This window comes from Ciconia boyciana, chromosome 1 (assembly GCF_034638445.1).
Source record: "Ciconia boyciana chromosome 1, ASM3463844v1, whole genome shotgun sequence".
Taxonomy (NCBI): domain Eukaryota; kingdom Metazoa; phylum Chordata; class Aves; order Ciconiiformes; family Ciconiidae; genus Ciconia; species Ciconia boyciana.
This window is the reverse complement of record NC_132934.1, coordinates 8,128,750-8,417,107: the sequence shown is the minus strand read 5'-3', so window position 1 is coordinate 8,417,107 and position 288,358 is coordinate 8,128,750. Positions and strand designations below refer to the sequence as shown.

Below are 288,358 nucleotides of genomic sequence, written 5' to 3'. Positions count from 1 at the left end.
TTACTTCAAATGTGAGATGACAAGATGAGGAAAACAACCAAGCAGCTTATTGCAGAAAATACAGGTTTTAATCTTCATTATCAGCTTCCCCATCCGCAGAATTTGGGGTGCACCCAGCAGCTGATCAGGAAAGGAGCTGGTCTGGGGAAAGCTGACCTCTGCTTTCCCAGCTTTGGTGACCGGCGTGGGTAAGCTTTGCAGCGTGCAGAGCAGAGCCAACCTTCCTGGCATACAGCACAACTGGAAATCCTAATTCTCATTTGGCCAAACTTCTCATTATCTCAATGACTTTATCAGTCAGTGCTGGAGTAGCCAGAAAACAAAGTTACTTAAACAGCTCTGATTATTGTGTTAAGGTCCTTTAGAAGGAAGGGGAAATCCTCCAGGGATGTCTTTGTTGGTTCTGCCTCCCTACCCAGGGTGCTCAGGGCTTAAAAGGACACTAAAATTTAGCCAAAAAAGGACAGAGCAGAAGTGAGAGTGTGGCCTGGCTCCACCACGCTGCATTTTGGTTGTTCCCATCCCCTCCAGGATCATGGCTTGTAGACCAGTATGCAACACTAGAAGTACTTAGAAACATCTTTGCACAGAAATGAATGAAGCAAGAATCAGGGCTTAATTTTGTACATCAAGTCAGCCAAGTGAGCTGTCTGGTTTTATTTCTGAAGGTTTTTGACCCCTTGAGTCCAAGAGGCACTGAGATGAAACCGGGCTGGGATGTCTTTGTGTGTAAATTACAGTTTCAGGTACAAGACAGCTCTTGTGTCTGTGGGAGAAATGGATGTAATGCAGCATGTGTGGAGATGTGTGTGTGTTTATAGCTCATAATTGTTTTTCTAATGGATGCCTGTTGCTCTTTAAGCAGACTGTGATTCCAAGCACCACCATGGCTTTCACGTAGCATGAATGCTACAAAGGTATTAAGAACATTGTTCTTGCAGATGCAATGATTAACATAACAATGAATCGTACAGCTAAAGAAACCCAAAGCTAAACTTTGCTCACACAAACGTGCTGTGCATGCGAACCATTGGTGTTTAGTTAGAATTACACATTACACAGATCTCACTTATGACCACTGCTTTTGCCCACAGCAGCATGAAGATGTAAAGCCTTTTATTTTCTTGCTGATATCTATCCCAAGGAGATGATACCATTTCTTACAGGATTCCTTCCCAGTAGAGTTTAGCTCCTGCAAACGTGAATCTCACCTTTCCATTAGATTGACAGTAAGCATCTCAGTTCTGGTTTGTGCTGTTACTGCTGCTTTGGAGTCTGATCCTGCCAATTGCTGAGCACCTTTGCCTTCCACAAACATCACGGCACATTAAGAGGCACGGTGGGAACTCAGTACCGAGTAGGATCAGACTGTGATGCATCAGTATTAAGGTCAGACTTACAATGCATTAATATCGCTCAACAGAAATATTAGCTGTCAAGAAGCTTAGAATTGTTCTTTTTATGGCTTAGGGAACAATATTATAGCAGGAATGAAGGGAATATAAATTCAGAGGGTGTTTACAAGGTGGGAAAACAAGAGTCAACGTAAATGGGCTATTATCAGTATTTGGTATTGCCTGATTCTCAGTGAAATAAACGTGGAGAATTTGTGCTGAGTAGGCTTTTTCAAGGTTAGCGGAGACAAGGATTTGTTCCCAGGGGAGGATGAAGAGCATATGGTGGTGGAGATGAGCCACAATACAAGATGTCAGGTTTTGCACCCCACAGCACTGTTTCCAAAAGCAAATGATGGAAGATGACTACAGTACTGATGAAGCTGTTTGCCTCATCATGATCTATGAAATAGTGTCTTTCTCCCCTACCCCAAGCCCCCAGCAGATCTGTAGGGGTTAGTGGGGTCAGCACCTTCTGTCAAAAATGCTGTGGCTTGCCAAAAAGAGGTGGAGACAATGCAGAGAACAGACTATTTAATATATAGTATTAAGTATTAATAATAGTATTCAGACTATTAAAAAAAAAAAAGCTTCCAGAATAGCTCCAAATAATATAAAAACTGTAAATTCATTATGGATGTTGCTTTTAGAGCTGCAACACCAGAGGTGAAACTGCAAGAGGCAAAGATGTGAAGACAGCTACTATTTCTTAATGAACGTATTTATGAAAAAATATTTTGCTCTTAGGCACTGTTAAGTCCACTGATGACATCAACCCTTAAAGTATGTCACATAAAGGTCTGGTCAGGTCAAAGGAAACACACTGAGCTAGCCTTAAAAGGGAATGTTTTGAAAAACTTTTGGCAGATTGGAAAATATAATGGCCTTCAATTTAAATAAAGATAGTGATTCCAAATATTATAATATCTTTCATGTAACAGAACACCATGAAGTTATTAAAATATCTGTTTGGCAGAGGCAGCAGTGAGCCAAAAAAATAGATATTGTGTATAAAGAAAACATGAAGTAATATTTGGGTTCAAGGGCCATGTTGGGCATGCATACGGGTTGTGCTAAATTGCGGTCAGATATCAGCTTCTAGTTCAAAAATGGTTCATTTGATTGGAAACATTTTCCAATTATGTACCCCAATTCAAAATGAAATGGCAAAACATTTTAGCATATTTACCAATTTTTCTCCTTTTTTGGAGATAAACCTACTCATTCAATTCTATCCAAAACTGCAAATAGTTTTGGTTATTTTTCAGAGATGCTTAATCAATATGTGTTGTTATTTTACTTCCAGGATAGGGTTTTACAAAAAGGTCATAAGTTGAGTGCTTCTGGAATATAAAATGTCTTGGAAAGCTTCTAGAAAATATTTCCTACAGAAGACTTCAAAATGGTTCTGTGGGAATAGGAAAATCTTGTTATCTGTGGTTCTGCCACTGAATTAATGTAAAAATGGAAATAGTCTTTGAAAGCAAGAATGATAAGGCAAATTCTATGACCTGGTGTGTACAGGTCAGACTAAATAATGAAAATTGTCAAATTGCAGTCTTAATAATCTATGAAAAATATCCTTAAGGCGTCCCAGGAATGCAACCATTCCTCTCTCAAAAGCAATTTTACCACGTTGGGTTTTTTTTCCCCTCTCTTCCTCGTGATGAAATGCTCCACATTCCCAATACATCACGATATTGCTATTGTCTCCAATTTAATCCACTGGTAATCGTATTATCCTTCCCCTCTATATTGATCTGGATGAAGCACTGGCTCCAGCAGCTCCCTTTGGTGCTTTTAGGCCTCACCAAGGGGCAATATCTTCAACCACTGGAATAAAGTCTGGTGTAATTAAGGACCTGATGTATGAGTCAGCATGCTGGACACTGCATTACGTGTACTTAATTGGATACCGTGCTCGGTATGCACACACACCGAATGGTTAGTCTATATACAGAGAGGGACTGTAAATGTTTGGGCTGCTACTAAAACAAAGCTCTGCATCTGAAGAATTAATTTGCTTTTCCTAGACTCTCTGGTGGTGCCTAGCACTGTGGAAATGCTCGATCCTGAGCGATTCTACAACATGCAAAGTACCCCTCAGTGGGAGCCGACCGTAACAGGATTGAGTTATGGGGCTCGGCCATGTTGTAGGCATTTGGCTATGGCTGGACCTTGTGTATATGTTAATGTAGAGTGAGCTGGCAAAACCCTTCCACCATCTGATGATGGCTCTGATAGGTGCTAGATTTAGAAAAATATTATCCTTCCTGCTTCATAGAAACTCAACATTGAAAGTACGTGTTTGCCTCACGCTGATTACATTTATCTATATATTCATCTACTGTGAGAGCCCATTTCTGAGTATCTTTGGCTTTGCTCAAAATAACAGAAGAAAGCAAAATCAGCAACAAAAACTTGGGAGACCTCCAGCCCAACGTGCCCTAATTGGTAGGACATCTGCAGCAGGTCCTTCAACCCCTTCACCTCAACAGTCACCCTTCCTTTTGACTTGACTGTGTGAAAAGATGAAGCTTGGCCCCAAAACTGTCAATACGAAGACCTCCAGACTCGAGCATTTCTTCTAAGCTGAGAGCTGAGTGGGGACCACATCCCCTCCCTGATCCCTCCTACGCAGCTCTTACGAGACTCCTGATCAGGTGTGGCATGCTCTAGCCATGTGAATTAACATCTCCTGGAAGGTCCTTGGTACCATCAACTCTCTTTTGACTTTTTGGGACTAGGTTGTTCCTGTTTGGCTTTTTCATATACCCGAAGTTCATCTGTCCCACTGCTTTGGGATAATATGTCACATAACTGCTGCAGTCAGGACAGTTGCACAATATGCAGGACATGAACCTGATCAATATTTGTGGAATAGCGTTACTGGCTGTATATTTTTCAAGCAAATGATCTCCTAGTCGTCTCCTTGCTTGGAGGCAGGATGGGATCTGAGGTGCCCCAGTGTTCTTCATGGAGCACCCGGGGAGAGGACAATTGGCACACCTGCAGCTTGAATTTCAGGATGCATTACATTCAGCACAAGTGCTGGTTAGAAATGCTGTGTTTCTTTAACGATTAGCAACTTCTTATTTCAGTGTAGTGAATAAATATACTTTTTATATATCAGAAAAAAACACGTTGGCTATGATTTAGTGTAGCTTACCAAGCTCTTTATTGATAATAAAAGCTTTCTGATTAGGAGCTCTGCATAGCAAACGTTTTTCTGTGTTTGCGGAGCTGAGGTTCTGGGAATCTTCTAGCCTTCAGCAGGGTGGTGTCCCTGCTCCTTTCAGGCTGGACGCTTGTTCCCAGCCTGCCATTCCCTGGTTCAGGTCTGGCTGTCGCAGACCTTAGTTCAGCACACAACTGCTCATGCTTCTAGCTGCCCACAACCTTCATCCAGATCCCCATCTTTTGACCACATTGACGTCCATAATTGTATTCTAGAGATTAAAAACAAAGGAAAAGAGAGCCCAGTTCTATCTCCCTAACCTCTTTTAAGAAAACTACTTTGGCAGCTCCCCTTCACCCTCACAGCCCCACGCCAGGCTCTCCACTTGGCTAAGTTAAATGATCCATAACTTTACCTATGCCGGGAGGCTCCACAGGGACGATCACATGAGCAGAAGTCATGCAGGATGGCTGGTTAAACTGCTGTTTGATCTAAAATCTTCTCTGTGGAGTCAATAAACCTTTCAGAAATGGGATCATCAAGTACAAAGCATCTTCCTGTCTCTCGTGCTGCTGCACACACTTGCCTGGAACAATTGTTGCCTAAAAGGAAATCCTCCTCCTTTTAATGTGTTTTGGGGGGCAAGGGGAGGGAGGTAGGGGGGCTTAATCGTCTTCCCAGCAAGCTTCACTAGATGGCAGTAAGCAGAGGCAAATGAGTTAGAAACCACGTTTTAGAAGGACTCGGTAAACCTCAGTGACTAGCTGCTTACTCCAGCGTTACACCCCAAAACAAGAGGCTGTTCCTCGGAAGGAGCAGCCCCCTAAATGAGATCATGATTTATTTACTGTCAATGTCTCTTCAGCCTCTGTGACTGTCAGGAGACTAAGTCTGAGCTGGAAAACTCCTGCCTTTGCAGGGATACAGAAGCTTGCCCCTCAGTCTCTCCCTCTGCAGGATCAGTTTGTCAGGTCGTTGCCCTGCTGTTTTTTTTTATTTTGGGGGTCCAGCTTTGTTGTAACCCCAAAACAGCCTCAAAGGGTCTGCAAAGTGCAGGGACGTTTTGTGCCCAGTACCCTGGGAGAACCCCCTGCTGTCCCCAGGGCATGGGGGCACGAGACTTGCAGCAGCTTTTTCAGTGCCAGCAGAGTAGTTTGGCTTCCCTGCTGCACATCAGATGCTCAGCATCTGCCATTTGATTTGGGGAGGAGGTCTTCAGCTCAGTAGTGGCTGTAACCCTTTGATTTGAAGCTGGGCACCTGGCTTGCCCCTCTCCTTCCTTGGTGGCACGATGGCTGGTGGCAGTGCCATGCTCCACACCACGTGTACCATCTGAGGGCTGCAGTACTGTGTCAGACGGCGTGCAGGAATATCTGAGATTAATCCGACCACTCGCTGTGTTGGACTAGAAGGTGCTAACTGCTGCCAGGAGACTTTTCCCTGCAGGTTCCCTGTGGACATTGTCAAAGCAGGCTAAGGAGAGCTGGGCAGGAGTCACTGTGGGATGTGCTGTCAGAAATGACAGATTGTCAAAAACAGAATTTGTCAAAATAGGTTTGTTTTAACAAAACTCTCCACAGGAGGCTTCCCAGGCCAGCAGTGGGAAGGAGTGTGGCAGGTTGACTAGTCCCCGAGTAAGACACTGTCCTCAAGCTCCCATCCCCGGTAGGTCTTGCAGTGCTGGCCAAGGGACACCTCCTCTCCAGGCTCCTGTGGGAAGGGCCAAAGGTCTCTCAAGTTTTGTTTCCTGCAGAAATGCAACAAACCTCAAATTTAAAATCTCATCTTTCTACTCGGATGGGAATTTTTTGTTTGGTTTTTTTTTTCTGGCCAGGTCTCATCCCAGGCCCCACAAAGGAGCAAACCAACCAGCCCCTCTGTGCCATGAAGACACAAAGCACCCAGCTCCATGGCAGACCCAGGGAACCATCAGGGTGTCTCTGGTGCAAACACAAAGCTTGAATGTCATTTCACATTTTAGCATTGAAGTGAAAAATCCCGAGAAATGGTTGCAATGAGCTAAGACTATGCCAACATAGAGCTCACTGGAGCAGTAGACAAGGAGGACTTCTGAGCTACAGAGAACTATCTGCTGTCATTTATATCAAATTTAAATATGACCTAATACAGATTCAAAGGACCAAGGTCTGGAATACAACACTGGTCTGGTCTGTCCCAAACATTTCCAAATTAAAGGCAAGAGTCCCTCTTACTATCTCTCTTGCTGGATCTGTGCCTCTTTCTTCATGGCCAAGTGGAGAACCATCTTCCATAGGAGTGGAGAGGGTGTCTGCATCCAGAAAGCCCAGGAGCCTGGTGGTGAGAGCGTTCCTCATGGGCACCAGCTGCAACATCCCCCGGAGAAGCCCTGGAAGCCCAATCTCCCAACTTCACAGCCTGTATCTCTAATAGATGGCAGGTGGTTAAAATCAGGAGATGGGTTAGTTTAGATGGAAGGTGTTACCTGTGAAGGTCTCTGGAAGGGCCTCCCTCTCTCTGTTGGCTTTTGGGGGAACTTAGACTTTTATTTTAGGAGGACTGGATAGCCTGCTTAGGGCTAATCATTTCACATTTAGGTGGTGTAATCCCTGAGTGAGACAGAATGGACTCAAAGCCCAAGGCTGTATGTCTCATATCATTTTCTCTTACAAACATAAATAGCCTTGCAAGGCCCAGTTCTCCCTGGTTTCATTATAGCCCTCAGAAGTTATTTTGAATTGAAAGTCCTTTCTAAAGCATGGTTTCAAATGAAATATTTGCTGCTTGGATAGATTTACAAGTTAGGTAACACTATGCAGAGATTTTTTCACCTTTTGATATCCTTCCTTTCCTGTGGGACATTGAAGTGTCATACAGATGAACAACACAATGCCATTTTTGGTCGTGTAAACTCAACCTTAGGCTAATGGGCAATAACAGCTCCCAAATGCATCTTGGCTATCCCTCAGCGTTGGCTGTGCAAGATCCATACAGCTTCGCTGACTTTCAGGATGACACTCCCATGACTTTCCAGGGCAAGTACTGAGAATGGGAAATTACTCTCTTTTGTTCCTTACGCACACTTAGAATGAAGTTGCTATAATAAAATAAATATATTAAACCCATCTATCCCTTATACATATTTGTTGTGAAACCATGAGATGTTGTCTCAGGAAGCCTCAGCAATCTTTCAATCTCATTGCTATTAAGCTTCTTAAAGTAATTGTGACCAAGCAACACCAGTGCTTGGATTTGTTTAAAGTAAGTGGCACAAATGAACTTTCACTAATAACACTGACGTTGATAATATCAGACTCTCCAGTCCTGGACATGAACAGCCATCTTCTGCCCAGCAGGGACTCCAAATCTGTATCGGTTACTTTGAATGTGAAGCTTTTGAAAGCACCAGCTGTGCCGTGTTAATTTGCTACTACAGAGCTTAGCAAGACCAGAGCACTGAATTGCCTGCAATGCTCGTGTTATTGATGTGGCTGATCAGGAGCTTTCAAGGTTGGTTTGAGGTGATGTAACCTACACCCCACTAAGAAGATTAAATATGTTAAAGTGAGGTTACTGCAAGCGGTGGACTGTTGCATCTTCTGCAAGGCTCTGCTGCTAATTATTGCAAAGCCGCTGGTCTCTGCCATGAGGATTGTTTCAGCTTTTGATTGCACTGGTTTAGGAAGCAAAGAGACGTGGTACATTTTAATATCCCAGTTAAAAAGGAGTCCATGGAAAACTAGCAGAGAACTGAGAATACCACCCAGAAAAGGACAGCATCAGCATTTTCCTTCCACTCATGGGTGCCATCCTTACAAACAGCTGTTTTCTAAAAGCTTTTAGGTTGCCATGTAGGAAGATGGAAAAACAGCTTGCTATTTGCTAATGAGATTACGGACTCTAATGCCCTCCAGAGAGACCAAAAATCCCTGCTCAGTAGAAGACTTAGAAAACAGAGGGAGGATGATTAAAGGTGAGCTCTTACACAGCACTGCCACAGTGGTGCCTATCCCCCGGCACAGACAACCTACAGCACACACCAAGGGATACCTACAAACTCACAATCCCACCGTGGTCAGCTTCTGAATTACTGATAAATGCTCTCGAGAATATATTAATTGCCATTAGTTTTGTGGGATGTCATCATTCAGTGGAGGAGGGGAGCATATGGCCTGTGGCACTAAGCTGGATTTTAGGTAGAGCAAGTCTAGATTTTGAGTAAACCAAAACCAGAAGTCCCTGTTCTCAGATCTCTCTCAAAAAAACAAGAAAAGCTCTCTTAAGAACCCCCAAAGAAGCAAGTTTATGACAAAAGCAGCAGAGGCTCCCCAGCCTTTAGATTCCCTTCTGCATCCCATGTGCCACGTGCTTTAGGCCATAACTGCTTTAGGGCAGCATGTTCCTACGTGTTTGGCAGCCCAGATCCAAGCCTTGGATGACACAGAACAAATAATGATAGATTTCCCACCCAATTAATGCCAGTAATGGCATTGTTTAGTGAAAGAATCATTTCAACCTTGATTTGGCAGTGGGATTCACTGCAACACAATGGTTGAGGCTCTTTATCCCTGCTGTGATACTAGAGGAACGTGCAGGAGCATCTCTCTAGCCCTCAGCAACTGGCTCTGGAAAGTTACTTATCCTGTGCCTGATCTGCAGATCAGTTCAATCTGTTTCAACACACACCTCCCCTGAGCATCACTGAAAAGACAGGTCTATTTGTCCTGGTGCTGGAGCTTCCAGTGTTTGCAAAGGGAGCATCTTCAGGGTCCCTGTTGGTTCAGCTGTATTTATTTCACACACATAGGTGGTCAAGCCAGATGTGGCCCAGTGTAAGATCATGATCTCTACAATACTATGAACCCAAAGAGTTTTAGGAGTTTGATCAAAGTACTGTGACATCTACACATTTCTATATGTGAGGGGAGGAAGATACTGTTGGTATCAGAGACTGACAGTCTCTGATAGCATAAGCAAAAAGATAGGGCACAGTGTTATTAAAAGAATAGCCTGTGGTGAATTGAATGGCTTATGGCAGCTATAATGATGGGAAATTGAAGAAGAGGGTTCATCTCTCAGGTCAGACTTCCTGGGATGAGACCTGAAGACTCAGTCCTTCCAGCTTTGATGGACAGGCAGCTGCAAATGTGGAGCTGGGTCTCCACATGGATTGGACCTGAAACAGTGTAAGTCAGTAGTTTTGGTAAGTTAGTCCTACTTTTTACTGCTGTAAATGAGAGATCTGCCATGTCCTTTGTATCCATAGTGGGTACACTGGCCTAAATTCATCACTGAACTCAGAGAAGCAGGTGGCTGTCCCATGGAGAAAGGAGAGCTAGGGTTTGACAGACTCAGTTCCTGTTGCTGCCGCTGACTTCCTCAGTTAGCCCAAGGCAAAGCTCTCCCCATCTCTCAGCTTCAGTTACCCAACAATAAAATGGGGGGGAACTATCCTTCTCCTCCAAAGGAGAATGGCTGTATTACTTGGACTATACATCCCTGACCTGTTGGATCTGTTGACATCACAACGTGGGAGAATTCCACCTGACATTAGAAGTAGATGGACTGGTGATATTTAATATTCCGATAGCATCAGAAGAGAGGGTACTTCCAACACTGAAGCCTTGGGGTCTTGCTCTTGGGATTACTTCTCCAGTTCCCATAGCCTCTGTCAGGAGAGGACATTTGCAGCTGAATCAGTGCAGACCAGAACTTGGCTGCAAAGGGCCAAGGCTGAGCTCTGTTTCCAAAGCGCTTGGTAAAACTTGCCCTGAGCATACTTGTGCTCTTAATTGTCACTCCATAACATTTTCCTCTTTCTCTTAGTATCACTTTATTTTGCCAAAGTTAATATTTCAGGTGCTGTTTGCTTTTAATTTGATGTTTATTCCCAGCGTTCAGATTTCATTAATTCAACCTCTTTTTATTATTGTTTGTCAGCATTAATCAGGAGTGTATATCATTTGTAGGTGGAGTAGTATGACTACTAAAGGGCTCCCTGAGATAATTTGCTGCCCTGTTAACAGTAGCAATAATTTGAGCAATTAGCGAGGCCTTGACATGGACTTTAGCTTCTCCGTCACATAGGAATACCTCCTCAGTGCAGCTGCCATGCTATTTATACTCCCCCGTCAAGTCCCAGACTGAAATAGTGCCCCAGGAGAGCAGCCTGTAATCAGTCCCTTTGCAATGACTGGATGAGCACTAAATAAGTCCTGGCCTTGATTATATTAACAAAGCTGCGTGGGGAATGCCCATCCGGAAATCTCCAGACACCATGCTGATATAGCAGTCTGTGTCCTTGCAGCATCCCTTCCCCCTTCCCCTGCCCCAAGGAAAACCCCGACAGTCCCTTTGCCAATGGCCACGGCTTTGATAACAGAAGGATCACTTCAGCTCTTGGGGACTGAACCCGCTGGGAGCCTTCACCAAGAGATGCTGATGCAACCTCCTAACTGTTCATCTTGGTCTTCTCTGGTGGGTCATGGCAGCAGTGGCTTTGTCCCTAAGGTTAAACGTACCTCTGTGGCCCCTTGTATAAAGTGCAGGGTGGCAACGTTAATGGAAATCTCCTACACCAGTAAGTACTGGGCAAACTCCTGCAGACTGGCAGGGCATCGCTGGTACAGCCAAGTGGCACATCCCTGTCTCGGTCCTGTGTTTTCCCATCTCGTACTCTGGATGGGGAATTGAGGCAGGGATGTCTAATGTATAGGAGCATGAAAACTCGTGATGGAGCTGTAATTGCCTCACACCCTGAAGGTACCTCTGCACTCTGAGACCATCCTTTTCCCTAGCAATGCAGGATTAGGGCCTGAATCAGAGTAGTCATGAAGAGCAACTCAAGTCCTTGACTGGACAGTCAGGCAAGATTCAGCTCACAGGCCCCTTCGGTGCACTGCGACACAAAAAGAGATCCTTTATCTCTAGGAAAGAACAGCTTCATTAAACACCCTGGGAAATTTCACATGGAAAAAAACCCTGTGCAACGTCAGAGCTTAAAGCTACCACGTTAAAGCTCTATTTTTGGATCTCATTAAAATAGATACAATCTGCACATAAAATAAATTACTTGCCTTATAATTTTCAATTCAGTTAGAGATTTACCAGTAAAAGCAGTAATTAACAAACTTGTTCTGCTTTCTACTATCCAGACCCTGATTCAGCACAGAGTTTTGGTGAGGTTTGTGCTTGGCTGAGCTTCCCTCACATGGCAGAGGGCAGGTCACAAGCATCCTCCTAACCCAGCGGGGTGCTCCCCTCTGCCTCTGCTCTGCAGGCTTGGAGGGCTTCACACTACGCAGTGCCCCACGAGCTCAACCACCCACACCTCAGCTCTTCCTCCACACATCAAGACCCACGCAGGAGGGTTTGAAGCCACATTCTTGCCTCGGCAGTGGCTGGGATGCTGGGATGGCAATATTTGCACATCCCCATCCCTGAAGGATGTGGTTGTATGGAAGATGGCTGAGATCCATGCTTGTTAGCAGTTTGGGCCAGAGGCAAGTTTGAGCTGGCTTATAGGTATCTAATATACCACGTTGATCAACTATAGATTATGTGTTCAGGAGGAATCATTATGATCAGCTAATCTGCCCTGCAACATGACACGGACCCACAGCCTCACTCCTGCATCGCCAATGCAAGGAAAGATCCGCTCCTGCAAATCTCTCCTGCAGGAGGAGTGCTTGGAGCCAGGCCCAAGTTGCCTCTAGACTTACCTTTTTCCTTCACTGAAGTTCATCAGCAGGATTTTGGTATGAGCTTAAAGCTAAGCCAGGTCAGATCTGGTGAATTTACAGCTAAAACAGCTTAAAGTCTGTATTTCACAGACCTCAAGACTGACAGGTTGAAAGATCACATAAAATAAGGACAGAGTAGACAAAAGAGTGCAGTCTGCTGTTGCTTTAGCAAGTAACTGGCATCTGCAACTAGGAACAATTTCATTCTTTTCCTGTGAGTTGCTGCATGACGTGATCAAACAGGAATAAGTATCTGAAATTAAAGGCCAAAAAAATAGTGCAATTGAATTGCTGATTTCTCTGTAAGGCTCCCTGAGATAAAAGAGTTGTCCCCAGGGAAAAGAGAGATCGGGGGAAAGCATGAAAGGCACAGTTGATGTCTTTTCTGCTTTGCATATAATCCCTTGAAAATTGGAATGTCCAAATGCTTGCAACGACACAAGCGGGACTAATACTCTGGGATCACATGAGCAATTATCTGATTCACGGGTGAAGATGGTAATAAAGTGGCTGAAAAGCCAACTGCCAGTGAGAGGGCAAGAAACAGCAAGCTTGCTTGGTTATGGGTCATACCACAAACACCTCTTGAGATCAAGCAGTAAAAATAATTAGGGTTGGGAAGGCAAGGAGTGAGGTTCCCAGATGGTGTGGGTGATAGATAAGGAGTCATCCTTTTTATCTGTTGCCAGGCCATGCATTCATCCAGTTTTGTGGCTGACTCAGATCTCTGTCGACATGCAGGGCTCTGTGCCGGTGGAGTTGTCAGGGCAGTGTTGCTTCCAGCCTGGATTAAAGTTTAGGCAAGCTGTGTCTTGCTTTGAGGTCTGGTTATTTGCTTTTGTGTTTATACAACAGAGAAGAGAGAAACTCTTGCGAGGCCGAACATGGGTTGACACCCCTTTCAAGAGGACTAGCAGCTGGGAGCTTGAGGGTGGATAACTCAGCTGCATCACACATGACTCCCATACCATGCTGTGTACACCAGGTGTAGCAGGGATGACCTTCACCAAACCTGTGGCCCTGTAGAGTGCTTGTGGGAGCCCTGCCCAAAGAATAGCTCCATCCGTGTTTGCTCCTTTGTCAACTAACAAACACAGTGGTCATCCCACCATAACCATGATGATCTGCAAACCAATCTGCCTTTCCTTTCCAGGTCTGCCAGCGTCCACACACTACTTGCAATTTGCCCAGAGAGAAAGTAAAAAATGGTCTTTTATAGCTCCCTACGTATCTGATTTTGTGCAGGAGAGAGATCTGGCTTTGGTCTAATGGTGCATTCAATCAAGATCTTTGTTGAGGAGCATGCAGAAGGAGGAGCATCCTCCGTTGTTGCAGTTACCAGAATTGCAGTAACATTTGCAATTACACTAGCAGCAACAAAAATCTCTCAGGCATCTTCAGCCTCCAGGGAATAAGGTGATCAACCCTGAGGTCAGGAAGAAACACTGTTCCTTAGGGCAGCATTGCACAGGTAGGGCTGGTTTGCAATTTCAGGGCCTTTCTTTTAAAGCACACAGTCCTAAGCCTCCAGCAGATAGAGTGGTGGGTTTTCCAGCATAGAGACATGTCCTGAGAAGGACCAATTTTTGCATAAGGTCTGTCTGAAAAGCAGACAGCAGTGAGCAGCTGCCCATTAAGCTACCCAGACTTTTTCTGGCTATATCGGTGATGGCAGAGCAGAGCAGACCCAGGCTTGTCTTGCATGTTCACATGAGGGTGCTTGTGGTGGAGCCTTTCTCTATGGGTCATGCTGATAGCAGGAAAGTGTGATGCTGATAGCAGGAAAGTATGTGGGCAACCCTGCCATTACAGACATGTATGACCACACCAGCAGTGTAGGAGATGCTGTTGATGAGCTTTAGTTGAAAGGATGTCAAGCTAAACTGGCTTGCTTGAGAAGGCATTTTAGGGATCCATTTTATATGCTGTGCAGTGACATGCCTGGTGCTATGTTTCAGGTCAAGATTGGCAATCTCAAAATGCACAGCCTGCATGAAATAAGGTGGAGAGAGGATGGGCAGTGCCAGCACCTTCCCGTTCCCTGCACCTCCTGCAGTCAGTGATGTTCACAGACACCTCCTGCTAAGTGCTCATAGAGGGAAAGAAAAATTCTATCAAAATCCCTTGCAGTGTGACTGTGAAGAAGGCGCCTTCCCAAGCCCATGCTGCTTTTGATCCCGTTCATGCTGTACAGGATTGTATAAGATCCTCCTTCTTTGGACAAAGAGGCAAGATGTGCCAAAGACAGAGATATAAACCTCTAGAGGGAGATATTCAGTGGGGAGAAGAAAAGAAAATGGGGTTACAGAAAGAAATCCTGTTCTCCTGGGAGCTTGGTAGGGGTAGCGTTTGCAATAATGTGCCCATGAACCATCTGTCTTTGAGAGGTGGTGAGAAGCAGAGGGAACACTAGGTCGTGCTGTTTCCCCAAATTCTTGCACAGAGGCGCTGGGGCTGGATTGCACATTTGTCGCAGGGACTGAGGGATTTTTTCTGCTGTGGGTTAGCATAGAACTTTGATCACACTGTTTGGGTGTTCTTGCAAGGAAATTAATTGCATTTGCTGCATGAAACGCTTTGAGCACAGAGGCAAAGGTGCAGGGCAGGTCTTTATAGGGAACCACAGCTCCTGCACTCAAAAGCAAGATAACACTGCTTATATTATAGGGAAGGAATGATGAATAACAGCAACAGTTTGGGGGGGTTAATTAGCTTTCCTGCTATTCCCATCAAGAGGGGAAAAATAAAGTGGGAATTCTCTTAGGATACAAACTCAACTGTGTGCTGATGTGAGGCACAAATGAATGCCATCTGGGAGCGGGAAGGAGGCAGCTTTATCTGAGTGTATTGTACGACTTTAAGTGTGTTGAACACTCGAATTCACTCTACCTTAAGGCTGAGCATTTAGCAAACTGCTGCAAAGTAATCCTGCGTCTCAGTAGGGAAAGAGCTCAAATGAGTGGTGTATTGGCTTTGTTTCCCTCACACGGTAAAGAAAACTCTCTGCTCCCAAAGAAGAGTTTCTTTGTGTTCCCGCTGTTAAACCATGGTTTGTGCCCCCTAAGGCTTTTAAATGAATACATGAAATCAGTGTGGGGATTTTGAGCTCTGTAAAATTCATTGCTGTGTGTGCACTTCAGCAGCACACAGGAGCTTTAAGTATTTTCCTTTAATTTAGCAGGGAGCTGTTGCAGCTGCTGTGGCACTTCAAAGACCATTCTGTGTATTGCTCCTGCACCTGATGAACACAAGGCCACAGCGTTGTTAAACTGCCAGTTCGGAGGAAAATGGCTTTGCAAGCAGCAGCCAGTGCCGCCTCATGCTCTTAAGCCTGGCTATAGCCACACCATGTCTGTGTGTGCTACCCCGTCACTCCAGTTTGGTCCAGTCAATCCAGCTTCATACCAGCTGGGACCATCCTGAGCCTCTTGGCCAGTCTCTTGCCTAAACATAGATCACCTGAGCTGGTTTCTCTCTGCTCTTGGAGTCTCCGCAGCACTTCCTGTTCGAGGAGGGTTTGGATATTCTCAGTGACAATTGTTTTTTCTGCAAATCACGTGCTGAGGACTCTTCACTTACTAGCAAGCATGTTGCACATGTGCTGGGACATGAACCATGCTCTCAGACAGAACCAAACCACTAGCCTCCCTTAACCACACGCTACAAGCCTCAACATGGCTTCAGAGCCACAGGATGCAGGTTGTGGATCTCAGAGAGCTAAGAAAAGATGAGCTTCATAAATAATTTGCAGGTGATAAATGGTGGTAGCTCCCCAAGACCGAGTGCAGGCAGGGCTGGGCCAGCTCACCTGCTACTCCCACAGCCCGGGAGTCAGATTGACCGGCAGCCCTTTCCTCAACACAACTAACCAAATAATTTATATGCAAACATAATATTTACAAATCTGTGCTCTCGTGCCTGCCTGTGTAACCCCATTCCTGAGTGGATGGCTGGAAAATAGACTTGAGTAGCCATGAGTAGCTACGAGATGTAGCAGGGTGGTAAGAAAATGAGAGGTTTCTGCTGTTTAGGTCACCAGGCTATGTCCTATCTGAGTCAGTAGCAGCCAACAGACACAGATGAGAAGGCTGGGTTTGGTCACCCAGGGGCACGAGGCAGCTGTGAACCTGGTCCATCTGCCTAGCTGGGCAAAGCAAAAGCAGCAATTCAGTAAAACTGGCCAATGCATTTTTGTCTGTGTGGTAAAATAAATATAAAATGAGTGGATGGATTCAGCCTGCTGCCTGTGCAATGAAAGCGGTCGACCCTGCGAGGGTAGATGCAGGTCTATGAGCAGGCATGTGTTAAGGGACATGCGCACACTGCCCGGTAACTGTCCTGGAGGTAGCATGGTCACAGAGCATGCTGCCAGAAAGAGCCACGCTCAGGACGTGTGCTCGTATTGCAAAATAACCGGAGGTTGGAAGAGACCTCTGGAGATCATCTCATCCAACCACCTGCTCAAAGCAGGGTCACCTACATCCAGCAGGTTGCTCGGGGCCATGTCCAGCTGGGTTTTGAATATCTCCAAGGAAGGAGACTCCACAACTTCTGTGGGTAACCCATGCCAATGCTCAGTCACCGTCACAGTAAAATGTGCATGTCCAGCCCTGCTTCCACCAGCCTCATCCCAAAGGGCACATTGCAGAGATTTCTTGCCTCCTGCAACAGAAGGCTGAGACACCTTGGCAAAACAGGTGTGATTCAATTTATCTGTGCTGTACCTATTTCACAAAGAGAGAGAAAACTTCAAATGCCAAAGCAAGCAATCAGGCTTTTAGAAGATCCTCAAAATAATGAAAAGCATCGCTGTTACAAGCAGAAGATTTTAATGCTTTTTTCTTCCTTTCATTTCTCTTTTTAATCTTTTTTTGGCTGTATAATGAAAAGTTTGAAAAGGACATAGTTCCCCACGTTTCAGCCCAGAAGCCATCCCTTACTAACAGGGGTTAGGAACAATGCTTTTATTTTACTGCCTGGCAGGATTTTTTGGGAGCTTTTGGTACAGGTGGTTGACAGAGACCTGGATGCAGGATTCTCTGTTGGTCTCCACTGTTTCTGCCTTCCTAAGCTGTGTTGTGACCATTTATATCTCAAAGCTACTGAAAACAGGGTATTTGCTTATAAGAAGTGCAGTCATATCTGTCAAAGACTATAAGACTGTAGTCCCTTATATGACATAATAACTGCACAAACAGGCATCGAGGCTCCAAAATAGAATAGCTTAATTGGTTTGCTTTCCCAAGGAGATACTGCGCCAGACAATGAAGCACAACAGCTTAAATCTACTCTTAACAATAGCTTTGTCTATAAATAGGATATTTTTAAGCAATGGGAAGAACATTTGGGGTAGAACTAGATAACACTTTTCAGATGAATAGTTTATTTGCTAATAAATGCAGTTTCAGGCTGACTGAAACTATCCACAGACTCAGGCTGAATTCAACTAATGTTTTCTGCTACAAAAAGGGGGACCCTTTTTTTCTTCACAAACCAGAAAACCTCCGTTTTAACATTTCAACATGAAACATTTAAATCGCTCACTTAAGAAAACTCTTCATCTTAGAAGTCAGATTTTATTTTTTTACTTTGAAAAGCATACCCCCAAATTAAATAAATTATTTTATTTTGGGTCCATCCCAGATAAATTCTTTCAGCTGTATAGCAGGGAAAGCAAAAGATTTAGAAGGGACTTTCTTAGTCTGTTCCCATAGGTCTGCTCTGGGGCTTTGCTTGCTTTTTCCAGTGGCTTTAGAGTGTGAACATAATGTACAGCTGGTGAGCTTGTCTTTACAGCTGATAAAGCAAGTTACACCAGGGTCATGTTGAAATGAACCCTGGATACAGGTCAAGTACATAAAATAGAGTTCTCCTCCAGCAGCCTCACGTTACAGACCTGATTTATGTTTCTAGGGCTTGTGGTTCTGTTTGGAGCCTGGCATGCTTACATGCAATCTGCCCAGCCAAGCCTGAAAGCTCCTCTTTTCTCAACTTGCTCGTATAAGGTGGGGAAGGTAAGAGGCATAAGAATCAGCTTTAAAAGTCAGAGATTGATGGAGGTGACACCAGTGGGTCTCGCTGCACCAAATGCATTTGCTGTCTGTAATCTGTGGAAAGAACACTTGCTGAAATAATTCTTGCAAACAGACAAGATATGCCTTTTCCAGGCAATCTAATATTTGAAAAGCCTTGTTAATAATGGTTGCAAAGTGTGGAGAAACTATAGCTTCTATCTATGGGTCACAAGGCATTTTGCAAGTATTATCTGAGCGTCAGAAGATAAAAGGGAAGAGATCATTCTAGGCCTGATTTTCATAGAGGTTTCGTGGAGGTGCCTAGAGAGATTATTAAAAACATCTAAGCAGATTAAGTGCACGTAAGTCCTGTTAAAAGCAGTGGGGTTTAAACATCAAACTTGCTATCGCTTTTTGCAAGTCATAGTCAGAAAAGGGGACATTTAAACTAAGCAACTTCAGGTGTCTAATGCATGCGCAAATAGACTACGATGTCCCTGCATTGCTCTGCAGTCCGTGCAGGGTGTGGGAGGGAAGGCAAAGCTGCATCACACCCCTGCTCTGAATCACTCTCTGGAGGACTCTCTCTCTGAGGTAACGTGAACCATGACATAACATAACAGCTCTGCTGGGTCAAACCAGGGTTCATCTACCCCAATACCCAGCCTCCAACAGCGGCCAGCTAGAAACACTTAGGAGAAGGGTAAAACAAGGCAAGTCTGGAGAGATGCTTCCCCAGTACATCCTCCCACTGCCCAAGAGCTGCTAGTTCAGCCACTTTCTGACTTCATCATGTTGAACAACCCTTTATGGACTTTTCCTATGTTAATTTGCCTAATTATATTTCCAACGCACTTACGCTATTGGTCTCCCCTGCATTTGCTGGTGATACTTTCCCTACTTTCACCATGTGCTGTGCAAAAAAGAGCTTTTTCTCGTTCTAAATCTGCAGCCTCATCATGTCATTGCATAGTCCTTAGTCCTGGTGTTATAACAGAAAATAATTTTAAAAAAGAACAATCCTTCTTTATTCACCATCTCTGTGTCCTTCATGATTTTATACACTTTGATCATATCTTCCCTCTGTCATCTTTTCCAGCCTGAACGCACCTTATCTATTTAGTCCCTCTGCATAAGAAATTGTTTCCTACCTATATAGGGAGCCTGTGGTTAAAGCTTAATGTGGGTTGCTACATCAGTCAGTGAGGATACATTCCCCTTGCCCAATACTGAAGTACAGATACCTTTGAGATGGCACACAGCAGGCGTTGGACTGTGCCCAGTGCCAGGACTGAGCAGAGAAGGGAATGGATAGAGTTGTATTGAGCTGGCTCTGTGGAGGAAACGTATGAGGCAAGAAAATAGTAAGCCTGTTCAAATATACTGTCTTCTGGACGTGCATTTCTAGATACAGAAATGCTGCTTCTCTGGGATTCACAAGTCACAAAAAGTCTGAAAACCTTTTAGGAGAAGCCATAGATCTTGTTTTTTCTTAGAAGCCATGTAGACCAGAAGCTACTCTAACCCATTCACACCTCGATCCGTGATGCGCTTAGTGGTCGCAGCTCCCAAAGAGGCCCTTAGGAAATGTAGATTCTCAGCCTTTATAATGATCAGTCCAAATATGCATGACAGAGTCAAAATAACTCAAGGTTGGCAACCACATCCACAGTTCGGGTGTGCTTCTCATTCATTTCCCTGTGCTCAGGTGTTCTCAGAAGCTGGATTTCTAAAACTGGTTGAGAAAGGCTTTCTTCAGCAATCCTGCGTGCTGCCTTTTTGCATTCCATTTCATTTTTCAAAGTCGCCTTTCACACTAGAATGAAAAAAAGTAAGACTTGTCCAACCTGAGGAGACAACAGCTGAAAAGGGAGACAGAACAAGAAAAAACAGTGTTGCAATAGGTGAGAAGTGAGTGGCAAAGCATGTCCCAGAGACGTGGGAGAACCGTGCTCCTCCTCCATCTGCTCAGCACTCTGCCCACTTGGCTGCTGGGGACACATTTCTCTCCCATTTTGACAAAAAAACTCCTGTGCTGATCATAGAAACCATCCCACCACAAGTTTGTCAAAATTGGCCTGTTCATCCTAAAACTATGAATCTTCTTTCTGTTCAATATATGTATTTAAGAACATCAGAAAGATATTTTTCTAGGTGATCTACAAAGGGAAATGCTCCTTGTATGTGAATGTCTCCTCATTCCCTGAACCCAGTGAGAGTGGTCACATAAACCAAGGGGTATGCAGAGATGCTTGCAAGTGACTGAATTACCACAGATTAGCAAGTTATTACAGTTAATTTAAATTAATATGTTTTATGTTATATTATAATGTGCTGGAAGCATGCAAACATCTTCACTTCAAGCTGATGACTAGTAATCTGTTAAGCCACAATAACTTCAGCTCTCGGAGTGTATCTCCCTTCTTGAGGGAAAAGCTGTAATGTTTAATGCTGGTTTAGCCAGTGACAGGTGACTGCTGCAGTGACATAAATAAAATTTGCATGTCCTTGGTGCTTGAGTCAGAGCACACCAGAACATCCTTTTGAAATGAAGCAGACCATATATTTTAATATCCACAGACATCAGAAATGTGTTTGGAAGAACAAATGGGTGATTTTCCTTCCTGGGGGTTAAATGCTCCTTGTGCCTCCCATTTTCCATGTCCAGAACCAGTCCAGTAGAGGTGCAAATATCAAATCCAGACCAGATCCTGTCCTTGGAGGGTCTGATGTGCCTTTCAGAAAGGCTGAGCAGTTTTACCACGGCTGCAACCATCTGCCACAGACGTTAAGTGGGATTTTCACACACTTCAGCTGATTGCTCAGGTGGCATTGAAGGCTTTTGCCATACAATCCCAGAGCAGCAGGGATCTCCAGGGATGTGGTCCCAGCCATTAGGCTGCTTCTTTGAGTGTTTTCCTCTCGCTTTTTGACGCATGCAACATCTCTGTGCTCTATGCTTTTTAATCTTTAGAGGTCTCTCACTGCCCCATGCCCCCAACCTTCCCCTCTGCCTCTCTGAGCCCCTATCAGTATCAGTGGAGACATTGCTGTATATAAGCATTGGGGTTCTGCCCCATTGACAGTGCTGAGCGCCTTGATTTCCATGCTGCTTTTCCCTCCCATATCTGTACCTCCCTTCTCACGCCACTGGCCCTTGCTTTCATCTGGGGGATGAAGCATGTCCCAGAGCAAAGCTGCTCTCAAGGGCTCAGACCTGAGCCTGTGAGCAGCTGCGAGCAATGCAAGACAGTGCTCCTCAGGACACCCTCTCCCTCCTGACCTCCAGGCAGGTGAGAAAAAGATGTAGAGAAATATAAACACCAAGGTAAGTGGCCAGAATGGTGAAAAGAACGGGGATTTTTTCATTTTGTTTTGGTCGCTTTCCTTAAAGTGATGAATGAACCCAAATATACCATCTCATACCTCTACACCTGCCTGTTTTCCTCAGCAAAACAAGAGTAGTCTGCAAGCGTTGTCTGTTCATATGTTAGACCTGACTGCTCTAGGAGGAGGGATGTATCAGCAAGGAATGTATTTCAGCTCCAAAATTGGCCCAGTGTCCCACAGACCTTCTTCATTTCTTCAGATTAGGAAGCAGGACATTTGGGGCTTGGTACTTATTTTACGGTATAGAAAGTGTGCAAAGGTACAGAGACAGCAAGAAAGCCCTTCTGTAGGTGTTTGCGTGACACCTTGCACCTGGGGACCGGTCTGTTGAGCTCGGTGGGGTCCCTGATGCAAGTGACTTCTTAGATGTGGAAAGAGGAAAGAGAAAGAAGATGTGAGTGAACATTGCTGAGAGAGGAGCCTCAGGAGAGGCTCTGCCTCAGCAGAGAGCATAAGCACCTTCACCTGACTAATAATCTCTTTTTTAAGGAGGAAGAGGGTCATCTTGGCGCTGTCTGGTGTCTAGGCTTTGCTAGAGTGCAGCTCTCTAATGAAGGGCATGCCACTGTTAGAAGTGTTTCAGGACTGAAGGAATTAAGGATTCTGGCTTGTACCTAGAGTTGAAACAAAAATTGCTGTGGGGCTTAAACCTGTTTTTAACAAGAGCATGTAGCCTGCCAGATCTGGTGAGAGATTAGCAATTTAATTGTACAGGCCTTGGCTTCCTGCTTTCCACTAAGTGCCTAAAACCCCTCCAAAGAGGCCCATTACCTTGCCTTTTTTTTGCTCTTGCATTAACTAGGCTGTTCAGCGCAACACAAACACAGAAGCAGGACAGGGCTTCCCTTGCAGAGGTCTCGGGGTTTTATAGCTAAGTGCCTCCTGATGGATTTGTCAGAGCAACCCGTGAGAGCAAAACCTGTCACTCCCTGGGGCGACCATTAGCTTTATTTCCAGAGTCCCTGCAAGCGCTTTCCATTTGTCCCCTGTTGAACTCACGGAGGAGAGTACGGGCTCTTCTCGGGTGGCTGGCTGACTCTGAGAGCGAGCGAGGCAAAGCGAGCACCCGGGCTGCCGGCGCACGGACTTGGGGCAGAAAGCCTTGGCAGGAGCCTTCGGGGATGTTGTAGCGGATGGCTGAGAGCTGCTTCACGTGGAAACAGGGGAAGAGCAGGCAGAAAGCTGCTGAGAAACATGTGACATCCAGCCTCCTGAACCCTGAAAGGCTGTTTGAAAGAGGGAGCCAGGAGGAAGAAGTTACAGCCGAGCCTTTTTGTGTTTCCCATTCACAGGAAGCAAATTTATTAAGGATTGTGAGGTCCCATAGCATAAGCAATGAACTCTGTGCAACTGTTTTTCTTTCCAGCACTAGCTATGGAGCATTTTCAGACAGTCCTGCTTCATAGTTGCTCTTCAGAGGTGGGAATTGACTTGTGTTACCTATGCGAGTCCATCCATGCACATAGCCGTTGCAGTCCCCATGACTTGCTAAGACTGCATTGGCATCTCTGGATTCAGCCCTGCTCTACTCGCCCAGCATTACATCCCCAGCAGGCACCCACTGATCAACAGGGTTTGGGTCTCACCATACTACAGTCTGTTTTTGCAGTAGGATTCCTACTAAGGAGTTTAGGGAGCAGATACCATGTGCTTTTAACAGGTATTTTCCTGATAGATGTCCTTATGATTCAGAAAAGTAGTGATTTCTGCCCTCCCAAAACCTTTGTACATGCACAGGGCAGAGCTTGGAAAGGATCAAACCCCAGAGCATCAGACTGCTGCCACCAGAGATGTTGGCTGTCTGTTTTAACTGAAATCCTTTAAAAACCCAAGCAAGAACATCTACTCTGCAGGCAGCACAGGAAATCTTGCGAGGATGTAATGGAGCGTAATCAGTGACAGATTTGTCATCTCTATTCCATCGCTGCGGCATGGGGAGGAATCGCCACTGATTGTTTCAGCAAAGCACCACAATAAAGGAGATTGCTGCCTCCTCAAGCTATTTTTATGTTGTGTTAAGTCAGGCTTCAGTTTCTGGGACAGGGTGAGAGAAATGTGTTTCTCTTTGGTCAGTCATTTGGCCCTGAGGGTCAGCCCGCTTTGGGGGTCGTGCTGGGGTAAGGAGAGAATGTAAGACAGTGTGCAATGGCACTGCTCAAGGTGTTACAGTCTCCCCAGTGCCTGATTTGTGGGATCTGATCATGCCTTCAGAGGCAAGCCACACTCCAGACTTGGGATCAGAAAGTCATTTCCCCAGATCGTATTGTCAGGGGTGTTGTTTGTGTCTTCACCTGGTGCTGCTTCCAGTCTGCTCCCCGAACCATGCGGGAAATTCGGCTAATGCATCTTATGGTTGTGGAGGAGCATTGGCAATGCTTTGGTGCCTCCTGCCACGGCTTCCAGCATTATTTGCAACAGAGTGTTGGTGGATTTTGTGATGACAGGGGCATGGGAAGAGGATGTCCTCTGGCTCTTCCTAAACTAAATGTCATTCCTAGGACTACCTGCAGCAGCAGGAGAGTGGAGTGGCTGAGCCAACAACGGTGGTCCTTCCCATCTCCGTCTCATTGCTGGCCCTTGCTGAGGCTTTGAGGAGGCCCATGGCACAAATGGCCTTTTTTTGGAAGTGCTTGTTGGTCTTCGTTGACCATGGACAGCTAGGTGAGGCCCACATTAACTAAGACACCCCCCCTGTAGGGAGCTCACTGAGGGTGAAATGAATGTGGGGGAAACAGACATCAGGTCATGGAGAAGGGCATCCCCCTGGGAGTCTCACATTCCCTGAACTCTTCCTAAAGCCTCGACTCCTCCAAGTCATTATCTGGCAATGCCAGACTTGTTCAGAAAACAGATTTTTTACTCTTCACCATCCCATGGAAGAGCATTAAAGTACAGCAAAGTATAACGAAACTAGGAGACAACAAGAAAGAGCCTAGACAGTATTTTCTATTTTGAGTTCCATAGTTGGAGGCTTTTTTTTTTTAGCAAATAAAATCATGTTGAGGTCTGATTCATGTTTTTTTAATGCCTCAGAAGTCTGCAGTGTCATTTTCCTGGTTTGGCATCCTAATTCAAAGTGAAATACATAAAGCCAAAAGGAGTGTGTCAAGGAGTTTCTCTAGCTTTCATCATCTTTTTTTCCTTGAGCAGGCGCTGTCCTTTTTTAACTGACTAGCAATGTGTAAAAAGGAATAGAGGGAAGGGCTTGGTAATAAAATGTTAAAGAGATTTTTATTATTATATTCAATGGTATCGTGATAGAGCCTTTATGCATATAATATCAGCTAAATATTCAACAACTGAAACTTGTTCTTACCAAGCTTATAACAACTCACTGCAGTGTACTTGCAGTGTCCAGATATTAGGACAAATTAACAGCTATTAATAGATGCTGTCAGCAACTGGATACATACCGTAAGAGGAGCTTTATCTTTACACAAAATAAGGATATGAAAAAATACGTGAGGATGAGGCGCAAGCTCCCACGGCTCTGTGGACCCTCGCGGGTGCCGGCCGAGCTCAGGATCTGCGCGCCCCTGCCAAAGGTGAGCTGCTCGTGCCGGGGCAGAGGTGGATGCCAAGGGATGCAGAGGGCTGGGATGGGGTAGTGGCAATGGGAGAAAAATTAATTATGGACTTCTGTAGAAGTTTCCCAAAACCAAAATCTTTTGAAGATGGAGGACGGAGGGGGATGGAGTGTGACGGAGAGGTGGGGACCTGCTCCCTGAGAGATGGAGACCTCTGGGACATCCTCTGGCCAGGTTAAATGAGGGGTTGCTTCACTACATTAAGTCTCTTCAAATTCAGGCTAAAAGAGCAAGCGGGAGCCCACAGGGGCTGCTGAGAGTGGTCAGTTGGGAGCAGGCTGGACAAACGTCCTCCCTAATCCCCATCCACAGTCAGGAGAGGCTCAGGTTTCTATTCCAATCTGCCTCTGGAGAAACCTCTCCCTCTCACTGACTATGTACAGAGCAGCTGCCTAAACAGGGGGGTTAAAATCACTGAAAATCTCTCTGCTCCCCTCCATCCCCCGTCACCTCTACAACATTTTATCATATGCATATTTTAAAATTTCAGAACATTGCTTCTTCCTGAGTCATCAAACTCTGCAAGCTAAAAGCCCGTGCATCACATAGCAGGAAACATTGCAAATGTTTCTAAATGCCCAGCCTTACAAGAAATGCCAGGGAAATACCCTGTCATTGCCTGAGGATAATCTCTGTGAGCTGTGTTGGATGTGAACTAGAGGAGGAAGGATGCAAGGGGACATGAAGTTTGGTAGGTCGAGCATGGGACAGTGTTTTGGTACTTTTAGGTGCATTGGATTCCTCTGTGCCTCTGTGTGTCTCACTCTGAGTAAGTGATAATGCGATCTGAGAGCATTGTACCCACTGCATCAGGCAGGTTAATTCACTTCTGCATGCAAAATACCTGGGAATCTCAGAGTGGGGTGGAAGGGGTGTCCTGTGTTTGCTGTGGGAGACCTGGGCAATAAAACCCCTCAGCAAACATGGTTTGATGGAGAGGGGCTCAGATGCCCCGGCACCCCTCTTGTGTGGACTCCAGCCACATGGGTAGCAACAAGGACGAGAACCGCTGTTTGTCTTGCTGGGGCCCCAGCCTTCTTGCGATTCCAGACTTTGTAGAAATACTAATAGCAGAATTACGGGCATGCATCACCAGGGGACCATAAATATCATTTTTAATTAACTGGCTATTCTACAGAGGAGACTTTGTGCAGTGCTGCAAGACATGGGAACAAAGTTCAGCCTGTCCCTGTGACAGAGCTCCAAATTTCCCCTGCTCTTTCCCGACCCAACACCAGCAAACAGATGTGCTCTGTGCCTCCTATTTATACGTTCCCAAGAAATTAGCACCCCGTTAAGCTACACAATGCAGTGCATTTATTTTTATTTCACTGTGCTGCAGCCTTTCAATGTTAACTCTGCAGTCTTACTGGAATCAAATCCAGGCTAGCACCAAGAGCTGCTTAAATCATTGGCCTATGAGGGTATGAATTTTGTGCAGCAGAACTAGTGCCTATAGCTTAAGATAAAGCAGCCCCCAAGCTGCAAAGTCCAGTGTTTGATCCAGGTCCAAAAGGGAAAGGACAGAGGAGGAAGATTTAACTGCCAAATACCTGAAGCTGGGACTGTGATTTGTCTGCAGACCCGTTTTAAGGCAATAAACAGCTATATTTATATCTCCTGAATGTGCCTATTATTTCAAGACCTTGCCCAAATGAGTGAAAGTGACATGACAAAGCAGCACTGTAGGGAGCCAAAAATGTATAAAAAGCAATTGATCCATTATAGATGCACTCTTGGGCAAGCTCAGTCTATTTTTAATCATTTTAATAATGCAGCTGATTTGCCACATCAAGGAGGGAGGCTGAAGAGGGTTCCCTTCCAGCAAGCTAAATAATAGGCTCATGTGGCTCAGTGGCATCTGGACACCTCCAAGAGCGTGCATAGCACAGTGATCTCTCGGGGAAATGGTATCACTGCAGAAGCCCTGCCCAGCCGGTCACCTTGAGGCATGGGAGACCCCGAAGACAAACAGATGATGCTTTAGGAAAGCGAGGGGAGAAGCCAGTGGGACGTTGAATTGTGGCAAATAGGATTAGAAAAAGGGAAGGTTTCTCAATAATTTTAAAAAAGCACATATTTATTGCTGTGATTTGGGTAGGTGAATTGTGTTGCAGAGATTGCTGCCATGGGAGGCAGATTTGGGTACGCATAGACTAACCAGGTTGGGGAACTATTGATTTCTCCATATTCTCCATGTTCTCCATGACCACAGTCTTCTCTCTTGGTCTGAAAAAGCCAAGACCCATCTGAGCATCACCCACTCAGCTCACCTGTGCCAAAGACAAAATGGCTTTTCCATCCTTGGGTGGCTTGTTTGGCCTTGGGGGAAGTCTGGAAGAAAGAAAACTTGAGGTTTCCCCTCCCTTTTCCAGGGCAGCCTTTAAATGAGAGTCCATGTGAGAAGGACAGGAGACAAATGCTTTCTAGCCATAAGATGGCTTTCAGGGCACTCAGTTAAATCATGAAAATAAAACAATGTCTTAGTTACAGAGAGTGGTGTGAGGCCATCAAGGAAAGAGGGACCACCCATGAGGAGAGACTAATGCAAGGGGGACAGTGAAAAAAGTCAGACAAGTGGCCGCTATGCCCAGATGAGATGTTGGTTGAATATAGTAACAATAAAACAGAAATTATAGTCATGATTTTTAAACTTGAAAGCTGAGTGCTCTACAACACTTGGGACTCTTCAGAGGAAGGATGATCTGGGACTCCATTTCGCTGATGCTAAGCTCGCTTCATAAAACAAACAGAAATGTCCCTGTTAAAGGTTGTAAAAACACTGGGGTGAGCTTTGATGCTAAACCTGCCAGGGTAGAGAGACTCTGGTCATTGCTTTCCTTCTTTGTAATACCTCGTGGCTGCTGGCGCTCCCCATCTGGGGACTTTCTTATAAAAACGTTTATCTTATTGTCATGTGGAAGCAGCATTTTTTCTCTGTTATGGAGCTATCTCAATCCCCCTGCAGGCGAGAGGTCAGGAATGGGACTCCCACGCTCATTCTTCATCTGGCGGCACAGGCCAGCCCCAGCCTGGCAAGCCCGTCAGCTGCAAGCAATGACTTCTCCATCCCATTGCCAGCAAGGAGATGGACAGCCGCGTGGGATCTCGGCTGGCCCATTGAGCAGCCCTCAGATGTGTTGTAGCCTTGCCTGGCAGTGCACTATGTACCTGCAGGCTTGGCCCACACAGTTTAGGACAGGGAGCTGCTGTCAAAGGAAAGGCATGTTTGTAACTGAGGTTGCCATTAGCCATGCTCAGTCCCTTTCTCCACGGATGATCTTGCACATCAGCTTTGCCAGCAGTAATAGAGCTACAGGTCAAAGCAGCTGCCTCTCCATGGGGTGTCATCACTTTGGGACAAAGGTAAGACTTATAAATAAAGGGAAATAAACATAAATAAATCCCTCTTATAAAAAAATAAATTAAATCAAAGAAAGCGTACCTGCTGTGAGAGAGACAAGTAGCTCTTGTTCAGTAGGTTGGAGCTACAGGTTGCTTAGGCCATTGATCAGCGACCAGTGTCACACCACTTCCATGGCTTCAGCATGCAAGTACTTTCCATGCAAGCTTAGCAGTAATATCTAAAGGTCTGGTGACTTCATGGAGTCTCTGACATTTCTGTCTTTTGGTGGTCAAAGCACTTCATGGAGAACTTTCTTTTGCAGAGTCTGGAATTTGCTTAGGCATTTAGGAAAACTCATGATAAATTTGGGGCAGCTTTCTCATACAGGACTGAAACTTAAGAGCAGTCATACTGGGTCAAAGCAAAGGTCCATGCAGTGTCACGTCTCCAGCAGTGGCTATGAGTGATGCAGAGAGGAGAGTGGAAAACATACATGCTACTTTCCCTGTATATTCTCCCACCTTCCACATGTTTTCAATTCAGGGACCTCCTGTGTTGGATGTGGCCTCTAGATGTCAAGTGTCCCCCTATGGATTTATCATCCTTTAATTTGTCCAATCTCTTTCTGAACCCAGGTAAAACTTTGCATCCCTACCATCCGTTGGCAAGGAGCGCCACAGATCAACTATCAGCTGTGCTTGAATCACTTCCTTTAATTTGTTCTGAGCATGGCTCCTGCCAGCTTCATTTTATGCACCCTTATTCTTGTATTGGGCGAAACAGTGAACAGTCGATCCCTTTTCGCACTCTTCATGTCACTCACCATCATTCCATAGATCTCCTTAATTTCTCCTTCAGGCATCTTTTTTTTTTCCAGACCAAAGAGTCCACTTTGCTTACTTAGTCATTTCTCTGTCGGAGCCATTTTTTTATATTTAATCATCTTTACTGCCTTTCCTTGAATCCTCTCCATCATCTCTGTATCTTTTCTGGAGATAAAGGGATCAGAAGATAGTATTCAAGATGTAAGTGAACCCTGGTTTTATTCAGTGGCATAGCAATATTCTCTTTTGCTTGCCCCTTGGTAATTGTTAATATTTAATTTTCTTATTCCACCACTACTGAGCAATGAACTGACATTTCATAGAAATATTATAATCCAAATATCTTACTCCTGAGTGAGCCCAGAGTCCATAATTTTATACGTGAAGTTCAGGACAATTTTTCTGCCATGAACATTACTTCACATTTGGCTACATTAAATTTAATTTGCTGTTTTATTGCTCATTCACTTAGTCTCTTCATAACTTTCTGTAGGCCCCTGTTCTCACTACCCTGAATACCATGGTGTCACCTGCAACCTGTACTCCCTCACTGCTCACCCCTTTCCTCAGGCTGTCTATGAATAGGTAGAGCAGCACATGCCCTCACCCAGATGCCTGGAGAAAACCAAAAGGCCACCTCCTTTTTGCCTTGATTGCACAGACTCAAGGTTTGCAGGACTCCTTCTCCAGAGATATTGTGTCATAGCTAAATCCCTCCATCAGAAGAAGTTGTCGCATTTCATCCTGGAGCATAGCTTTGAGGTTTGGCCATAGGCTGATCTTCAGCCTTTGATACAGCATTAGGTTGACTCATTCATTGGAAAATTATCACCAAGGCCTTCAGCTGACATTGAAAACTACTGCAGGATGGGGTTGACTTGCAGCATCCTGAACCAAGGTGAAGGCAGATGGCTGTGCCCTGGGCCAGCTGGAGCCTGCACAGATTCACACTTAGCTCCAGATTCAGTGAATTACTGCAATCCAACCTGGAGTTGTCAGGTCGATGAGTTCCTATGTCCAGGATTTTGCATGGGAAGGAAAGCTAGAGGTGGAAAGAGGGTTTTGGAAGCTGAATCTTCCCTGTCATCCAAGTTTACCAAGAGGATGGGACCTCTCTCTTCACCTTCCCCAAAGGGAACAGCTTCATGCTTTGTTGCAGCAGATCTATTATTTGCTCTCAAGAGGAGAAAGCACAGAAAAACCTGTGTAGGAGATCAAAAAGACTCATCTTCAAATCCTCACTTTGATTATTTAAAGCAAAGAAGGTCATAAAAGTTCTCCACTAGTTGTGTAGAAAAACATGCCAGCTTGCCACAGCAGAGTTGCCATCCCATCCCATGCTTGTGGGCTGGCAAAGGCACTGTCCCAAATGGGCTTTTAACCATGTTTGTCATACGTGTTCGTAATCCACTATTACTGAGGACTTGACCGCTTGGCTAAACCAGTGGACGTGACCCAGGCTTCCTTTTCTGGTGGGCTCCATGACCCAGGCATGCTTTTTGCCTCATACAAGAATAACTTGCCTGTTCTTCCCCCCAGATCCCTCAGCTCCCATCTTTGCAAGCTGGGCTGGCCCAAACATAGCATCCTGGGACTGATTAGTCTCAGATCTGCTCTCTAACCCTTTCTTGTCAGCTTTTGGCTTTACTCACTAAACTTTGTGCTCTGTTTTTACACCTCTGTCTTTGTAAGCCAGCCCTTGAAAGGTGACTTTTTCCTACCATCACCAACCACCTTCACCCCTGAAACTGAAGAAAACACTTCTGGGACCCAGCGTGTCCCCACATAACACTTCAGCTTTTGAAAAACAGCATATTTTGCTGAAATCTCATTTGGGCAAAAATGTTACAACTGTATCCACTTTTCAGCTCTCTTCTGATATCTTATTCCCAAATGGTACAAGAAAACTAGGAAGGAAGCGAGGGGAAAATATGGATGTAGAAGAACATCCTGTTCTGCACAAATACCCTGGTGTGTTGTCAGATGGATGCTCTGCTTTAAATAGAAGAGGTCTCATGCTTGCAAAGGCCAAAATAAAGAATTCTCAGGAAATAGAAAAGATGGAAATTATTTAATAAGGAAAGCGTTTGGACGTACTGCATTAAAGAATCCACCAAGTTAGAGCTTCTCATTATCACATACAATCTCATTTTTGTGTGTACCTATAATGCACATGCACAGAGGGTTTAGGAAGAGTCCCTGGGGAACTCAGTGAAATTTTGTTTCTTGTTTATTGTATTTGAGAGGCTATTTCCATAAAAGAGGTCATCTGGGGTAAGCAATGTTAAAGTGAGAGTTAGAAGAGAGCCAGTGGGATAGATTCAGAGGTCCCTAAGCTTTGATGCGTTTGAGGAAGTTCTTCTGCTTAGATCTGATTTTGTGACTGATTTCTGCTATCCACTTTTTGCAAGGGTTGAGTGAAACAGCTTTGTGCACTCTGGTGACCTTTTTTTTTTACTATCAGTATTTGTTTTACCACAGCTACACCAACTGCTTCAGTTATCACTAGAACAAGGAGAGAATTTTTTTTTTCTCATCTTCTGCACATTTTCTATATTTTAGAACTTTTCCCATTGTGCTTTGCTTTGAATCTGAAATTTTTAGTGCAATTTGAAGGAAAAATGGAAAGCGAGATACCTTTGGGTACAAAATACCCTGCAGTCTAGGAGTTAGGAAAATTCCACAGGACTTACTTCAGCAAAGCAACTTTTTACAACAGCATTTTCCCCAAACTTCTGACCATCTCTAAAGACAGTTAATATTGATCAATAGGAGAATTGCTAAGCTGAATATTGCAACTGCAAGAGTCTAAGAGCTGGTATATCTCTTATCTCTGCTATTTATTGTTGTGATATTGGAAGCCTAGGCCATGTAAAGCTGAGCCTGGGTGAGAACCCCTGAACCCATTCATCCTCCTTGCCATCGCCAGTGGAGCACGTTGGTCTTTTTAGTGCCAGGTGTTTCTTGAGCGGGAATCAGAGAAGCCATTATGTGTTCCCTTAAGCCATTTTCTTGTGCCTGACACTACTTTCTCCATCACTTTTGAAATAATCTTGAAATTCATCTTTGTGAAGACAAAAATAAGCCTGTGTTGGAGTCAAAGAGTCTGTCACATGGACACTGCATTCTGACCCTGGAAGACGTCTCCTGTTGTTTTTGCTGTGGCCAATACAATGCAGCTACAGGGACAGTCAAGGGGCACAAATGACGTGGTTGCCCTGCGCTATTGCACAGAGGGATCCTACAGAAAAGGATCTTTAGTATCATATTTCAGTATGTAACACATAGCCTTTGTGCAATAAATGGGTGGGGAGGGGAGAAGTGATCACATGTTCGGTTCCAGTAAAGTTCTTGCTGTGGCCAGACTGGTTAGACAGTTGTATCAGTTAGAGGCCGACAAATGCATGATTCAATCCTGGTGAACCTCTCTTGGCTTATACTGGCACAGCCTGAGCACTGCTTGCTGTGGACCAGAGACGGGGACCTGCAAAAGGACAGTCATGCGTCCTTGCACCCAGCCTGCTCTTGTAGAAACTGTAGCTTCCTGGGATCGCTGAATTTTCACGCATGCCAGAGGAGATGAAGGCTTACCAGCAGTCAGGTCTTCTTCTGCAAATACTTTCTAGAGAGCAGAGCACGTGAAATCCTGTCTGCAGCAAAACCCACGTGGCCCCTTGCAGCGCTGAGCAATGCATGCTAGCTCACTCATCAGCATACTGCATTATGGTTTCCTGAGTTTCGACCACTTCGGATGTAATACCCTCCAAATATATTTCTCTGTGGTTTGATCCATGCTCATTAAAACACCCCTCCTCTCAAACTGGTGAGGATAGACACTTTGTCAAAGCTTTAATGAAAGGGCAGCATGTGGATGATGAACAGTCTTTCTCTGCAGTAGACAAGCTTCCCATGCTGGGTTTATTTCTGGAGTAGCTAACCTATTATCTGATGCAGGGCCTTGTGTGAATGAGAGTTGGTCCATCCGGAAAATGAATTGCATGCCCTTCTTTGCTATTGAAACTATCCATCATATCATGTCCCAAATGGTCTATCATGTTGTTGTCTAGTAAAACTCAGCCATCAGAGGCAGCTCCTGTTCAGATGCTGATGCTAGGTGTCTGAAAATGTGATTTCAGCTATAACTCTGAGGACATTTAGTTGGAATTTATGACTAGAGGTCCCTCTAAGCTCCATCAACTATCCATCTCACACCTTTATAAATAATACTGGTCTTCAGTTTCTGAATCCTTTAGGACAGCCTTATGGTTTTTTTCCAGTGTCTGGACTACATGACATGCAAGATTTCACTCTGAGATTTCAAACTGTGTGGGCACATATTAAATAAATAACACAGAGTTTGGCATAGTAATGTGGACATCATGGAAAGCAGTTTGGTGAACTTCACACTGTCTAGGATGCAGGAGACTTCGGCACCGCTCCTGGCCATACCAAGACTTTCAGTATTTCTCCTTTTTGTGCCTCATTTTCCTTTCTATTTGGTACCCAGCCAGCATTAACCAAAATCCTTGAAGGATCCCCATTGGGTTTAGCTGGATCAGGTCCACCAGTACCTTACCGCTACATGCGGTGCTGAGAGCTACAGGCAAAAAGTGCTAAGCAAGCAGAAATGTCACCTTTTCTCCATCGACTTAAGTAGGAGCAGATGTGCAGAGGAACAGCAAGCACTTAGGATCATGCTTTAAACTTTCCATAAATACAGTAAAAGGAAGGGCCTGGCCCTGAGAAGGGCTTAGCATCCTGGACGGGGATGCTGCAGAGCTGAAGGGGTTGAGCGGTAGGAGGACATTTCAGAGGGGGTGTCAGGGTGTTTGCAGAGTCAAACGCTGCAGGATAATTTAAGGTTATTCCCCTTCGTACATAACCTCAGCAGTCACCACGCACTCACTGTAGTCCAATGCCTTGGGGAGTGGGTAAGGGAATCTATTAATACTCTTAGGAAAAAATAAGTATCCAAACAACTTTTGTTTCCTTGTTTTTTACACGGCTGTGCTCTCCTCTGTCACTAGCTACAGCGCAGAGCCTGATATGCTCTGACAAAGAGCTATTGATGGTGTGCTTGTGTGAATTGGCCCAGCACTGGTCACAGCCAACTTCTGTGGGACCTGCTGCCCCCGTTTTACAATACGCTCCAGTGTGCTGAGCCATTTGTGAAAGGTCAGAAATGAACAGAGAAATGGACTGGAGTCAAAAACAAGTAGTCCTATAAATATCAGTCGTAGTCAAAGGCAGTTTATTCCATTCCTCCCCTCTCTCTCCCTCTGTGTGTGTCTCTCCCTCCCTCTGTTGTGGTTTCCCAGATATAACTGGGGAGCTCTGAAAGGAAAGCAGCACGCACATTGCAGCTTCTGCTCCCATCTTGCACACATGGAATAATCCTCAGTCCCACGAGCAGGACTGAGAGCCAGCACAGAGTCCAGGCATCATCTGGACTCACATGTTAGGTCGTGATTTCTCGGATTTTCTTTATCATCGGTGAGAAAGTCATTAGCTACAGTTTGAGAACTAGCTTTGGCCACAGACGGTTTGGATTGGGACTCCTGAGGGCTCTTCTCTGTCCGGAGCTAACGTCTGAATTCACAATGACTTTAGCAGCTAAATTAGAGGATATTGAAGTGACGCTGGAGCACCTACTAATGGATGTGTTCGTAAGTAAGCTACAATTTCCTGTTTAAAGTGAGATGCTAATAATCCAGAAGGCACCATACAAATTTAATGGTGTATCCAAGTGTTGCATTGACTTAATTCCTTTACATTTCATGATAAACTGTGTGTCCAACACTACCAATGTGTTATGGTATAGCTAAAGCATCTACTGCAAGTGGTAACATGCAAAACTGGAACAGTGTGACTCCAGGGCAGGATATATTCTGCTTTGGATTTGTGTATCATCTACAATTTTGATGAAGGACGTGAAGAGGAGGAGAGATTTGGTCAGAACAGTTTGAGGAATATATCTGTAAAGAAGTGCGTTGACAGAACATTTAAACTGTGTGTTGCTTAGCATCAAGTGTCCTTGGCTTTAGGATTTTGACAGCTATTAGATTACAGTCTTTTACCACTTTGACTTTTGGGTTAGTTTTGTAAGAGATGAAGGAACAAGCAAAAGTAGTCAAGATCTTTCAAGAAAATCAAGTTTATTCCTCCTCGATATGTCAAACACTTTAAACCAGTGTTAATCTGGAATTGCTTTTTTGAAATCATCAAAGCTCAGTGAAGCAATGTATGATATGCTTCTGCACATCTGAGATAAGAATCTGTCTGTATAATATCTTTTTAAAAATTTCTTTAAAATATCAAAACATTTCAAAACAGATTCCTGCGTTTTCCAACACAACTTGATGGTTTTTGCCTAAAGGTCAGAGATGGCCATGTTTTGGAAGTTTTTTAGGGGGTGAGGGGAAAACAATGGTGAGGGATTGCCAAATCATTTATCTTCTCCAAAACAAAAGTCACGTCAAGGTGATCCGTACTCTCTAAATTCAGGTGATAAGAAATAAGACGGCAAGTGACATTCTGAATTTTCAGAAGTGTTTTTTGGCATCTCTTAAATGAAATGCTTCAAATTTCAGGGTCTAGTGATGAGGAATCTTAGGCATCAGCCGCAAAAGTGAAAAACAGGAGAGCTTGCCAGCTTTCTAGCCTGTGGTCTAGTTACTAAGGTGTCCATCTGTGCTGTGAAATGGATTCAAGTCTCTCTGGTGTGGCATATCTTCTCAGCGCTTTGAGGAGTGCCCTGTCCCCTTTCCCACAGGTTGCTGAGATAGGGGGTAGAGGAAAATAGTTGGAGGCTGTCCTATCAAAGCCTCTATGTAGGGTATGAAATACTGAAATACCCTTTGGGCTGTAAGATTTGAATCAGCTTAATGCTTATTTGCCACTCTGGGTTCAATTCCTTTCCCCAGCTCTGCGTACTGTGCATCCCAGAGAAAATCCCTAAGGGTTTAAATCCCCATGACAAGCAAAGATGCAACATCCGCATCTCATGACCACAGCATGCTGTGAATGTTAGTCTGCGTGGGAAGGGGCCAGTGCTTTCTTTGGACTATTTGCAGTTGCTATAGAATAAACTTGGCACCATGATCCCTCTTGGTCTATTTGTAGCTCACCATCACTTCACTGAGCTGGGTGCTTGACATCTGGGAGACTTCGAGCCTCCATGAGGCAGGTGTCATTGAAGAGTGGGGTTTTTAAAGGCATTTTGTCACGGGGTGGCTCCAGTATCTGAGAGACTGCCAAGATCTAGAAAGCCAGGGCTGACTGAGTTGATTGAGGCTGAGAGTGCCAAAGCTACAATCCTACACATGTCTGGTCATGTTTGAAGGGCATGAAAACCATCCTGCCTTGCTGGGAACCACCCAGCCCTATGAGAGAGGTCATAGGGAATCATTTCTTCTATGGGTCTTCAGGCCATCGTGAGCACTGTTTCAGAGCTGTGTCTAGGCTTTGTCTAGCCTTATGTTCACCTCTTGCCTCCATCCAAGTGTCTTTCCTCATGGGTTTTGGGGTTTGGGTTTTTTTGTAATGAGGGTGGCAGTAGATCAAATATAAAATATGGGCCAAATTCTCCAGAGGTGCAGGTGGCCTCAGTCCATGAAACCAACGGATCTCTTCTCTTGTGTTTTGAACTGGTCCCTCAAATGTGTAATTCCAGAAACCCAGTGAAACGTTCCCAGCTGGGACATTGCAGTCACAGCTGAAATTGTGATGCAGGGACATGTCTATGCGGTGCCACGCCGTGCCACGCCAGAGCCCCAGCTGGCTCTGGAAGAGCTGGTGTGTCTGTGCAGCATTGTGCAGGGGCACACTGCAGTAGTGTCGCTGCTCTGCCCCCCTTGTCCCTCTGCAGAGCCTGGGGCTGTAAGATTCAGGGGTGGCATGTCCAGGCTTCATGTCTCACTTTGACTACCAGGACTGTGAATCTCATCTAGCTTCTATGCAAATCAAGGAAATAACTTTTCCCTGATGAGCAACCATGTTTTCAGCTAGCTGGGCTCTTCTAAAAACTACCTAGGAATTATGGCAGGAAGAATTTTGGATAATCTAGACCAAATATGCAAATATGCAAATATCCAAATGCAGAATCATTTTGTCTGACACTATCAGGTACAATTTTCAGGCTTTATTCATACATCACCTTGCCTTGTGGCTATGTTTGATCTTAAACTGTCCATTGAGCAATGCTGAAAATAATCTCTACTACTGGATACAGAAAAGTAAATATGAAATGCAACATGAAGGAAGGGCAAAACATAAAGCTCTGGCAGTTACAGATCATTCTAGCAGTCAGGTTCGTCCAAGGTCGTTAATCCATTACCAAGTGTTTTGCCATTACCAGCAAGACTAGTACTTCGGTGAGGAGCAAGGGGCCAGCCCAATGGGGCTGAATGGGTTGCAGGCAGATGGACTTCCAGGTAACAGGACCCTCCTGGGAATGATCTCGAAGTCTGCTCCGTGCCATGCATCTTCATCTGTGTCAGATTTATTGCTGAAAGAGTGAAGCCACCTGTTACTGTAGTGCTCCTCTTCCAGTTCTTTGGTGCCCTCCACTGCTCCAAACCAGGCAATTACTTACAAAATTGGGAAACTGTGGTCTGTGGAGCCTTGACTTGCCTTTTTTTTTCCTTTGAAGAAACCTACTTTTAATGCTTCTTGGACCGTAGGGGCAGTAACCCATTCCCAGATCAGTGGACCCTGACAAAGCCCGCTTTAAAAGCTCGTACCAAGCTAGCAAGCCCGTTTTGTCACAGTGTAGAAAGGTTATAGTAGACAGCAAATGAGAAGTAACCACCGGTTTCTAGAGAAAACTGAGCCCTAGCTCAGCTTGGACTAATCCACCTCAATGTAATTTGGCTTCTGCAGGAGTACAGGCTGAAGAAAGACTATAGGATTGGGCCAGTTTTTCTCTGGACAAGGTTTTTAGCTAAGTTGTCCTGCAAGAACTCACCTGGAGTGAGTTCAGCAGAGTTTCACAGGGAAGATGGCAAGCCTTGGCAGCACATATGTTTAACGCTTCCTCTGGAAAGCTAATATTACAAGGGAACACTTTTTAAGATATTTTTTTCTTTTTTTGAGGAGACTAGAGATTTGCATCCACATGGCATGAGCTGCCACTTCCTTCCAGGACATGGTGTACTTGCCGCGTTGTCATCCCGCTATCAGAGAAGCAGCTGTTGCTGCGCTGACACTTCCTTTCCCCTATTACCAAAGGGCGAGCTTTGGAGAGCTTTGCTGGGCTCTACGAGGCAAGATAAAAGGGAAGCTTCCAACATGACATTTCATAATTAGCTGTCATCACCAGCAGGCTGCCACCAAGCTGCTTGATGAGCTGGGACTTGGCTGCCTGGAGAAACCTGGATAGGGAGGCAGAGGCCAAAGTAGGGAGGCAGTGCAAGAACAAGCTCAGCAGGTCCCTCGGGTGTGCTAAGGGGAAAAGGGGGCCTGGGTAAGAAATACAGACTCTGGATCCTTGTTCCACTGCTTGCAAAAGGCATCCCTGAGCCAAACATTCCTCGCCTCTGGACATGCTAATTATTCTTGTGCAGTCTGTGAAAGGAGACCTTTGAGGTACACCTCAGGACCAACCTTGCTGACTTCCAAGCCTTGCCTCAGGCGCAGCTAGAGCGAGCCTCCATGATACACCATGCCTACCGTGCCTGGGGTGCTTTGCATGGGATGTCTGGGAGGGTTCAGGAGTGAGGTGGGGTGTGGAGCCTGCCCTGCTGAGGGATGCTTTTCCTTGTATTATGGATGTGGCTTTAGGCCTAGAAGAAACAGACTCTCAAGCAAACAGTCAAAGGGATAATAATTTTGGTGGAAAAGTGAGCCTGAAGTAGTCAAACATCAGCTGGCCTCAAAAAAGAGACTGATTTCTGCAGGCAGGCATGACGGAGATGTAGTGGATGTCCCAGGAGAGAAAGAAAGACTTAGATGAAATCTTTAAACCTTAAATGAACACTGTATCCCTGGCCCACTCCAAATACCACCTGGGAAACAACAGGCAATTTATCTCCAGCGGTTCATGGGGTCTTAGACATCATCCAAACACAACCAAGCCTGCCAAATCCACAGTACACTCCATAGCTCCATCTGCATTCCTGCAGACATCTATTTCCACAGCTGGCTCCTCAGCCTTCCTCCCCCTACACTCCACAGATAAATATACACATATGCATATATGTGTATATATATAAAAATATCCGTGTGTATATATATAGGAGATTCTCTGATGAAAGTGACATTCATGAGGGCTTCCTGGCACGGAGAGGGGCTGTGGTTGTTTTGCCCTGGGTGGACGTAGCAATCAAGATTTGCTATGCTCCTGCCTGAGAAATAGCTGCTCTTCTCCCTCCCCACGTTGTCAAGTCCTGGCAGAGTTAACACCAAAATAGCAAGGATATGAAACTAAATCTCTGTTTCTAATACCGTAACTTAGTCAGAGGAAGTCAGAGGAAATTACCTCTGATGCTGCAAGTATTCTGGCTCATTCTTCTGCCAGCTAGCAATGAACAGGAATTAAGGTCTGAGTCAAACTCCTGTATCCAGCCAGACCTAAAGCTGAACGTTTGAAGGAGAAGGAATCGAACCCTAACACTGAAGAGTCCAAAATGTCAGTCAACTCCCTTGGCCAGAGGTGCCAAAGGAGGCAGGGGTCCCTGGTGGACCTTGGCAATGGGGATAGAACCACAAGGTGGACAAGGCCACCCTGTCTCAGTAAGGATCTGGAGTGGTTGCTACCGATGCCCACGTATTCCAGCTCTTAAAACTGAGCTGCCAAGAGAGGGGCATTTAAGTGACCTGTCTCTTTATAAATAATAGAGAAATAGCAACAAAAGCAGCTGTGATAAATGCCATCTCTTCTATCATTTTACAGATAGGGAAACTGAGACAGAGGGACGTGAAGCCTTTTGAGCAGCACCTCCTCTGTCCTCCTGCTTAAAAGGGAGTAGAAATCGGATTTCCAGAATCACAGTTTGGTGATTTGTTCCCTCCAGAGTATAACACTCCACCACAGCTGCAGAATAATCCATCCATCAATATCTGGGGCACATATCTCCGGTGCCAAGGATAAAGTGTGCCTTTGGATCTAGTCCTAGCATGCTCTGGCATAGATAGGTGTTATCTTTGTCCATTCTTGGGGTAATTACACCATTAACCTTCCTATTTTCTCACGCCATCAACACTGGTAAACAGTAGCCATTCTCATAGCTGGTACTGAGAACAATCTGGAGAAAGGAGGGGTGCAGAAAGAGGGTTGTGATGAACTTTCTTCGACCACCATTTGCACAGTGAGCCCTGCACACAGCAGTCTCCATCTCTGCTGTAATCAAACAAACATTCTTGCAGTTACTATCGACTCCTGGTGTCTATTACATTTTTCTTAATAACCATTGCAATAATAAGACATTATCAACATGTAAAGTGATCCATTAACCTCTATAGCGGCAATAAATTGTGTGGCTTTGCCAGGCTGTCAGGACTTGCTAATCGAAGAGCAAGCAGCAAGTTCATACTTGGAGCAGTCATAATTCATGCATAATGCAAAAGCGTGGGTGCTAACCTCACCCTCTGCAATATAATGGGTATTTCCATGTGTTTATTTATCAGAGAAATCAGTTCTTTGAAGCTGCTCCTAATGAGTTTCTCTCTGGCCACAGCAGCATCCTCCGGTTTATCCTCAGCATCCGGTTTGCAGGAGATTTAAAACCTCATCTTCCACTGCTGGAGTCAGCCTGAGTTTTGCCAGTGTGGTGGGTAGGAGCAGAATCAGGCCCCTTGACCTGCACTAAAAGCTGAGGTTGCTCAGCATGATTGTGACATTAAAGAGATCCAATTAGGTAGCTGTTCATCAGATTTTGCTTAGACACTTCTGAAAACGATAACATAAAAATGATCGTACCAGGTCTTTCCAATGAATGATCTAGTCCAGCATCATGTCTCAGGCAGCAAGTGACATCAGGTGTCTACAGGCAAATGTAAGAACAGGGCAAGTGCATAGCCACAGTCCCCACACTCATCTTCCAAGCACCAGTTGTTTGCACTTGGAGGTTTCCTGACCCAGGAGTGGTGTCTTCAAATTTAGCAGCCCACAGTAGACTTCCTTCATGAATTTGTTGAGTCATTTTTTGAACCCAGCCCTGGGACCCGAGTTACTAGCCACAGCTGCCGTGGAGAGTCCTGGAGCAGAAGAAAAGCGATAGTGTTGTGCTGCAGCCCTGTGCACAGTGCCGTCAACTGCAGATAACTCCTAACCTCACTCCCATGAGAGTCAGGTTGCACTGTTGACCCTCAGAAAGCCTCTGTGGAACAGAAGAGCTTTGTGGAGCAGTCTAAGCTTGCTTGCCCACACTGAACAATGCACAAAAAGAAGATGGTGAGAATGAAGAGCTGGGAGTGTGAATGCCAACAGGGATGTTAGCAAAGGTAAGGTAGTTAAATACAGCTACCAAGGGACACAGCGGAACTTCTGATAGCTGGAGAGGTAGACCAAGAGTGGCCAGTTATCAAGCTTATTTTATAATCAGTGGGAGATATTGATACTTTTAGGTATCATTCACCCCTCACTGAATTAGGCAGCTGAAGCAGGTGCGGTGTCTCAAACCTTGCAAATGCCCATTTCTCTTCACTGATGAAGGAGTCCAGAAGACAAGCTCAGATGAAAGCAACCAAAGTTAGGAGAGGTAAATGCCACTCCAGATGTCTCCTACAACTGAGGTAGGGTGTTGTTACACCTTGGCAGACACGGGAGAGCTGAAGCAATAAAATATAAACTGATAGGAAGTACAGGGAGAGACTCCAAGGCTGAAGATCCAGAGAGTCAGACAAACTTTTCACATTTCTTCATCTGTCCATATAAATCTACAAAGCTCAGAACATAACCAAATTGGGTTTGTATTTTGCTGGTGTTAACAGTTCCTCTTTCAGTTTTGTGCAAACCCAGTTTTCTCATCACTCAGAGAAAAGCCATCATTATTCCATGCCTGTGAGACCTCAACTACAAAACAAAATTTGCCTGAGAGGCTGTTTACCAGGTCTGGCAAGGCCTAAAAAAACCCTTCTAATGTCTCTTGTGAGTCTTCTGCTTCCTTTCTTTCTTTAGGGATATGTTGGCTTCTCTGCTATCCATGTGGCTTTCTCATGGGGCAACATAACTCTCCTTCCCTCACATAGACACATATGCTTTCCCAAAATATATTAAGATTAATCAAAGCAGTGTAACAAGGATGAAGTTTTAAAAGAGGGAATATTACAGAGAACAAAGAAGCATTTATCTTCACAGTGTTTGACATAGTCCATATGTCACATATCCTGTTTAAGCCTTAAATCTAGCTCAAGGCTGAGTATCTTCCATGCCATGCTGAGCAAACCCCTATTTCTTCAGGAATTTAAGCAAATCAGCAGTGCTAAGCACTAGACAGCAATAGCCCACTCACATTTTAAGACTTGATACTGAGATGCACAAAGTATTTGCACGTTCCTTGCAGTCACCAGGATGTGCAAGGACTTCAGACCAGATTCCTGATAGAAATATTGCACAGTCATACCCCAGCTGAGTGCATGACTGCTATTCATGCACTCAGCAGAGTGCATGCTATTCAGCAGACACATCCAGTCTCTGCTACACATCCATGATGTGGGAATGCAGTGTTGTTGCCAAATATCTCTTCTTTTGTTTATATAAGCCCTGGAAGTCAGAGGTGGCCTCTGTGATCCCTTTGTGATGTTTACAGGGGCGTGTCTCCAGGGCAATGGGGTCAGGCAAGTTCCCTCCCTAATTAATTACTGTCTCTCTGAGTTATGTGGGAAAAGAGCCGACCTACCGGCACACTAAAACACAAGGGAAATGTCCTTCCATCTAGCAGAGGCCCCACTTGCTATCTGCTGCTGTTCTTCTGGCCAGGGTTTTCCAGGAGCCCGCTTGCCTGGATGCACGGAGTCTGGGACTGCTGTCCCCAGCAAGGACTGTACACGGGATGGTGCGTGGGGAGGAGAACTGGAGGTGAGGTGGAGGCTGCTCCTGGAGAGTCTGCTTGCTGGCAGTAGGGGAAGAGGAAGGGTGCAGGTTGCTCTGTCCCCTTTCCTGAAGACATTTTCTGGGGTGTCTACTTCTGTGCCATGACTTTCACTAGAGGCTGTGCCAAGAACTTGCTGGCTTGGTGGACACACTGACTGATGGATCTAAGTGCTTGGCTAGGTGCAGGCTCAGCAGGTGACATCCTGGGTTTCACACTCTGCTCTGCCAGACATTCCCCAGGACACCCAAGGCTGAGGTACAAAGGCAACAGATGAGTGGCCATGTGGATATTTCTGCTGGAATACCAACAATGAGGAAATTTAGGAACATCTAACATTACATTCTGGGTTAACCTACAGCAATGTGCATCAGATATGAACTTCTCTGATTCCAGAAGTGCTTGGTTCTGGGTTTCTGTTTAGGCTTATGCTAGTCAGACCTGCTAACATGTCTATGAAGTGCAGATGGTTAAACAACCGTGCTGTAGCACAATGCAAAGCTCGTCACAGGAGCCTAAATTCCCACTCATCTCTGTTGGTACAAGTGATGGACATGCTGCACAGGCAGTCCAACACCGTGCTGATCACTGCATAACCCAGAGCACCAAAACAGAGTAAAACAAAGCAAGAATCTCTGTTCAAGTGTGGGGCTGACCTTCATATTCAGCCTGGATTTCTACACCCAGTAAAAGGCACTCACATGAACTGCTTGCCCAGAAGAGACAGGGATGTGTGACGGTCTGCGTGGCCTCCAGATGTGACACAGCCTTGCCGCACACAGGGGAAGCCCCTGGGCTTTTATGTCTGGGGGTTGCAAACAGCCTCTCTCACCCTAGCAAGCTGCTGGGTTATTGCCAGCTCTGATGGAAAAGGCTCTTATGGGAACAGAGCTCCACCCGGTGTGTTTTCCCACATCCCTCCCCAGGCTAGAGTGATCGTAACGCTTCTGTGTAAAACACCATGTAAGACTGGAAATTTGTTGTTTTGGGTTTTTTAACTTTAAGGAAAGCTGGATTTTCAATGACAACTTGTGCTTATCTTTCATTCCCAACGGGGCAGTTTCCTTTACAGTCTGATTCTGGGTGCAATAAAACATAAGCTAAGTCACTGTAGGGACTGCAACCCCAAAGTATTGCCCTGTTCTCCTTGTCTTTCTATTGCTTTGCCATGCCCAAAGAAATCAGCTAGGGAGGATTTCTTACAGTGGGAAGTAAGAAATTCCACCAAGACTAATAGGAGCTGCTAAAGAGCTCAAATACAAGTGGTTTCCCTATCGGGACTCCAGGGAAGAATTTGGCTTTGCTATTGATAGAGACCGCAGATATCATCCAGGCTGGAAAACACTGTCAGGAGCTGCAAATTACCCTTGTTTTCCTCTTATTCTGTTGCCATACTAATGTCTTCATGGAGTACAGAACTTAAGTGGGTTTTTCTGTACTGAGTGACTTTTCAGTTTTACAAAACAGTGTCTTATTGGTAGATCTAATAGACACTGCATACTGCATTTCTGTCTGTGCCGCTGCTGTCCCTGGTTTCCATTCACTGATCTCCTCTGGGCATACACTGACTTGAAACTTGACTCCTCCGTTGTAAATATAAGACACGCTTTGCAGCAGTAAATGATTTCTCCCTCCTTTTCATTAAAGACCAAAAAAAAAAATCTAGTCTAAATAGCAATCTATTGGAATGTACTTTCCTCTGATGCATTGTTCCCGCAAACCACTGTTCCTGGCAGCCTGCAATTAGTACTGAAAAGCATCCACTGCTTTAAAGAGTTTCGTCTTTCAGCAGTTAGTAAATATGGTGTGTCTCTTTTGAGGGTCTGTGGTGGCAAGGCCAGGACGTTCCCTTACAATAGTTTGGCTTTTATTTCCTACCGTGCTGTTCAGTCTAGAGATTGTCTCTGCAGACAATGCAGTTGAATGAAGCCTCAGTGATGAGTCTGGTCATCTTAATCTGTCTCTGCAGTCAACTACAAGAGAGAGGGGGCTCTCCAGAGGGAAATTCAGAATTTGATGGGCTGAAGTGCCCATCATCTGCCATAAACACCTAAACTCCCTCTCTGGGAACAACTAGAAAGACCATCATGAGAGCATGTTTTACATTGCCTATCCTACAGGGAATCCATCAAATTAATCCTAATAGAAACCCTATACACTTGCCTACCGATGTACCTTAAACAGCTCTAAAACCAGAAAGCCAAAATCTCATGCTTCTAGATGATTTCCACAGTCCTGATGATTCTGGTTTGGCTTCTGGTCTCCAAGTTCATACCAACTTGGAAATGAGGAATGAGACAGAAGGAATGAGAATGAAGAATGAGACACTTTCTTTTTGAAAGTGTCGTAGTGGGTCCAGGTCTCCAGTTTTATGTGTTTTTCGTGGAGGATACCCATAGAGTTATGCCTGGGGTGCAGCACAGTGAGGGAGGGAGAAGTGAGGCCCATTGGGATATGCAGGGATCTTGTTGGAACTGGTTCCAATACCATGCAAATGGATGGATTTCTTCTACTTTTCACATGGGCAAGAGGTTTCCTGCAGAGTATTTGTATTATTATTCAGCTGCCTTGAGCAATATGCAGATTTGCATTTCATTTGCAAGACCTAAAAACCTATGCAAAGAACTGGTGGTTCGTGGAAATGACTGAAGGAACACTCCCCTTTCCCCTATGGAGAAAATGAGTCTATGTGGTGCTTTGTGCTGGTACCACTAGACTGTTTGCCTCTGGTCCCGGAGCTTGGTTGCTCATAGACACCGATGGAGACATGTGTTATGGCTCTTTGTCCCCTCTAGTGGATAAAGTTCTATATACAAGGCTGGTCTTTCTAGGAGTTGGACCTGAGGGGGACCTTGATTGCGGGAATATGAGAGCTTCTGGGGAAGGGGGCTGGCGTGAGCAGGAGCCCCCCCAGCCCAGGGCTTCAGATCAGGTGAGCAGGGGGATCTTTACTACTCGGCTCTCTTTTGAGGCACACACCCCTGAGGTCCTGACTCAGACATGACTCAGTTTTTATTCAAGCAAAGCTCCCAGTAAAGCAGGTCACAGTCGCCTTTGCCCTCTTTCTCCACCGGTAGATCCCCAGAGGCTCTGCTGATGCAGGCAAAGGTTCCCTGTGGGCAGCTGGGAAATGCCAGCCACCTCGTGCTTAAACAAACAGGTAGGCATCCTGTGAGATAGCAGGGGGGCATTAACAATCATAAAAAAAAAAACCTGTAAGAAGCAAAGACCCTAACTCTGCACCTATTCCACATAAAGAACCTATATAAGTCAGTCATGCTTAAGATATTTCCATCTTTTCCTGTCTCTCTCACTCTCTTTGGCAAGAGGCATATGGAACTAATTATGAACAAAGGCCGATTGTTTTAATATTTAGAGTTTCCCACATCAAGCTGCTGGGTTTTTTCTTTGACTGGTTTTAATGCATGTGCATATGCTGAGCAGATACAGAGTTTCTCTTCTTTATTTTAAACGGTTGCTTTAATGCCATGTCCCTAACACCTCCATCCTGGCTTTTGGACTTCAATCAAAACAAAGTATTTTTAGTTTTGCATTAAAATGAGAACAATACATGGAGGAAGGGGTTGGCTCCACAGCTCAGCAGATTTTGCTCTCCCAGCTAGACTGCTCCAAGGAAAAGAGCGTGGGCCAAAATCTTTTCCGTTTTACTAAGCAAATTCAGAATACCACTATGGTGTTGGTGGATTGAGAAGCTCCCACTTTGCACACATTAACTCTAAACTGCATCTGGACCAGTACCTGTAACTAAGCATGGAAATGAGCACAACATCCAAAACACATTTCTACAAAAACACAGAATCATACCTGGCTGCTTTGGGACAACTCCTGGTGTTGCAGAAAGTCTGTGGGAAGGGAAAGAATCTTTCCCATTTCCAAAACACTTGTGTACAATTTAAAGTGTAAATATAGTTTCAAACTTTTCTTCCAGAGAAAGGAAATATCATTGTCTACTAGTCTCTAATGTGGGTTTAGAAGAGAAAAAAAAAGTAGACATTGAGACTGACTTTGTGAAGACAACACTTCACAGTTATAGACAGCTGTAATATAATAATTTTTATAATTGCCAAGCAGTCTTTCACTGATACATATGTGTACAGATGCGAATGTGAGTGGTAATGTCTGTTCTTTGTACTTACGCACAGACTATGTAGCCTGAACCAGTGAGTGCTTGTGTTTAGCTGAGCAGCCCAGGGGATATGTTCGAGCCCTGTGCACTGGGTATGTGCTTTCCAACATCTAGGAGAGAGGAATATCTGAACGTAGGATTTAACATTAATCTCTACACCAGATGGTGATACACCAGATATTCTTTTTAAGGTGAACATGTGATCTACTGTACAGCAAACCAGAGGGGTCTGCAGTCACATGGCAAAATGTATAATAACTCTGATAGAGCTTTGATTAGACAACTGACCTGGTTACCATCTGTAGCAACAAGAAGCAAGCTTGACATTTTTGGAACATTCTCCCCAGAAGCTTAATTCTTCCACCTCTGTGGCACAGCAATCCTGCTGAGCAAACTACACCGAGAAACAGAAGGAAGCTAAAGATACGCTGCTTGAAACATGTTGTTAAGGTTACAAGGCTTGGGTTTTCCTTTTTTTTTTCCCCCCTCCTTTTCCCCCCTCCTTCTTTCAAACAAGCCACATCTTGACTCATACGGTCTGATGTGAAAACCCACTCAGCTATTTGATAGTTGGGAAATCTAGATGAGACTGTAAGTTATTTCAAAGGAAGCCTGTGTGTGCTGTGAACTCCCTCTCTCACACACACACGCGCACACACACGAGTTAGCTCTGCACTATGGTAGTACAGACAGCTGTGACTCCGGGTAGGACCCGAAGACTTTTATTCAAAATACCATATGGATCACTGAGGAGACGCAGTGTGGAAAGGGTAAGCCATGATTTCTTTGTCCTGAATGCATGCCCAGAGGATGAGGAGGGTACCATTTGATAGCAGTTGTCTGCCCTGATAGTAGTCAGAGCTAATAGGGGTTATGTCACAGTGTGTAGAAATTACTATTGGTGTATGCCATGGTGTGTAGAAATTACTACTGGTGGGACCTGTATGATGTTGAATTGGAGTTAGCACTAGTCAGAGGCTGTGTGATAATTTGGGGTAGCAATCGGTGCCAGCAGGAACAGTGAGATAACATGCAGCAATTAGAACTCGTTAAAGGCTCTGTGATAATACTTGGAGGTAATAATTGCTGGAAAGGATCATTTCTAATAATCCTATACTCATTGAGACAGTGTGATGGCATATGGCAGCACTGACCTGTAGCAGTGGGGAGTAAATAATAATAATGTCAAATAATGAATAGCATCTCAGGCTGATGTGGAAGGGCTCTGTGTAAGTGAACATAGATGCAGATGCCCACTAGGGTCTATCCCAGCAGAGATGTGTAGTGAGCAGTGGTTGCACAGCACAATATGGGCTATACAGTGCACGACGTGTTGCTCTGGTAGGTGCCAGCCAACGTGACACGGCAGGGCTGGCAGTCCCTGGCTAGCCAAGGTGACGCTGCTCCTTTCTTGCTGTGGCGGGTGTAGCAGTGGGTCCCAGGGAAGCCGTGATTGTGTCATTAATTTCCTGAAAGTGCATCGCTGTAGCAGCAGTGCCCAGGGGACCAGGGGAGGGGGGGTCCCATCGCTTTGAAGGATTGACAGGCTGGCAAAGAGACGGTGGCTGGGACACGGGTGTCAGCTCAGAGAGCGATGCGCACCTGCGGAGTGCACACCAAGCGCACACCGAGCACACGTGAGGTGCTTCAGGCTGCCTTTGCATTGCAAGCTGCCTCTGTCGGAGCTGGCAGGGGCGGCACGGCCCCCCAGGGGACAAGGACACCTTGTACACCCCCTCTGCTTGTCACTGATGATATCCCGTGAAAGGGTGCTCAGCTGGAGGGAATGGGCATGGTCTGCACGCTCCCTGCTGCGAGGGGTTTGGCCAGGGTGCTGCGGGGGTGGATGAGGGGTGCTGCACCTGCTGGTCCAGGGCTGGTGGCACATGTAAAAGCTCTGCAAGCCCAGACTGGCTCGGAGTTGCTTTGCACAGGACTGAGGGAAACCTTTGCTCGAGGCAACTGTTTTGCTGAAAAGCAGTTTTGCGGCAGCTGAAGCCACCTGTGAGTTTACTTTGAGTCTGTTACATGCGTCACTCAAAACAAAAAAAAAATCTGGATTTGGACATTTGAAACCAAATTTATTTTCCAATTTTTCTTTCAAACACAGTGTAATTTCATTTGGATGAATGCTTTGATTTTTTTAAGGAATATGAAAAATATCTCAAAAATAAAATGCAGGTCAAAAACTGTTTCAGTTAAACACAAAGCCCTTTTTTTGTTTTCTTCCTTCTCCATTTGGCAGAAGAGAAAGCAGAATAACTTTGTGTCAACCTGAAACATATTTTCTTTGCCTTTCCAGTCCGTCAAGCAAACCAAAGGTAATCAATTATTCACACAGCTTTGGTCTGCTATTGTTTGATTGTCGTTTGTTGCTTTGGAGCACATTCAGAAATGTCCCTCCTGGTAAATTTGGGCTTTGCAGTTCAAGATGCCGGTTCTGAGAGGGGTTGAGGACAGGCAGCCCTGCCTGCAGTCTTAACTTGCCTTGGGGACAGGGATTTTATTTGTGTCCCCTTCTACAGTGCCCAGCTTTGCTGTAACATCAGCCAAGGTTCACCCCTCCGGAGAGGCACTGCTGTTGCTGACCCAGATCACAGGAGATGGGGCAGCGTCTGGTGGCTTTGCAGCTGCTCTTGTAAGTGTGGGGAGGCAGAGAAGCTGGTGTCTCTTTCAAATGCAGCTTCCCGCAAGGTGGCAGATGCTTTTTCAGCTGGGGCGAGCTCTCAGTTGGTGCACCACGCTCCACCACTGCTAGCCGTGGCGGGTCTCTCCCCAGCTGGAAGGGCTCATGCTTTCATGCAGACTATACCTGAGACTGATGAGCCTGGAGACAAGTCATATAACAGTGTGGAAAAGGGAAGATACACAGGATACAGCAAGAGCAAGAGAGACAGACCACTCTCCCCCATGCACACACACATCCCCTTTGGAAACATGCTGCCCATACTGACCTACCTGAGCAACAGCTGCCTGAGTCCTCTGGCTTTGCTTTGCGCATTAGTCCCTGTGATGGAGAGGGGTAAAAGACAGCAGTACTCTCACAGGGAGTTTCCAGGAGGTAACGCCATGGTGGGGAGCAAGGGAGAGCATGGAAATACCTGCAGGAGAAGGTGTTGGAGAAGGTCAGTATTTATATAGGAGGCAAGAACGGATGCGTAAGGATGACCAGCTTTGCAGAGGACTTGGCAGTGTGTACACACTTAACAGCTCCATGCACAGCCCAAGAGACCAGCCACTGTCGGGGGCGGTTGTGTTGTTTTATTTTCACTCACATCCACAGTTTATTTCTCTCTTTCCCACTCCTTGACCTAAGGTTGGGGTGGTTTAGGCTTCTTGTCAGGCAAATGCTGGAGCCTTGCTATAAGGGTCGCCACAGGATTTGGTAGGATGGTTTTTGGAACCAGCTCTTTTTTGTCCTACCTCTCTGTCCTTGCCGTTATTTTCTCTGTCTTGTCACAGAGCTGCCCCATCAGGTACCTGGCCCATGAGGTTGTGGTCAACCTGGTTGAAGCATGCACCATGGTCTCTCTCCCTGGAGCCCCCCACCAGCTAGAGGTGGCAAGGCAGATCCCCTGCACCTGGGGTCCTGATGCCACACAGACACTGTGTTTCTAAGCTCAGAGTCCATGAAATCCTGCTGCAACAGTGAGTCCAAAATAAGGTCCGGAGTGAGACAGTTACATATGTAAAATCCAAGATGTGAGAGATCTGTGCAATGCGTGGCACACACCCAGCAAAAGAGATGGCTTTGCAAAGGCTTTTACAAGTCCAAATAAAAAAGGGCAGTGCTAAATATTAGTAGGTATGGCACAGAGGTCACCAAACATGTCAGCTGAGGCAGAATTAAGTTTTGTGCCATGGGACACACCAGCAGCCAGCGTCAGGACTGAGACGTGACTTGGGTTCATCTAAGTCAATGCTGATGTCTGTGAGACATCTCCATCCTGGCCAGGACCTTGGGCTGCCTTTGGGATCACTGCAGAGTCAAAATACTCTGCAGGGGTTGCAGAGGTGGTCCCCTGAACAGCCATGTTTGTATGAATTAATAACTCCTTAAACTCCAGCCAGCTCTCCTTTAGCCAGCATACACAGGGACACCTTGGTCGGAAGAGGACCCCCCCAAACCAGGCAACGTGAATCCCATCCCTAACACAGTATTTCTCAACACAGAGCCCTCCCCACCAGCTCTTCCTTCTCTGGGTCTCCTTCCCTCACCAGTAAACATGCACGTTAAATATGTAGTCCTTTCTCCCTCTGCATTATTAATGTGAGATGGTTTATGCCTGCGAGCTATCTTTATTATATCCATGTGCTGCGGATGTGTGTGAGAGGAAGATGAATAGAGTCCTGCTAATGTCTAACAAATGCCTAGCACCATTCAGAGATCTCTTTCTGCTGCTATAAGGCACTGGTAAAGAAGAACACATATTTAGTCCTTCTCTCAAGACCTCACTGGCTATTTTCCAGGCACAGGAATGTTTCTCACCACAAACCCAAGGCATTGTGTTTTGAGTTAGAAAGCCTAGAGAAAACATGCAGCTCTCTTGTATTAAAAAAGAACAAGTCTGCCCTCTCTTCTGCCTTCAAGGCTCTAAGGATGGTACTACAGAAGCTGTGTAAAAAAGGAAGGCCATCTCCAGACTAAATGAAGTGCTGTAAGAAAAAAATCAAGCTGGGAGAGATATGGCTGGAAAAGCCACTTTAAATTAGGTCTTGCAGTTTGCACCCCAGCTTTAGGTTCCAGCTCTCAGCTACGGTAAATTAAAGGCCCTGTGCCCAGTTGTGTCAGTGGATGCTTGCAGCTCAGCAGGATTCTAGTCTAGATTGCTTTTTTATTTCTTGTGCCTCTGAAGAAGATAAGCTAAGATTAAAAATGCCGCCAGAGCCCCAAGCCAGAACTCCACTGTCCATTGCACAAGTGTAAATCTACACCGGCATGGAGCTGGGACTGGTATTTACCTATAACACTTCATCTCTGAATGGATATCCATGAACACTCATTCATATCATGACTTTAAAACACACCAGGCAGAGATAAATCAGTAAATGGATATTTATTGCCATAGAAAACAGATGGCAGAAGACAAAGCTCCCATGTTCTTATCCCAAGCTGCAAGCACGTTAAGAATGCGGCAGGAAACGTCATTCCTCCTATAAATAAATTTCTCTTGAGAAGAGAGAACCCAGGGCTGAAAAAAAAAAATCAGTCTTTCTGCTCTGCAGGCCAAGTCTGAGGCAGGTTTTCCCACGCTATTCTGCAGCTCATGGCGACCTTTGCTGTTGGCAAGAGAGTACGTTGCCTTCAAGCAAATCCAGCAAAAGAGTTCGGGTATGTCTTGCTGCTGTACAAATCTACCAGTTCTTTTACTACTCCGAGTTATTGATTTTCTTTTTCTACTAGACAAAGCATAATTCAGTGTTTGGCTTGTTATTAATTATTTTTCCAGCATGGATTCAAGAGCAAAGTGGTCGGAAACCTCTCACACCAAGGGCTGCAGTGTAGGATCTAATGGGGTGGAACAAACAGATCTTGTGATATTCACGGTGGAGTGGTCCTCATTTGTTAAACCCTCTCGTGCAAGCCACTGTGAGTGATGCTGCAAGCACTCACTCTGACACCATGACTAGGCGAGTGCTTCAAGAGAAGTTGATCTTTCCAGTTCACGCTATTTACTTGCAAACTCTTACACTGGTGTGCAGGTCCTGCAGACCTTTGCTTAGCACCTTCAGTGACATTTTTTGGACAGGCCTCTTACCTTGACAGCATCACCACCAATCTGATAGACTGCCGAGGTGACAGCAGAGTTGCTCAGATACTGTGGATAGCAAAAGAACAGTAGATATTTGAGTGTAGAAGTTGTCCAAGAGAGAAGAGAGACCTTGAAGCAAGGAGCTACTGTTGTCCCAGGTAACAAGTGATAGGACAAGAGGAAATGGCCTCAAGTTGCACCAGGGGAGGTTTAGACTGGATATTAGGAAATTTTACTTCACTGAAAGGGTTATCAAGCATTGGAACAGGCTGCCCAGGGAAGTGGTTGAGTCGCCATCCCTGGAGGTATTTAAAAGACGTTTGGATGAGGTGCTTAGGGACATGGTGTAGTGGTGGTCTTGGTAGTGTTAGGTTTACGGTTGGACTCGATGATCTTAAAGGTCTTTTCCAACCTATACGATTCTGTGATTCTGTGATTCTGTGATTCTTAGCTTTTTTCTGGAAGTCACTCAAGTCTCAAGGTGATGAAACAAATATACAAACTTAGAGTGCTGAAAAAAAGCGCAGCATTTTGCAACACACTTTATTTGCAATGAATTATTCACCAGCCCTATAGACAAATAATTGTATAAAAAAAATGAGTAAGAGGATAAGCTTAAATAGCAAAACCATCACCTGTATAACGCTCTGATATAATCACTTGTGACTGCCAAAACATCAATTTTCTCTGCTTCATCTGAGCTTATCTTTTCTGACCTGTTCACAAGTATTTTGGGGGAATTGGATTAATTTGAACTCTACCTAAACAGATAAATGCTTCGCGCACCCTCTCAGGTGTCTAGAAGTTGTAATGTTTTGTGACACTTCTAAAAGGTGTAACAAATCAAAACAGACTTTTCTGTGAAACGGATCAGGAGCTGTGCCAGACTTTATCTCCCCAAAATTCATGCAGGTTAACAGTGCAAGAGGTGAGAGCATGGCAGAGGCTAATGGATAGTGACTGGTGAACTCTGCAGAGTTCGGAGCCAGTATACTGTTCAAATTGGCTTTCAAATGGTTGGAGCTTAATTGAATTATTGGAAGCTCTCAAGGCCTGGAGACTTCTCGAGCAGAGGCTCTGCTGTGAAATTTCCAGTGCTTCAGATTCTTATTTTGATTGGAAAATGAAAAGCTTTTTTCATTACAGTTTGGCATTTGTTGCCTTCGCGTTGGCCAGACCCTGGGACAGCAAGGGTTTGTCAGGGGACACAAGGGCAAGCCAGGGGACAGAGGCTGGGAGCCAGAAATGAGCCAAATCTTTTGGATTCGGGTGAAGGGAAGGGGGGGATCATGTGAATCCAGTTACAGAGCTTTGGAGGGGATGGAAAGGCTCCTGTAGTTCATGGACCCTTTTGGTCTTCCAGCTAATAAGCCTGCTCAAAGGGCTTTCTCAGGTAGTTAGTACCATGCCCAGATCATACACCCACCAGCAGGCCAAAGCTCAGGAGTTATGATGGTTTAGCACCAGAGTAGTTTGCCTCGAGGTAGTGGTCTACAGCCCAAAAGGCAGGAACTTGCCACCCCTCCAAGGAGCTTCCTGGAAGGGGTTTTTCATACAGAGACTGTTTCATGCAAGGTCAGCAAGTGATAGATAATGCAAAGTGGTAGCTTATGTATTTGAAATATCTTCCAACCTGCCCTACCCTGAAGACCTAATCCTAACTCAGCTTCTAGCCAGCACTTATCCCGCGAAGGGCTTAGACGTGCCTTCAGCTGTGTTTTAAAGTCCAGGCAAGGAAAGTCTCTAGAATTTGTCAATTCATGATACGTACAAGGGATTGCTTAAATGTTGCTTCAACAATTTCCTGAACTAACAGCATTGTCAGACATCAAGTGCAAAGTAGGATACATGCCTTTTTCCAGTTCTTAATTTCTTGATCAATCTTTTCAACCATTTAGATCAGGATACTGTAAGAGTATGGAAAAAAACAAAGCAGTGGAAGAGCAACAGACTTGGCCTTCATAGAGCTTTTCCATTTTCACTCTTGAGACATCTTTGGTCCAGACCAGGCACCAACACAAGTCTGGTTAAACACCAGCAGTGACTTTGGTGAAGCTCACAAGCTCCAGGGCCCCCCGAACCAGCCTGACAGAAAACGTGAAAGAGGCTGTTCTGACCAAAAGGAAATCTGTCCTGTAGGTAGTCACACAGTTTCTATTCTGCTGATTCAAGAAGTCTGGAAAGTTGGATTTAGATTTCAAACACACTTCCAAACTTCTGATCAAACTTACTGTCTGAGCTTAGCTTATTTCCTGTTGAAGTATATATTATCCTCATTGTCTCAATCATTTCTAATGGCTTCAAAGAAACGGTGACTTTTTATTCTACCAGCAGATGTATATCAGTGATTCTTACGCTTCAATTTTTCATGTTGGGACCAAAGTATCAAAATCTCCAAATTGCACAGGCAAGGAGCACAATTAGTCTCCACTTCCCAAAGATACCACATGAAAAGCTTTTGAAAAGATAATGGGCTGCAAATGATGCCATTTAGTCACCCGCACAAACTCTACAATCCAGCTGTACTTCTGGAATATATTTAGAAGGTGTAATTAGTGTTGTGCATGCTTTGAAGTAAGTGAGCAAGTTTCTTAACTGAGGTTGACATTCATTTTGGTTTCCAGCACTCCCTCTATAAAAGCCACCAAGTCTTGATGGGGTGGGACCATGGGTATCTATTTTCTCTCCAGGTTTTGCATCATCATAGATTAGGTAAACTCCATGTGAAACAACAGCTAAGGACCGATAACCTGCAATTAATGTTGATGCGCTAAGCATCTGCCCTTTGGAGATCTACATGTAGAACAAGCACCATTTTACTGTTTTACCATTTTAGTTCAGAATAGAAATCACTGCAAGAGTGAACCAAATCGGCCTTAACTCAAAAGTTTCTGCCACAGGGAGTTTCCACCCTGCCAACTCCCAACAGATGAGTGATGGGATGAGATGTGTTTTGGAGAAACTCATCTAAGAGAGATGAAAGTTAGGGGTTTATGTTCTTGCTAGTGTGTATTTCCCATGTCAGCTGCCTTCCACTTGTACCTTCAGCCAGCCTACATTTACAAGTTTGTCATGCAACCGTAATAATTTTTACTACCTTTTTCGGCCTCTTCAATAGTCAAAGAAGAGAGAATAATGTGTGTCTTCTGGTGACAACTCATCCTAATATCTTCAAAGACAATTTAGGATGGGATGAATTGCCCTCTATGTTGACATCCATCTTCCATTAACTGTAGAGGGAACAAAAGCCTTTCCAGGCAGAGGAGATAAACACAGACTGCAATGTCTTGCTCTGCGTGCTTACTCCTGGAGACCAGATCCAGATGGGGCATCCAGGCTAGCCCAGCTCAGATGTGAACATCCCCATAACAGAGGTCTGACCCCACAATTGTGTGTTCACTAGCTCTGCACATGGTTCTGTGAATCTTTGGTTTATCAGCCCAGGGTTTGTCCTGGGAAGCCCTGCACTACCACCTCCAATAGTTGTAGGACTTGTGGGAGAAATTGCCTGTCCTTGCAGGGGAGTTCTAGGGGGCCACGTGCACTGCAAAACAGATGGGCTGCACCCCACTTTAGAGAAGATACAAATCTATTTCATAGCCAGCAAAGCAACCCATCTCATTCATGTTAGAACTACTGTATACTTCTCACAGCTTTTCCTGTGTGGAAGATCAGATGAGCAAGGGTTGGCTCTGTGTAGTTGTTCCTTTGGTCAAGGCTTGCAAGTACAGTGCAAGCCTGCACGCTAACAAGAAGTGTGCCCCTTGCAATACAGTTTATTGATTTTGCAGTAAACTAGGTGGCTACCATTAGTTTTACTGAAAGGTGTCAACGGTGCCATCCTTCTGGTGGCCCTGCCCTCATAGCCCTAGTGGTGGTCTGCTGCTCCGCCAGATCAGGCTGGAAAACTGTAGCATAACATGATGACTATGTGGTCTTTGGAGTCAGAGCCAGGCAGAAGGCTCTGCTTCCTTATCGCTGTGGATTGCTAGATCATCACCTAAGTCCCAACAAAGCTAAAATTTGTGTCACAAGGGTAGCAATACATGCTCTTGTCCAGGTGCCAAGCAGCAGGGTCCCGGGCTCCAGCCCCGCCTCTGTGTCCTTGAGACCGTGTTTGCAGAAGCAGTCGTTCAATTTTAGGAGCCTCTGTGTTTGAGTCCGTTTTGGGGAGCTCAAGGTGCTCACTGTTTCTTTTGGACACATGTGTTCAGACAGCCTGAGGGAATGTCTGAACCTGCTCAGAAGGACAGCCCCACGGCCATTTTCTGGGTTATTCTTCAATGTTTACGTGCTTGCAGGCTGGAGGTAAGGGCACCAGAAGTAGATCATTGAAAATGCACAGGGTAGCTTTATGACCAATGGACTGATAAAATGCCAGATACCTCACCTGAGTACAAGGCAGCTGGGGAGACAGGAAAGGGACTGGGTCCTGTGTTTGCACCCTCTCCAAATGCCTCTCTTTCATTGCAGGATAGATATAATGTGACATTCAAAGCAATATGTATCTCATATCAGTTTCTCTGCATAAATGCCTGTATTTACTGCGTCTGAAAGAGATGCTGAGATCTGTCTGGGTAACAGCACTGTGAGATGCTCAGGGGAAGAGCACAGGATCAGTGTGCTCCCCTGACCAGTGTGATCCATGAGAAATTACCACTTTTCAGAGAGGAGAATGCCAATGTCCTTTTCCTCTGCCATAGCACTCCAAAAAAGCTGTTCAACATCTTGCTTTTATTAATCCTTTTGCGCTACATTCAGTAGCCACGATATGTCTCTAAGCACAAGGCTTGTCCTGCGTGGGTTGTAATATTATCCATGATGCTTTGGAGCATCTTAGGAAGCTGAATGAGGATGGCAACAGGTGACTTTGTCTTTCAGTCTTCTGTTAATCAATCTTAATGCATTAGCAGACAGTGGGAGGAAGAGGAGCAAGGTTAAAACCCCACAGGTAGTTTGTCCTCATTAAAGGTCCAGATTTTCACAGAAAACCAAGAAAAGCAAGTTGCAAATGTTTCTCAGGCTCTCCTTTCCTCAGAGCTGAGCTCAAAGCTGTTACTGTTGCTTGAGGGCAGAGCCTGGAGTTCCCAATTTTTGAAAATACCATCCAAGAAAATCTGTCAAGGCTAATATGATGGATGGGCTATTGCAAGAGGGAAGCTTGGCAATCCTAGGTCACAATTTAAAATGATTCCCTATAATACATTGGGCTTTACATATTACAAAGGCTCTGCAGACATTGATCCTCTCCAGACCTCTGCAAGACCCAGCCAGCGCTGTCATTCCCACTTGGCAGCCAGGATGCTTTCAGGGTAAAAGCCAAGGTGAACAGCCGACACCATGCAAATCTGGGTGTGTTTGAAGCAGGATCAAACTTCAGGGCTCCCGTTAGCTGGAAGTGCATATCCACATCCCCTTCCTCCCTCTCCAGCATCTCTCCACCCAACCCGTGCTTGCAAACCACACCAGGGACTGGGAGGAGGCTTTCTAATTTTCATAATTTCCACTCTGAAATGTTGGAAATCTTCCTTTTTCCATCCTGGACTTTGCTGTAATGCAGCCATCGTGTATCCTCCTGTAAACTTTCAAATGCACCAATAGTGGCAGTTTCCTGCAGATGAAAAAGGATTTGCTTCAGTTACAGCAAGTGGGAACCTGGCCAAGAAGAGTCATAAAACCAGAGGACGTTGATTTTTAAAAGCACAGTTATGTTAGTGCATTCCAATGCATCCAATCAGTCACCGGAGAGCAGTTAAAGTGGCCTTGGGGCCAACCTCCAGCTTCTGGAGGATGGTGTCAGGGGAAAGATAAGCAGTCTGATGCCAGCAGATGATCTAGCCCCTTTTCCTTACAATCAGTCACAGCAGACTGTGCGGTGCTGGCCAGACTCTGGGTTGCAGCAGCATTTTGAAAACTTTTCATTCCTGAGCTTTGTTTTATACTAATCCACGGATGCTGTTATCTGCCCTAGACTGGAAGGGAAATTGCTGAAAGATTCAGGACAAGGGCGTAGGCAGCATGAATATTTTCTGCAAAGGCCAAGAGATGCTGTGAGGTCTCTGAACATCCCTTATAGAGCTCAGCACTGGTGTTTTCTCTGAAGTCAGCACCTTCCCTTCCCCAGGAGTCCTCTATTTAAGGGTCTCAAGGTGAAAGAACCCTGTTTTGAAGGGAAGGGAGCAAAACATTTCTGAAAGTCAGCACCTTTTAAAGTCCAGGCAGAAACCCACAAATCCAGATACCCTGAATCACTTGAAGATGGATCAGGCATCTTCTGCAGTCCATGATATGTACCACCATGCTCTTGCACTCAGCCCCTCTCCCGTCAGGTCAGCGCTTTGCAAGGAGAGACTTCAGGACTGGCCTCAAATTCCCCGGGCACCAGCCTCTGAGAAACGCTCCGTTGTTTGTGTTTTGTAACGATTGCCCATCGGGGAGGCACTGACCATCTCTCCCTCCCAGTTCCTAGCTTGTGAAGCCAAGAAATACCAGCATGAAAAGGCCCACGTTCTCTTGTCCTGGAATTAACTGACCACGTCCGGTCAGACGGGGACAGAGCCCAGAATACCATCTCCGTGGGCTTTTCTTTCCCATGACAGTTTCCCAGTCAGAGCTTGAGTAAACATGAGGTCATCACCAATTTATAATTGCTGAGATTTATGTCTCTCCTGATCACGTTTTTATAGAAGCAGCAATATGCTTTCATTCTTGCTGTTCTGCCCATATCTTAATCACTCTTCTGACAAATCCAAACACCCTATTTTGAAATCAAACAGATTCACAGAGGATGTTCCCTGCCAAGGCAGTGATTCTTGTCTGACGGGACCACTGCCCTGTACAATGTTGATTTTGGTGGGCTTCAGACATAAATCTTCCCAAAGACCGTTTCTCTCACTGCACAGAATAAGCCCTATTGTTACAGCTATGATGCATTTGGGATACGTCTCCATTGCTCTTTAGACCATGGCAGCCACTTAATGGGGCTGTTCTCATAGCTGAGTACCCTGTTTCATCTCCTTTCCATGATGGAGCAGAGAGGTCCCAGGCAGTGTACCTGGGGAAGGTGAGGGTGGTGGGGTTGTTGCTCTCTGTCCCCTCTTTTTGGCTGAGCAATGGCTTGGAGGAGTGTTTATACCAAAGCCTAGGCAAAAGCACCACGATGGAAATGTGCAGTCATTTATGCTCCTCCTGAATCCTGCAATAACCCACATGAGGTCAGTCAGGACCAACTTCGTCTTGAAGTGCCTGGTTCACACAGACCAACATGACACCTTGGCTCTACGAAGGAAGTTCTTCCTGGCTTTGCAAGGTTGTGGCATGGCTTTGCCAATTGATGCCTGTCCCTGACGAGGCTGAACCCCAGATCCTACCCATACTGTCAGGGCCCTTCAGAGGTTGTTCTTCAACCCACATGTGCATGGCTCATTAAGGGCAATGGACCATGCACTGCCAATACTTGTCTGTGGGCTGAAGGCAATCATGCAGGGACCAAGAACAGCTCGCCGTCCTGAACAGAGATGGAGTGGGAGCCAAATCAGGGCAACATAACACCAAGAGCCATGAGTGCAGATCAAAAGACCTTCAGCCCCATGGGAGCTTCATGTCTGGGTAGAGATCGTGCTGTGACTGAGTTGCATCTGGAGTCGCACAGGGTGTGTGCTGTGTGGGACCTACAGGAGAGGGCATAGCATGGCATTTCAGACTGACACAGGCCTGATGGGAACTGCCCAGAAGAAATGAGGGCAATCTTGCATGTGGTTCAAAGAGAATTGCATGGATAGAATATATGGCCCTAAGCAATGAAGAAGTGAGTTTATTTCAACCACATAAAGCTATTCAACTTGTGAACAACATTAGCTGGGTTTTGATCACTCTTTTTTTCCGAGCTACTGTGGTGGTTGGGCAGAACTTCCAAGTTCATCATTCTCTTAAAAGTTCCTATATTTGTTTTCCTTAGACTTGAGACTTCTTTTAAAAAAAAGAAAATTTGCCATATCCTTCAGCTGCAAATGATTTAATCGTTCTTGGCTTTGTGTGATCTGAATATTTTCTTGTTCTCTTGCTTTGCAGCTGTGACCTACTTAATTACAAGCAGGAAACAAACCCCAGAATCATTAGACATTCTGCCTGGCTCGAAGAAGGGGAAAAAAATAAAAATCTCGTGTTGTTAAATACTAGGATGTCCTTCTTAATAACAGGAAGTCAAGCTCCAGATAGCAACAGTGAACATTTGAATTCTTTGTGCATCAAGATAAGGACAGCAAAGAGCTTACAAGTTTTATTTTTTATGGCATGGATGTTTTGGGGGCAGGGGAAATGAAAGCCACTTCTAACAGCCAAAATGGGAATGACTCATAAATTTCTAAATCAAGAGTGTAAATCCTCTTTGTTTTAACTTCTGAACAGCTTCAGTCTGCTGTCCATAGAGACAATGAAGTGACTGACTTGCTGCTTCGATCCGGCAGCTTTAGATCCATTTTCTCCTCTTTTCAGGAGGTATGAGCAAACAAGCTAGACAGTGAGTTTGGATTCCACATTGCAAATCATCAGGTTGGAAGGCAGAGCATGGGGGAGTTTGATTAACTGCTCTCCACCTCTGCAGATGGAGTCTGGGCTACTATTTATATCTCCTGAAACTCAGCACCCCGTCTGGATATGCTGGTGGGTATGTGGGTGTAATAGTGGCTATAGAAAACAGCCAGAGAGAGGGAAATCCAGGACTGCCAGCCTCTGTGACTGGCTGTCCCACACAGGCACTTCAGTCCTCTTGTCCCTGTTTATCCACAGCTCTGGTAGCAGCTCAAAAATACAAATCTCTCAATGCATCGTGAGGCAATAGAAGCTGATGTTTGTACAGGGTTTTAAGCCGAGCGGCAACAGAAGTGCAAGTTATCATCTTCTGTCAACTGTGCATGCATTATCACTGTAGATGGCACGGATCCAGCGCTGTCCTACAACGCAAATGGAGATTTTCCATTAGCACGAGCCACAGGGGTCTATGTTTCGGGAGCAAACAGGGTAGGGGTCAACTCTTATGCTCTACTGAGAAGGTCTAACTGGTCCCAGCTGGGGAGATGTTCTCAGCGTGAAGATCTGCTGCCGTACAGTAATCCCCCTACGTTGACTCCTGAGTTTCCCAACTGCAGATTAGTTGTGCTGTGCCAATAGAAACAACCAAACCACCCCACGTGAGTCAGCCCCGGTGCAGATGCCATGAATGAGCGTGCAAGTGTGCACATGCACTGCTTTTTGTGGTGTTAACAGCTCAGCATGGCTTGCTCTGGGATCTCTCTACCCCAGAGTCAACAGAGCCATCACGCTCCTCCATGGCACTCTCCCTACATGCATTTAGCACCGCCTGGATGTATACAGCACTACTCCCACAGGGAGCATATATATATATAACCAGTCTTCACCTCAGGGAACATTTGTTCACCCACAGTTATGCTCATTTTGATAATCAGTGTAGGAGCTTTCAACACAGAGGGTACATTATCGATCTAAGATATCTTAAGTATTTCTGCTTTTTGCTGCATAACTCTAGTGGAATATGACCAGCGGCTTTCTAGCAGGCGGAACACATATTTACTTTTTAACATAAAACAGTTCCCCTGAGATTTCATAGCACCTGACAAATGTCAGTGAATTAATCTACTGAAGAAATGGAGACCCATAAAGTTATGTGACTCGTCTAATGTTGCTCAGGAAACTGATGACTTTTCTGGAATAGGACCAGAACCCTCCTCATTTCTACTCTGAAGGTTATATTTGACCTGCTTATATTATATCTTTCCTCTCTGTCCAGTGACAATTACATCCTAATCAGCAAGACCAGTATTTATTTGTAATGATCATTTGTAAGGAGCTTCAGAATAAATTAAATATATGCACTTTAACTTAGGCAGGAGCAGTCTTTCCAACCCATAAGCAAGATCAAACATGAGAGATCTGGACCATTGATTTTCTAAAATACATTCCCTTTGCCCTCCTCCTTTTTAATGAAATGCTCAGCTCTTGTTTATGAACAGAAAGGACTTTGTATTAGTCATTGAATGCAGTGAGTGTTACCACTGAGTCTGAATCAGACAGACCACTTAAATGTATCTGCAGGATAAGTTGTAAGAAAATGTTCTGCTGAAATGGGCCATTTGTGCTGTATGTAGGCTTGTTTTGCATAGACGGCAAGGCTGCCCTTCATTAAATTATGTATCTTGCCATAGGGCAAAACTGCAGACTGGCTTTTTATGAGCCACCAGATTTGTCCTCTCTCCCAAGCAAATAGTGCCAGTTAAGAGACACCTGCAACGTGAAGCAATGTGTCCTCCAAACCACAGCTCACAGCCAAGGCCATTTTGACAGTGTGGCCATCATCTTCTGATATGGGGTGGGAAGCACAAGCTAAATGTGTAATTTAAAATGATATGAACACAGGGGTACAGGGGAACCCCTCATAAAGGCAAATACTTGCTCCAGTCACCAAAGGAATAAGCAAAAGCTTGAAACAAGAAAAATGTAACTGAACAAGCGTGTGACTCCTTCTGTGAGCAGTCAGGTGTGTTCGATCTGCAGTCTGAAATTCAGTGCCCACCTGATGGGCACAAACACAGGCTTGTCTCAGGTTTGTATTGCTTCACCTCTGAACCTTGCCAGAGGCTATTTTAGACACAGGCGAATAACATGGAAGGAAAACAGCTCAGCTGCTGGATGAACTTTAGGTTGCCCCCTGTTCATACGTGCCTCCTAAGCAGGCTGTGATTTTTTTCTGTTTTCTTCTGGCCAAAAATAATTCTCCTGAACATTTCTGCACATAATACCAGAGAGCAGCGTGATGATAAACCTTGTGGTGATGGGCATGTGCAAGCGCATGCTGCTTTGATTGGACACCCTGGTCACAGGACGTTACAGTCCCCAGCGGGATCAGAGTTAATCATAAGCTTGGGTTTCCAAAGTGAATAATCGTATTTAAGATCTCGCCATTCACTTTCTGCGGCTGTTCTGCACTATTTACTTAATAAGTTGTCCTGACCTACATCCCCTCCTGCAGACTCATTCACCGCAGTGTTCATGGAGAAAGAGGATTGAATAGCAAATCTCTGCACAATCTCTTTCATGTTTCTGCGTAGTAGAAGTGAAAATCACTTTAGCTGGTGGAATATTAGGGACAAGTACAAGCCCAGCTTTATAGGATTCACCTACTTCTAAACCTTGTTAAATCGCTAACACAGCTTACTTTAGGAAATGAAATGCGTATGATTTGAGGATATGACATAGTCTCCTGTGTCAGTCAATAAAAACCTCTCTAAAGTGAGGACACGTACAGCCTTACACAGACGGAGCTGCTGTTCACATAACGATAATACTTAGCACTACCAGAGCACTTTACATTTTCAAAGAGCTTTAGAAATGTTATGATCAAGGTGGATGACTGGAATAGTAAATTTTCGTTCAGTTATTACTGTGAAGCAGCAGTTCATTTCATTATGGAACATTTTAGGCCATATGGACTCATGAGAACATCTTGAGGAAATTGGCCAGGATTTCTGACTCGTGATGTTTGTCCTAAAATGTAACCAGCAGAGAAGTCTTTGGTTTCTTGAATTTTCTCTGCAGGGGGGTTGTAGGGCTCTCAGTGGTGGCAGACCAGGGGGTGAGGGAGGCTGTTTATATCTGTGGTTTTGGTAGCATGTGATGGGTGAGAGTTAGAAGGCGACTGAAGCAGTGCAGGCACAGCCATCACATTTGCATGGGGCAGCAGATCTTTGGGGACATACTTCCAAGTACAGCTTCTTGACCTACAGCTCCAGAGAGGTGAGCTAGGGGTGTTGGTGCCTCCTCTACAAGTCTGTGAAGACTCAGGCATGATCATTGTCCAGGTCTTGTGGCCCAGCCAGACTGAGGTCATGACCTTTTAGCAATCCAAAATGATTACAGGGTCAGCAGACCCTTAGTTAATCAAAGCTCTCAGCAGAGCCAGTACGGACATCCATACTTTATTTTCACTCTTTTCAAATTCAGGTGAGTTTCCTTTGCCTAGAACATATATGTTGTATAATATAGCCCTTAAAGTCTGAGGATTTGTTTCTTCAACTGAAGTGCCATTCCCAGCTCCTTTTAAAACCCTTCCCTCAAACCTTTCCTTATATGAACAAAGTACAAAACCTGGCAAAGGTACCAGAAATAAAGTCAATATGATCCAGTCCTTGCTGGGAAGCTGGGAAGCTCCTGCTGGACACATGGAAACCCTCCATGGTCCCTCCTTGGGTGGCAGCGAGGCCACTTGTCAGGGGAAAGACAGAGAAGCCCAAATGGGTCAGCATGAGGGATGAGACCACCTTGGCTGGGGTGGGAATAGGGCACTCAGAGGCTCAGGTTCTCAAGTGGATTTGGTGCCCAACGTCCATTTGGAAATCTTGGCAGAGTTTGTGGTTCAATACAGTTACAGAAGGGAGGTCACTTCTGTCCCCACCGAGGGCCCTGTCTCTGTGTGGGTGCATGTGCAGGAAGGGGGGTGGCTCCTTCTCTGTCTGTTTGATCACTTGGCAGTGGGTCATCTCTAACTATTCCCATCATATCAGCCACGAAAATGATGTGCCATTAAGGCACAAGGAGGAAAATGCAACTAGCTAAACATCTCAAAAAAACATCTCCAACATAAGAAAGCGTGAAGCTGCAACATGAAAGGGAACCTTAGACATGAAGATCTAACAACATCAATCCTCTTAACACTACAGAGAAATAAAGATCAAAAAGGGTAATGGATTTGAAATAAGACCTGAAAGACCACATTGGGCTGGCGCTGCAGGGACCGTTGGGGCCATATGTTGAGAAGAAGCAGGATGTTTCTGGTATGTCTACAGCAAGCTCAAAGGAAACCGCCCTCTACCCGGCATGTCTGTCTTTCAACACATTCAAATACATCCACACCCATCGGAAAGTTGAGATTTACACTAGAGTGTGCTGGAAAGAGATGCTGAACTCCGCCTTCCGAGGCCAGAATATACAATCTGCCTAAAGGCAAAACACGGACCCGTCTGTTGAGCTCCCAGTGCAGGCAGTGTCTACCTACATCAGTGCACGGCAGTGATTTGCAGGGTCTGTGGTGAGGAGGAGCCATCTGCAGGGGTTGGGTTGGGAAAGCCACCCCCAGCCTTCAAGCCTCCATGACAGTCCCATGAAACAACACAGCAGCCCAAAGGGGTTTGGGGTTTTTTTTCTTTTTTTCATGGGAAGTAAGGAGCTATTTTTATACCCTAGTAACAGCCTTTGGACTGTCAGTAAAATGTGGGAGGTTTCATAGTAAATGTTTTGTCTGACATTTTCTCAGAAACAGTGGGAAATAATCAGCGCATAATTAGAGAGGCTGTGTTGAAAAGACCTGCAAATGTCTATAGATCTATGTAGAGTGCAAAGGGCTTTTTTTTTTCCTAATTGACCTTAGTGAAGGTGAAGCTCAGCGTGTTTTACAGAAATGTAAGATGATTTTACAGAAATTACTCAAAGTGCACACCAGCTGAAAAGCCAAGTTGCTGATTCTCAGTAATCTTTTTCTCCTCTCTTCTGCCATTCCCTGTAGCAATGACCTCTTCTGACCTTTTTGGATAAGTAAGAGCACCTTCTGTGGTGTCTCCCTGGAAAAGAGCACCCTTGGTGATATATCCCTTGGCTCTGTAGGGGATGGGCTGTCTTTGCCTGAGAAGCGTCCACAGTTGCAATTCCCTTGGAAGCTGCAAGGTGGGACGGGTAGTCTGTATTCAGGCAGCTTTTACCCCCTCAAAAAATAGTATGTGTCTAATCAACAGGAAAACCTCCACAGGAAACCAAACAATCTGCTCTAATCATGAAGATAAATCTACACACTGAAATGCTCACTGGGCCTCCTATAGACTCAAGTGACTCTGAAGGAGACTGCCCTAGTCTATCAGTTAAATAAATACATAGGGGAACTGTTTTCAGAAAGTCTGATTATGTCATCAGCCAAGTGAAAGGGCTCCTTCAGAGCTGCCTTCATCTGTTGAGTAATTACCGAGTTGGGACAGGGGGCCAAAAGTCTCCTTTCGAGCATACGGAAAGACTAGATGCACATGTGGAGTAGCTAATTTTAAAACTGCGGCATATCCTCCATTTCCCCTCCTCTCCCCCCTGCAGAATACCAAAGGGGTTAGGTCACATCCCAGAGCAATCACTTGCTATGGTTTCTTTTCCCCCCTCTGTTTTCCTTTATCAAACACATTTCTTTCTTTTCCTCTCTTGTGCTCCCAGGCAGAGATCTTATACACCAGGCTGTAGCCTGGAGCAAATATTGTCTAGTCAAGTTATATTAAAAAAAAATACCTTTCTTCCAAATGAGGCTTTATAATGGAGATGTTCCTGGTCCCTTGTCTACATCACTGCTAACGGAGGCAGTGTGTTACCTAGTTTACAGGGAAAGAAATAGCCGAGAGATGGTGAGCATAGGGAGACTAGCAGCAAGGGCTGGACACCAAGAAAACAGATAGGCAGGGACAGAGAGAGGAGGAAAGCAAGCTACACTTTGCAGAATGAATAGCTTCTAACAAGTTTGAAGGAAATATTATTATGATTTTATTACCATATTTTACGATGCCACTCTAAAAACAATGTCCTGAAGAAGCACTTGGGCTGAGAACATGACTTTTGCAGCTGTATTTTCCTGGCCCTCCACCTGCCCTGTCAATAAGCTGATAAGTATCCTCGTGCCGTTATCGTGACTCACTGCTTCGTGCCCTCCAGTCCTCAAAGATCAAATTATGGATGGGGTCAGGGTGGGACAGACCTGCAGAAAATCAGACAGAGATTAATATTTGTGCTCCTTCCCCATCCAGGGAGTTGAATCAGAGAAGACATCGAGGCTTTTGGGAAATTATGGCTTCTCAGCTCTGTTAAACCAGCAGCTTTAGGGGCTCAGTATGTGCAGGTCCCTCATGATTTCAGCTCAAGGTGATGTTGTCCTGTCTACCCCTCTAAAAAGTGCCTCCTCAGAAGTGCCTCCATGCAGGCACTCCCCAGCTGACTCCCATCTGCTCCCTCCAAGTTCTGCTGCCTTTTTGTGCACATTCCTCTGAAGGGAGAGTGAAATGAGTGAAAAATAGCACTGACAGGCAGCTGTCTCCAAGGGCACTTGTTTGCACTGCGCCTTTGGTAAAAATACTTCCACCTCAGTTTCCCCACCTGGTTATTAAACTTTAGCCCATAGGTAGAAGGAGCTCAGCTCCTACAAGCTCAGCGAGGGTTAAAAATATGTCCACAGCTGAATCAGGCTGATTTTTAAATGGGCATTGTTTAACCCGTGCAACTTTCCAAGATACCACCCCTTGGGTAAATAAGGTGTTTTGCAGACTGTTGCATAAGTCTCATAAAAAGATTAAGTCCCCTTCTGAGTCCAAAACATGTAAAGGCTCCAGAACAAACAGCTGGGTGGAAAAAAGACTGGAGTGTAACTGTGCAATGGCTAGTCAACACACGAAACAAAAGGATGAAATGTTGCATGTGGCAAAGCTGTCTTCTCAGCTGTTCTTTGGGAGTGTTTGAAAGAGTTAAGCCCTATACTGGAATGTCTTGGGAATGTTGGCAGAGGGAGAGCGAGTGGCTTTTTTCCTCCCTCTGGATGGAGTCCCAGGACTGAGCTTGCAAAGTGATGACTTTGGATCCGAGTTTGCTTCTTGGTTCTGCAGCGGAGAGCTGGGAAGTGATGCAGTGTAACCAAGAAGCCCTTTGCAAGGGGTGTGCAATTGCCTTCCTAAGTCAGGAGAGGTATTTTTACCTCTTCCCTGCTCATCCCTGGGTGCAGCAGAACTCGCTTTGAGAAGATACACGGAGGGAGAAACCACATCCTGAAGGGTGTGTGCGAAGGGAGGAAGACACATCCCCAAACAGTTTATTTTGGCTGCTGGTTTTTGTTGTCGGGTTTGGTTTGGTGGTTCGGGTTTTTTTTTTTCCTTTCTTTTCCGTCTCCTTCTTTGATGGAAATTGCAGTGACTTTTTAACCTTGCAGTTTATAACTCGTCTTGGGATTAGCCGATTGCCTCCGAGCAGGGAGTCCGGGGTGTTTCACACAGGGAGCTGGCATGGCTGCTGTGCTCTTTGGCTTTGAGGATCTGCTCTACAGCTGGGACAGCCTGGTGTGGAGCCTGACGTCCCGGGCTCTGAGGACTTGCCGCTTTGGAAACCTGAGGGTCCTGCAGCTCATGCTGAAGCCATGGTGCATTTCCAGAGCCGTTTACCAGGTAGGGTTACAAAACACCAGGCCAGACCCTCAAACCCCAGTGCTGCAGAGGGGAAACACCCCGGGGAGTCGCAGAGACGTCCTGTCCTGTTCCTACCAACCGTTTCGGGTCCTACCACAGGCAGTGGGACAGAGGAGACACCATGGGCAGGGGAGGTCTGGGAGGAGAAACGCAGGTTTTGAGGATGGTGGTGGGGTCTCCCGTGGCTGAACACAGGTCCAAACTCTCCGTCCTACAGAGCAGAGGGGAACAAATGAATGCAAATTAAGGGTCACTCTGCTATATCCCCTTTCCTTGAGCTTTATACTCGTAAGTACAGCCAGCCTTAGCTGTGCTGTGTCCTTAAGCTGTCCCTGCAGCTTACACGGAGGAAAGGACGCCTAAAGACACCTAACCTGTGGAAAATGGGTAAACGTGGTGGGTTTTAAACTGCAGCAGCACCAGTTATCCCTACCTGACTTGTGCAATACCTTCTGACTGCTTAGTCTTGCAAAGTCCGAGACATCTGATTGTCTAAAACTTTTGTTTTACGTGGTGTGTGGTTTATGTGGTATAGAGAGGTTTGGGGCTTGGATGACTGGCTTCCTTGTAGAGTTACGCTAACTTCTTGTAGCTTGAGGTATAACAAAACAGCTCTAATAAACTGTGTGTGTTTCTCAGACTGGCTAAACTGGCTTAAATAAACTGAACATCACAGTGAAGGTACTAGAACTGGATGCCACTTTGAATAGCAACTCATTCCAGTCCATAGGTGAGTCCAGGTTGAAATGACGCTGTAAACCAACCAGTATCCAGGTCATCTGCTTTTTTAATCAGCCTTAGACAACTGAGGCTGGACATTTATTCTGCTGTGGGGACAAACCCATTACAATATTTATCAACTTCACAGATTTGGCTAATGCCGGATGCTGGGTTGACTGATTGGTGTTTGCAGTTGGAAAAGGCTCTTTCTGCTACTCCCATTTGCTTGGTATTTTGCTTTTCCTGCGCTTCGGAAGTCTCCATGTGTGAAGCCAAGTTATACAGAAGAAGTCAGATTAAAAGCCTGTAGAAACTGTGTGTGTTGCTTAGAGGGAGACCAGGGTAAGGCTCTTAGTAATTTCAGCAAACATTGAACCAGCTTCAAATCATGCTCTGGTTTCAGCAGACTTCAGGAATAGATTTTATGGCCGCCTTTGGAGTTCAGCAGGCACGGGCAGCATGTTTATTTTAAGTATTTGTTTGTCCTAGAAGATGCCTGCAGCCAATAACACAAACCCATTACCCAGAAGGACCCCTCATCCCACTGATTGGCCTGGTGGCCCCAGGGCACGGCTTTGAAACCCCCATGAGAGGTACCACAGTGACGGCTCCAAGTGAATCAAGCTGCCCTCCCTGGGCTGTGCTTGGTCTTGGCTGGTTTGAACCTGGAGGTCAGTCTGTGCAGAGGCTGCCTATGGTGTGGGGTTGCCCATCCGCTCTCTGCAGCTTGTTTTAGGAGCCTGAACCTGAAGCCAATTAGCTCGCTTGGGCCTGGAAAGGGGAGGGGGAAGCAAGAGGGCTCAATGCTGAACCTCCTTTTTACTCCACCCATTTAAAACCATCCTCAAAAACTAAGGAGTTAGTTTTTAGATGCGTCCAGATTCCAATTATGAATAACCTATCCCAGCCTACACACCATGCCTCAGGGGATGCTACTGCCTGTGATAAGTCCCAGGACTGGTGGTCTTTGAACAGATTTACTGTGTTGCAAGCACTGAGCATGTACACAAGTCCACTTTTTCCATTAAAACATGCACATGTCTTCAGCCATCCCCCATGGCATTATACCACATTCCTGGCATGTTATCCTCCCTTTGCTAGAGTCACCAGGGAAATGGGACTGGCAAAGGTGCCTCCCTTCCCATCTAAATGAGCATCGATGCAGCCTGACACTCACAGGGCAGGGTGGACTTGAATAGTTGTCCGTTTCTCAGACGTAATCAGTGAACATCTGCAAAAGCTCAGTAAAACCACGTCACACTATTTGTCAATGCCCATGAGCTTCCAATTCTTTGGAGAGGACCCAAAATGGTGGGTCAGGTACCAGGAGAGTTGCTGCTGGGTGGAGGTTTGCTTGGGAAAGGCATCTAAGAGCTCATCGCCACAGAGGGCCAGCAGCAGCGGTATTATTAGTGGCCAGCATGAGCTGATAGCTAACTCTACACTTATGTATATTACTACTAACAGCATTTCCTCCAGTAGCCAGCATCCTCCAATTTAAATGCTGACAAGGTATTTTCCTAGAATATTGCTTGGACAGAAAGCCTGACAGTTTGATCACTTCCCAGAAACAGAGACTTCTTCCACTGTTTATTATTTAGATGAGCAAATAAGCTCTTGACCATGCTAGTTTTTGTTGCTGTTATATATTAAGCCTTGTTGCTACTGCATCTTGAGAGCAAAGCAGATCAGCTGTAGGATCTCTGCATGGTACCAGAACCAAAACAGCCATAAAAAGAAACATTAGTCAACTTTGTAAAATTAACAAAAATTTTTCATACTCCAAAAAGTATGCTTTATGCTTTTTTCTTTGAGTTAATCACATCCCAGTGCATCTGTGCTTCTGGAGCCATTTGCTGGCTCACCCTTGCTGAGGTTGACCTGGGGGTACCGCAGCAGCGTACCATACAGCCAGGTTCCTGGCTAAGCAGGACCCACGCTGCTGTGTGCATATCACTGGGGGGGACTCAGGTCCTCCTTTGCACCACCAACCAAGACCATAGTCGCAGGGGTATGACACTAACTTGGAGAATTTTTTTGTATCCTTTCCCTAGACTGTTGTCTCCACCACAGAAACCCTGAAAAATAGCCATGGGTTTGGTAATTCCCTTCTACTGTCCCATCTACAAAATATATAAAAACAAAGCTACTACTGTACAGAGGGTATGGTCCAGACTTATGGCTAATGCAACAGGCAATGGGTTCTTGAAAAGAAAAGGAGCTTCAGGCATCAACATAATCAATGTAATTCCCCTTATTTCTCACAAGTCAGACTTTGCCTTCTTGGCTTTTGGGAAATCAGCAGCAATGCATTAGCAGAGGTAGATGGAATAGCAATTTTGAGGTGATGCTGGCTGTGGTGGTCAGGATGGGATCCTGACCACTTGAGATTTCAGTCTTCAAATCCCAACTGACACAGCAATCAGAAGTCTGGACTTGCTCAGGCTGCACTCTGAGCAGTAGTTATTATAAAATAGGTTAAAACAATCAAAATTTTTTCCTTCGTCCTTGGTCTCCAACCTGGATTTGACTTTCAGAGATGCTGAGTAACTCCATTTCTCATTGTCTTTAAGTGATGCTGTGGTACTCAGAACATCCAAGAACTAGAGGCTTTTGGTACCCTGAAGCAAAGTACCATTATCTGTCTCAGACTGCATTTCTCTTCCCGGCAAGTAAATCCTCCTGCAAGTCTGCTGCAATTCCCAGGGATACATTTGTCTGCACAGTTTGAACAAACCACTTGCCTTGCTCTGTTTTCAGTGGGCTAATATTCACCAGTTGCTATATTTTAATTCTGATGAACGCTTGCTGGATGTTGTTTTGTGATCCACCGTGTGGCTTTCTGACTGCATGATCAAAACAGATTTGAAAAAGGAGATTAACAAATAATAAACTTCCAGTCAAGGCTTTCAGACAGTCAGTTGTGCGAGATGCCACAGAGCTGTCAGGTGTATTTTTACCAATGCCCAGAAGATGTCTGACTGCTCTGACCTACTAAAAAATAGCCCTGTGAACTAGCACAGTGCCTGCTTTTGTGGAAATACTCACATTTCAAGAAGTGCTGGGGGAGGAATGGTTTATTATGGGATAGGCAGTCAGTTCTGCATTTTAACATCCTGAAGATATTTCACTATTTATTTAATCTCCAAATCCATCAACAAATGTTTTAGTTTCCTGGCTATGTCTGTGTAGTGTCAAAGACCATTAGGCAGGCCAGGACCTACATCTTCAGTAAAAACGTGTTTATGTGTCTGTCTGTTTAAAATCCCACCAACTGTTCCTACCAGTAAGAGGCAGATCGCTGGATGCAGAGCAGGCTCTCAAAGAGCTGTAACACTAATCACAGATATTTAATTCCTCACACACTGTACACAGTAGTGCCCTGTACTTTTTACACACTGCTTCTTATCCACCAAGTTCTTGGAAAGGCTGTTAAGTAATATCGTGCCTATATTACTGCTGTAGAGACTGAGACAGAGATGGACAAAATTACTCACTTCAGGCTATAGTCACAAGCGCAGAATTGTCTTCAATACCTCATTGCTCCTCATATATCCAGTTATAGGTAATGTGATTAAGGAAGGAGGTGGGCTGTAGCATTCAGGCGCTGGACGTTAAACTAAAATGAGGAAGAGAAGAGAGCTTTTGCCGTGCTGGCAGGAGGATAAAGGCCCAAGGAGCAATGGCAGGAACAAATGCAGAAGCCAAGGTCCCGTGATGGGGGAAGGATATCTGGGGGCTCTGGACACCGCCAGCCCTGGGAGGGAGGTTGCTGCTGCTGTGGAAACCCCCAGCTCCTGCAAGGCAGAATCAAGTGGCAGATCCCGGCTCACTAACTGCTTTCCAGCTGCCAAAATCACGCATGAATCCTGGCCCCTTAGTACTGAGGGTGTTTTTGCAGTGCTTTTACTCCCTGTCACTCCTCTCGGATCAGAGCTGGCAGGTATTGCAGCCCAGAGCTGGTTTTTCATCTACATACATGCAGATGTACTCGGCCATGTGAGCCCCCAGACCACGTCCTCTTTGGGCCTGATGTTCAGCTACTTCATTCCCCTTATTTTCCAGATCCTGCAATTTTATTTTCCCTGGGGAGAACGCATCTCAGGTGTGTTTCCCACACGCTGCCCACTGCTGGCAACCAGGTGGTAATGGGTTTTCCCCCAGTTGCCATGGGCACTGGGGAGTTGGGCTTTGGGGCTTCTCCTCCAGTCACTTGGGGGATTGCTAGCACCCTGCTGGGTATTGCATCGATAAAGAGACAGGCTGTTATCTACCTCGCAGTGGGCTCTGAGACATCCCTGTACCCTATGGGGAATGTGGTCTTCCCCCTCATAAAGGAACAATTTGGGAAATCCATTCTTGTTTCAGCATCATTCCTCACCCTGCTTGCCTTGAAGACATATTATGTCTAAGCACAATTAGGGATTCAGGAGCAAAAGCAGCATTTTGCAAGCCTGCCCTGCTGCTGTAAGAGGCTGTACAAATCAATGTCGGGCAAGAGGGAGGAAGGAAAGGGCTGAAATGTTAAACACATCATTTCAGATTGGTAAAACTTCCAGGTTTTGATTTATAGCTTCATCACCAAGTAGATTAATGTGGAATTCAAACACAACCAGCTCTTTTCTTTCCTTTCAGGCCTGATGTATTAGCATTTCCCATTAATCTAGTTAGCTCTGGCATGATGAAGGCTGAGGAAACGGGGGATTAGGCATGTGGGAGTGTTGGGTGGGCAGGAGAAAAGAGCCAACAAAACTCACTTTAGCTAACTAGCTCAAGTAGAGCACATGGAACCTTATTCAGGTCTCAGGTTGTAGCTGAAGCTGTTTCTGACTCCCTCAAAGTCAGCAAACCCAGATCTTTTCTCTTCTGGTTTTGGGCAGAGGGTTTTTCAGTGATTTTCAGTGATTTCATTATTTTCTACTCATAAACACAATGGTGGACATGGGTACTGGTGCCACGCGTAGAGCTGCGCTCGCAGGGCTCTTTGCTGGTGGTTGCTCTGTTCTTGAAGCGCCATGATGCTCCGGGGCAGCTGGCTTTCAGGAGGCTTTGGGACCCCCTAAAGACATCCCGCATGGTATTGTAAATGGATCTGGCCCCTCCGAGCTTGCAGCCTGCCTAGTTCCCACTTTTAGTGGGAGGTAACTGTGACTTTTTTCCCCAGCACTCTTTGCTGAGCTAGTCCGCAGGCTCTGGAGCTGCCCTGGAGACTTCTCAAACTTTATTGCTACATATTTAAGCATTTATGAGACTTGAACTGCTTCCCTTAAAAAAAAAACCCAACAGCAACCAACACGAATCACAAAAAAATAGAGGAAAATAACCCTCCACCCAAAAGCCCCAGAGTTGCAGAAAGGGCTAATGAGCCTCACATGTTTCCGAAAGCCACTCAGGAGCTTTTGGCTTGCAGAGTTTCTCACCCCATCTTCATTACAGGCAGAAGCAAAGAGGGTTAGACAGGCAGGGGAGGGGAGAGGAAACACAAACGTTAAAAATTCGTCTTTGCCAGAAAACCTATCCAAACAGACAGAGAAAAAAAATCAGCCTATGGAGGAACTCCAAGCCATTTCTACTCGAGGCATCTATGGAGAAAGCACAAGAGATGTTCAATAAGCTCCTGTCCCCATGTATTTTTACAACACACTGTAAAATTGCCCTCAGCATTTGATACAGGCTTTCCCTGCCTTTCTAGAGCTGGCAAGGGCCGGGGCAGTCTGGTAGGATCCGTGTCGCTGCCACCAGCCCCACTGTAGCCCCACGGAGCATTGATGTCGGTGAAGAGGAGGTCAAAATGTTAATGCTGCAAAATATCCAGCTAGGTATGAGTGCTTATCCCCACTCTGGGGCATGCCAAATCAGCCTGCCCAGGGCCGGTCTCCATCACACACTGCATCAGGCAAGAGGGCGATAGCAGTCTGGTCCAAGTAAAGCTAGAGGGCTACTTGGGGTGTCTTGCCCAAGTCCAAGGATTCAAGGTAAAATGTCATGGTGGAGCTCACCAGAGGAGCACAAGGGGCTTACACACCTGGGAAGTTTGGGGCAATAACCCTTTTGCCTCCCGGACAGTCACAAACACCTACTCCCCTGGCCAGCCTCTGGGGTCTCATCTCTCCTTCCACTGCCCCAAGGCAGCTGTGGGTCAAGACAAGAGGCACAGGGGTTTCCTGGAGGGCAGGGACAGGCACCAGAGGTTTGCTGGGCAATGGTTGAACCTGAACCATTAAATCACCTTGGGAGTTGCTGTGCCGCCAAGCACAAAAGCTAATGTGGAGCTGCACCAGGCTGGGGCTTGCGCTCACTAATTATTTGCAAACACAACGCTGCAGTGCTTTCCACGTGCTGTAGCAAATTGTTCAGTTCTGCTAGAAAATGAGGTAGACTTTAAAACCATATTGACCCTCCTGTCTGTCTTTACATGAACTTTTAGGGATGGTAGGAGGATACTGAGTGGTCAAGTCTCATGACTGAGCTTTCTTTCATTCAAGAAATACAGCAGCCTCTTAAAAGGGGAGGTGTACTTGGCGTTGTTTTACTCCTATGTGGATTTTTCCAACCTGCCTTCTTGTGAAAAACATTCAATCTCCAGTACTAGTCTGTTCATGAGAGAATACTCTGGCTGCCCTGGTTATGAACATGGGCAAAGTCTTTCACGGAGTTAATTCTAGCCCACTAATAAATGGATTAGGATTGCCAATGCAGCTTATATAGGCCACCAGCCAAGGAGCAAACACAAGCAATGCTGAATTGTTTCTAGCCCTGGATGGATTTGAATCTGTCCCAAAGATGAGCTCTCTTGCAGTCCACCACCAATGACCTGGCTGTTCCTGCCGCAACTTCGCTTTTGGCTGCAAGGGATGAAAACTGTGCTCTCCACAAGGAATACAAGGCATCTCAAGTGAGACGATCCCTAGCAGCTCAACCTGCTTATAACAGAAATGCACCTACCAGCAAGGCAAGGGAAATACTGTTTGATCCCCTGGGTTTGCAGAAGCCAGGTCTGAACTGCTTCTTCCTAGGCTTAGCTATTTTCTGCTTGGTGTCTTGAAACATGAGATGGAATGCATCTCATGTTCCTTTAGTTACCAAAAATTAGGCATTTCATCTATGCTGGTTCCTTCCAAGATGCGTGTCTTGGTACAAGTCACTCTCTGGAGATGCCTACCCCTTTGTGCTGAAACCAGAAAGAGCTAAGACCGCTAAACCCAACTAGATGCCAAAGTATTAAACACTCACAGTACTATGAGGTAGAGCCCAGTCACATTGTTCTGATTAAATATATGTCATCCAAGGCCTGGATCCTAAAGTGGAAAATGCTGGAAGCCCTTGGGAAGGTAGGCAGACATCAGGACAGAGTGCTCAGCAACCTTGCAGCTCGAATCATCCAGCTTCAGCTGTTGCAGTTGATACAACATGCGCTGTAATGGGACAGGCCCCCAGGCACCTGCTTTTGGTGAAGAGCTTTGCCTTCCCCAGAGAGCCATTTGTGAATAATTCAACCCTCTAAAGTAATTAAAACCAGCAGGGAGTTTTTCCTGAAGAATTTTTGTTCAATTCAACCCCTTCTCCCTCAAAGACAAATCCATCCTGAATCTATGGCTCAGAGTAGCCCCAGAACAGGTCCACTCCCATTAGGCTCCCATGTGTTTCTTCTCTTGCATAAAATAAGATGATCATGGGAAAAACCTGCTTTTTCCTTCTCTGTTTGCAGCATGCCTTTGTCGCTCCACCAAAGGCTTTATGCAATGGATGCAATTTCTTTCAGATGTTCTGGAGCGGCGGTGGAGCTGACTGGTGCCATTGATGTGATCCTGCCCTAACTGTGTTTGCGGCTGCATCCAAGATGCTGCCATGAATTATGCACACTCTTGAGAAACTCTCTTCACATCCAACCAACAGCATCGAATGGTTTAGAGAAAAACAGTCGCTCTTGGGCATGGGAGCTTTGGGGAAAAACAAGCCCAAATTATGCACTTGACTCTCATGTGATAGCAAAAAAGAACTAAACAAAGGCTTTTAATGCCATCAAGGTCACAGCACCAGAAGGCACTCAAGTCGGGGTATGTCCTGCCTCTCTTTCCTTCCCTCCATCCCTCCCAGGTTGGATTGAGGAGGATATTAACTCCACACACCTTTGACACTGGCGAGTGGCTACAGCAAGTCTTTTACCAACATTTGTACATTAATTACTTCTGAAGTTTAAATATAAAGAGCCATTTTTAGTGTCCACTCATTTTGATTAATCTGTAACACTCTTACTTTAAATCTCCCGTACACTGCATGTGTTCACGTGGGCTCACGGAGGGTTGTTCTCCTAAATTGGAAGCTTATGGGGCCAAGCTGGAGGGAAATTGTCATGGGATTTCAAATCCTGCCTTTTTTCCTTCTTCTTCTTTCAGTTTGGGAGGTACTTTTTTTAACCATGTGAGTCCACCAGGGACTACAAAACAGCTGACAAAAAGCATAGTTTCAGGCTGGTCCTATCCCCCGCTCCTGGAGAAGAGCTCCGCATGACAGCCAGTGCTAAGTCTCAAATACAAAAAGTTATCCAAGGTCAAATTCCTCTGCACTGTGAACTTCCATCTGGCACCCCAATGGGGGATTAGCGTCTGTCCAGCACCTGGCAGGAGTCACCCCATGTCTGCAGCATTGCATAACTTGCAAAACCCGTTGCGTGCGATTACTCATTAACTTCACTGGTCACTGCGCTGCTGGAGCTGCCGGCCGCTGGGCCTTAAGGGGCTCTTATAAAGCTCTGGGAGAGCAGGAATGTGGGGTTTAGAGCTATCACAAATCCGCTTTGCTCTACTTCCATGGGGCCCGATCTCAACCTCTGTGTGCTTAGGGGCTTAACGTCTTTGTACGGTCACTTCCATGCTGGTAAAGAGGCGGCCCATGATGAAGAGAGAGACCTGTTTAAGGGCTGAGAATTTTTGTTACTGTAAGTTGCTGTACTTGGGTTGACCTCTTCTTTTTCTTTTTTTTAATGTTTTTTTAATACTCTTTAGAGCCCCACAGCCACAGGAGCCTAGAGTCAGGCGGGTCCTCATGTATGTGGCCACAGCTGAGACAACAACTTTGAGTATCAGCAGGGCTAGTGGCTGAGCTGGGCTTTGCAAAACCTCAGGCAATCAATCAGGGGTTTTGCAAACCAGACTGCAAATGAGGAACGGTTTGCGCCAGACAAATTATATCAGAGCAGCCACCAGGATGAGGAGGTAGGGAAGAAGGGAGGGGAATAAGCAGCACATGGGTTGGATAATTTCTAATTAAAGTGAGAACAGAGTCACTGTTCATCTTAGAAAAGAGAGGTTCTGGGAAGTTCACTGCGTTGCATATTCTCAGGCATTCATCATCTGAAATGTCTCTTAATTGCCACTATTATATCATATCACAAACATTCCCGTAATTTATCAGTCATAACCTCCTACAAAGGGATTCTTTCATTCAAGCCATTTTCACAGAAATCTTTTCCCCTTGGATCCCGGTCCTGTAACACACTCAGACCAGGAATCTGGAAGTGGGACTTTTTTTCTTCTTTTTTCTAAACGCCAGATGTTGCTTTGCAGACAATATGTTTCAGTAAAGGACTGTGTCCCACTTTCAACCTCTTTCCTCTTTGTCCCAAGATAATCAGCTCCTAACAGCTCTTCTTCCTCTTATGGTAAAAGCTGAAATGTAAATATTCAGGATGTCCTAAGTGTCAGGAGCCAGCTGAGTCCTGCTAACCCAGACGAAGTGTCCCCGACACGGGGCTGCCTTAAACTTTTGGCTCAGCCGACAGACTGTATTTATAATGTAAACTCCCCTTGTCGGTTCCTAACTCCTGGCTCCAGTTTTAGAAAATTTAACATTTCTGGGGGTTGTATTTTCCCACAACTTAGTTGAGAGCTGAAATTTTTCCTCTCAGAAAATACACTTGTGTGTCAAAGGCCAGTGACCTAAAAAATATCGGTAGTTTCGCAGCCTAAATATAGCGCAGGACTGAAATCCTGAATTCCTGTAAAGGAGCCAGTGTAAACAGCCATCGTCTGTGCGACCGGGGGGGTGGGCTGCAGCCGGGGCTTTTTCTTTACGTTATCACAAGCTGCAGCGCCTGGATGTCCCGCCATGGGTAAGGAGGCCTTTGTGCAGGGACCTCCTGGACAAAGCCCTTCCCATCTATGGGATTCATTATCCAGCTTCAGCAAAGGGCACACAGCTTCAGAGTCACCCCAACCTGAAGACACTGTCCTTCTGCTGGCTTACACCCACTCGTCATAAGGGGTTAGTTGTGCGGTCTTGATGTGGAAAGCCCCAAGTTCAAGTGCTGCCATTGACCTTGCCAAGGAGTCACATTGCAGTGATAAGCCATGAGGACAATCCCCCTTGTGAGTGCCAAACCAGCCAGAAGTGATTAAGCCTTGACCCATCGTTGGGTGGTGGTGATAAACGCTGGCTTCAAGGAGAAGTAATCCACTGCCATCCCCTGAGTGGGAGACTGTGATTCCCAGCCACACCACTTTATAATAGCGAAACTAATCACGTATTTATCTGTGGATGCTTTAACAAGCACAAACTCATTCCTGTGATTCATCTCATCTTACAGTTCATACATAAAGCAGATTAGAAGTCTCTCCTGCCAGTGCTGATGATAGCTGGGAGTGACCAGGAAAGATGGACACATCTGCCCTGCAAAGGTCTGGGATTGCCCAGGACCATCTCCCACCCACTTTACCTTCAGCCTGGGCTGTCATCTATCATTTATTAATACACATGGGTAATGTCTTAACCATTAGCTGCAGATGTGGAAGACATGATAGCCATTAGAGCTTCCTCTCCATCTCACGTCAGACTTGGGAACGTTGGGAGTAAAAGAAAGCCAGCCAGGAAAATGCATCAGGGAATACAGAGTGCACGGTGTTGAAATGGTTTGTGAATGCTCAAGGGTGGGCAGAGCTAATTTTTGTCTGAGCTGATAACTGTTGGTTTACCTCACCCCTTTTCATTTCACTAACCAGAGTCTCAGTGGATCTCATTATCCTGGAAACTGTTCAAGAGCCTCCCCCTCCTCTAACAGGGCTCCAGACACCTTGCAGGTCTCCAGAGATTAATTGCTATTAATATAGGCCATCCATAAGATTTCTCAGTGGGACATTTGCTCTCATGTCTCACAAGTTTGTGTTTTAGGGATGAGTGTATCTGGATGGCCTCCTGGGATTTTCTCCACAGGTTTTTTCAAAGGAAAGGTCATCTCCAAAGCTTTCTGTTCATGTGCATATTTTCCCAGGACATGCTGTCCCTCTTTCATTCTTAGCCACTATTTGCTCTGGTCATGTAACAAGAGCACCTGGTGCAACCAGGCTCCTGTCTGAGTGGCTGGTATGAGGACTGGGCAGGGTGATAGACCCAAAGTGATGACTAGCCTGTGCCCTTGAAGAGCTGCACTGCCCTTGAAATACCATGTATCTGCCCTCTTACAAATTCAGGCAGACCTGCTTCCCTCCCATCTGCTGTTTCTGCCCTTGCTTTTCAGTGTTTTTTGCTCTGGCTGTTCTTGCCAGGAGTTGCACGCCCATTTCCACCCTGTCTCCTGTTCATAAGCAAAGTGCTTGCAGATGACACTGCTTCTAGATCCTCTGAGGCAAAACCCAAATGCCGCTTAGGATGCCAAGCGCCGCTTCACATGTCCATGGTGCACCCCAGGAGTGAGTGCAGCTGAGTGACTGAGCATTGTACTACAGCAGCTGTGGTGTGCAGGACCAGTTATTTGAAGAAGACTCCTATCTTAGTCTTCACTGACCTAATTTTGGTCACCCATCAATATGGTGTTCTTTTTTATGTCAAACTACCCAGAAGGTCTTCACGCAAAATGAAACCCACTCAGAAAAAAATACTCTGAAAGGATTTTGCTGGGCCATTTGGCAGTTTGGGAAATCTGCAGAATCACTAATCATTTGACGGTTTTATAGCTATGAAAATAAAGGGAGTTTTAAATTACTACCATTGCAGCAGTGTGAAGTCTAGAGACAGACTGGGACAAAGCTGGACCTGAGATCAGCAGTTCTTCTGATGCTGTTTTGGACTGGAGGAGGCTTTTGGGGGTAGTTGAATGCTGGGAAGTGCTGGATAAGCTTCTTAATTTTGGAGGGAGGAGGGAAAAGACACAAATTAACAATGCTAATTTAACAGGTGAAATGTGCTTTGGGTCTGTTGTCCTGGCCTGAGACAAGGACACTGATGTCAGCACTCAGTTTTGTCAGGAGGACTGTAGGATCTTGGGATCTTGCATGACCTTTGCCTCCTGCGTGTCGGTGTTTCCTCCTCTCATTCAGACCTGCTTTCGGACGATCTGAGTTTATAACAGTGCACTTCACAAGAGGCTTCAGCCAAGTTTTTTATACATGCTGCAATATGCATAATAAACAGATACCTTAATGAGAGAGAGCACAGTCGTTCAGCACAGAGTTCATACGGGCAATACAGTCTGTGTCATAGAATCATAGAATCATAGAATCATAGAATCATAGAATAGTTTGGGTTGGAAGGGACCTTTAAAGGCCATCTAGTCCAACCTCCATCCAATGAACAGGGACATCTTCAACTAGATCAGGTTGCTCAGAGCCCCATCCAACCTGACCTTGAATGTTTCCAGAGATGGGGCATCTACCACCCCTCTGGGCAACCTGTGCCAGTGTTTCACCACCCTCATTGTGAAAAATTACTTCCTTCTATCTAGTCTGAATCTACCCTCTTTTAGTTTAAAGCCATTACCCCTTGTCCTATCGCAACAGGCCCTACTAAAAAGTTTGTCCCTATCTTTCTTATAAGTCCCCTTTAAGTATTGAAAGGTTGCAAAGGTGTTCAGCACTGAGTTCATACAGGCAATACAGTCTGCATCATGCACTCTCATCTTACAAATGGCTTCCACACCATGGGCTGGTAGAAATGAAAGTCATTGTACAGGGTCGAGACCATACATCAGGAGGTAGAGCTGGATTAACAACCTTTTTCTCTGCACAAAACATGTACAGAAGGACCTGGTGTGAAAGCAGGGGCAGATGTGCGATGTGGCACTGCCACCAAGGCAGGGCAGCCCACTGCAACTGGCCGATGGCCTGGGCTGCTCAGGCTTTCTTGCACAAGCAAGCAAAATCCCCCTTTCCAGGTTCTTTTGAATCTCTTGACCTTGGATTTTTGCCAGAAATCTGAAGATGAGCAGTGAAAATCCAGCAAACCTCTTTGTTGCCCATTCTTAGGCAGTGGTAGGACTGACAAAGATCATTCAAAGAGCTAAGGGTTTAATTACAAAAAGAATCAAAGATCTTTTTTCTTTTCTTGTTTTTATAGAACTGTCCCTGGTTTGTTTGGGTTTTCCTTCCCTTTCGTGAGCCTGAGCATCTGAAGATGAAAAGTGTCATAACCCATCCCCAAATGGCTCAGCAAGGCAGCATTAAACATGTGCTGTTTGACAGCAGAAACCCAAATCAGGCACCAGCACTGAACGCCAGCTGAGTCAGAAGTCTTTAATTGCCTTCAGCAATAGAAGTGTGTGAAGTAAGGAGTACATGAGAGGACTTGGACAACAGGTTCCCTCTCTCAAAACACAATATTTACCATCAAAACATCTAACCCAGGGGATGGACAAACACAGGAGTGAGGAATTAGGGGAAGGCACAAAGCTGTGATGCACAGTACCACCTAGTGACAGAGCCCAGCTACATAAGAAGGGCAACCCCACATTTGCAAAATTCAGGGTCCATTTCCCCATCTGATCTTTATTCCTATTTCCCAGCTGCGCCGCGTGTGCTACCGTCTCTTGTGGGTGAAGGGACAGCATCATTTGAGCAACCCTGAATTCTTTTTCCTCCTTTTCATGGTTTCCTTTTTGCAAAGCAGACTCGAGTTGCGGTAGACAGGGCTTCTTGTGACCGGTGAGAGGCGGCCAGCGGATGCCGTTCTGTTTGCTGCATGGGGAGTGCAGGTTGGGCTCGGCGCACATCGCCCGCTGAATCACCCACGAGGAATTCCTCAGTGCATTGTGCAAACGAGAAAAGGAAAAATGCAAGGTCCAGTGAGTAATGCAGCCTTTCAGGGCATCTGAAATGAAAAGAAATGCCACAGACTTGTTCCATTTGTAGTAACAATGTGAAAGAGCAGTGTGACAGGCTCTGCTCAAGAGAAGGCTTGTAACCTTTTCCATTAATTTCTTTTCAAAGAATTGCTTATTGAAGGCTAAGCTGCTTTTTATAAGCCTTAGAGGCTGAGTGTGTCTTTGTCCTTTTTTATTATTATTGCTGCTCCTCTCCCATTCTCTCTCTTTTAAGAGAAAGCAGTTACTGTACATGGGTGGTGTTTCTCTCTCTGTGGCTATCTGAGACAAGCCCAGCATCGAGATGGGAATTTTGTCACCTTTTGGCAACGGTGGGATTGCATTGAGCAAAGTGAATTAGAAGAAATCCAGATATGTAGAATTTCCCCATACTCCAGCCCACAGATTTACCCATGATCCAAGCAGCCGGGCTTAAAAGGATTTGATTTCTTCTCCTCATTAAGGTCCCTTCACACATATTCTTGAGCGGGAGCTAAAAGGCTCCGCTCAGTCTCCATGTGTGGGTGAGTGAGCAGAGGCGACTCGGTGTCTGGGTACCGTCCTGCAGCTTGTGGGAGTCAGCAAAAGAGCACTGCACCTCCCTGAGAGGCCCCACGCACATTTAAGGCTTCAGCACACAGCCTTAAATGTTTGTATGAATTACAGTTGGGCTGGAAGGGGTTGGGGCCACCACTACACTCTGTGCTTTGTGTGAACAGACAGGAGGGGTGTATGCATAAGGTTAAGGTTAAGGTTAAGGTTAAGGTTAAGGTTAGGGTTAGGGTTAGGGTAAGGGTAAGGGTAAGGGTTAGGGTAGCCTTTTCTTCCTCTTAGCCAGGAAAAGGCTCCCAAGGGAAAGGATGTTCAGACCATCTCCTAGACCTCAGCTAGAAGTTGCACTAGTTGATAGGCAGTCCCTTGCTTGTGCACCAGGCAAGCTGAGATGGTTCTCAGAGTGTTTAAATAGATACCCCTTCCTTGACTTCAGTGGAAGTCTTGCTCTAAAGACTGGCTGGGAACCCAAACCCCAATGCTGTGCTTCCTTCAGTTGCTAAAATTTACTAAATCACCTGAGTGCAAAAAAAATAGCATATTTGTTGGGGCCACCAGCATGATTCTGTCCTGAAAAAGGTAATGCACAGCCACTGAGCGCTCTGCTTCCAACAGGAGCACCTGCTCGCTGCCAGCCAAGGGGTGAGGCCATCTCATGCACACAGCCATCACACGGTAAATACAGCATTTCCAGCAGGATTTCTTCCTAGGCTTATCCTCCTTGAGCTTATTGCTTTTTTCTTTCCCACAATCTGAGGTGCTACGTCTGGCTCCCGAGCGCGGCAGCCCCGGAGAAGCTCCCACAGCTGGGTAAACACTCCTGAGTGAATAGGGCCCTTCACAATGGAGTCACCAGGAAATCCAAACACTGCAAAGGTCAACAAATCAGCGGGGACATAATCATGTCATTACGAGACATGCTCCTCCCAAGCACCAGGAAAACACAACCTGAACACTGCCTAGCAGAGCTGCTCCTCAAACAATAGGTTTTCCACCCCACAGGTGTCCAGGAGCAGCTCATTCTCTCTTGTCTTCTTTCAGCCATTCATGGTGGTGAGGAGGAAGATGAGTTTCTGCAGAGAGATATTAGGATCTTCCCTCCCACCCGGGATGTTTCAGCTACAACGGACTGGAACAACCCCATTCCCTTTGCAGGGCAGAAGTCGGTCTGGGGAAAGGACGGAGGGATGATAAATGGGGAAATATTAACAGGCTAAATCCTGCCCATGGTTATGCAAGGGTAAATGTGAATTATGACAGTGAGTTTACTGCTGATTTACGCTGGACTGAGGGAGAGCTGGGTCAGGTCAGCTGCTTCCACAAGCATGGGGTCATATGCGACCTTAGGCACCAGGGTGAGGACCAGAGGCGGAGGAGTCTCCATCCCCTTACACTTTCCCTGGCACGTTGCAACGGGTGTTGGAAATACAATGTAATTTACTTTAGTCTGCACATTTGTCTAGTGGCTTTGCCCACTGTGGTCTCTTCTGGCTCTTGGATTTGTTGCTTGGACCCACGCAAGCTCCCTTTTCCCTGGATCTACTAATCTTATACGTTTTCCTGAAATGCAATGGTTAGCATGCGAAGCAACTCATATTAATCTCCGTCCATTGCTGCAAGGCAAAATTTTTCCCTGTTGTAAATTGCAAATTTTACCAGGATCTGACCTTGAACACAGAAGCCAATATAATATATGCTTATATAGGCAAACTGGCTATGAGTCTCAAGTGAGCATATACCAAGCCAAATCCTGAAGTCAAGAATTAGGCAGCTTTATTCTAACAGAGGAGCTGGCTCACTGTGTTATTGGCATACGTGAAAATTAATCATATCCTGCAACAACGTTCACAGGATGCGTTTGATTTATTACTAATCCTGTACACTCTTGCAGCTGCTGATCTGCTGCCAGAGGGTATCATAATGATGCAGCTGGCACCCCTGTTGCGACGGCCGTCAACATAGCCAACGGCACGCATTGGGTCGGTCGTCCTCAGCAATACTATTGCATTTGCTACCTGAGCTGAAAAATCAGCCCTGTAGCTATGGTTTTAAGTTTGTCTCCTATATAGAGAATAAGAATATATTATTCTTATATATTCTTATACAAGGATAAGAATGTATAATGTGCACAGACCGGGGGAGCATGTATAAAATCTAAAATATTTCAAAATATTCAAATCTGCAGAACAAAACCTATTTTGGCTCAGACTATGGGAGCTTCTATCACCCAGCTGCCCCGTGCTAGGCAGTCAGTGGTGGAGGTGTGTAGGGAAGCTGTGCATCGCCCTGAGGCTGAGACAGTTTGTGATCAAGAATGGAAAGACACAGCTACTGCAGTGCTGTCTTCCCAAAACACAGCTGACTCTCCCGAGATTAGGCCACAGAAAGTGAAGATGGAAGAAATTAAATTCTCATTCTCAGAGGGCTTCTTGCCTTGTTTTTATCCTGGTCCCTGCCTGGTATAAGGCATTTCAGGTTTTAAAATTCACCACCAAATGTTTGGAACAATTGAAACACATTGCTTTTACTGTGACAGCATTTATATTACATGCTCCTCTTAAGCTTTAAAAAAAAATGCAAATTAGATTTTTTTTTTATTTTTAGGGAAAGTCAAAATAGATTGTTAGGAATTTCCCCATTTTTTCTCCACCAGGCATGACTTTTAGCAAAACCTGAGTTTGCAGGGCATTTTGGCATGAGTGCTTTCTCTGCCAAAAAACTACTTTCATCAACATTTTTCCAGTTTACCAAAACAGCATCTTTGCCCAGGGGTTGACCATGCAGAGACCATTAAATGTCTCTGCTGACCAGGAAAGGGCTGTGTCCATCCTCACACCAACAGGCTCGTTAGAGGTACCCTTGGTGAAAGGAGATTAGACTTACGCAGTTCAGCTCGTTCCCTGTGGAACAGCCTGCTTTGTGCAGACCAGGAGTGTCTCATTTTCAGTGCAAGAGTGGTGTATTTCCAAAGGTGAAGGTGAAATGCAAGGTGAAGATAGCTGCTCAAGGGGGTCCCACTGAGCTCAAGGCTGAGTCAGAAGACTTTACTCCACTAGGATGTATAGTCATGTCATGAGCTGGGCCTTGCTTTACTTCCCCCCAAATCAGGGATTTAGTGGTAGGGCTGGTTTAAATACACATAACCCATAGCCTTGGACATCAAGATATAAGCCTTTACCTGTGTTTTTAGCACTGGGATAGCATTTTCGCTTGACCTCCCTATCTCCTTCCACCCTGGCCAGTAAAGCAGGGGAAAGGTGGTGCACAGCAGAAGACCCCTGCATCATCTGGGGACCCTTCCCTAGGGCACGGTCCTCCTCGGGCACAGGCAGGACATCTGTCACCCAGTGTGGGTGACCCTGAGCCCAGTCAGAGAGCCCGGTCAGACATCACCTAGCCTGGCTGCTAATTATCCCTCAAGGAAAGGGAACTGGCTGTGCAAATTGTGAAACATGAGGGCTGTCAGCATCAGAGGGGATTCGCACTGGGGATGACAGGCACAACCTGCTTTTCCTGCTTTGTTTATTTATTTGGTGACATGCTGTCATTCGGTGAATAATCTGGAGTTTTCCTTTTGGGGGTTTCTCCCTTGTTCCTTCAGTACTGAGGATAACCAAGGTGGGGATGGGGACAGACACCCTGCTCCCCGACTCTGGCAGGACTTCAGTGATGGCCCCATTATACTGGGGGGAACCAAATGAAAAGGGCATAGCACATGGTCCCCAACATCCTGAGAGGAGACTAGAGATCTCACATCCACCTCAGGGGAGAGCAACAAAGGTGATGGGACTAGAGGAATCCCATCCCACTCTCCTGCTCCGTTGTCTCTTGAACTAACTTCCAGCAGAGTGGCTGCTGCATCCCATTCATCCCCACGTGGCCGGTGGTGCGAGCTCCTCGTGGCACTCACCAGGAAGGGCTTCTCCCACATCACCGCCTGCTTTTCATTACTCACCTCCATTTAACGAAGTAGAGGGCAGGGAAGGAGCAGCCCCACAACTTCAAATGCCCCAAACACAATCTGTTGCAGCTGGGCAATTCTAGTTGTCTCAGATGCATAAGGTTTGATTAAACTGTGATGGTACATAATGCGCAGCACCTTCAGGATTGCCTTCAAAATTGCTTCAGCACAGCCATCCACTAGCCCTGGTTCTCGCTGAAATATATCCATCATTAGAGCAACAACTATATATTAAATTTGCAAATAAGCATATGCATATATATGGGAAAGAGTCCATAAAACAAGCAAACTGCCAGCCTTCTTGCAGCAAACTTTGGTTTTATTCTGTATGCACATTCAAGGAGGGGAAGGTGGGTTCCGTGTTAGGACATTTCTTGTTGTGCCAAAATGGAGATACCAGTCCAAGTGGAAAAAAAGCCAGTTCAAACACTTCAAAAAAGTGGTCAGTCTCTCAGTAGCTGGGCTTCTTAATTTACTGGCACATCACCCCCGAATGAGTTGCCTCAAGGTCACTGCAACCTCGAGTCTCTATTTGGGCTGAAGCAAGACCTGCCCTCCGTGTGCCTAATGGTGTGTGACGTTCGGCCACAAACTCTCTCAGCAGTGCACCAGGGCAGCATTAGGCACCAAACATTTTGCATGAGATGTGACAGCATGTTTAGACATGGAGACATTCAGGCCTCCCTTAACTGATTTACCAACCAAACCTACCAAGTTCATCAGGAGTCTTGCTTTCACCCCTTCTGGCTCCTCAAGCTGTCTGTTGATAATTATAAATCATAATTATAGAATTATAATGATAACCCAATAACTAGAGCAAGGCATCTTTTCAAAATCATGTAATAGAAAGAAAAGTGCAAATGTTCTCTAAATTCATGCTTTTGCAATCTGATTTTGACAGCCTCTCCTCTGCTGACAGCACCTTGCATCTGCCATACCGAGCACAACAGCAACCTCAGTATGGGTCACTACCTACACAACCGTTGTATATTTATTTTACTACATTGCATATCTTATAGTGGGGTCCAGCAAAGTGCAAAGACACCAAACATGGATCCCATCCTGCATGACTGCAGAGCTGTGTCTTCTCTGAGCATTTTGCAGGTGCAGGACAATGGAGGGCACAAGTCCTGTGCATTTTACCTGTCCTGACAGGTAAGCCTGCGCTCTTTGCTCTTGCCCAGAGCAGCCACCTCTATAAACGCTCCTGACAGGCAGGCAATGAGCTGGGCAATGCTCTCATTCCCATCAAACTCTTGTTTTCTTCAGCATGCGTGCCTCAAGCATTCTGCTTTTTTCTTATTTGCATGCAAAAGTGGGCAATCCTTCAAGTGGAGGTGGTATCCTGAAGCTGACTTTGTTCCTAAAATGTTCATTTGAATAACCAATTGCTCCTCTTTGCTCTCCTGAAGCCTGTCCTGGCAGGGCTTGGCAGGCAGCTTGCACATGGCCAGGGGTGCCTGTGTGCTCGGATGGGGTGTGCAGGGGCAGCCACCACCACCAAGTTCCTTGATGGAGGAAGCACAATGGCCTGGCCACCAGCTGGGTGCTCCACAGTGAGCCAAGGTGGTCCCATGCCTCCTGTGCTCTGCTGTGCTTGGCAGGGAGGACGCTGCTGAGTGCATCTCCTCACCTTGCCCGGATCCCTCCCTGGCTATCTCTTCCTTGTAATGGGGATGTTTTGCAGCCAGGGTGGATGAGCAGAGGGGAGTAGGAGAAACGCTGGGAGTCAGGGCCCCTGGCTGTGCCCATGCCTTCACAGGGCTGTGCCTGTGCCTCCTGTAGCTTCATCGACTGCTGTAGCACAGGAGCAAATCTGCCTTTCACAAGCATCTTCCATGCCCACATAGCATCCAAAATGCAGGGTCAGCTCCTCCAGCCTGGCCAATGCTGGATGCAAAGCAGTCTCAAGCGCTTTTTGGAGTGATTTGAGGTGTAGCCATCCCAGGAGGTATCATCCCTCCAGGAAACCTCAGGTGGCTTTGGGTACCAGTGCTTCCCACGGCCACAAGCTCAGGGAAGAGCAAGACCATCATGGTTGCTCAAAAAAGGCAAAGCCCAGGGAAAGCTAGGTTAAGATTATGCCTCCGGAGTAGGCTCGCATCCTTAAACAAATCTTAGAGATGCTATAGCCATAATTCTGGTCCTTAAGTTGCTGCCAGTAGAGCATTTGGTTGAAGAAGGGAGCAAACCCATCCCATCGGCTGCGCTGCCGGTGAGGCACAAGGAGCAGCGCTGGAGAAACAGCCCCGTCTGCATGAACACCCACCCGCAGAGGGCTGCGCAGTGGGGGCTAGGTTTGTCGTATTTATGTCGCTTTAGGCTCTGCTGGCTTCAGATGAAGAAGGGATTTTGGGTAGTGCGGCTCACCCGTGCTGCTCTGTAATTAAGTCTAAATGCCACTTTTCACTTGGAGGCAACCAGAGGCCACTGCAGATTGCACCAGGGGTTAGCCACGACCTTCAGAAAACTGTGGAAAAATACACTGCATTCGCTGTCCTTTGTCAAAATGTTAAATAACAGCCCTGCCAAAGTTGGTAAATATTCCATCAAAGGCGCAGGAGGCCACAAAGAGCATGTTTTAACAGTCGCCAGTACAAAATTTGCATCTGGCAAAGATCCTGCTCTGCACCGAGAGCCACTTGAGCTTTCAGAGTTAGCATTGCACCTTGAACGCATTTTTCACCCAACTTCCTCGTTTCTAGAGATGCCATTATAACAGAGGACCCAGTTTTATTATTAAGTAGCAAATCAAGCTGGCTATGCTGAGCACAATCCAGTTATTGCTTGTAGTTACTGTAGGCTGAAGAAGTCATAAATAAATTAGCATGCTGGAGCTATTTAACATTTCAGTCCCACCGTAAGCACCCAGCCCCTCATTCACGCTGCATGCGCTGGCTGGGCATCGATCCTGCCATGAATTGCTCAGTTTTGGGGGGATTTTTGGTCGGTGTGGCAGGGCAGGGCGGTCAGAGGGCAGGTCGCGGCGCTCCATACGGACCCAGACAATTGCAGGATAATCGGAGGTAAATGCAGGCTCCTTTTTTCTTTTGTTTCCCAGGGCCAAGGCAGGGCAGGGGCCTCTTCCTGCTCCTCTTGCGCTCGCCCAGCGGGAGCGAAGCAAACGCAGGCTCATATGTCGGTTCGTGGGCGCAGGAAAGCCGAGAAAAGGCACTTTGCAAAACCCCAGCCAGCTCCCGAGGGGACAGGGCTGAACCCAGTGCTAGCTTTCCTCCTCTTACTGCTATTCCCAAAGCACCCCAGCTGTTTGGTTTTGGGTTTCAAATCTTATTTTCAGAGGGTTTGGGTTGTTCAGTGGAAATAAAGCATCTTGTAGTATACAGGCACCTAGTTACTCATTACCTCGTTAGCACAATGATGTCTGAACGGCCACACAAGTAAAATGATGCTCAACTGCAATATAAACACAGTCACTGCTAAATGGACTCATTTTAAAAAGTATTCCTTACATATGGCTTTCTTTTGGTGGGATTTTTTTCCCCCCTCTTCTTTCTCTTCCTTTCCTCCAGGCCGTTTTTCTACTTCTGCTCATTAGGATCATTTTGAAGCGTCTGTCCTCAGTTATCACAGTTTGGGGGGCAAGTGCTGCAAGGAGGGAAGGTGTCCCTGTACAGGCAGCCTGCAGGCAGCTGCCACGCGGAGCCCATGCCCATGGCAATGTCCATGCCCAGCTGAAGCGGTGTGCACAATGAGCTCTGCCCATGCAGCACTAACGGCAAGGAGGTTGCTGGTGTTTAACTTGCACGCTCATTAGTATTCAACCGCAGAGTCAAATGAATCATTTTTTCTAAGTTATTATCATTATCGTTGTTGTTGTTGTTGTTATTCACTTTTTCTGCCAGGGAGTGTATAAAAATGACATTTACAATCCTGCACCATCATTTATGTGATTTTGTCCCTGGTCACTTGGTAATGCAGAAATCAGTTGTCTTGACTAGTTTGTCAAAAAAAAAAAAAAAAAAAAAGCTGATTTTGCATCAAAGCAGGTGGCAGCTTCTCATTTCTGTTTGTTGCAAGCAGCAAGCCGTCTTCAGCCATCCAGCAGTTTAAGGAGTTTGTTTTGAGGGAATAAAAGGATGAGAGGGAAATGGGGTATTTCCTATGGATTGCCTTGTTTATTTGCTTGGGCTTGCTTGTTTCTCTCCAAGGGGAAATCAGCAGGAAAAAGAACTTACAGTGAAAGCCATGGAAGGGAGTGACTTCCACATTTCCCTCCAGATATTTTGCACAACCCTACATAAAATATTTGGAAAGCTGCTACTGAAATCAGCTCCTCTCAAGGGTTGTGCTTTCCTTCCCTGACAGGAGCAGAATGGCTTGTTATGGGGTCTCCATTCTCCAGTTCTGGGTGTTCTCTGAATTTTAACTGAAATAGCTATCTGAAATCTTAAGATTTGCCATCCTTCTTCTCAGGGGGAGCCTTGTCACCTTCTCATTCCCATGGACGTGGTGCAATGGAAAGCCACCAGACCAGAGACCAGCCACGTCCTGATCTCCAGAGCTTCTCCCGCAGGGTTGAAGAGCAAAGCAGTGGCTGCTGCACGCTGCCCCAGTTGCTCTAAAAAATCAAAGGGTAGAGCACACTTCACACATATCCAATGTATCATCCTTGAAAGTTAAAAATCTAGTGACGTGACTTGAAAAACCTTCATATTTCTAGATAGGCTCTAGCCAAGAGGCCTGAATTCAGAGGTCATAAGATTTCTCACTTGACTTGGGAAGTGGAAGTGGAAGGAGGCAGGTTTCTGTGGGGTGTATTGGCACAATCCTCGGGCTTTATTGAAGGTCTGCACCAGCTCAAAGTCTGAGTCTGTGTGCTCTTCCTAGAGTGTTTATTTATTTTGGCCACATGCAGGTAGAAGTACCGAGCCCAGCACTGGTGGCTGCAGGAATGGTGATGCTATAGGGGCTCTGGGAATAAGTATGCAGAGAGACAACCTATGTGATCACCACTGGTAAAACCCACCATTCACCACCAATTATTGCACTCAAGGTCTCAAGAGAGGCTACAATTATTCCCTGCTCCAAGTCTAGAGCAAATCAGCATTTTTCCAGTAATTGCAGCGTAGTAACTATTGTCGATGTTGACTTTTTAATAGCAAACACTGCTCAAGCATTAGATTTACAGTCATGTTAGTTAGCTTTAGTGACTTGGGAATCAATTACCTTGCCGTACAACATGACCAAAGATTATAGGGTAGCCCAAGTAATAATTTATACTGCCATCTAGGAGTGAAACTGTAACTTCATCGTTGCGCATAGAAAGACACTCTGTTTGCACAGCAATAATTCCAGTAATAATAATAATAACCATAAAAAGGAGGAAAACAGTGATTACAAAATAGGGGAAGACCTGTGTACAAATAGGGCACTGGGAGGTGTTGGGAGCTTTGCCATTATCAGTTATTATTCAGAGCGACAATAGCAGTAGCATTTTGTTAATGAATATGTTTTCCCAGTTCAATTCACTTGGGTTGGCAAGTGAGGCTGCGTGGCTCTGCCCTGGCAGAAGGGTTGTCCCAGGCCAGTCGCTGGGACACGCAGCAGTGTGTCATGTCATCAGCGACACAGAACCCGCTACCGGCCCCTGTTAACCACTTGCCCTCTTAATTGATGTCAGGACTGCTGATTTTTAGGATCAGTTTTATAGGCAGCATTTTTCCCATTTTCTGCCCACCTCTCTGCCTCCCAGCACTTGTTCCCACACTTGACTCCTTTCTCTTGCTTGGGACAGGAAAAACTTGTGCCTATTTCTCCAGGCCCCTCTGCACAAAGCAAACATTTTTCCTTTAACTCCTTTGAAACAAGACCACCCAGATCAGCTTTTGAGTCTGTGTTTCCAAGCAAATTATTGAGAAAGAGCATTAATTAATTTTTTTTTCCTCCTGCAAAGGAGTTGCCACTGTGACCCTTTAACTATTGGCTTTGTCCATTTTCCTCTTATTTCCCATTTATTTCAGTCCTCACTTCACATGAAGTTGGTAGCTGAGCTTTTTGAACCCACCAAGCACAGTAGTCCCTCATGAAACAAGGACCAGTGAAACTATATGAAAACTGGTTATTGGCACTATAAAATGGACTAGGACAGGGTCTTCCATATGCAAGTGTTCATCACCAGACAGTAAAATGTTTAAACCAATATATCAGACTACTCCCTTGACCCTAACTGGCAAAGTACACTCTATTTTAAAAGTGCTAACACTCAAAAATATTAAGACTGCCTTAAAATAATGTAATTAATAAAATGCGTAGAGTTGGGCTCTCTTCTCCTTCACCTTCTGGAATCAGGCCAGAAGAGCAGGTTTTCAGAAAAACATCATCTATCATGAGATTTGGCAACCTTGCGCTCTCAGATCGTAAGGTCACTGTCACTGCAGAAAGGCAGCTGCCTCTGGAATGAGGAGGAGGGGGAGAAGTGTCTGCCTGCAAGCTGGGGGACAGGAAAATTAGCATTGCTCTAAATGAAGAGCCTGAGCTGCTGCAGTGGGGAAATAGCATCAATGCCCCTCTGAGATGGTCCGAACCCACTGGGAATGTGCAACCCCCACTCTGCCCATGCACCCCTCAGATGGGTGCATCCAAGGCACGGTCCTTGGAGAGCAGCAGAGCCCTCCCACCCCCGGTGTGGTGGGACATCAGTGAGGATGTGCTCCCCATCCACAGCGGTGGCTCCCAAGCAATTGGCAGACGAGGCACAGGGGATCCTTTTATCATTAGTTGCCCTCGTTACAGCCTGAATGTGCAAAGGATAGTGCATGAATGCAGTCAACTCCTTGCAGGTGTTTGTACCTATTTTGGAGGCGCAGTTTGGTTGCATCCTGCACCTTAGCAGTGATATTGCAAACAACAGGGACCGTGAAGCATTTGGGTTTTATTTCCCCTCTTCCTCCCATGCAGCCTTCTAAGAGAACTGCTACAGAAACTCTTGTTTTGCCTGGAAATATGCATTTGACCAACCATGATTGTATTTAAGCCTGTTCAATTGCTATAATAACAAGCCTTCCAACACACTTAATCTGAAAATGTTTTAAATGTACTCAAAATCTTATAAACAAAGATTGCAGTCACCATCACAGTGTTCCTGCAAAGCCAAAACCCAAACATTAGTCAGTTTGTTGTATAGCTTAATTGCCGTGTATCCTATCTGACTGGTGGCATATGCTGCTATAGGTATCTGAATATAATTTCTCCCCCTTTTTTAAATAAAACAAGCCCAAGGAGTCATTGTAGAAAGTATCACCTTAGCAAGAGTTGACTTATGTGTTACGTCCAAAGTCTATATTCACCTCGCAGAGTTTAATGAGTTACACTTCACAGTCCTCCCAGGAGAGAGGGAAGTGTGTTATGACCAAACTCATGTTATAGGTGAAGATAGAGGGATAGCACAAGGCAAAATGTCACTGAGAAATGGGTGGGAGAGAACAGAACCGAGCATAAACTCATCCTTCCCCATCCCAAAAACAGGCACCTGGTTTTCTGTAGCCCAAAGATTGCAACAATGCTACGGAGCTGCAGAAACTACGATTATAATAGCTAACAAGTACTGGTTTTGCTGGTAGTTGAGCAGTTGATGGGGTTGATCAGTCTTCAGAGACAAAATATCTCCTGCTTCCCACTTCCAGGAGTCAAGGTGGTCATGGGGAAAAGGTGCTACAGTGTAAGGCCCATGTCTTGCCTGCAAATCCTTATCTTTGAGGTAGTGTCAGCCAGGTTAGAGCTATACCCAAAGTGGGGACTGGATGTTTAATGCTGACTTTTTAGGAAGCAGCATGCTACCTGGAGGCAGGCACCTCCATCCTTTCATGCAAAAATGGAGCAGGGGCTGAAAAGTTGAGCAAGGGGAGCATTTTTGAAGCCACAGCTAGTAGGTGAAAGCTTCACCCTTTTCAAGCAGGGGCTCTGTGGTTTGAGACCTCCCTCAGGATGTATGAATTTGAGCTTCTCACCTCTTTTTTTGTGAGGGAAGTATCAATGCCACTTATCCTACAGCCTCGCATGTGTCTGCAAGGCCTGTTACAGCCCTTAGGTGAAAGACATAAGAGTCCTCAAAGCAAGCATTAATACCCAAGACTCTCCCGTCCCAAATAGCAGCCATCAAGGGCTGCTAAGTCCGATCAATGGGCCGCTTCCAGACTCTCCTGCCCTTTTCGGGGCTGGTCTCTAGCAGCTCTGGGTCTGTGTGGCCCCATGCAAACACAGCTAGACTTCACAGAGACATTGCTTGGAGCAAACTGTGCAGACCACGGGGTACTCAGAAACCAGGCCACCACCACATACAGAGGGGAAATGAGCAACCTTTATGGAGTGAATTAATCAAGCACTTCAATCTTCTTAGCTGAGGGTTAATAGTCTTGTGGTGACCGCCCTGGACAGGGTATCAGGAGAGCTGGGTTTTATTCCTGGTGTGCTTCAGTAATGAAAAGGAAATTGTGTTCAGACGAGTGATAGAAGCCCATGCTCCCAGAGACATCAGATACGCAGCAATTAGACTCAAGTTAAACAATAAATCAAGTAACACTGAGCCTTTGACTCTAGCAGAGCACCATTATGACTAGTGCTATGTTTATTTAGAAGATGCTGAGCCCATTTTAAATGTTTTCATATTAAATGTAATTTGGGTGTTTGTTATTAAAGCAATTGACTGGGCCTAAATGCAAACATTATTGGTCAGATAAATATTTTCTGGCAAATAAGATCTGTTCATTGCACTTTTATAACATGAGGGCTTACATGCTCCAAGATTTATTTTCTGTTTGCTTCCTCTCTTTGAAAGGATTGCCTCATAAAGATTAAAAAAGCCAAAGTGAACCAAAGTGTAAAGTAAAAATCGCCGATTAAACTGTCAGAAACGGAGCAGCCTTTGTTAATCACCGATTCGTTAGCTGGGAGAAGAAGAGGGTCTCGAGTTAGCACAAAGGCTTTGGTGTCACAAGGTTTGTCACAGGTCTCTCTCCAATTTGGTATGGGATCTTACCCAGGTAAATTGATCTCTCTATGACTCCATTTTCCCATCTGTTCAACTTAGGTAATGATCTTGCCTCACAGAGACAATGAAAACTTTCAATAAGAAGAAAAGGTTACCTTAAAAACCACACCTGTATCTGAAATTAGGCTACCCCCTACTAACACCTATAAGAGCTTTGGCTAGAACAGTTATTTCCTACTACAGCCAGGAGGTTTCCCTGATTTTGTTTTTGTGGGCGAGGAACAGAGGAGAGAAAAACCTTTTAAGAAATACAAAAGTATGACCGAAAAGTAACAGAAATTGGAAAGCAAGCTAACAGCACATTTTTCAGATGCTAAAATTGTCATTTGGCTATGTCACTTTAGTACCTCATGAGCCCTTTTTTTAATGCTGCAGTGATGTATTGAAAGCATTGTCTAACTGGCTTTTGATCTTGTAAAATTTATTTAGCAAAAGCTGCTAATAATTATTTTGATGCCATTTTGGAACATTCTTTGGATTTTCTGCAAAATGTGGCACCCTTTGAAATAGAAAGCTTTTCCAACTGGTGTAAGTTTTGCAATCCTCAGTAGAAGGCAGTGTAAAACTACAAAAAATTTCTTCATATCTGACATCATGCAAAGTACAAAGACTACTTCAGTGCAAAAAGCCAAACAAATGATAATTAGTTTGTTTTATTCTTCTATACAAAAGAAAGCACTTCATTATGTAGCTCCATGCAAGAGGTACATGTAGATTTTGCTTAACAGGAGGCATGTTTCTGGGGTTGGATCTCTCAGCTGACTCATTTGGTGTCCTTCACAATTACCTGTTCTGCCTTTTGTCATCCAAGAAGGCTTTTGGGTGGTTTTCACCAGCACCGGTCAACTGCAACATCTGAGGACAGGGTGGGGAGAATAATCTCACCTCTCTTCAGTCTTATTCTCAGGTTCTTGCCATTTACTCATTTGCTATTTACTCAGCAGTTCCCTTGCATCGATGAGGTTGGTCCACTTGCCTTTGTAGGAATGAGATTTCCTCTTATTAGTTGCATTTTATTTCTGTCTGCACTGTGGTCATGTTGATGGTCGGCAAGCATCTCTCCAGGTCTCCTCCGGCCAAACAGGGCCCTTCACCAACAGCATGAGTGTTTTCTGGTTTTCTTCCATGCCTCCACCACCGATCTCCTCCACCAGCCCCTGCTCCTCCTCTCCCTGGGGCAAGGCCTCCCCATCTCCCACCACCACCCAGCCTATTTTATAGATGGAAGAGGCCTCCGCCATGTCCACTCCTTCCTGCATTGTTCTGTTTTCAATCCATTTCAGGTGAAAATGGCAATATTCTGGGAATAGCAAGAAGTTCCTGAGCCAGAGCTTTGCTCAGGTTTGAAGAAAAGGGCAGTGGGGTCCCACATGTCCCCTCTGCCCCATGGGAGGGTAGAAGGGATTGGTGAGGACCTGACCTCCAGCAGAGAGGGGAACCCTCAGCCCTCCTATTCCTCCTGCAAGGACAGGGATGGCTCCCAGCACTTTCCATCACAAAGACATCCTTCTCTCTTCTCCTTATCCCCAGCCCCTGGTGGGTGAAAAGGGGAGCACTGCAAGAACAGCCCTTTTCCATGGCGTCACCCCACCAAGGCATGGGTCACCCAGGGAGGGCTGGTGGCACACCCGGCTTATCTTTATTCCCTTATGCACAATGCAGCTATTCACTTTGTTTGGCCTCTTGGATACTGGAATTACCCAGAGATAACTGGGATGTGGGCAACTTACACGTGCATCCTGTCCCTCTCCGCATCAGCCCCAGGCTGGAGCTGGAGGCAGCAGGCAGGATTTGCCAGCCCACAGGTCACAGCACCAACCAGCTGGAGTTGGCTTGTGCCCACCATCCGTTTCAGCTGCCGCGCAAAGACCGAGCTTCATTTGCCTGCATAATAATCCTGCCGGCGTGCACTTTCTTCACCTAATGAAGGGAGGATGCATTGCACTGGCTCTTTGGGAAGGTCAAGTTCTGCTTACTTCCCTCTTCAGCTCTCAGAGATCCTTTAAGCAGAGTCTGTGTGAAAATTAATCAGACGCCCTGGAGGCTTATTTTGTCCAAAGCTAAAGTCCTGCTTCTCCCATTCCCCCCTCCTTTTGTGCCCCAATTACTTAAGGGATTGTCCTGGAAATTAATGAAAGCATGGCATGGGAAATAACACCCATGGTTCATCTCAGAAGTGAAGCATTTCTGTGGAAGGCTTAACTAGAAATATCTCGTGGTTCACTCAGCAAACTTGGACATCTTCCCAGTTTGAAGTGTGCTGCGCCATGACAGTTGGTATCGCATGTGCTCTATCCTCTAAATTGTTTGCAGGTCCAGACCCGGTTATCTGACTCAGGTCCTGCTCCTGAGTAATTGCAATTTTCTTTTCTGAATGAGATCCCTGTGGTTTCCACCTGGTTTCCAAAGTTCTCATCATGAATTAGCTCAAGGACACAGTTCATCCCAACCTGTTATAGAGGGAAAATGAGGTGATGAGGAGAGGTTTGGTAGCGATACACACAACCCTTCATCTTTCTTTTGCTGGCCCTGGTCCATGGAATGGGTGAGAGCAGCCTGGTGGCTTGGGTGACCAGTTGGGTCACGTCAGTCCCTTTTCTGCTTCCCAGCATTGAGGCATATTTGTTGCATGGAGGATACAGATTGTCTCAGCTGAACAGAGGTGAGGACACTTGCTTCTTCTCCAGCCAACCTACATCAGAGCTCATGAGCAGACAAGACAGTGCTATACCATGAATGTCAGAGGAACCGCATGAATTAACCCGTAGGCTAACCTGACACTTCATTTTCTAGGGCTGACTGACCCTTGTCATGGTTAGAGTAAGTCAGCTGCATTGATTTACTGTGAGATTCATGTGCCTAACAGATTATATCATCTCTGAAAATGGATTTCAGTTCCCAAGTTACTTAGGTCCATGTTGCTTTTTAAGTTTCGGGGCTTTTTAATCTTTTGCTGCCACTGAAATATTTTAAGAGTTGTGTAATCAATGGGATTTAGGCCCTTAAACACTTCCCACAGGGAGGTAGGCAGTTAGATACCTTCAGCAAGTCCTAAATATTCTTTGAAAGCCTTTCCCTCACCTTCCATGGGTTTCAGATGTACCATACGGGGGAATGACATTGAATTCTGTAAAGCACTGCACCACTTATGGATGCAAATTGTTGTGTAAGTGTGAATATTACTTCATGACATGACATCTCCTCCAACCCGTTAGTGCTAATTAATGCAGTTCTGGGATAGACAATATTCATTAAGCTTTTCTGAAAATACTAGAAATGTTCATGTAACAGCTCACACATTTTGATGGCACCCACAGTCCTATCACCACGTTCCCTGTAAAGTATTTTGATACTTTAATCTTTGCTAACGAGAGTGGAAATGAATTGTCAACAATAGCTCTCCAGCGCAAGGCCATGGTGTTTCTTCCTTGCTTTGTTATCAGGAACCAATAAAAAGGAATCAGCATGTTGTTATTGTGGCACAGAAGCATCTGGTTGCTGGAGGCTTCCCTCTGTGCATGTCAAAGTTAAATATTTGGGTTACTGTTCTCTTTTTGGGACTTGCCATGATACGAACCAGCTTGGAAGAAACGCAGCTATCACCTGCTTCTAATCATTGCAATGACAGCAGCTCTGCTGCCTCCAGACTAGATGTTTGTTACCGGGCCATATTGTTTGAGTATTGACAACTGCAGAGCCCTTGTGAAATTACAGAAGCTCCTTGAAGAAAAGGACTCTTGCTACCACTGCTGAATTATAACTAGGAAATTTAGAGAGGAATGTGCATGAGGCGAATGGGTTTTTTTTTTTCCTGAAAGGATGCTGTTGAGGAAATCTGAATTATAGTGTGTATGTCTGGGAGAGGAAGAAGAGGAGAGCAAACTCTGGGTGGCACAAGGTGTTGCCTCTGCATTGCAACACAGCCATCCTTCTGCGGCTTTAATTGAGCTGGTGGGGGCTTTGGCAGTTGTTTCGTTGAGCCAGCAGCAAGCCCTGTGTGCATTACGATGCTTTATCAGGCTGCAGTGTCCTCCTTGGGCTAGTGGTCCCAGCCTTGGTGGACTCGTAGCTACCAGCATCTAAGCAACCATCTGAAGCTGTCCCAGGTGTGGACACACCAGGCTGCACGCTCAGCAGTGTACACCTACCCCATGGAGTGGTGCCACCCCAGTTTACTAGCTCGATTTCCCACACACCGAACAGCCCTGAGCGCCATTCTGCACTCATGTGTGTTTGCCCATCTGTGAAACAAGGCTGGCAGCTCTCCCTGACATCATGGGAGTGCTGCAGGGATGGGTTAACTGTGGCTGCAGAGCTTTGCAAGCAATGCCACGTAGCTGCAGACAGCAGTTGCTCTTCATCCAGGAGGCCCTTTAACATCCTCTGCTGCCCCAGCTCACTGATGTACCTGAAATGGGCAAGGCTGGAAGGAAGGATATGGATCCCAAAAAGCATGATCTTCCCCTTGGAGGCTTTTCCCGCTCTTCCACCCCAGACAGGTTTTCTTATTGTTAAGGTCTGCAGCCACTCTGAGAACTTCTGTTCCTCTCTACTTACAGACCCCAAATAGTCTGCAAATGTTGGTCTATACCCTCCACAGACCCTCTTTTCCACACTGTTGCCCTTGTATCTCAGGGTACCACCCTGCCACCAGCAAATCAGCCCAGATCTGGCCAGGGTTTTTCTAGTAAGGAGGTGTGCAGTGAACAGGTGAGAAGATCTGGAGCAAATTCCTTGTCCAGTTCTGGGGGAAAAACCAACTCTTTCTGGATGAGCTTTCATAATCAACTCTTGGCAGGGACAATGCTCCACTGTCTTTCCACGTTATAAGAAACAGTCCCTGTTTCTAAGTTCTTTGTTAGCTCCATCAGGTGCCTTAGAGGATGTTATCTTCACTCAGACCAGTTATTTATTTTTATTACAAATGTTGCATTGTGAATTACAGGATTAAGGAAATGTATCAGGAATATCTCTCACCATTGCAGGAAATTTTAAGCCTTGGTACCAAATCATATTGAACTTCACTTTGGGGGAGTGTTGGGCATGTGGTCCTGGATGGGTAGGAAAGGGATCTGAGGAGGATGCACCTTGCAGTTTCACAAGTGTGATGATCCAGCCTCTCTTTCTGCATGGCGGGGCTCAAAGGCTGCAGAGGTGCTGAGCCATTGCACCTGGGAAACCAACGGCTCCCCATCTATTTCTACCCCAAACTATTTCCGTGACATGACACCTGTCAGTCAATTGGTCTGTAACTCAGGTCCTTCCCTGTGATGTAAACCACCTGATGCCCCAAAGATGATGGAGGACAGTATTAGGATCACACAGTGATGGGATGCTCTTTGGGCACCTCTGGTAGTCAACCCCACCATAACACAGGGCATGAGAAAGGATGCCTTCTTGCTGCCTCCAGACTAGTCCAAAACCCATGCCTGTTTATCCAGGCTTTGTGCCAAAGGAAGAGACTGGCCTGTTGCAGGGAGTCTGTAATTTCAAGCAAAGTCTAATGAAACTCCCCACACCTGCACTGAAAGCTGAAAATTGCAATTCTGGGCAGAGTGATCCTTACTTTCCAGTTTTTGCTGCTATGCATGAAACAATTACTTTCCAATTAGAGGCTTCCAATCGGTGTTGCTGCTTCTTTAACCTACCAGGTGAGCTCTTTTATCACCAGCTGAATAATGCTGCACCACACCCTGGCTCTGCTCTGGGTTTGGAGGCAGATCCTGCCAGGAGAGGATGAGTTACCTTGAAGGGCAACATGTGCCATACAGAGATGGGTGGGGAAATTGCCTTGAGGCTTTGCTAGTTGAAGGATCATCCTACCCCAAGGGCAAAGTCCGTTGCTTTGGCATATTCTTATAGAGCAACAAGCACAAGCAGGCACCTGCATGGTGAATGCACTTTTGAAGTAGCTTCACCTCCTGTTTTAGTGAAAGTCAGCCTGGGAAGGTGATTTTTTCATTGCTAGTTCTGAGCAGGGTTCAGGAGCAGGGCTGAACCACTGCTGGGGTTCAGGCTTACATGCTCTTCTTTGCCACCGCCACTGAAGATGGCAGAACCTGCTTGAGATATGTTGTGACCTCTGTTGAAGGAAAAGAACAAAACAGAATTTAGGAGGCAACTTGAAGTTTTACCCCTCTCTGAAGCTATGGGTTTAAAATTCCAGGAGGTTTTCAAGTTTGTGTTTTGGTGGTTTGCCTCTTGGGCATACTTCAGCGGCCGGATCTAGATGTGGATTAGATGCACGCAGAAAAACCCAATCTTTACCCTTGCAATGTAGCTGTGGTCCCCCTGCTTTTCCTGCTTTTCCAGAGATGGGAACCTTTGCTGCCTCTTGCCACTGTGTCCTGACCTTCGGATCACCTCCTTGGGCCACCTCAGCCACTTGCTGTTAACCCTCAGCAGCCAGAGGCTAGAGCTGCCTCTATATTTATCCCCTTAATCAAAGCCAGCCCCTTGGGTGGAGCAAGCTGGATGGGTGAGCCTGCCTGTGGCTGCATATGCAGCTCCATTTTTATAATGTCTGTGCCCTTAAAGGCAGGAGAGGGAACTGTGCTCATGCTCTAGTTTTTGCCTATTGCACCCAAAAGCACTTTGCAGCCCACTGGGCCCCCAAGCCCATTGCAGAGGGGAGGATATCAAGGCTTGTGGCATCTCCATGCTGGCATGGTCTTGGCTTTCAGTCTGATGGCAGATCAAACCCAGAAACACCCCCAGCTAAAATCAGACATCCAGCTCGTTCACCACCACCATGCTGGGAGAGCGACTTTGTCATCTTCCTACAGGGCAAAGAGGAAATTTCCTATTTCCCACATAAGCCGCAGCTCCATCCTCGCCGCAAGCAGACTCATGGTGGCATAAATACTAACTGAAAAGAAATGAAGGAAAGGGCTGACCTCCACACCTACCTTCCCAAAGCAGACCTCTTCCTGGCCAGCCTGTGCCAGAGCGTGGCACAACCTCAGGGTTTTACCTGGTGGGAATAAGCCCAGTCCCAGAAAGAAAATGTTGATGGGGAGGCAAAGCAGCAGCAGTAAGTCAGAGCTCTAACCACAGGCGTTGTAGTGCGGGTGCTTCACACTGTGCTTGTTTAAGCCAAAAAATCAGCACTTTTTGGAGGCTCACACACATTGTCCTTCTTGACTGATCTAATTGTTTCATAGCAATACCCTTGCAGCAGGGCTACAGCTAGTGCAGTCTGTAAAGACGCTTTATTCCCGGGCAGCATCCTCTGCTGGTGTGTGCACGTTTACACCATCACGAGTTGCACCCTTCTCCCAAATGGGGGAAGGGGAGGAAATCGGGGGTGTCCCCCAGCACCAGGGCTGCAGCCTGGCAGGAGCTGCTCTGCCTGCCCAGCCCCATGGGTGCCCAGGGCCCTCGCTGCCCTCCTCTTCCTCCCTGCTGGGGCTGCGTGAGCACTCGGAGCAAGCATCCCCGCTGCTCTCGCCCCTCTCCATTATAATTCCAATGTGTGCACGCGTGGGTCGGGGAGGGGGGGATGAATGCTCCCACCCCCGCGCCCTTCCTCCCCCCATCCTTCCATCCCTTCATCCTCCTCCCAGAGGCGAGGGGGAGCCCAGATGTTGGCAGGCCCAAGCCGGGTTCATCTGTTTCACATGACCCAGCGCCAACTGCTGCTCGCTGCCCTCCTCCCTCCTCCTTCCTCTCCCCCCACCGCCCCCCTCCTCCTCCTCCTCCTCCCTCTCCCTCCCCGGCTCCAGCCTCGCAGCCTCGCAGCGCGGCGGCGGCCGCGCAGGAGCCGGGCGCCGGGGGCCGGCAGGCGGGGAAAGGGAAGAAGAAGGGGGGAAAAGAGGGTTACGGCATCCCGGCACGGAGCATGGGACCGCCCTAGGACCGCCCGGGGAGCCCGGCGGGAGCGGAGGGAAGGGCCGCGCCGGCCCCGCGCATCCCAGCGCGGAGACGCGGGCGATGGATGCGGTGCGGTAGAGCCGCGGCCTGCCGACGCTGGTGCGGCGGGGATGCTCTCGCCCCGGGCTCGGAGCTGAGGGGCCGCCGGAGCCGCCGAGGGAGCGGGAGAAGGTAACGGGGTCTTTGTCTGCGGAGGGGAGGCGAGGCGGGCCGGGACTCCCCTTCCAGCCCCGGCCCCGCGGGGAAAGCCCAGCCGCAGTGTGCGGGTTGCTCCACGCCCCCCTCCCTCCATTTATCTCAAACAGAGAGAAATGTGGGCAGCATCTGCTTTCTCTAGCCTTTCCAAAAAAAAAACCAAAACCCAAACCAACCCCCAAATCCTGAATTTGGTGGGCGAGTAAGGGAGACGAGCTCGGCGGCTGGGTTTTTTTGCGCTAGAGGGAAGGAGAGGGTGTGGGGGAGAGAAGCTGGTGCTGTGATTTCTTCCCCCCTCCCCAGAAATCTGGATGCCTGTCCCCACTGACTGCTAAGATGGACTGCTCCTTCCCTTTCCAAATGGCTGCAGCAAGTTTAATGCAGAGCTGGGGGCTTCGCAAAGGGTAAAGCCCCTGGCCTGTTTTTCCTTTCCGCTATGCACCTTTTCCTAAATCAGGGGCAGAAAAGTTATTACAGATCCAGGGCTAGAAAAGACAAATAAATAGCTCTGTTTCCAAACTGTGCCTGTCTGGGTGTATCTGCATGCCTTGCAGACATGCTCCGCGTAAGGAGGATTTCTCGGCCGCATTGTTAGCCTGCTCGCTGCTGGGGAGGGCATGAGAAAAGTTGTTTCAAGCCTCTATATAAAATTTCCAGGAGAGACAATTGTTTCTAATAATAGCCCTGGCAGCGGTTTAGCAATACAACACACACAGATGCGGGAGCGAGCTAGCAAATCTCCTCTCCCAGGCAAGCCAGGTCGCAGGGAAAGCTGAACTCCCAGCTTTTTTATTTGGCTGGGGATTTTAAAACATTGTCCTTAACAAAAACCCCGGCACCGCTCGCCCTTTCTACCGGGAAGGGGGTGTGGTGCCTGTGCCTGCGCGCCGCACTTCATGGGCATGGCTGAGCTGGGCTTTCCCGGTGCCTTGGGTATCGGGAGAGGCTGAATCCCAGCTCTGCCCAGTGCCAGTGGATATCGGGGTGTCTCAGACTCGGCTCCCTCTAGATTGGCCCCCAGGGAGCAATCTGATGAGCATCCCCTGTCCGTGCACGGAGGAGCCACCACCGGCATGGGTGTCTGTGCCATTTTCCCTGCTTAGAATTGCCAGCCAGGCACCAGAGAGATCTCAATGGAGCTAAAACTATCAGATTGATCCCCTTTCTCCTTGCGGCGATGGCAGAGGGCCCGGCAGGAGGGCTGCTGCCTGCACAGGTGCCTGCACACTACTTGAACCTGTGATGCTAACCCTGGCCGGGCGATGTTGCACCAGCTCGGCTTGGTGGCTCAGAGCTGCTTGTCTTGACCTTCCTGGCACAAGTTACCAGTAGCTTGTCCTCTTCCAAATATTAATATTTTTAAGGGGGTTTTAAGTACTAGTGCCAGGTGGGGACATGCCATGTGCTGCAGGAGGGAGAGATGCTCGTGGGGTGATTTCTGCAGCCCAGCTGTGCCGCTGAGCGAGAGGGCTGTGGCAGAAGCTGTGGGGAGCTAAGGAGACATTGTTTCTTTTAATAAGAGGGGATAACTTGAAGGGTCTGCAGCTCAGCACCACCTCGTGCCACTGGTTAGGTCAGCTGTGTTTCTCTGAGGACCAAACAGGCTGAAGGGGATGACAAGAGTTGGTGTTGGTCATCCCTCGTGCTGCGAGTGGCCCCGTCCAAATCAGTTCCCACAGTGGGGATAACTGCACCAGTGGGGCATAGCATGTGGATTTATGCAAATGTAAAATAAACATTTTGTTCTTAGGCAAATCTTTGTTTTAAACATCTGTGCTAGGGATCTTTGCCATTATTTGAGTATAGATACACTAGTGAGCTACTCACAACCCATTGGGGCAAGCTACCCATTTCTCCTGGTAGATGGTTTCTAGTGGTCCCGTTGCCATGCATCTGAACTGATTATTGCATTAAAAATGCAAGTCAGTATTTGGTGATACTTGTGGTCACAGCACTGGGTCACTGAGGGCCATACAGCAATGCAGCGTCACTTGGCACAGAGAGCATCTTCCGTAGAGATCGTGTCAAATTGTTTAGCCAAGTCAAGAGCTTTGGTTAGTGCATTGGGTGTTTTTAGTAGGGACATAAGACTGGGAAAGACCTCCCAAGTCACGGAGTCTAGTCCCGTGTATCACAGGTAATTAGAGTCATGCATATCCCCTTTGTTGCTACTGTTGATTGCTGTATGAATAACAGCAGAAGGTTTGAATGCAGCTTAACAGACAGCAAAGGCAAAGTAAAACTGCGTGGTATGGATGAGGGAGAAAAAGCTGTATTAGGGAGAATTTGAAAGGGGCTGGGGAGTGACTGAAGTCTCAAGTCCCGGTCTGGTAGGACCGTGAAGGAGAAGGAAGGGTCACGCATTGCGAGAGGGGTGAGACACACAGGGAAGGTATAAAAGGAGTGTGTTGATCCAACACCAACCAAATCTGGGGTCGGGACTTAGCGTTAGCCCCTGAAGATGCAGTAAGGCATTGTGTGACCCACTTCTCGTGAGCTAAGCAGGAGCAGGCTGGATCGCCAGGACAAGCTATCACGCATGGGGCCACGCTCACAGTCAGCTCTCAAGAACCTTGGGTGTCTCATTCAAAATACTCTAGGTTTGAGGCAGTCAGTATTCCTGTACGTCTAGATTTTCCTAGATGGAAAATCTCCATCTAGCTGGGAGCCATGCCACAAATGCCCCATCCCTTGGGGAGCTGGGGAGAGGCAGTGCTGCAGGGTCAGCCGTAAGAGCAGGTGACTGTGGCTCCCCGGGGTCCCCATGCTTCGTTGCAGGATGGGGTGTGCTTGGGTGCACAGCTGGATCTCAAGGTCACTTGGCAATGTCAATCTCCAGTCTTCCTTGCTGACTCCCTCCTTCCAGTGGCTAGAGGTGTGGATTGCCCTGCAGCTCCAGTGCAAGCGGAGCACGGCAGCCCAGCAGGCAGCAGGGTCTGACAAGGTTACGCTGTGGTTGAATTGCTTGCAAGCCTCCTCCAGCTCCAAATCCTAGTTTGTCCCAGCCTGAGAGAGGGGTCCCTAAGCCAGCAGTGGATTGCCCAGCATGGCCTTGGGGATCACTGCAGCTGACAGCATCCCCTGACATTTCTTGTTCTCCCAGACTTTTAACAGCTTAATCCTCATCTCTCCTGTAAATCTTAATATGTGCCATTTCCTAGAAAGCCACAAACTATTTTCCAAGGCTGCACAATGACTTGGAGCCCCTGTCTTCTGCTCCGGAGATGAATTCCATTAAGGACCAAAAAAGACTTTGACTGGTTTTCTCTCTGATCTGACACTGAGAAGAGGCCCCGGCCAGATGTTTGATCAGTTTTGAGTTTCTGGGAGCACTTTGATGTTGATGAATCACAAACACATAGGGTTTGATCCTGCCTCCCTCTGCTCCAAGTCACCTTTGCACTCCACCTGCTCATGAGCTGATGGCAACCTGAAGGTTTATTCCTTGCCTGTTTCAGGCTCTAGTAGGCTGCCTGCCAAAATAAGTAGAAGAAGAGACTGATGTTCCTCCCCTTTCCAGTGTATCCCTGCTTCATGGCTGTGTTATACTTCTCCGTGGCCCCATGTATGGTGCCAGATACCCTTGGGTGCCTCTCCATGGGGCGGGGTGGGACTTCAGCCCTTACCCAGCCTTAAAGCGCAAAGGAGAGCAGAAGAGCAGGGACCATCTGATTTCCAGTCCAGTTAATGATGTTCTTGCTTACAACTTCCTCTGGCTCCTTTCCTAGCAGATATACCGTCCTCCTGCTCTTGTCCTGAGCTGCTGTGTGGCATTTTCATGTGGTGTTAAACAGTTGCTGTGTCCCACCCTCAAGAAAAGATCACTAGTGGGTAGCAAAATGCACTTTTCTCCCTCGCTTTGCACTGGTGGGATGTGGTGTGACCTAGCATAGTAATCTTTGGGAAAAGTCCTTGAGGGCAGAAAAAAGGGAGGCAAGTTGACCCTTTTTTACTTAAATTCACTGTAAAAGGGTCCACTGAAAATCTCATAGAAAGCTGCAAACCAAAAAGAGGTTGATATTCCCAGTTTGGCTACAGAAATCCTTTGTGCATGCACTTCCACGTGTAACACGTAACATTTTGACAATGGCCGTTGGGCTTGCCAACCTTCAAGGCTCAGGCTCTGTGTTTAGATTATATTTTTTTTTCTTCTTAGAAGTTCCCAGATCTCCCAACCAAAATAAATCCACCCTTGTTTGGGTTTCCTGACCGCGTGGGATTGAACGTGGCTGCAGCCGTACCACACACGCTGCAAGCGCTGTTGGCGTCCCGTCCATCCGAGCTGAAATATTTCACGCCGGGAAGCGCTTTGCAGATAGCGGAGCAGCCACAAGCTGACCCTGCTGCTTTACCACTGGGTTTATGCAGGACAAGCCAGGGGTGGAAAACGGCCACATCAAGTGAGCAGCTTGGAAAGTCAGCACAAAACCTGAAGCTGAAACGTGGCCTAGAGAGGAGAGCATGGATTGAGCTCTTTCCACCTTTAAAAATCAGTTTTGTCCTTGCTCTGCACAGACGGTATCTCTCCTGGCTATCCCCAGCTAGGGTTTTATGAAGATGCCCATCATCTCAACACGTGTCTGCCACGTGTGTGCTTGTGTACCACCAGACATTCTCATTTCCCAGCAAATGGGGCACTCAAGGGGACACGGATGATTTAGGGGACATGTAATCAGATACAGTGCTTCCTTTGTGCACACACACACACACCCCCCAGCGTGGAAGCATGCTGGGAAATAGATTTGGAAGGTAACTTCCACTGCCTTCTGCAATTGTGAACTGGAAAGAGAAAAAAATCTGCAAAAAAAGCACTGTCTGAAGTGGTCTGGGCTCCCTGGGGTGTGTTGCAGCCCTGTTGGGGGTGGTGATACAGTCACCGAAGGTGTCACCTGGGCTTGTGCTGCAGGAGGTGGTGGGGATGGGGGGGAAGGAGACTTGTGCCTCGCCAAGACCAGGGAGAGCTGAGGGAAGTACTGAGTCTGCTTTGCCTTTGCACTGCACTGCGGAAGATGCTTTCTGAAATGCTCTGGGAGTACCGATGGCAATTCTGGGGGGAATCTGCAAATGTAAAGGTGCTGGACTGTGTCCTCGCTTTCTCAGTCCCCTCTCGCAGGCACAGCTGATTGCATATGTGGCAGAAGGCTGCTCCAAAATGGGTATCGAATCCTGGCAGCATAGGGCTCAGGGGTATCAGATCCAGCCGCTGAGTTTGCAGACATTGCATCAGGCTGTTCCCTCTTCACTTCCCATCCTTAACTCTTCTGCATCGATTCTGCATGGTATTAAAGAGCTGCTGTGTTTTCTTCTGGAAAGGAACATCCTTCCCTGGCTCTTAAAATGCAGAGGCATCTGGTACAAAGAGAGGCTCAAGTCGAGGCATTTATTCCAGGTTCCTCCTGTGCAGAGGTTACAGGATGTCCATATTTACTATGTTGTGAGGTGTTCTGATACAGAGAGGACTTGGTCTTGCTGCAGCTAATAGCCGAAGCATCCTCAATACAGGCGATGCAAAATCCTGGCATTGCTCAGAAGATGAATGGGAGTATAAAAGCACAGACTATGGGTCCTGGAGGCAGTTTTCCCTGCTTGAGCCCAGAGTGGGGCTAGTCTTAGCTCTAGTCCTCACCAGACACGCAGGTGCTCAGCATCAGGAGCTATCAGGACAAGGGAAGGCAAGTAGGATGACTTCGTGCTCCTCACCCATCTAGGTGTGCAGGCAGGGCCCATGGGAGATGTCCCAGGCCTGTAGCCCCAGCTCTGCCCTGCTCAGCACAGGGTATGCTCCCGAACAAAGCAGGAGCAGAAATGGTCAAACCAGACTTTTGCAGGACCCGTTTCTAAAAACACCTGCATCTCTGAGGATGAGTCAGCTGCTTGTCATTTGAACGTGCTCTGCATCTCTCCCTGTCCTTCCTGTGAAACCCTGTTGGGGGATGATATCCACCCAGCACCGACCCCGTCAGCTGCTGCAGCTCAGGCAGAACCGCTGGTGGCTGCCCAGCCTGGGCACCAGCTACAGCCCTGGCTCTTGACATCAAGTGCATGTCAAACCCGCTGATTAGCAGCGGCTGGAAACAACCCGGTGACATATTTTTCCACTGGAAGCAGATCAGTTCTCAGACTGTTATTCAAAACAAGAAGAAAAGAAAAACAACACAGTTCTGTGTACAGATTAACATTTTTAATTTTTTTTCCACATCTGGAATGACTTTTGCAAGTGTGTTTTCTATTATGTGTTATATATAACACTGCTCAGTGCTATCTATTGACCCGCCCTGTTGTAGAATATCTGAGTGATGCGCTGCCCAGTGCCTTGGCTCCATTGATCAGGGCAATCACCGCTCACACCTCTGAATGCTTAGTGATACAGTAGGTACAAAACAGTCAATGACCACTAAAGGACACTTTGAGCCTTAAATATTAATTTGTCCTCTAAAAATATTTCACACATACTACTGCTTCCACTGCCTTGGGTCACTTTGGTCATCTTCCTATGAAGCTACACTGATTTTTTTTTCTCCAGCAAATCACACTAGTTTCAGTAGCAAATAAATCGTCCTGTCCCTCCTCTATAACTAAACCAAACCTCCTGCAAATGTTTTCCCAGAAGACTTGGATGCTCTCATGTAATTACCACCCTGTCTGCATGCACAAACGAGTGATATCTGGAACAGTTTGCTGAAAGTATGCCATGTTTGAAGTGTGAAACTGTATAAAAATTACATTTTTATGTATGTTTACAAGGAATTAAAAGTCAGACGTAGGAGAGATTAACAGACATTCTAACATCTTTGGGAAAAATAGTAATAATAATAATCTATTGCTATGTACTTCAGTGCCACATGGTCATTATCGTGATGATGACTCACGGTGCTTGCTGCAGTACATAGTAGGGAATGAACCAGAAGGTGACCAAGTGTCCCCAAAGAGAGGTTCCTGTGACTTATAAAAGGTTGTGGAGTCCATTATTGGCAAAGGATTGCCCCAGTAGATAATTTAGATCCTTTTCCCTTAGACCATGCTGTGTTCTTTGTGCACAGTGAACAGAGTAAACACGGAGCTCTTCCAGGGGAAGCAAGACCTCTCCCAGGACATATCATGGTTTTCTTGAAGCACAGCTATGCTCAAAGGTTGATGAAGCACCTGTCCCAGGACCACACTGCTTGTCTTTATGCAAAGATGCCAGAGATCCTTCATCCTCTTTCCCTCTGAGCATCCCATTTTAGTTCTGCTGTTGATATTTATTTCTTTGGGCTGCATTAGAGACAAATGATGGATCACGGCCCTTGTATATAATGTGCAAACATGGGATGAAACTACAGAACTTGCCTTAAAGTGATTATTATCTAGAAAATAAGTTCATCCGGGGCGGGGGGGGAAGGAAAGCTCACAAAATAAAGATATTCTTCACACAGTTTGCCTGAGCTGAGTTAGCTCAAGAGAGGTTTACATACAGAGCAAGTTATCTTGGGTGTTAACTGGGAGGTCTGCAGCAAGGAAGATTTTCTACCTGTTATCTTATTAACATAGGCATGAGGGGTCTTACTTTTTGCTGTGTTTTTTGGTGATAGTGGCACTTTTTCAGCCTTTGGGCATTACTTTGGCATACAGATGAAAGGCATAGTACAGATTAATAGTCCCAAGGTCCGTAAGGTGGGATGAGGCTGCAGGCTGCCCTAGCCACTCGCCTTCCACTTCCCATAGGATGCAACTCTCCAGCTGCAATGGTTTCACATGGATCAAGCGGTTTCATCGCACCTAAAGGTGCTCCTTAAGGCTCAGTGCGAAGAGCTTGGTGTCTGCTCCACGAGGAGTCACGAATGGCTGAGTAGCACTGCAGCTCTCCTCTCTCACTGGGACTTGCAGTGGGCTCCAGGCAGGAGCTGGTCTACCAGGTCTATGAGGCTGCACAGGGAAGTCCAGCAGGAGAGGATGGAAATCCCATCTCCTGACTCATTTAAAACTCATCTGCACGAAAGTGCTGGCCACAGGGAAGAGCCCTGAGCTGGTGGGAGGGAGAGCACCTGGGACACCTCAATTGCATGGTTATTTATTTATTATTTATTCCCCACGCAGCCCTTACCCATCGCTGGGCGCAGCCAGGACGCTGCACATGCAGGAAAGTTGCAGGAGCAGCACAGGCTTCCCAGGTCAAAGAGGAGGAGATGATAGCTACAGTATTCCAGTCTGAAGCAAGGTTTTAAGAGCTCTGGCATGTTCTTGACCTAAAAATGTTGGCCCAAAGCAGGTGTCCACATTGCACAGGTGTCCACCTGCACAACTGACCAGCTGAGTCAAGGTTTATCAAGACACACTTTTCCTGAGTTCAGAAGGGGTTGCAAATTTGTACAGTTTAAGGTATCTGTGGCCAGTGAAACCTCTAGACTAAAAATAATAAATAATACTGAAAACTGTGCCAACTCCCTGTGGTCAGCCTCAGCTCCAGAGCTCAGAGGATGCTCTGACCAGCCGTCTCAAAGCTCCTACACTCTCCACTCCTGCCTTGTAAATAGTGGGGGTAATGCCTGGATGCTGATACATTTTTAAGCTGGCAACTAGTTTTTTTTCTAGCCAGGAAAAGGAATGAAAAGAGTTACAGGGGCAAAAGAGTCAAAAGGTAGTGAATAGTATGTATTGGGATTGCCCTCTCCTCCTGCATCAACTTCAGAAGGCAGGGAGGGCATAAGGTGTTCTGCTTCCCCTTGTATTTGAAAAGATTTAGATCTGTATTATTTTTAAGAAAGAAAACAATACGTGACATAAACCAGCACAACCTCCATTCTAGTGAGGAAGCTAGCCTGTCCAGGAAAGGACTTTCTTATCTCAGGATATAACTGAAATCAGGCCTCCAAGGCTGGCCACTCTCAGAGCAGTGATTTAGGTGTCTGCTGGATAATACCCTGGTTGGTTTAAAATGCAGCGTTGGAATTAGATTTAATTCTAACTACATGGCTCAAGCACCAGTGTTTTGAGGTTATGACGCGGCGTTCCCGGCTTTAAAGTTCGCCTGAGAGTTATTGCTTGATGTTGTAAATGGACTTAAGGACCGTAGGAGACGGTTTTTCATTTCAGCCCTGATACAGTAAGCCACTTAAACACTTGCTTATGTCACACTGAAATAAAAGGGATTTATGGACATGGCTATGTGCTTTGCTGAATCAGAGCATTTTTGCTGAGCGCTGTTTAGAGAAGCATGAGAAATAACCTGTGCAGATGTCCCCGGGTGATGCAGGAGCCCGAGCAAGGCTGGAAAGCACTGCGTGGAGGAAGCGAGGAGCCCCTGGGCAGGCCAGGAACTCTTTTGTCAGCTCTCAAGACAAAACAGGGAAGTCACCAGGTCACTCAGCCTTTAGCTCGCCTTAATTTTTCTCCCATCGCTCCCCGTCAGCATCCACACAATGGCTGGGTTGTGCCTTTCGTGGCATGCTTCCGCCGGGGTGACCACAGCCGACACCGTCCTACCTCCTTTCCCAGGGAGGACTCTTGCTTTCTAATTACTGGAGCTGGTTTTTTCCTTTCCTTCTGGCAAATGAGCATTTGCAGAAATGATAGCAACACTTGATGCAACCCCTCTGAAACACATCCCCTGTGCAGATCCCCCGAGCAATGGGTAATCAAGCTTCTCCAAGGGATGGCAGCACTCCCTTCCTGCAGGATAGGAGAGGTTTTTAAGAGCTGTATCTGTAACCGTGGTTTCAGCAATTTCATCTCCATTCCCTAGTCCATGGGTAAGGACATTGATTTTTCAAGGGGTGGGATAAAGAGGCTGGCAGGGAAAGCCAAAGGCCTTGCACATGATATGTTCCTCTGGTCCTACCAAACCTGTGGGAGATGCTACATCATCGTCAGCGTATATTTTCTGGCCATTCAATCCAGCTATGGACTGTGCATGTATTTTACAGAGCCTCAGAGCATTTCCATAACAGGGAAACCCAGGCTGCATTAGAAGCTGGAGTCTGGTTATGCATCAGCCATCAGCTGCTTCTCTTCGCATCACCATTACCCACATCTACAGCATCTTTCCTGGGCCTGTCTTTTCAGTTCCAAAGCTCCATTTGCCACCAAGTTCCCTTGAAAGAGAATGCTAAAAAGGATGCTCCTCTTTCTTTGAATATGCAACATCTTCATTATCCTACAGAAGTACTGCTAGAAGATGGCAGATGCCATCTTTGCCAGAACAAATTTGAGTTGCAGAAATGTTTTCTAATGGGTTCCTACACATTGTAGTAAGAAACATTGGTACTTCTGTATTGGCTTATTTCAGAAAGCTCAGCCCATGTTAGGTACTGTGTTGCTGACCTTTACAAACAGGGCAGGCTATATAGACCTACGCTCCCTATGCCAGGAGCCTTGTGCCAAATTAAAATCATTTTTCTCCCTCTTGAAAAAATAATTACAAACCAGACTTTCCACTATTGGTTTAGGAAAGAGTTATGGAAATAAATGGTAGAAATGAGGACCGTATTCAGAAACAACAGTTTCTCCTGACTGTCTCCCCGTCCTCAGAGCTATGAGCCACCGAGGCTCAGGGGGAAGCCAGCCTGCCTGAATATGGCCCTTTTAGGTGAAGGGGAAGGGCAGGGGAAGTAGGTGTGCACGAGGGTGTTGGACCTGGAAAGCAAGATGGCATGAGCAGTGCTGCAAACCACAGTGACGTGCATGCCAGCGCAGGGCGGCAGGCAAGCCCCATGGCTGGGATGGATGAACCAGACTGGACCGACAGTCATCTCACACCCCTTCTTCAGGGCTTGCTCCCACTGAGCCACAACTAAAGGACTTCAAAAACAAGCAAGCCCCTCTGGGCAGAACCTTGCCTGCTCCTCAGCCACTCAGCCAGTGCTGCTCCCCTTCTCACCACACACAGAGCCAGCTGTGGCCATGTCCCCTCTCCCCAGGTGCCCATGCGAGGAACAGCTATGTGGCTCAGCTCTCTGCACACCATCTTGCAGTCATTCTCATCCCAGTCACCGTCAGTATTATTTATTAGGTGTTGATACAGACCAGCGACTGGGGAGGATGCTCTGTGAACACATGGCATAAAAAAGAAAGATAGTCCTTCCTCCAGGATCTTGAAGTGTGAGTGTAGGACAGGAGATGGCAGATGAATGCAGGCAAGCGAAGAGAGAGTGCTGGTCAGTGCGACAGACAGCCGTTTGCAAGACTGGCCCCAATTCAGCAAAGTGAAGTGTTGCCACATGCACAAAATAAACTGTGCAGACATCAAAAACATGCCGCTTTTCCTCCCTCACTCCCCCTACAAGCTTAGGAGTTGCCAGGATGAGAAAGCAGTAAGAAGTGGTCAAGTGGGAGCAGGATGTTTAATCTAATAGTTTATTGTAATCAGCGGGCTGTCATCTCTTCCTATCTCCTTTCAGCGGGTCTGACCAAACAGCGGGCAAAGCGACACAGATTTTTGTGTATTCAGCACAGTAATTGCCTCCCATACAGGCAGCGAGCGTTTAGGAAATATTCTGCCTCCAATTATAATTTCTGATTTGAGTCATGGAAGAATACGCCGTATTCCTCTTTATTTCTGCAGTCACCAGCTAATGAAACGTGCCACGGATATTTATAGAACTGCCATTGTAAATAGCATTTGCATTTGGTGCCTTTGAGTTATTTAGTGTGACGGCGCTTTCACCAGGAGGGTTTTTTCATTTTGAAAGGGAAAGGTTCCCTTTGGAGTTGTTTCCTCCCATCGCCTTCGCTGTTTGTGTTGGATGGAGCAGTTCTATGGGCAGTGGCTGATAATTTAGTGACGAAGTGACAGGCGTGCGGGGATTAGCTGAGCGCGGTGTGGGTTTTTGGGCTGTGTCACGGACAGTTTATAGGATTCTCCGAGACAATGTCTGGAGTTACAGCAAAGATGAATAGAGAGGAGGGCAGTTGCCAGAGCAGTTTGTGCCACAGAGCAAAACAACCACCAGCCTGCCTTCCCTAGGAAACTCATTGTGTAAATATTTGGGTAGGAGCCTCCAAAGGCGATTTAAAGTCTTGTGATAAAGGTAACTAAAATGTCCTTTCCTTGAGAAAAACAGCTATGATCCAGAAGATCCCATGAGTAACCACAAGAGATATTTCCTTTCTGTAGCATCCCTTTATTACAGTGAACAAGCATGTATGTTAGGTCTTGTTGTCACTGATGGATCTTAAAGCATTTTGCAAAAGAGGTCAGCATCAGTTTTTCCATCCTCAAGGTGCAGAAGCCAAGGAGCAGAGAAAGCACACACGCCTTGTGTATGATCAACTCTCCTGCACACTAATCCAGCACCTCACCCACACAAACCTATTGCTTCAGATCTTCACACGCCTTACAAGCACCATCTGTGTTTGTGTATTGCAGATATATTATCCCTAGTCTTTACACACTCATGTACATAAATGACAGAGCTTTTCAAAAGTGCTCATGTTAAGCTCTCCAAGCGCTCGGGGGTCATGCCGCATGTGCAGGCACTAAAAGAAGTGGCAGATTTTCAGAAAAATGTGACGTACTGAGCTGTTTTGAAACAAAAATCTGTTCTGTATTTTGGCACATAATTTCCATCTGAGTTCGTGATAAGTCTGGCCCATGAAATGCATGTGGCCCACATTCACAACCGGCGTGTGCAGCTCCCTGCCATATGGATGAACCGTTAGCACTCAGGAGTGTGTAACACAGTCCCACCTCTTCACACATCTTGAGAAGCATCGGAAATTTGGGGGGTTGATGTGGATACAGCTTCCTTGGCTGTTGGAAGGCTCTCCTGGGCTGAGCACTAGAGCCCGGCTCCAAGTATGGGACAAACCACATGCAAGCAGCTGAGCAAGCAACAGGCACAACTGTGGAGCTCACCTGGGAATTGCCTCGCCTAACTTGAAATGTCTGAAAGTTCTCTCTGCTTTGAGCATCAAGGGCATCTTGACTGTTAGGTTGAACTAGACACTTGACTTTTTACTTTCTGGAGTTAGGGTAGAGGGCTTTTGCCCTCCAGAAGGAAAATGGGGGGCTGTGTTGCTACAGGATAACTCACTCACTGAGCTCACGGTGAAACCCAGGACTTGATCAGGAGCAAAGTCCCCCACTTCCCTGCCACATCAAGTGTCCTTCTCTTCTGTCAACAGTTCTGCTCAACCATTGCTTCTTGTCTCTTTGCTGGGATTTTGCTTTTCCATGGTGAAGGGAAAGCCGTGCCTTTGTGCCTCTTAGCTCTCAGTTCCCCCCATCCTTTTCTGGGTAAGAGCCTTGGGAGTGGAGAACTTCAATTCACTCCTTGTAGTCATCCTCCATCCAAACTCTGGTGCTGCTTCGCTCATGCTTAGTGACCTCCTGCTCCCATGTTCCCATCTATATAGGGCTTGGTGTTGATTTCCCTTCTCTGGTTACACAGAAAGGGTTCCTTGACTTGTGTCCCTAGAGCCAGCCACAGCTCCATCCATTGCAGTGCAGCAGATAGTGCAGATCAGCCAATTTGCAAAGCGTCAGAAGCAGCATCTTTCATGCAGACAGACTGTGCTAAATCAGTTCCTTCTCGCTGTGCTTTGAAACATTCCCATTTCTTGCTCTGACAAACTAGCAGAGTTTGTATTGATCTGATGATGCAAAAAAGCACATAGTGTGGGCTTCAGACACCTGGTGGAATAATAAAACAGAAAGGAGGGAGGGAAAGACCAGCATAGTTTATCTTATATCAAGGAGGAAGTGTGTCTTCTACTTTCTTTTCTTTTCTCTTGGAAAACACCATTTGTTTCAAAGGGAAGTGAAAAGCCCCATGGCTGGGCATCCTGTCTACAGAAGGAAATACTGTGGCGGATCTCCGGCCACGTACGTTGTGGTCCTTCTGAGCTTCAAAATATCAGCCAAGACAAAACCAGAAGCTCCTTCACTGTCTGTGTTGGTACCTGTGGCTGGGAGCAGGGGCCAGTTCTGGGTGTCTTTCTCCTGGAGCAGCTCTTCACCCTTTCTTGTGCAGAAATGCCTAGGTGGAAACAGCCTGCAGGCCACCAGCTGGGGTCATTAGCCTGTAGCATAAACCTTCAAACCGCTGAGAGGTAAAGAAACAAGGTGCCACTAAAGAAATAAAGCCTGTGCCTTGCTGTATGCTCACACACTGCGTGACCAAACTATAAAAATGATCGTGGTCTTTGACAGTCACTTTACTGATGGACAGAACTGCTGGGGTCAAGCTGATCTGAAAGCAGTGTGCTTTCCCTCCTTTCACTCCTCCTTCCTCCCCCTTTCCTGCAAGGGATGGTCATGAAATGCCTTGCAATTAGCCAACCATCATGTGCTGCATTTCAGACCTTCACTTTATTCAGATACTTCATGTTACCAGCTGTTTGCATTTGGGATTTCTTTAAGCCGTGAAAGCACTAAGGAGATACAAAACTCTGGGTTGGAAAAACATGGAGAGCTAAAGAAGCTCCACATGGAAAGCAAGCGCTTTGCTGAAACACTAAAGCACAAAGTCAAACATCTCAGAAAATTTTCCCTCTTCCCCCTTTCACCTTCTTTTATTCTCATTTCAACTTTGGTATAACCAATGGAGCGTAACACGCGAGAGCTGGACTGTGCCTCCCTGCCATCGCATGCTACTGCCACGATAAACTCACTGCTTTATCTCTTGCCTTGGGTAAACTCATATTAAAACTGGAATATCAGTGCATACTCCCCATCTTGGGGATGCAAAAGCTTGCGGTTCCCTGTGCCTGTGTGAACACGACCCACACTACTCTTATTCCAAGCAGGGCAAACCATTGCAAAGCCCTTCTGCGAGCCTCTGGCATAGCTTTAGAACTGAGTTGAAAGCTGTTTAATACAGACTTCATAGAGAAAAATCTCACTCACCAAGTAATATACCTTATGAGAAGCTATATTTTGCATAACATTACTTACAGGAGGAAACTCTTGTAAGAAGACAATTTATTGCCATAGCGGTAACCAGCTGACATTTATGAGAAGCCTTGTTTTACAAGGCTTTCCTTTGGCTGCAATGCCAGGGCTCCAGTTGTGCTCACGGAAAATGAGAAGGAAAGTGATGTTATTTAGCATGCACAATACTCCAGAGACATGCTGGTGTGAGTAACAACGGGGGTAAAGTCTGGATTGCATGGGATTGTGCATGCCAGGATTGTAAATTTGAGATGAGTTGAAGGGAAAAGCTCATTTTGACTGAAGTTGTCTCATAATAAACTCCATGTCTTGCATGGCCAGCTTGAGGCTCAAGAGAGTTGTGGGCACATGTGAATTTTTTCTATGGGGAAGAGGCCAGGGCCAGGGTAAGACTTGGTCTGTCCTCACCCCAGGAATGGGGGAGATGGATGTGGGGTCACAGCTGGCAAGAGGGAGGACAGGAGCACCCAGCAGAGCCTGGTGGGCTCTCCACCGAGTGCCAGTGACCAGCAGGGTGAGGGTGATGCTGCTGGAGACAGCCAAGGTTGCAGACCCCATGGCAATGGCCACACACCACCTGGGCTCTCAAACAGGTGAAGCTGATGGTGGGGCATCCACCACCACCTCCTGGATGCCAGTGCATCTGTCCTCATCAGGCCATGGGAGCAGGTGATTTTTAACCTGCAGAGCTAAAGCAGAAAGCCAAGCTGTCCTCAGCTAACCCCCTGAGCCCACACCTCCCTGCTCTCTGCAAGGCAGCTTTGCATCCGGGGCTCAGCTCAGCTGGTGCCAGTGGGGAGAGGTGATGGGTGAGGGCAGAAATGCCCAGGTCTTGCAGCAGCCGCATCCCCGACAGCCTGTACCCCCCTGCCAGGCTCTCATGGACCCTCTGCTCCCTTCTGGCGATGTTTTAGGACTCGCCATGGCAAGAAATATCATTAAATTGAGCTGGGGATCCATGCAGCGCTCAGAAAGATGCCTTGGCTGGAGGGTGGTGAGTCCCTGGGGGACTGAGCCATGCTGCGGGGCTGAGCTGGGTCCATGCCACCGTGGGTCCAGGCATGCATGAGTGCCATGGCGTGAGCCCATGCCGGGGGCTGCCTGCGTGCTGCCTAAGTCGTGCTGAGGAAGGGATTTCCGAGAGCCAAAGAGGCTTATGCAGTCCATATCCCATTAGGAGACAGCAGGATTGTGCCTGTGCCTGTGCACGCTGAAGGGCTTTGCGGGTCTGAGTCTAGATCCGTAACTCTGCAAAGCAAAGTTGCTCCTCACTTACAGTGCTCTGTGCAAGAGGAGAGCCAGGAAAGGGCATGACCAATTGTGGAGGAGTTTCCTCAGGCTGTGGCTCATTTATTTCTTAGCATCCCAGTCTACAGGACCTTGAAAGAAATAGCCTTCTATATCTAAAAGTTTTATTGATATTATTTGTTAACAGTTGCAATAAACTATACCGGTATGGAAGCACCTTTGGACCAGTATAATAATATCACGAGTGGCTCCTGTGGTACATCTTAAATAGGACACCCCAAGTAGGACAAGTCCATTTTGGGATTCAGGCCCAAACAAGCAGCTGGTGCAACCCCAGGAAGCACCATCAGCATGGCCCAGGGAGGAGCCTTGCTTGCTCTGTGCTACCTCTGGGATGGTTGAATCCTTGCTGTGGAGGGCTTTGGGAGAAACTTGTCTGGATGTCTCCTCTGCCAGCCAACCTGACTGCGAAGCCGGATGCTGCGGTATGAAATGTTGAGGCCCCTGTGCTGCAAACCGTCCCCTTGGCCCCATTGTTCACACTGGAACGACCTCCTCCCAGCAGCTGCATCCAAGCAGATGCCACACGCTGCTCCGTGGCAGCTACTGAGGTGGATTTTCTTTTTCTCCTTTCTTTCCCCTGGTGCCAAAAGAAGGGGGATTAAAAAAAAAAAAAAAAAAAAAAACCAAAACAACACAAACTGAAACCACCGCAGCGAATGAAAGCCTCCAGCTTGTGCTGGGGGAGCCGGCAGCCCTGTGCCAAGCTGGAAAGCCGAGTGCCCTGACACACGTGCCTCTTCTCTCTTGCAGATGACGGAGGGCCGCAGATGCCAAGTGCACCTCCTTGATGACAGGAAGCTGGAGCTCCTTGTTCAGGTAGGAACCGCACGTTTCACCATGTGATAGTTTGCTATGGCTGTGGATTTTCGCTGGGGTGGGGAGAAAAAAGGGTTTTCAGTGGGTTTTCTCAGCAACTTCACCCCATGATTGCCTGCAGAGCTCAGGGAAGATGCATTAGTGCTGGGTGGGGAGGATCAGCAAAGACATATCTGTATGGAGGACTAATTCAGGATGTATTTTGATTTATTCTGTGCCAAACCAGTGCCAGTTGCTGCCAGTGAGAAGGAAAGCAGCTCTGGTCATTTTTGACAGTGTTACTATATTACTTAGCTATTTTTTGAGGCATTGCTTAGCTGTGAGAAATGTATTGCATCTGCTTAAAATACCTCTAGCATTTGTTTTTATCTACTTTACTTGCCACCCCGAGTTTCTGGGGTACGAAGCCTGGCTGCGCACTGGGGGTGGCTGTGCCCCATGCACTCACCTGCGCCCAGAGTGCAGCCGGCAGCAGAAGAGGCTGCGGTGGTGGTGCCACGGGGCAGGCATTGCTTGAGACATTACAGAGGTTGTAAGTCATGTGTCAAACACAAGCATGCATTAAAATAAGTCTGTGCTCCATCTGTCTTATTTTTTACTTAAAAAAAAAAAAAGGAAAATTAGGAAAAATGAGAGTCTGGTGCTGGCTGTGTAATGATGGGCTGGCAGAAGCTGTAGTGTCCTCAGCTTTTCTGACAATTTTGGCTCGTGCCTCAGAGATCACCAACGGGTTAATAACAAGAATTAGAAGAATGTCTTTCCTTTTACAAATGCTGCTGGCCAGCCACAGACAGCCCAAGAAGCAGGAAATTAAACTTCCCATAGCGCCTAAAATCCCCAGCCGCAGCTGATAAGCTGGGAGGGGGCCAGGATCCTACCCAGCACAGGCAAACCTGAATGGGGATTTCTGAAGGCAACTTGAATCACCGGAAGCACAGTCAGCCTCGCTTTCTGGAAAGTTGCTTAAAAATACCATTAACGAAATGTTAATGCGTAACATTTTTTCAAGTACATAGTTGCCGAGGAGGTGAAATCCCTCAGCTCTCCGAGAGACTTGTCAAGTGCCCAGATAACCATGAATGAGCCAGGCCAGGGCTGGAATGAGAACAGCTAAATCAGGATGACTAATTAAACTAAAACACCATACCAATGGTCTCTGCATGGCAAGCATCCCTGCACCAGCCTGCACCGGGCTCGTTGATGCTTAGCAGCTGGCTGGGGGAAGTTCAGCCACCTTCATCACAAGGATGCAGCACTTGGCTTTCTACTTCATATAAATGTCTTTTTAAATTTTTCTTAGTTTGATGAAAAATGAATGGGCTATTGGAGAACAGCTCTGCTAAAGCACTGCTCACAATATTACTAATCACAGTTTAAAATATACTGCGGGAAATCTATATGAGCTGCCCTGGCCAGCCTGCTTATTTGGGGTTTTTTATCAATAACACAAAAAACCCACAGTGAAGATGACAGTTGAGGAGGCTGGTTTGGGAAGCTCTGTGTCCATTTCTGAGTAAGCAGAAACAATATCATGTGATATTATTTTTTAAAGTGTTTGATCACACCTTCAATGGGAATTTCTCGTGATCAATATAGGAAGTGAATTGCTCTGTATATCACACTAACTAGTTTGCAAGTGACCCATGGCTGAATTTTATTTGTACAATAAATCATTTCGCTGTTTTCAGCTAATGTATGAATGGGGAAAGCCAGGAGGTGTGATTATGAAAAATTCATACCCAGAAAAAGCAGTAACCTCTGTCGCTGCATGCAGGTTGACCCAGCTCTCTGAGCAGCACCGTGCCCGTATGTGTACAGGATTGTCGACTGAGGCACCTCAGATGCTTTTCTGGTTAAATGAGGTTTTTCAATGCTGTTAGGTAGTCTCTCCTCAGGGCAATAGTAAATAAACCACTTTTGGGTGGAGCAGACAACAGAGGAAGAGGATGTTTGGATTCGAGTGTGTCTCCAATACTCTTCGCAGACATGGGCACAACACTTTGGTTTGCCTGCCTGTAAAGCATGGGCAAAGCCACCAGCCTTGGGGTGGTTCTAAGGCTGCTCCGCTCGGGGCAGGAGCGGGCTGATGCTACCCAGACGAGTAGTGCTTTGCCCTGGCAGGTCCCAAATCAATTAGGCTCCCTTCAGGAGCAACACGCACTTTGCCAGGAGAAATCTCACCAACTGAGTTATTGTTTGTAACTTGGGCTGAGTTTTCAGATAAAAGTTGCTTTGTAAGTTCTGAGCACGATTATTTTTATTATTACCTTATCTCATAGCTGAACTGAATAAGAAGCTGTAAATAAAACGTTCATCCAACCCCGAGGTTCTAGTTGTCACTTCAAAGCTGTATTTTTCTGTAGGTATCTTGCCACAAGCTGAAACAGCGCGCTGATCTGCTGGTTCATGCTGTGAAAAGATTCTTCCATAGCTGTGTTGGGCCTTAGCATCTAGATCTGCGTTGGCTTGAATCGCCCGGGAGCTGGGCTCTCAAATTCTCGTGTGAAATTTCCTCCTTCCCACCAACCACAACCTTTCCTGGAAGCTTCTCCATAGCTAATTTCACACTCCTGGGGCAAGTTTAGGAGAGACCACTGGGAATCAGTAAAACTGATTTCTCTGCTGTGGGTGAGATCAAAATACTGTCCTCACCTGGATCTGGCTTTACGCAGCCTTGCAGCGCTTGCATGTGCGATATCAAGTGCTCTGCTTACAGAAGGGTTCAGGGATCCTGCTGCTGTATTTTGGTGTGGAAAAAACCAGCAGAAGAAGCTGGGTCTGACTGAAGGAGGGAGATGGTACAGCTTCCTCGAACGGATGCAGGAGAGCTCCTGGAGCATCTTGAAACTGCTTAGGCCAGTGACTCAGGAGCTGAAATTATTTCCTCTCCTGCTGCCTCGAGTGCTGCTGGGCAGAAACAGATGCATCTGGGAATGATCAGGGTGTTTGCAAAAAGCAGTGTATTAAGCAAATGTACTCCCTTTTTTGTCTGTGAATTAACTGTGATCAGTCTCAGGAGTTTATGAATATGTCGTTCGAAACATATCAATTGGTGGTTAATGAGGACCATACCTCAGGCTGCAGGAGGACGGCAAGTGGTAACCATGCTCCTGCGGTTGCTCACAGGAGTCAGCCTCGGCTCTGCGCGACAGCTCCGCCAGACCAGATTGAAATGTTTCGCCACCACAAATTCTCTCCCAAAACTATAAAGACCCCTCAGACTGGCCACACAGCTATTGCCAGTGGGATCGCCCACGCACATATGTTTTATTTGCATTACTGAGCCCCAAAAGTAAGATTTTGGCTCAGAGGCAGCATTTATAACCCCTTCTGTGAATGCTGGCTTCCTTCGGTGTTGGCACATAACGCAAGGGCTTGGGGTTACCACCATCAGGAAAGTGATCCTGGGTTTAGTCAATCAAAGAGTCTTGACTAAAGTCTTTTCCTCCCAAGTTGAGCGGCTGCAGAGTGGTACAGCAGCAGCTAAGGAAAAGCAGAAACACAGGCTTTGCGGATAAAAGAAAGCCCTCCCCAATGTGTTTTGTCAGATAAATGTTGAAATTTAGAAGGGCTAATCATAAACGGAGACAGAGGAGGATCATATGGAAATCTCTTCCTGAGGGTCTGAAACTCAAAGGCTGTTTGACTTGGGATTAGGAAGAAGAGTTGCATTTGGTATGTGTTTCATTTGATAAATGCCTGTTGATGATCTGGTGTGTGTGGCAAGTTTACATAGGATATTTTTTTGACAGCATTTTCTTTCTGAGCAGGAGCAGAGGGTGGCTCCTTGGATCTTCTTACAATCTGGTTTTTTTCCGTTTTCTGTTTGATGCATGTTTAGTTTCTAACACAGGGGGTTTTTTTAAAGTGTTTGGGTTTATCCAGCTAATCCTTTTCAGCAAGTGAGTCCCTTTTCTTGCTTCTGGAAAATTGATTTGTTCATGTTCCCCGCTCTCAGACTCTCTATCTGTTATATTATTTCCCTGTGACCGTGTACCATTTGTCGGTTGCACATGAAAGGTTTGCGTTGCTTTGTTTAAAGACTTTTGCATAATTGGCAACGCGTTCATTTTCATGTGGGTTTTTATAAACATGGCTTTTTTCTGGGCTGGCTGAATCAGGCGGCCTGGCTCGCTCCCGGCTCCTGTGCCAGCTGCCCGTGCCTGTTATCTGACAGCGGCTCCGGCAACCGTCATCTGAAAGTGTTAAGCCTCCTAATTCTTTCTCTCTGGAAGAGTTATTACAGAAACGGAGCTCATCCGAGGCTCGTAGCAGAGCCGTCTGTGGGGTCTGGAGGGCTCTGAAATTTTATTGTAGGAAATAACTGGGCATTTTGTTTCTAACCTTCCCCCCCAAGGAGCACTGAGCCTGATTTGGAAGAGCCAGGGAGAGATGTGGAGGTCAGCACCACACTTGTCCGTAGGTATTTGGGTGGTTAACCCACCTGGATGTCCATGTTACCACTTCTTAAGTAACTCTTGCTACCCAAACAGCTCAGGGTAAGCTAGGTAAGCTTGCAGCATTTCTGTCTCGAGCTGCGATGCAAGTGCATCCAAAAACACGTTAACAGCAATACATGTATACATACAGCCAAAATTAATGGGATGAGCAGAACATCCCTTTCCAACGTTTTTGCCTTGCACACCAACTCTGCTTTGAGTGGGTCAGGAGCCCTTCAGGAGCCCAGGACTTGTCTCCAGTGTTCCTGCTATGCTTCAGCACCTCATCCCTGGGAACCGCCTCCATGCCAGACTGGGAGACACTGGTAGCTGTGAGCCAGCGTGGGCTGGCGAGGTGCCTCGTGGGCTGGTGACTCACTGCCGCACGGATGGCTGTCACCAGCGTGGCCATCCTGGTGGAGATGCTCAGTTCAGAGCACACCGGTGTCCCTTGCTCCTCCAGGCTCAGCCTGGCTGAGCTCAGCCTGGGGCCAGGCTGCCGCATGCTGTCCTGGGGAAGATACAGCATATTTTGAGAGCAATAACTCCACTAATAAAGGTTAGAGGGAGAAATAAAATGTTCCCCTCTCCTCCCAAAATGCTGTTAGTGTTTTTGCAATATTTTCAGTATTGGTCAGGAAATTGCAGTCAATGGGGGTTTACCTGTGTTTTCTTGCTGCCTCCCTTTTGTGTGCCAATAAGTATGGTGGTTACCTGGGCTGGCATGGTGGAAAAACTGCAAAGGTTCCCCTTTAGGTGGTCCTGAGGATGGCACCTGCCTGCCGTCGGGGAGAAGCTGTCTAACCTTGGAGACAGGTTTTGCATGAGGACCACAGCAATATATCCCATCCTCAGAGCAGGATAAACAAGCCCCATGATGGGCTGAATCTCCCCTGGGAAGCCACAAAAATTGCAGAAAAATGGGGTCCAGCCCTGCTCCACTGCCAAAACTGGGGATCCCTTTAAAAGCACCAGCTCCCGGGCTGATGCAGAAATGCAGCTGCGCGGCCCTGACCGTACATGGAGACGTTTGGGTGCCAGTAGCCATCCTCGCTGTGTGGGAGAGGCAGCACGGTTCCCTGCAGCGCTCGCAGGCTCTGCTCCAAAAGCGCTTTTAACCATCGCTGCGGAAGGCAGCAGCAGCCAGCGCGAGGAGGCAGGAGCAGGCAAGAGGGTGAGTACGGCCCTGCCGGCCCCGCTGCCCTCCCTTACACCCTTGCAGGAGTAGCACGGTGAATATATTGCTGGGGTTGCTTATAGGGCATGTCCTATAGGGCATGGAGAGCTGGGATGGGCTGGCAATGATGCCCTCGGTGAGTGTCCAAGGAGTGACCCACTCCCTGTATCCCCACTTCCTACCCAGCCTCTCCATACCTGCAACAAAACAGCTGGAAAGTGTCCCTTCATCTTAATGCAAGGGCTCAGCATTGGCTTGACAACTGTCCCCTGGGTGGCTTTGTAGGTTGTGGGTTGGTGTGTTGCTCCTCTCCAAAAAAACCCTGTGTGTTTTCTGTAGGGCAGACAAATAACTGGAGACCAAGCTGAACTCGAGTGGAGTTTTCTACTAGGAATCTGATGGGATCCAGTCCCTTGCACTGAAAAAATGTGCAAAAATTTGATTTGGATCATAATTTAAAATGGGTTGGAGCTGAAGGGGTGCTCAGATCTGCCTTCTGGAAAGGAGCCTTTATTTTCTGTAGCTGCAATTTTAGGACTCTGGTATAAGTCAGATTTCAGAAACAAATCCTGATTTACTACAGCAAGAGTGAGACTGTAGTGAAGCTCAGGAAGTGTTTGGAAAATTGCAAAGTAGATTTTTTAACATCTTTGGCATTAAAAATTATTGAGATCCACAGCTTTGGATCAACTTGGAAGCCGCAGAAGGATCCTGCCAAGCAGTGTCTGAGGTGAGATGTACATCACCGGCACACTCCACGCAATTGCCCCTCCACAGCCTGTGGCTCCTGGCAGGTGAACGGTGTGGAGCCATCTCTCTCCTGCAGGAAAGACTCCTTCTGGCCTTTCACTGCCTCTCGGGTCCTTGTTTGAGAGTTTTGATCATTTTGAGCATGGCTGCAAATGGGGCAAATGTACAGCTGGGTTTGGTCACCATGGGACGGAGAGGGACAGAGGAGATTGCTCTGCAATAAGGGAGCTGGGAGCCCAGACCAGCGATTCATGTCTGTGCCCTCACTGAGCAACCAGTGAGCTATGAGTTAAGAGCTTTTCTGCTGAAAATTTGGCTGTTTATCAAAAAATAACATTAGGAAAATACGTTTAGCATTGCTCCAAGGGGAATGTGGTGCTGGGAGCGTTGTTGGCTTTCCCACTCAGCGCACCTCCTGCAGACAAGGTTGCTGCACGATACCTAGATGTTGTCTTAGACCGGATAAATGGATAAATGAAAAATGAACTAGGAGAACCAGGTCTGCTCCCAAACCCAGCCTTTCAGCCTGCAAGGCGTGACTCTGTTGAGCTGCTCTGCAGAACCTCAATAAATGCCCTTCAAAAAGCATCCACCACTGCCATCCATGGCCTACCGAGCATCCGGTGTCAGGCTGGAGGGCTGTATCTCTGGGGTTCATTTCTCAGCTTAGGCTCCAGTGAACCCAGAATTCCACAGAAGCCAAGCCTGTAGGGGAGAGTGTTTGCTGGGAAATGGAAATGGAAGAGCACAGGGGCAGAAGAGAAAGAAATTTGATGTGCAGAGGTGTGGAGTGAACAATTCAGCTTAAGAGCCAAGAGGGATCTCAGGCAGGGTGAAGGTGGCAAAGCAGATCCACTCTAGGTTGCCCTTGATTACGAGGGCAAAACTGAAGGGATTTGAGTCAGGAGGTGGAATGAGAATCTTGGAGGGAAATCCTGAGCAGGGCTCAGAAACTGGGGGTGGAAGAGCCTCTGCTGTGCACCCTGGCTTGGTTCCATCAAGGCCAACATGGTGGTGCTGGCCCCAAGAGGCTGGTCCAAGCTCAGCAGGGGTATGCTGGGTGGTCCAGGCTCCCCTGAGCTCACCGTGGGTGACCACAATGCTCAGTGAGAATGGACACGGCCCCTGTGCTACGGACGGCACTCAAAGGATGGGCCTGCCGGAGGAGAACACTCTCTAAGGTCAGACACCAGCAAGGCAGGCTGTGCAGAGCAAGCTGGCAGGTCATGTGAGTTGGTGAGGTTCACCGAGAGCAGGATTTGAAGAGAGCAAGTAGGGTGCATAACTCCAGGGCAGGGATCAGCAGCGAGCCCAAATGGACAGGGAGCATGGAGAGCCTCCAAGGGGATCTGCCATGCAGCGAAGGTCAATCTGGTCGGGCAGCTCTAGAGAAAGCAAAGCTGTGTCTAGGAGAGACAAGACTGGAAATTAATGAAACCCAGCAGGGATAGCTCAGTCCCTCCAGATTTGTTCCTCAGCCGCCTGCAGGTTGGCATAGGCATGGGAGGAGCATTAGCAGAAGATGGGACAAGTGGAGGCAGGGGGCAATAGCTGCTGGGAGCAAAGCGACCCCGGAGAATGAGTCAGGTCAGGGCTGACCTTGCCCATGGCAGAGGTACTTCTGTGTCTTGAGGAGGTTAACTGCAGGGGATGATGCTTCTCTGGCACAGTAATGCTGCGCATTCCCCGCTTTCTGAGCTGCGTGCTGGTTTCTGAACAGAGCTGAGAGCAGGTTTTGTCCTTTTGTGCCCTAAGACCCCTATGACCCACCCCTGCACATCTATCAGGTGCCACGTTAGGAGCCTCAGGGAACAGATTCCTACAGCAAAGTGCTTACGGCCCCGTAAGAACATAAATAGGGAATGGCAATCATGCTTCTCCATGGAGTGAAATGAGGGTGTGACTTGCAAGGGCCTGCATAATCAATATCCCTATTATCAGTCTTCCAGAATAAATTGCATTTAAACTAATACAGGCTGGGGAGCTATCCATGAGCTGTCAGGAGAGAGATAAGCTGAAGACGTATGTTTATTCATACCGCGTATGCTGAGAGCTGGATGTTCTTTACAGCTGGCCAAATGTGGGTGAAGATATCTAGTAATTTTTTTTCAGTTATTCTGCTAAAATTTGTCAAATACTACCCTTAATTTTAAGCATACATGGAGCTTTTCAAACTTTGGGGGGGGAGGGGGCTAGTGACAATCCCAGTAAAACATCTGGTGAAGGGAGAAAGCTCTTTCCTTTCTGATGAGTTAAATCCTAAAGTTTTGTAGAATATCAGCAATTTAAATTGTCCTGCTGACCTCCCACCACATACACCAGTACAGGAATGGCACATCCAGCATCTAATCGCTCCGTTACGGAGAAAATGTCTCACTCACAATTACTTGGGAGAAATTCGAAAATTCACTATTGTTTCTCCCAGGCTCAGCTGCTCCATGGCTTCAGTGGAGCTTTTGTTTGTGCCTGGGCCAACCTGTGAGTGTCTGACAGAGGCTGTGAAATACATCATTGTAGCCCATGAGATGCTGCTCCAGCCATGGACAACCCAATGTCCCCCAGCCTCACTTCCCCCTCCCCGGAGCGACTGCTGGGCTCAGCCATGGGGCACCACCAAGCACAAAGGTGGAAATAAATTGGGTTTAGCAGCAGGATGATGAGGCTGAAATGCATAGACCTCCTTCCGCTCTCCGCTGCTGCTCCTTTGTGGTAGAGCAGCCCTTGTGTTGGTGCTGTGTCCTGTCCCTTGCACCCATCCCCATCTTGCCTGAGCACCTGCCTGATTCGGTGCATGGCGGTCACTGGTGAAGTTCATCTCGTTTAACCTGAGGCACGTACAGCATGGGCATCTGTTCCTGAGCTAGGCTTTTACAGGCAGTGGAGAGAGGAGGGCGCTTGTAGGGCATGGCTGAGCTCGTCCTAAAATAGATCGTCTGAAATGAATCATGCCCCTTTCTCTCCTTGATTGCAAAAGGACTCTCTGCAATTAGGTCTTGGGTAGGTGTTCATGCTGTGGATGGTTATGTGTGACCAGAGCAGTCCCTCTTTGGCTCTTACTCCTCCTTTCACATCCCCCTGCCTGGACGAGGAAACCCAAATAGTAAATTCAAGTAAGAAAGTGCTAAATGTGGCACAGGACAAAAGCTGCCTCCTGGAAGGCAATGGAAACGGAAATAGAAAATTATTTTTTTTATAGCATGGTCTGAGCAAGCAATTTTGAAAAATAATAACGTACGTACCAGATGATTTCAGGAGATATTGAACAGTCTAGAAGAGTGTAGCTCAGAAGAAATTATGAGCAAGGCAGCATAGCAGATTTATTTTCAAGCCAAGGTAAAAAATGTGCATTTCCAATCCAAGCTAGCATTTCAGGATGGAGCATTTCCCCTTATTGCTGCCATTGGACTGTGCAGTACAAATACTAGGTTGATAGTGAATGAGAGATGCAAGGCTTGATTGTCTGAGCTACATTACTCGACTTATAGAAAATCGTTTTCTATTCCCTTTCCCTTTCCTTTTCAGCCACAAGTGAATGCAGCTTAGACAAAAGATCTCAACTTTCAGCCAAAAGGCTCTTCCTTCGGCATGGCACAGTGAGAGCCTTGGCCACGAGTGAGGCTCCTGGGCTCAGGCGTATTGCACGTAATGAGCAAAACAGGTCTTAAGCTGTTACTATCTCACTGGGAAATGGTTTCCTTTCCCTTTACCTTGCTGCAGGTAACCACAAGCAGCAGCTGGCCGTGGCTGCATGGTGTCAGGTTGGAACGGTTTGCCAGCAGCGATGCATTCGGGCTGGTTAGTTTAGGGCAGCCCGCGTGTGCTCACACAGACACGGGTTTCAGCATCACACCTGGCAATGGCACTGAGCGAAGCAAAAAGGAGCTGGATCCAGCACCGTGGTGCTACCAGCAAAGGTTGCTGGGGCTGGTTTGCCCTGCTGACCACAGCGTGCAAGGGAAAGGAGACATCTCTGACCACGCAGAGGGGACAGGAGGCTGGGGACGGGCAGCGTGGGGATGCGAGGAGACCACGCTGCCCTTCCTGAGGGAGGCCTGGGTGCTGCCCAGCCCTGCCTACCCCACCTCTCCCTCTCCAAATCCCATCTATTCCCCCTGCCTTTGCCCAGGAGTGTGTTTTTTAGGCCCAGCCTCTTTGGAAATGATGTGAAATGCCATCCTCAAGTGATCGAGCAAATCTCCATCCCCCAGCCTTCCCTGTATTTCCAGTGTGTGGCTTGTCAGTCCTTTCTGTCTTTATTTCGGGGAAGCGCCTACTCATGAGGAAGCTTTGGGCGATCTGATGTCAAAATGGATTTGTCTCTCTCTTTGGTGGTTCATTTTCCCGAATTCCCCTCCTCCCCCAGGGATGCACTAGCTTGCTGACGGCAGCACGCCCGTGAGTTCGGTGCCCGGAGAAGCAGCGAGGCAGGCACAGCATCTGCTGCGAGCACAGAAAGGCTGCCTGTGGCATTCGTGTCGGCTGCGATACGGGATGTCATCAGAAAAACCATCAGCTTTTCTAATTTTCAGGACAGAGGAGATGGCTCTTGGCTTATAATTGGGTCATGCTTTAAAAAAATCTGCATGACCTCATCGTGAGCAACAAGACATGTGCTCGTTCTTCCTTTACATTCCTTTCCCGACCTCCCCCAGAGAAGCAATCCTGTCAGATAAGAGGCTGTTAATACAGATAGGATGTCTTTTACTTTCCCATCTATCTGCACTCAAAGATGGTTCATCACCATTATGTTTGAATGAAAACTCTTCTGTTATTACCTTTGCTGGGAAAGTGCCCATATTTGGGGAGGAAGAAGCACAAATCTAAACCCGCCTTGGGAGGAAGCTTCAGCCTCTGTCCTGACTTTGAAGATGATGCTGTCTTGGTAGTGGATCAAACCAGACGCTTGGAGGTAGAGCCAGCAAACATTCCAACTCTGGAAGCTGTTTATCTTTGGGAAAATTGATTAATAGTATAGATTTTGGTTTAGTGATTCATCCCTAGTTTTGGAAAGGACTCTGCCCTCCGCCGTGCTGCCTGTCTCTGGCATTCCTGTTAGCTGAACAAGAATAATCCCTCCCGTGCAAGCAGACGGCAGACTAGCAGTGTAGCCTGGCCCCTGCCACATCTGCCTTCAGGAGCTGCCGTCCCCTTCGCCCCCTGGAATAACATGGGGTGAGCGGTACAGGCATCCCCTCATCCTCACACGGGCACAGGCACATTTCGGACCACTGGGATCAAAAGGCTGGCAAGCTGCAGAGGTACCTCTGGCTCACTGCTGTGGTTACGGTGGAGGATGCAGAAACAAAGCGGGGTTGGAGCAGGAGGTGCAGCAGTGACTAGATGCGACCTGACGAGATCGTGAACAGGCCAGCAACTTTCAGCTCATCCCTGCCCTCCTGGTTTGGCAGCCCAGACAGTGGTAGAGACCTCGGCTTGTCAGAGTGGATCTTATAATGTCTCTAAGTTATACTTGTCTCCTGGAAAAGAAATGAATTAAAGAGATTTGCCTTTGCCCTTTTTAAGAATAAAATAAAATAAACCAGCCAAGCCATTTACACTTCATTTCCCCTCCTCGCTTTGAAGCCAGGATGAGCATTTCATGCGTAGAGTTGTTCTGACCCACACGGCAATGAGGGCAATGCCATTGCTCATGCTTCCCCAGTCTCTCTGATGTTTATTGAAGGAGACCGTCGCAGCATCCGTGCATCAGCCCCATGTAGCAGGCAGGTCATTGCATGGGACAAGCCTCCAACTGCTGAGCAGCTCAAAGGCAAAAACATTGAGGGGTTTGGCTGTGGCATTGGGCTTCTCTTGTTACTAGGAAGACTGGCTTTTGGATTAATGTAGTTCTCTCTTTTGAGGATGTTCAGCAGTAGATGCCTAATGAGAATACCTTTCCACATAGACTCTTCCTTTACTCCTTATCCATCCCTATTGCTAGTGGGCAGGGGATGAACAAGCCCATTTCTTCAGGTTCAGTTCAGGCTTATCTTCTCTAGTTCTTTGATATTTCTTGTCTTTTGAGCAACCAGAGAGTTTATACAGATAGGTTACATGTACTAATGTGCTTTAAAGAGGAGGAAGCACCATCCATGCCCCTGATCTGGTCCATCTCATGGGGACTGGGTGCCCATTTCTCACAGCAGCCTGCTCCACTGTTTCCCTCCACTCCTCTCATAGGCAAAGCCAAACCGGGACCACAGGCAGCAGCTGGGATAACCCTCAAGCCCCAGTGAGTCCAGTGGCCTTTCTCTCTGCACCCATGTCCCACTCACTGGCCTCCTGCTGCCCCTCTGGCAACCACAGCTCCATCAGTACAAATATTTGCTTGCTCTGGCACGGTTTTGGGTCCAGGCTTTGGGAGCAGGGGGTGAGATTTGCCCACCAGCAAGACACAATATATCCCTGAAGATGGAAACCCCAGAGGCAAATGTGTCCAGAAACTGGGGTGGTCACTTTTGTATGTATCCAGGATTTTCTCAAATTGTTCCACAAATGTCTCTGAGATACAGAGACACTGACAGTCAGGCACATTCAGTGTGATTCAGAGCTTGTCACAAGCATTTTGCATAGCTCTAGCTCTTGGGCTTTAGCGAATGCTTTTAAAGCAGTTCTTTCCCTGAAAAACACTATGGAGGCAGATAGCATGAATTATTATTTATTTTCACTGTGTGGACAGTTGATCAGTGACAGATGTTTCTAATTGCATTAAGCAAGTGGAAATAATGAGAATTAGATAGCAGATTCTCCAGGAATTTACATTTAGATTGAGTTACAATTTGCTATTAAAAAAGCAAATTCAATGTAGACACATTGGTTCTTCAGCAGAAATGGGACCCGATTATTCTTAATTATTATTTGATTATTTAAAAATGAGCTGTGTTACTGTACTTAAAAATATTTGACTCAAGGGGATGTTTTAATATGTGTGCTTTATGTCTCCCGAAAAAGACATGGAACAATGAAATTGTTCATCAGCAAATATCTCCTCCACCTCCCCATTAGTGTCATATTGAAAGGCAAATGAAAAATAGGGCCACAACCCTATCTCACAGCACTTGTGCAAAATTTGGCCGATGTCAGGATGGTGGTGACCAGATCGAGCTCACCCAAACCGTCTGCATCCCTGACAAATTGAATTAAGTTGCACTGATGGAAGACAAGCTGCATGCCCCCCCCTTGGGTACCACGCTAGGCTGAGCTTGGCAGGAATTCCAGGTTGATTATCTCCATGCCGTGCGTTGCATGTAGCCGATGTAAAGCCAGCCGAGGCAGAGCAGAGGTGGGTGCCCAGGCTGGAGCAGGGTGGGGGTACGAGCAGCGCTTCGGCACGCAGAGAGGAGCAGCATCTGCTGCCTCCAAGTGACACATATATGACAGTTATCTCCGAATTCCTTCCAAGAGGAAATGAGCTGTGGTTCAAACCGCTGGAGATTTTCCTTTTGGGACTCTCTTGCAGCTTTTTTTTATTTTATTTTATCTCCTAGATTTCAAGTTCAGCTTCAGACACAGAAATGTGTGAGTCCCCTGTCAGCAGAGAGAGGATTTATGTGCAGTGCAGATTATTGTATGTCTCTGTTAAGCGCAGAATTCAAGCTATAATATTTTTTAACTAACTAGCTGGCTCAGCTTTTAATTTTTTTTTCCTTTTGCCTAATGAGAGCCTTATCCAGAACTCCTTGAAGTCAGAGAGTCTGTCTATCAGCTTCAGTAGGCTTTGGATCAGATTTCAGATCACTGATTCATTATTAATTACACATCTGGGACTCCCTTTTCAAAGAGTTCATTGTTAAATAAATTCACTTTTAGACATTACAGACTTGGCATTCTTGTGCATTTAATAAAAGTCTGGCAAACCAGCAAAGAGCCATAGGCCAACTTCTCTTCTGGTATTGATGGATGAATCTCTACTGAACAGCAGTGGTTTACACTAAAAGGATATAACATATCTCTTTGCTCTCATATAACCACTTTCTGTCTGAGACTAAGTCTGTGTTGGAAACTTTTGCCTTTTTTGTGATTTCTCCTCACTTTTTCATAACATTTCCCTACCAGCAAAAGTTCCTTTGTGGATTGAGGCATTGCAGGACAAAATAACTTTGCTATCTATTTTCCTTTCTCTTCGAAGAGATACTGGCATCTTCTTCCTAGGGCAAACTGCAGCCACATCTTCAGAGCCTCCTGGGAGAGTAGACAAGCAGGCAAATGTTTTCCTGATCCCTATGGCAAGTGGAATGCAAAATGGCTTTCTAAAGATATACGGTCTTTCCTGTAGTCCTCAATAATCTATTTCGAGTCCTGCCATTGAGACATTAAAGTGACCAAGGAGCTGGTCTGGAAGCTACACTTACACAGAGGGATAGTATTTTGTGGGGGGATATGTAGAAATACAGATTGTCCTACTGAAGTCCACTCAATAGGAGGCTAGGCCCTACATGAAAAAGCAGGACAAAGTGGGAATACCCTGTGATTTAATGGCACAGGGTATCCCCACTTTGCAACCGAAGGCACAGGAACCAGCAACCCATACAGGTCTTTCCTGTGCTGTAAGCAAGGATCTCCTAAGCTGCACTCAGCCCATCCTTTGCTTCTGCAGGGCTATCTAGACACTTTGGGAAGTGGGAATGGGGCAAGTGCTTTTTTCATCTCCTGATGCGAAATCAGAGTTTAAAATGGCTGAATGGTCCCAGGTAATACCAATGTCCAAAGAGATCGTGGAGATCGATTCAGATGACAGCTACCTGGTTTCCAAAGCTTTCACTTAATCTACGGCTGTCTAAGCTATTTGGAAAGGAAAATCAATAGAAATGCAGTTCCCACCATTTAATAATGACGCTCTGAATGTTTATCAGAGGCAGACATCCAGTGAGTCCATGGCACGCTTTCAATGCAAGGGATAAAAATCACCACACAGTTGTGGAAGGGACTATGAAACAAGAGAGGACTGCAACACTGGGGCACGCAAACCCCTCAGTAGTCAAGGCTAATTCCCCACTGCAAGTCAGATCTCTCTCCCGTTTTATCACAGAGAAGGACAAAACCTTCTTCTGCCCAAATTCACCTTTCTCGGTTTTTCAGAAATTACATTAAATATGATTATTCTCTTCACACTCACATATGAAGTGCAGCTCTTCCCAAAACTGCAGCCCTTCAGCATTAGAAATGATGAAGGCATTTACTCCTTGCAGTAGGAGCAAGTTTTGGGGTGGGTCCACAGCCATCTGGTAGGACATCAGGCGGGGGAGAGAGATCTGCCACGCAGGCAGTGTGACCGCTGGCTGGTCAGCAGAGATGTCTTCAGTTCCCAGAGGGCCACGAAGATCTCCAGCACCATTTTCTGGAAGTCTTTGTGCTTCCAGCAGCAGCATCTGCCAGCAGCATGACTGATCACTGGGCTGGCCCAGCTTATGAGACTTTGGCTCTGTCACTCAAAGAAATGGACTGGGAGCAGTCTCTGATTTCCCTGCCTGCACTGCTGCTTTAGGATCTGCTCCTGCCCATCTTTCACATTGGATTTAATGAAAGCATGAACAGATATAGTTACTTAGTCACTTCAATCTCACTTTGCAGTGAGGAGGTGTCTGGGTGAGATGCAGAAAGAGACTTTCTGGATGCTGGCAGGGAGGTTCAACTCTTCCTTGGGGAAGAGGAAGGGCTCCAGCATCCCTCAAGGGCGGGCAGCTGCTATCCTGTCCATGAGGGAAGCACGGTCTCAACGCCAGTCACAGTGGAGGACATCGGTCCCTGTGTCTGCTCACAGAGAGATGTGCACTCTCTGTTGGTGGCACTGTGGGTGAGTCCTTATGCAAGGAGACAGCGTTAGCTGCAGTGTAGGGTTTGGGTCAACATCACATCAAGCCATTTTCCCGTTCCTGGCAGTGCTGAGCAAGCTTTTAGATATTTTGAGGGACAAAGAGCTGTGCTGTCTTTCGGTTAAAGCTGATTGTGCATTTTGGTAGCATATCTCAGATCCCATAACTCCAGCTGGCTCAGCCTGTGGCTAGCAGCTCCCTGTGCCATGCCACTGCATGGCGTGCTTCGTCTGCTCGTAGCTCCTCTGCGGTGTTCCTGAACAGAAAATGCCCCAAATCACATCTCTGGGACACCAAGCCTGTGGGCAGATACACGACATTTCACTTCAGAAACGTCCACCTTGGGAAGTCAGTCCCAGTCCCAAACCGGTGGATAAAGACCACTAGGGCCAGTTACAAACCCTGTCCTCAACCTTCATTCTGTAAAAAGAAAATGAGGCAGCCAAGGATTCCCTCTACCTGAAATGAAAGCTCATGGGGAGAGAAGAGGCTATGACCATTTCTGACCATTGCCCCTTCCTCCAGGCTTGGAGGCACTCCTGCCTTCAAGCATGGGAAGCGGTGGAGCTGGCATCAGCATCCCTTCCTAGATCCCTTTCTTCAGCTGATCTTGTGCACTCATCCTCCCCTTCCCTCTTCCCGCGGACATTACACCAGCCACGGGCAAAGGATCGCTCCCTCTCAGAAACCAGGCTGCCTTTGTTTTCTTTCTACCCCTCCTGCTTAGAAAAATCATCCCCAATTCTCCATAAAGTCTCCAAGCTTCTCCTTCCACGGTTCATTACATTTATTGGCTAATTCTGCTATCGCCCCAGTACATGGGTCATCACCCACATTTGTATGCGTTTACATTTTCCAATTATTTCCTTAGTAGCTGTTTATCACTAACAGTTTTTGCCCTGCCTGAGTTCTCTCCTAATTGCTCCGTCTTACTTCTTCTTTATTCTTTCTTTGCAGAAAAAAGATTTTTTGTTTTGTAATAAAAGACACTCGCTATCTCATCTGGTCATTCATTTCACCCTCCTCCTTTTTAATGGGCCTGGTTTATCACCAGCACTTCTTTTTACAAATATCAGGGGAAATAAGCCTTTCTTATCCCCCCATTAATTCTTATGGTGAGCAAGTATTATTTTGCTTTCTTTTCTTTCAAGCTGTGGCCAATTATCAGTGCTCTCTATTGCCTCCTCCTTTATTTATGGGGGTCACTGTGTGATGATGGTGTGCCTTCAGCCAGGACACGAAGCCCAGCATCCTCATCCACCAGCGGATTGTGCCTTCAAGGGCGTTAGGAGCAGAGCTCTTTGGAGGGGAGAGTGGTAGGACCCATTTGGGCTGCAGGCAGTCCTGACGTGCACCAGGAGGGTCCATGTGCTTCAGCTGCACCGAGTGTTAGCGTTCCCTGTGTTAGTTCAGCAGGTATCACAGGAGAAATAACTGAACATCTAGAAGTGGAGGCAGGACTTGCCTGTGCCCAGCGTTTCTCCCATTGCAACTCGATTTGGTCCTTGATGTGCCCTGTCCGTGTCCCTCTTCTTTTGACGTGGGTGACTGCTGGATGTGGTGGTTGCTGTGACTGACAGAGGGGACCAGCCCAGGGGACCCGGGCAGCTTCCTTGCTATGTCCCAAGGCATGCTGGACACAGAAACCGTTGCTTCTTAGGGACACACAGAGTCAGTTGTTTGGCTTCATACATAGGCTCTGAATGTATAGACCCATTAGGGAAGACTGCAGATAGTACTTAATATGAGTAGCTGAAGGCAGGGGGACTTTCTATCCTTTTGTAGATGACAAGTTGTTGACTTTCTCCATTCCCTGTGAAATAACCATGGTTTTATCACAAGCCTAATCCTTGATTATATTCAGCACCTTCTGCTGACTCAAGAAGCAAAGACTCCCTTGGGGTGCTCACCAAGAGTGGAGGGGACCCACTCTCTTGCAGGACAAGGTGTATTAGACCCTGCCCCATGGCCCAGGAGAGTCACAGACAGGTCCTAGCCACCACTCTGGTGAACGTGGGGGCCACACTCACGCACAGGAGATTAGAGGCCAGACTATCAGTGGGGATGTAAGTGGAGTAGCACTGATTTACTGTGCCTTGGGAGCTGAACCTACACAATACATCATTCTTTTATTTGGCTGCAAGGTTAAAGCAGTTTGCTTAGCTATCCCATTTCTTGTGGTCTCTGACCACTCAGCTCCCCTCAGCATCTGAACTTTGCCACCAGGCATTAAGCAGTGTAACCAACATCTGGCAAGTGAGGTTCAGCCTCTCTCTCCTGATCTTCCCAGAGGAAGAACTGTCCATCTGATGTGTAGTATTTTCATAGCATGCTTTACATTTGAGTGTGTTAAGCCAGAAGCTTCAAAACATTATGGTGTGTTCTTAATATAGCAACGGTATATGTACAGATAATTAAACTGATGAGAGCATCCAGGAAGACCAATATGCTTCAACTCCAAGCTCTTTAGGGGAGGGAGCATCTAATATTGCTGTATGCATGGAGAATCTAATAGTGGAGTCAGCTCTCTTGACTACATCCCTAGGTATAAGTACGGATAAAGAATATGAATGCACAAAAGCCTATGCACCCATTATGCTTCTGAAGGCATCCCCCTTTCCCAGTCTCTTTTTGGATGTAGCTCTTTTTAATTAGTTTCTCTGCACTCACAAATGGTGTGTAGGATAAAACAGGAAGATCTAATTCTATGAATCAGACCTAGCACTATTGTTGATTTTATTTACTTTTATTGCCGTTAGATTTGCTAAAATCTGAACTAGCTTATCACGATTCATAAGATGGTCATGTAGGTTTTGCATTTTTTTTCTTTTTATAAATGATTTTAATGTGTTTAGAAAATGTAGTACAAAAATAAGCATTCACTTAGCTTTTTAAAAATTTTCAGCAATGAAGAAGTGACTTTGAGTCAGGATGGAAATAAACATCCTTATTCAGGAGAGATTTTTAAAAAGCAAAAAGAACATAAGAATGCAGCTAAGCTAGTATGTCTTGGGAAATTATTTTTCCTTTTCTGCATCAGCAATAAGAGATCAAGAGCATTTCCAAGCATCAATTTCTGTAGGCTTGAGGAAGGGAGATGGACATTTCTACAGTTGATTTGAAACTGGATGAACTAGAGCTCTTCAGAGCTTTACAGTCGAAAAGATAAATGGATTGTGTGAGCTGTCCAATTTCATTATGTGCCCTAGCCAAACTCTTTCTTTAATGTTTGATAGAATTATGATCAAATATTTCAAAATAAAAATGCTGACCTCTGTAGAAATTGTTGTTGACCTTGTCAAGGTAGCTTTAATGCTTAAAAAGAATACCAACAATCTCTCAGTGATATAAAACTTCAACAGATGCTACCAAATCAAAATATATATAGAAGGCAGCTGGTTATTCACACTGGCCGAGCTCTTATCAAACCCTGTTGTCGGCTGAGTGTGAAATGGATTCCTGCCACAGAAAGTTGGCTCTGAAGCTCCCTTCATGTTCAAAGTTTGATTTGCCACATGTGATACAGTCGGATGATTTAAAACACAATTGACTTTCTTGCAGCAGTTGACTACCCTTTTTCAAAATTATACAGATCTCCAGAAACTGAAAGGCAAGTACACATGAAGACCCAAAATACTTTAAGCCAAACATTTACGATACAGATTATCTGCATAAATTTGTCATGTTGGAAGAACTTCCTTAAACTAGGCCATATAACTTTCAACCCAGCATGCTGCAAAGAATGCCATATCTATGTCTTTTTTCCTTTGTATTAAGACAAGGGTTTGAACCAAAGCCCTGTACACAAACCTTCTTAACTCCACAGCATGTGCAATTTGCATCTTGAGCTGCTTCAGTTTGTATTAATTTAGCACCAATCTCCAACTGGAGAGCTCCATCTAATCTGGTTTCTGTATCCATCACTGCTGTATGTTACGTGCAAAGGAAGGTGAAAAATCCTCTGCAGACTCCAGTTCGGTGACAAAAGCATGAGATATGCTTAGTCTCACTAATATCTTTGCTTGCTTAAATTGATTACAAATAATGGCAATTAAATCCAAAATTCAGCCAGTGCCTCTGTTAGTATCTCTGTTGCAGGGGCAAGTGTCACAGGTTAAATGCCTTTGTGTTGCAAAATGAGACTTTTTTGACTCTTTGCATGGATGAGGGAAAGAGGAAGAGTTGCCTGGCTACCCAGGCTTCTTCCAGGCCACTCAAAGATATTAGGGTGTAGGCGCATGCTAAAAGAACAGTTATACAAAGCAGAAAACTTGTGACCCAAGTAACAAAGTTAGCTGTGTTATGCCAGTGTAACTCAAGAGGTCATCACATCCCTGCTTCTCAGTGGGAAGCAAGTCTAGAGCAGCATTCCTTTCTCTCACCTAAGACAAGTTAGAGGAAAGAGACAACAGCTTGAGCTTCTCTAGTATTTGGGGAGTCCACGTCTAGGGACTGAAGCCAAACCAGCACACAGCTCTGTTGCGTGGCCAGGTTGCAGTGTCCTTCACCACGGGACCAAACCCAGGGGAGGGGACAAAGCCTCGTGCTCTGCCCATTGGATTAAGACAGCATTGCATGGGGCTGGCTGGCTGCGGCTACGGCTAGGTGACCAGCAAAAAGGATGGGACATGCCATGCACATCTGAGCCGTGTCTTGTAATCTGTGCAAAATGTTGCTACAGAACCTGCTACCACATGAGCTAATTCTTCTGGTTTAGGAATATGTGAAATCTGGGTTTGTTTACCTGATTGTGAATACTGACAGCCAATTTGGGACCATCCTTTCTCAGACTTGGCTCATAGGGGACGAAAATCAATGACTTTGTGCCAGTAGAAGAAACAACTCAGAACTTGCTCACTGGCTCATGGACTCTGCTGGTATCCAGCTGGCTAAACTCTCTTCCCCTTGAATGAGGTGGACAGATCCATACTGACATCTAGAAGTGGTTCCTGGCACACGCTGTCCCCCAAATGGGAGAGCATTAGCTCCCACAGGCCAGCACTGTGCAAATGGTGCTGCAGTCTGGAGACCACTCAAGTCCATGCGATGGCCCTCTTCAGGTTACTAGTACTGACATAGCCAGAGCTGCTAAACTACGGGGATCCAAGTACCAAATATGCCCAGTCCCAGTTATCTGGAGGTTAGGTGAACTGGAAGATACTTAAGCCACTGTGACCATGAAAATAGTGTTTTGCTTTGAAGCAGAGATGCTTCTGTCTTCTGCTTATATGAAACTGATGGTCTTCAACCAGGGCAAAGTCCTCCTGCGTGTGGGTATCTTCCTTCTGCTCTGCTGATACGTTATCCATATTCTTCTCATTTATACATAGAAATCTTATAGATGTTTCATGCAGAAGGAGATGGGAAGCTACCGAATAGGTCATTAATAGGTTCAAGACATTTAAAATTATTTGAAGGGCTAGTGAATCTAGCCATCATAGCTGGGAATGCTTTTTTTTCTGCTCTGAGGGAACTGAATTTGCTTCAAATTTGATTGTTTCAGTCCACATAAGTGGGTACCTTTTTTGTACCAGTCTTTCTGAGTTTGAGCCTCATAAATTTGCTCTAAATTCCCTGAAAGCTCAAAGAAAATCTCAGTCAAAACTGTCAAATTTAGGGTGTATTTTCATTAAAGCTGTATTAATCCACAGAATGCAGCTCCTGACAATACTATAAAACCCCCCATGGAGTTCAGAGTAGTTCCCTGAAAACATAGTATTTGCTAGAGTGTTTCTAGCAAATACATAGCAAATACATAGCAAAGCAAGCAGCCAGCCAGGCTTGTCTTCAGGAGTGTCTTATAAAGGACAAAACAGATTTGATGTTGTGTTAGGTTTTGGGAGAAACCCAAAGAAAGATAATAGAGGAAGGATCTGTTTCCTCCAACCATCCAAAAACAAACCTAGAAAGTTTAAATAAAGAATAATAAAAGTTGCGTGCACAAATTGACTTGGGGCAACTTTTTAACTTGCTTCAGTGATGTTTTCATGGCTGATTAGATGAGCCGGCAGTGACCTTGGCAGTGCTACAAAAGCAATTTTTACATCAGTCAGCATAAGGAATTCCACACTTTCTATCAAATCCCTCCTAAAAAGATGCCTGTTTGCCCTTGCAATCTGGGTTTGCTTCTGTGGGCGGCCAGATCTTCTCACTCAGTTCATGCTCCTGGCCACCATTCAGTTGGAAAGGACTCGAGGGTGGCTGCATATGAGGTTACCCTGCACAATCTCTTTTACTGCCCAGAAAGATTACCCAGGGGGAACGTCAGGATTTTGACCACTTGCCTTTGATTCTCAGACCTCTGAAAATCCCATGCATGGGACTGCTTGTGCATGCACAGATCAGTGCTCTTGCATATGGGAGGTACACTGGGAGACAGTGGACCTGGCACAGACGCTCCGTGAAGGTGATGTGCATCTAGCCAGCATGTCCAGACTGCACAGCGCAGAGATGCAGACTCCTGGGGGATCCCAGGCAGAAATACTTCACAGTGTGCTGTTCCTGCTAGTACCCCAAGCAGCAGCAGCAGCCCACGACATCAGTCTAAATGCCACCCACAACATCCTCTCTCCCTCCCCAGCCCTGCGGCAGACAGCAATATAGATTCCCACATGAGATGTGTGCTCTAAGCAGCCACCAAATCTCCTTGTGCTTTAGGTCTATGGATGACAAAACACATGTACACAAAGCGGGGGCCAGCAACAAAACTCATTCTTCTTCCATCCTCAGCGCATCAGCTGGCTCTCTCAGCTGTACGTGGGGACATTAGCTGCTTCCAGCAGAGACAGAGAGGAGATGGAGCAGGCAGAGGGCCAAGGGAGGAAAGAGGGAAGCACTGAGGCTTTTGTCATGCATGAAAGGTCTGAGCATGGAGCAGTGAAGACAGGCAGATTTCCCGTCCCAGCACCAGTAGCAGCTGGCTGGTCCTTTTGGATGCAGTCACCTGAAAATGCTGTTGGAGTCACAGGACGATACAGAAGACAACAGAGATGAATGGGGTCACTGGGCATTGATGCAGACCCCATCTGAATGGGGGAAGCGTGCAGCTGCCTCTGTGTGGGGCAAGAAGGGGAGGAGGGATGCTACAGACCCCAAAGTGTCTTTTTCCTCCCACCAACTGCTTCTCATTTTGGCTTTGACATGAATTTACCATGCAGACTTGGCTGGCTCATGCTCTCTGCTTTCTCTGACTACAAAAATATTTAAGCAGATTCACATTGCTAATATGTAGGGGAATTAGAGAGTGTCAGCAATGGCTTCTGACTTAAGATACTGAGTGTCAGGTATTAGCTGAACCCAGAAATGCAGCTATCTGTGAATATTTCTAAGGCAACTTGTCAGTAGGGTGTTTCTAATCCTTTTACCAAACATACGTCTTTTAAAACTTGGGGATTTTTTTGTCTTTGTCTCTCTGACCCTAATAAATCTTAATTCCCACAACTTAGGGGTGTTGACTTTCCAAGAAAAATGTCAATGGCACTCTGTCACCACCTTCCATGTTCCCGAGGAGGTTGCTGGAGGCAAGTTGTCTCATTTTCCTATGTAAATGAAGAAAAGAGATTTTAGAGCCAACCACTGACTCTGGGAAAGAGGTGCTACGTGTGCTAGCATGAGCAACGCTCCCACCACCGGTCCCTGACACTGACGGAGTTTAGCTGTTTTGTGATAAAAAATAAGGCGTTCCCTCACCAGGCATCTTGCATTTCAATGAATAATTTTTCACCCAACTACATCCCAGCCTGCTTTGATTATGTGCACTCCATATATTGACACAGTAACACGGAGTTGAGGAATGGTGGATCTATCCCATAAGGTGAATTGCAAAGCTGAAACCCCTAAGGCCCCAAGCCTTCAGCCTGAGCAGTTTTGTACGATGTTATTACGCTGTATTCAGATGAGACAATAGCTGAAAGGGCTGTTATTTGGTATTTACATAACATTACCATGGAGCGACTTTGGATTTTTTTTTCCTTGAAGTGCGTAAAATGGGTTAAACAACCAGGTGACAGAGCTGTTGGCAGAGCCAATTTGACAAGAAGAGAATTGCAAGTGAGTGACAGTTCAATGGCCCCTGGATGAGAGATTTCGGTACTTCATGCACAGGGAAGCAGGGGCAGGAGGGAGCTACGGTCTGTAACTATCACAGGGTAATGTACTGCCTAATGCATATGGGTATGTGCATGCTGCTGGCCTTTAGCAGATAAGGCTGATGGCCACTGAATAACCAACATCTCGAGAAACAGAGTGGGAACACAAAGGGTCTATACGGGCATCTTTACTGCCCTTATCACTCTGGTGTTGGAGCATAGCTTGGTGGCTGGTTTTAGCAGATGATCTAATTCAGCGAAGGCACCTGGAGTTTGCTTCATTAGCAAATGATAGTAGTTGGTGGAGGGGAAGAATTGTGTGCGAATCACCATTTTTCACTTTTCTTTCCTCCTGATTGCACTGCCCAAGGCTCGAGACGGGTGAGAGCCGCTGTCGGCTGATGAAAAAGCATTGTACCCTGCCTGGCGGTACCGCACTGGGCTTGGCCAAGGCAGAAATTACTCTGTTCATGCAAGCTGCTCCTTTTCCCACCTCGCCTCTCCCGCTGACGGACTGGCCGCACCGTGCACTACCCCCAGCCTACATTTCAACTCAAGCCACCAAGGAGATGTTTTTCAAATGTCCAACCTTTGAACGTTTAGCAAAATTGGACCGAGCCAGCAAGATTCGAGAGGCTGGTTTGAACTAGACACACTTCGCGGTCCATCCTGCAGAAACCAAACCTGCTCAGGAACTCGACAGACAGCATCTGCTATGTCTGTGCTCATAAATAAAATAGGTCGTGGCTCTCTGGTTGGGCTGGAAGCCACATGGCACTGCCCAGCTTGTGTTCCTAGGGGTAAACTCCCTCTCTCCCCCAAACAGGGTGACCATCCTTGGGACTATGTCTGGTCTGGGCTGTGCCCTGGTGGCTTTGGCTTGGAAGGTACCAACGGGCCAGCCTGCACCAGCACATGCTCACAGTTAAGTAGCAATTATTTGAGTCCTGGAGCCTGTGCCTGACCACAGCTGGGTTATAGCACAAAATTAGTGCAGGCTGAGCACTGGTACTGCAAACAGTCTTTAGCATTGCAGCACTTGGCGTAGCAGTGTCTCATCTCTATATTCTCGTGATATATCTCGCTGTAAGTCCCTCCAGCAAGGAGACAGTGGATGGTAGCGGTCTTTTTAATCTAATGAAACAAGGCATTACTAAGTGTGATCTAGTTACCTGGTTCCCACAGTTCAGCGTGTCTCTGTGCTGGATGGATTTGGGCGGCGTGCGTTTGCCCATATGTTGAAACTATGCATTTCCCAGAAACCTTCTGCCACGGAGAATTAGGGAAAAGCTATGACATGGGGGAGGGGGAATAGATAGGCTTGTTTGACAGTTAATAAAACAATAAAATATACTTTGTGTGTGCCTGCATTCCTAGGGATGTACCAGCAGCTGCTAATACCATGTCATCTGTTTTTTATTCATGGCACTGCTGGACTGTGGATAGATAATCTCTCTCTATAACTCACTCATTTCTAAGTGTAATGGGAAGCTGTCACTGAGAAACATGCTTCTCTGCCAAAAGTGGGCAGCCCGTCTTTCCACTGGGAGAACACATAACTCTGGAGTTCCTCAGGCTGCTCAAATCCCAGTAACATCGTCTTTTAATTATATTGAATATTTAATACTGGAATGCTTGTGCTTCTGCTATGTTTTCCACAATGACTGACAGAATGATCTTCTGAAGCTACGGAGAAATCCTAGCACTTCTCTGATTTTGCTGGTTGAGATAGGCAGATGTTTACTCCCCAGGTGTGGAGCCAGCTGAGGCGCCCGTGGCTCAGTGAGATGAGCTCCCAGTTGCACCCATGGTGGCAGTTGGGCTACCTGGTTTGCAGCCCCCAAGGAGCCCCTCCTCAGATGGCAGCACTGCCCTCTCAGGGCAGGATTTGGCTCAAGTCAGGTTAGATATTTACAGTGCTGATCCTCAGCTGCATCAATCACCATGCCCTCCTGGAGAGAAATAGGTACTTGTACGAATTTGGGCCAGTTTTAGGATGAGATTAGTTGTCCCTAGAAGCTTATCATAGAATCATAGAATGGTTTGGGTTGGAAGGGACCTTTAAAGGTCATCTAGTCCAACCCCCCTGCAAAGAACAGGGACATCTTCAACTAGATCAGGTTGCTCAGAGCCCCGGACAACCTGACCTTGAATGTTTCCAGGGATGGGGCATCTACCACCCCTCTGGGCAACCTGTGCCAGTGTTTCACCACCCTCATCATAAAAAACTTCTTCCTTAGATCTAGTCTGAATCTACCCTCTTTCAGTTTAAAACCATTGCCCCTTGTCCTGTCACTACAGGCCCTGCTAAAAAGTCTGTCCCCATCTTTCTCATAAGCCCCCTTTAAGCACTGAAAGGCTGCAGTAAGGTCTCCCCAGAGCCTTCTCTTCTCCAGGCTGAACAACTCCAACTCTCTCAGCCTTTCCTCATAGGAGAAGCGTTCCATCCCTCTGATCATTTTTGTGGCTGTCCTCTGGATCTGCTCCAACAGGTCCATGTCTTTCCTGTGCTGAGGGCTCCAGATCTGGACGCAGCACTGCAGGTGGGGTCTCACCAGAGCAGAGTAGAGGGGCAGAATCACCTCCCTGACCTGCTGGCCACGCTTCTTGTGATGCAGCCCAGGATACGGTTGGCCTTCTGGGCTGCGAGTGCACATTGCCGGCTCATGTCCAGCTTTTCATCCACCAGTACCCCCAAGTCCTTCTCTGCAGGGCTGCTCTCACTCCTTTCATCCCCCAGCCTGTATTGATACTGGGGGTTGCCCCGACCCAGGTGCAGGACCTTGCACTTGGCCTTGTCGAACTTCATGAGGTTCACATGGGCCCACTTCTCAAGCTTGTACAGGTCCCTCTGACTGGCATCTCATCCCTCAGGCATGTCAACCACACCACTCAGCTTGGTGTCAAGCTTCCCCCAGGCTACAAGAGATTCTTCTCCCCAGAAGCCCTCTTCCTCCTCCTCCCATCCTGTGGGCAATACATGCCCATAACGTATCAGTGTCGTCACTAAACCTGTGTGACAATGACCGTGGCTGGTGTTAGGAGGCACCAAAATGGGTTTTGCTTGTCACCTTGTGTAGCAAAGCCTTGCTCTGTGTCACCTGCATTTCATGTCCTCCTTTTCCTGTCTCCAGTGCTGGGGAGGTCTTCCGTGAGCAGATCCCAGCCTGCTCCCCCAGCAGGTCCAGCAGCCCATGTCAGTGGGCTCATGCTAATGAGAACTCATCCAATAAATACATGGAAGAGCTGTGATACTCCGGGGTTTTTGACATTGAATCAGTATGACTCATCCTCATGCAGCCTCCATCTCCCCTTCCCAAGGCTTTCTTGGGCTTGCCCTTCCCCTCCCTACTTGCCTTCAGTGCTTGCTGTGCTCTGTCGTTATTCAGGGAAGTTGCCTTCATGTCTATTGGGAAGAGACACCTGTACAGAGTGCACCTGTATATAGTGTCTCTGTACAGAGATAAGCGCAGCTCATGGAGGGGACGCTCATCCCCTGTGGTTAATTTGTCAGTGCTGAATGGTCCTTAAAATAGAGCCAGGGAGATAAAGACAGAGCTTGGGCTTTGCATACACTGAAGTTGTCTTGGTTTGGTTCTCTCTAGCAGAGGCTGTGCCTGCCACCCAGGGTATGGGGGGCTCTTTAAGCAATGGGGAAATGCAGGGAGGCAGCCCTGGGAGTGTCAGCCAGCTGTGATCCCATACATACCTTCTTGCACTGTCTTTGGTGCCTTTCCATAAGCTTTCTTGATGCAATTTCAAGTCACAGAGCTGCTATTGAGGCTCAGTTTTTTCCCTGCCACCTCCCGACACCGCTAATAAAGCTCTCTCTTTCCTCCAAGTCATTATTTGAACAAACTTAAGTTGTTTTGGAGGGGAGGGAATGAGTTCACTGCTTCAAGGCTGCAGGACCTAGGGTTGCAGAAGAGACCCAACCATGTGCTCAGTGTGCTCCTCGCTGCTGAGGCAGAAGTGCTTTGTGGTTGCAGAGCATTACTCAGCATTTCAGGTAAACCTCTGAGGCATGGCCCAGGGCACAGTGAAGGGTGTCTGGGTCATTCTGCTCATAAGGAGGCAGCCCTAATGAGTCCATGTCTGCTCTGCTGCCTCTCCAAGAGGGAAGGGAGAAACCTCAGCGTGCTCCCAAGTCAAGTCTGACTTCACAGAAGAGTTGCCCACTCTACAGATGACCAGGAATCCCCTGGATGATGCATTGATGCCATCATGCCTGGCAGGTGGATGCATTGACACAGTATTGAGGCATTAAGTTTTGTGGAAAGTGTTGTGTTTGCAAGTCCAGAGAGCCCAGGCTGCAAAGTGTTGCTTGTCCCAGGCTGGAGTAGGAATTGAGGAGTAGAGGTAGTGGTCCAGAGGTGTGAAAGCACTTGGCTCACTGCCATGCAGAAAAGCCTCAGGGACAGTGTCTTTGGCTATGAAATGGCTGGTGTGTGTGCCAGAAACTCCACTATATGGGAGCATGGGTCCCTCAGCCCTTCCTCCTGGCAGGGGGAGAGCGCTCACTAGGAGCAGGCTCTTCTCCCCCAGGACCACAGCTCTGGTGTGCTGGGACCACAGCTGGGGACCTGCTGATTTCTCTAGTAAAAAAACCAGTTGATTTACAGTGCATTGTTCTTCACGTGCATTTTTGCTAAGAGGGTCCTGTAGTGGGAGGGAGCAGCAGGGGAAACCCTGGCTGAATAATGTTGCTCTGACAACCCACCCCCACCAGCAAAGCATGCTCAGCCCTCACTGCTCCAGCTGAAGGATTTCTGCTGATCTACCCTGTCCCAAGCTCAGGCCAGCCAGCTGCAGCTCTGACATGCTCCCCCAGGCTGCTTTTTCTGATGCAGGTTACATGGAGGATGCCAGGAAGGTGTAGGGAGGAAGGAGATGAAGAGCAGCAGATGCAGAGGGGTCTCAGCAGCTGCCTGGGCAGCTCACAGTGCACCACGGTCCAGCTCTGCAGCTCTGCAGCATTGAGGACATGGTTTGGTTTCTGGTTTGAATGCCACCTGTTATTCCTGACTTATGCCTGTGGGATTCACAAGCTATTTTGTTGACCTTCCCACTATATTAGACGTAGAAGGTCCTGGGCCCACTTTTTATTGATTTCCCTGCTCTCAGAGACCAGTCCCATCTTCTTCAATGTGTCTGTGATGGAAGTTTTATTAGTGCAAAATGAATATCCCTCTGGAAAATGAAGTCCAGAAATTAATAATGAATTAAAACAACTTGCCACAGGCATTGCTAATGAGCTTTTTGTCTGCGCAGCTCACATGAAAGGAGGTCATTGCTCAGCCGTTCCCATCGCGAACGGCAAGCAGATTAACCGTTAACATTGAGCGCGTCGGTCTCTCCTGAGACAGCAGGACAGGCTGCAGCTCGGCTTGTGCCTGGTAGGGTTTTCCTGCCCTTATCCCTGCTGTGCAGATTTGTCTTGAGGAGTCTTTGCTACCTGGAGAAGACACCTTCCTCCTTGCCCCTCCGAAGGCTCAGGTTGCCTGTCTGTGTTGGGAGGTCACAGGACTCATCCAACTGGAAAGGACAATAACCTTGCAGAGCTTAAGAGGAGAGTGGAAAGTAATCTTGGAGGGGACTAGCAGGGCTTAACTTCACCGCCGTAAGCCTCTTCAGGGACGCTGGTCCAGTAACTAACCTGGCACCGCTCCAGTGCTGGGTCTGCATCTATTGTTCTTTTCCCTTATCTTGCATGGACAAGGGTTATCCTCCCTTATCTGCTACCGCAGGCTTTGGAGGAGGCCCCACAGCAAGGGCAGTGGAGATCATGCCCCTGCCAAGCCCCGGGGGCAGGAGGGGGGCTGTGCCGGGAGAGGAGCAGCCGCCACCAGGCAGTAGAGAAGGGAAGGCTGTCACACCATGCCGACCACCTCTCTGCAGCTTTTTCAGCAGCCAGCTCTCGCTCAGCAGAGATAAGGAGGCAACACATTGCAGTTACCCATCTTGCCTGGGGAAGGTGGCTGAAGGCAGGTGCTTTCAGGTGCTGCTCCTCACTTGATGCCTAGGGCTGGATGCAGCAGTGCGTGGGGCAAGGGACGTTGGGCATCACTTCTCCATGATGTAGCTGGACATCAGAAGGGGATTTTACCCCTTGTCCAGTGACCCTTGTGACAGTGCTGGCTGGCTGAAGCCGAGGGACCCATCACTTCCCCACGTCCACAGGCAGCCTGTTTCACATCAGCCATTTATTGCTCTGTTCTGCTTTCTTGTAAAATGTGAAAGATCAACCTATCCCCTCCAAGTGCTTAACCCAGGCTTGGGAAAATGCTGATGTGTTTGAGGCTTGCTTTTTTGCTACCCTTCCCCACCCTTGCCCTCTCAGGTGGGACACCCAGCAAGGCTGGCTGATGTCTTGCTTCCTTGCTTGGCAGCACAATTGCCCATTTATCAAATAACTGAGTCACCCCAGAGCACTGGGAGCCAGGCAGTGCCAGCCACTCAGCACCACACCTGCAATGTGTGCTGTCGTGGGGATGCCCAGATTCACCTCCACCATCTGCCCTCACCAGTGGCCCTGGCCACAGAGGAGTCAGTCCTGCCCTCCCCTACACCCATCACTGGCCACGCATTCCCACCCCTCCTCCTGTGGTAGCGCTGGGCTGGGAAGAAATCCCTTTCTGGTGCAGAGAGAGTTTGGCCCGATTGGGAGAGAATTTGGAGGGAGGCTTGGGCAGGAGTGGGGGAAAAGCAGGACTTAGGCTCTCAGACTGCACATTGACAGGCACGAAAACCCCTTCCTCTCTCTCCTTCACAAGTTTGTGTTTGTTTGTCTGTTGTTAAGCTGAAAACTCATCCAATGCCCCCAGTAAGTACATGCACAGAGCCTATGTATCTCTGAATTCACATCGCAGTCTTACCATTCTCTTCATCACAACATCTGGGTACCTCATAAGCCAGACTGTAGCTTGTCCTTAAAAAGCTCTGGCAAAGGGAGGTTCTTCTTACAGGAGACAGGGATGCTGGGAATGTCCATCCCACCCAGCACAATGCCAGCAGAGAAGTACCTGAGGAGTCTCCAAAGAGACCGGTGTAGCTGGTGTGCTCTTTGCTTGGGTCCCTGAAGGGACAAAGGACATGACCACAGCCTGACGCCTGGTCTGCACAGCTCTGACTGCCATTCGAGGGCTGGTTCAGGAGTCTGGGAAAGGCAATGCAGCAGGTAGTGTAGACATGGCAGACAGTCCAACGGTTGTGCCTGAGAAGTCTGACTTGGGAATTGAAATGAAGCTTGTTGCATCCCACCTATTCATTATCCGCTGGGCTGCTCTTCCTACACAGCAACTTATCTCATATTTGGAGGGTACTTTAAGCTAGTGCTGCATTTAGGCAAGGCTATTGCCTCTTTCTTTGCTGGCATGACCTAGAAACCACCCTTGCCTTGGGTGCACAGACAAGGAGCAGTACGGATGTTGCTGGTAACTGCATTGGGATGTAGCAGGTAGATGGGTGGGTGGAGGATGGCGGAGAATTTCAGGCTTGGCTCAGCTGTGTCAGGTACTAGGACAGTGCTGGGTTTAGGACCATTTTTAGAAAGTGGTTGAGAGTCTTATGAATCTATTTGGAAATTAGGTACAAATCAAGTTTTTTTTAACCACAAGCTGTGTTTCTATTTACAGGATAGGACAGTCAATCAGGACAGCAGGGTTCTCAGGTGCCCACCACCCATTTTCTGCATAGCATCATCATTTCATCTCCATTTAACAACAGGTTCACATCTGGGGTAACTCTGATTCAGCTGCCTGGCAGACTCATTGGGGCAGTCAAGCCTGCAGACAGGTTTATTTTCACTGAGGCTTGCAGCACAGAGATTTGTAGACCAAATCCTTATGAATAGTCACCAGGGAACATTGCTGGGATCTCTGACCCCAGCTGTGCCAGTGCTGCTGTAACCATTGCAGCTTTGGGATCTAGGGCTATTACAGGCTGTGGGATCACAGGCTGCATCTGCCTGGATCCTTTGTACCCCTGTTTCCTACCAGTGACAGTCAGGACAAGGGCTCTGTTATGGCCAAGACTTCAGTAGTCCAGTAGGAAACACAGGAGCTCAGCAGAGCTGGTGAAAATTCAGAGGCAGGAGGACGCGTTAGTCTTAAAAGTCAAATAAGGTTTTGCAGAAAAGGTAGTAATGCACTGTCCTCTATACGGAGTGAATAGTTTCTCTGAGCTTGGCTTTTATGCTCTTACAAAGGGTATTTTGAAAGTGCATGTTACTTTCCTCTCTTTCCTTCCAAGTGCCTAAATTTAAGGATATATCCTTATTTCTAAATGACAAGCAATACTGAATGGGAAACTATTTTGTTCTGTCATTTACTTCTCATTTGGTCCTGTCACATCCTATCTTTTGGCACTGTGTATTTTCTTAGTGTTATGAGCATATATCTGTGCTCTGTGTGTGAGAGTGGGTGCCTGAAATGTGTTTGCAAAGTTCCTTGATAAAAAGCTTTAACAACTAAAATTATCAGAGGCATGAGTGTGCTGGTCATGGTAGATCTGAACACTGGCAGGCGGCAGGTCATCTGTCTGCAGAAACATTAAGCATTGAAGAGGTCAGAATCGTCAGGTTTTTAGTATTTACCTAGGAGGGAAACTACTGTTCATTTCAAGGAGCTAATGTTGCTTGCAGATTTAGCTTGAACACCAGAGGGAACATAAAAGCAACAGCAGTGGAGTACCTTCAAGGATAGCGTTTCCCTCCAGAAGCACAGTGCAGTTCTATCCAAGTTCTCCTCATTAATCACTTTCTTCCATTCTTGTTTTCCAGCCAAAGCTTTTGGCCAAGGAGTTGCTTGACTTGGTGGCATCTCATTTCAACCTGAAGGAGAAGGAGTACTTTGGAATTGCATTCACAGATGAAACGTAAGTGCAAGAAATCAAAGACCTAAGACGCAACTCTTAGATCACAGGAAATCTTGGCGGTTTTGTCCTAAGCAAAATGACCAGTGTAGAAGACCTGTGTACCCCAAGGTCCTAGACCAAGGTCTAGGGAGGTATGGACCTCACATCAGAGTCGGTCCTGTACTGCCTCTTCTTCAGAGGGCTGGAGGCCTCTCATGGCAAGTTAAGCACAGCCAGAGGTGTACAGAGGCAGAAACAATCCCTTCCTAATCCAATGTTCAAAGAGTTGGTGTCATTTGGCATTGGTAAAAGGTTAGCTTAAGCTCTCATGGACTTAAGAACCACTCGCTAGTTCAAAATTATTACCAGATTGGTGGAACTGTTCAATTAAAGTGTTAATCAGTTTATTCACTCAAGCAGGCTTAAAAGTAATGCTAAATTATTTCAAGGAAAGAAAAAAAACCCAACCTCACAAAATTATTATTTCTACTCTGATCCCAGATTAGAGTTTCTTAAAAAAGGGAAAGAAGAAAGTGTGAGAAAGGAAGGGATTGCCAAATTTAACGTGAACAAAAAGCATTTTTAAATATAAAATTTCCGTTGTGGAAAGGATTTGACCTTACCAGGAATCACACAACAGCCTTATGGCTGAGCTAAACCCAAGGATGGGACCCTGACACTGCAGTCACCTCAGGCAATGTTGGTTGTTCATCTTGAACCCCAGCTCCCAGAGTCCTGGTATTACCACGAAATTTGAGGTTTGGTCTCAAGACAGGCCATCTCTACCCCGTCTAAAGTGCAAGTATAAAATTAGCACTGGAGAAACACTAAAGGTCTGCCAAATACTATGATTAGTCCTAGACTGTGACCTCGCTGCTACTGCACAGTCTCCGCTACTTTTTTCCAGCTCCTTGTTTTCTCTCTGTAGTTAGACTGTCCTCGGCATATGGACTGTGTCTTGTATGTGTGCCCACCATACTCCACCTTGGTTTGCAATAGGGTATTTTTTACATTTTAATCAGGAAGAGGCTTCCCGCACCTATACTGTTGTAAAAAACAAAGATTTTCAAGACAATGCTGTGTTCCCAGAACAGCTGAGTCAGCAGTATTGCTGTAATTAGCTGGTTCCTCTCTCCCGCTGAAGTGGCAGGGAAATGTAAATTATCTGCTGAAATAATGATTCAGGATTGGGTAATCAGAGGCTGCTGGATAATTGCACAAATATATCCACATTCATCTCAGCAGCAATCGCCCCTCTAGAGCCAGTTCCTTTGGCAAGCGCCTGCCTTGGGCAGCCTGAGGCCATCTCAGGACACAGCTCCCAGGATGGAGGAACGCTCAGCATCAGGCACGTGCAGAAGCAGGACCCAAATCAGAGGAGATCCCAGAATCCATCCCATCTCACTGACCTGAGCAGCTCAGTCCTGTAGGAGATCTCCAACCCAACACAAATTAATGAGACTGGTCCTCAAAGGAGGAACAGCAAGAGGCACTGGCAATTTATAAAGCAGGAGGAGGAAACTGCTCCTCACCAAGGTGTTATTTCTTATTGGAGAGAGCAAGGTACTCAGTGGGTGCTGCCTGAGGGGTGCAGGAAAGCCACACAGGGAAGCCAAAGCAGACTAAGAGATGAAAACATTCCCTTAACAGTCCTAACAGCACAGGTTAAAAACAAGAAACACGTATCAGACTGCAACCAGATAGCAGCTGAGCAAGTCCCAGCTCTCAGCTCAGCTGAGTGGGCACAGGGCTCCCCTGGGAGTGCAAGGGAAGCTAATGAGGAGGTGTCAGCAATTAGAGAGAGCCCAGCCTCCCCTGGGGCTTCCAGGTTTAACTCGGAGTGGCGTGAGCAAAGATTTGGGTTAGCGATGGGAGGAAGCGCGAGAGGCTGACAGAGGCTGTCGAGGCAGTGCTCAAAGATGCGCAGCGGATGCAGATGGATGCGCACTGTCTAGACAGGATTTCAAAGGGTGAGGTGACGGCATCCACTCACTTGGTCACTTTCTTGACCTGTAGTTAAGATGGAGCAGGGTGCATTTTAGGAGGTGCTTAGCCAGCCCAGATGAAAGATTTGGGGACACCCTCATTAAATCTAGTAAAGGCAACCCAGAAACATGCCAGTAAGTCTTAGCTGATAGGAAGCTTGGTCTGCAGCCCTTCTGCTGTCCCATAGTGAGTCTCACCTTTGCACTGAGTCTTCTTCAGTGCTGTGAAAATAACCTTGACAAAAATATTTCCTCTTCAGTTGTAAAAAGCTTTGAATACAGTTGGCACAAACAGCAAGTGTTTTATTTGACTGAACACGGCCACAAAAATGTACTTGGGGGGTTGGACTGCATCTTGGAAATAGATGTCCCATGTCACCTTCAGAAAATAAACTGGGCTGTCTGTACCACAGATCTTAACCTGCAATGTGAAATGGAGGTTCAAAAAAAGTCCTTTCTTCAAAAAGTAGGAAAAACAGTCTCTTAATGTGTGTTTGCAGAGCACCTAACACAGCCCTATAGCTGACACAGACCAGGCACACTAAAAGAAACCCTTTTATTTTGTGACGCAGGCCCTCAGGGATTTCCTTCTCTTCACTCTTCGCTGAGTTTCCATGTGCCTTACTTGAAGGGAACTCATAACCAGCTGAAACAGAACAAACATGGTTCATAAATGTAGTCTGGGGTTGGCTAAATTGCAAGTTTAGAAAGAAGAAAAGCCACTAAAGTATTAAATCAATTCTTCTATTTAAGAGTAAAAGCTCTATGAGAGTAATTTATTTAGAAATGATTTGGACTGGGGATTTCCATTCATTAGTTGTGCTCTATCATGACAACCAAAGAAGAAAATCAATAGGAACAACCTTTGCGTTGGCAACTTAATAGTTTCTTGTGATAATATAGGGTCATTACTGCATTCAGCGTGACTAAAATTAGATTGTCAGACTATTATGGAGGAGAGAATAACGCCTCCTATTTTAATGATCATAGGAACACTTTATGGTGTGAGCCATTAACTGCAGGAGAGCACAGGTCAAAAGGGTGTCCCTGTACAGCATGTGGGGCCAAGCTTCACATGAAGCCAGAAGAGCTATATGCTGGTTGATTAAGAGTGAAATGGAATGGGGAAAGGGCTTTTTTTTTTTAGTTCAGCTGATAATGAATCTCTGCTAACCGCCCTTTCCCTTGGCATCAGCTCTTCCAGCATTCACTGAGAGCAAGTGGTCAGGATTGCCCTTCTGTTTGCTGCAGATGCCCAGTCTGGGCCACAGGCAGGTTTTCCACGTCCTTTACTTGTCCTTAGACATGAGTCACCTGCTCCATGGAGAACTACCAACTTTTGCATCCCACAGCTCCCCCTCCCCATGGGTCCAACCAAAAGCTGATCCAAACCCTTTTGCTTCTTCACCAGAGGAGAACCTGCAAAGCAGCTTCTTCAGCTAATATATAGGATAAAAACTGCAAGGCATTGAGGCCCCCATTATTTGTGTTACACTTGTGCTAGAGACTGTACTAACATGATAAGGTAATGACAGAGAGTGCCCTTGCTCAGCCCAGGATCCTATGGCCAAGAGGATGGCAAGAGAAGAGCAGGGTACCACTCTTCCCTGGACTACTCTCTCATCTCTGGGAACTGGGGGAAAGCCTATTTCCACCCTGCAGCCATGTGGCAGAGCCAAAATGAGGGACCAGGTGTCCCATGTCCTGGTTGAACAGCCAGTCCAATGGCAGATGCAGCTCTCAGAATCAAGTCCTCCTCTGGCGTTAGACCAGTTCCTTTGTCACCAGGTCCACCGTTTTGCAAAATCTGTATAGTTAAACTCATGTAGCTCCTTGAGCTTTGCAGCCCCTTCAAAAGTATTTCTGTTGAAGGATTAAGACCTTAAACAAGAAAATCTGTGAGCTTAAAGGGTTTTTTTGTTTCTGTCATGATTGATGGAAATGTAAAATAGCTTATATGGTTTCTATTATGTGAATTGGTCTTTCTCAATGTCCATTCAATTCAACATGAGTTTGACACTGAGGGGGCATGAGTTGGTTTATTGGTCCAAATACCTTCCTAACACAAATCAATGTGGATCCACTTTTCAGAAAACCGGATGCTACCCAGTAAAACTGTATAAACAGAACCACCTGGAGGCAAAGTATTCATTGATGTACCACTCTTTACTGAAAGCCCTGATAAAAGAAAACAGAACTACTGCATGCAATTGACAATATGAACCCTGGGCACCAAAATCCATACTCAGTTTATAACCTAGATGGACCCAGTTTCTGTTTCTAAAAGTGATTATGTATTTGTTATTGACACACCAGTTTAACTGCCAACATGAGTACAACCAACAGAGAAAAATGATCTGGCTTCCAATATTGAACCTCCCTATAGGTCACCCAAAACTGTTTGCACCATTATTTGTGAATACACTGATATAAATACCCAAATGAACAAATCAATCATGATAATGAAACAAAAGCTACTTTGTGTCTCTAAATTGAACCGTGAAGGAAATCCAGCTAGACATAGGCATGTATGAACGGGATCCCAGTGCACGCTGCCTAAATTGGTCCACGAAAACTGTCAGGATTACTACATGCCTAGGGTTATATGCCCATACTTTTCTCTGTCTTACATGGGATTGTGCTCCATGAATAGTTCTGATGAAGACAGGAAGACAGCTTCCAGAGCAAAGCGTTTTGTGGTGTAACGGCACTGGAGTTTGGCTGCCTGATAGACCACATTCACAGGCAGATGCCAGTCACTGTTCACTGCTCCTGTTCTCTACATGCCACACATGCACTCTTAAAAACAAGGAGTTAGGTGACAATCTGCAGTGCAGAAGCCCTCAGTGATGAAAGACTGTAAGTGGTAATTGAGTACAGTAAGCAGTTAGCTCCTGGCAGTGATTTAAGTGACCTTCCTCCGCTGAAGGATCTTTGAATTTAAGCTCCATGCAGATGAGAGTAAGGAAACTCTTCAACCCAAAAACTCGGTGGCAATTAAATGTGTTATTTAGTATGCACAACCGTGTACGTGTGCAACATAAATGTGTAACCTGGTATGCATACGTATATGCATATGTTCTTTTTGTACTGATTATATCAACCAGTTTCTCAAGTTAAAATGCAGTGAGAATGAAAAGAGCAAGTCTTTTCAAAATAAGAAATATCTTGAAGTGAATTATTGTTCTGGTCACCATGGCTTCTCAACCCTTCGTTGTACATGTTAGGCAAACCCAGACAGTCTATTTCTGTTGAATAAACATAGAGGTAGACAGTAAGTCCATTGTCAACAAATCGGTCTCGGTGGGAACTGGTGTGTAATGCCATCAGCTGATGGTGGCTGCTACTTTGGTGATACAAATGCAGCTGGACAGGTTCAGGATAGGATGTCAGGCTTAGTGTGGCTTTTCCTTGCTCTGACAGTGTTTTGTACCTTGGCCTACATGGTTAAGTGCTCATTTTGTACTTTGGCTAGGAATGGGTGAGCATGTCTAGTTTCACTCCCCGTGCATACTGTGGCCTTCACAGTTAATTTCAACCTTCCTGAGACCTGTTAAAAGAAACATAACGGCACTTCAGGACAAAAAAAAATAGGAAAAAGGACAGATTTCAAGAAGGGGGATGCAGCGGGAAATGTGGATACCTCTAATTTTTGGGTGCCCAGACTGAGAATCTTTCAATGGGGCTTATTTTCTGACAGCCTGGAGCATCTGTCTTCTAAAAACCCAGCCTTGTTAAAGTACGTATCTGTGCTGAACAACAGAGCGCGATGCAGGGTTCCCGCACTAGCACTGGGTGACGGCATCCCAGCAGCAGAAATGACGGAAGGAGACCCCATCGCGCTGCGTGCCCAGCTACGCAGCCTGCTGAGAACAAGGCCAGTTAGCCCATAGACCCAGCCCCATTAACACGGCCATCCTCACCCCCGAGCCCGGGCAGCGTCACTGCACAGCACTGTCCCAGGCTGGGCAGACTTGCCCTCGGCCCATGTACTGCAATGGAGACATATGAAATGACTAGATGGGCTTGAAAATCTGCACGATGTCACCCCTTTCCAGTAACCACACTGCTAATAAGTCTGTGCCCCACAGTTCAGGCTGCCCTTTACCTAGAGAAAAAAAAAAAAAGAGAGAAAAAACTTATTTAAAATTTTTATCTAGAGAAAAAACTGACTAAAAGTTAGAATATCTTGGAGAGAAACACACAGTCTAGAGCAGGGGATAAAAAAGGTTTTGATCCTTTTTGTACACCAAAAGATGTCCAGGATGAGTTTGAAAAGTCCCCAACTCCACATGTATCATTGTACCTAGTTGAGACTTGGTACTCCTGCAAAATAGATGCAAAGGCTGCTTAAACTGAATGCCTGTCTTCTATATGGCAAAATTTGAGGTGAGATAGCTTCTTAATAAATGTCTGATCCTGAACCCACTGAAGTGATGACTGGAGCTCAGAAGTAATTTTGAATCCCTTAGTGCAAAGCAGCGTGCTACGCTGAGGTGAGCATGCATATATCCCAGCTGGTCTCCAGGGCAGCCCAGAGCTGCCTGGGCTTGAAGGTCCCTGAGCTTCCCGTCCTCTTCTGCATCTACGTAACCCAGGGCAGCTGTACAGAAATTCAAATTGAACCCAGGTGATTCAGAGCCTCCTGGAAGTGCTACTTTCCCCTTTATTTATTTTTCTAGAAAAGATGGAGTGGGGGAGCTACAAATCCGGTTAAATTGCTAAATAGATGTTGTTGCTTACTTTCCAAAGGGGCTTCTCAGTTGCCCAAAGCTGCTATGGAGTAACGGGCAGACCCTTGTGAAAGCTGAGTGTGTTTGCTGACAGTGTACGTTGCTAAGGCTTGTGGCAACCCTAGAAGTTAATTTAATGCTTTTTTTAAAACCAAGCCTTTTTTTCCTTTTTTTTTTTCATTTTCAGTGGAACGAAGAATTATTCTTGAGGATTAGCATGAGCTGACAAATAGGCACTGGAACAGAGCTCAGGACATCTGAGTTCTATTTCCTGCTTTATTTGCTGCAAGATTCTCCCCAAAATCACTTCAATTCTCTCTCCCCTTGCTTGTCTAGACAGCAGAGTGCTGAAGTCAAGAGCTGCCTCTCCCTCTGGGTGAAATCTGGTCTGACTGAAATCAATAGCAAAACGCTCACAGGATGCAGCCCTAGCATCACTGAAGGCAATGGCAAAATTCCCACCGACTTCAGTGGGGCCTGAATTTTACCCTATGTATTTCCACAGTGCCTAATTTAATGGGGCCTTTATCTCAGCTGGGGAGTGAGATGCCCCTGTAATACAAATAATGGTATTTATAAAATACCTCTCACGCACACACAGCGCTCTACAATGTGGGGAACGTGACAAAGAACAGAGCTCCTGCCCAGGAAAGCTTCCAGCAGCAAGGCACGAATGGATAAATTATAGGAGAAAATAATAGCGACAGGTACCATCTAGGCAAAAGAAAAGCAGCATGTGGTAATTGGAGCTGGAACGCTTCATGGAGCAGCTGTTTTTCAGGAGCTCTCTGAAGGAGGAAAAACGAAGGCTGGGCAAACCTAGAGAGGCTATTGCAGGCATGCGGGTGGTAAATAAACTGTCTGAGGCTCTAGAGTCAGGTTTAGCCTTGAGTGAAATATTGCAGGCGTTGTGGAAACACTTAACAATAAGGATTTCTAATGAAAATCTTGACAGACTTTTAATGATACGACTGCTCCAGGGGGTTGTAATAAAAAGGTGAAGCTCATAACATTTTGGGCTGTCCTGCCTGCTCGGTGCTGCCAGCTTTCACCCTGACAGATTGAACTTTAGCAGTTCGATTCCCAGACTGAAATGTTGCCAGGATGATATCGCCTCCGCTCCTCAAACATTTACTGTGTGTTTTTCAAATATCATGCAATAGCCGAGGGCAAATAGCATGCGCTTCAGTTCATCTTTTGTAACACCTCAGACCTCATTGCAATGAGTAGCGAGAAACCTCTTCGGTGCTGCGCTCAAAACTGTCTCTTCTCTTGCCAGGGGACACTTAAACTGGCTTCAGCTGGACCGCCGGGTGCTGGAACATGACTTCCCCAAAAAGTCAGGACCGGTTGTTTTGTACTTTTGTGTCAGGTAAGTGCGTGATGGCAAGCCCTTCCCATGGGACAACCTGTTCCCTAGAGGCCAGGAAATGAGGCTGTCGGTTTCTCACACTGTAGAAACACCTGTGGACAAACAAACACTTTTACAGAGGTTTCTTTTGAGCTCTTTGGCTTTGAAAACTGTTCTCACACAAGTGTAAATAAGTAGTAGCCACACTAACACCCATAGCTGCCCACAGAGAAACCTTGTATGAGGGCAAGATCAGACAGCATGTCTTTACTTTTTTATTTGTGGGTTTTGAAATCCTGGAAAGTCCAAGCTGGGTAAGGCTGTAGAACAAAGACCTCTTTCTGCCAGGATAACCAACTTGAGCCAGCCACCTGGAGGGAAAACACTCGCTTCCTCGCTGGCGAGCCATCCGTTTCCTCTGGATTGTGCCCAGGGTGTGCATTATGTCAAGGACCAAATTAATCCTGGTATAGCTCTGTCATATTTGCCTTCTGGACTCAACCACATAATGGTATAATGAATTAGCCGCAAATAGCAAATGATGGCATTTTATGGCAACCAGTTGGCTTCTACATGGGCATAGAACATATTCATAGACTGGACTGGACCAGACTAGAAAGGTTGTAATGAAGTTTATGGTAGTTTGGGAGAATTTCTCTTCATCTGGGAATTTTGCAAGGAACTGTTAATGGTTGGAAGCCGCTAGAAGCTGCCGGTGCTCTTGTGTACACAGCGTCTCTGCCTCCAAGGGAGATATTTTCTGAGGAGACAAATTTGCTCTTGCAGCTTTAAAACACTCAGAGAGAGGCTGGGGGTTGGGATGGCATATGTACAAAATTAAGTTGAGGGTTTTGACTTACTTTTAATGGATAGCTCATGTCTAGAACTAGCCAGTGCAGTGTTACTGTGTCTTTTTCTGTTAGCCTTTCCACTCCAGTGTTATATTACATCTGACACCACTCTCATTCATTCCATAGCACCCACAAGAAATGAAGGCCTACTTTTGAGTTTCTTCCCCTGAGTGAAGCTTTTTTCCCCTGCACAGGGATTGTCATTCATTTAACTTCAATTACAAGGGAGGCTTCTCAAGAGAAGAGAAACTTTGTTCTGTTATGTCCCCATATTTAGTGGTGGATATATCTTAGGAAAAATCAAGGCTGCACCAAGTCCCATGACTCCAGAACTGGCCTGCTGTCTCTCCCAAGAGAAGAGCTTAGTCTACATTTTGGGTGCTTCAAACCATAAGGGTAGATCCAGAGCTGAACATTTCCAGTGTATACAATCCAGATCCACCTGTGCTTAGAACTACACAAAACTGTTGGTGCTCTTCTGCAAAAGTGTTAGACTTTTAGACAAATTTTTAAAAAAAAACAAAACACAAAACAAAACCAAAGTCATTAAGAACATACCAGCTCTGTTATCAAGCATCTTGCCTAGGGGCCAAATTGAGGAGTCCGTGGTAGGGCAGGGATCCCACAGAAAGCAGATTTTAGGAGTGGAACTGCTAAATGTGTAAAAGCCAGTGCTACTGTGCCACTCTCATATTCATTTCAAAGACCACTCAACGAGCATAAATATTGCCATCTGTATTGTTTTATGAAAGTTGGCAGCACAGCGGAGACAAGTCATTCTAGCCGGACCTTAGCCAAGAGACATCTTAGGACTATGGATCCATACATCAGTTAGTAAATGAATGACCTCTCCTGCTCTGGAATCATAATCCATAGGGGAAATCCTTAGGGGAAAAGTCAGCATTCAGTGTCTGAAAAGTGCGTGTGTGAAAACCAAACTGACTAGGGGCTTGTACCCTTTTTTGTGGTAGTAATGAGTAGATTGTCACACTGAGTTACGATTTGAAATGGACTGGAAGGCCAGGTGCCTCAAGAGTTAGGAATGGGCATTAATTTACCATGGCTTTTCTCCTGGTTTTCTTCCCCTGTGGATGTCAGACGCTGGCAAGAAGTTGAAAAATTTTCCCAGCGCTCAAAGAGTTCTCATGTCCATCCCCAAATCTGATCTGAGCAGAAGGCAATTGAAGAAGAAATCGACTCCAGCCAGCTGGCTGAAGTTGGAAAGGCCCCATGTATCTGTTACCAGCGGTTTCCGTTCGGGCTTGGGAACTAAAGCAAGGGCTGAAGGAATGGTTGTGAAGAGACCCACCCATAGACAGGGTTCTATTTTGATAATCTGGCGGTGCACAGCGGCTTGCAGAGACATTCATACCATAAACAGAATGCTCCCTCTCCCCTGCTGCCATGAGGTGGAAAGCAGAGATAACTAATGCTGTACCATACCTAATTACAAATGTGTTAATTTTTAAGGGACTGGGTGCCCATGACACCTACTATATCCTTGGTAAAGGTTTGCCTGTGCTTACAGATACCTTTCTTGCATTACCTCTCCCAAGCACTGCAGCTGAAAAAGCTTAGGTTGGTGCTGGGGGTCCTAATTGGGGGGATAGTAATACAAGTAACTGGATGTGCCAGATGTTCATTACAGAGAAATCTGTTTACTGTATCAGGATTTAGTAATCATGTGGGTTTTTCACTCTAGTCGAAGTAAATGTACAATTCAACCACACTGGGTAACTACTGAAGACATGAAGCTTCAGGCAAGAACAGTAAATTGTAGTTTGTGAATGTTCACCTTTTATGTGACCGTCAAATTGTTTTTACCCTTAACATGCCTGCAGCAATGTTGATGGGCAGCATGCCCACCAAAGATGCCGTAGTTTTTAGATTACTCTAAAAGTACATTTAAAGGAAGCATGCCTTTTTAAGCAAAGGCTTCTTGGAAGAACCGTGCTGAAAATAGGAAGTTTCACAAGCTTTGCAGTGTGAAAATCTCCTCCCTTATTTAAATCTCTGCAGTACTGTTGAAGCTTCATCTTTCGACACACATTTCCTTGGGGTTTGACATTGTTGAACATTGATGTCCAGCGTCTTTACTCTCTTCCGTAATCAAAGACCAAAAATTTCACAGCACTGTGTCAAAGAAGGAGGATTTTATAAGGATGTTCTTAGCATTAGTTCGGAAGAAGTTGCTCTGCCCTTGTACACTTGCACAGCCAACCGAAGCCTCTCTGTCTTCAGGTTGTCATCTAGTGCTTCTCTGGATGCTTTCCACTGAGAACAACATAGGAATCTAGGAAGCGATCAGAACTGCTTGGGCAGCTGTGAACTGCCCCATGGCTATTCTTGTGCAATATTATTTTATGAGACTCTGCTAATATCCGTTTATATCGCTTTAAAGCCATACATGAAAGCAAGAGGGAGTGCCATGTGTCTTGCAGGGGAGGTGGGATATCTGGCAACAGGATGGAAGTGATATTAGTTCTCATCTTAGAATTAGCTTCCCCGGGTGGCTTTCTAAAGCCCTGGTCGCTTGGTTGTTGGTGAAACTCGTTCCCTGCCTCAGAGGGTTTACAGTGCAGATAAACCAAGTCAGATGAGAGTCACAGCTCAAGTCCAGGAGAAGCAAAGGATGGGGATGAAGGAAGGAGGGATTGCTTGACTAGTTGATTTTACAGAGGTGTTTTGAGACCGGAAGAGGACAGTGAAATGGTACCTCACAACATGAGCTGCATGGCAATGGGCAGGAATCTAAGTAAGGTGTGGAGACCCAGGCAGCAAGGAGGTGAGAGGAAAACAGAGCTAGCAGGGGTTCAGATAACGGTTGTTATATTTTTGGCAAGGAAGGAAGCATTTTGCTCTGACTCGCACAGGCAGGAGAAGGAAGGCAAAGTTATTCCCTTTGTGTAAATCTTTGAGTTGAGAGAGGACCAGAGCATAGGCATGCTGTTTGTTCATGGAAAGCAAAGCTGGCCAGGCTTTGCAGTGAATTCTCATCCTCAAACAATGGCCTTGTGGGATTAGCAATCCTTAGCTAGGGAACCACCAGCATGGGTCTGATCTCTTTATCTTCTGGATGTTTGTCATGCTGTTAATTTATATGAACAAGCTCAGCAAATAAAATTCACTTCACTGGTGGATCTTTTCCCAGGAATGAATATATGTGTTCTCAGGCTAGCTCCACCAGCTAAACAGTGACAACTCACTGCAGAAGTCGTCACGCTAAATCAGAACATCTCTCACGTGGAAAGGCTTTTCTTTCAGAAAGGCATGGAAAAAAATGTGAAATAAATCCTCAATATTCAAATATACTGTGGGGCAGAGTTTGTATCTATGGCCCGGCAGTATTCCCACAAAGGAATGCCTGTGTCCAGCAATGTCTGGCACGTGTTCACACATACTGGCTAGGCTGAAGTCAGCATGGGAGCCACGGAGGCTCAGGACTCTCAATATTGAGGCCAGACATTTTGCCAGGTTACCACAGTTACTACAGAACAAAGTGGCCTTAAATAAGAGACCAGCACTGAAACTCAGAGTGCAAAGCTCATGCGTATCGTTGCTTCCTTTAACCTGAAGGAACGTAGCTCTGTGTGCACCAGCGGTGGTCCAGGTCCAAGGCAGGTGGGACAGATGTCTGAGATGGGAGTCACCACACCAAACCTGAGATGTTTACCTGGTAGATGGCTCTGTGTCAGGGCTAATTAGCACAGCCTCCCTGTATAACCACTGGAAAGAAATAGGCACTTTTCAGGAACAATTAATCCACCTTATTTTAGATGACTGCTTTGGAATTCAGTAAATTGCAGTATAAAATACCTATGCCTCTTCTCTGACCTCAGACCCCTGCTCAGATGTAGGCATCTACATTGTAGCTACCACTTTTCAACTGACAAATCCTCTCTGTGTGCATTAAGGACAGCCTATAAATTCAGATTATTATTTCAAACAGGGTTGGCGCAGCGAGAGTTGAGGAGGCATTTCCCATCTACAAGGCTTTGCCTGACTGCCTGAATGGAATTGGACCAGATTTCAGCTGCTAATGAGGCCTTAGGCTATTTCAGTTTTTCAGCCTTCCTTTATATCCAGTCTTTAAAGCTGTATTCCATTAGAAAAGGACTAATGTTAAAAATAAAAGGACCAGGAGTCCATTTGGAAACAGTTGACCCTGGAAGAAAGGGAGACAGTTGTTGTTAATATGGATTGTTCGTAGGGCTAGATGGACCTTACAACTTGGTGCTGAAATACATTGCTGCCTCCCACATTGGCCAGAAGACACGTATGGGGTGCAGATTCATGGCATGCTGCTCCCAACTTGCCCGACTCACTCACATGGTGATCCCAGCACACCATGGTTGTGTGTGCCGTTCATTTCCACTCAGCTTTGCATCCCTCCAAGAAATTAGATTAGGGGGTGGTGATGACAGCAGCCTGCTGTGGCAGGAAGAGTGGAATAGAACCACACTAAATTAACCAGAGCAATTTATTTGTCTCACATGTAATGGGCTGTGTTTCTCCATCCACAGTTTTCCCCACCAGAGAGGGGTATGTGGTGCTCCACCGCTTTGCTACAGGCAGGGAATGAGGGGGGTGGACAAGCTGCAGTGGCTTCTGAGTACATCCCTGAGCAAGGCGGGTGGGATGAGGGAAAGCCAGCGGGAAGATGATGCCAAGGTGAGGGAAGAGAGATGGTAGCAGAAGTATCCTTCCCCCACATCACCAGCTACTGTCGCTCCCCACCGAGGAGGGAGAAGGAGCAGCCCTCTCTCTGCCCCATGGTGTGAGACAGGGGTTTACAGGAACTGGGGAGAGAGGCACGAGGACATTATCCAATACATTATCAAATACAAATTATCAAATACATTATCAAATATCAATTTTGCAGCCAGGGGAGAGGGAGAGAAGTGGCAGAGTTTGCTCTCACCCATGGATATGTTTCATCTCACCTGCCAGCACCCAGGAGAAGATGCAGGGGAAAAATCATATATACACAAATTGCTCTGCTCCTCCGCTCTTCCCTGGTCAGCTGCAGACCCCTCTACAAGGGGAGCTGTGAGGAGGGTGGTGCTGGACCTCACTTTGCCATGGAGCTCAGTCATTCCAGGAGAGTTCAGGGAACTGCCCTGAGATGTTTCAGCACCTTGGGGTGCTCCATCCTCATCCTCGTGGCTAGCCATCTCTGAGCTCCCTCCAGCTGTGCTGTCTCCCTCACCCACCCTCACTACCAGCACTGAGCTGGTAACTCCCTGCACCAAGCTCCCAGGCAGTTTATGCTACATATAAGGGAGACAAAGAGACATCTCCTGCTCACATTATATCTCTACAGCTCCATGCGCTGCTGGGATGCTGTAGAAACAATAGCAAAAATCAGAGTTTAAACCCGCATAATGAACCCAGCCCAACCAAGCCACTTTCAGGGGTTGCCGTGAGCTGCGCTGTCTATGAAGTCTGGCAAAGCTGTGCCATAACCCAGATCTCTTTGTGTCTCAGCATGTGTTTTGCTGGTTGGTGTGCATCAGCTGTGTGTACGCTAAGGGGGAAGATCTCAAAAGCCAGCAGCCCTGCAAAAACCCCCTCCTCCCACCCAGCCACGGTGTATAAATACAGCCGCTCAGACCTTGTTTGTGCTGGAAGACAAGGCTCCCTGCAGACAATTTATTGCAGCCTTCTCAGGGTGGCCCCCTGCTCTGTTCACCAGGGGGAAGGTGTAATAAATTGCCTGCGGGGAGGCTTTGCTCCTCCGAGTCTCTTTAAAGATATGAGAAACTTCTGTCCAGTCAGAAGATTTACTTGTGTGAAAACTGACCTTTGCTTGAGGAAGGGAACTAATGGGACTCTGCTGCTTAGCACACAGCTCTGAGCTAAGCCATCCATTACACACACATCTTAATAGCAGTCTGGCTCTTGAGTCCCATAACATCATTTCTGTTTTCTGCTTAACTGGGAATATATTTGTATAAGTGAGCTGTGTTTAGAGAAGGGGATACGTTGTTTTTCCTTTCCATTCAGTCACCTGAGGGGGAAGAAAAAGCAGCATTCTAAAAATTTGTTGTTTTGAGCCACATTTTGAATGTGTTGATGCTGGCAGCATTGTCTTGTCTAATTTTGGGAAGCACTTCTACAGCATGATAGGTACTATGCAGAAATGATGGATGCTGTCAGTGTAGGATTTATACCTAATTTGGATCAAGCAGCAATAGCTATGTCAATGCCTACACACAGATTCTCTGACTGGGTCTAAGTCATGCAGACATTGTTTCCATTTTCATTGCAATTTCTGCATTTATACCTTACACCAGTGGGTGTGATTTGCTGTCATCAGTGAAGCAAGCAGAAAGGTCTGCTATGAGGGGTCCCATCACCATGGCATTGAACAAAGGGATAGAGCCACTGAGTAAGTAAACCCCATGCCAGCTTTCACAGCCAAATCATACCTTTGTGTGCTGCTGACAGCACAGTGGAATGGCTGGAGGGATTTCAATTCCTCAAATGGTTCAAGATCCTCAGATGAAAGATGCTTTACAAATACTGAGGGATGGTGTTATGCAAGACAGTGCACCCAGTGAGTTACCTCGAATAGCCAAGATGTCACTCTTGGCAAGGATCAAAGAGCAGGAAAGAGCTGGGCTGGAGCTCAGGAGAGTGTGGGGAAATTCCCCTGGTGACTGAGGGAGAGGAGGGGAGGAAGGCTGTGATCCAGTCACTGCTCTTGCCTCACACTTGGGACAGATAACCACATCACTCCAAGCCAAGAGGAGCTGCAACAGCCTTTTTGTACAAAGCTGGGCTTCTCTTGCAAGCTAGGCTCCACAGGACATTTCAGGGGTGGAGCGATTTGCAGAATATATTGAGCTGGCTGCTGCTTTCATGGCTTGGTCAGGCCTGATACCCCTCCTGGTGAGAGGGCAGAGGCCTCACTGTACTGAGGTCAGTGCCTTTCCACGTGATGCTTGATGCTATAACCAAACAACAGGGAGGAATGTGCCTGCATTACCGGCTTGATTCCTTTCCTTCTCTATGTTGATACCGGAGCACTCTGTGGCTTGCAAAGACTCACAGGATGTCCAGCCTGGAAGAGAGGAAGAGAGCTGGTCTCTATATATTCCAAAGCAGATCCCTTAGCATTTTGTACATTGAGAAGATGAGGCATAGGAATGAGCAAATATCCCCAAAACACATGGTTTTCCAGGAGTTCAATGGGCCAGCCTCTTACAAACACTGAGAAAAATGGATGGGCAGTGGGTAAAGGTGCAAACAGCTTCATAGTACAGTACAGCTGGTGGGAAGGAGAGAGGGAACAGGCTCCAGTTAAACAATATCCACAGCTTTTTTTTTTTGTTAGCTGCAATTCCCTGTATTCCTGGAATCACATTCACCTCCAATTTTGTGGCTTCCTTGCAATGACGTAAAAGTTGACATAGATCACTCTTGCTGTGTCCTGTCCCCTACATACCAATCCCTGGCGCTGGGCAAGGGGGGCTTGAGCATGGCCCAAGCAGGGGGGACCGGACATGGGATAAGAATCAAAATGAATGCAGAAGGGGAGGTAAATGGAGCTTTTTAGCGCCTCTGATTTTCATTCTTGGCTGATTACTTAACAGGCCAGCTATTTAGCATGACCATTGTCTGCTTTAAGTGTCAGCACATAAAAGTGCACACCCATGACTATTAGCAAACAGGGCTGGAACATAAAAGGAGCTCTGCAGCCTGAGCTGCTCAGAATACTCATTTAGCACGAGACACTGGACATAATGACATCTGCGTTTAAGTCCATTATACCGATGCATGTGATTTTTCTTTCCCTGGTTAGCAAATGGCCTCATATTTTTCAAATTATCCTCTGAGGTTTTAAATGACGTGGTGAGGGATAATGAGCCAGACCCCAGGGTGGATGAGGCAGAAAAGGGGTCTCCTCCTTTATCCATTGCTTTGTAATAATGAAATGAGAGGCAGTCCACTGAGCTCTGCTGACAGCCCTGTCCTGCATCCTAACCAGAATGGAGTCAGCCAGCTGGGAAGGACATGGGAGACACCTCTGCCCATTTCAATCCTTTCTCTCGGGTCTGAGTGTATTTCCCATCTAGGGCAGAAGGAAACACTGGGGAAGATGACTGCACATCAAAACCAAATCCTTTTGCTTCATTCCGACTTCTTCCATGAAATCTGGTTTTACCCTTTATTTTCCTTTTTCATGGGAAAAATAATGTTTTCACCAGGGGAGAGAAGAACCACTTGGATTGTTATTCTGTGACTTTTCCCCTTTCCTATTCTTAATAGGCTCAAGGGCATGTTTTGCCTCCCTGCATGGAAACAGTATCACAGGGCTGGAGGGAAAGTACCCCCCTTGCCAATACTAAGTCGCCAGCTCCTGCCCTTTGGAAAAGGCAGGAACTCACCCAAAAATCACTGCCACGCTGTTATCAGTCACGATCACCTTGATCAGGAGCAAACATCCTCAGTGCCATCCTTGGCCTCCCCATCACTGCCTGGCACTGCTCACCTCTGTTTTGACTGGCCCTCTCGCACAGCACTGTACCAGCACGCCAGAGCCACGCGCATTGGCACATCCCTCGCCCGGCCGCCTCCTGTGCCCCTGTGGCCACCCCACTGCCTTCCTCTGAAAGCAGCAAGACATCTGAGGAGTGAGGCTTGATAGGACAGTAACAAGAGAGTGCTTTGCTATGTCCTTGCCTGGTCTGGGCTCTCCAGATGGCAGAGGGACCCTTTGTCCTAGTCAGGGCTCCAGTTTCAATTACAGTTTTTCCTGGTAGGGGCACCCCTCAAGAAGATGCTGTTCCTCAGTGAAACCAAGTGTTGAAACCTTTTTGAGGTCTTCCAAAGTCCTTTCAATGTTTTCTTTGAATTTTCTTGGAAGAAAACACCATGACACCAGAATGGGAGTTTTGGAGTGGGTTTTTTTGTTGAAAAAATGGTTTTGTTGTTGGATAAAAGCCTTTTGGACCAGCTGTTTCCCACCAGAGTCAAACATCACAAGAATTAGGATGATATCGCTGCCCCAGGACAGATCTACACCTGAAGTAGACAAGATATCCATTTGCTGTGGTCATGCTTTGAAATATCATTGTGTTGAAGACCACAGTGAAATATGTTTACTGTTTGGCAGGTTCTGCTTGGAAATAAATGCATGGGCGTGTGATCTCAAATGCTATGACAGTACATTTGCACAGTCAGGAACTCGACTGCTCAGAGCCTGGTCCCTGCTAGGTGATAGATGGCCAAGTTCAGGCTGACGGGATATGCCCAGAGCTGTGTGTTAAAGGCAATGCTAAATATTTTTTATTTGACAGTTTCTTTTGGTATGTGGAAATCAGGAGTGTTGCTCATTTCAGCTCTCACTGGCCACACAAGCACACCACCAGCTCAGGTGCTTTTGGAAGCCATTTCCCTGATAGTCCTGAGGCCTCCTATCCCCACTGCAAGGACAAGGCACTAGTTATCAAGCACCTTCCCAACACTGCTGAATTTGCACATCTGCACACACTCAACTGGGTTCGCACATGAGGCCAGTGGCAGCAGCCAAGGTTCTCCATCTCCTGTAGGACCAGTAATCAAACTGGTGAATCCAATGCTCAGTCAGGCATTTCTCCCTGCTGCAAGTCAGAGGTGGGAATGTGTGTAATGCAAGGGAGAAATTACAGTAGTGCCAGTTTCCCATCACTGAAGGATCAGGAGTTTCCACAGTTGCTTCTCACAGGCACTGCTACATAAATGCCTGTGCTTGGCTGGTTACGATGGGAATTGCCATTCATCACGGCATGAGGGGGCTTAATCTGTCTCAGAGCAAGTTGTCAGTTAACCAACACTTAATATAGAGCAATCTGATCAGTACGAGGCATGTCCTCGCAGCTAAAAAGCCTTAAACGTTTCAGATGCAGCAGCTTCTGAAGTCTTCCAAGACACTTTCTGCAGCACTCATTATTATTTTCCTGCCGCTGAGAGGGAGAAGCCAAGATAGGCACTTTGTGTTCATTACCCAGCATAATATTCACTGGTCTCTTTAATTAATGCTTAGAAAATGTACTTGATGAATTATAAGTTACTGGGGGTGGGGAGGGATGGGGAACGTAGAAATAGATTAACATTGGCTGATCTTTTAAGCTTTTTAAAAAATGATTTCTCTGGTTTTTACACTCACAAAGTCTTGTGGGGTGTTCCCCGTTCTTGCAGGCACCTAATTTCTCATAGCAACAGTTGCTGGCTATCAAGGAACCTCTTGTAGGAGCTGCTTGAGGCAAAGCTGTTTGTTGGCTGTATTGCAAGAGATGTAGGTAGCAGAGCAGAGGTGTCGGACACATTGAACTGCCTGTTTCTCTGTCCAGCCCATCCATTATTTCCTGGATATATCAGCTTCACAGCACACAGAGGAATGCTGCTCTCAGGGGAGTCCTCAACAGAAATCTGAGAATTGCCCCTTAAAACTGATGATCTTGAAATGTGCCGCAAGAAAGGGCTTATAAGCTTAACAGGCAAACAGACAGAGGGGGGCAGAGGAAGGACTATTTTCTAAACAGCACAACAGCCCCAAGCAGCTAAATGATTTTCTGAAGGTCGTGAAGGAAACCTGTGTCCGAGTCAGGAATTTAACCCAGATTTTTTTGCTTGGTTCATTGCCTTAGCAGCTGGATGCTTCTTCCTGCCTCCTTAGTCACTGACATTGGTCATTGTGAAGTGCGGTTTCCTTCACCGTATTTGGAAAAGGTGGTAACAGGAGGAGGTCTGACAGAGATTCACAATCAGTGCAAAAAAACTGTGTCTTCCCTCCCATTTCTGTTGTTGCAGCACCGGCTGTGAATTCAGGGGAGCCTGCTCCAGTTCGGGTTTTCTGAGCTTGCCACACAGAAAATCCCATAAGAGTTCTCTCTGCAAATCTGTTTTCTTTTAAGTAGCACCAATTTCCTGGTGCACATGCTTTGCATTTGTCTGGGTTCATGTGTGAGAGCCAGTAGCTCCCCAGCACACTCTCCACTCTGGAGATCACTTGAGAATTGGGTTTTCTTTGTGAAGATGAAGTATCATGTGCAGGCTCTGTGCTCTGAGAGACTCAATTTTGTACAGAAAATGATCTGTGTATTTGTCTATATGGAAGGCCTTGGGAAAGCTCCTTGCAGTGTTGAGAAATGCAATATTGCCCTCTAGTGATGATGAGGATGGTCTCATTTGATCTGATGAAACAAAAAGCATTTTGGCTAACCTTCACTGGGATTCAAAAATAGAATAAATGTTCCTGTTTTCTTCTGACCCTGGAATTAAAGGTCCTACTGTCACAACTTGGAGAGCATTGGTAGTGGTGATAAGCAGAGGAGGTTCTTCAAGAATAATGGAATGTGTAAAATTACCATTTTTCTCCATGAATTTAGCAGATGGAAAGCCAGCTGCACTCAGACAGCAGATCTAGTAAGACAGTTCCTTTTTTAATGCAGCATCTTTTTTGCATTTCTAAAGCCAAGTATATTTTTATTTGCCAAAAAAAAAGAAGCAGTTTCAAGGACAGGAGGTGAAACCCACTGGAAACCAGAAAAAAAATTAAGGAAATGTTTAATTTTTGTGCTTCATGATCCCTGCATTCAAATGTTTTTTTTTATTTGGGTTTTATTTTTATTTCTCATTTGAACTCTTCTGGAGGGGGAAAAGGAGGGATAACAGCAGGAGCACTTCAGCAGATGAACAAGAGGACCTCAACATGTTTCTCTCACTCTAGTACATAAGTAGTTGGTTGTATGTGTCAGGAAATAAACTGTTTTGAAGGGTCTTCAGAAGACACTTAGGAGCACTACAAAGCTTTGACCTTTACCCCTAAGAAGGTTACATTTAAGGCCCTCGATTCTGCAAATAGCTCAACATGGGCAATCCCTCCAGTGCTTGTGTGAAGCCCCAGGAGTGTCAGCAGGTCTCTCAGCTCCACTCCCAGACAGCAGGGTCAGGGAGTAAGGTTTCTCTGTGACTGGACCCCGCATCTCAACCCAGATTTCTAAGGAATCTCATTTTTTTTAAGTTCCTGATGCAGACAGCATTTCCCTGGCACCTTCCCTATTCTAATTGCCTCTGACAAGGCACGATAGTACTCGAATTTATGTAAGGAACACTGCTGCCACTGTACTGCAACTTAAACATCACTATAAAACAGGGTGGGCAGACAGATGTATTTTTTTTTCCTTACTTAAAACACAAAGTAAATGCAAAATTACCCTTAATCATTCACTGAACCTATCCAGGCTTTCTCTGTTACTACAGGAACACACAACATACTTATATGTAATGAACAGTCATTAACTTTGATGGTATTCTGAGCTTTTCTTCCCCAAAAGGTCACAAGGCAGAATTAAGGGCTGGAGTCGATTCAAGCCAGTGGCAAAACTCTCATGGAGTTCACTGCCAAAGGATCAAACCTTCAAAGCAGGCAGAACATGGAGTACTGAATTGATTCATACATATCATGGGCTTTCGACATAATTGCAAATATTTGGGGTAATCGGCCAATGCGAGAGAGTGAGTTTTTCTGACACTGAGGGTTTGGGCTAGTCAGCTTTCTACTGAGTTCTGAGAAGTCATCTCAGCTCAAAAAGAAACTTAGAATATTGGCATTCCCAGTCATCCCCAGCATCACTACTCACGGTACTGGTAAATTGTGCAAGGTCCTTAACTCTTGCTGGTTGCTTACTTTGCGACCATAGCTGCTATGTGCTAGCTGCTAAAATACATAAAGAAGCCTTTATAAAATTTGCCTTATGCAGAGTTGAATTGGACAGGGAAGGAACCCAGAAGTGGATTTCTGTCAGTGAACATTTTACAAGATGCAGGTCAACAGCACAGAAATGGGCAGGTTAGGTAAAGGAGTGAAGAAATGCCAAAACGTGATGGAGAATGAAGGGGAGTTTACAAGCAAACAGAATAAAGGATTATTTGAAGTCTAAAAATGAAACAAAGGATTATTTAGAAACAAAATCATCCACTTGATGATCCAGTTTCTTTGGTATGGCTGGGGTGGTGGTGACTGATCATGTCCTGGAGCATGCACAAGCCTCTCTCATCACCCCAGTCTGTCACAAGCAAAGAAACTTCATTTTTAGTATACTCATCATGACTCCATTGACCACCTTTTTCATGTAATGAGTACATTTTCATGTTTTTCCCGAGTTCCCCCTTGTGTCTCACCACTGTTGCTTTCCCTTTCAGGTTCTACATTGAAAGCATCTCCTATCTAAAGGACAATGCCACCATTGAGCTGTTTTTCTTGAACGCCAAGTCCTGCATCTACAAGGTAAGGACTTGGGGAGCTCTGGTGGCACTGGGGTGGGCTGCGACACCTGGCTCTGCATCCCCGACCCAAAATTTACATTGGTCATACCCGGACTTCAAGATATGACCTCCTCCTCTTCCTTTCCTCCCACCCTCCCTCACTCCTCTATCTCTAACCACCCTGGCCAGCTTCCCTGTTGGAAACAGGTTCTGAGGTAAAACGCCCCTGGAAGTAACTCGTGGTTGGTAGGAGGGAATCTGCAGCTGCTAAAATGATAAACTGGCTTCTATTTAGAAGGAAATGTCTGGTTTTGTGCTAAAAAAACCCCGGTGGAGAAGCTGTGGGGGCCCGCTCTGGGCTGAGTGGATGTCGTTAGCGGTTCCCGCCCGAAGAGGGCGGCAGCGGCCGCGCGGGCTGCGGCGCGGGCGCCATCTTCTGGGCTAGGCGGCGGAGGAGCGCGAACGTGCGCGGGGGGACGAGCCTGAGGGAGTGAGTGTGTCTGTGAGATTGTAGGGGTGTGAGAGGGTGTGCAAGGAAAGTGTGAGAGTGGGGTAGGCATGGGGGGGCTGAGCGTGTGAGGGGTGTGTGACTGTACCTGTGAGAGTTTGTGCATCTGTGAGTGTGTGTTGGGGATGCATATGACTACATGTGTGTGACAGCGTTTGTGGGCCAAGGAGAGTGAGCATGTGGGTGTATGGGGGGCGGGGAGGGGTGTCTGTGGGTGTGTACTGAAGACCACCTTGTACAGGAACAAGCCGTGCATGGAGAACTGTGGGGTTTTGTACCAGAAATAGCCTTGCCTGGTAGGCTATTGAAAACACCAGCGGGCTGTCACCGGCATTATAACTCAGAGCTGCCCCTTGCAAGGCATTCTGTGTGCCAGGGACAAGGGCGTCCTGGCACGGCCTCCACTCCCCGGCCAGAGTGCCCACAGCTGAGCTGCGAAGCGGATCCTTCTGATGCCACAAGCTGACCGTACAAGTGAAAGGGCAGGGTCCAGCAAATGAAGCAGGCCCAGAACCTGCTGAGGTGGAGGCTGGCTGTGCGCAGACTCGGCCCGGTAGGCTGGATGGGCGGCTGGCCTGTGTGGGACTGGGAGAGGTTTTTCAGCAGCTGGGATTCCCTGGGAGGATCCCTCCTACCTCCCTCTGTGGTGGCGGAGGCCATTCCCAGTGACTCACCTCCATCTGCCAGGGAGGAAGTGGTAGGAAAAGACAGCTGTAGTCAGGGAGTGATTGTACCACCATCCCACAGCCCTCAGCAGGTTTGTGACCTGCTAAGCCACCTAGCTTACACCGAATCTGGAGCCTCGCTTCCTGACATCTGCATGTCCTAAAATGCAGGGTCTAGCTTTGCATCTCCTAAAATGCAGGGTAGAAGCCAGAAAATGCCTTTTTTCCAGTGCCCAGGAAAGAGGCAGGGCTGCTGAGCTGAGCTGTGCAGAGCTCTGCTCTCTGGCAAGGCTGCAATTAGATGTGCTTAGTCAGCCCTCTCCAGCAACAAGCTCAGTGAGCATCACATTTTAGTTCCTGGGGAAAGTTCCTTTTTGGAATATTGCCAGGAAAAGCTTACACTGTTGTTCTTTTTTTGGAGAAAGCTTAATAAGAAGAAGAGAAAAAAAAATCAAAAAGAGTGCCTACAGATCTAGGTTGGTCTATTTTAGTCTGACCTCTCCTGAAACCATTACTTTGCACATTCAAGCTGACTGTCATCTCCATCCAAAAATAGCCCTGCTGGATTGCCAGTCTCCCATGCGGGTCCTTCCCCATTTGACTTCCAGCCACAGTAAGCTGTGCTGTGCTAGTAAAAAAGGCGCTAAATTTGAAAGTTGGGTGCAAAGTCTCTGCTAAGACTCAGGGCGAGCACCCAGCCAGCATGCCTGGAGGATTCCTCTAGGTGTAGAAAGGGGGATTCAGTATCTAAGCACAGCTAGCACTTGTCATCCCTGCAGCTAGCAGGGGGTGTTGCATGTTCCCAAACCTTGAAAGCTTCCTTCTTGCACCAAAAGTTTCTTCATCGGACTTCCCATGGATGGCTTCACCCCAAGCTTCCCTGCAGCGTGGAGAGACCATACTGTGTATGATATAACTGTAGTTCATAATGCTATGCTAGCCCCTCAGACCTTGCCCTGTCGATTCTCCAGACACACACCCTCAAATGTCCCCATGCACAGGGCTGCTCAATTTAGGAAAGACGATGACTGTGGCCTGTTTAGTTTGGGGCTGCTGGTCCCCTGGGTGGCCAGCTGGCTCTGCGTTGGGTGCTGTACTCCTCTGGCTGTGCCCATGGCTCCTCCTCGCCCACCCTGTTGTATAAGGAGACATTCATGGACCCACACACCCAAACCCTCGCACAGGACCAGCAAGCCACTGTTGCCCAGAAAGACCAAGCCACATTTGTACTACCAAATGAGACAGGGCTTGGCATCGGGCACTGTCCCTTGATCAGTCAGGCTGTTTAGTTACTAGCACGTTCTGGCACAGGTTTTGGCTTGTGCCAGCTAGCCCTGTCCCAGGCATTGCTTGGGCACTGTTCAAGGATGAGCACCTGTTCCCAAGAGGCAATACAGCGGAGGTAACGCCAGCTGGGACCGGGGGAGGGAGGAAGAGTGTTTAGTCATGAGCTATACTGTGCCACGTACCCTTAGGGACAGAGAACGGGCTCTGGCCCACTTTACCTGCTAGTACAGGCTTGCCATAACATCGACATGTGGTTGCGGAGGCTGGTTTGTCCGTGCGATGCGTGGTGCTTCAAGATGGGAGGAAGACCAGGCACTCTGGTGCTGCTCCGCATCGCCCCTTGCTATAGGATATGCCTGACTGCCCCAGCCGGGCCCTGCCTGCAGCTGAATCGACATCTTGCACCAGCCGCTTCCCTTGGCATATGCACGTCATTAGTGCAGGTGCCTGTGTGAATCAGGCAGTTTAGCTGAACGGGCGAAGGTGTGTTTATTGCCCGTAGCAGAGCTGGTCTTCACTCCCCAAGGAGTTGTTATGAAGGAGGTGAAGGAAGTGCTTATTTTAAAAAGCTGGCACTGGTGAAAGCCAAGGACACCTGGATCTTATCCTCTGTTTTGTTCCCTTTGTTTTTGATTTTGCCAGAGACAAGCCAACGCAGCGATTGTGGCTTGTAAATGAGGTGTGGCCATGACTTGGCTGGAGCACGGATCACAGCAGTGATCTATATTTAGATCACTCATTTCTTGCCAGATGAAGTAAAATATTAAAAACAGCAGCTTAAATAAATACAACAGAAAAGCCACCACAGGAGCGAGCTGAACAGTGACCCAGTTTACATGGCCACATGCGTAGGAGACAACGTAGGAGTTCTAGTTGCAGAATAGAGGCCTAAACAGTATCTCAGTAAAAGCCTACTGTCTTCCCAAAAACAGGGACCAGAGACTCGAGGAGAGCACACTTGGCCACAAGATTAATGCTCGTGCCTCCCATCCCAAGCGTCTTTGATGCCGGGTCTGCATACCACACATTCAGACAGAGCAGAGCCTGGACCCCTTGGTTCTGTGACTATCTCAGGCACAGCAGAAGGACCCTGAGAGGATCTCATGGGACCATCAGTGTCCTTCATGTGACCATGGTGTCCGAGCAGAACACTCACAATTTCACCTGACCCTCTGCTAGTTTTGGCTGGGATAGAGTTAATTTTCTTCACAGTAGCTAGTATTGGGCTCTGTTTTGGATTTGTGCTGGAAACAGTGTTGATGGTACAGGGATGTATTTGTTACTGCTGAGCAGTGCTTACACAGAGTCAAGGCCTTTTCTGCTTCTCACCCCACCCCACCAGCGAGTAGGCTGGGGTGCACAAGGAGCTGGGAGGGGACACAGCTGGGACAGCTGACCCCAGCTGACCAAAGGGACATTCCATACCATATGGCGTCATGCTCACCATAGAAAGCTGGGGGAAGAAGAAGGAAGGGGGGGACATTTGGAGTGATGGCGTTTGTCTTCCCAAGTAACCATTACGCGTGATGGAGCCCTGCTTTCCTGGAGATGGCTGAACACCTGCCTGCCCATGGGAAGCAGTGAATGAATTCCTTGGTTTGTTTTGCTTGCGCACACAGCTTTTGCTTTACCTATTAAACTGTCTTTATCTCAACCCTTGAGTTTTCTCACTTTTACCCTTCTGATTCTCTCCCCCATCCTAGCGGGGGGGAGTGAGCGAGCGGCTGGGTGAGGCTTAGTTGCCAGCTGGGGTTAAACCACGACACCCTCCAAGACTGGTTTCACTGGGGGCTGGATCCTATAGAATGGAGCAGTGAAGATCTACCAAAAGATTTGCTGTCACAGCTCATTCTCAAAGCACCCTCAGCCCCAGTGCTCATGGGGATGAAAGGGCCGAAACCAGAGCTCCCATCCTGCATGAGGGAATATGGCTCTTTTTCCTGTGAGTTTACCCTGGGCAGGGGCCAGAGGAGTTCTGCGGGGGCTTTGACACAACCTCAGTGAAGACAAATTTTCTCATTTCCTTGCTTCTGTGAGCCAAGGACAAGGCTGTGTTCCCCTGAAGCACGGGTGACATTTGGGGGAGAAAAAAATGTATTTCCGAGACTAACTTTCGCTAAGTCACACAAGAAAATAAAAATTACCCTGATCCTCCCCCTTCCACCTGCCTTCTCCTCCCTTCTCTCCAGGAATCCCCTCATGCCACATCCACTTATGCTTCATTTACCAAGCCATTATGCTGAATATTTGGCTTTCTCCACATCTGAGTGGGCAGGTTCTCCTTCACTTTGGTCTCCAGGAGCACAGGGAATCCTTTGAAGCTTAGCCAGGGGAGAAAACTGGCACCGCATGCTTCACCGTGCAGTAGCCAGGAGGAGATGCATGTCCTTCTTGCAGGAGCTCAAACTGACTCAACTCTCTTTTTCTTTCTTGTTTTCTTCACCTTTCAAGGAGCTCATTGAGGTTGACAGTGAAGTGGTCTTTGAACTGGCTGCATACATCTTGCAGGTAAGCACCTGCCTTCTCTCGCTTCGTGCTTCCTCGTGTTGCATTAAATCTCTTGACTTGCCAAATCCAAAATGGCTGTACAGAAGTGCAAGCGTTCACCCACTTGCAGGAGAAAGATGTCTTTACACAGTTTTCATCATTTATACCAATGCAAAGTAGATACAGAAGGCTCTCAAACCAGACCTCTCCATGCATGGAGCAGATTCCACTGCCCAACATTTTCCATACATAAATGCATATTATTTGCACCAACACAGATAGCCAAGACCCTGGGGTATGATGTAAAGTCAGAGAAAATCTAAGTGATGAGTGCAATTTCGTAGGTGAAATCCATATTCAATGGGTTCTTCTCCAGTGCATTTGTTTACTTGCATTTTTTTTCCCAGTGGAGCTTGGCCCTCTGATGATCTCCATAAGCTTCTATATATGCAACTGTCTGTATTCTCCAAGGTGGGCAGAAGGGCTTAAAGACTTTGCAAAAAACTTCTCCAGAAAAAAATTGTCTTTTAAAGTTCTGCTTTTCAGGAAGAGGGAAACAGTCACAGAGCAAATTACCAGCAGCACTTGGTAAATCTCTGGTTCCCAAAGAGGAATCTTTTCAAGGTAGCAGAGGTGTTTTTTCTGAAAGATCTCTTTTTAGGAGCATGACTGTGGGAGCAGATCAGAGATAATTGTCAGATGATCCTTGTTCTCCTTTCGTACAGTGTAGTTTTCTTTTTTTTTCCCATCAGCCATGAAGCTATGAGGAGCCACTTGAGCAGAGAAGCCATCTCATCAGACTGCACTAATAAATAACAATGCATTGCACTTCTATAGCACTTTACATGTCAAAGAAGCAATTAATGCGTAGGGATTTGAATCTTCATTAAAATCATTTTATGTAACAAAAATGGAGCAAGAGAGTCAGGATGGGGGACTCAATTAAAAGGACATTATAGAAATTGCCTATTGGCTGTTGGGGGAATACACATCAAACAACAGGCTCATTGTGAGAAGCAGCAATAGGGTTATGAGTCTATTGTCTGCTCATCCTAATGAATAACTTGAGCACTTATTAACTGTACAGCCAGATCCAGATCTGCCACTGTAACCCATGTTGCTGTGATTGTTTCTCATCACAAACACAGGATGTTACGTGTATTCCTGTAGTAGTTTGATGTGCAACTTAATGAAAAGAGTCAAAACAAGCCACACCTCTGCGGTCTGTAACCAGAAATTACTACAACCCATGTTTGTGATAGGATCCAAACAAAACAAGAGGGATCATACCGCATGTTGTTCTACTTCTCACTGCAGCATTTAGGTCAAAGAACTGAAGTATGGAGACTCTACCCTACAAAATTATTTTTTAAATTCAGTATGCTCATCCCTGTGCAGGTCAGGGCATATCCTTTGGGTTTTGCTCTGTGTTGAACTATAATCATGATATGCTCAAGGACTCCTTCCTATGAACCAGAGGAGAGCTTGCCTCCCCTTCAGTTCACTCAGTGGGAAATAGGAAGATAGTAAAGGACTGTCAGAACTCAAGTGATTTAGTCTGCAGCCATATTTCAAATTGTTATGTTACCAGAACAAATTAAAGTACCATCAAAGCTGTGAACTGTACCCCAGCCTCAGGACTGAAGCACCACTGGATGTGGGCTGACAGGTTTTGCGGGTGGATGGACGGATGTAAAGACAAAAGACGTGAATGCAAAACCCGGTCCTCTTGGCAGTGGAAGCTCCCTCACTGCACAAATTACATTATTGCACTGTGCTTTCTGTGTAGCTGGCAGCAAATGAGGTGCTTTAGTGTGCATCGTATGAAATGCATATTGCCTATGGAAAATGCAAAATGCGTATTACATCCATTGAGGAGGGGACTCACCAGATTTTGAGGGTTCGCCAGATATGCGGTTACACTCAGGTACTAATCTAACTACTGGAGTGGAACATTACCCAGCCCTTTAACATCAGGCTGTGATGGTAATAAATAGAAATATCTAGATATATAAGTAAAGGAGCTAAATAACCTTCCTACTACTACAAATAATACTACAAATACCCCCAAATATACCCCCAAAAAGTATTTGGGGGAATACTACAAATTCCCCCAAACACCCAGCAAGGAGTTAGAGAAACCTGTGTCTTGCATCCCCTTGGAAGCTGACAATGAGCTAGCTTTTTGAAAGTCTAGTTACTAAAAAATAACCAGAATATGTGTAAAAAGAGTCAGGGGAGTTGCAATCTCAGAGGCTGCAAAGTCACTGAGACTTCTGAGATCTTCTAGTAATGTAGCATCCACTTTGACCAAAAAATTACTTATTTACTAGCATTTTTCCTGCAGCTTCTTGGGTATCCACTAGCAGAATGAGGAATCATCTGGCCCTGTATTAGGCAAACCTTTTGTTTGTTAATCTGCCCAGCTCACTGCATGTATCATGGCACTTGACATTAGATACTGTTTCCAAAAAATACATGAGGAATCAATTACAACAGGAAATTGCTGCTAAATTAATTTTGCAAATTGAAAATCTTGAACAGCCATTTTCTTAATTTTTTTTCTATTTTTAATGATATATTTTTAATTTTTCTTCCTCATTTTACAGGAGGCAAAGGGAGATTTTTCAAGGTAGGTGAACTTAAAAGTTTTTTCCATTGTGTGCTCTGAGAATGAATCTAGTAAAATTACTGTGTGAGCGATGCGACTCAGTTGTAGCTGTGTAGCAACAGGAATGCATTGCTAACATAGATATCGTGTTTCCTGAAATAATTTCTTCACAAAACAACAGCCTCTGACCAGAGCATGCCTTGCAAACAGCATTGTTTGTGACTTTGTTGTTGACAAATCTCTTTATATGCCCATGAAGTTCAGGAAATAGTCTTCAGAAGGAAATTACTAAGGAAATGACTTTACAATCACTGTTATGTCACAGATCCAGCCACAGGGAACATTAAAATTCCATAACTAATTGATATTTCAGCTTGAATTTGGACAGAGTTCTCATAATCATAATGATTATGAGAATGGTTGGGTTTGTTGAATTTCTGCTATCCCTTGAGCCAAACCTTCAGACTTGCTGTAAGAAATTCAAAGAGGTGACTGTGCTCGGTGTTTCAGGAGACTGTTAATGAAATGCCCAGGAATTTTCATTTAAGTTGACAGTATCTGTCAGTTACACATTAGTAGCAACCAAAGGTCAGATGGCTGTTTGATGCCTCGTGAGAAACATGAAAGTTCTTCATCTGAAGCCCAGGAGAACTGTCTATACTAAAAAATTCACATCCTCCATATATTACTTTTGCTGACCTGAACGTGAGTTCAGCTGGAGGACCACAATATCCATTGAACTTAGTTTCAGAGAAGAAAACAAAGTGCGAATGGGCAGTGAGGATGAACTGCCAGATGAGCCTAAAGAGGTGCCTTAATTTTGTCAGCATTGAGATACACTGAGAGAAGACTGTAATGGTACTCTGTGCTGTGAATAAGGCTGTGAATAACAGGCAGGTTCCGCCTTCTGGTAGACTGGGACTTCTAGCCAGCTAAAATTGAGACAAATCAGTGAAAAGGAACAGTACATTCCAAATATTGCCTACCCATCATGGAATCTGAGATGACATAAGGTAACCCTTGCTAAAAGGAAGTTTAAGTTCTGCCTTATCATTTCTCAAAACCTTCATCAACTTGCGAAATCCTGACATGCATGTGACCACAGAAACACAAGCCCAGTCTTGTTTCATTTTTCAGTTCCACTCAATTTAGAATAACTCAGCTATCAGCAGTGTTTATTTAGGGGGCACTGGAGTACATGTGGTTCTTTTACTTTTCAATCTGGTTTTCCATGCACTGCCAAGTGCTCAGCCCAGAAGAGCTGGACCAAGCAGAGTTTTGCCATTCAAACCTGCGATAAACCACATCTTCCACTGGTTTTGCTATGAAGAACAATATTTAATGTTTCACAGAATATCTTGGACATGACAAAAACACACCCAGAAACTGTACATTCAGACTACGAAACACTGAGTAGAATGGAATCAGATGGCTCGCAGTAATAGGACTGAAAGCATTTTATCTTCAAGTATCTGTTTCCAGACCAGAAGTGGAAACAGCTGGTGGGAAGCATCCATCTGCTAAAAGCTGTTTGATGTCCCTTGTAAAAGAAATGGTTGCGTTTATCACAGTGCATTTCTCTAGGCCACAGAGAAATGAGGAATATTCTCTGATAGCATGGAAGATACCTCAACACATGGTGTTAACTGCTTCCTCCACATCAGTGTGGCAGTCATCACCATCCCCATTAAAACAGTTAGCTCTTAGTCCTTTCCACCTGTGGATGACAATGGTTTGAAGTGGAAGAGGGAATCCTTACATCCAAGTCAGGCAGAGAAGTGGTGTCGTAATAACAACTTGCTGACACTGCCAGGGATCTTAATTTATAAATGGGCTTTGGTGGCAAAGCAATCTACCATATTAGTGGAGTTTAAAGCCTATTCTTGGAGGAAGGTAGAAGGATCCTACCCTGACCCTCTATGGTCTAGGAGAAGACTTAGTATCTCCAGGGATGCCTGTCCAGCAGCTCCCCTCTAATGTGCACTGACATGGGTTTACGTGCTGGGTGAGATCCAGGTGCTACTGAAGTCAACATGAGGTCATTGTGGTCAAGATTTTGCCTGCTGAGATTTGTGGTTATTCATATCAGCAGTGTAAAATCTGGGAGGCAAATCAAGCCTGAGGCCAGCCAGAGGAACTGCAGATGGAGACAAATGTTCTGACGTCTCTTAGGGCTGAAGTTAGCTTCAGTGTTTGAAGTTAGTTGATGTTGAAATGCTGTTTAAAATAAAAGTGGCTACTCTTTGAAACAGAGAAGCTCTGCAGTTGTGAATGTCTTGCTGCTGAGATTTAAAGATAATATGTTGTGCATGGCAGCATACATTGCGTGAAGGCTGAACTCTTGAACTCCCACTTTGTTTTTGAAGAAATAAGTTAATTCTAAAGGGTTGCATGCTTGGAACGCAGATTGCAGATTTCCCACACCTGTCCTGTCTACTGCCACCATCAGATTTATAGCCTGTGAGACTACATGTTTCTCTTTGGCCCTGATCCAGAAAAGTTCATAAGCACTGGCTCATTTGTAGTGATGGGAGAATTTCTGTTCCCCATGGAGCCTTCCTATGAGTTACTGCCAATCACCTCAGGTGCTGGGATAGTCAATGCCAAATTGTCACAATTTCAGCTGCAGGTTGGCACCTGCCCATGGTGGCCAGAGCGTGATTACTTCCAAACCCCACTGCACCCGGGTGGTGGATCGCAAGGAGCCAGTTCAGGACTCCTGAATGCAGTTGCAAGTCTGCTTTTTGGGCCTCATGGGAGCTCAAAAACCAGAACTGATCTTACAAACCCTAGCAGTCCGTTTTCTACCTCTGTGAACTGCTGCATCTACAATGACAGCAGCTCCCACTGCTGCTTTTGAGGGAATAATCCCATGCCTCAGAATAATGACTGTGCTCATAGTACTCCTCTTTCCTTTCCCCAAAAGGGGCTTATGTGCCATTTCAAACACATGTTCTCCATCCTTTGGTAGGGCATCATCATGCATGAGTCTCTTATCACTGATTCTTGCCACCTTGGAGTACTGCCTAACTCAGGCATCACAGTGACTGCCCAGTGTTTGGTAAGCCTGGAGAGCACATAGTCCAAGTCACCCTTATCTGTCTTGAACTAAGATGCCACAGTAGCCCTGACAGATCAGTTTGGCACCCATAGCGAGCAATTTGACTAAGCCCTTTTCCATTTCTAATGTGTGTTTCATTCCAAAAACAAGCCCATCAGAAACCCTGAGCTCCTGAATCCATTTAGATCAACTAAGAAAAGTATTTCTCAGTGTTTGCTGCAAGTGGCCTGCTCCTACTCAGTGTTTTGCAAGCAGAGTTGTGCAAATGGCACATCTCTTAGTTGATACAGATTTAGGCAGAGTGAGGTTTAAAATAGAAAGTTATTCTCCTTAAGAAGTTCCTAGTCCTCTGCATTAAAGGAGAATGGTTTTAATGTTATTCAAAAGAATCCTCAAATGCTTCAGCTGACAAGACTAAAAAAAGTTTACATTTAGGCTGGGACATACGACTGAATTTAGGACAATTGAGTATCCCTGTTCAGCTGATTCTCAGGTTGAATAGGACACTTAAGATTTGATCTGTGCTTTTTCGTATTAGTTACAAAAATTTTTACTTCAAAGGCACAGAATCACATTTATAAAGCTCCTAAACTAGTATCCTGCAGACAGAAGTAAAGGTTATTAACTCAAGCTAATCTTCTTACTAATAGGGAGCTGAATCACACTTGGTTGGCAGAGCGTGGGCAGGACAAATTTCAGTTCCTTAGATGAACACAAGTCCTACAGGTGTGACCCTCTTTAGGCCTACATAAAGGAAGGAAGCAGTGTGCCCTGGCTAATTTTGGGGGGAGCATCACATATTGTTGAAATAGTTGAGATTTCTCCTCTAAATTGATCCTACTGGATTTAGAGCCCAGTCTGGCATTGACCAAAATCTTTGGGAAACTCACACTGACTTCGGTTTTAAATGTTCAGAATCCAGCTCTTCAACCTTAAACAGCATCTATGTCAAAGCACCTGGAAATAACATATACTGATCATTTGTCCCTCAGTTTAGGGAGGGGAAAGAAAAAATCCTAAGTAAGTAAAACAAAATCCTGAACTGTTGCAGCTAGTTCCTCAGACAGGCTCTCATTGCTAGATTTCTTCCAGTTAAGCAATATGAGACATTTCGAGTGAACTCCAAGTATCTCCTAACACCATATGAAAGAGTAACAAGGGAGGAAAGTAAACGGCCAGTTTCCTGTTAAGCAGAATTTCACAATAATTTCAATGTTTGGGCAGATGGTAATCTACCACAGTTTCAGGCTTACTTTTCTTTCTGTGTAACCAAGTGACATTTAACCAATTAGAATTTATTAAGGGGTTACAAAACCCAGGCTGCATTCTTGCAACCTTATGGAGAAGATCCTAAACACTGTATTTCAAATGGTACCGTTTAGTCCGAGAATATCAGACTCTAAATTTCCTCTTGCATTCAACAGAATTAATTACCATGCTGAGAAGAGTTGATAACTTACTTTAACCTGCAGTTTTGTTTTGTTACTGATCATTGTTATTACACATGCTGGAAAATGTATGGATTTCCTGAGACAACTGCATATGTAATCTTGCTCAAAATTATTGCAGCCAGTTTGCAAAAACTTGTTTTTCACAAAATGCTTATGAAGTGGGTAGGTAGGCCTTTTAACCCCCATGTGCAGACAGAAATACCGAGATGTGGTGACTAATTTATTTGGCCAGGACTCATTAAACAGGAAGCACCAGAACTAAAAGCAGAACTCAGGAGTTTTGTTTTCTAGGTCCATTCTCCAGTCATTCGACTTTATTTCTGGATATCTAACCAGCTTTCAGGATCCCATGCAGATGGCTTTTCCAGTTCAGTTTTCATATTGTTATTCAGTCTTTTAAATATTATAATTTCCACCATAGTGCAGGAATGAAGTAGTCTGTAGGACACAGAGAAAGTGTGGAGCCTTTCCCCTATATATTAATAAATCTATATCAAAGGCACCCTTCCATATATAACAACCCTGGAGGTTGGACACTTCCGAATATAAAATAAGTGCAGCACAAGTGACCGGATTAAACAAACGCTTTCTAAACACAGTAATAAAATAAACACACTGTGATATTTCACTAGAAAGAGTGGGAAAGGCACTAAGTACAAAACCACTTGTGATCCTGCTGGAAACATTTTAAAAATTAAGGGGTTTGGTGTTTTAAAAGGAGCCAAGAGGAAAGTGACCTCATGGCCACTAGTTCAAATGCAACCTGAGTCATTATTTTTTTCCTTTTTCTTGATTTGACATCCTTTTGGGAGTCTAAATTCATTTGTCTTGAGAGTAGTCTTGCCAGAAGACCTAGTGAATATATGGACCTCGGAATGAAATACCTTTTTGTTCCTGGAAGTGATTACCTGAAATACATTTGGCGCTTTGAAGTTGTGAGGCACTACTTTTATGTAGTAAAAGTATTTTCTAGGTACTGAGCAGAAATGCTAATCCCATCCAACAACAACACTAAGAGTGTCTTTTTCCCTGATTCTTAAAAGACTTTTTATCACAGTGGAAGCAAGCTTTGCTCCTCACTGACAGAAAAGATAGAGCTGAGTGGTGTTAGCTCTTTCTTTTATGGGTGCCATTACTGGTTCAGGCTTTTTCCCAGGCTCTCAAAGATAGTTAGTCACCTCTAATCTTGCCCTATTTGACAGTTCTGGGCTCCGAAAGTCCCTGTTTGGAAAGTACTCCCTGTCTTCCCAGAAAAGTTTTGGAAATTTCTCAACTTCCTTCTATGAGCAGCCAGCCTCACAAAATCTTCACTTGAGGGCAGTGACTGCTGCCTGTGCTCCGATTGTGCTGGGTTCTATTTTTTTTTTCCCCAGTTTCTTTCCAGATGTCAAAAACTCAGTAACAGCTGAGTATGCACATTCTGTGGAGGAGACGTCTCTGGGCAGACCCAGTAAACTCTCTAAACAGCAACAGCTTGTTTTCTAGGCTGTCAGTCACAGAGCAGAGCGGCCAGATCAGCAGATAACACGGAACAGAGCAGCTTCTTGTTCAGACTTGTGCAGATATTTACCTGCCATGGAAGAAAAAATCTGAATAGTTTTTGAGCATTTGCACTTACAAAGGAAGATCTATCTGATGGTCAAATGACCATGAGATTTAGGCAGGAGTGGGTGTTCAAACACTGTTTGTCAAGAGTCATTTGACTTGGCATATGAGGTACTACTCAGTGGTTGCCTTAGTCATTTCTTCTAAGTGCTGTTCCACACACCTTCACTCTGCAAAATTTGAACCTAATTGAGACTTGGGTGTCTCTGTTATAGATTTGTCTTGACTAGAAGATGTGGTCCTGTTTTAAAACTACTTAATTGATTGTCAGGGAACTACCATGATAATAAATGCCTGTAGACATACCCAAAATGCCTGCTCCAGGATTTATGTTAATGGTTTACCCTATGGCTCAACCTAGCGATTAACCTGCAAACTCCAATTAAGACAAACCCACCTAGGTCTCGGGCAGAGCCTGCTGCTGGGATGTGCAAATGGAGAAATGCTGTGGGAAGATTTCTACAACTGAAGCAGTATCATGTCTCTACAAGCGACCATACAGACTGTCCCAGAGACAAGAACAGAACTCACGGTGACCTGGCACGTCCAAGGGCTCCTTAGGCCTTTAGCAGATGTTAGGATCTGTCTAGTCTACAGCTGGGGATGCCAAAACTACCTGTCTGCCTGGTTAACGGCCCTACTGCCCTACAGGAGAAGCCAGTGGGCTGGGAAATCTGGAGATCTGGAAGAGGTATCTCTCTCCACAGCTCCGGGACAGCCCCACTTTTTGGCAGGATAAAGGGCAGGGTACAAGAAGGCAGAAAAAAACTGCTATTAAGGAGTAAGCCAATAAACATTAATTCTTTCGCACTCCTCAGTGTCCTGTCTGGCCCTCTTGGCTGTTTATTTCTACGATTTTAAAAGTAACAGCAACACTGCCTTCCTTCCCAAGCCTTTGAGGGATTTTTTTTCATGTGCACACAATTCCTTGTGTATTTAAAAGTGGGAAGGGAGGCATTTGGGGTTTGTAGGAGAATATCCCATGGTTTCATTTCGTCTGCAAGAATCTGCCTCCCATTTCATGAGCTCTCCATGCTCACTGGTGTGCAGTGATGCTACTCCAGCTGGCCAGTGTGGCAACTAGAGGTTGCAGGGAGGAGCATGTTAGCCAAGTGGTTGGGCCTGGTCCCACAGAGGGTTTTGTGTAGCAGGACACAAATTCAAGCTGGAGTCTTATCTGTGAAGATGATGTGCAAAGGCCAGGTCACTGGGGCAAGAGGCTAAGAGCAACCTGTGATGCTAAGAAAGCAAATCATTAATTTTTGCGGCAGGTTGTAAGGCATTAAATAAAGGTGCTTTATTGCAGCTGAAAGCATCACTTTTTCTCTCTATGAACATGTCCATGGGACCCTCCTCAATGAAATGTGACATGGCAGCTTTTGTGTCCAGTCACTGGTAGGAAGTGCTTTAACATAACCATCTGGGAGAGCTTCTCTCCAATTTTGATAATAGAGGAAAAAGTTAACTGGGCTGCCATAAAACAAATAAAGAGAGAAGGAAAAGGAAACCTCCATGCCTTTTGTTAAGGAGGAACAGATGTAGAGCTGTAGCAGCCTGCCAGCTAGGTCAGGTCATATCAAATATTGTGGTTGTTTTCTTGTAGCCTGATCCTCCTTTTGAACTCTCTTTCAGCAATGAAGTTGTAAGGAATGAATTAAAGAAGCTGCCAGCCCTTCCAACACCAGCGCTGAAGGAGCATCCTTCTCTCGCTTACTGGTAACGTATCATTCTGCTGAGCAGCTTTGCAGTGTCTTATGCAGGACCTGGCTCTGGCAATAAGTGATCTGAGAGTGGAACTGGGATGCAGGGATTCTTGCCTTCTAGCTCTGGGTCTGCCACTGACTCATTGCATGATTCAACACAAGTAGAGCTATCACCCTGAGCCTCAGTTTCCCCATCTGCCAAATGGCTGCAGTAATATCTGGCCAGAAAATTCACTGTAAATGTGCAAGTGTCCTGATGAAATCAAGAGGCTTAACGTGCCATTTCCTTTCCCAGCACTTTGCATCTGTGCAAAGAGTTTTCCCAGTTTGAAATGTCAATGTTTTGTACTGCTCTGTGTTATTTTTGAGTGATTGAGCTTCATCTTGCAAGTCCTCTCTGAATGTCACAGCTGTACTAAAAGGGACGCATTTCTCCTTTTATATGAACTCGGTGATGTTTGGAGGTGGAGGCTTGTGAGCTCTGTCTTTATTGCACTGAAAATTAAATCCAGGGTAGGAACAGGGTCACAATTAAATTTTGTATGCCCCACACATAGATTCTTTGTGCCACCCTGCCTATCCCTTTTATCTGTGCAAATAGGAAAGAATTTGGGGAAAGACTATTCATTAATGGGGAGATGCTTTCACTTGATTTTCTGTTTGTTCTTCTTTCATGTTTGTCTTTAAGCCTGGAGGTGGGAGTGAACTTCTTTATCTGCTACTCATTTAATTTCGGCATCTTGGTAATCTGAGGATGGCACAGGGAAACAAATCAGTTTGTAGTTTATTATCTCGGTTCTTCCCTTTGCCAGGAAGGGCATCCACTTTTCCTAGCATGGCTACAATACCAGAATTAGCTGTACCGAGTGTCAAGCCGTAGGCAAGCTAGTCCGTAAGGTCTCCTAATCACTTTCTGAGCACATCAGGAGAGACTCTGAGTCCCCAGCTGAGGTTAGGAACACTGACACAAAAGTTGTCAATCACAATCTCCTGGTGTTTCTGTCTAGGAACCAAACCAAATCTTTATGAAAAATTTATAAATGTAGGCTGCCATTTCACTGGAAGCAGCATGGTCTCCCTCTTTGGAGCATCTCTCTCCTTTTTCGACTAACTAATCCACACATTAAAAAGCAGTGCATTTCCAGCCGGGTCAGTGGCCTGGTCTGACTGGCAGACTGGTAGCTTAAGCTAAAAGCCACCACAAGAGGAGTGGTGGGAACAAGTAGCCATGAAGGGAAGGCAAATCTGACTCTTCAGCAGCAACATGGACTGAGGTCTTATTAAAGTGCCTTTGCTTCAGTTGCCTGTGATGGTATCCGTACACAGGAAACCCAGGCTGCCTGTCAGGCCCCATCTGCCCATCAGGATCTGTCTGCCCCCACTGTCAGCAAGTGTTAGTCAACATACCCATGTTAAGGACTTCTGCTGGGAAATCTCAATGAGGTCTGGGACTGCCTCTATCCGTAAGACACTCTCCTTGGGTTTGGGCTATGTTGAGTCACCTGAAGCAAGAAAAGCCATGTAAAAATCTCATGCTCAGAATATGAGTATTTACAGTTATACACAAGGTACAGCACTTCTTGCAGCTGTACTTAATTTTGTGGGAGTTCTCATGTGACTGAGAACAGGTCGCAGGTTGGGAAGCTGGTTGTTTCCAATGGGGTAATAAAACCCGTGGCTACAGTCCTGTGACTCCCTTGTGATTTCCCTTCAGTAACCAGGTCTCAGAGACCTCTTACACATCAGTAGTTCATTATTTTTTAATGGGGGCTTTTTCATAAACACCCTCTGAAACGCTGAATGCTCTCAAGAAGAGGCTGCTGGTCAATCAGACAAAAAGCCTCTGAAGTACAGATCAAACTTCAGTGATCTAAGAGGGCAGATTTTTAAAACTGTGTTTTCTGACACTTCTGCATCTCATGCAGATTACATACTGGATACAAATTTCATCCTGTTCTTTTCTGTGTGCAATCAGTTTTATGCTGCAGTTCTTCAGCATTAGCACAAAGCAGTAACAAGTGAATTTCCAGCTCCGGAAAGAAACGTTTAAAACATTAGGGGTAGGATGGGTAATTGCTCTAGTTAGTTTAAAACAAACAAACAAACAAAAGAACCCTGTGCTACATTTGTATAGGCTGAAATGGACTAAGAGGGAATAAAATGGATAATCAAGTAAATACTATGATACCTTCAGCAAGATACTATGATAGATCTGCATGAAATAATATAACATTTCCATCACACACCATGAAAAAGCATCACCTGTTGCTTCTATCAAATGTAGTAAGACCAGTGGGATGAGTCCTGCATTCTTAGATGCAGCGAGGGCTGAATCAGCAGAGTTTGGTGCCTCCGGCTCTACCTTCATGGAGTCTCCTGGTTGCATACCCTTGCTCATGCTTTTCCCTTCACTGTAACCTTTTCTTGGATGTTTGTAGACATCATAACAAAGATTAAGGTTTTAGTTTTTATATTATCAAGTTTTTGTTTCGAGCTCTCTACAGATTAAGAAGAATCAGTTGCACATCTTGTTCTCAAGCAGCTCTTAGCATCACTGACTACTGGTGAAGCAAGAAGGAGTTTTGGGGTTTTTTTTCTTTTAAATGAAAGCTGAGCTTCTGGTCCTCCCACACAATCCAGGAACTGGGGCCCTGAGTTTTGATTTCTCTTGCCCATGCATGGAAACAACTGAGAGTATTTATTATTTTAGACACAAAACTAATCACAATGAGACAGGAGAGAGTCTGTGTTAGTTCACAGCACTCCTTTCCAGCCATTGTCATTGCATTTTATCTCAATTCAGATCCTCCCCAGCAAGCCATCCCGGTACTAGGTTGCCAGTAAGAATTCAAGGAGGACATGCAATGGCACAAAAGTGCATGCTAGAATGGGATTTTCAACAGACCAGGGGGAAGACAGACTTCTCCCAGGTTCTAACAGGCTTTGAATGCAAGCTTGGTTTTAGCAACCTAAAGCATCAGCATTGTCAGAAAATTCACCTCTAAAAATATCGGCTGAAAATCACTATTTAGTATCTCTAATACAACACAGACCTGAGGCTCTGATCCTGCTCTTGGTCCCTTTGGCCCAAGAGATGCTCTGCTGGCTTCAGTGGGACAGCATATGACTGGCAAATGAAGACATTAGTAAGTTCAAGCATATAGTCAAGATGGACAAAGGTTAGAAACAGAACAACAGTAAGGCACAGCAATGAGTGGACAGCTATTTAAAACAGCTCAGTGTGCTGGGAGGAGAGGGTGGAAACAATTACCTTTGAAAATCTGGATCTGATGATGAGAACTCTGGCCCTGCATTTGCTTGCAAGTTGTCTGCTGTCCAGTTCTGTAAGCTGCTGGGACAGGAGGGATTTCTCGGTAGTTCTAAAGATCTTTATCAGAGTGGCCTGCTGCAGGATATCATCCATGTACTAATTTTTGCAGCTTTGCGGGGAATGCTTTATGAGCTGGCAAACAGACGGTAGTGCTTTGGCAGCCTCCGCGTCTCCACATTAGTTAAGCATCCTCTGTCAGCCCTGCGTTATGAATGAGTTTCTGTGTCACTGACACAGCAACAAGCCAGAGCAGGGGAAGAGGAGACGTCAGCTGGTGGTCCAGGCAGTGTCCCAGCACTCTCCCAGCTGTCAATAGCAGCATGGCAGCCGCTCAGAGATGAACAGCTGAAACGATAGGGGAGAATGTTTATAAGCTCTGCTAATGCTCCTTCTGACCCGTGAACGATTTTGCTTGTTTTCCCTGGCACATGCTGGGCTTGCCCCTCTGTCCCAGAGCTGGAGGCAGAAAGTGACCTCTGTTCTGGATGATCCTTCTTGCACAGGGAATGAAAAGGAAGTTCAAAGAACTGTTAGAGGAGCGACTGTCACGCAGCTGGGGTGGGATTCATCTGACCAGGAACATTTCTTCAGTGTAGGTCTCTCCATCTGAGCTAGGTGCCCTCAGCTCCCTTTGCTGTCAGGATGAATTGTGCTCGGGGGTATCTGTTTCTTTCCCCAAAGTGTGACTAGCTCAGTGTTGTAGAAAGGTGAAAGGCAGCAAATCCCACTTTTAAATATTCATGGCTCCATTGATAATTCAGGTTTTATTTTTTTTGTCCAAAAGTAGAAACAAGGATGATACTTATCTGGCACTTAACATCTGTAGACCTCAAAGCATTATACAATGGAAAGGAAGATCATCAGTATCCTAGTGAGGCAATGGAGGTATAGAGAGTGTTACCTGCATTTGTTTAGGAGAACTGGGTAGAGCCTGGACTATCCCACATCTTTTAGTATGGGTTGAGAACATAACTTCATTCATCCCACTGTTCAGGAAGGCTCCCTGACATCTAATCTGTCCTTTTGAAGGAAATGGGCCATCGATTGGCTTCCCTACCCAAGGGGTATCATCTGGGAATATATCCATTATTTTATAGTAATCATTTGTAAGAAAGCAGAGCACATCCAGAATCACATTAGGTAATCATCCTGCAGGTACATCTAATCCTTTCCTTGAATTCATCAATATGAGAGCTTGATCTGTACAGTAAACTGCATGGAGTGGAAACCAAAGCTAAAAGCGTTTTCCACTGGAGAAACTCCATTGTTTTCTGAGAAGTCAATCCTGGTTTGTTCCTGTCTGAGACAGAGAGGAATTGCATCCACATGTAATCATGGTTTTAAGAGGTAATTTCAAAGGGCTGTAAGCCCTCTCTGTCTATCTTTTTTATTAAGAATGATGGTTTTTGGAGATCTTCCAGTACTGAACGCTCATGTAATTCAGTTATTGCTCCAAAAGTAATCCTGTTTATGATAATCATGGCAGGAGATCCAGGCTCTGCCTTCATGTGCACGCCCATAACATCTGTGGTACTTGCTTGAATCAGTGGGCTGAATATGGTTTCATAGCTGTTGAATTTACAGTTTACAGATCATTTTTTAAGCATTAAAATTATTCTGAGGGATTTGATGGGAGAGCTGGACCATTCCTTTACCCATGTAATTTGTCACTGACTCAATCAGCACCCTGTACCCACTGTGGCGTGCTGGTGGGACGTCACTTCACCTTGCCCCAATAAGAGCCCTTTTACTTTTGCAAGTGACTTTCAGGGGAAGTCACTTGGCGAGTGAGTAAGAAAAGCAGTTACTCTCAGACAAATTACAGGCTTGTGGGGGAACAGCTGGCCCTGCTGACAATCCAACAGACCGTCTACTTTGAATTGTTCTGTGCTGTCTACACTGGTGTTTCTGGTCCTCTCCCTTCCTCCCTGCATTACCAGGGATGCATGCACAGTCCTCAGCTCCCCTGTGCCAGGCCCCACACCCCATCTGTGCACAGCAAGTCTTGTCTGTCATGTCACAGTGCAGTTTGTCCTCCTTGTCATGTCACAGAACAGGACATCCTGTGTGTGATGTCACAGCAGGCTCTCTGTGGCCTCTACCTGTGGCATCACTGAGGGCATTATGAAGGCTGTGCCCAGCAGGGGCAGAGGAACTTCTTTCTAAAAGAGAGTCTGGCTCCATGCAGACCTCTCTGGCATAAGGATGCATATGGGTAAGGCAGCAATGAGAAGACGCAGTCGTGTTAGCAGGGCTGGTGAAACGCTTTGCAGTTTTCCACAAAAGTCCCCGTGGGCATCTCTGAGCAGTTGCAGTGAGGTCATCTACCAGACCATCCCACACTGCTGTGCTCCTTCTCATTGTCTAGCAATAGAAATAGCTTTAGTTCTGCCTGGGGAAGGATTACCGCATGGTGGACGACTGTGTGGCTGCCTTTAAAGATCCCATTAGGGGCCCCAGCTGGACCTAGAAAATGCAGGGAGGGAGGAATGCCAGTTCACATTGGCCTAAACCGCATGCAGCGTGATGCCGTTAGATAGACACTTGGTACTACTGGAAGCTTATGCAGTGCCAGGTGGGGAGGGCACAAAGGTGGCATAAAGGTAGTTTAAGTTTCCTTCCTCTTGGACTGGCAAGGTCTGTACAGTATCTTGAGGGGACTCACCAGATTCCTTATACTTGGTGTCGCAACATAAAGAGCAAGAGATTGGGTTTAAACCTGAGGACTCGAGTATTCTGTCATGCCAATGTAACAAATCTGGTCCTGTGGGCATTACATTGCTGGAAGTTAGAGAAGAACCAAAGTCAGACCAGTCTGAAAGTACCAGGCTTGGAGGCTGTGATGACTTGCATGGCTGTACATTGAAAGGAATGCTATTGAAATCAAAGGAGAACGCTGTGAACCTTCGAAAGGAGATCATTGGCTTATACTTTGCTATGCTGCGACCTTGCTAGCACAGCTGGTTGTATGCATCAAATAGCTGTTTCTGTGCTCTCCTGCTACCCATTCACTGGAGAAAAAGGAATGAGATTATTTAAAAGTGAACTTACAGATGTCTCTCAGTCTGTCATTTGGGTCATAATGATCTGCTCTTGGATGCTGCATCTCTACCATATATAGGTGAATGTCTCAACATGCATTTATCAAACACACCCAGAACTGTTCTCTGACACAGATGCCCACTGGTGTGGAACAGCATCCATCTATACCATGAAACTGTCTTAGTCTCCAAAGCAGTGTTGGGAATGGGCCCTGGCCTATGCTAACTCCCAGTGCATAGCCAGGAGTTGCCTGGGGGAATGCAAGTTAGTATAACCAAAAAGTATACAAAGGCACATCAGTACTTTAACAGTAAAGGGACCCAACTTTGAGTGCCTTGGAAACACTCCCTGCCACTGTTTAACCTGCTGTTATAGACATTGCTTCTGTGTACACTAGGAATTTAACTCCTTGCTGAGAGAGATTTCTCCAGAGTACTTCCACTAGTGCTCCTGTACATGGTTTTGTGCAGTTGCAGTGAGGAGTAATCTGTGAGGCTTAGGGCTATTACTGGCCACCAATTTCTCTGAAAGCTTTGCAAAGCTAGCTTTGCTAGCTTTCAGAGGAATTTGGTGGGCTTGGAAAGAAGTTGCACCAGCTAGGGCAAAGCAGATCTTGAGCAGCTCCAACACACATCTGTTTGTATCTGTAATATCATGGGCATCATTTGTAGATAAGGAAAGTAATGCAGAGAGGGAAAAGTTTGTACACGTAGATACCTTGTTTGTGAGTAAAAAAGGTTCTTACAGAAAGCCAACTCCTAGAAAACCATTTTTATTCTCAGTCTGTGAGTCCTCCTTGTTTACCCTGGACTGCATCAAATCCCCTCATCTAACACTTTTGCTTGGCATCTTTTGATTCCCTCAGTCGGTAGCTGTGTTAACAGAAGTATCTTTTCACCTTTTGGCAAGATTCTTAGTCATGGTACTGCCATTATATAAAACATCTCATTTCTTCCTTTCCAGTGAGGATCGAGTCATTGAACATTACAAGAAACTAAATGGGCAGACAAGAGGTCAAGCAATTGTGAAGTAAGTGAAATAAGAGTGACTTCTTGTGACCTTTGTTTTATCAGGAAATATTTATACTGGACTGTAAATACAAGATGTAACAATGTCTCCCATCTCATCTAATGCTTTATTTTTAAGTATTTCTGACTTAATTATTTAGTTATTTAAGCATTTTTTCCCAGATCATCCTCTCAGCTTCTCAGACATGTTATTCTCTTATGTGTTATTTTGCAGTTACATGAGCATTGTAGAATCCCTCCCAACATATGGAGTGCATTATTACGCAGTAAAGGTACGTGCTACAAAAAAGGGTTATTTATTGAATTAAACTGCTGTTGGAGAGGGAGGGAGAGAGGTACAAACAACCATCCTGGTTTCAGAATACAATACACTGCTACTAATGTCTCATTTCACTTCCTGTGGTAGGATAAACTTATTTCAACTGTGTAGTGAATGTTTGGTAAATACACCTCCAAAGAGGAAAATCCTGTTCTTGGAGATAAAACTTTTGGAGTCCTATTGTGCTGGAGATGTTCAGTCCACAAGCAGCAGCAAGCTCTGGTGATGCCAGTGAACCAGCACCAAAGGGACAAGCCAGCCACATCACTGGCAGACTCAATGCTTCACTCCTTTTTGTAGTCCCAGGAGACCAGACTTTTCCCAGCTGGCAGATCCATGAACAACTAACTAGGGCCAGCCATGACCTGTAGACTGCAGCTCCCATCACTTGAGATATAGGTAGATGGATACAGATATAGTACATCTTTTTAATGCGAAATCATTTGTCCCATACTCTAGAGGTAACACATCCCCCTCCCCAAACAGCTCTCTGCTTCTAACTATGTGGATTTCATTCAGGTATTCATGAAATCCCTCATTTCTTTTGTCTAATGATTTATCACCAGATATTCCAGTCTCGTATTATTATTATTACTTCCCTGCCTGACCAGCTGTGTAGGGTTGTTATTTTTTTTAAGTGGAGAAATCAATAAGCATATAAAGAAAGCTAGATCCACACTCCCCAGAGCATATTCCCTCATTTATCACCCCTGAAGTTTTGATGTGTTTCATCATTATCTCTCTGCACAGATCATATGGTTTTTCATACATCTGTAATGTCTTGCACACATGGGGTACCATAAAAACAAAAATATCTCTCAGTACCTGTCTCAGGGAGATGTGTTCCTAGCCTATTCCTGCTAATGTGCACGGCATTTTGCGAAAAGCATTAGCCTCATATTTTGCCAGAGGGCAGGATCCCTCCTGCACCCTTTGCATACAGATCTCTTGGACTACTCTAGACCAAAAAAGATCTGGTGGATTGGGCTGGGTGTCCAAGCCTGCAAACACTTGAGAGATATTCCAGTGAATTCCCCATGATCAGCAAGTACCAGTGAGCAGCAATGAGGCAGCAAATATTGCACATAATAGGTTTTGCTTCTGCCTGATGTAGGGGTTTTGGTTTTGCTGTGTTTTACCCTGCCATTCTCTATCACATTAACAGAACAGATGTAATTTCATTGAGGACTCCAGTAAATTGCAAAGAGGCTGGTATCGGATATCAGCCATTACTCCATAAAGGCATTTTACTGCACACTCAGACACAAAGCAGTTGGGTCCGAGCCTGTCAGACCTTATCACTTGGTAGCTCTCAGATCCCATTACTGCTGCATTTTCAAGATTAATGCTAAAATCCCTGCACATAATTCAAGTCAGCTGGGTGATTCGCTTTCCTTCCTCTCCAATCTCTGAGTGTTCAGACTGCATAATTTGCAGGGAAGAGAAAGAGGATGCACCACTGCACGAGGGACCCATGTCAAACCTCCCCACCTCCCCTGGCAGCATTTTGAGTAACTTGATCACAGGTGATACATTTTAAATGGTTTTATATGTCATAGCTAAAAGTGAAACAGATCTCTCCTAAACGCCATGTGGCTTTGTGACTTGAGGAAATTCAGCAGGAGTAAATTTAACAGCACCCATGACATTCAAAGATATTGCTTAGAAACAAATCTTCACCCTGAATAACAACCTAGGAAATCTCCAGCATTTCCCCATCCCATTGAAGGTAACTCCCTCTCTTTTTTCTTCCAGGACAAGCAGGGAATTCCTTGGTGGTTAGGACTTAGCTACAAGGGGATTTTTCAATATGACTACCATGACAAAGTAAAACCAAGAAAGGTAAGTGTTTACTTTTCTATCAAGGTCTGGGCTTGCCACACATGTTATAGCTTGATTTGAGGGTGTGATGTATGTCAAATGCTGGCATTGATTCATGTGATTTTGAAGGATGTTGTTTCTCCCAAACTTGTCTGAATGCCTGCAAAGAATTAATGGACAAAAGTAGCTCTTATTTTATTAAATGTTGTGGTACAGGGGGGAAATAAGCATCAAATATCTTGCAACTTATGCTTCCTTTTTACATGGTTCATAAGACATAAATGGGAATTGAAGGACTGTTCCTCTCAGGTGCTGGAGACCTTCCATCCCCACTGGCTATGGTGGGATTGAGGGTGCTCAGCCAGCCCTTGATAGTGTATTGTCAAGCCATAAATAATCCCAGAGAGAGAGGGAAGAAGGGACAGAAGGCTTCTTCTATTTATTACAAAAAGAAAAAATTGCATGGTTTTCCCAGGGGCAGCATTTCATTTGATAAGCAACAATTTTACTAACTGAAGAGTTCATGTCAAGCTAACAAGAAAAGAAGACTTTCATCACATGCCTAAAAAAAGGCATTAAAAAGTTTGTGCCCAGTATCTGATTTGTTCAGGAACTTTACTGTGAAACAGTTCACAAATCAAGGCATGGCATGCATAGATCTGATCACAAAACTAGAGCTTGGTCAGTGACGACTAGCCACTCTGGTCTCTTTATCACTATTTTTAGTGAGGCTTTCAGTGCATCTGAAAATCGGGATTTGTCTCAGTCCTTCCAAACTGCATTTGAGAAATCCAGCTAAGGAATGTCCTGTTCATTTGGGAGGAGGAAGGTTCTGATCCCCTGAGCTCATCCTACTAGGCAGACCCATGTGTTCTGCTTTTCCTACCTAGGATGCTGTCTAATACAAAAAAGCTCATCTCTGAGCACATGCCCTGAAGGTGGGCATGCACAGTCTGTTAGCAACAGTATTTGTTGTGCTGCAAACCCATGGAGACATCCGGAGGCAAGGTTTCAGGCTTGCTTGCAGGCTGCAGAACTGGATGATTTGGAGCAACTAGGCAGCTCTTCTATGGATGCAAATGCTTCCACGCTGAATTAACGTACTGCATTTCTCTTTGCATTTTCTCTTTCTCATTTTGGCTCTGTGCCAAGGTGCCCCCTCCCTTTCTTTCACCTCCTCTGATCACATTCAAATTGGACACTGTTTGGTGCTCACAGATAGCATCTTCTATCAAAATAAATGAGAATCAAGGTTTTGGTAGAAAACAGAACTGCTAAGGAGGCAGCAGAAGATAATAGGTGCATTGATTAGCCTTTTATTCACTGAAGGCTATTAATGTGGCTTTTTATTCATTGAAGAAAAGGATGAGGGGAGTAAGGGGGGTCTTCACAGAGCATCTGTGCTCTAAAAGACATATCTATTTGGGATCAATCATTACCTGCAGGGCAAGCCATACTCACACGTGATAGTTTAAAACATGCCTAGGCTAGGTGTTTGCACCCACATACCTCCATTAGTGCCAACCCCCCAGGGAAGACATGTCCTTAAAACATGCCTTCAGAAGTCAGTCTTAGTGACAGAAACATTTCTTTGGAGGAAAACAGTGTCCTGCCATGACAAGGACTCAGCCATTCACAAGCTATAGCAATTTTTATCAATCCTGATGGGATGAGAGTGTTGGAGGAGAGCATCAGAAGAAAGAAAAAAAGAGGTCAGGTACTCTGACTGCGTGAGAGGAGACAGCCATTTCCACTAGAAGAGTCAAGCCTCCTTTCTTAGCCTCTCTACTTTCTCTTCTTCTCATCCGGTCCATAGCATTTGTTTTAGAGCTTGATGACATCTTGGCCAGCCTCTCTGTGTCCCCACTAACCTGTTTTTGAGGGTTACACTTGCAGAAAAAGGGTAGGACATGGCTACAGTCCATGTGAGAGCACGTTGCCCCTAGAATCATGGACTGTAGCCATGTCCTACCCTTTTTCTGCAAGTGTAACCCTCAAAAATAGGGTGACAGTTTTCTCTTTATTGGGAATTACTGTTTTTTTCTCTCAGCAAACTATGTACAAAATCCAGGAGACACAAAACAATGGTGCTTCCTTATGTATAAACCACTGAGGACTTCTGTGGCTTAGCAGAAGTGGTCATAAATCTGGGAGGGAAGGTTGGATGGGAAGGGAGAGCAGGAATTTCCGGGCTAGAATTTGTCGATTGCCATAATCCAGAGACCACAGCAGTGAAAAGACAGGCTAGATGAGCATTTCTCTGTTACATGATGCTTGCAAACCCCATCTGTTGGCAGGGCTATTCCAAAATGCACAACCTAAATCAGGGACAGGACTTGGATAGAGTGGCTGAGGCTTCATTATTTCGCCATCGTGTGCTTTTATGCTCCGTAGAGCAAGCAAAAAGACTTCTTGCCCTACACAGGTGGTAAAATCCTTCTGGCGAGAGCAGCCCAACTCCCTCAGTGAGGTGCGATGTTTAATCCTCTGCTAATTAGATTGTAAAATTGCACTTGATAACCCTGGTATCTGGGAGCTTACCATAGTATCTGATTCATTTCACTATAGCAACATGAACTGGTTCAAGTCTTTGCTGTGCAAAGGGGAGGGGGTAAACCTTACTGAACTTTCTGCAAGGTAAAATTGGGGGGGAGGGGGAAAGATATTATGTCTTTTCTGATCTTTATTATTTTGTTCCTACACATTGCCAGTGCCAGAAACAAATTGAAAAATTACAATGGAAAAATAAATCTCCCTGGAAGAAACACAAGCAGAAAATTGTAGCAAGAAACCAGCTGAAACCAAGACATTTATATTAAATGCATATAAAAACCTTGCTTGTCTTATAAGGGAGATTGTAATGTTTTCCTATTATGTCATCCTAGATAGATTTCCATGCTTATTGTGTTTGCAAGTAAAACTGTAACCCACACTAAGTGGCTGAGCGTATCTCAGGCGATCCCATTAGCAGTCAGTCAAAACCATGTTTTTATTAAATTGCTGGAGTAAATCAGCCATGCATCTCTAGAAAACTAACTAGGTTTGTCAGCAAGTTGGATGAGTCTGGAGAGGAGAACTGAGGCTGACGCAGGGCCAGAAGCTGATCTTGCTTGCGCTATTCTCACTCAGGCATAAGTCCTCCAGCATTACTGGGGATGCAACTAAGATGGGTATCTGGCATCTAGTCCAAGGTGGTTCAGACGGGAATGCAGGGCTATTAAACTGGAATGCAGCTTGCACTGGGCTGCAGAGCCTAATGTGACTCCGTGCTTCTATTTTTATGTTCCCTCCTGCCGATGCTTGAATTCTGTGGAAGCCCTGAAGCTACCCAAAGCCATCACTTTGAGGCTTATCATTCTCCTTTCTGTTTTTCTCCTGTATGTTCAGGGGCTAGCTCACAGACTCAGCAAGCCCTGCCAAAGGCTTTCTCTTGAATGTTGCCTGTTCAAACACAGATTTGGTCCATGTCAGTTATGATCTGACAGCTGTTCATTCTTAGGTATTAAATAAATGCAAAAGTTTCGGTATACCTCACAAAATCCATCACTGCAGCTGGACAAGAAGAAGGGAGTATCAAGTGTGGAAAGATGGCTGCTGTCCTGCTAACCATATGCTGAGGCATTCTGGAGATTTAGTAGTGGCTTGCAGAACCAGTGTCATTTTTTGTAGCACCAGCGCACAGCATCCAGGATGGGCAGAATCCATCTCCCTGTATTTTAGACTTAGCTTCTACAAACTCTTCCCTGTGAAGAGAAAAGGCCCTTCAAGGCTTGGTGTGCCTTGAAAAAGCACACCAAAAAAGAGTCATTGTCCTGCTGGGCTCTACCCATCTTGGGTCAGCACCATCCAATATTCTTGATAAACCAAAGCAAACTCTTTGGAGCCAGGTCTTCAGATAGGATGTGCCAGCACCACGCTCCCACAAGCCGCTGAGGCTGTAGTGACCAAAACCATCTTTTTCAGAGAAGGGTCATTAGGGGGTTTTTTGCATGCATTGCAGAGCAATTGGAAAGAAAGAGCAAGACACTGCAGCCCCCCCCTAAAACTCCCCTATTGTCTGTGAGTGGTGGTTGTTCATTTTAACCAGCAGGTAGAGATGTAACTCCACTTCATCCCAAGAGACCTGTACATGAAGCAGAAGCAGCATAGCCTGGAGCTGTGAGACCTCCATGCTCAAGTAGTTGTAGTAGCACTAGGCATGTCTCTGTTGTTCTAGTGAGATATTCCCACTGATTTAAGAGCCTAAAGGCATCTTTTAGTGCACACAGCTTAACAGTTAGTAAACAATTAACTTCAGGCTGAAGAGTGAATGATTAACAAAGTCAGCCAAAGGACTTCCATATGGCCAATAAACAGACAGAGAAATTGTTTAACTTATCACCAAAAAGAAAATGACCTTATAGGAGGGTCTGGTAGTGTTTGGTTGTTTTGCAAGAAAAATCTCTATATAGTGTTATCCCATTTTCTTCCACAGAAGGCTAGCGGCAACGAAACTTAAGGTGAGCCTTTTTTCTCAGACTTGTAAACATTATCAGTGTTTGCATTCTCTGGTTGACTGAAGAGAACCCAAGGGGAATAAAGAGTTGTGGAAATGAGATAAAATGTGAGGCATCCCAAAATTCAGCTGTGAATGTAGCTTGACAAAGATTTTCCCTGTGACAGCCAAACATCAGTTTCTGCCATTTCTTCCCAGTGTTATCCTTTCTCTGAGATGAAATGAAGCGTGCTGTGAAAATACTCTGTCCCTTGCCATAAGGTCTCCACAACGCTCTATGGATTCTCATTACAGAAGAATTTAATTTGTAGTATTGTTGTAAACCCAAAGCATCAGTAGTGGATTGACTTCCCATTTAAACATGTGAAAACAAGAGCTGAGTTTGACCCATCCTACCAAGCAATACAAAGCACAGGTAAAATCAGTAGCTTTAAGTGTCTGATCAGAGAGAAATCACCTGCTTGTCGACAGCATGAGCAAAGTAATCAGCACATTAATTGTGTCCAGAAAGTGAAAGATTGCTGCGTGATGTCACTTGGCCTTTTCCAAACAGCAAGAGATAGAGTGAACTTTCCCAATTCCAGAGGCAAAATGAGATATTTACACAGGAGAAGCAATAGCCTAATTAAGGGCTGCTTTATTGCAGAACAAATAGAGATTCTCTCTGCTTTAGGGCATAATGAAGCATTGTCAAGTCAGTAATTGCATTGATGGAGTGGTTAAACTTGTGCTTCTTGTGGTGAAGGAATGACAGACCAGTAACTTAAAAAAACATAAAGTAGGGATTGATGTGAAATGTATAGAAACTAGTGAACAATGGGGAGGAGGAAGCTGACAAATTGGTCTCTATCCTGACTGATCATAGAACATCAGGACAGTCAAAAAGGCAAAAGAAACATGAAACTGAGATCAGTTAAAGGGAGTCCAATTCACTTGCATAACTCCTTGCTGCATGATACAATAGAGGTCAAGAGCTTAGAAGGCTTTAAGATAGGACTAAAAGTGTGTATGGGTGACCCCTCCATCCAGAGTTATAACATTGAATTGGTTGTTTTCGAACAGGATTTTGGGAGGGGTTATAAACCCTCATGTTCAAGGAGGGTGTTTGATTTGTCAGCAAGTTGGTTTCTGTTGTCAGAGGTATAGAGCATGTGTAACGGTCCTCTCACTAGCATGCCACTGAGCCACAGGCTGTATTCAGAAAGGGCTGGCCTTTCTCTAGAGCACCCTGAATCAAGTGGAGTCAGAGACAATGTATTGGACTCGTGTCTAATTGGGCTCTTCTTGGAATGGCATTGTTTCCTAAGACTTTTGTAAACATCTCTGCATTGCAGACAAGGATAAAATATTTCAAATTTACAAATCATATAAGAGGAGCAGAAAACATTTCCAGGAAATACTGGCTTAAAAGCTAGTGGAGTCTCAGTGGCATTGCTATAATAAATTATTCACTCTGATTAGCTGACTGTTAAGGACTACCTGCTGACTCCTTCTGCTCAGCGCTTTTATTTCTCTTCCCGTTGCTGATCCTTCATGCTTTTTGGATTACGGACTTGGCTGTAAACTGAACCAGTCTTCAGGTCACGGCGGGTTCAACTCATTTTATACTGCAGTAATTCAGTCTTGGTTTAGTATTTGGAGATGTGGAGCACTGGAGGAGGGAGACATACAAAGTGAGGTTCCTTACCATGCTGTTTCTTCTCATGAAGAGAGGTTGCTCACCCCATTTCCTTCCATTTCAAAATGTAAGATCCAGACCTGTGACTGCTGAAGAGCAGCCATAGTTTAAGACCTTCCCCTGCTGAAATATCTTATTCCATCCCTGTTACACAGGAGACCATGTTCTCACTAGCACCGTTTTTGCTGCTGCTTGCCCTCGATTTGGGTTGTCTACCATCCAGCACCAGGCTCTTCCCCTTTCAACACCCACTACTCCATGCCTTACCACTGGACTTCATTGTGCCAAAAAGCTGCCAAGAGCACTGGGAGATGAATAAATCAAGTCAGAGCACATTGGGCTGGAAAGCAGGATTTTGTCCCTGACACAGGATTTCCACGGGATTTGGCCGGACATGCCACTGGGCTGTCATTCAGTGAACATTTCTTTTGGCAACAGTACCAGCTGAAGTGGCCTTCACCACCCTACTCCCCCATCGCAATCCTGCCACCACCGCTCATTTCCTCCCCTGGGCCCCTTCCTCAGTCATGCTGGTATAATTGTGTGGCCGGGAAGGAAACTGCTCCAGAAAAGGGATCAGAGCTCAGCATAACCCAGCCAAAAAAAGTGGTCACTTTTAACCTTGATCAGTTCCCAATCCCATTCACCATCTGGCCCACAATCAGTATCCTACAGCACAGCTGTAGGAGCTGGGTATGGGTGCAAGCTGCATAAATCACGGCAGCCAGAGAAAGAAACTGCCATTAACCTACACAGTAACTTTGTGGAGCGAGACAAGGGCTCCATAGCTTGGAACAAGATGGAAGAAGTTTGGCTGCATGGAATTTGCCATGGCTGAACCAGGATGAATTAACAGTTAAGTATGGGTCATCATCACCACTTTTTCTCATATCAGCTGGAAAAAGTTTGTTTCAGTGTCTCTTCCAAACAGGGCTGATCTCAGACCACTAAGTAGATTGTCTAGGTAAAGCAACTTCTTAAAATCATAGAATAGTCATGCTCAGTTTCCATTATTTAGGCAAATAAGTAGCTTGATCAACTATAATGCTTGTAAACACTAATACATAGTCTAAGGCACTGCTGTTTTATAAGGAAACCAGCACTATTTTGGTGGTTTAGTGTATGTGTACTATGGTGATACCGTCAGGCATACAGTCCCCAGGGGATTCTGTAAGAATTTACATTCACAAAGGCTACTGCATGATGTCCCATCCCCTGATCCAGCCAAGTCAAGCCCATGGCTACCATTAAATATAGGAGTAGTCCCATAAAAGTAAAACTCCCTTGCTCTAAGTGCTTTGTCATATTCAGGTCTTAAAGGGTAATTCTCTATAAAAGCAGCAGCCAAGTCTTAAATGATTCTGCAGCACACAGCAGGAACTTCAACAAGATGCGAAGACAAATGACTCCGACAGCAGAAAGTGAAACAAATTGGACCTCAGCGCCCTGGAGTTAGGGTGGAGATCTGGAGCGAGATTGAAAGCTCCTCAAGCACTTGTGCTTGGCTCTGAAGTGGTAGCAGGCTCCCCACATGCCCCACCCTTCTCAAATGCTGTCTCTTAGCTCATCAGGACTCACTACTCCAAAGACCTGGGCATTTTTATCACCAGATGAAGACAGGCAGGGGCCCAGTTATTCAGTGGCTATGAATATGAGGCACCTTTAAGTCAGTGGCCTGGGCAGGAGGCTCAGAATGTCAGGCATTGCAGCCCTTTACCATGTACGTGGCATTGCTGCTGCTGTGGCACCCCATGCGCAGACACCCTGTGTCACAGGAGTATTTTTAGTCACACAACCTAATATGTATGTGCATCGTCATAGCAGTGTGGGATGGGGATGGCGGTTCCAAGACAGATGTACTTGAGTCATGCCACTAGAGAAGACAAAAGGATCCCTAAGAAAGAGAGTAACAGGAATGGTTTGTGGGCGGCATAAATCATTCTAGGGTGCCACAGCTGATTCATAGGCTACAGGCTGGGCATCCTTTATCTAATACATAGTATATTATGTCAGAAAGGAGAGATCTTCAATGCAGATGATCTAGTCACTTTGATTTGCCTGCAGAGGATAAAAGGGAGAAAAATTAACTTATCAAGATCAGGGAAAAAAGTTATCTGTAGATGTATTGATTTAGACACACCCAGCATGGTAACACCAATGCAATACATAACAGCATCTACCAGATATGTATGTGCAGCGAAGGTGGATTTGGTTGTATATAAAGTCAAAGTCTGATCTCCCAGTCTGTTATAGACACAAATATCAAGTTGCATTATGTAGACAAATAATGCTTTGTCCAAATAGCGGCTCTTTCCTTTGTGATCTGATGCTTTGCTGTCTCTCTGAGCCAATAAACCGCTTTGAAATTTAATAGGGAATTGTCTCTGCATAATGGAAATGAATGCAGAGTGGTGATTATATAAAACTAGATGCAATTTCTGTTTGGTCAAGCCAGAAATGTTTGTTGGGATGGTGTGGTCCCATGAGAACAGCACACAGCAAAAAGGATCTCAAATTGGACCAGAAATTGTCTGTTTGGCAAAAAAAGAGTCTTCAAGCCTGAGGGGAAGAAGTAATTAGATAGTGAGCTGGGATTGCTGACAGACCACTGAAAGTCCCACTTAGCCAAGCCACTCTCTCATTCCATGGGGGAAGGGAGGACGGCAAGCCTCTGGGAAGATCATTGGTGGGGTTGTTTTCCACATCAAATCACACAGGAAACCTTTTATTTTTTTTGTTTTGGGAAGTGAAAGAAAAAAAAATACCCCAAACTAATAGAAATACAGGAATGAATGGAAGTGTGGCAGGATGGAGGGCTAAGTTACGGTGCATCCCCATCTCATGACCTGGGGGCACCCTCAGCAATGGGTCACACTAATTCACAGGTGACAGCCCACAGAAATCTCTTGGTAAATCTGCCCCTGAAACAAGAGTCCATTTGTTTGAGCTGAGATGGTGCTGTTCTGCCTGGACCAAATCCTTCCTCATTCACTCTAACTAGTTTGACAGAGGTATGATTGATGGGAGCAGGGCTGGCTTGAGGCAGAACACAAATCCATGCCCGGAAATCATGGCCCCACTGAAATCACTGGGACAAAACTGCCATTGACTTAGCTGGAGCTGTGATCTCCATAGAGTTTAAGGCCAAAAAGGGACCGCTCATAACCCGCACCCTGACCTCCTGTATAACTCAGCCCCTAGAATTTTGCTTGCTGGTTTGTTCAGTGGAGGGAATTACATTTCCAAGGAGGAATTTTGTTGTTATGTTTGTTTTGTCTTTAAACTGCAAAACCAAAGACTTGCGAGTTTGTAGCTGCACCCATGCAAGTTGTGTGAAAATACTGTCATTGTTTAGTTCCATTGTTTAGTACCAGTTTTCGTATCAGGATGTCATCCAGGGTTGGCTCTTGCCCATAGCATAGGCGAGGGAAGGGGTTGCATTTGGGCTGTTAGAAATGTGCCACGTTATTTCCCTGCCTTTCCTAGAAGCCTTTAAGACCATCCAGTCTGGGTGGTAGTGCATGCATTTGGAGGGATGATTGTTCCTTCTGCATAGTATGATTTAACAAGGCATTAATCATCTAAGAAGCTGCAAGACTTGAAGGACTGGGAGACGCCATATAGGTCAGTAAGTCCAACAGCAATTACAGTTGGTCATTTATTAGATGCTTAGAATCAAAGAAAAATATAGGTCAAAAAGGCCTCTGGAGGTCTCCAGCCCAACCTCCTGCTCAAAGTCGGACCAACTTCAGAGTTTGATCAGGTTACTCACAGCCCTAGCGTTTGACCAGCTTCACTGATTGTTTTGGTTTTGTGGGGTTTTTAATATGTCTAGTCAGAATTTCCCTTGCTGCAACCCTGCAACCTGTGTCCATTGCCTCTTATACTTTTCCTGGGCACCTCTGAGAAAAGCCTGTCTCCATCTCTTTTGTAAATCCCCTTTAGGTCACCGAAGAGAGCAGACAAACAGCAGGTAGATCCTCTCTAGAATTCTGCAAACTGTTTGATTCTGAACGGCCACCAAGCGTGATATCTGGAACCCCTGAGAGCACATGCATCGCTGAGTAACCCCATTCTGCCTGTGCCCCATCTCAGGTGCTTCAAGGGAAGAGATACACATAGAAAAAGGAAAGAGAATGAGACACCAAACACCTGGGCATTTATATCTGGTTCTTAATAGACCCAATGCAAAACAGTTCAGGCTGTGTCCCCACAGGGTCATCCAGCCACAGTGCACACTGCCCAGTTCAGTGCCAAGTCCAGCTCTTCAGGGCACAGCAGGCAGATGACAGTATCAGGGACCAACTACCCCAACCTCAGGATAGAGGAGCCTGAGAATTGCCCCACATGGTACTATTTGGACATGTTTCTCCAGGTACCATAATCCAGAGAGCACTGTGCACCAACCACCAGCGCTGCCATTCAGCAACCCTTTCTGTCCCGTCCCTGAGCTGCAGACCAACGCAGAAGCCAGCAACAGCCTCATTACTGGCAGGGGTTCCCAAATGTATGGCATGGTCCCTCTGCTGGGTACTGAGACAAGGCTTCCCAAGCACAAAGGGACAGAGCACGGCCCAGTGCCTAGCACAGATTAACTAAGCTCCCCACACCTCAGTGAAGTACAGGTCACCCAGGACATGAGTGACCAAGCCAGAAACACTCCCCTGTATTTCATTCACAAAACACCCCCACTTCTTTATCAGGAGCCTCTGGCATTTTTCAAATGCTCTCACACTGACCTTACCTCCTGCTGTGTGCAAACTCCACGGGCACCAGCCCCACAGTCAATAAAAATGGTAAAAACCTTCTTAAGACTCACATGGCTGAAACGGATGCAGATCCCTGGGCCTCCTCTCCTTCAGGCTCAGCTTAATTAGGGAGCAGCCAGCAAACCACAAGTGTGCTCACAAAAGCAGCTTGGGTCTGAAGGGCTTTGACTGCAGCTCTTTGTAACTAGTCACAAACATCTGGTGGCTGGCAAGCTTGCCTGCCTCTTGGAAGGGGTTTCCAATGAGAAAATTCCTGTAGCTTGCACCTGAATTCTCCGCAGTGCACCATGCAGCACTTCGATCTCTCCCCTGGCTCCTCTTCTAGGCTGCCAGCTTTGCAGAAAAGCCGTTTCTGGCACTGGCTTCCCCACCATACCTTCCCCACCCACCCCAACACATTTGAAACAGTAGACATGGTCCGATAGGGAACAATTATTCCCTTGAATGTTTGTGGGTTGATAAGCAGTCTTGCAAATTCAAGTGATAGTGGTGTTTTCAGTTTTATTGGCACGATGAAACAGAGCCCATGGTGGGGACGGTCCCCCAGGGGAGGAGGGAATAAGGGTAATTCTTTTCTCCTCTTTTAGTAGCCCCTTTCCCTTTTATGTGCATGGGTGAGTGTGCAGCCATGCTCAAAAGCCAGTCTCAGGGAGACTTCCTTAAGTATCTATTGAAGATTAAATGATCTCATGTGCAGCCTGTAATGATGGCCACTACCAAAAATTGTTCCCATCTGAAAGCTGCCCAGTGCTGCATGATCCGAAACGGGCTGCTGACCTCAGAAGAGATCCCAGTGGGCAAACCACCACATCATAGAAACTCAGCCCACCACAAGCACCACTAATTGTCCCCTTGTCTGTGGGCTCGGAGTGAAGGCAGCTACTAAAGGGCAGGGGAACTGTGCTCTCAGCCTGTATTACCGAGTGACTTTCTCCTAAGCCTCATTTCCAGCGTGTTTGGGGAGATGCTGTCCCAGTCCTTGCTGTGAGGTACCTTTTGACTGGCAAAAGTCACTACGCCCCTAATACAACTCCAGAAAAAGCCAATACAAATTGTACCACCCACAGGGGCAGGCATTGGATTTGGCCCTGCAAATCAACCAAAGACAATCATAAGCCAAATAACCCAAAACCAGGCCCAGCCTCGGTGTAGGAAGAGGCAAACCTGCCATGAACATGGATGCTTTGACTCAAACTAGCCCCAAAACCAGCACGCATCTGTTGTCACTGCATTTCTGCAAGACTTTGTTGAAATTACGACCAGCTCCCTGCTGTGGCTCATATTCCCCAGTGAAGGTTGCAAGCACCAGCATGGTAAAAGGATCTTGATGGGTAAAAATTATGCTTCCATTTAAGAAGACCCACTAATGGCACCTTGTGCATCTGTCACTGAATTAACAACATCAGTTTGAAACCATACGTAAGCTGGGCAACTGGTGAAGGGAACAGCTTGCTTACATTAGGAGGTCTGGCTGAAGGGAGACCTTCGGCTTTGTTTCTCCTGAGGGGTTGTGATCAGCTAACAGGAAAGCGGATACTTTCTTGTGGGTATTCACATTTTTGCAGATTGGATGCCTTATGTATAGGAAGGGTGAGACCTCTCAAATCAACGTGGGCAAAAGGAGTAGGAGGCTGCAGAATAATATTTGGGGAGCAAAGGGAGAGCAGTTACAGCAACGTGTATGTTCTGGAGAGTAGGACTATGGAAAAAAAGACACAAACTGAGGTTGTGGGGTCACTTTCACCTCCTCCCTCCCAAGACTCTGGATTTGCCTCCTTCCGCACTCTGCCAAGAAAAACAAAGAAATGAAATATAAAAATGCAGCGATCTGGGGAACAGCTCCGGTGCCCAAAATGTAGGTGTCTAATGCCATTTTAGGCACTGCTGGGGATCCAAGACATCTGCGTGGGGCTGGCAGATATGGTACCGGGGCCAGGCAGGGTACCCCAGGGCATGGAAAATGGCACTCGACGCCTACGTTTGTGCGTCTGAACAGCTCCCCCAGAGCCCTGTGTGTTTGGACAGTTGGAGTTAATCATTGAAGGGAAACGGAGCTGCAGTTAATGAACTGAGCACTGTGAGGTTTGGTAGCAGAGAGGATAAAATAGGAAAGGATTGGAGCACAGGGGAGAGTCCAGCAGAGTCCGAGGGAGGAGGATGGGGAGGAGAGCGGCTGCCAACAGCTCGGAAAAGGGTTTCAAATTCCTTCTGCGCCACGCTGAAGTTTAGTCATAAATGACAACGGGGGACCTGGGGACAGAGGGATATTTTCTGAAGGGTGTGATCTGCTGGTTTTTTAGACCCTTATGTGTTCCACATGTCTGCGCGCCTCCCAAACACGTCCTCTGCACATGCCGTGCGGCACGGACGCGTTATCCTCCCCGCCTTGCGGACAGGCATCTGGAAGCATGGAGGGATGATTTCAGCAGCCCACATGGCAGTCTCAGGCTTGACCCCGGTTGTTGTCAGTGGGAGTTTAGGCCCCAAACTTCCTTTTCATGCCTTTGAAGCTCAGCTACAGCTCTCTGGGTGCTTGCAGGGGAGACAGACTTCATGGTCAGACCTCAGCTCCCAGCTTAACCCTTTCACCCCACGTCTGTCCTCCCTTGGTGGGTATTTCTGTCCTCTGTTTGGTGATTATGACTTTCATGCAGCAGTTAATTTTTCCAATGGAGGAATAAAATAATCCTCTAAGGACAGGAATAAAATAATCCTAACCCAGCCCTTCAAGCTTCCCGTCCCTCCTGGCCCCCTTCCTCCCCTACCCTCTGTGTGGACAGCCCCAGAGTACAGCTCAGTGCCCTCCTTACCCCACCCTTCCTTCCAAACACCCCATTATAGAAAGAAAAAAAGAAAAGAAAAAAAAAAGAACAAAACAAAAAAAACCCCACAAGTCCTGGCCGGAAACTTCTACAAACACAAATATTTTCAATTTTGCTGCCCCTGAAGTATTAGTGAGGATAAAATGTTTGGGTCCTCACTGTGGCTTGTTTTATTTGCTAGATTTCACCTCCACCAGCAGCTTAATCAGTGCAAATCAAATTACGCCTCCTGTTTACTTATCTCCAGAGCACTGACACTGGCAAGCGGCTTATCTCGGTGCGGCAGGAGCCAGCGCCTTCCTTGGGGGTAGAACAGGAACTCCACAGAAGCTGCTTGTAGTGGGAGAGGGAGTATAAATCAGGGAAAGCTCTGCTGGCTCTGCTCCCCAGCAGCGAGGTTACTTGCTAGGGGCGGCGTGGGGAAGCCAAAGCGCGAGATGCCCGGGGGTGGAGGCTGCCTCCTCCCTGTGGATTAGCAGCCTGGAAGCCAGGGTTTGGATTTTGGCTTACTCATTTGTAAAGAGGAGGCGGTGGTGGACGTGTCCGTGGTGGTGACGGTGCGGTGGTTTGGAGAGCTGACACACGGTGTTTTGCAGTCACCGCGTCCCTCGTGCTGCCTGGGAGACAGAGCTTGCTTCACGGCAGAGGTGTGGGTACGGGGACCACGTGAGCGTGTCCCACTGCCCAGGAGCACGTACACTCAGCGGGCAGGCAGAGACCCCCTGGCCCACGCTGACTCGGGCGAGGGCACACAGCCAGCACCTGGTAGACCTGCATTTTACTCCTGTGACTGCTTCATGCCTCAGTTTCCCCCCTTGGTGATAGCGTTGGCTTTGTCTGCGTGCTGCTTTGAGATGCCCCACCGGGGCAGCCTGTAAAATGGAGGCAGGAATATGACTTGGTTATTGCCGCGTTTTGCACTGCCGGGAGCACGCTGGAGCCCTGGGCATCGCCAACACCTGGGACAGACAAACTGACTCCGCTCGGCTTATGCTCATGCGAGTTTTACGTTGATTGCGGGGGTAAAAGCAGAGCTGGGCACCGCAGTTCAGCGGAGCTGTGCCAGTCGCCTCCGTGGGGGTCTCACCTACCCAGCCAGGCCGCCTTCGCCCCTCCGAGGTCTGCGCTGCACACCTTGCCCGAGGGAAAGGCTGCTGTGCCAGGGAATACACACCAGCTGCCCGCCCTCGAAGGGAAAAGTAGCCGAATCCCGGTTTTCCCGTGGCTTGCATGTGTTTAAACCGTATTTCGTCCCGCAAAGTGAAACGGGCTCCCTTCCCCGCCTCCCCCCGGCACCGAGCCCGCCGCAGGCAGCGGGGGCCGGCCGGGAGGGCACCGCCCGCCCCCGGGACTGCCCCGAGGCTCCTGGGCGGGGGGCGCGGGCGGGACGCGGGGCCGAGCCGAGCCGAGCCGGGGCGGAGCGGAGTGGAGCGGGGCAGCCCCGCCGCAGCGCCGGGAGGAAGCGGCGGGGCGGGCAGGGCTGGGCGAGGGTGTGCGCGGAGGCGCCTCACCCCCTTCTTCTCCCCGCAGATCTTCCAATGGAGGCAGCTGGAGAACCTCTATTTCCGCGAGAAGAAGTTCTCGGTGGAGGTGCACGACCCGCGCAGGTGAGAGCCGAGCCGAGCCGGGCTTTGCGGTGCCGAGCCGGGCTGAGCCGAGCCGGGCTGAGCTGAGCCGAGCCGGGCTTTGCGGTGCCGAGCCGGGCTGAGCCGAGCCGAGCTGGGCTTTGCGGTGCCGAGCCGGGCTGAGCCGAGCCGGGCTTTGCGGTGCCGAGCCGGGCTGAGCCATGCCGAGCCGGGTCGTGGCGATCCGCGCTCCCCCGCCGCTGTGCAGGGCTTGCTGCGCTCGGCGGCTGGGAAGCCCGTAAGCAAGGGGCAGCGGGTTCCGAGCCGGGGGCTGCTGCTTCCTTGCAGCGGGACATTTTGGGTTCGGGTGGGTGTTTTTGAGGATGTGTTTCCCCTCGGCTCCTAGCGATATTTTTTTTCCTTCCCTCTGTTTTGGCACCTTCTGACCCCCGGGGCTGTGCAGCTCCAGTGCCCCAGCTGCGGTGCCGGCAACCCCCGTGCGTGGAAGGGGGGTTGCCTTGTCCCCGTGTTGCACTTGGAGCCTGGAGATGGGCGCCAGATTTTGTACTCACATGCTTCCTTGTAAATAAATATTCAGTGGTGCAACTGAAAGGAATGGCACGGTACCAGAGGTGTACCGGCAGTCTGGATGAAAGCCCATCAGTCTTTTTGGCACAGTCTTTTTTTCTTACTTTGGAGACCTAACGTGGGAGAGAGTTCAAGTGACTGTGCTGCATCTAATCAGCCCGTTCGGCACCCTTTGCTCGTTTGCATTAGTGGATGGTTACTGCAGTGACCAGTGTGTATATTGCTCTGTAAGTTGTTCTCGCTAAAAGCAATGTCCCACTTGCAATGTAAGTATGAATACGGCTGATGGAAACCAGCTCTCTTCCCAGACTGATTTGATGTGCTGCTGGTAGTAGCGTGTTTTGCTGATCACTCAGCTGTGATCCTGTTTCACCTGTTTCCCGTGCCTATCTGTCTACTAATATATGTATTTTTATTAGGGGAATTTTGCATGCAGTTTCTGTGCTTCTTTGCTGTGATATGAACGTGGTCACACCAATACAACAGTGCCTGTCTCCATAGGTGCATTTTGTTAAAGCAAAAACTGAGTAGAGCAGCTCATACCATTTTGCAGCTCCAGGTCAGCAGAGCCTTGAAGCATCTGCTTAATATTAAGCATGTAAATTGTCGCATGAAATCTATCAGAGCAAATTCCCAAAGTTGAGAATACACTGGGAGATCTTCCAGCAACGGGAGCTGGGGGTGGTGTACTCCTTCCCCCACCGAGCCTCCGGCAGCGGGCGAGGCATCAGAAACGCGTGCGGCAAGCAACCAGCAGCGAGAAGCCCCCGAACGCCCAGGCTGGCCGTTTCCTGTAAGCAGCAATTGCAAGGAAAAGAAAGCAAATAGCTCTGGGACATTAAAATCATGATGATATTTGCCACTCAATGTCATGCATGAAATGTGACCACACAGAGGAACCTCTTCTGTCTCATTTGTATTTAGATGATAGGAAGTACTGACACAGAAGAGCTTCCGTTTTTTATTCCATTGCACTGTTTCTCTGAATCAACACCAAGAGGACAAAACCCTGTCCCAGGTTTTCAGCCTGGTATTTTCTCACTACAAGGGAATTCGGTTGGTTGATTTTCATATCCAGAGAGTACCACCATCCAGGTCAAAATGGTACACTGGCTGTAAAGCAGCAAGGCACGTTGCAGTGGCGTGGTGGGAACACAGCTCAGGTTGTAGTCTCCTGGCCAAGTGGGATGGACTCCTGCAAGGAGTTGTTCGACGTGTGGAGGCGGAGGAGTAGCCAACACAGTGCTCTCTCTGCATTCCTCTCTGTGTAGCCAAACCAGAGCCTGAGTCAGCGAAGCCACACTCGCAGGAGAGCAAGCACGGCTCCGTGGTTGTGGCCAGGGCTGGGCAGCACAATGTATGTTTTTAAGCCCTGCCTCTGCCCGTGGCTTCCCGCCCCAAAGAAGCCATTTAACCTCTCTTCATCGTGGCTACTTATCCCGGGAAGGAGGGGAATGATACGTTTTAGGGGGTATTGACAGGGTTAATTCCATAACGCATGTGGCATGCGTGGAGGGAAGTCATGGAAAAAACACCCATGGGCCATCTCTCACAGATCCTCAAAAGACAGCTGTGAAAAGCAAGTCCACAGCTCTGACCAGCTAAGTCTGCAGACTTTCTAATGGGGCCTGCAGTTTTGATGGGAAACATGTACAGATCCCAAAAAGAAAAAAAATTGGAAATCACTGCATTTAAGATGAGAAGATGAATGGCTTGCAAAAGTATGTTTCTGAGAGTTCAAAATCAGTAACTGCGTTTGAACTGGATGGGATGACACTAGAATTAAGGCTTTAGCCCATGTTTGCTTGCCTTAATGCCTTAGAGCCTTATATGCCAATGTGCTGCAGTGGTTTGTGTCCCTTACACCAACATAAAGCATCCAGTTGGATGCCCTCTCCAGCCCCAAGAGCACCTCCCAGCACAGCCTTCATTCCCTGTCCAGTGACAGGGATGAGGCAGCCCAGCACCCATCCTCATTAGGACCATCAGCCACCGTCCTGTTGCATCTGTGGAGAGTTTTCTCACAAGAACAATACTCATAACGGGACAAGGTCTTCTGCTGCATTCGCATGGAAAGGACTCAGCACAGGGTAACACTGAAACATGAGATCCCAGTTGTCTCAGACCTTGTTTGCATTGGCTGCAGCTGTTTTCTCAGAGAAACTTCACTCCAATTTGTAGCTTCACAATTTGACTTTAACACATTTTGCAGCACTGAAAAGGCCCTGACACAAGACCTGTCAGCCCTCTCCCAGGCTGAACCTGGCCAGCAGTTCCCATTTCACTGTAGAGTTTTGCTTTTCTTTCATTCTTGGCTCTATCACAACTTTCTTTGACCATGTGCCTCCCCTCCCCATGTTCACCTCCAATTTTGGACAGGGCAGTAGCCCCCAGGCACCAGAGCAGAGGTGGCCAGTGCAGGTGCAGGAGGGGAACCACTGCTGTAGCAGGCTTGAGGACTTCCAAGTGCTGGGAAGAGAGTCGACCATCCCTTGCACTGCACAGTAGAGCTCCTGGGCTGTCCTGCAGTGTCACCTCCACATCTGCATCGTGCAGAGTTCCTGCTGGCTATGGACTGTAGCAGCCTGTCTGTAGCACACCCTGCTCCCCAGGCTCTCTCTTGCACCGGCCCCTCTTCACCATCCATGTCCCTACGTGAAAGGCTATAACAAAAGTGTCACGTTTCTGAGCTAGCCTGTGTACCAGTGCTCACATTCATTTCATGATCGTACTCCACCACAAGACTCTTCTTAACAGACTGGAGACGAGGACCTCATTTATTAGGGGCTCTCTAGGTCGGTGGCTTGGTTTACTCCAGCTGGTGCTACATCCCTGCAGTGGGAGGGGTTCTGCAGACCAGGACGCTGCGAGCCTGCATGTGCTGGTGTGCCGGTGTCAGGGGCTCTGCTGGTGCGTTAGAGTTGAGGGGTGGGGAGGAATAATCAAGCAGTTTTGTACAGCTGTGAAAGCATGGGGAAACCTAACCTGTGCTTTTTGCTAAGATTTGAGGACAATTGGGAGTCCCAGAGAGGAAACATTTAGCTCTTATTTTTCCTGTTTTTATATTAACTCAGCTAATCGCTGAGTAACATTCTTCTCTCCAGGGCACTAGGCAGCCTTCTCTGAGCCTCACAGCTCCCCTTTCCCATACCACATGGCAAGTCCTGCTACATCTGTTTACAAGTAGGGAAATCAAGGTACCTGAAGAGTTTCTCCCACATTCTCTAAAGCAGGCATTGATCCTGTGGATCTTTAGTTGTCACCTGGGTCTTAATATTTGAGAACCACCATCCAAAGCCAGAGGTAGCGGAGGGTGTGAGGACTTGGCCTCAGGTGTCTCAGCATGTGATGAGACACGGAGGATTCACACATGCTTTGGCGTTAGTGACTCCCCTGGGACACGTAGCAGGTCAGCATCAGCTCAGCCAAACCCAGGAATACAGTCTGAACTGGACAAACTGGATGATGTTTACTGTTAGTCCTCTGGAGCTTGCTAACTTGAGGAGTTATTTAAAGTAAATGCTCTCCTGGCTTGAGTAGCTATTTATTGCTGTTCTCTAAGCATTTTTTCCCGTTAGCCAAGGGTGTGCGCAGTAAAGACAGCAGCTCTTACTATGAGGTCTGTGATAGGTTCTGCCACAGAAAACTATCTGGGGAAACCTTGGTCTAACCCCAGTCCATTCTTTTCTCCTCTCCAGGGCATCTGTGACCAGGAGGACTTTTGGGCATAGTGGCATCGCTGTGCATACGTGGTACGCCTGTCCAGCACTAATAAAGTCTATCTGGGCTATGGCCATTAGTCAACATCAGTTCTACCTGGACAGAAAGCAAAGCAAGGTAAGCATGCTGGAGGTGGGAAGTGCATATTGTGGTGGGTGAGTCCTTCTCACTCCCCACGGTCCCAGCAAGGTCAGGTCCAGATGGTGGCTCCTTTCCGACCCTCCCTTTCCACTCGAGATCAAAAAAAGGCAAATTGACTCAAAATATCTGCTGGCTTTGGCCAGGTTGAGGGAATTTGTATCTAATTCATGTCTATGGGAGTGGCAACTGAGGGGAAGGTCCTACTGAAAACTGTGGCCAAATTGGAGGAGCCAAAGTTTGCAAGCAGATAGGGTTGTGTCCCTGTCTGGATGGTTTCCACATGTCTTCTGCTTCCTGAACTCTGTCATAAAGTTAGGGCAGCTTCCAATAACTGAGTTCAAAGCAGATTCACACTTTACACCTGTTTCTGAATCCTTCTTGCTGTCCCTTGCTTTTTACTATCGTATTTTCCTAGACATGAGGGGTAGGGATATTATTTCTCTCTCCACACAGAATCTCACAGCAGAAGGAGAGGGCCAGGATGCTGACAGTCTGGCCTTACAAGGAACTGTCTTGATCTGGTGCTGCACAAAGGGCTGCTCAATACACGAAAGAAACCACCTTGAAACCAGAGGAGCGTGTGTTTTCCCTCTAATTCCTTTCACCAACACTAATTTTAGGCATACCCAGAGCAGCAGGAGATCACTTTGAGATCACTTTGAGACAGAAGAGAGACTTCTCATGCAGATGCCCCTTTCCATACATGCATGCTAGTGTAAGACTTTCCAGAGAAGATAAAAAGTGTTTTGAGTGGGTACCTGCTTATACAGCTGCCTGCATTGACCCCCATCTCTGGTGAGATGGCAGGAGTCTGCAGGGTGATACTCCTCAAAATGGCTGAAACAAGCTTAACATCTTACTATTGCTGAAAGCACTGCCCACATTTTCAGGCAGGGGCTGCTCCCTCCCATGCACAGGCCCTGGCCCTATCAGGTCCCTTCATGAGCCAGTTTAGCTCACTAAATGGACAGAAAAATATTTATTTTTCCTGTTTTTCTTCACTGCATTATTTTTCTTCCAGTTCCATGAATTGAATTGGCTTGCTGAAATTATGTGAAGGACCATCAGTGTGCTATTAGTCCAGCTCACTCTAAACCCTTCTGACATTGCTTTCCCCATCATGATCTCTGTGACTTTATTGTAGAGTGGGTAGCACTTTCGGATGCCTTGGGCAGACCCCATGGTTACACCCACTTTGGCCTTGTCCCATCTAATGCAAAAAAACAGGATTCATCTTAGTTGCTGTGAGCTGTATTGAATTTAGGGATGTAGCTAACTTCCCACCCCTGCCTAAATGCCAGCTGTGAATATGGACAAAATTGCACGCTCACCCGATACAGGTAATACTTTCCTGTCCCCCTCCTCTGCTCAGCACCACCAGGGCAATGCATAGCTCGCTCTCTTTTGCTCTCAACAAAAACAACTCGTCAAACAAACAGAAGTTTATTTTTTTTTACTTTTAGCCAGATGGATTTGCTGATCTAGCTGCAAGGTATTTAGGTCACAAGCAACCAACAAACAAAAGGAGATTCCCTCCTCCTCCCATTTCTTTGGTAAGAAACTGGGTCTCTTAAATGCCCAGGACTTCCCTTCAGTGACTTCTTTTGTTGTTGGCAGATTGTGTTTCAATCTGATCTCCCCCCTCTCACACTCCTACAGACAGCACCACCCACCAGCCCTCGTTTGTCAACCTGTCACGTCTGTGACCACGTCAGTGTGCTTTGTCACAATAATCCCGGTGGTCACGCTGAGGCTTTGAAGTTAAGGCATACAAATATTTTTGTCCCTTTCTCTTAAGGGAGCTGCTATTTTAGTCTGTTGTCCTCGTCTTTGACGTGACACTGTCAAGATTGATAGATCCATCAATTTTAATTGATCTGTTCAATTCATCCCGCTGGTCACTTCAGGACACTATACACATGTGCGCTTCTCTTTTGAAAACCAGTAAAACATACTCCAGAGTGGGGCAAAGTGAAATGTCTTCGTTTCAGTTCTCAAGGGCTTAGACAAACATTTATTTGAGTTTCAGGTCGCATGGGTTCGCATCCCCTTAAATCTCAGTCCCCACTTCAGTTGGGGATTGAACTTCAAAGCAAAACTTAGATATTCCCTCCTTTCATGTCCAAACTTGGCATTTCCTATCGTTTTGACAAAAGAAAGAAAAATAAGAACAAACTTAGAAGAGAAAGCCTGCTGGAGCTTACTGCAACTGAGCCTTCACTCCAGTGATGTAGATTAGATGGCAGGAGATATGACATAGTGATAAAGCAAGCTTGAACTCCATGCTCCTCACATAACTGGGCACCAGTTGGATCTGAACCTTCTGCACAGCTGCACTGGAAAAGCCCCTTCACTTGATTTTAAAAAGAAATAAAATCAGCTTTGCCTGGATTTTGACCCTTTTGCAAGGAAGTGAGGTCCCAGCCTTCTTTGCAGCCTCACTCCGCGTTGAACTCCTGCCAGCTCACCGAGTTCCCAGCGTCTCACTCCCTGCTGATCTGTCTCTCTCTCCCTGCAATCGAAGCGTAACATGGAGACTGAAAAGATCCCCAGCTTTCCAAGTGAACATGTCAGTGTGCAGAACTCCTGTCAGCTTCCCTTTTTTTCAGGAGACAGATGCAGCAGGACTTCAAGGCCTGTCTTTGCTCTGTTGACTGCACCAAGTCAATCAAACGTTTGGCCTAGAAGCCTTGAGAAGTCTCTTTTTGTGGGAATTTCGAACAGCACGTTCCTCCAAGCGCAAGGCTTTTTGGCTGAATGAACCGGTGGAAAATAGGCCAAGGGTTTCAAAAAATCACTTGCAGCAAAGCCCCATCACTGCAAGCAAGAGGGATAAATTCATCCCTAGTGTCCATCTACTCTTGCATTTCACTGATGGATTTTTCTTCACCCTCTGACCCTGTCAGAACAACACTGGGGATCAGTTTGGCCCTGTGCTTTGAAATGACTCATGAATGAGCCAGTCTCCCTCCATGTAAATGAGACTTGGCAGATCTGCACTAAGTGCTTTAAAATTTTTGAGCCTGCAGGGACTGCAGGGCCCGAGGGAGCGCTAATGGGATGTAATCTAGCTTTCCACTATTGTGCTGTCAGTACAAAGTCTAGCCCAGGCCTCGCGCTGGCTGCTGCTCACTGGCCTGTATGAAATGTGCTGTTGGTCTGATTCCTGCCGCGATGAGTGGCTGTCCAAAGCACAAGACCACCCGACGCTGATTGGCATTGCTGTAGGCAGCAGAGGCAGCAGGGATTGAGCAGCATGGAAGATTAACCCCATTCCTTTCAGGAGATGCTCCATCCCAACTGTTTAGTGCAGGGTACCGTTAGCACAACTGCAGTCGGATCTAAAACCTTCACCACCAGCTTCAGCAGGTTTGGATTGCACCCTCTGTGGAGGAAGATCACTCTGCCCTGCTGATCCCCTGTCTGCTCTCTTCTGGTTTTCTTTTCTTCTGTTCTGGCTCCAGGGATGCCAGGCTTCGGTCTTACACTACTTTTTCATTTGCCCTATGTAGGGCACGCTTCCAGCTGCTGGTGGCTTGGCATGCTAGCTAGGACCACAGCCTCCAGTTGCATTACCTTCACTCAGCGTTTTAGTTAGTGCCTAGGCAAACAGGTAGGGCTGGAGCGTGCTCTAATTTGCAGTCTGAATATGAGTGGAAATAAACTACAGGGCTTCTCGCTGTAACTATCTTACAAATACAGGAAAACCACTGCCTTGCAGAGCGGGAGGGCAGGATCTGTCTGCACAGACTTGGGGTTTGTACCTTTCCTAGACATCCAGTATATTGGGTTAGGCAGATAATAGGTTTGATCTATATGGCAGTTCCTGGGGTTATACAAGGTATACATAATCCTACATATATGCAGGGTCATACAGCGTGTGTGCACCTGCAGGGGATAAATCACCAGGATAGCAGCAGCCTGAAGACTTGTTACCTCCAAAGATCTGACATTGCAGCAAGACAGCAGTTCGTGCTCGGGCTCCTTATTGAAACTCAAGTAGCAGGAAATCTCATTAGATAAAAGCAGGGACCTTCCTCTTCACCTAGAACTAACCTTCCAGAGCTATGTGGAGAACATCTGTCACAAACCTTGTTTCTGACCGGGAACCTCAGATCCAAGAAGTTAAAAGATTGCTATCCTTCTCCCGGGGCTGAGTTTGGGGAGGAGCTGCTGGATATGAGGGGTGTCTAACTGGTTGTATCATTAGTTTAAGAGGGTCAGTACTGGTTGCGTGATCTGCTCTGACATCTTGGCAGGTAGTTCAGCCTCTGCACTCAAATAAGTGAGTGCACACGCCCTGTTCTTGGGGTTGTTGTGGAAATAAGCTTGTGAGGCATTTGGGTACCTCTGAATGGTAATGATAGAGGCTATAAATACCCAAGAATATGAAATTATGATAATACTTCTGAGGGTGTTTTCAGTATGAGGCTCTCCCAGTGCTGTCTTCATTTGAAGTCTTAAATTAATCTTAAATGTATAGTGCACAACAGGGAGACATTTTACTTCCCTTATTATTTCACTGATGTGCAAACAGGCAGGGGATCGCTAAGATTTAACCTTAAGTGTCTTACCCAAAGTCCCATAGCAAATCAGTAACAGAGCTAAGAGTGAAGCTCAGTGTGGTGAGCGCTCAGCCATCAGTTCAGCCTTAGTTCTTGTTAAAATGATTTTTGCTTCCTGAGGATGTGACATAACACTGAAAATCCCATCACGGCAAGCGTTCCTTGTAGTCCCATCTCATGTTAGTTCCAGTGGGAACAGATCACACCCTGGTATGTGGACGTCAATCAGCTTCTGATTTGTTAGCACTGCAATGATGTGCCCATCACCTGAACTGTATGACTAAGGCTGAGAGTCTCTTCTGGCCTTCAGGAGGTGCAGAGGTTAATGCTCAGGTGAACTGGGGCTTCGCCATCCTGTTGAAAAAAAGTCTTTGTGCGGCTGGAGAGCCTTGGCACAATGTCCCAAAAACTTTCTGGGTTCCGGGAAATAGAAATTGCAGGTCAGTGGCCCTGTGAGGCCAGGCTAATTGAAGCTCAGCAGCACAGGACTTGTGAGATTTGGGCAATGGGCTGAGCGCCAAGCTCCCTCCATCCATGACTGAGGAGCTCACATGAGGGTCAGCGAGCAAGAAGTCGATTTCCAGGTCAGAGATGAAATAGCAGTCATCTTTGTGTGCCATCTTAGGGACAGCGAGCTTCTTCCTGGTTGTCAGTTTCCTCCTTGTTAGCATGACTTGTTACCTGAAGTGAATTCAACAACCAATACATAAAATAGAGCTCGGAGCATAAGCTATTAGTTCAGAATAGGCAGGAGGAAATTTTCCATGTGGACATATTATTCTACAGTAGCTTAATGTAAAGTTTCGTTATATTTTTTTCTGAAGTGCTTGGAGATGACCCCAGTCAGAAATGACATTGAGGACTAGAGAGGCTTTGGGGTTGTTCTGATGTGGCAGTTGTTATTTTAAAGTCATCCTAAGGCTGTACTGGTCACAAAAAGGACTGAAAAATTCTTGTGGCCACCCAAGACACCCTCATACGTAGGGTTCTTCTTCCCAGTAGTGGTAGGGATATAACTGAAAGGCCGTCCCCAGCAACTTTGATCAATGTTCTTGATCCTCTTGTTCATGTTAAGCACCTGCTAGAGGCTGCCAGGAGAATGGACTGGAGATACTAATAGAGATACTAATAGTATTGCAGAGGTAAGGCAGCCACTAGGACTGAGTGAGCCCAACCCTGCAAGCAGCCACCATGCTCATTGCATTGCTCAGTGCCGCTGACCCCCTTGCCCTGAACATTTTCTGCCTTTGTTGGCTCTGTGGGAATAACCACAACTGAGCTCACTGCTCAACGAAGAGAAAGTTCTGGAGTTATCTCACCTGAACTTTCTGGGCATCTTGTTGTCTCAAATCCTTCTATAACCAGTGGAGAAAGGATGACATCTTAGGAAGTCAACTCATTGCCTCCTAATGTAGGAGGAGGACTAGATAATCATTGGAGGTCCCTTCCAACTGAAATATAATACAATATTCTATTCTATTCTATTCTATTCTATTCTGTTCTATTTGTTTATGCAGTATGCATGTTTACTTTCCCCTGGAGATGCCTAGATTGTTGACATTTGGTGGTGTACAATGGGTGACTCCTTGCCCCAGTGTGGCCAGTTACTGAGCTGGGGCTGGCTGTTGTTTCTTACTGGAGTAATATTAATGCTTTGAAGAGGTCCCTCACAGTAGGGGCATTGCATGCGGCTTGTTAGTCTGGACCATAACCTGAACATGTTTTCCTGCCAGTATTCCAGCTTCTCATGAGAGCCCATTTAAGCCATGTCCTCACTGTGTCTTGGTCCAAAGCTCACTGCAGATTTGAAAGGCCCCTCCTGGCTTCCTTTAGATGCTAGAGATGGTCTTTAGCCTTTGGGCTTTGCAGTTTATTATGTTGGCATTTCTGAAGGTTTCTTATTGTATGTGGTAACACAGTGACTCTATACCTGGTTTGTTTAAGAGGGAAAAATGTGCATGGCAAAGCAGAGAAAATAACAAACAACAGGAAGCGATGCCAGAATTGTACCCACTTAAGAATGTAAAAAGTGCAGCAGTGAATACCATACCAGATTGCTTCTATTCTGTAAAATAACCCAAGTTTGCTGTGGAGGACTGTTTCCTGCCACAGCAAAAGGACTTTTTCCTTCTGTGAGTTTTCAAGAAGCGCTAAATCATTACTAACTCCTGTGTCCATGTCCAGTCCAAGATTCATGCTGCAAGAAGCCTGAGTGAGATTGCAATTGACTTGACCGAAACTGGAACGCTCAAGACCTCAAAGCTGGCCAACATGGGGAGTAAAGGCAAAATTATCAGCGGCAGCAGCGGGAGTCTTCTGTCATCAGGTAGGTCCTTTATCCTGTAACTCGAGAGAATATGGTGGGAAGGGCCATGGCTGTGATATAATGGGGAGGAGCCAGAAGCTGCACTGCAGAAATGAAAGTCACTTCCCTTTAGCCTTTCTGTCTGTCCAGGTGTCAGTCCGTCTCTCAGCACGTTGCCCCACAAACAGCACAGGCAGCAGTCTCCCCCTCTCTCACTACCACTGCTCGTTTCCTCTTTGGCCCCAAGATGTCATCTCCAACTTCTCACTTCCCAGCTGAGACCTGGTCTCTCTCCACAGTTTCTACCATAATCACCCCTTGGCACCCAGCTCATCCCTAGGCAGATGCGTTTGTGAAGGAGCCCTCAACCAGCAGTGAGGAAGCAGTCAGCCAGTGCAGCTCACTAGGCCAATTGAGGCTGGGAATTGGTGATGTCCTTCAGCAGTGTTGAGGCAGGGTGGCTTCTTCACAGAGTGCGCATCTGTTTTGCCTCTCGATTGCTGGAATTTGCCTGGTGTCCCAGGCTCAAAAGAGCTATTCCCTAGCACTCTCCACCATACTAGTGTGGGGACCTAGAGGTTTCTTTTTGTGGCTTAGAGCACCTTCCTGTTATGGGGAAGACATAATCTGTGAAAGAAACCCAAGAGAAGTTGATATGGAGGAGAGCTAGAGCATCAGAAGAGAAGGACCAGGGAAGAGGAGTCAGGAACTTGTCTGTATTTCTTTGAAACTCTTCTGTCAGTCTGAACAGGACAAGCTATGTGTAAAACAGTGCTAAATGTCACTCCAGGAGCAAAGTAAGAATTGATAGTTTGCAAAGAGCTTGAAGCTGCGCAGGTAAGAAGCTCTTCAGGAGAGCAAAGTTGCTGGTATCACTATAATTACCAGTTCCATTCAATTAAATGCCCTCTGTTAAGTGTCACGTCAAGTTATCGAAATCCATTGTTTTGAGATGTGTAACACCAGAGAATAACCTTCTCATGCTTGACAAGGGAAGAGTCCATCTAAGAACACACATGCTTTAAAACTGAACCTACACTGGTGTAGTAGATCAGCTTTGCATCACTGTATCCTTCATGTCTCTTAAAAGCCACCCTCTCCTGCCTGGAAAATGTCCAGCAAGGGGTTAAAATGTGCAATGCTTACAGAGCTCCAGAGCAGCCTGCTGTGCAATTCTTTGCCTTGCCTGCAAACAGAGATGCCTTTCTGCTCCATAGGTCCTCCTGAGGAATTATACAATCCACTGTCTGTGTTTCCCATCGCTTAGGGAGTTGCAGTAGCTGAGCAGCTCCGGGACTGGTGTCGGGTTGTTGGAGCTCTTTGTTTGTTTGGCATTTTTTCCAGCTTTCCTGCTGGAAAGTAAATAACGTTAAGTACCCCAAGGAAGTTCTTAAGGTCTTTCCAAGATCTCAGCCTCCTGGGCACCATTCCCAAGTTTGTGAGAGCTACTTGGTAGTAATCCTGTTTTCATGTTAATACACTGACTTTTCGCCTTCCTGGAAAAAAACATGGGGGTCTCCTTCTGCCCTCACAGTGGCAGAGCAGTAGTCAGGTGAAAGCCAGCAGAAAATCAAGCCCATAAAAGCTTCTGTAGGGCCAGCACCTATTAGGGTTATGTGGATAGAAATAACAAACTGGGAGCTGCCCATGCTTTTATTTCTGTATTTTTTTTGCTCCCTACTCAAATCCCTTCTGGCTGAGCATGAGGTTTGCAGACTCAGCAGAATTGCACTAGTGACTAGACCCGTGCAAAGCTCATTGACCAGGTGAGTCATTTCTTCAGGCCTGGCTAGGTGGATTGGTCTACCTGGACGCCTGTGTAGGACTGTGTGAATCTCCGTTTCAGTTGAGGTGCTGCTGGTGGGCCAGGCAAGCATGGCCCCCTCCAGCTTCCTGTGTTCAGAGCTGCCTTTAGGTCCTACCAACTGTGAGGACAGGGCTCTCCCCAAAATATTAAGGAGAGCTATGGAGTTTGCTGCTGCTGTGTGCCTTCCAGCAGCTACAAGCAGCTACAAGAAGATGTCTGGCAGAGGAGGACAGATACCAGGGAACTGGAGACCCTGGATTGCTTCCACACAGTCACACAGACCCCTCTGCTCCAAGAGCCCCTTCCCTCGAGCCCGGCTGGCAGAGGTGACCCAGCCCTGTCCCACTGGACGGGAGGGGGCATTTGCTGCCTGTCCCGCTGGGCACAGTCACCGGCTCCGTCCCAGCCTTTGCGTTTCCTCCCATTGTGCCGAAGATTATCGGCACACAATCACAACAATGATGGGTTATCGTGGTACAGCCTGCACGCTGGAGAGAATAAGTGCAAATGATTAAGTGGCCACAGTAGATTTCCAGGCTATAAATACCCCGAGTGACTCGAAATCACAAGGGCAGGACTGAATCTCTGTTTGTCCCCGCTTCCCTACTGTTCTCAGTCCTTTTTTCCTGGAAATTCCTTGTAGCCATTTCCCCTCTCCATCTCACTCCTCTGCAGTGAAGGGGCTATCAGTGCCATGAGGAGCACCAAAGCTCCCCTGGGATTGCAGCAAGGCTGCAAGGAAATATTTGTTGTTGCTTCCAGCTGTCACACTGTCTGGCCAAGATCCTGCTGTGCAGTGCGAGACAGTCGCTGCCCCACATCACTTACCCTCTCAAGACACGGCAGAGGGGAGATGGAGTCATACTGGGGCAGTGACTTCCCCATGGTTACAGCAATTCAGGGCCAAAGCCTAAGCTCCTCTGTGTTTCCCAGGCCCTCGATCTCAGTCCGTGTCCGCTGCAGAGTTGTAAGTTTGATACTTGATGCTCCCAAGTCCATTTCTGAGAAGCTCGCTGTTTAACTTCTGTCCTCATTTTGGCTCTGAAGGGGGCCCCCAAAACAGTGGGCTGCTGGGATTTATCTCAAGGATCTTCTGCTCAGGATCTCTGAGCCATCCCTGGACATCTGGGGCAAGATTTGCCCAGGAATAAAAGCTCTGCTTTCACACTGGCATGAACCCTAATCAAAGCCAGCAGAGATGGTTATCGGAGTGAAATCAGGTTAGGTCTAAGGTGGATTTTTTCTTTGGTCTGTGCCCTAAGAGCTCTGCAGGGCTCCTAGCTAGTGAGGAGCCCTGTTATTACTGGGTTATTGTTGGACTGAACCCCAGACCGCCTTCTTCATCTCAGTGGGCAGAGGAGAGACCACAGAGGAGCATCTCTGCTTTAGCTCTGCAGACACGTTCAAGGAGTGTCCGTCCCCCTGAGCCCCATTCCTTCATCAGCGGTGTTTTCATGTGCAGAGGCCTGTTTACATTTGAAAATGCCATGACAGAGCCCATCCAGCTGGTTCCTCGGCCCCCTCCGCTCCATCCGGCGGGGCCGTCTTCCAGCTGGACTGCCCCGGCGGGTGTTGGAGCGGATGAGCAGCACCCGCGCAGCCTCCGGCATGGCCCACGAGCACGGGGGCTCACGAAGACGAGTCACCCACAGGATATCTGAGCATCCTGTGCGGAGCAGCTCCAGCTGGGCTCCCGCGCACCGTGGAGGATATCCTATTTGTCTGGCAGAGACAAGAGATAGCGGCTGTCTGAGGTTGCTGGCTGTTGTGTGCTGACATCCTGGCACGGTGAGTCAGCCCAGGCTCTGGCACGGAGCAAGCATAGGGGGACCTCCCCTCCCTGCCTGGGGGACAGCCTTCCACAGGGACCTCAACCAAACGCCATCGAGCTGGAGCCAGCAGCCGGATGTAGCGTGAAGGGTTTGCCATATTTAGATGTGTTTTTCCTTTCCTGGAGGAGACTCACAAAATGAGAAAGAGAAGAGATGCCTGGATGCTGTTGCCTCACTGCTGCTCAGCCGCCTTGTTGCGTCTCCTTTTCCCTCACAGATGCTAGCACCAAGCCTTGGCTCCCTCTGCTCTTCAGCATCCCATCTACCCTCCATGCTTATTTTCATCTTTCTCATTTATCCTTTTTCCAAGCTGACTCCACTCCACTAGAAAAGGTGGAGGAAATGGGGACAAACAGTGAGTCACTGGTAGGGCATTCCTCTTCAAAACGGTGGCTCACGTTGCTGGTCTCCTCTCTTTGACAAGCTTTAAAACAAAGCTTGTCTTGGAGCCAACAGCTGCTAGCGAGGAACCCCTGCAGATCTGCACAGGCACAGCACATCGCCTTGGTCAGATCTTTTGGGGGTGTGACTCACTTGCTCCACATCCCCATCAACATCACCAAGACTGTCCTGACATCACCGGTATTGGAGCGATCAGAAACCAGCCCGTTAGCACTTGTAAAGAAGCTCAGCCACGAACTCTGCTGGAGGAGTAAGTTGAGCAGGGAGGACCGTGTTCTCCCCCCATTTCACAGCTCACATTCTCCTGAATGTCAGTGGATGGAGAAATTGCCCAGAGAGGCCAAGTGGAGATCAGAAGATGAGTAGCGTATCCACACACTAATAGGGTATTAAGTGGATGTTCAGGCCACCAAGACTTGCATCCTGTCCTGTATGCTAAGGAGGAAAGGGCATGTACGATTGCCTTGGCTTTGAAATTCAACCAACAGCATCAGCTATAAAAACAGGCCCCAATTCAGCAGGTTCCTGGTGCCCACCAAAGAGATGGCGCTGTGCTTGCTACCTGGTGTGTTTTCACAACCCTTTTGCTTTTAGGGACATCAAATGGTTCTGCAGAAGTGTGTGTTAAAATGCAGTTTGGTAAATCTTTGCACAGCAAATGGGAAGGAGGCTGAACAATAATTTTCACAGAAAGGTTCAAAAGCTATACAGGGAAATTACATATTTCATCAACATTTCTCTGGTTTACTGCATTAGGAATTAGCCCTAATTGTGGGAGATAAAATACCTAAGAAAGTCTCCCAGTCAACCATTTCTGTCTCTTGTGTCAGGACTGATCTTTCAGGACTGATTTTTCTCTGTTGATGATCCCCTTTGGAAGTCACTGGGCAGCCATGACTCAGTGAGCATCATATTTAATAAGGCTGATTTAAGGTAGTATCTGCTTGATTGGTTTGGTTTGTGCTGGTCTTTGATTATTTCTTTGGTTGTTTTTATGGTCTTTTGATTTGTTCGGACATTTTTGGGTCAATTGCCACTGGGTTTAGAAATGGGTCTGTGGTCACAGCCTTGCTCGAGGCTGGATTAATACATATTTATAAATAAAGAGCATCTAATGGAAGCTGTAGGCACCCCAACAATACAAAGCACTGTTCTCTGCTCCTTTACAAGCATCTCACAGGGGTGTGATTCTCTTGACTGATCAAGTTTCCATTTGCTTTTCACCTATGAGAACAAGCAGAGAATCAACCCATAAAAATCTAATAATACACCCCAAAATAGTTCAGCTTTTAAAATAAAAAAGAAACCAAACCAGCTAGAACAGAACAGTTTCTGAAGGAGAAATTTCAGGAAGGTCTGAAGAAATAAGTAAGTCCTGCAGTATGCCCAAGGGATCATCCAAGTCAGGTATGGTCAAGCTAAAAAAATTCAGCGTCACGAGCCATGAACTGAGTACCCTGTCCCCTGGCCTTTGAACCCTTGCTACACTAGAAGAGTTTGTGACCCAAGTCCACACTTGGAAAAGGTTAATTTGAACTCATTTATTAGTGCCAAGGAGTGGTTGACTTTGGTTTCAGCAGTAATCCCATTGCTTAACTCAGAATGTGACAATGCACTTCCAGATCTCCCCCAATTCCTCTGCTTTCTAGGAGGGGTGAAAAAGATGGCAAAATGTGCACTCAGTGGATACTGCCACTGACCACATCAGGCTTGAGACCAGCATGGTTCTCACACAGGGTGAGCGCAGCTGGAGCAAACACCGTGAACTGTCTGTGCTTGATTTGGGTCCATACCAGCTCAGCCAGAAGCCATTCGTTTCCTTCTTGTCCACACACCCCGAATCAGCGCAGGCGTCTGGCCAGGGCTGAGGCTATTCATATGCTTTTAAATGTTTCAGCATCTATGTAGCTGCTGTGGCAACCCGCAGTGCAAAAACGAAGAGCTTTTAAAAATAAATCTGAGGCTGGTGTGGGGGTAGGGAGCAGAGAGAGGAAGGAAAGGGGAAGAGCAGTTGAAAGGAAAATGTAGGTCTTTAAAGTTGTCCTAAAAGAAAAAAAAAAAAAAAGGGTTGAAACATCTGCTGGAATCATGAGCAGCTTTTTACCAGGACTGAGCTGTTAGTTGGCAACTCAGTGAAGAAATTCAGCAGTTCAGCTTTTCCTAGTAACAGCTCACCAGGGTTACTGTTAAGAATTACTGAATGCTAGGGAGGGCTTTGCCTGCCAGTGCAAATACAAGGCTCCTCTAGAAGATCCTGTCAAGTTCTTGCAGCACAGATTTGTTTGCAGAATTGAGTTTTGTTGCTCTATGAGGGCAAACCCAAATGAAATGAGGATGACTACAGCAACTAAACAAACATCTTACGTGAGGTTGTCCTCCTTTATCTGATGATGCTCGACCTGGCTGACCTTTAGAGAGCCCTTTTTCCACCTCCCCCACTCCAGGACAGCCCAATAAAAGGTGTAACAAAGAGGGGTGCTGCTTCACAGAATAAGTGCCAGATGTCTTCTTGTATGAAAACTGCAGAAAATAGTGATGGAAAAGATCTGTGAGATTCTCTGCTCCCCCTGGGCCAATGCAGAACTGTTTCATGGCATGGGTTGCCTCAATCCTCTTTCAGTTTAGCTTTAATGGTCTGCTGGAATAGTAGCAATGAAAGATGAAGCTGAAAGCACAAATTTCACTGTTTTGCTGCCAAAACAAAGAGTTGTTCCCAGGTTCCTTCCAGAGCTCTGTGAAATGGCAGCGACATTTTCAGCCTCCTTGGGCTGAGTGTCTTCACTGTACGCTTGGAAGCCAAGCTGCAAATGTATCTAGAAGCCCCCACTCACTCCCATCCTACAGGTGCACAGAAAACTCCATGTAGCATCCTATAGTATCTGGCTCCTGCAGATAATAGAGGTCTGCTGTCTCTGTACCGTTGCTCTAGAGGGACAGGGGAGCCCCCCAGAGTCACCCTGGGACAGCACATGCTGAGACCACTGAGGAACCACTGAGGACTAGGAGGAACCCCCTTGAAAGCCTTGCTGAGTCAAAGGCTTTTCTGCAGGCATAAACCTACAGTACACCACAAGAAGTCCCTACAAAGCACTGGGCACAATCCAGCTGTCTAAACATAGGTGTCTGGTGCCATTTTAGGTGGGTTAGAGTATCCCACTGCCAGTCCAAAAGAGTGTGGTTCTTACAGGGTCCTGGACATATCTGCCACTGCATGGAAGACATCTCAGATACTTAGATCACCTAGACACTTCTGTTGAGGCAACAGCAACCCTTTTGCCACAGCAGCCCTGTCCGTTCAGCCCAGCTCAAGACCCACTATGGAGTTTATTAAAAAGGAATCATGCAGACTTAGGCTGAGCTCCAGAGCTCTGTGTGGGGCAGAGCTTTAGAGTCTGTGGAGCTGTAGCTGTCAGTGTCATCTGTGGACAGTCATGGGATGCTCCTGCTGAATCCACCACAGATACCAGAACTCAGCTTTCCATAAACCTAAGGTGGATGCTTTGAACTACAGCTGTAGCTGCACAACAGCCAGTGATATGAGTGAAAAGCGTGTAGAGATGGTGTTTACCCCTTCTCGAACTTGCTTTTCATCTCACAATATGGCCATAACCTTCACGTCCTTACTCTGTAATGAAAGGATGCACTCGGCTTATGCAAACAAGGGGATTGGAGCAACTAGTGACTTCACTAAAAACTCATCTCTGAGCCCAGAGGTGCATTAAAGAGGGTGAATGCTAAGCACATCCTGAAAAATCAGCTGCTCAAGTTGGGGACCCAAAAATGGATGCAACCAACGTTGCCCCTTCTTTAAGATGCTAGATCTTGGGCAGCGATTGATGCACCATCCCAAACCAAAATAAAATCAGGAACCCCATCAATAAGTCCCCCTAAAGAGCTGAAGTTACAAATGCTGTCATGACATCTGAGCAACAGAGTCTGACTTAATGCATGGACATACTTCAGTGGAAGTTGCTGGGTAATTGCCACTTGAAAAGTCAAGCCCTTTGGACATCCAGTTTAAATATCTTGACCTACGTCTTCACAAGAAACAGCTACTATCCCAGAAGGACCTGTGGGTTATTATTGTTTTGGTGTGTTTTACAGGAATCTTGCTAGGTAATTTTGTTCCATTACATTTGTTCATAAAACAGGCACTGTAAGTGAGTTGAATTAAATGTTTGCTACCAGGATAATTGCAATTCTTAAGAAGTAGGCTGTGTTGTCAAATGGTTTCTCCTAGGCTTAATTTCCCAAAAATGCATCTCCAGGGTTTCGTAAACTGTACTGTTATTTGCCATTGGGAACTTTCATGGGAATGGTATGTCTTTTTTTTCTAGGATCTTTACATGAATAATTTTGTTGCTTTTATTTTTCTGGATAATTATTACAAATGTCTTTGTGTGCCCCACTGTCCGATCTCTGTCTGTTAGCTTAAACATTAAGAATTTGCCGTAAACAAACATGACTGGGTAACACCTGCTTCATGTCATAGTCTGATTTCTTTTTGGAATCACTGCATCCAGGTTTTGGTAAAATTACAAGCATTCCAGATGTGTATTCTGCTGTCAGCTGGCCTAGTGAAATCATTGTTTATTGATAGGTTCCCAAGAGTCAGATAGTTCTCAGTCTGCCAAGAAAGACATGCTGGCTGCACTGAAATCCAGGCAAGAAGCTTTGGAAGAGACACTGCGCCAGCGCTTGGAAGAGCTAAAGAAACTGTGTCTCCGAGAAGCGGTAGGCAATGGACATTTTATAACCCGTAACACTTTGCATTGTTGTAGCATGCTCATTGTTTGGAGGTGGTGTGGAGTCAGAAGAGATTCCTTCTATAGTCACCTCTTGCAAAGCCCATTGTACAAAGGCCTCAGGAATGTCCTTGTTTCAACTCCAGATTGCAATGTCACAGGACATTTCCCCTCCAGAGAAGGGGACCCCATGTCAGCTGGGTGCCCACTTGGCTTGGGGCTAGGAGGGTGCTCAGCATCCAGGGCTGCTGTTTGAAACTGTGTTTAAGATGCATTCACCCAGGCTTCTTATTGACTTTGGTGGGAATATGCAGCTACCTAAATGGCATAGGAAGGCTGTCCTGTGTGCTGGTAATCACTTCTCAAATGCTTTTGACTTCATTAGCAAAAAAAACCCAGGCTGATACACTTTCTTCTTGGAGCAGGCCTGCCCTTACATGCGTTTCTTCTCCCAGCACGTTCTTACGTACAGCACACAAGGTCTCATCTGCTCCATGTGGACTCCCTTCATCCAATAAGCTCTGGCACTGCTGGAGAGGAATGGCAGTGTGGTCGCAGACCTTGCAAAGAGGAACCACTGTGGTCATCCCAGGACATGCAGGACAGCTCAAGAACTCATCTCATAATCTTCCCACTCACTTGCCTGTTCATTCTTGGAATACACAGGAGGCCAGTTTAGAGATCCATTTAACGTTTGGGGAAATCACAACCCTGCTGCAGATGTGTGTGGTTAGCAGCAGCGTACACTTGAGTCATTCAGCAATCCTCCTTTGTTTACCAGGCCTGAAAATCTGAATTTAACAACAAATCGTGATGTGTAACACAACAGGAAGCTGGCTGCAGACAGTGGGAGATCTTCCAATTGTTGCATAATATTTAATGTGTATCTCGCCTTTGACAAAAATGGGGGAAATAGGTCACTGATTCAGCTCTTATTGCACTTTGTTTCAATTAGTCTATAGTTTTAACACCAACAAGAATAAGTTGTGGAAAATACCTCTCAACAAAGAAAGTCAGCAGAAATCTGTGCTGTCCAGTCTTGTAAGTCCATCCAGTACAGAGCTAAGATCATCTGCAGGAAGCAGTCACACGCTCTTCGGGGCTGATGGACAAGGTCTGGAGGGCTCTACTTGCCCTGGAGGAATTTACCACCCTAAACTAACACTGCCTGACTGCCAATGACTAATGCCCTGCAGCAGCACACATGCAGGGGAAGATGTGCTTGCGCCACAGTTGCAGGAGCTCACAGCCCAGCACCTTCGCTTTAACTCCAGCCCCATCTGCAGTGCAGCCTCAGGCACTTTGCGAGCAACCGGGATGCAGGCAAAAGCTCCCGCTGGGGCATGGAGCCAGTGGTAAGGAGCAATATTTCCTTAACGTGCTCCAGCAAGGCTTGCCAGAGCCCATCTGTCAGCACCTTAAGAGCTGGTAGAAAGTGTTCGTGCTTTCTGTAGATATCCGGGAGAGGCAGTTGATGGACACTTGGAATCTGACCCTGTCTTGCAACCCTACAGCTCATCCATCAGCAGCCTCCAGTTGGAAGTATTTCCTCTCAGGCTGGCCTTCATCCTTTCTGCTTTGGCACAGGAATGGCCAAAACAGAGGGAGAAGGCGGCACACCAGGATATAAAAAAGGGTTAAAAGTGGGGGCATAATCAAATAAGCATGGCCAAAGCCATTCATAATAGTGGCATCAGGTTACTTCAGGCCATCACTACTCCAGTTACTTATTAATTTAGATTACATTTCAGGACCGTGCCTGTGAATACTTTTCAGTTTATGGAGGCAGCATGGTAGCCCACATCAATTTTGTTCTGCTCCAATCTTGGGCATTTTACAGAAGATATTAACTCTTTCCCCACTGCCCTGCTTCGTATTAAGTTAGGGTTGTAAAGAAAATATCCTTGTTTCGCTCGGGAAAGGATACAGGAATCTATGTCTTGATGCAGTGCTTAGAGCTACATCACACTAGAAGGAACGTGTTACAGAAGAAAAGCTGAAATAACCCCACGGGGCTGGAGGGGCAATGCAGAATGGGACTCATGAGACATTGCAACAGTGCCTCTCGCAAAAGGGGGTTGTGCACGTCGGCACAGAGCTGTGCTGCAAACCCATTTTGCTGGGAACTGCTCAAAGGAAGGATTTGAAAAGGCCAGGTCCTTGTTTCCTCGTGACCTGAAAAGAGTAGAAAGAAAAACCCCATTAGGGAGCAGGGGAGAGGCCGGGGCAGGCAGGGGCCTGAGCTGCGCACTCGCGCTCACTCACATTAAGGTCAGCTGCTGTTCTTTGGGATTCAGATGATTTAGGTTACTCTGCCAGCTGGATCCTCTCAAGGCTGATGCTAAGGAACACAAAAGCCTTTTGTCCTTCATGGGGAAACTTTTGAGTACAAGGAGTCGGGCTGTGCTCGTAGTGAGGCTCCTGCCTTTTTCTGTAGGCATTTGAATGCCTTCAATTCAGATATGTGTGGCTGTATTGTGTAGTCCAGGGAAGAAAAAACCCACAGCATTAACATCAATATTGGCACTTGCTGCTTCCTGTGTTCCAGATATTCCTCAGTTCTGTGGGGTTTGCTTCAGATTTTGAACAAATCTTTGCAAATGACCCCATCAGTCTGACAAAGCATCATCTACTATTGCTCCAAAGCTGCCCATGACATCACCGGGGTTTGTAAGGGGCTCTGATACATGAAGTGTTATCAGACAGGTAATGAGGTACCAGGCACCGCTTTTAGTGGCCATTTTCAGTGCATTCCTCCCAGACACATCATGAATCAGGTGGGAATGTTTTTCTGTGCGGGTCATAACCTGCACAGCTGTTGCCAGTGGAGCTTTTTGACTCAGCAGACCTGCATCCTGCGTGAAAGCTCTTGGATCTGCTCACTCCCTTCTCAGAAGTAGCTCAGCAGATAGAGGCTCTTCTTTCCTGCTCTCCCTGCAGCAGACATGAAAGCATGTGTGCTGCAGTCTGTTCAGCCTCAGGCCCCAACGCCCTAGGGATGGGCACCACCTACAGACCCACCCTGGGCAGGCCACAAAAATCTGTATTCATACACAGGTTAAAGAAAAGTTCCCCACCCTCAGTGTCAGGTCCCGGGATGAGTTTGCAGGGCTGGGTGCTCTCCTGTATGTTTATCAGCTGGGTGAACTGGATATGTTGTTAATGAACACCTGTCATTTTATGGTCACAGTTCAAGAGTGGTGTTGTGCTTTGCTCTCCTGCAGGATTTCCCAGATCACTAACAGCATTTTCTTCTTACAGGAGCTCACAGGAAAGCTGCCACGAGAGTACCCCCTAGATCCTGGGGAGGAGCCGCCTATTGTAAGGAGAAGAATAGGAACTGCCTTTAAACTGGATGAGCAGAAAATCCTGCCTAAGGGAGAGGTGAGGCTGTGCCCTTCCCTTCCAGCCCTGTGTCCCCACCTCGGGTCTCTAAGATGTCCAGCGTGCATCACATAGGAACCATCAGTCTTACAGTCATTTTTGTTTTAAATGACTGTAGTTGATCACGGTGCCTTTTTTTATAATATCCATCAGAACAGGGAAGCAGCAAGAGAGCTGGTGCCCTTAGTTCAGACTCAGAGTGAAGGTTAAACCCTCAAAGCTCAGCCCTGGCTTTGCCAGAGGTAACAGAAATAGCCTGGGTGACCAACTGGACCATGACAGTCCAAGCGCTCTGGTGACCAAGTGCAGTGACTTCTGTGAGTAGGGAGCACATCAGGAGCCCCTTGAGCCACCTGAGCCCTGCTGTTGCCCTGTGTTGTTATTGCAAACAGCCACTTGCTTTCCGCTTCAGTAGCACTCCGAATTCAGATCTGCCCTAGCAGGGAGAAAAGCATCGCAATTATCCATCTTAGCCCTGCAATAGCAAGATGAAAGCATTTTGCTCCCCAGTCCTTAAACAAAAGAGCCTCCGTCCCTACCTTTGGGAAGCTGGAATTATGTTTTTCTAAGTTTGCCAGGGAGTATTTGTTCTCTTCCCTTGCTCCCACAATGTGCTGGGTCAGTGCCCTGAACTGTGGCTGCGAAAACAGGCCTGCAGCAGCTGTAAGGCGGGACCGGATTCACAGAAAAGCTATTGTCTGCAGAAGCGCATTTGTCTCAAGACACTTGTGTATATTCCAGTCTTGAGTTTCCTTTTTATTTTTGTAAGAGGAGAGACTGAAGCTGGTGTGACTGTGCGGTTTAAGGCTCCGTTCAGCCAGGGAATTAACCGTTTGTCGTTTTGTTGGCATTTTCCTTCTGCTGAAAAAATAAACAGCTGGAGCTCTTTAGTTTTGTTCTCAATGGAGCCTGGGAGAGGAATTCCACTGAAGTCAAATATTCATGAACTAGCACATTTAATTAAGCTTTTCAAAGGGAAGCACGACTTAGCTGAGTTACTCCTAAAACCCCTGAAGTCTGTTGGCTGCTTGGTTATAACCTGATCTCCAGCTTCCCAGATCTTACTGCTACAAGGCAGCTTTTGGGGCCAGCAGGTGAGGAGTCTCCTTATTCCAGTGGCAGAGTTAGGTGAGGAGAGCATGAAGGTAAAGCAGCTCCTCCCCATTGCAGGCACTCTGCCTTTTGGCATCAGCAATCCAAACATGCTGACTCAGCTTTTCTCTACCTCCCTTTTCATCTGACAAACTTTAAGACTGTGTTGAAAACCATAAATTTCTGTTCTCAAAGAATGATGTTGAGCTGTGTTTATTTGGCTGCCAGTTTGAGAGCATTTAGAGAAGCCAGCGATGACTTTCATGCGCTTTTCAGCAAGTGCAAACACTAGAAACTCAATTTAAAACAAAAGGTGAAATAATCGCTCAGTCACATAAGTCCAGGACTGATATTACCAACTGTGACAAGGACCTGAAGCAAGGCACTTCCATCTGAAGGCAGATGATAGCCTTCATTTTCTGAGGCTTTATTTATAGTGGCCTCATTGGAAGAAAATAGACAATTATGGCCAGAAGGAAAATGAATATGTTTTTTCTAAGGTAGACTGAATGATTTAGAACTGAATCTGTGAAGGTCTGAAATGACAGCTCACATCAAACTCTCTGTACCTTTAGTAAGAGCTTTGTCAGAGCAAGACTTGCAGGGAAGAGTCCTATTGTATTTTTTGGTAATCGCCTCTACCTGGTCTGTAATTCCTGACTGTGGGAAGGATTTTGCCAGAAGGCAGTGAACCAGGTTCCAGGCCTTAAAGCTCTGTGGTGTCAAATTCACTTCTAATAAGTTTGGTGCTGATAGAGCTTATAAAATCTTCAAAGCAAAAAGGGATCTATTAAAAAGATGGGGAGTGGGTTCAGTCTTCAGTAAAGTGAGGGAAATGATAATTATAGATTCAAGGCAATGCTGACTCACCACTGACAGCAAAGGGATTTTTTTTAAGCCAGAAGCCCAGAATAAAAACTTCAGAGAATGACTTCAGTCTGATTAATTCCCACAGCATCAGCTCTTGCAGCATATGCTGCTGCTAAATGAAGAGAAAGGATTCAAATTTGCGTAATGGGGATCTCCGTGAATATATGGCTGTCAGTGCTTGCGATCTGAACTCCCACCACTCACTAGAAGTAAAAAAGCTCATCATTTTTTCCCTAATTTGCCATGTACTGTGTTCCCCTTTCTAGCAGACTAACACCAAAAACTCCATCGAGCTGGGGAAGGTAGCCAGATCCGTTGCAGATTAGCAAGTACCTCACAGCTTGGGTTCCCGGTGCAGACCAGGAAGCTCTATATCAGCCTCTGCATTGGCATAAATTGGCTTAAATCCCTTGACTTTGGAAGATAACTAAAAATCAGTAGGTAGCTTCCAGGGTATACCTGGTTGCATTTAAAAACTCAGCTGAGACCCTGCCAGGGCTAATGTTGGAGACAGTAGTCCTTTTTGTCATACAGAAAGCTTGCTGTTACACACTGTTCGCTCTGAAATCACCCTCCTGGCTTGTAACTCGAGGAGACAATTTTCTGGTGCAATCAGTTGCAGCAGCACGTAATTACTTCAGTGCATACTCTCCCATGGATTTTGACGGCCATACACCAGGGAGGAATTAGCCCATCTTTAGCTTTTTTACCCCCAAGAGTTTGGTGGGTGTCAGCAAACCTGTCAGGAAGGTTAAAGCTGTAGCTTTGCATCAATACATAGCACTCATATCAAATGGGGCTCAAATACGGAGATAGGAAACAGGGAGAAGGAGCGGGTGGGAGGCAGGTATTACCCATAAGATGGGTGTAAAAGGATTAATGTGTCAGCGGTAGAGCACTGTTGAAATAGGCCATATTGGACTGCATGAAAAGCCAAGTGGCACAGCGGGGTTAGGGCTGGAGCACACATGTCTTCCTTCTGTGGGTCATCCCTTCCACCAGCCGTGCTCCCAGGCACTCGTGTGAACAGATGAAGGTGAGATGGGTATGTTCAGGGAGGCCCCGAGATGGGGGTAGCATCATGATCGTGGATGCTTTGCGGATGGAGAGCCTAGGTTGGAGGCCACTGGCCAGGTTCAGGGGGAGCTTCCCCATAGCCGGGCCGGGAGAGTTTGGTGGTAGCCAGAATCCACTTGCCTTTCCCCAGGAGGCAGAGCTGGAGCGCCTGGAGAGGGAGTTTGCCATTCAGTCCCAGATCACGGAGGCTGCCCGGCGCTTGGCGAGCGACCCGAACGTCAGCAAAAAGCTGAAGAAACAGAGGAAGACATCCTACCTGAATGCCCTGAAGAAACTGCAGGAGATTGAAAACGCCATCAATGAGTATCGCATCAAATCTGGAAAGAAGCCAACCCAGAGAGCCTCCCTGATCATAGAGGGTAAGTGGGGCTCAGTGCCCACGGCATTGCTGAAGGGTCTGTGGAGGGCAGGGAGCAAAATTCTTGCCTTGAACTTGTGGCTTGAGGCACAGATTTCCCCTCCTTCCTCTTCCCTCTCCTGACTCCACGGGTGCTGGCAGTTGGGTTGTCCTTTCCCATACCAGTGTGCTGTCAGATGGGTGTCTGGGCTGCGTGCCGTGCATTAGGGATGTGCTGGTTCACAGCACAAGAAGCAGTGTCACGCTGTAGATTATAAGCATGTCAGGAAAGCAGACTGTGACTCCTTTGTTCACCTATAAAATCACTCTGTTAACGTCTCCTCCGGAGTGGTGCTGTACAAATGTAATTAATGTTAGCAGATTGGGGTGAGCTCTCTAGCTGAAAGGCATCTGTAAAATCAAAGTGGTAGCAGTATCATTGCTGTGTTCAAATGCTTTTTTTCTTTTTCTCTTTTTTACAATGTAATTCTCAGGACACTTTATGGTTTACTGGGTTGTTGATTGGTTTTTCATGAAATCCATTAACTTTCTGCTGTGATTCTTTCTCCCTTGCTGATTTCCCTTTGACTTGCAGAGCTTTTCTCTGTGCCTTTGTAGCAGGAACTGAGATTAGAGCTGCTGTATTTGTGACCTGGGTACCAAGCTGCACTGCAGTCAGGGATAACAGACAGCCGTGAGGACACGGGATGGGGGAGGCGGCTCAGACGTGTGCACGCCAAGGACGTGAGAGCTTCTGCTGCTACAGAGGATGCTCAGAAAGCGTTTCCCTGAATTACACAAAACTGGTACCTAGTGTGGGCCTTTAGTTAGCAACAGGATGATCATTTTAAGAAGACAAAGATCAAACCCAGAGTCCTTAAGACCCGAGATATAAATCTCGCTAATGGCACCGTGCCATTTTGCATCCTCTGGGGATCTCAGCTCTCCATTGTGACTCAGTCTTAATCCCCATTAATTGAAAAGAGTTAGCAGCTCCTTGAAAGGCAGCCTGCTAGTGAGAGACCTGGCTTGCAGCTCTGCCCTCTGAGACTGAGAGTGGGCTGAGTCAGTTGTTTAGAGGAATCTTGCCTCTCAGCTATGTGAGGAGGAAGATGTGGATGACTGCTTAAGACTCAGTGGACGAAGGTCACGGTGCAGTTCAGCACTCAGTCACTGTGATTCTCGGGACCATCTGACCATCTTTATATTTTCTTCCCCTCAGAAGGAAACATTGCCAGTGAAGACAGCTCTCTCTCGGATGCCCTTGTTCTTGAGGATGGTATGTTGGCTGCTATATGTTCTAGAGGGCAGGAAGGAAACAGGGAAGGATGTGTGAACTCCTGATTGACACTCAAAATGGAGGAACTGTTCTGTGTAATAATCCACCCAAAATTCCCAGTACCAAAAATGCTCTGGACTGAGAGCGGTTTCCCCTGACTCTAACTTGTAGACAGACATCAGGCCTGGAGCAGTGAGTATTGCCATGGTTACTGCTCTGAATTCTTTCCAAAGACAGGCCCAGAATGCCCCCTTATTTTCTCTTAAGGTTTCAATTGTTTTAGTGCATCACACATTCTTGCTGGCCGTTCCCTCACAAAATGGGAATATCAGCTGGTGCACTTCTGAAAGTCAGGTCTTCAGGTTGCTCCTGAACGCAACCAGGGGAAGCGGGGCAAGGAAGCAGGCTCTGGAGGTGTGATGGTGTCCCCTGGGGTTGTGTTGCCATTGGAGGTATCACATGGCCATCACCTCTCTCCCTTCTTCCCTTCACAGAGGATTCTCAGGTCACCAGCACAATATCCCCTCTCCAGTCCCCACACAAAGGACTCCCTCCCCGGCCACCCTTGCACAACAGGCCGCCTCCTCCGCAGTCGCTGGAAGGCCTCCGCCAAATGCATTACCACCGCAATGACTATGACAAGTCCCCCATCAAACCCAAGATGTGGAGCGAGTCATCCTTGGATGAACCCTATGAGAAGGTCAAGAAACGCTCTTCACACAGTCATTCCAGGTGAGCCAGCTATCTTCAAGCTCCATCACAGAGATACCCTCTGCTTTCAGGAGGGACAGGTGTGAGCCCTTTCAAAATTTACAAAGCTGTCCCTTACCAAAAGGAGACTTTTAGGTGTTTTGGCCAATAGGCATGTCATAAAAATAGGCTGCAGCCACATGACTGCTGCTTGGTATCTCAATGTTATTTTAAAAAACATTTAGAAAGGAAGGATGGTGGATCACTTGAGGGCTTTGACAGGGCTTGGCCTTGACCTCCGGCTACTGCAGAAGTACAAACTCTGGGACACAGCTCAGAGCAGCAGCTGACCCAACTCCCGCTCACCCCCATGAGATCACAGGCACATGCCTGAGATCTAGAAAGAGGCATGGGAGCCCCTTCCCCGAATTCCTGCCCGGAACTGAAGCAGGGTGTTTGCTCTGCAGCAGTCACAAGCGGTTCCCCAGCACCGGGAGCTGTGCCGAGGCGGGAGGGAGCAGCTCGCTGCAGAACAGCCCCATCCGGACCCTTCCCCACTGGAACTCCCAGTCCAGCATGCCATCGACGCCGGATCTACGGGTACGCAGTCCGCACTATGTCCACTCCACACGGTAAGTCTTCCCAGCTCCAGTCTCACCTTCCTTACCCTGAAATAAATATTCTTTGCTTTATCCTTCCCCCAGGATATTAATTAATTCCCCGTTCCCGAAAGGACACAAACCAGTCCTATTCACATCAGAGGCTCAAGTACTGTTGCCAGTAGGGAATCTCTCCTGAACCGAGATCCTGAAATCACTTCAGATAAATGTGATCCTGCCCCTCATCTCCCTCTCAAAGTAATCAAGCTTTTCTTCCACTGGGACCTTTAATCTCAGGGACTGTTTATAGGCACTACAAGCCCCATGCCACTTTTAAAAGGGATGTGGTGCTACTGCTAAATTCTGCAGTAAATTCCTGCATGGATCCAGCTGGAGATAACATGTTTTCTGTCTGATACAAAATGTTGGGTAGTGTTAATTGTCTCATACTAAAATATTTGCACACGTGTGATCTTATGCGGAGAGAGAGCCTGTATAAAGCAATCCACCCAAGGATCCAGGTGGCAGTGGAATAAGCCCAGGGTTGACAGAGGAAAGAGCTGAAGTGTGTAAGGAAAGTGATTTGATATGGCCCAGTTTGACTCCAGTTTTCAGCAGGATTTCTACAAACACTTCAGCTTCATTGCTGTTTTGCTCTCGTGGCAAACTCCATGGACACTGCAGGAAGCAGAGCTGAGCCAAAGCTGTGTGCTGTTAGGTATCCTGCCCTAAGGGGTAGCGCTAACATCATTTAGCTCGGCATAAATCAAGAGTCATGCCAACACATCAGACCCAGGCAGAGACGATACAAGGCATTAAGGCCCTGGGTTGTTTGTTACAAGTTTTTGGCTGAGAGTATCTTTCAAGAGTGCAATGTTTGTTAACACTGGAGCCAAGCTGCGTGAGAAACAAGCCTGGCACAGGGCTTGAGAAGTGGCCTTGACGGGGTAACAGCCGTTTGGGTGTTTGACAACCATTGCTCAGTCTGTGGCTCATTCATGAGCTGCATGCCCTGGCCTTGGCCATCTGTCATGCAGGTGTATGACTCCTCGCGGGGTTTTCCTGCTCCTTGAACGGATGACTGGAGCTCTCCAAACAGCCGGGGTGAATAGAGACCACCCAGACTTGGCCGTGAATCGAGCCTTGAAAACTTGCGATTCAGAGTGGTTGCCTGAAGGGCTGTCACCTGCTGACAGTCCTACACGTGCTATCCATGGCTGGGCCCTGGTAAAACCTAGCCACTTGACAGAGGTGACTTTTTCAAAGGCCAGTGGAGAAATCACTGCATTCTGGGCTAAGTATGGGCAGTCTGTCTGTTTCGCACCAGGTGGATTGTATCTGTGCAGGGCATTCACAGGCCACTTGCAAGGGAATCCCACCACCTTTGAGGCTGTCTCAGGATTTGCAGAGCTGGAGCAAGGTGAACCTGGTAGCACAGGGATGGTGCTGATTCAAACAGCTCTGCTACAGGGCCACACCAGCAAAGTTGGGGCTTGAGGTCTCCAGGTTTTGCCCTTCAAACTGGGTCCTTCCCAGGGTGGCAAGCCACAGAGGAATCGGGCTGGGCAAGGGTTTATGTCCCATGTGGTGCTGCAGACTGAATGCCACCACCAGGGAGACTGGAGAGGACCAGGAATAGGACCTAATCACCCTGAACCCTGCAGCAGGGAAGCAGGTTGCTTTGCAGCCGGCAGCCCCACGCAGTGCTGGAGGGGTCCAGGTTCTCAGTGCCCTCATAGTTCCTTGCCTGTGAAGCTCGCCTTGTGTGCAGGAGGGGATGGGGAGTGCTTCATCCTGTTGACTTACCAGCCTGTATTTTTTTCCTGGTACCTGCAGGTCAGTAGACATCAGCCCGACCAGGCTGCACAGCCTAGCTCAGCACTTTAGACACCGGAGCTCCAGTTTGGAGTCGCAAGGCAAGCTCCTCGGGTCAGAAAATGAGACAGGGAGCCCTGATTTCTACACCCCAAGGACTCGTAGCAGTAATGGCTCTGACCCCATGGATGACTGCTCTTCCTGCACCAGCCATTCCAGCTCTGAGCACTACTACCCTGCTCAGATGAACCCCAACTACTCCACCCTGGCAGAGGACTCCCCGTCAAAAGCCAGAGAGCGGCAGAGGCAAAGGCACAAATCAGCAGGCAACCTGGTCTCTTCCAATTCAGGGAGCATGCCCAACCTGGCTGCAAGGAACGGGACGGGGCACCACCGCGTCTACCTGCACAGCCAGAGCCAACCCTCCTCCCAGTACAGGATCAAAGAGTATCCCCTGTACATCGAGGGCAGCTCCACACCTGTGGTGGTGCGGAGCCTGGAGAATGACCAGGAGGGACACTACAGCGTGAAAGCACAATTCAAAACCTCTAACTCCTACACAGCGGGGGGGATGTTTAAGGAGAACTGGCACGGGGATGAAGTGGACTCCGTCAGGCTCACCCCCTCCCGCTCCCAAATCATAAGGACTCCATCTCTGGGCAGGGAGGGCCACGAGAAAGGCTCGGGTAGGACTGCCGTGTCGGACGAGCTGCGGCTCTGGTACCAGCGGTCCACGGCCTCCCACAAGGAGCACAGCCGCCTCTCGCACACGAGCTCCACTTCCTCGGACAGCAGCTCCCAGTACAGCACATCTTCACAAAGCACCTTTGTGGCACACAGCCGGGTCACGAGAATGCCTCAGATGTGTAAAGCAACATCAGGTAAGAGACAGCCCTGGGCAAAGGGGCGGGAGGGACAGGGGCTTCATGCAACCCAGATTCCTGCCAGGCGTTACACCCCAGCTAGAGAGCAATGCCAGACCATAGCACGTTATCTGGCCTTCGCATGCTGCTCACCAAGCCTGTAGGCGTAACACTGGGGGGGCAAGCCTTGTCAGAGACACTCATCGGGTGAGAATTTTTTTCCATTTTGATGAATGGAAATCGTCACTTTGCAATGATGGGCTCAAAAGACAGGGAGGGACCAAAGCCCCGTTGTTGCCAGGTCTTTCCTCAGAGTGCAGTTGGGTTTTGGGTGATGGCACTAGGGGCCGAACGTGGAGAAACCACGGCGAGGGGTCACTCTTAGTAATCACGGCAAGGGGAGCGATGAAGGGGGCTGGGCACAGACTAGGAGAATGCATGTCCTCAGTGAAACACCAAAAGCATGAGAAAGGTTAAGTGGGGAGCATCCCAGCCCCTCCGCCCCCTGCAAAAATGTTTGAGCGATGACATCTTTGTGCACTGCTGAGACTTGGTTTTCCCATGCAGCTCCAGTAGCTGTGCTGATAACATCCTGAAATGCAGAGCGCTTAAGTCTGTGCAGTATTATGCCTCTCTGTCATGTACAGAGCTTTGCACTCCTCTGTGCTGTTAATATTAAATGGTAAGAAAACAGTCAAATTCATTAAACTGAGGAGGCTACTATGTGTTATGAAACGGTCCAAGGTTAAATATTTACTGGCCATCAGTCACTGCTGGACAAGCCAGTTTGGATAGATCAAGAACTTGCTAAAAACCTGAATCCAGCCCCGCGTGGATGGGATTGCTGGTTAATCAGAGTTTGCACAGAGCCCATCCCCACCCTTCCACGTGCCTCAGGCCTGGCATGAGACACCATTGCTCCGGCTTCGCTTGTCGCCGGCCCTTGCGCCTCCCTGAGCAGACCAGTGCATCGTCCACCCGTGCTGGCTTTTGGCCTTCTGACATCCCAGCATCGTGGCTGGTCCACAGTGACCACCACGCTGACACCAGTGAGGCTTTGTATTCACTGCTGACTCCAGCATGGAGTCAGAGAGGTGGTGTGACACCAGGCTCCTCGTGGGCCACCAACAGCTGCCTGAGAAGAGGCTGATTTATTGTGTGATGCCACCACTCGCAGGAGGCCCAGGTGTGGACTGAGACACAATCGAGTAGCTGCTGGAGCCGTCCTGTGTTTCCATATGAAAATCTGTCTTCCCCCCTTTGATTAAGCAGCATTTCTGTTCCACCCAGCAACACAAAACGCTTGAACGCTGGAAAGCTTTGCCTTGCTTAGCTTTGGAAACCACACCAGTTCAGTTAGGTAATCTAGAAAGGAAAATGGTGGGGTTGAGGGGAGAGCATGTAAAAACTGCTGTCAGTCAGTCCGTTCCCCCACCCACCTGGGTCTTTACATCTAAATGTGATATCTGGGCAGCACAGTGGCAAGTGTGCTCAGTAACCACAGCTGCTTGTGACCAGTTGGCAGCACAGGTTGGTTTTGTGTTCAGAGTCAGCTCCCAATTACAGCTGTGGGAGGATACTGACCTCAGGGGCTGTCGGCTCCAAGGAGCAGATTAAAATTTGTTTTTCTCTTGAAGTGCCACTTGGCAGCAGCTAAAGAATTTAACAGCACAGAAGGGGATCCATCATTTTAGCTGATTTGCCCTAGCTAATAAGTCTATTGGACTTCATGTTGTCCTTCAAAGAGGATCATACTTATAGGCATATATTAAATTCGGAGGGTCAGCTCTGTATGGACTTGAGGAGGAGGAAAGATCAGTCAGGTGGATTTCTTAGCTAGATTCTCACTGGGGAAGCTTCCCCAAGAACCACTGCCAATGGTACATTTTCAGTTCAGCTTGCTTCTATCTTCATTGAAGTAAGATAAGCCTTCCTCTGGTCCCATAGTAGTCGGGTCAGCAAAGCCCAACTTCAGTTTATTACAGATGCACAGTGAAAGGTAGTTGTAGCTTTTGAAATCTTCAGAGCTGTCTTCCTCCTTTGCACCCGAAGCAGCGTACGTACCAGACTCACGTACCAGCATACGTGAACACTGCCAGCTCTGGCTCCTAGGGACACAGAGCATCTCCCACCACCCCTGGAAGCAGGAGGCTGAGCCCGACAGGCTGGGCTCCTCCAGTTCAGGTCCTGTGGAGAGGCACAGCCAGGTCCTGCCAGTCCAGGCAGCAGCAAAATGGATTAGCTTTCATGATGGGAGAGGTGCAGTGTTTCCCAGGCAGGGCTCGGGAGAGTCTGGGTTGTTGTATTCAGCTGGAAGCCAGGCTGAAACAAAGCATTCCTGCAGAGCTGAGGACGGATCCAGCCCGTGACACGCAGCAGTGTCAGCACCAGGCTGGCTGCTCCCGTGCCGCGTTCGGGCACAACCATCCAGGAACAGGATGAGGTCTGACTCCCAAGCTGTGTTTACTTGCAGCAGGACATGTTTCTGCTGGTCTGACAAGCTGATGCTTCTGAACCACCCTGACCCTTGTACCCTCACCTCACCAGTTATTTTTCTCCACCCTTTGGTTGTTTTTCAGCTGCCTTACCTCACAGCCAGAGGAGTTCAACCCCATCAAGTGAACTAGCAGCCACGCCGCCGGGCAGTCCCCACCACATTCTCACATGGCAGACTGGGTGAGTGTCTGTGGGATCAGGTTAGAGAATTCACCTCGCTCAGTGCCGGTGAGAAAAACCTCCCTGCACACAAGCAAAGGGACAGCACAGGTACGGGGAACATCTTCCAGGTTCTCAATAGCCTATACCATTTCCAGCCTCCCACCCATGCTCTTGTAGCGGTGGAGCTCTAGTTTAGGCTGACCAAGGCATGGCAGTGCCATCCACGCCCAGCAGCCCTGCTCCAAGCAGTGCCAGATTCACAGGGAAAGAAGCCTTGCAGGTTCTTCCTGCTTGGACAGCCTCCTTCCTCCAATTTTCCATATGTCAAAATAGGTGATCTTTTTTTTAGCAACCATCACTTAGCTGGCTGTCCAGACCAAGGAGGACTTTGTTGTAAAGGCAAGGTTAGGGGCCCACCATATTTGTGTGTGCAGCAACCACATTTTTCTGCTAGGTTTTCCCTAGCAATGTGTCTTAATGACTATTAAGTGCATCTTTTTTCAGCTACCACTAACTTAACGTGCTTCGCCAAAGCGTGTGTGAGTCATTACATGCAGGTAGCCATTACTCATGTAAATATAATAATTGGGTTCTTTGGCACCTCTTTGTGAGGCAGGGAGTTCCAGGAGTAAACAAAAAGCCTTTTGCAAGCTCCCAATGGGTATTCTCTAGCAATATGCTGTAATTCTGTCCTGCCACATAAAATAAAGATCATTTCCAGATCCTGTCTAACTCAGCACGTCCCAGATTTGTGCATCTAAGTTGAGTCTGGTGAGATCAGCTAGAAAGTTTCAGACGACAGTCCTCAAAACACCACAGGCCCTAGAGTAGGAAAACAGATACGATACCCTGAGTTGTGAATTGGGACTTGTAATTCTGCAAACATTTCACTGTGCAGCCACTGGAAAATCTCATGCTCTTTAATTTCTTCTGGTCACCTATGACCAAGTTTGACCTCTGGTTTTACTCCAGCGCTGCTCCTGACTGCACTTTAAAATGGAGATGAGGAGAACCATAACCACAAACCCCTTAGGTAGGCCTACCTTGGATTTTAAATTCACACATTTGACATCCAGCCTCACAGGGTCTTTGCATGTGCTTCCAGCTTTAGAACAGGAGAATTTTTCTGGTCCCATTTCAGCTATCTTTACTGTACACTGAAATTTCCACTGTTAAGGGTTTGAGTCTAGACTCAAATCTTAGTCTCAGTCACCATCCCAATCCTAATTCCTCTAAATATCTCCACGATAATTAGAAGTAAAACTGGTGAGCTGAGAAATGTGGAAAATCCCAACTTTTCTTATTTTTCCATTCAAGGAAACTCCTGCACCCTGTCTCTCATAGCAAAAATGCATCAAGCCAAATTCTCAGCTGGTGAAAGTGAAGTTACCTGGATTTATAGCTTAGGCCCTGCGCCAAACCCAGTGCAAAAATAACTGGAGACAAATCGGTACTTATTTCATGCCTGAGCATAACACCCAAGGTGTATGTATAAATACAGTAGGAGCAGATAAAGTTTGCCACTAGATGTGTAACTCTCCTGCTGCAGAAGCAGGCTGTGCCCTCCCAGCACGACTCAAAAGATTGACAGTTCTCCCCAACATGTTTTTGTGTCACTAACTTTTTCTAAAGATGATTCATCAACTTGTTTCCCCACTGGATTAATAAGCTCATAACAATGTCTGTGTCACTTCTTTTCTTTAACATTTCCTCTCTCCTCTTTCCTCCTGTTTTGCTCTCCTTTGTTCAGAGAAGCAACAGACAACTCACCCACTATGGATGAGTCTCAGTCTCCAACCCACCAAAGTACTGATGAATAGAGGTATAGTAAGGGAACGTTTTGTTCTTTCATCCTTCTGCCTTATAGTCCGTGAACACAGTGCAAATAACCGGCATCCCGCTGTCCCAGAGGAGCAGCCCTTTTAATTGTGTGCCTGTTTGTTTGGCAACAAGGCTTCCTTCAGCTCTTGGAAGAACAACTTGAAAGCATCTCGAAGCCCTCTCTGTGCCTTTTCAGCAAGTTTGTGGCTGTGGCGCTTTCCCCTGTGAAAAAGGACTTTGGGCCAGCCCGCTCCGCATTCGTGCAGAGCTTGAACAGGCACAGAGAGGAGGCAGTAGCAACAAATTTTTGGCTGGGGATGTTTCAAAGCAGCGTGGACAAAGTGCTGCAGGGAGAGTCTGGGAGCAGTGTGGCGGGGAGACGAGCTCGGGTAAATGGGGGCCTCAGGGGAACTGGACTGAGCTCCCGGCAGTGCTCCAGCCATGGCACCGAGCACCCCTTTCTCCTCCTTCCCTACCACAGAGCAGAGCTGTGAAGCAGAGGCTGTTAGCAGCAGCGAGGTTTAATGGAACAAGGAGCAACCCTGGCCCCGTTCCTGTGGGAAGACAAAGGGGGAAGGGTGGAGGGAACAAACACACCCTCAGAGTATTTCTATTTTAATTACACTGCTGTCGCTGTCTGACACTCTCATTTGAATCTACAACCATTCACAGCTGGCATCTGTCAAGTATTTCAAGCCCAGCTTTCTACAGATAACCTCCGTACTCTAGCACAGAGCTGGGAAACAAATGGCTCTTTAACATGCAGATGGTGACGCCCTTGCTCAGGTTCCTCCCAGACACCGGTCCCAGGGAAACCAGGTGGAAAACAGGACAGAGGAAGGAGGAACTGCCGGACTGCATCAGATGTGAGATCAGTCCTGCGAGGTGGGGAGGGAGCTGAGGAAGGAGTGAGAATCCCACAGTAAACAGACAGAAAATGCATCTCCCGCTTTTGGCCTCGAAACAATCTCTTATTTGGAAGTTGGTTAAAATCAAAGTGTGAGGGAGAGACATCAGTTCTGAATATTACTATGCAGGTACAGCAGTCGCTTTTCAAAATATCAACAAGATTTTGACCTCAGTGTTTTCCTCTGGCAAGGAGCTTTGCAGACTAAGCCAGGAGCTGACCCTGATCGGAGCTTTAAGATAAATAGCAAAGAAAATTCCCATAAACTGTCTCATCTGCTCTGTGCAAGCAAACAAAAAGCCATGCAGCAAAAGAAGCAGTAGCTTGTCAAGAGAGGTGCTGCAAGATGAGGACTAGGACTAGGCTACCTATGACAAAACATGGTCCTTTCCACATTGGACCTAGCACCCTCTCACTAGTCGCTTCCTGGCTCATCCCTGGAAAGCCACGTAACTCTGGGATTGCCAGGTGATGCACAAGCCTCTGCCCAGAGCAGAAGTGCTACAGAAAAGCACCATCACCCTCCTCCTTCCATGTTCCCACTAGGTACTACAGTGGGAGGGCTGCTCTGCAGACTTGCTCCCTGAAGAGCATCCTACTAAAAATCTCTTTACACCAGCTTACTACCGGGCAGGAAAGCAAGACAGAGCCCTTTAGGCAAGGCAGAGCACTGCTGCTGTACGCCCAGAGGGAAGAGGCCACATACAGAGAAAGCGGAGGCAGGTGTGGTACTGTGGGTGGTGGGATAGGCACAGCTGGTGGGGTCGGCCACAAACTCTCGCCCTCCAGCAGCGGCAGCGGCTCTGCTCTCTTGTAGCGCATCTCCTTCATGAAGCCCCTGCCACTGGCCAGCAGCGGGCTGAAAAACCAACAGCTCTGCCTGTTGCTGTTCAGGCACCATCCAAAACTGCGGAGAGGCTGCCGGAGCTCAGCTTTCTCCTGCCTCCTTGCACCAGGCAGGTTGCTGGGGGGGATGGGACTGCCGAGCAAGAGCAAACTGGGTCAAGGCAGGGCCCTGCGTGCTGAGCCCACCCCAGACATCAGCTCTGGGGGTACCTGCAGCATGCGAATGTGAATATCCTGCATTCCTCCCCATCCATAATACAATGTTTTATGCCATGGCTGAACTTCCCAGGAGGCCTCATTGTCCTAATGACGTTTCCTTTCTCCTGCAGGAGCTACAACGATAGCTGTTTCCTGGATTCTCCCCTCTATCCAGAATTAGCAGACGTCCAGTGGTATGGGCAGGAAAAAGCCAAGCCTGGGACTCTAGTGTGAACCCCTGACCTCAAGTTAATCACATCAATGCCATTCTGAGATCACCTCACTGCCTCCCATTTGCCTTACCCAGATGCACTGTCACCCAGCACCAGCTTCAACTCTAAGCACTTTTCTCACGATGCAATTCAAGACGACATTTACAGAACACTGGCCCTGAGACATCCACCGCGACAGTGACGGACTGCAGCGCATCCCATTGCCAGACTGGTGCACATCCCTCCCGCGGCCCGCAGGACAGCGGATGCAGATGAGCTGCCATCTTAATAGTCAGTCGGCAATTTAAAAATTTATTTTCCTTTGAAACGATGGAAGCCTTTCAAGGCTTACATCAAATCTTATTGTTCCACAGCATGTAACAGCAGTAAGATTTCCATGACCTGCGATCTGAAGCCAACAGAGCATTAGTTTAAAGGGGAGGAGGGGGGGCAAAATGGGATAGAGGCTGAGAAATGGATATCATAGTCCTGAAAGTACATCTGTTACGAAACAGTAAAATCCCGTCATTTCAAAGACGTATCGGAGTCTTGCAATCAGATCTGCACTGCCAAAGATCGCCACACCAACGTCAGCAGGATGAGTTTGCTCAGCAAGTTCTTGTGACAAGAACACCTCTCTCATTTAACTCATGGCAGACACGACCACCTCCTGTAAAACGGCATTTCCTTCTTCGCTTTGAGCCCACCTACGTGCAAGTAAAATAACCCAATGTGCTGAAGACACACTGGAGGTCTGGGCTGGTATCACAGCATCGCTGTCTACAAGCTACTATTAAACTGGACAAACAAGGTTTACAAAGGCATTATCTAAAGCAGAGGCAAGTACTGCTACGCACAGCATCTCTGTGGCTGGCACAGGTTGCACACCAATACATAGAGAGGTTGGGGTTGTGCTTGTTTGGGTTTTTTTTTACTACTCTGATGAAGATAAAAATTGCCAAAAACCTTTCTACAAACAGATACAGCCAATAAATTCTAATCTATTTCTGCACAAAGCGTTAACGTGAAATCAAAGGGAAAGCACATCGCAATCTAATTGACACAGTAAGGTAAAGCTGCATTAACATATCTGTTCCACTCATCTTCCCTTGTTAGCACCAGTGTAGCAAAGGGCTCGTCACCCAGTGTACTGCTGTGTGGGAGAACCGGTCTGTCGGGAAACCGAAAGGCTCCGCAGCAGGGTTTAACAACCAGCAGACTAGGCAAATATTCCCATTGCAAGAAGCGACCACAAGAAAGAGAAGCAACTAAATTAGGTGTTGGACACAAGCGAGAGCTGCCTAGTGATGCCAAAAGGAATCGTACAAGAGCGTCATGGAAGGAGCTGCAAGTTTACACATACTTTTGAGCAATGCTTTATACATGTCAAGCCATGGAACTTTCAAAGGCCTCAAAGACATTTTTGTAACGAACAAGTGCACAATCTAGGTGGATGTTGAGGCTGGCACGTCTAGTCTTCACTGCGGTGCTATGCTGTTTTTATTGCCACTAGATGGGGGGGGCACCCGGCCTTCCCCCGTTTGTGCGTGCAAACGATGATTTCCTATGGGAAAGGCATTAAAAGAAACGGCTGGAGGGGGTTACTTTGTGAAAAGCAGAAACTGAAGTTAGCTTTAGTTTAAGGAAAAAAGAAACAAAAAGTGTGAGTGTGTGTGCGTGTGTGTTCCAAGAATAACAATAGCGTCTACCAGACAAAGTAGGGCGAAACGTTGAAAATTAAACACGGCGACTTGGGGGGCTGCCACACCTTTTGGTATTAAGATTGCTGGAAAACTGCATTCCAGGCTTTAAAAGAGAATGGGTTCTTCGTAATTAGGCTTGGAAAGGTGATGGGGTTTCTAAAACTGCGAGCGGCTCGTGTGAATACCGTTCTGCAACACATATTAGAAATGTTTGCTTCGGTTCTCTGCGCTTGCCTGCTGCGCCGCTGTCTCGCATCACTGGTAAGGCAAGGGAGGTGGCCTTGCAGAGATGAGGACAGCGATGAGCAGCAAAGGCTGTTATTTGTCCAGGGAAATCCACGGCAGAGCCAGGAAGGAAACTCTTTCATGTTCACACGTGAAGCATAAATGAATTATCCCCCTGGGAAAAAAAAAAAAAAGAGCATACTTTTTTATACTGGCAAGGGGTTTTTAAAGCTAGCCATGCAAGCCTCGTGCTTCTGGACCTCCACGAAGAATCACCGCAGGAGTACAACCCCCTTTGACAGTAACTGAAGCCTCGTAACCGATTGCTGGAAGAACAGACAGCGGTGAGCCTGCACCCCTTATCTGGACGTGCAAAATGCTGTTTTTACCATCTCTCTGTGCTTTGGGGTCTTCAACATGGGAATTATTTCAAGCTCCTAATTGGATTTTTAGCTGGATAAGAGATAGTACCAATTAGTGACATTTACTGATAAGATTCAGTAGCTTAAAGTGAAAGGATTAAATAAGGACCAAATCAAGCAGCAGCGAGTAATTTAGCCCACGGATTTTTAGGGGCTCTGAGCAACTGTCTGTTTTCTTTTTAATTTCCCTGTAAGTGGTTTTGGGTTGTTTTTTTTTTAATGTGTACCTTCTTTTAATTAAAAAGAATTCAACAACAGCGGCACTATGAGGCCTCTGGGCACTACAGGAAGAAACATTAATTCCTCCAAGACCAGATCTGCAGTTTTGCAGCAAAGGTTAAAAGGTGGCAGCCCTGAAATTAGGAAAAAACCAAAATGGTTAGCCTGAATTGCAAACAGGCTCGAGTAGAGAAAAAGCTTTCTAGAAACAGATTGAGTTTTGCTTTGTGTTCTGCTTTTCTGTTTTGCAATCAAGGCACACGTGAGCAGCCAGTCTGGTAGTAAAGACAGATTAAGTAAAACAGGTTTTACTGTTTAGCTCAATTCAATTAAACACAAATGTACATAAAAATGTTAATCATATGAGATTAACATATTTAAGTATAACACGGAGGGGTATATACATAGCTATTATATACAAGCACTTGACTACCAACTTAACCCCTCCTTTACTTTTTTATTTTTCAAGGCTCCATCTGACATAAAGCTACAATTGCGTTCTTAGTCGACATGTCTGACGCTCCCTCTGTTTAGCCAGGAGCCGGGTGTACGGTCTACGCACCGGGCCGTGCTGGGAGGCAGGGTTTATTTTTAAATGATATTATATGCAGTCGAGTGTTGAAATGTTGAAACAGTCCAATTTGTTTTCACTCTGTATTAGTTTTAGTTTCAGGCATAGCCGATCCCCATTCAGGTGCTATCAGATGACCAGTTACTGCTTAGTTAACTAGATGTAAAGTTTTACATATATATTAATGTCAATAGTTTTATTACAAGTTGTGTAAAATGGACTCTCTAGTTTAAAAAAAGAAAAAAAAAAGAAGAAAAAAAAATTAGGTCTCTCCTGAAATTGACTTTAGAGCATGGAAAATGATTTTACTGGATTCTGTTCAACTGTAATCAAGGAAAAAATATGTATGTTGTAGAAAAAGTTGCAGAATTAAAAAAGATCTGCTTTTAATTTATTCTTTTTGTATTAAGAATTTGTATAGTTACCTTTACATTTTGCAAAACGGTGTTGTCAACACTTCCTTATTAAAGCATTTTCAAAATGAAACCTTGCAGTGGTCTTTTCAGGAGGGCACAGCGCCTGGGGAGTCCTTACTGTGGCGACCACACCGCCACCTCTGCAAAATGCTCGGTCCAGATGTGCGCACAGCTGGCCAGGGTTTCCGGGAGGGATCCACTCATTTGCTGTCAGGTGGCCTGACTGCAGGAAACACTGGGCATTCCCCCGGGAGAAGCCCATCCTTCAGAGATCCCGTGGGATTCGGCACACTCTCAGCAGATCCCTGCTCACTCCATCACGTGTTCTCTCGAGCACTGGTCTCGGGGGCTCAGGAGGTGTCTGGGGCAGTAAGAAACTGTGACTGACCTCCCACCACAACAGGAAAAGAAGTCACAAAAATAATACTTACTCCTAATGCACATAGCTTGAAATAACTAAAATTAACACTCACTCACTTATACAAATTGGATGCTAATAATCTACAAGGCTGTTTGCAGCAATGCCAAAGTCCATAGGACAGGCCTGAGCGCCAGCATGCTCACCCCTCGCGCTCCTAGGAACTGCCTGCTCTTGCATTAAATTCCTAAAGAAACACCGTCCTCCTGGTTGAATCTTTGTTGCAGAGGCAGCAGCATCAAGAACCCCCCCCAACAGATACTGCTCTAGCTCAGGAGGGGGCTTTGCCTGCAGCCCGGCCCAGGCATGGGGTTAGGGATGCTGCTCAATATCACTGTTTCCCCTTCTGCAGGCAGCGGTGACCCCTGCAGCCACCCAGCACCCCTTCCGAAACGGCAGGCAGTCTCAAACAGCCATTCGCTCTCCACGTGGGACCCATCCGCACTTCTCAGCCCCCAGCGCAGTTGCTTCCTGTTCTTTCCATTTATTCCCACTGTCCAGGGAGCTCCTTTCCACCCGAGCATCTCTTGTATCATCCCCCTCATCCACCCCCACACCACGGGCAGCCACCGGTGGCACCAACCCGGAGCCAGGAGGCCACTGCAACCATCACCCAGCATCGCCGCGTGGGGGACGACCTTCTGTAGTAAATCCCCAAAGGGGTTTGGGAGGGGACAAAACGGCCATGATGACATTTTTCAGACATCCCCCTAGCTCTGGGACTTTGGCTCAGATTTACTGCCAGTGGCTCCAGCACTGCCGCAGGCACCTCTTCAAGCGCTACAACACATCAGGAGCAGCTTTCCCAACAGCCTGCTCCAGATTCAATACCACCGACAGCCTTGCGCCAGCTCTCTTGCAGGGCACCACGTCGTGTACTCATCCCCCAGGTCTGGGAGCTGGGACGCTCTCCTGCCCCTGAGAAGTGAAGCCGTTTAAATGTCAGGCAAGTTCATTATTTGGGCAAGACTGGATGGATAATGGAGATTATATGGCAGCTAGCCGGAGAAGAACCCACTTTCTCCATCAAAATAAAATGACCCCACATACACCTACCCTAAGAGCCTTTCCAGCAATGCAAAGAGCAAACAAGGAATTGAAGGCATTTAACTACCATTGGGCATGATAATACCAATATAAGGCAGGTATCGTGTACTTCAAGAGTACCTGGGATCGCGCCACCTCGCACAGCCCCTTCCACCCCCGGGCTAGGGAAGGGGTGGGTGGCTGCACCGAACAACCAGGGCACTGAAGTCCCAAAACCACTCCAGACATGGCTATGGTGAATGCATGACTTCATCCTACGGCTACAAGTCTTTGGATTCGGTGGAGTTATTTCCGCCTAATGCAAGAATTATCAGAAATAAACATCTGGAGAAGCCCAGAGGGAAAAATCTAAATCACTAAACTGCAACATACCCTCCCTACAAAAACTGTCAAGCAGTGTGACAGCTGCATCACACCCACTCATCCCCAAACTAGACTTGGGTGGGGTTTGGATTGTTTTGGCTAAAAGGCATTATTAACTATTTGATCACGGTCTGGTAGCTGTAATTTGGGGCCATCCAGCTGCAAAGAGCCTCCAACTGATGATGAAAAGCAGCTGCCTAACAGTGTCCCCCGCCTTGCGATCCCCCAAGGACCGAAGCTGGCTCTCACGTGCCGGCCAGCTGGAAACTCTTACATAGATATGCCGTGAGAAAGTACTTCTCAGTTCCTCGGTTCCCTGTGCAGCGCCATTCCACGAATTGCAAGGGGATAAAGTTCTTCCGTCACGGGATTCATTCAAGCAAGGCAGCTGTATTTCAGGGACTGTCAGCAAGGAGGCACATTGCTTAAACTACATTCTTTAAAACCTGATCAAACTAAAACATTCCAACCCCAAATTCACGTCCCTACAGGAGGCGCATCCCCATTCAATCTGGTGCTCAGGGTACCATTAAAACCCTCCTCAATAATTGGCTCTAAAGCAGGAAGGGAAAATCTATCTAATAATATTACAGATGCCCTAAGGAATCCAGTTCCCTCTAAAGCAGACGTTACAATGCTCCTTAAACCATCCCCTGGCTACACACTTGCTGCACTTTCCAGGGAAATTACAGCTCTTCTAAATGAGGGACGGTATTGTCCCTCAATTATTTCAAGAGTTCAAAACTGAGGTCAGGACAAAGATTTAGGAAATCATCTGGGTGGGGAGGATAAAGTTGCAGTGTTATAAATGTTTCCTGTTGTAATAATGCCTCCGAAGAATAGCTGTATAGAGCGCTGCAAAAAAATCACCAGACACCACTGTTAATGAAACTCTTCCATGCTCGTGACATCTGCCCAGCTTCTCCCCACAAATCCACGTCTATTCCCTAAAGGTCTCTCCCCAAGCACCAGTTTGGTCTCGTCAGCCTCATTTTTATTACTTCTAAACTGTTTAAGCTCTTGATGTTTTCTCTGGGGGTCAGATGCTCCACACTGAAAAGCTCCTGTGTCCAAAGAAGCACTTCAGAATATGAAGAGGCTTCAGAAGAACCTGAGGTTCCTCAAGATACTCCTCCAAACTCACAGCCAGCATGAATCCCCCAGCATCACGTCTCACACTGACACAGGACACTCTGAATACCCACAGGAGACGGGTAACTCCTTCGGAAGAGGGCACTGCTTCCTGCTCCACGCTTTCAGCTGAGGTGAGGACTTGGAGAAACCAATACACCGAATATTGACATGTTTCTTCAGGAAGTGGTTCTGCTCACATCGTACCAGGCCTACCGCTGCAGCAGCAAAACGCTTAAAAGTCCTCAGCCCACGAGTGCCAGATGTATCAGAAGACCTGCTGCCTCACAGGAGCGGTAACAGGATACCAGATTCGAATACCTGCCTGAATCCAACCCCAGGCACTGACAAGGTTTCTCCAGAGGCAGAGGAGGGGGCTCTGTATTGGCTCTACTGGATCCGTGGGGCCAGACAGATGCAAGGTCTGGGTTCTCTCAAATGTGGGTGGTGGCAGTTATTAGCAGCCACTGCAATGATGGACAATTTGTTTGGAGCTTCACTGCAGGTCCTAGAAAGACGTCCTTAAGAGAAGGACATGTTAATACTGCTGCAGAGGTACTGCTATTCTTGTCATTAAAAAAGCGCATGATTTCAGCCTAAGAATTTCAAACAGCAGCACTAACAAAGTTTCAGTATTTCACTGTTTGTGCAGAATTAGACATCATCACTTCTGTGAGTTTCTTCACCATTCCCAGTCAAGATGCACAAGGGTAAAGATTTGTGGCTGTTAGAAATACTGTACGTGGTCATGGGAGGTCCTAATTATTTTCTCTGCAATGCCCAGTGGACTGAAATTTTCTCCAGATATATAAAAATGGGATTTGAAATCCTCAAGAGCCATAAGATTACTTCCCCCAAGCCCAGAAGTTTCATATTAAAAATGTCGTTACCAAAAAAAAAAAACCACCCCAAATCAAGATCAAAAACTCTTTGCACCGAGACTGGCTGTATTTTTCAGCTGAGAAATATAGAAACTTTTTTTTTTCTCCTGATAAATACCACATGAAAGATTAGCCATTAAAATCTTCATATTTACAGAAATAACCAAGATTCGGATTTGACTCCTTCACTCTAATCATCTCCCCACATCAGTCTCCAATGGGAAAGAAGCCAAAAAACCTCCACAATATGCTCCTTGCAGGGCTGAGTCTCACCTAAAGCTCTAAGATATGGGAAACAGTTCAGTCTGTATGGTTTCCTGAATAACAAACTGAAATAAAAGCAAGAGTCACGTTCCTTGTCCCCTGGTCATTGTCCTGGTCATACCCCCTTCAACCCTCACCGCCCCCCTTCTGTATATTGGATGTGTTCAGCATGAAGCATAGATTTAAAAAGAAATCTAAATAAATGGGGCTCGTAAAAAGGAAGCTGTAGAGAAATCTGCTGCTTTATGCTTTTTTGCAAAGCCCACCCTAGGTTCCTGTTGGTGTTAAAGCACAAACTGTCTCTTCAGTCCTCTCTGGGTCTTGGAGATCAAAATATGAGTCACGCCTTGGACACTGCAGAGCCTCATAAAGCATTGTACTCCACACATTTCGATGGGTCTGTTGGGAAGTGCTTCTGGCAAATGGTCATGAGCCTCTTCAGCCCCTAGGAATTAACAAAACAAGGACAATTCTGTAATGAAACTGCAGCTGTCAAACAAACTTAGCAGTCTACAGTATTTTTAAGCTCAACAAGAAGAATTCAAAACAAACGGCTGCTATTTTGAGGTTGGTTTTTTTAATTTGGTTGTTTTTCCAGTTTTTAAGTTTTATGAACCTTTCTGCCTGCAAAGTGCCAAGTTTTCTCCAATATTAGAGGAGTCTGTGGCATAACCGAAGAGACTACAGATTCAGTCCCTCATGACAGATTCATAGTGAAGGATCACAGTAATGCTTTAATCCCTCTTCCCCGCCAAGGGAGAAAACAATACTATCACAATAAAAGATATTTAAAAGAAACCTGAATATTAAAAGTAATCCTATAGAGCGAAAGGCAATTTCTGACACCAAAACAAGCTGCACAGCTATGAAGAGAGCCAAACAATTTCTCTGGAGGAGAGGCGTCATTCCTCCCCATGGTGGCACCACACCTGACCTACACCGTGGAGGCAAACTGAAGAAGTATCAAGAAGAAAGGCAGAATGTTGACTTTTCAGTTCTTTCAAGGCATCGATTGCCAAAAAACAATGTGACAGACACCCTGTGATTATATTCTTTCAAGTCACACGTAAAAGTCTAACAAAGAAGAAAGAAAAGTGCTGTGGCAGCAACGTAATTTAGCAGTGACGTTGTACTCCAAGATGACTTAATCATGTGCCTGTCATTAGACACAATAGAAGATGGCTCCTAACTGAAGGAAAAAATGATTCAACAGAGGATGCTTTGGCCTTTTCAGAGCAGGCAAGTCTGGAAAACATGTCCTAGCACCATAATGACTCCTTGTTTGGGATGTTATGATCCCAGGTTCGTTGTAAATCAGAAACACGTTAGCTTCATGTAACTGCTGGGAGCACAGATAATATTCCATGCTCCAGTTTGAACCAGACTAGCTAAACAAGACCTGGTATTTGAAACTAACACGGAGAACATAAATGTTTAAAGCAAACTCTGTCTTGGTGCTTCAGTAAGTTGTGTAATTCAGAAGCACAGATATGAAATTCACAGTGGGAAGACGAACACAAAGATTTCCTTGACAAACAGATGTAGAATCATAGAATGGTTTGGGTTGGAAGGGACCTTTAAAGGCCACCTAGTCCAGCCCCCTGCAAGAGCAGGGACATCTTCAACTAGATCAGGTTGCTCAGAGCCCCGGCCAACCTGACCTTGAATGTTTCCAGGGATGGGGCATCTACCACCTCTCTGGGCAACCTGTGCCAGTGTCTCACCACCCTCAGCTTAAAAAACTTCCTTATATCTAGCCTGAATCTACCCTCTTTCAGTTTAAACCATTACCCCTTGTCCTATGACAACAGGCCCTGCTAAAATGTTTGTTCCCATCTTTCTCATAAGCCCCCTTTAAGTTTTGAAAGGCTGCAGTAAGGTCTCCCTGGAGCCTTCTCTTCTCCAGGCTGAACAACCCCAACTCTCTCAGCCTTTCCTCATAGCAGAGGTGTTCCATCCCTCTGATCATTTTTGTGGCCTCCTCTGGACCCACTCCAACAGGTCCATGTCTTTCCTGTGCTGAGGGCTCCAGAGCTGGACGCAGCACTGCAGGTGGGGTCTCACCAGAGCAGAGTAGAGGGGCAGAATCACCTCCCTGACCTGCTGGCCACGCTTCTTGTGATGCAGCCCAGGATGCAGTTGGCCTTCTGGGCTGCGAGCGCACATTGTCGGCTCATGTCCAGCTTTTCATCCACCAGTACTCCCAAGTCCTTCTCTGCAGGGCTGCTCTCAATCCCTTCATCCCCCAGCCTGTATTGATACTGGGGGTTGCCCCGACCCAGGTGCAGGACCCTGCACTTGGCCTTCTTGAACTTCATGAGGTTCTCACAGGCCCAGTTCTCGAGCTTGTCCAGGTCCAGGTCCCAAAAGCAGATAAGGGACAAACTGAGGAATTCATATACATTGTATCTTCCAAAGGGCATGGTAAGAGAGATCAAGCAACACTACAGAGCAGAGATCTTTCTGCTAGCAGAGTGGTAAATGGACATAGAAGGCCAATTATTCACTGAAGGAGAAGCAGCATTATGGCCATGTTGAGGCCCACAACAATCTTCCTTCAGAGTCCAAATTCCTTTTTTAACACAGACTAACCACAAAACTGTTTGGTCTAACATAAGCTATTTCATCCATTAAATACTTCCAAGCAAGTATTACACTAACTGGAGCCTGTCTCTGAAGATGCGTAATCCACGTGCCAATTTTCACCTTACAAAAGAATTGGTCAAATTTAATTTGTTGGCTCTGTAAGTGTCTGGAGCTTCCTCTGACTTCATGATGATATTTGCACAGGTTATGATATTAAAAACTATAGTTGAAGAGAAACCAAAGGTTATACTTGTAGCTCCAATACAAAGAGACTCTAGGTAGAAGGAGAAGTTGCATTTTACAATCAATCTGCTTGCAGACATCTGCAGAAGTTGAAAAGCAAGAGGAGTCCTTCTGCCACAGCAGCAAGATCCTGCCAGAAGCTCTGAGCTCCACGATGCTGCTGTGGAGGCTTCAGAGTTAAGCCAGAAGGTCTTTATCTCAATGAAACTGCAACTGGCAAGAGGCAAATAGATTTAACAATACAAGGAGAGAAGACTTGTTTCCTCAGACCCATCCACCCATTACGCTGAAACATCAGAGAAGAAAACCACCACTGCTATTAATTCCACAAACAACAGCAGCTCATGACATGAGTATGAATATGCATAGAAGGAACTGAACCTGGAATTTTGATCCCACATTGTTAAAGAAACATGTTTGAAAAATGAATGCATTTATCTAGTTGCAGAAATAGTCAGAAGGACTGTATTCCACAGAATTGAATTCCACACGTGATGTTAAAACCATGAGTTAAGCAGTGAAGGAACTCAGGAGAATAAAGCATGTCTTCACCGCTACTTTGGTGTTCATACAGGATCACAATAGTTAAGATGTAGAAAAATCCATTAGACTCCGTTCCTAGCCCAGCACTGAAGAGCCTGCAGGTCTAGGATGAGCTACCTATTAAATGGATGTTATGCTTGACCCTAACTAAAGCAACTGTCCACTTCTAGGACCTTTTTACCACATAACCTGTAACTATGAAACCAATATTTCTCAAAGATTCCCTAACTTCAAAAGCAAATCTGTTGGATTTCCAAACCTAACGTTACCTGAATATACTTCCTTTGAGTTTCATCGTTGAGAACGTGGGCTACGTGCTTGGAGAAAATCTTTTCACGACCCGTTCGAGCGTGGATGCCAACCATAGTGACACCGATAGGCCAGGGGGCATTTCCAATAGCCATCTGAAGATAGGCATCATTTGCCTGAAGGAATACAGTGCACACACACTTAGCAAAACAGAAAGGGCATCAGAAAGCAGAGCATTTTTGCATTGCCAGATACAACACCACCACATATTCCAGTCTCTCTGAATCAGGTTGCATTGCACAATATTAACCAATTTTACAACACGCCTTCCTAACACAATTCATGTTTATGCTGCACTCTGAGGGAAGCAAGGACTATGGACTTTACCTATAGAGAGATGAAAGAAAGCACTGGATAAGGCAGTCTAATATTGATTAAAACTAACGTTTACTGGGACTATTTTCAACTCGGCCTTCTCAGGTTCCCATAAGCTTTTCGGCTGTAATCACCTTTACAACCCTTGCCGTTTTGGTTGCAGACTAGACCTGGGAGCCTGTCTGTAAGCGCATCCCACTGCAGGCCCACGTCGCGTGCGCAGAACTGAGGTCACCCGGTACACAGGAGTGCACTGGGGCCTGACAGCTCTCGGGGAGAGGAGCTAGCTTCCAATGAGGCTGAGAACCAGCTCTCTACAAAACTGGGTTAAATAAGCACATTTGTAACTGTTTATGAACAGAGAAGTAGCAGCAGTAAATGAATCTGAAATTTCCCAATGAAGATAGCAGTTCCCGTTTCTTAACATAAAGCCATAGCAGACAACATGCCTGGGGAAGAACAGTGATAAAACTTCAAGGAAAAATGAATAGAAAGAAAGGGAGAAAGGAATAGAAGTACAGAGCTTAAAAAAACCATGACAACTGAGAACCAGGAAGTGAGTGGGACAGACACATATATGCAATTACAGAAACAGAGCTTCAAGAAGGACCCGGAGCAGGACATTCCTGCACTGTTAGTGAGCAGCTACAAGACTGACTGATAAAGAGTTCATTTATCACCTCCCATTTAGAGACTAATCAACAAGAAGTAACCATCATGACCAGTGGGTGCAGCTTATTCCCATTTGGCAGTGAGCAAACTGGGAGGTTTGAATAATGAACAAGGCAGGGGGTTGCAGACAGAGCTGAGAGTAAACCTGAAGAAGGGACGTGACTGTCTTCACCTACATGAGGCAGGATCTGAACAGTCTTAGTCAAATACCTACTTACTGACTGGAATATGGTTTTGTGATGAAACATAGTGTGTGAGCATGCAATTCAAGATCTTTCCAGGACTGTCACAACAGGGTTAATTAAGGTTGAGTGGACGACTTGCATTTGCCTACTGTCACACGTTGATTTCAAAATTTAAATCTTTCAAGCGTTTCATCTCACAAACAGTAAGAATTTGTGGCTGACTATTCACTAGGCTGCACAAAGCAAAAAAGCATAGAAGACAACAGCAGGCAAAAAGAGACAAGTCTCTTAGAAAGCAAAATGGAAAAGGATATGAGTACCTTTAAAAGCACAAGTCACATTAGCCTAATTAAAAAAGAAAAAAAAAACCTAAAAAACTTCCAAATGTGTACTCAACTCCTCCAAAATCAGTCTGTGAAGTTTACATAAAGCCAAGCACCTCCAGGAGACAGGAGCACAGCACATTAATCCACAAGACAGACCACATTCCCACACACTCACTACTTTGTTGCAGAAGGCATTGGAAAGGGAATTTCAACATAATGATGACAACCAAAAGGAAAAAAAAGCCCCAAAACAAAACCCTATTACCATACATCCCCCATTTTCAGTTCTACTTTCAAGTGATTTGGATTAAACTTGCCTTAGGCCATCCGAAGTTTTTTCAAAAATAAAAGCAGGTTTGCTTGCTTACTTGACAAATTATCCCAAGTCCTCACAAGAACAATAAGAAATACTAGAAATGTAAAGGCAAAACATGGCTCAATTTCCCCTGCATACACAAGCTGCTTAAGCAAATGCTATCGGTATTTCAGTTCCACTTCTGAAGGCACAAATAAAACCTAACGCTGCCTTTGATCTTGTGTGCGAAAGTACTTCTGCCTCCTCCAGTAAGCACACTTTGTCCAAAAAACTTTTCATTAACTTACCTCAACCCTACCAGGCCAGCTAATGTGAGCATAGCCAAAGAAAGGGACAGTGTCTCATATTCAACAACTCAGTTCACCTCAATTAATTCCTAATTACTTAATCAACACCCTATTACTATTAATTCAATACCTTTATTTAACCTTACAGTATCAGGTTTCCCATACAGTATTTCTCTGCAACTTAATATAACCATCTGTGAGCAAAATTCTATTTGTGCTTGCAAAGCTCTGCAGTTTCACCAGCCTCAAAAGATCTTCTGACAGGCTGTGGATCAAACACTACCTGGAGCCTAACCTTTAATAGCCATTTTTCATTTTGTTTGAATATATGTTGTGTGTATTTCCAGCTATCTATCTTCAAAATGAAAAAAAATGGGAAATGTTGAAGTAATAAACTCAACCTATTAGAACCAGACAGCCTGAACATGCCGGAAGAGTGCAAACAAACATACCTTCACATATTCTCTTTGCAACATGAATTTAATAATATCTGTTATTGATTCTTTGATGTCTGCAGGAAGTGTCTACAGGGGGGAAAAAAAAAACAACATCTTTACTTCAGAACAGCAGCTCAGGAAAATCATCCTACGCAGCATTTATACAAAGTTTAGCACCTACCCTAGCTTGAGGACTTTAACAAAGGAAAACATCTTTGTTATTTAGATGAAGGATCTGAAGCAAGAGAGGTTAAGTGGTTACACCTAGTAGCTAGTGGCAAAGTGCAAAATACAATCCCAATTCTCTATCACATTTGCAACTCGATGAACAGGTGATACATAAGACAACATCTGGAAATGCAGTGGGTAGGCAGAAGAATTCACTGATCAAGATTAAAAAAGTCAGAACTGTGAGTCACAGGCTCTAGACCCAGAAACCCTGACCAATTCACTTATCCTCTCTTCTCCAGTGAAGACAACATTACCTTAGGAAAGGGCACCAACCACTGCGTACTTTGAAAGCAGAAGTTAAATTAAGTCTTACAGGATAGTGACATTTAAAAGTGATTCACCCTTTTCCGAAGTTTTCTGAAGAGTGGCCTCAGGTATGATTCTGTCTGCTTTTGAGTGGCACTGTTCAGCTTCCCCTGTACTCCCCGTTTCACGTAGTCTTCTCTGGCATTCAGCTCCTTAGCCCAAACTCCAAGAAGAAACTGTACAAAGAACAAGTAAATTTATGTCATAGTGCCATCTAGTGACTTCCTCGGCAAAAAATATGGGAACAGTGGTTTAAGCCACCATGGCAAAATGCGTTTTTTGGAGAAATCTGAATTTAAAAGGCAAGAAGCCTCCTTCAGAAGGATAGGCAAGGAGGATAGGAACAACCCTCCTATCATAAAAACATGTGGGTGAGGGCAGAGCATATATAAAAAGGCATGTACAAAAAAAACCCAACAGCGTAGGCATCAGTGCTGGGAGGGAGGAGGGGTACATAAAAAGAGCAGAAATCTAAGTAGGAGACACTGATGTTTCAGGGCAATTTTTGCAAAGGAGCCTAAGGAACAGTGAAGATCACAGTGGAAATTCAACACACCAGAAGGCAAATGTCAGATGTACCTTCTCTTCACCTGGAAAACAATTTTTGAGCTTTCGTCTGATCGTCCAGCCCAAACTATATTAAAATGCCGATGTATCCTATATACACAAATAAAAGCTTCGACTCTTGCTGTGACTTCTGATCATCACAATAGTTACACAGGCACTGGCTGACTCAAATGAGAGGCAATACAGGCTTCTTGCCAGGAAACAAGGAAACAATTTTCTACTATCCACTTGAACCTGTTTCCTTAGCAAAGCCAGTGGACTTCCTTTAAAATTCTCTTATTTCACATAACAGTACCAGGTGACATTTCATTTCAGCTTGCACTGTTCCTGGGGAAGGGAGGCAGGGAGTCCTCGGAAATTTTTAATGCCATAGTAATACATAGAAGCAACTACATACAACAGCCTCAATTATCATATGGAAATCAAAACCGTATTTATTTTGTCTGGCAAAGTAGGACCAGATTTTGAAGAACACTGGTTTGAAGAACCCAACAGCTCTTTCCCAGGTCTAGCAGAAGTCACTGTTGTGACTAACCAAGGCCATGGAGTACCAAGCATTTAAAAAAATCCACATCTTAGGCATAATATGTGAATTTTCTCTCTCCAAGCAGCTGAAACCATCCCTTCTATTCATGAAATGTATCCGCATCATAATTAAAAATGACACAGCTACAGAATAATTAATCTATCAGTTTGTTACCTTCAAGAACTTTGTTATGATGTCCATATCATAGTGATCATCACCACGTCCTAAGGATTCTCCCAAAGCCTAGAAGAGGAGAAAAAAGGCAATTATTTCCACATCATCTAGAAGTTTGCCACCACCACTACAGCACAGCATGATTCACTGCATCGTGAACTGTAATAAACTCCACCAGTAATCCAAAACACTAGTCAGGAAATGGAATGAAACAGCTATATATGCTACTGAGATGCATTAAACTATTAAAAACATTTAAGTCAAAAAGCCAGTATGATTATTTCTGAAAAGTCAATGCAACAGTAATTTTTCATTCATTAACTACTAAATTATTGGCATAATTAGCAGCTGTCTGACAGCACTGTATTAAGGGGAACTGTGGGTGCACTACATTTTTTGAGATCCCCAAAGCCATCAATTAACCTAATTATTTTGTTAAGCTATTTCAATTCTCTGATGTCCTGCAGCTTTTTACCATTTCATTTAATTGTAACTGTGAAATTGAGGGAACAAATCTAAAACCAAAAAAAAAACCCACACCAAAAAAACCCCAGTGGTATGCTCCAATACTCTAGCTTCCCGCCAAGACCTCGGAACTATTAATACTAACAGCAATTTTTAGAACATTTTCCAGTAGGTATAGTTGGATTTATAATCAATTTCTATTGTCCTCACATTTCCAAAGTGAGTTTTATTTAAAAAATCTCCTAGATTTGGAGCCCAATTCAGTGTAAACCTTTATGCTCAAGGGGATGCAGTTAAAAGTAACATAAAATTAAGACTGCAGTGTTTTCAGACTTTTCAGAAAAAGATTAGTTTCATGGCTCAAACCAAGCCTGCCCTACTACACCAAAAAGGGAATATTTTGAGAACTAACAGATTGATAAAATGCCATTACAACTGGTATCCATTCCAGTACTACACTTATTTTAAACCAGAACCCCTAGTACCCTAACAAAAAAGCCAAAGACTATCTCCTAATAATAATGTATTCATTTAAGCTTTCAGTTATAAATCAGGTTATTTCTTAAACACACTTTTGGAGGGATGTTATGAAGATTAACTCCTGCAAAGAGTTTTGAAGATTAAGCGTAAAAGTCTTCAGCTCAAGTTAATGTGCTTTTCAAAACATTACCCTAAAATACCAGGTGCTGAACGCATTTCATGGCACTCATTCTCTGCTCACTTACACAAATACCATGGTATTCTTTCAGAACATAGTAGTCATTTGCACTGAAGTTTCTGGGACACATCGTCTCTGCACTTCTTATAGTTTATGTGATCTGCCTACTTCTGATGTCCACTTGTTCTTTTGTCCTGGATGTTTTTATATCAAATGTTCTTCCTGTGTGTCTATTTTTCAGAGTCCATCTTTCTTGTATAGGGAAAATTCATCAGTACTAAGCTTATTACCCTCTCAAATACTTATTAGAAAGGCTTTAGAATTTATGACCAGGTAACATTTTTATTAAATTCTTTACTTCCAAACCCCCTGCAGAGGGAATCCTAACTGTATCACTTTCCTTGCAGGCAACTCCTGCCCTCTTTTTGATGAGGTGTTTGTTTACAAAGACCACTTGAGTTTTCACATGTCTACTGTAGGCACCTATGGTGCAACTCAAGGCTTAGAAACCGAAATTTCCTAACAGAGCATATTTAAGGATACTTCAGAATGCTTAAGCTACATGTTGAAAACAAGGTAACTTTGCCTAAACAATTCTGAAGCTTTCTCACAACAGTATACTACATCTAAAATACCTTAATTAAAATCTACCCATCACATACTTCTAGTTCTTCAATAGTAGTATTCTCCTCATGGACTTTCAAGTCATTCTGTGAGTCATCGTCTCCTGCTTCTTGGCCGCCTACAATTTCATTCAGATACTGCTGGTCAATCTTATCCAAAGCAGCCTTCAGGTCATTTCTCAGGCCCTGGAAAAGATAAGAAATTACTAATTTACAAAAACCCCTCAAGTAAATAAAAGCAGTTCAGTATTGTCACTGTGAGCATCCAACTTGTGTTTAAGAAAAGCCAAATTCTGTAAAAACTTGCATAAGGATTTAGCTCTGCTGTCTGAATTTAAACTGAATTCAAATAACAGTTTCTGGATTGCTTCAGCACTTAACAAAAAACAGGTGCGTGAACTTCTGCAACGTTCATACCTATGAAGAAGACTTTTTACCATATTTTCACCAGAAAAGCATGGAGGACTGAATCAACTTCTAGGACTTTCTTCAAGACATTTTCTCCAAGCAATGCACTGAACCACCCCCCAATAAAACAGAAAACAGACCATAACCATCATCAGCTCTACAAGTCTTCACAGCTGCCCTGAAAAAAGCTGTAAATGAGGTAACCCCTTCAGTACTATCACATAAAGCACCTATGTAGTTTCCCTTTATTACCAATGATTTAAACATAGCAGAATGTTTTATATAGATTAAGTGTTTAAAATCCCCTACTCTAGAACAGGTAATTAAAAAAAAAATTAGAATCAGTTTGAAATCATATATATAAAGTTAAGAGCTGCTCTTAAATAGAACAAGAAACTGGCTTAGTCCAGTTAGAGGACTTGCATTCTTACCTTGACACATAAAATATACAGCTCTATAAAGGAGTATGATATGACATTTCTTACCCTAAGATAAATTCAGCCACTCCACTGGGAATAGATATGCACAGTTATTTCCCCTCTTCCATCATCATACTTGACTGTCTGGAGCGTTTCTATTAATCATACAGTAGTTTAAAAATGTCTGAACCACAAACTGGTTATAGTGACTATCTATATTTTAAGCAACACATAGTAACAGGAGTGACTGAAACATGTAACACAAAAATCCAACACAACCCTGCTTATGAACTCACTATTTCCTAATACTCCTACTACTGTTGTTGATGTCACTGGAGGGGAAGCTTTCATTAGCAGAATTGTTTATTTTTTTTTTTAATGTTTAGATCTGTTTATCTTTTTTACAAAGACTTGAACGGGAAAAGGCTTTCCTTTTCTGGGCAGCCCCTGCAAAGACATTTCAAACAATTCAGTTTGCCACAAATTAGGGAAGAAAATCCAAACCTGAATTGCATCTCCTCACTTAATTGATCAATTCTTAAGACAAAAGGAATAAATCAGTAAACTATGATATATCTTTTAGTAATTTTTTTGAATCAATGGCTACTTTAAAGGCAAGGAGGAAAAATCAAATTTCCCTAACAAGTTAGAGCTCTGGAATCAAATGATTTGAAAAATCATTTCTGTACCAGAAAGATAGGATGCAATCCTCCTCTCTCTTACCCATACCTTCTCAGAGATGCATATGATTGCAAACACAGGATAGTTTAACAGTAAATGACTGTCTTTTCTGCTGGTTAAAAAGCAAGTAACAGCACAGGCTGGGGAATTACTGCCACCCGGAGGCCCCTTTTTCAACTGAAAAGGCCTAGAAGGTTTCTAGCGTTGAGCTGTCTAACATAAGGAATTGTAATTCTGCACAAAACTATGACATTTAACATACTTTCTCAGGCAATAGATGAGACGGAGCAGATCTTTCTCTTTGCTCTGTAATACCCCTCCTTCCTAAAAATTAACAGTTACCGAAACTGATTTTTTAATAGGGTTCCTCATTGGTTATCCCACTACAAGTAACTAATAACTATCCAGTCTTACCTTGTTCACTTCAGGTGCAAGAATTTCTATCTTCCTCAAACGCTGAAATGCATCATAATCTGTTTCTCCAAACAGTCTGATTGGCTCACCTCTCTCTCGTAACCTCCTGATAACCTGAAAACAATCACAGAATTCCCTTACGCAAACTTGTAAAGGAAGCAAAACAAAATCCAGAACTACAGATTTATTTACTTTGCTTAGAATAATAAGCTGAGCTGGACTGGAGAGGAAATGGCAATATTTTAAGCAGTAGAAAAATGTTCCAGACACTTTACAATCTAAATATAAAATTCCCACGGTATTTCAGTGAAAGGTCATTCCAAATATTACCAATCTAAATTTTGCATAAAATCCCAAGCTGTTTGGTATAGCCTAACTTTTTCCTGCTCTGACTTGTTTAAACAAATACACAAAAATAATCTCTCTGGCAGAGCTTAAAAACAGTTTTCATAATCACAAAGGAACTTCATGATAACCTCACTCACCTACTTGTCTAGGGCAATAAAAATACTCTCTAACTAGGCTGCACGTTGTCCAGCACGTCTGCAAGACGATTTGCTGAAAATTCTCATGCTTAAGCATTTGGCAAATATTAAGTCCCATAATCTAATGAGATAGTTACTTTAAAAGTAGATATAACAGAGTTGAAAAAGCCTTCCTCAACTGATTCGCAAAGTCATGGGCAGAGCCAAAACCTGAACTTTATTCTCACGATTCCTTATCTCATGCATTGCTTGCTCAATCTCTTTATACTTACCATTATTCATTTAGTGTATCAAGCAATAGGCTTATTGATATATGAATCACCACACAATACTCTGGCGATCAAGAGAAGGGCTTACACTTCATTTCATGCCACCACTTCGTTATACCAATAGGACTGGTTGGACAACAAGAAACTAAATTAATTGGGACAGTAATTCATTTATTCAGTTCAAGTGTCTTGCCGTATGTCGGCAAGCATTTGACTTGCAAATGTATCACAAAACCAGGGATGGATAGAGTACTGGCACAGCAACACCTAAACCTTGACCAAAACTTGCACCCAAGTAGATCAATAGCAGTGAGACAGTGCGCGTTACAAGGGACATACAGACCAAACCTCAAACCAAACATGAAACCAACAGCCCACATTACAAGTCCTGTGACGTACTCCTGTAAAAAACAGTATCTTGCAAAATTAAGGGGACATATGACATCCTTGATGATCTCAGCTGTGAATTTCAGTATTTCCAAGATTAGAATTTATTCTGTACATCTGAACTTCCTGCTTCTCTTCTGCTTTGGGGTATAGATCTGTTTGTGAACTCACATCGACTTAAGTATTTTTATTCTTGGAAAGGACAAAGAACACACCAGCTGCTCTGGCTTCAGGACTTTTTCTTCTAGAAATCAAGGTGCACTTCCAAAATTTAGTTTCTAAATTTGGGTTCAGATCATTGAGCTATAAAGCTATAAAGAAAAGAAGCTAGGGGAAAAAAATCTTGGAAAAAGTCAGCATGCCATCTTCAGTATTATCCAAGGATAATATTGATATTCAGGGTACTATTCTAGAAGTCATCTGAAAGAGCTGTAAAATGTTATAGCGCATCTGTGCAAATCCATATGACAAAGAGGCTCTACCCATCTGTACCTCCCTATGCATTCAATTGGACAGCAGCTCCTTGATGAGCAAAGATGATCATTAATTGTTGACTGTAAAAAGGGAGGCTTGTTATTTTAATACAAACTGCCATAAAAAGTACAGTTCACTAGACAAAAGAGCCCTAACAAGAAATTTCAGATGCATTTGCTGTAAACTCAAGTAGTCTGTTTATGATGATTGATTTTACCTCCTGTCTGGAAAGGGTCATTGGTAACTTTTCTTCTGCCAGTTCGAGTTCCAGCACTGGATTTGATGAAGTCAGTGGTTTCTCCTCCTCTTCTTGCTGCTGTACCTACATTGAACAGACAGTTACTAATGTGCAGATGGAAATAAATCCATGTATTGATAGCAATTTGAAGATACAGAACTCTGGAACACAGATTTTAATATGACAATATAAACCTTTAGTTTCACAGTTTTTATTGTCTATAATTGAATTTCACAGAACAATAGAAGCTTTTAAAAGTATCAGTATTTAACGAACACACCTGCAGATTGCAGGAAGCAGTCTCTATACCAAATGGAAAGGACAATTGCTAAAGTTTGGCAATCACTTTAGGAGGCAGATGTCAACACCGGTGCTAAAAAAAGCAAATCCACCCTCTGCCTGTTGATTCCTGCCCCTGCTCTATCCTCCTTACCCATGCAAAAGCATATGCATCGCTATGTGATGAACCAGATGGAGGAAATGATTCAAACAGAAAATAATCTGGCAAACAAAAAGAAAGGTACTCTTCCCAGCCCACTTAACCTCCTGATCCAGTTCACCAGGCAGTGGCACATGCATGGACACAAGGGCAGAAATGAAAACCCAAAGGCAGGGAGAGAGTGGGGTTGCTTCTTTCAGTGGCAGTGTCAGCTTAAAATGTTTATTACCCAGAGGTTCAGTGAGCTGAGTAAAATTAGCAGTGATCCATGGCTTTTGCTGGTTTTGAGGGGTGCTTGTTTAAGGTAACACATCTTTCTCACAAGCTTGCCATAGTTTCTTGCAGGTTGAAAAAACCTACAAAAACCTACAACTCCTCATAGGGACAGGATCTCATTAACAACTCCTCTTAATCTAAAATAAGGGCCCTGAATCAAGCAGAGCTTTCCTTCTTCATTACTCAATATTTTAACAATGCAAAACAACTCTTTGATCAAACTAACTTTAAGACAGCAGTCATGTAACTACAGTTCCCTTTATAAGCTCAAATTTGACACTTCTGACAGCATGAGCAGATTGCTGTTGACAATATTCCTATAATAAGGAAATATTTCCAGTACTTACTCACATCTTGTTTTTTCCTAGATTCCGTATTAGAATTTATTTCCTTTCTGTTCTTGCTAAAAGGGAAATGCGCCACTTAATCCTACAGCACCCTGTAGCATTCTCCGTGCATGGGCAGTACACTGTCATTTCCAGTCTGTATTTGGGTTCATCAGTTTGATGAATGTACTAGACAGATTTTTTTAAAGAAGCTTTTCTATTCTTTCAGGCCAACGTGCCAGTCTCGCACTCCGGTGTTAGTACGACTCCATGTGGATGTAAGGATCCACCCCTGTAGCCCCAGCTACAGGGTTCAGCCACAAATCTATATTCAATGCTATACTAGCAAACACAGAAATCAATCCTATAACCACAGGTGTTTGGAACGAGCAAGGGAAGGACAATCAAATCAATGCTTAACACATAAATGGAGGGGAAAAATAACACTTCCATCATTGCAGGAAAGGGGGCATTGACAGGGGACAGAAAATATGGAAGAACTGTGTAAAAAAAATATAAATCTAAGAAATGCACTCCCAGGGCAGAAGGATACATACAAATTTTAACTTACAAACATTCTTGAAATCATAAAGAGACAGCAGCATTGGGGGAAAAGATTTGATCCATTCTGTCAGCTGGACTCCGAGTTACAAGCAATATCTTTACCACAGTTATTTCGGTTTCAGTGCTTTCTTTTTCAAGCAAGTCAAATATTACAACTTATTAAGTCTAAGCAAAGCAAAAACACACCTGAATTTAAAAAGAAATCAGTCTATATTCTACATCTTCTTAATGTAGCAAAGATCAAATGCAGAAATCTGGGAGGCTCTAAAAAGGTACTAAATTTAAAGAAGCAACTTATTTTAAAACCATTTTCAGGGTTACATTTCAAACCAAAACTGGTGCTGCAGCAGCACAGATAACGGCATTTTAATCACTATGTAAGGTTCTGAAGAACTCCAGCTAATGCTCAAAAAGCATCACGCAGTCATTTCCACTTGGAAGAGCGACTGGATTCACAGAACACTTTCTCATGACTATATACTGCATGTTCAGAGAATCATTTTGGCATTGATGTTCAAATATTCTACAAACAGATCAAGGTTTCAGAATAAGTCACTAACTGGGTAAAGTTCAATTGAAAACAAAGCTCCTGTTTGTGCCCAGTAACAGCAAACAAGATTGCGAGCCTCTGTCTTACACAAGGGAATGCATACCCCCTCCCATACACGTATAATCAGGCAGGCAGGCAGACGCACACACTTGTAAAAGAAAACGACATTCTTTCCATTTCAGTAAACTATTTCCCTGGCACCATTACAAGGCAGATAAAGCCTTCCAGATCACTCATTTGTTTCAAAATGCGCCCTAGGTTACCAATTGTTTTCTAATATTTTGCCAGCAAGAAAACAACTGCTGTTCTTGCACTCTTTCAGTGCTGGACGGTTGATGGCCGAAACCCAAATACAAATATGTACAGTATGAAAGTTGGCAGATCTCTTTAATATGCACCCACGCTATACTGATTTCTTTTGGACATTTTGACAAGACCGTGAAAATTATCTGGATGGATAAAATTATCCGAATGTATCCATTTTTTTTCTGATAAGGGGGGGGAAGGTGGCTATATCAGATCCAGTGTTCATGCCTAACAGCACAATTTAAAACGAAAGGAAGACAAGCTTTGATCCCAAGCCACTTCATGCTTTCCACAAAAAAATAATTAAAATAAACAAAAGCCAAACCATAACACAAACTTAAGTAGCTGTATATCATGCATATCTTTTCCTGCATTGAAAATGGTTTTGGAAACTCATACCTCTCCAGGTGGCTTCTCATTTACAGGCTAATGTATAACATTAACAGATTGAACAAAGAACAACAATTATCATTAACAACATTTATACTGTTGATAATAAAATGTAGACTTCAAAGTGAACATATGAATTCCTGGAATAACAATTACCATACCTTGTAGCCACATCTCTGAAAGTAGGCCTCCTCTTCTTTTTTAGCTAACTCACTGCGTTTGAAATATTTCTTATTTCCCTAAAAGAGAGGAAAACTGTTAACAGCTTACAGTTTTGCATACTTGGGCAAAAATGGCTCAGACTTCCTTACTTGATTTGGTGAATTCAGCTACATCCTTTCATAGAGATGGCTACATTGTCATGCAAAGGGGACAAGTTGGAAGCACCTCTGAAAATCAGCAATACAGAGTGACTTCACAGAACATACGTATAAGCAGGCTTGAAAGTACAATGTGTTCACTAGCGCTTTAAAAAACCACATACTTTGTCATGTAAGGCCATGGTACTCACTAGCATAAAGCTTCCCTTCAGAAGTGAACAACAAGGCCCAGGTCAGAGTAGAGGAAAGTTGTTTAAATAAACCATACAAAGCATGTAATTTTACACTAAATCAAGGAAGTGGGAGAAATCACCTTTGTACAGAGTATTTTGTGAGCTTGTTAGGGTCACCTATGTAGAAACGCGTTTGATAAGACCTTCCGGACACAAAACAGCTGGCAGCTGTGGTCACCCTGAAGCCTTTCCCTTGATTAATATGAAACATTACTTCTTTCTTCATACTTTGCCTGCCTGACCTACAACAGCCTCCGATCACAGCTCCCTACTTCAACCACTAATGCCAAAACCAAAACTCAAGACATCCACAAAAGCACTGTGCTTTACTGTGGGCGTCGTTAAGCTAACACACTCGGCACACGCACACACCTCTGCGACCCTACTATTGCTATGAACGTTCTGCAGCACTGGTGAGGAAAGGGATCCACACAATCTGCTCACCGAAGGTAGCACAGATTCTTCTCATCTCTCAGTGCCCGAAATAAATAACTACACCGGCTCCAAAAGGCAAAGGCACACAGCGTGGCCCTGCAGACAGGCTGCTTCTGCGCCCCCAGTTCTCCGGCACCCCCAGCCCTACACACCTCCTGACTCCTTCCCCTGATCCCATCCCGGGCCGCCCCTGCTCCTCCTCCCCAAGCCCCGAACCCCCTCCCGGGCCGCTCGTGACCCTTCCAGAGCTCATCCCGGGCCGTTCCTGACACTCCCAAACCCCACCCTGGGCAGCTCCGGATGCCCTGACCCCAGGCCGCTTCCTCTCCCCTTCCCCGCCGCCATCCCGGGCCGCTCCCGCCTCACCCCCGCCCCGAGCCTCCACCTTAGGTCGTTCTCTCCGCCCTGCCCCGGGCTCCCACCCCGGCGGGAGTTCCTGGGCCCCGGTCCCCTACCCCGGACGGCTCCTGGGCCCTGTCCCGACCGCCCTCACCCCCACGAGCTCCTTCTCCTCCAGCTGCTGCCGCTTCCGGCTGATCTCCCGCTTCAGGATGTCCATGGCCACCCCAGCCGCCGCCGCGGAAGTGCCGGAGCAAAACAACAGCGTCACTTCCGGACGGCCGCGCCGCGAGCCGGGCCGCAAGGCCACGCACACGCACAGCGCCCCCTGGTGGCTGGGAGGAGCGCTGGGGGGGGGTGTGGTGATAGTGTGCGACAGTACGCGACAGGGCGACACTGTGAGCGTGCACAGGGGGAGCTGTGACGGCTCAGCTGCCCCGGGGAGGGCGTGGGGCTGGTCACTGGGCCTGGGGAGGGCGTGGGGCAGGGCGCTGGCCCCAGGGAGGCGTGGTGGGGGTCGGTCTCCTCTCCCGAGTAACAAGTGGTGGGACGAGAGGAAACGGCCTCAAGTTGCGCCAGGGGAGGTTTAGACTGGATATTAGGGAAAATTTCTTCACCGAAAGGGTTGTCCAGCACTTGGAACAGGCTGCCCAGGGAAGTGGTGGAGTCACCATCCCTGGAGGTACTTAAAAGCCGTGTGGATGTGGTGCTTGGGGACATGGTTTAGTGGTGGACTTGGCAGTGCGAGGTTAACGGTTGGACTTGATGATCCGAAGGGTCTTTGCCAACCTAAATGACTCCATGAGGCTGGTCACCGGCCCCAAGGAGCCCGTGGGCCCAGCCATACAAGGGTGCGGCTGCCGCGCAGGAGGGCAGGATGCCTTCTCGGCCGCTGCCGGCACCGGTGTGCCCCTGCCACCAGCCGGTTCACTCCGGGAGGCTTAACAACACCCCAAGGGAAATCAGAAGTGTTTCACCGACTCCAGGATGCCCTCAGGTGAAACTACAGCAGCGGAACAGTGTAGGGTTTAATTGCAGGGCGCTCGCAAGTACCCCGCTCCTTCCCCAGGTGCTGGTATTAAAAATCACCCAAGAGATGGGAAGGGTTTGCACTCCCTGTCCCCTGTGCTGTCTGTGCACCTGAGACAGCGTGTTGGGATTTAAGTGTGATGCCTGGTTTCTGCTTCGTTCAGGCCAGGAGGACTGAGGTAGCTGGTAGGGACTGAGCTCCAAAGTGTGGACTTAAGGTGTATATCCTGGAAGTAAAAACTACTGCCTTCGTTAGCTTGATGTCACCGGACACGCAGCATTTGTGACACAGATTAACACGAAGAGAGGCTGAACTCTGAATTTCATCTCGTTTTGTTTATTTGCCTGCTTTTGTCCAGCAATTTCTATCCTGTGGCTTGTAAAGTCCAAAAGGTCCAGAAAAAGCTTTGAAAAATGGGTAAGAACAGCCAATTCTCACTAAGCTTAAATTCATCAGGCCTACACCTTTGCTGGAAACAAAGGCCACCAAACAGTGAAGGGTGAAAGTCACTGTAACTTTAGCTCCTCTGTTTTGCTTAGAAGCAGCCAGGCTGGTGGCAGCACCTCCGTCTCCTCCAGCGTCATGCTATGGCAATGGCAGCCTCTGCCTCCCTAGCTCCGCCAGGCTTTTTTCACCATTAGGTCCTCCCAGATTTTTTCTTTGCCATTCCCCGTTGTAAGCTCCATTGCCCCGGTAGCTATTTTGGAGGGCTGTAACCACAACTCACTAATCTGAGCGTGCACCGTGGCTCTTTCTTGCAGAAAATAGCCCATCAGTTTAAGGGTGTTGTTTAAAGCCAGGCTGGAGGGGTATGGATTTAGAACTCGTGCCCTGCTTTACCTCAGGCTTGAATGCAATCGCTTTGCAATGAGGAAGCAGGAACAGTCCTCCTATGCTTTTTTGTAGTTCTTCTAAAAGGAAATTATTTCACATCTGATGGTGAAAGGATCTAAGAAGGTCTCAGTAGAGGGGCCTGGGGGGATGTGCCCACTCTTGGGTAAGGGCATAAATCAGGAGGCTCTAGGAATACTCTGTAGTGGGCTTTATGGCAAATGAATCCGGATGCTCGTGTCTGAGTGCCAGCTGCCCCCCTCAGTTACTGTAGTGTAGACATAACCTTAGACCTTGCTTCATTTCCTGCTCCAGTTTGACATTATATCTCAATTAGAGACAGTACAAAATGAAGGAGGAAAGCCAACTCACACGCAGTATTCACAAGAATGATGCAGTTACTGTGAGGCAACACCTAGACCAAAGATCTCCCAGTTTATAAAAATCAAAACAAACCAACAAGGTGGCAGGGAGGGGTATAACAGACAAGGAAAGCAGCTGAACAGTTTATGTTGGTAAAACAACTTTGGCTAGGTTTGAAATTAGTGCTGTACCTCTAAAAGGTGTCTAGAAGTTCACTAACGATGACACAACCTTCCACGATTGATTTGGTGCCCTTCTTCCAGTACTCCTGGTTCTGTGCTCTCTTGCCTCCAAATCAAAGCATCCTTTAATGTAAATCCTCTCTGTGATCAAGACAGTTGTCTTGTCCTGTGGAAGAAAAGTGGCGATCTACAAAGTACATCTTCCAAAAGAGTTACTGGATGTATGCAAATATGTATATATGTTGGCTCTGTTTCTGAGGGCATTCACTAACATCTCCCTGGAGAAGGAAAGGGGGAAAAAATATTTGGTGCCATCCATCTCCTTGAGATTTCTCTTTCTGAAGAGATTAGAAAATCTTCTGATGTATAAGAAGTTGTGGTACCTTCTTTTTCTTTCACTGACAACCCATGAGGAGATCCGCTCCAGCTTGCTCTCTGATTTCCAGGGCAGCAAATCTGTTTGATTCCTCTTTGCCTTGGGCTCAGGGTAACATTTCCTGAGGGACATGAACTGTTGAGATGGTTGGATCAGGTCTTGGCTGGACTCTGTTCAAAGCTTCTCTGTTCTTCAGAACACATTCCCAAGGGTATATCTATGCTAGCAATTTGTTACGGTCCCTGCCTGCTTCGTTATGGATCTCTGGTCCTTTGTCTCCATTCACACAGCTACTTGGTTGTAGGGTGGATATCTGGAGCACCCCTTGCCAGACAAACTAATGGCGCACATGAAAGCTCACACTGTGAGCTCTGCTCCTTGGACCACGCAATGGAAACAGTTCCTGTGCACCACAGGAGGGTTTCTCTGAGTCTCCCTTGCTCTGTGGAGCCATTAGACTGTGGAAATTGCTTAGCAGCGTGTTATGAAAGCAGACAATTCCTTCCCTGTGCCGGTCCCTCATCCATGCAATGATCCTTTTGATGACATCAGTGCACAAGATATTTTTAACATGTGAAATGGGCGCTTTTCCAAGATGTATTTCAAACTATCCATTTATTATATACAGCATTACTCTACTCATTAGAGTCAATTAGATCACTGCTATAAATCCTTAGCTTGACTATTTGTTTTCTACTGCTCCTGTTTTGTTTCTCAGGGCAATACTGCTGGTTTGGTACCACGATGGCTGTGTATTTCTGTCTCACATGTGATTAACAAATGTTATATTTGCTGTCAGGGCTCTAGCCAGGCCGCTAAGCTCTCCCAAAACCACTTGCAGAGTCTTGAGAGCTCACTGCAACTGAGCTTGGGTCTGGAAGCAATAGTGTTACCCATGTTTTTCCTAGATCCAGGTTTCCACAGACCTCTGGAACAACCCCACAGAGTTAACCGCAAAGCTACTTTGAAGTAATTCAGTTCACAACATTCCATATGAAATCAAGACTGAAAAGGGAAATCTAGAAGTTACTCAAAATCCTGGAACATTCATAAGAGCCTTGTAAGTAATAGAAATACAAGCTTAAAACATACACAAGGTGTTTCATTCCAATTTCTTGATGATTAAGTGATTGCTCAGCTTTATCTGCTGCAAGCCAACTGTCAACTTACAGGAAGATTATTGAAGGCAGCTCAGAAATACGTCGTTTCACTCAAACAACCCAGATGTCATCTATTTGCCAAAGTGGTAAAGCTGATCAGAATGATTTTGGTTGCGCTCAGTTGTTGTATTCAGTTTATATTTAGCTGTTTTCAGGTTGTATTCAATACTTTATGGGTATCCAGTTTCACTTTTCTATTTGATATTAAAACAGGGGAAAACCCCAGCTCAGCCAGCATATGCTTTCACTTGCACACAGGAGGCAGAACTGATGCCTTACAGCTGCCCGAGATTGCAGAAGAACTCATTTCAAGTAACCCAGGGCACAGATCACTCTTGGAAACCTTTTCCAGATAGGTACATGGTTCCTTTTATTCATCTTCAAACTACTATAACAAAAAAGACATTTGATAAAATTGCCTTTATACCATGACTAAATATGTCCATTTCTGGCAAAGGGAGCTCCACATCCAGTCTCACTCTTTTCTTCATTTATTAAAGCAGTCTTTAACTTTTTGGAAGGGATTAACCCATCCAGTTCCCCATTCTCTGCCCCCACATTTACTTAGTTTGTTTACAGGTATTTCCAGCTTGTCACATCCACGGGTCACCTCCGTATGCACGACAATTTGTTCTAAGCACCCCTGGCAGCACCTCTGCTAAGGTTTGCAAATGGCACTTCCCTACAGTTCTTGCATTGGAGATGTGCCCATCCCCCCCATTTAGTGAATTTAAGCTACTCATACTAGGCTTGCTACTTCTTATTTACCTTCCAGAACTACCTAAACAGCGCACAATCTGCAGGCGGTCACAGATTGAGAAACACTCAGCCAGAGGGAAGATCAAGGAAGAAGTTGGGAGGTAGCGCTCCACCACAGGTGTCCAAAAGCCACTGGCAAAGACAAGAAAAGCTCACAGGTGAGGCAATGGCAGAAAAAAGATCCCGGCATTTCTAACAAACAGAAGTCTTCAAAAGGGTATGGCATCTGTGCATCGTTAGGGGTAAAAGAAGCAGGTGGCATTTTAATTTGGTTTGTTTTGCTTTTTAAAGTATCGCTTGATTAGTTCTCGTGGTAAGTCAACCCCGACAGTTCCTGTCTGCTAGGACAGACCTCTGTAATGCACCATTAAAATGCTTAGGAAAGTAGTGGCTCCATATGGATGTTACTGGTTAGTAAGGCTAGTGTGGCTTTTAGAAACATGCTTGAAATAACTGTTTGAATGATAATTATTCTCTGGTTTTGATAAAGGAATATTTAGGTGAATTGTTTAGGTTGTCTAAAGGATGCATAAGTCAATTCCTATCCCAGCAGCTTTATTATCTGTAAAACTGAGGTGGTGTAAAAACTCGTTATTGGTTCTAAAAAGCTTTAGATTTAAGAACAGCTAATTATTGCCAAACTGGCTGGTACAGGAGATATCTGAGGAAAATTCTGTTGTTTCAGGAAACAGTATTGGTAACTCAGCTTATGGCACTGTGCCATCAGAGCCCCTCATGAATCAGTCCCAAGATGTCACTAGGGAGACCGTGCTCTTTTGACAGCAGTGGCCATTTGCGACTGTTAAAGAATTCAAAACATCTTGCAGGAAAATTATCATGCTTTTTTGTTGCTGTTGTTGATTTTTCTGTAGATGTTCTTTCTAGCACTTCAGCACTACGGGACAAACAACATTAAGCGGTGAACATACTCACTCTCAGCATCAGTCTGCACTACAGATATCCAA

At 46.2% G+C, this 288,358-nt stretch overlaps 2 protein-coding genes across 6 annotated transcripts; one reads left to right on the top strand and one right to left on the bottom strand.

The window, feature by feature from the left end:
• The first annotated feature begins 48,232 nt into the window (after positions 1–48,232).
• Positions 48,233–259,401, top strand: FRMD4A (FERM domain containing 4A). 5 transcript variants are annotated; one of them, XM_072858189.1, is made up of 23 exons: positions 48,233–48,401; positions 122,952–123,017; positions 156,062–156,156; positions 164,133–164,225; positions 178,247–178,331; positions 183,221–183,277; positions 185,866–185,888; positions 193,617–193,700; positions 201,024–201,089; positions 201,303–201,360; positions 203,163–203,249; positions 218,523–218,599; positions 222,844–222,982; positions 229,756–229,897; positions 238,518–238,651; positions 241,924–242,046; positions 245,216–245,444; positions 246,645–246,701; positions 247,196–247,433; positions 247,859–248,023; positions 249,827–250,686; positions 253,248–253,344; positions 255,077–255,161. In XM_072858189.1, the coding sequence occupies exons 1-23, from the start codon at positions 48,309–48,311 to the stop codon at positions 255,144–255,146; spliced, it is 3,138 nt and encodes a 1,045-aa protein (XP_072714290.1). In that variant the 5' UTR covers positions 48,233–48,308; the 3' UTR covers positions 255,147–255,161. The 5 variants fall into 5 exon arrangements, with proteins under 5 accessions (XP_072714290.1, XP_072714266.1, XP_072714283.1 ...); XM_072858165.1 differs by lacking the exon at positions 255,077–255,161 and adding an exon at positions 257,230–259,401 and having other exon boundaries at positions 48,234–48,401; XM_072858182.1 differs by lacking the exon at positions 48,233–48,401 and adding an exon at positions 69,094–69,625.
• A 3,253-nt stretch (positions 259,402–262,654) lies between these two features.
• On the bottom strand, positions 262,655–282,953 carry PRPF18 (pre-mRNA processing factor 18). The gene is made up of 10 exons (XM_072858202.1): positions 282,847–282,953; positions 281,527–281,604; positions 278,494–278,598; positions 276,662–276,775; positions 274,779–274,925; positions 272,994–273,062; positions 271,762–271,902; positions 271,205–271,276; positions 268,612–268,767; positions 262,655–265,415 (listed from the first exon to the last, which is right to left on the bottom strand). Exons 1-10 carry the CDS (start codon positions 282,910–282,912, stop codon positions 265,335–265,337), a joined length of 1,029 nt encoding a protein of 342 aa, XP_072714303.1. The 5' UTR covers positions 282,913–282,953; the 3' UTR covers positions 262,655–265,334.
• Between the last annotated feature and the right edge of the window lie 5,405 nt (positions 282,954–288,358).

What these genes read in the sequence shown, in the direction of transcription:
- FRMD4A (XM_072858156.1), top strand. Translation starts at nt 69,467, where the DNA reads ATGGCTGCTGTGCTCTTTGGCTTTGAGGATCTGCTCTACAGCTGGGAC. An exon ending in AGCTGGAGCTCCTTGTTCAG is followed by an intron (nt 123,018 to 156,061) that starts GTAGGAACCGCA and finishes CTTGTTTTCCAG; the next exon opens with CCAAAGCTTTTGGCCAAGGA. An exon ending in CATCCTTCTCTCGCTTACTG is followed by an intron (nt 193,701 to 201,023) that starts GTAACGTATCAT and finishes CTTCCTTTCCAG; the next exon opens with TGAGGATCGAGTCATTGAAC.
- PRPF18 (XM_072858202.1), bottom strand. Translation starts at nt 282,912, where the DNA reads ATGGACATCCTGAAGCGGGAGATCAGCCGGAAGCGGCAGCAGCTGGAG. An exon ending in TGACCCTTTCCAGACAGGAG is followed by an intron (nt 276,776 to 278,493) that starts GTAAAATCAATC and finishes GATTGTTTTCAG; the next exon opens with GTTATCAGGAGGTTACGAGA. An exon ending in CTCAAAGGAAGTATATTCAG is followed by an intron (nt 265,416 to 268,611) that starts GTAACGTTAGGT and finishes GTTAATTCCTAG; the next exon opens with GGGCTGAAGAGGCTCATGAC.